The sequence below is a fragment of the Phyllostomus hastatus genome, unplaced genomic scaffold (genome assembly GCF_019186645.2).
Source record: "Phyllostomus hastatus isolate PE091 unplaced genomic scaffold, TTU_PhHast_1.1 phas_contig_98, whole genome shotgun sequence".
NCBI lineage: Eukaryota > Metazoa > Chordata > Mammalia > Chiroptera > Phyllostomidae > Phyllostomus > Phyllostomus hastatus.
In genome coordinates this window covers 7,362,715-7,627,482 of record NW_025333999.1, presented here as the reverse complement: position 1 = coordinate 7,627,482, position 264,768 = coordinate 7,362,715, and the positions used below count along the sequence as shown (strand labels likewise).

Sequence of the window (264,768 nt, the reverse complement as noted above, 5' to 3'; positions counted from 1 at the left end):
GATTGTCCTGCATTATCTGGGCGGGCCCCGCCTAATCAAATGAACCCTTGAAAGAGAACCTTTTCCAGCTGACGTCAGAGTCAGACAGAAGCAAGACAACCAGAGGAGGGTCAGAGAGGTTCCTCTTTGTTGGCTTGGAAGGTGGAGGAAAGGCCGCAGGAGGCCCCTAGTGGCTCCTGAGGCAAGGAGATGCATTTCCCCAGAGACCCAGCCCCCAGCCTCCAGGAGCAAGGCGGCCCTACCAACTCCTTGATTTTATCCCAAGGAGACTCATTTTTAACCTCTAACCTACAGAACTGCACAGTAGTAATGTGTGCTGTTTTAAGCCATTACGTTTGCATAAACCAGATACAGATACAAAAATTGATAGAAAGTTGAATGATTGCATAAAATGGAGAGAATTAGGAAAGATTTTTTTTACTCCCTTTATGTAGATCCACCAGGGGGCGCCCTGACCACGCTGTGGAAACCTCACTCCTCCCCTGCGACGCCTCTGGCTTTGTCATTGTCCCCAAGTTCTCTCCAGGCACAGAAAATCCCTCCTCTACAAAAAGGCTCAAGGGAGGCTTATGAAGTGGTTGTTTTGGTTATTTCTCTAGCCCCTTTCTGTTCAAAATACACAGAGGTCTTTGGCCAAGATTGGGAATAAAGGAGGAGGAAGAGAGGAAACAGACCTTAAATTGGAGCCAGAAGGACATGCAGATGAGGCTCAGGGGCATAAACCAGCCCAAAGTAAGCAGGTGACCGCAGGTGACAATTTAAGTAAAATAGTGACAGTTTAAACAACCAAAGCAACAGTTATGTGAGATCTCAGCGCTGCTGGCAAGCCAGTGAGGGGAATTCGGTCAGCAGCACCCCTGAAATCCTGCCCCAAGCCCCGAGTCTCCCCCTGGCCCGGGCAGACAGCCGGTGCCCTGACTCCTGCGTGTCTGTGGGGAGGGGATTGTGTTAGGGCTATGATCTCTGGGAAAAGCCTGAGACAGGGGTTCTGACAGAATTGGGTACCCACCCCTGTCGACAGCCACACTCAGCAAGCCACCCCCACCTCTGGGTGCTCCCCGGGAAGGGAAAGTAGCATCTGCCTCCAGGGGCTGCATGAGGCTCACTAATACCCACCTGTGACCACACTCAACACCTGGCCTCTGAGTGGCAGGTAGACCGAAGAAGGCGTCCCAACAATGAGATTTCTTTTTTCTCAGAGGCTGCAGGCAGCCCCGGTGATGTTTGCTCAGTTTTGTGTTTCTGTGCACCTGTGATCCTCTCCGTACACATCTCCCAGCACCACCACCTGGGATCTTCCCAGCCAGGAAAGGAACCCTCTCTTTACTGCAGTCACTTGATAGTTAGTACGGAGCTAAACAGCCTCAGGGATCAAAAGCCCAGCCGTGGAACTCCCTCATTTAAGAAACTTAGGGGAGGGAGTTGGGGAGCCAAGCTTGGGGAAAACAGCAGGTTTCCCATTAGAAAATTCCTGGCCTGCCATCTTTCTTAGAAAGCCTGCCCTGGGGAGGCCGATCCCTGACCCACACTGACCTCCCTGAGCAGCAGGTCCCCGGCACGGGCCCTGCGGACGATTTCTCGACTACACACAGTTCCTGGTGCTCAGCGATACGTAGCTAACCTGAACTGCCATTTTCCTGATTGAAACACCAGTCTTCTGGTTTTAGAAATCTAGGTTTTACCCTTCCTGTAGGAATAAAGTCTCCAAAATGCTTTCTATTGGAGAGTTAAACTTAATTCATCCAGGGGATGGCGGGATGGGGTGGGGGGCAATGAGAGAGTTAAATGTCAGTGGTGCTGGCAGTGAGGGGGCTGCCAGGGAGAGGACAGCAGCAGCTGGCAGGACCCTCTGGTGCTCTTGGAGTCATGACCGAGCCCCACAGGCGTCTGGCTGATGCTCCAAACATGTCTGATGAGGAGATGGACACATGAGGGTGAAAATGAATGGATTTAGCTCACTTACTCAAGAGGCAAAGAGGGCCCGTGACTGGTGTGGCTCAGTAGGCTGGGTATTGTCCCATACACCAAAGGGTTGCTAGTGTGATTCCCAGGCAGGGTCAGGGTGCATGCCTGGGTTGCATGTTCGATCCCCAGTCAGGGCGCATTGATGTTTCTCTCCTTCTCTTTCTCCCTTCCTTCCCTCTCTCTAAAATAAAAAATAAAATTAAAAAAAAAGAGGCAAAGAAGAACATGGAGTGATGCGTGGGTCACCGGCCAGCAGTGATCACAGAACGCTGCGGATGGCTCGCTGAAAAACACGCGAGAAAAAACACATGCACAGAGACAGACTAGTTTCTGTGGGGAAGTAGGGACGAAATGGCCAGCCCCCCTAGTGGGGAGCGCACCGATTTATCATCCATACCTGCTTCTATTGGGCTCATTTTGCATAATAATTCAGGTAAAGTACACTACTCATTGGGGGAAGTAAGGAACTATAGAAAACAAGGAACTCTGCCGGTCTATTGAGTCAGGGTCAAAGAGCTGTAAGACTTTGAGGAACAAACTGACTTCCTCCTTGGACCCCTCTCATTCAACTGAGAGCATTCTAAACAAAGAAGGTTTCATAGTAATTTACATGTTCTTTCTTAGGCCTGATCATCCGAGGAATCTGCCCTTTTCAGCACAGAGCTGCACCACCCTGTCATTGTTTCAGGCTTAGGTGGAGCAAGGGAACTAAGGCAACCAAAAGATAAGGAGATTTTTCTCCCAGACGATGAGAACTCAGGCTATGTCAAAGCTGAGGTGTGAGGGTCCATCACCCACTTTCGCTGCAGCCCCCTAAGTCCTTCTTTTGGGGGGCCTCCCAAAGTGATCGTGCCTGTCTTAGGTCATTCCCCCCTTGGGGAATCTTACCCGTCTTTGGCTAACCGACCAAGCTTTTGGGGCTTCAGTTATGAATGAAGCAGCAGAAGCAGCATTCCTGCCAGGGAGATAAGCTTTTGTCTCCTTGCTGGCTTACGGTTCCAAGGGTGTTCCCTTAGCCTTAGCCTAGGCGGGGGTTTCAGCTTCTGATACCAGTCAGGGCGGTTCCCAACAATGGAGTAGCCATGGAAGCAGGCTCAGAAGGAGATAAATGGGTGGGTCTCCGTGTGGGGGATGGGGACGCGGAAATGTGCGGCCAGCACGATGTTTCTGTGCGTGCCTGCCACCCATCAGCTGTGGAGGCTGGTGTCAGCTCATGGAATTCCAAATGCCTGTGACACTTTTATTCCTTGCCCCTTAACACAGTGCAAGAAAGTGGACTCCAGAAAATGAGAAAATCGTTTCCTGGAAAGACTTGTCTCTGACTGGGAGAGGCCAAGGAGGGAATCACTCTAGCAAACCCACCTGGTGGGCTTTCTGACCTTGAGACTGGGAACAGGCGTCCCTGAGGTGTGCTCTGGCATCTCCTGGATCGGCTGCTGCAAAGGTTGAATAGAACAAGTACGATGGCATTTACTCACATTTTCATGGATTTGTGATCTTTTTCTCTTGAGGCATTTCTGGCCTCAGCTCAGTGGGTTGGGCTGCACATTGGGTGGCAGAATCAGTGGCAGCCACCAAGGAGCCGTGTCACACGGCCAAGAGAGTCTGCAGTGGGCAGGTCACAGAGTTCAGAAGGAGCCTCCAAACAGCCAGCAGGCTTCTTGGGCCTCTGGAGGCATCAGGTCAGCTGGGGTTCTTGCTTTCAGGGACTTCACCCCTGACTTTACTCTCTGTGGCCTTGACCAGTTGAGACTTTTCAGGAGTGTCCTGCAACACCTTGTACTCTGCTTTAAAGAAGGGCCTGCTACCCCATCCTTCACCCCCAGAGTGTAGGAATACTTCACCTTCAAGGAGGAAGAGAGAGCACTGAGGTCTCCTCTTTTTTACTTTCTCAGCTGCTAATTGACTCTTTTGGTTTAGAACTTTGTTTTCACTGTTATGAGTTGCTTTAATTCTTATGCATTAATTCTTATGCAACAGCTGAACCCAAGTATGAAAAACGTATCTTTAAATGTCTTCAAATTACCTAGAGAAATGTCAGTAGACCCAAGGCCATCCGGAGGGACAGTTGGGTCTCAGAGACCCTGGGCTCTCCTTCCCAAAGCCACTTCTGTAGCGGGGCGATCTCTGGGCCGAAATCTCAGTGAAACTCAATAAGAAAGAGTGGGCGCGGGTCTGAGGAGACAGGGCCCACCTGGCGCGGGAGGCACTGCCTGGGGCAGAGGCTAATGGAAAGTGTGCGTGTGAGTGTAACTGGGTGCAGCCAAGAGGTGGGCCCTAAATAGGGATTTGTAATGGTCCAGAACTCAAGATGTCCAGGAAATATTAGAAAAATATATATAGGATGTCCTCACCCCCATAAGTCTGAGCTAGGGGAATGGGACACATGGAGCAGGGCCATTCAAGGCTGTTTTGAATAGCAACAGCTTTGCAGATAACCTCTGGCATGGTCATTTAACATATCTATAACCTTTAACTGGTTGCATAGATATGTTAAATAGCTGTGGTTATGCTTTGAGTCAGGGGGATGGAAGTGACTTCCACCCAAGATATAACTGGGAGGCAACTCCCCCTGGTTACAGCACCTGGATTGGCTCCATGCTATGGGGCCACACCTGCCCAGATTTACTATGGCAGCCCAGTAAAGGTGGAAGAATACAAGATTTCTGGCAGGTGTAACTGATTATAGGACGAGTCAGAAATGGGAGTACAGAGGAAGATTGGTGTGGGGATTTAAACCCCCGAGTGCCACAGCCACTCGAGGGGAGAACTACACAGCTTTGGCAGAGTGGGGACCCCCGCAGCTTTGGAGAGAGTGAGGACCACGTGGCTCTGCAGTGTTCCCTTTTGCCACATGGCTTAGGAAGCAGGATAGACTTTGCCTGGAAGAAAAGGAGTGAAGGACTCTCGCTGGTGGGCCATGAGACGATGCCACGTGACTTTGGATTACCTGGAGATCATGGCAGTGACACAGCTGATGGTGCTGGGAGCCCAAATCTCAGGATTCTGCTTCTTTTCCTGAGATACGGTGCCCCAGACTAGGGCAGAGGGAAAAGGAAGGACTGTGTGTATCTGTGGGTATTCTAGAGAACTTTAGAATTTTAATGAAGACATTAAGTCACTACTCTATGTCTGCATAGCTTTTAAATAAATAATTCCTTTCCTTTCCACCAATCTCTGGCATTGAAGACATCTTTCCTCTGGTGGCGGGCATAGCAAACCTTGTTGGGGGGACCCCTGGAGAAAAGGGGGGTTCTTTTGGTAATAGTATATCATGCACACACACCCCTTGGCTCTGTTCTGTAACATGAGGAACAATTAGAAGCATTGAACCTTGCGCTTCATTCTATAGGAGAGTCAGGCGTGAGGGAGCCCTCGCAGATCCAATCAGGGAAAACAAGAAGAGTGTCCCCAGGAAGAGACACCCAAGGAAGAGATCAGGAGGTGAATGTGGGGCTGCTTTTCCACTGGTCCCCTCAAAACATCGGTGACCAAGTTCCCCTCAGTTGCAGTGGAGAACTTCTACGAAGTTCCACCTGACAACACGTAACATGGGAGGGGGATTCCAGAGCAGGGGCTTAAACTTGTTAATCAAGCCCAGAGCAACAAACCAGTAACTCTTGAACAATTATGCATGCTGGGCACTGTTAAGCACAGCATGGAACAGAGATTAAAAAAGGGTGTGAACCTCATTCCTCAGGAGCTCTCAGCTGGTTAGAGAGTAAGACCCACCCACCATAACCCGGCAAAGAGCCGTGTTGTGAAGACCAAGAGCCAGGCCCAAGCAGCACGCTGTGCAAGTACGAGAGACAGACAGACAGAGGCCAGGCGGGGAGATCTGCTAAGGTCTGTTAGAGAAAATAGAGTCTAAGCAGGACTCATGAACCCCTGTTTTGCCGAATTCAGGGTGGGCATTAGGGTAAGATGAGTGAGGTATTTGACTGGGGTGCAAAATACAAAGGAGTGCTAAAAAGCTCAGTGATGGAGACGACTGACATGTTAATTAAATATTTTAAAATGAAAGCATGCAAAAAGCCTGTGATGAACGAAATATCAAAATTTCCATAGAGACAGGCTGTTTGATTCATGACCCTGCATTCTTAGACAATGGGAAGAGTCATTTTCAATCAGCTCTTGGCCCGCAGCCCCCTGACTAGGAGAGATTGAGAGGGTGGACAGTGACCTGTGGGCAGGTTGGGCAACACAGCTTCTTGGAGAGTCACGTGTTCTGCTTGCAGGACTTGTATGAACTTTTGCCTTTGACCCCACATCTTAGAGCATATCTGACAAATGTGTATTAAGGTATGTACTTTTTATTTTGCCTCAACTCTAATATGGCTGGACACGGCACAGCACTGGCCAGGTTGGTAAAGAAGGCGGGGACACGTGCAAGGAAAGGTAGAAGGCATTAGAGTATGTTCAGACCCACAGGGGTTGCCGGGGTCCAGCCTTGGCGGGTCTCCGGGTCCCTGAAGGAGGAACGGCTCAGGGGAAATGGGACACCGGGTGAGGTGCCAGAGGACAGCCAGGCTCTCTAGACCTGACTGACTCACGGAGAAAAATCAGCCTTTATTTTTATAGGAGAGGTTATACAATATTCAATACATAATATGATTATTAAAACAAAAATGGTTACCATAGAAATAACTTCGAAAAGTACAGAAGATTTTACAGCTCAATCATGTTAAACAAAGAAAGAACTGAAAAGGACAGGAAGTCCCACAGATCAACCATATTAAACAAAGGTTATTTTGACCAAGAGGGTCATTAATCAGTTAGCCAACGAAGCTATACAGGCACAAACTTTCAGGTGCCAATTAATAACTAGATATCTATTAAAATTCTAGAAATTGGTTGAAATTAAAAGAATGCAAGGGGTGATTTGTAGATATATAAAAATCAACTATTATCCATTGAGATTGAATTTATCTCAGTTAGGTAACTGGATCTTTGCCTAGGTTTTTTGATTTATACATCTTGGGGGGGGGGCATGTTTTGTATTCGTTTCCATGTATTGAGATTATTATATTTAAATGAAAACTTCTTCCTCTTCTGTTTACCTGGTCCCATCAATAACTGCTCCTGCCCAGGGCATGGGAAAGGCCATGGTTCTAATAAATCTTGAGCTTTTGAATGGTGACTCCCTACAAAACATTCCTAGCAACAGCTTCCTTCAGCACTCTCGCAGTTGGTCTGCCCATAGTTTAATTTTGTCCTTAACTTCCCAGGTGAGGGAAACAGGCAACATTAGGGTTGCTAGGGGTCTCTAGTTAGTGGTCAGCAAGTCATTTCACACAGAATCAGAGGCATCGTGCAGAGTTTTTTGTTATAAAGCACAGATGTCCAAAAATCTCACCACCTGATGCTAATAGGGACAAGCATACGGGAAGAGATAGACAGGAGACCCGGCCACAGCCGCTTCTGCTGTGCAGACGCGTCTCATCCGTCCCGACTATGTCAAGGGTCGGTTGTTGGACGGCCTCCAACAGGGGATTATGAATGACATGCATGAGAGGTTGTAATAAGAGAGAAGGCTGGAAAGTTTAGAGTAGAAAAAAAATGATGGAGGGCTTTCAGTGCTATTTTGAAGCCATTTGGAATTAATGCCATAGACACCTAAGGGACTGTTGAATGTTTCTGGACAAGAATTCTTGAGCAGTCACAGTGGGGCCAGTTACTGCAGAGGCGAGAGGGAGCAGCAGTCAGAGAGGGCGGGTGAGGCAGGAAACAGAATCGTGGGAGAGCAGCCACCACAGTAGAGCCAGGAGGATGGAAGACCCCCCCGGGGCCAGGCGAGGTCCCCAACAGGCTGGGTGTCTCAGGACATGCTTTCCTAGGGGTAGTACCTGCCACACCAACACCCCCTGAGGGCAGGAAATGCATTGTGATCCTTGTTCCCAGTGAGGACACAGCAGCCCCACTCAATTGCTGTGACCTCTGGGTCACCTAGCCTTCTTAAATTTCTAAATGGAGGTGCACTGAGTTCCCAGGAGTCAGTCCCTTCCTTCCCACTATTCTTAGAACTGTCCCAGGACACATTTCAGAGAAAGCGTCAGAACCTCACTTCAGATGCAGGGGAGGGGTGGGAAATTGACCTTCTACAACTTTTTTTTTGTTGCTTTTTTTCCTTTCCCATATAGTGGGAACACTAAGAAAAGAGAAAGCGTTTGCAAAATGTGGACAGATGAGGGAAAATAACTCATTTTGTAAAACGCGTATATCGCTAAGCCTCACCAATCCTGATTCAGGGTCCTGGGACATCGTAGTGCGTCAGGAGGCAGGACGAGCTGACTTTCACCTTTGTGACTATAACTTCTTGCTGTGAAAAAAATCATGTGACAAGATGGCAGGTGGGTGGTTCAAACTACATCAGGAGGATGAAAAACAAACTAAGTTTTGTCAAAAGGAAGGAATACCCACTCATCCAATTACTAAGGGGATCAACAAATAATTTCTATTTGACATTAAAGTCTCAAAAGAGGTTCTCTGGAACAGTATTTTTAGGAAGCATTATTCTAGTTAGAATATGATCTTGAAGATATAAAATTGAACCTCCTGAATTATTTCCAAAAAACATAGTTCCATAAATGCAGACAGATCTTTCTTCAATTGGCCTGAAATGCCACATTGACCTCAAATGAGACCAACTCACATTCTGAATATGGAACCCCATGGTGCCTGTCATGGTGCCTGAGACCCTCGCTCTCCAGGACAGTGAGCTAGCCTGTTGGGAAGGTAGGAAATGAAACAAGAGAAAAAGTCACAGCAAAAGACTTGAACTATTATCTGTCTAAACTCAGACTGCCGTGACAAACACCAGAAACTGGGAGCTTAAACAACAGATTTACCATCTCCCAGTTCTGGAGGCTCGGAGTCCAAGATCAGGGCGTGAGCGCCCTCTCCCTGGCTTGCAGAGGGTCACCATCTCTCCGAGTTCTCATGTGGCCCTTCCTCAGTTCTGCATGCGGTGGTGGTGGTGGGGTGGGGGTGTGGTTTAGAGGGGAGGAGGGACAGGGGCAGGGAGACAGAGGGAGGAGGGATTTGGGGGAGACAGGGAGGCCTCTGACGTCTTAATCTCATACAAGCGCTAATCTCATCAAGCCAGGGCGCCTGTCTTCATGACCTCACCTGATCCTAATTATCTCTCCAAGGCCCTATCTCCAGTTAGGGCCAGTTAGGACATCATCATATGAAGTTTAGAGGGAAGCAAAGCTTCAGGCCATAACATTATTGAAGATCACAGTTGTGGGAGATTGACTGATTGGCGGAAGTGAAAAATATGGAAAAAAAAAAAAGAAGTCCTGAAATGTTAGGCTGGAGACATCACTTTGGGTGAAGGAAGGTGCTGAGGGACCCATAAAGTTCAAGCTCCACTCTCAAGAAGGAGCTGACTTCCAGCTGGGCAAAGGAGCCCAGAAATATATCTTAGGAAATCCAGAAATGGACACCTCAAGCAAAGCCCAAATGACAGTGAGCAGGAGTTGGGCAGCAGGACAAGAAATGGGAGCTAAGGAAGGAGAGGTGTGCTGAGTCTGGGGTGTGAGGAACTGCACAGGCCAGGCTGGGGAGCTGGCTCCACCTCCCTGGCGGTAGGGCAGGAAGCCCGTGGTCCAGGACGCTGGCTTTGGCAGGGTTCTGCAGGGTAGGCAGAACAAACCGGTGAACCGGGGAGGAGGCTGCAGGAGTGCCCAAGCCTGAGAGGACCAGAGTTCATATGATAAACTTCATCATATGAACTCTGAACCAGGGTCTCAGGCCTGACATCACTGTTGCCATGCTGTAGCTGCCAATCCCTGGCTGTGTTCTCTCTCTCAAAACTGAGAAGGTTGCACAACCTGGTGGAGTGTGCAGAAGTCCAAGCGCTCTTTCAAAATCTTTGTTTTGTTCAGGCTAAGGAAACCAGGGACAGCAGAAGGAGAGCCAAGAAGAAGCCCCGAGCCCAGAGAGACCGTGAGCAAACACCTCACATGTCAGAGGCGCCCCGTTCTGATGAGACGCACTGATTGGAGAGGCTGCCATGGGGCTAAAGCACCCACTGAAGAAACCTATTTTCTCTGCTTATTAGGGAGCATGAAGGTGCTCCCAATACTTCCACACTTCTCCCCTGCCCACAGGGGAAGTGAACTAGAGAAAGCATAGGGAATTGGCCTGATTTTGCAAGATTCACTTTTCAACTAAAAAAAAAAAATCCACTTTCCATCCAAACAGGGTATCACTGGATGTTCTCTGAAAATCATTTCACAATTCATACTGCTGAGCCAAATGCTCCTAGAATATATGGCCATTCCTCCCCCAAGATCCCTGATAAAGGGATTTCATTGTCTTTGGCAAGGAAAGCTAGAGACACAACCTTTTAGGTGAAAGAGGTCCTGATTCAACTGTGTCAGCCAAACTCTGCAGACTGTTCTGTAAGCACAAATCAAGAAATAATGCATACCAACAGCAAGCCGTAGCTGCCTCGATTTTCCCCACAAGTCTCTTACTTCAGTGCCCTGGACATGGTAAAGACGGGGTCCTCCCGGACAATGAAGCCAGTGGTTCCCGGAGTGTGTTCCACGGTCGAACCAGCCATGATCTGCAGACCTCCAGGATAAGAAGGTGACTGACAAGCCGCTGGCCTGAAACATCATGTCATGTCCTATCCCAGGTCGGCTGTGTCCAGACCAAGGCAGAGGCTTCTGTTTCTGGCAGCCTCTGCTGAGCGTGCCTGAGCCCGGCAATCACCATTCTCCACTGGGTCAGAGACCAACCTTAAAATTAGAGAGAGGGTTAGCCACTATGCTGTACACCTGAAACTACTACAAAATAATGTCAGCTGGAATTGAAAAACATTAAAAAAACAGAAAGAAGGTCTCCTCTGGTCTTAGGAGAGATGGAAATTTAGTATGTGATACGCAGGTTAAATAGAATTTATTTGCACTCATAATAAGTGAAATATATTCACCTAATGGTAAACAGTAATATCATCTTAGATTTATAGGGCACCTTACAGTACAGAAGTTTCCTCATTTGAACCAATAGCAGCAGGCAGGAAGTGTGTGCCCCCTTTTGTGGATGGAGACAAGGACATTCCGTGAGGATCCGTGTCACGCTCAGTTCACCGAACTAGCGGACAGCAGATCGGAAAGCCCGTCCAGGTCCCCAGACAGCCATCCACAGCCCCTTCTGAACACCCCAAAGGGGGTTCTACAACACAAACCTACTTGCTTTTCTGAATGAACAATCAGTAAAATGAGGGTTACAACATTTATTTAAAATAAACATTTTACCCGATTTTTATCCAGCTGACAATCTATCATCATTTATGATTAGCAAAAACCAAAAACACAATCCTGTTTTTCTGCTCCTTCCAACACAGGTAGGAAAAGAAGGAAGGGAGCGAAGCTCTGAGCTAAATAGTAGCCAAGCTCTTTCATTACTTACTGTTCTACTTTCTATCAACAATTATCCTTCAGCCTGCACCTGTCTACCCCAAACATTCAAAACATACCTGGAGCCGGTTGAGTTATGGGGTGGGGGTGGGGGTGGGGGTGGGGACGAGCAGCCGAGCAGCTGGAGGAGCCGTCAGGGGAGCTGGAGCCGCCAGTTCATCCTGGTCAAGGTGACAACCTCCCCAAAGCCCAGACACTGGGTGGCGGAGCCCATGGGGAGCCTGCATAGATCACAGAAGTGCTGAGCAGGAAGCTGGAGGCAAGGGGTCTGACAATGGATGTGTGAGGACTTGAAAGGACAAAGACACTTAGCTTTGGGGGGTTAACTAGTAAGGAATCTAAGTAAAGCTTGGGTGCAGGTAGTACATTAGTGAAAAAAAGAGTAATGAGGCTTGTTTATCCAGACTTCTCTGCCCTGAGTTCTCTAACTCGGGGTGTCTCTCTCAGTTGCCAGGCACAGGGACGGCACCGTTTATGGGGAGATTTATTTCCTGCAGTCAGAGAGATAAAGCGGGGCCAGAATGCTCTTTTTTCACCAGTTGTTCTTCAAATAAATTTAATTGAAAATGATCGATATGCCACCCTGGCATATCTGGGGACGGCCTGCCCTGAGCCCCCACAGAAGCAAAGCAGGAGTTGCTGCAGGGGCAGCCAGCAGGACGCAGAGTTAGAGAAGCAGAGTTTTCAGGTTGTGCCAAAGGCGGGGCCAATAGATGGATAGAAAAAAAGGTATGGTACATTTACACAATGGAGTACTACTCAGCCGTAAAAAAAAGAAGACAATTTCACCCTTTGTGACAGCATGGATGGACCTAGAGAGCATTATGCTAAGTGAAATAAGCCATTTGGAGAAAGGCAAATACCATACGACCTCACTCATATGTAGAATCTAGTAAACAAACTGAACTAACAAGCAAAATAGAGACATACTCATAGACAGAGAGCAGACTGACAGTTCTTGGTGGGAGATGTTGGGGGATGGGTGGAGGGATTGAGCAAAAAGGAAAAAAGAAAGAAAGAACTCATGGACACAGACAACAGTGTGGTGATTGCCGTTGTGAGGAAGGTGGAAGAGGGTATGAGGGAATAAATGGTGATGGAAAAAATATAGTAAAATAAATAAATAAATAAATAAATAAATAAAATTAAGCTAAAAACTAAATAAAATTGAGTTTTATGTATTTCTTATTCATTTATTTATCTATCAATGTGCCCTTAGACACTTTTAAAGGACCACAGGATTAGAGAATGAGTCTGAGTTTGACCTATGACACCTTGTATGGAGGTGCTGATGAGGAGAAAAACAGAATCAGAACTGAAAATAAGAAGAAAGAATTGTTTTCACAAAATGAGGGAAACTCAAAGAGCACCAAACCCTTCTACTCAAACTGCTTCTCTAGAGAGAACACACGTGCACAGCCCTCCGGCCTGCATCCCAGCGTCTGCTGTCTGTGGGGGGCCCCACGGAGGACCGCATACTTAAAGTCGAGAGGAAAAGGGGCACTAAAAATAATCATCAGGAAGTAAGTGCCCTGGAGACAGTGGGGACAAGAGCACGGCATACCGCCGTCTTATCTTTGAAGGGAAGCTGTGGGGCTAGCTCTCTACTGCGGTCCAAGCCCTGACCCAGCATGTCCCCTCAGGAGCAGGACACTTCTCCCTCAGAGCCATGCTAACGCCCAAGCAAGACAGAGGGGACGGCCGACACCCCCACACACCACATACTTACTCACTTCCCCCTCTGTGCACCTGGCTCCCTGAGGGGGAAGGACCTCTGGAGTCCAGTCAGATGGTAAAACAGCACCTCACGGCCCTCTCACACCTGGCCTCTGACGGTTTGGGGGTCAGGTGCAGCTGGCCCAGCCCGTGAGATGCCCCCTGCTCAACAGTGATTTGAGCAATGCTAGAAGCCCCCCAACTAGTCCCCACACACTTCCATTTGCTGATCTTTGAAATTCCTTAGCAGAGGATAAAGCTGCTGTCCAGGAAACAGAGAGAGGTGGAGGAAGCAACAGAAGATGAACAGTGGACTTGGAGACTTGGCTCTCAGGCCTAGATGCAGCTTTGCTGTTTATCACTTGCCCCTTTGAGAGCCACTGAACTCTCTCAGTGACAGGTTTGCTTGTCTAAAGTGAGGACAGTAACTTACAACCTTCATCCCAGGAGCTGCTGTGATGGGTTCATGACCTGTGTGCCACTGCTGTGTGCTGTGAGGAAGTATCACTAGCGTGAGAGCTGATGGTCAAATGCACTCGCTCCTGGGAGAGGGAACACACTGGGATGAAAAATGATCGAAATCGATCAGTCAGGTGGTTGCAGAACTGGAGGCTGGATGTTGTACTTAGAAATCTACTTGAAACATAATTTAGAAATAAAAAAAGACTGAATGTTTTTAGAGCACATAAAAACATTTGTACATTTCATAGGTACCACTTACAAAAAGTGCAGTACGATCGATCCTTTCCTCCTGCGTTCCATGAAACTTAGATGGTAAACCAAGAAAAAAGACAAGAGCAAATTTCCCTTGGCCCCAGCTTCATGACTCCCTTGCTCATGTTTACGGGGTGCCAGGCAGTTTTCAGGTCTTCGTCACTGCAGTCAGCTGCTCTGGAGGGGAGCAACCCGCATCAGTCAGGAGCCGACCAGGAGACAAAAGCCACACAGTCGTGTGGACAGGGAACATTTAAAATGAGTTATTCACTATAACAAGACATTGAAGTTATGGGGAACTGGCTAATGAGGAGGGAAAAAAGCCCTAAAGACTATAGAATTTGCAGATACAATGAACAGTTGCCAACCTAAGGCTGAGATTCTGACGTCCTGGAGGGCACAGCCATGGATGGCCATGAAGTCGCTGAGGTCACTTGCCGGCAGAACTTGCTGGGCACCTGCCCTCTGGGGCTCGGGGGAGAGCTGTTCCCTGGGAGTCTCAGAACTCGCTGCGAAGCTTCCGAGGAGTCGCTGGGGAAGGCTGCTGGTCGCCAGGCCCTGCAGGAGCTGGATGCTGAAGGGCCGTTCACACAGCAGTCGGGTGTGGACAGAACATGCACATCCGGGGCCTGGACCAAGAAAAGAAAAACCCTTTCCTTCCGACAGCACCCTCTACCAACAAGGTCAGCATTGTGCCCGCCAGCAAAGGAGAGGCATTTACAGGATCCCGCTTCATTTACCCAGAGCGATTGAAGCTTGGATTCTGAACCGAGGCAATACATCGGTGACTGACACAGACCATGACATGTAACAGGAGCCACCAGGCTTCTGGACCCAGTGCCAGGACTCAGCAGACACAGGACCTCAAGCCTGTCCACGTTCTGAGCCTCAAAGTCCATGGCTACAAACCGGGGTCCTGTGTGCTAATCCCTCGAGGCCACAGAGGGTGGGAATTGTGTGTTGTTAATAAGAGTAGCAGCATCAGTGTAGCCTAGTGTTTTAAATGAGGGGCTCAGGGGACAGGCTGCCTGAGTCCCTGCTGTCCACTCACTAGCTGGGTGTCAGTGGGCAACCCACTTCCCGAGGGGCTACATTTCTTCACGTGTGATGATGGCACCAACTTCATCACCTCTTTTTCATGAGGAGTCAGAAAATAACTCACTGAGTGTGCATATTAAGTGCAAAATAAACATTAGTTGTTGTTCTTGATTCATATTGTTAAATTACTTCAAATAAAATAGTTACATCTTTGCATCCCCATACTGTGCCTCCACGCACCTTTATTTATGCAGTGCCTACCACTGCATGTATTATGCCAAGTGTTGTGTTAGGGCCCAGGATCAGGGACCACATGGACAAGTGGGAGGTGTAGTGTTTTCCGAGATGTGGTTCCTTAGAAGGAAATGCTATTCATTTTTCTCAAGACCAAAAAAGCCACCCATATGCATTGAATTATGACCTTTCTACAATCAGCCCAGTGTGGTTTCCCTAATTCTGAGCATTTAAACACTAAACAAGCTTTTATTTCTGAAGAAAGTTTTGGGGCCAGAATTTCTCAAAACATTTTCTGGATGAAAGGGTTGGGGGGTTTGTGTGTGTTTGTTTTCATTAACATAGCAAAGTATGGAGTATGCAAACCACTCAACAACAATTCCTTTGCCAGGAGGAGTTTGGGGACCAGACCTGGACCCTCCTGGCTTCAGTGGCTCCTCTCTGCTTCCACACAGAAGACTCGGGGGGAGCAGGCCAAGTGGAGCTGGGTTAAGGCACAGTCAGAGTCCTCTGTGCCCACACTGGCCTCTTAAATTGTTTGCTGATTACAGTTTGTTTGCCTTCCAATCCTTGTAGTAAAGGAATTCTCAGTCTTGGCACTATTGTCATTTGGGGTCGGCTAGTTCTTTCTGTGGGGGCTGCGCTGTGCACTGCAGGGTGTTTAGCAGCGACTGTTGTCAGTACTCACTGGATGCCAGCAGCACCTCCCCTTCCACTACAACAAGTAAAAATGTCTGCAGAAGTTGTCAAATGTCCTCTGGGGACAAAAATCACCCCTAGCTGAGGACCACTGATAGGCCTTAAGAATCTTCCAGAAGCGCCCTGGCTGGTGTGGCTCAGTGCATTGGGTGCCAGCCTGCGAATCAAAGGCTCGCCAGCTCCCTTCCCAGTCAGAGCACACGCCTGGGTTGCAGGTTTGGTCCCCGGTTGGGCCACATGCAACCGACTGATGTTTCTCTCCTTCTCTTTCTCCCTCCCTTCCCCTCTCTCTAAAAATAAATAAATAAAATCTTAAAAACGACAGACTTTCAGGAAAATAAAATTATTTTGTTAGGAATAATTCCTAGGAGCCATGACAGGAAAATATTGATAATTTTATTTAATAAAAATATGTGCTTCACAAAAGGCACAGTAACGAAAGACAAAAATAATTAGCAGTGAAATTTGTGAGACATGTGGTTAAACAAAGGGCTAATTTTTAAAAATGTAAAGACTTTACAATTAAATAGAATCAAGTCAAATAGAAAGATAACCAGTAAACATGCGTGAGCACTGCGAAACACAAGGACACACAAATCTCAGAATTGTCTCAAAATCAGCCTTATTGTAAAAAGCATAAATGAAAACAACGAGGCTCCATTTTTATCAAAGGTCAAAGATGAAAAAGTCTGTTAATAAACTGAATTTTTATTCATTTGGGGAAATAGTACATTCCTGCACTACTACAACTTCAAAGGAGAATAATTTGGCAATGACTCTCCGAATTCTACATGTGCATATCCAGTCCTACTGTTAACAGGAATGTACCCTGCAGATAACCCGTAAGACGTCCGCAAAGGCCTACGTGCAAGGATGTTCACCCAAGGACGTTTAGTGAGTAGTTAACAGCAAAAAAAGAAAGACTCCCAAATGTCCATCAATATGGGGAATGATAAAGTTAAAGATGGTGTAACTGCATGAAATAGTCCACAGATGTGAAATACCATGTGATTGATTTCTACACACTAAAATGTATTGATTTACAGGATATGCTAATGAGACATCTTTTTATAAAAGGACGTATGGAGCTGTGTTCACGGTATTTGTCTGTGTGTGCGTGTGTGTGTGTGTATAGGCTTTTCTGGAAAATGAGATGCAGAGTTCATTAAGTCGACTTCTGAGAAAGAAACGATAAGGAATCCAGAAAAGTGGGACAACTATAATAGAACAACAGTAAAATATTTAATAAAAAAGTTTTTTAAATAAAATAAAAAGGCATGAGAAGGAAGCTAGTAAGCGAGGAGGATTTACTTTCTATTGCTTACTGTTGGATCCTATTGACTTTTTAAATACATGTTTTGTCTTGTTTTATTACAAAATAATAAACTTTTATTATTAAAAATAAAAACAAGGCCCTGGCCTAGTTGCTCAGTTGGTTAGAGTGTTGTCCCATACACCAGAAGGTTGCAAGTTTGATTCCCAGTTAGGGCACATATCTAGGTTGCAGGTTCGATCCCCAGTCAGGGTGGGTACAAGGCAACCAGTCAATGTTTCTCACATCGATGTTTCTCCCACTCTCCTCCTTCCTCTCTCTCTAAAATCTATAAACGTGTTTTTGGTTGAGTATTTAAACAATAAGTAAAATTTCAAAAAGAATAAGAATAAAGTCTCCATGAGGCTTTTTGTGACTGCTCTTGCCCATACTAGTATCTCCCTTATCGATGTTCATATATATTGGCTTATATCTCTCCTTGTTTTTTAAAGATTTTATTTATTTATTTTTAGAGAGAGGGGAAGGGAAGGAGAAAGAGAGGTAAAGAAACATCAATGTGTGGTTGCCTCTCGCGCACCCCCCACTTGGGACCTGGCCTGCAACCCAAGCGTGTGCCCTGACTGGGAATTGAACCAGCAATGCTTGGTTCACAAGCCCATGCTCAATCCACTGAGCCACAACAGCCAGGGCTATGTCTCTCATTTTTAATTATCAGGTGCCCTCTAGTTATTTCACACATATTCATTCACATACTGTGAATTTCCTGCAGGGGATGCGAATCCTCCCTTTGTCCAACATGCACACTGCAGATGCTCCCTGCCCACTAGTCACTTAGTAGCCATCTCAATTATCATTTTGACTGGTAGCAAAGGGTTGGGTTCAAGTCACCCTTACTTTATTTGACTCTTAATAATGCCCTCAGTGTCCGGGTCAAGCTTTCCAGGGCACAAGATGTCTGGTAAAGATGAAGGTAAACAGGGTAGTCACCTCCTCAAGGCCACAATCACATCAAAATTACAGCTAAACTACAGAACACTCATCATTCAGAACTGCCTGAAATCTAGCTGAGTGGAAGTCCTGCAACTGGGAATTTAAAGAACAAGCCACATCAAGACCGGTAGGAGGGGCAGAGATGGGAACAGGCTGGTCCCACACCCACCTGTGGCAGACAAAAATTGGGAGGGATATCTGGGATGCAGAGGTGCCCTCTGATGAGTCAGGGGCCCCAGCCCCACACCAGACCCCCCAGCCCAGGGTTCCAGGGCCAGGAAGAGAAGTCCCCATAACTTCTGGCTGTAAAAACCAGTAGGGATTGTGGCTGGGTGAGACAGAAGGTAGCTGGAGTCTCAGGCAGTTCCTCTTAAAGGGCCCACATATGGACTTACTCGAACATACTCCCTCTGAGCTCCAGCGCCAGGGCAGAAGCTTGAAAGACACCAGAGAATACAGGGAGGAACTGAACTTTCAGGACAAGGGCTAGTGGGGCAGCTCTCACAGACCACAGTGCTGGCAGAGGCCAATGTTCCTTTTCTGATCCGTCTCTAACAGAGCCAGCAGGCAGGTGCCACACCTGTGTCTCCATCAACCTGTCGCATACTTATTGCACCACCCTGGCGATTCCCTGAGACCCAGCCCCACCCAAACTCAAGCTGTTTCCAGTGGCTTTTCCATATAGATGGCCTGTTTTGGCTCATGCTTCAGAGTTGCCTAAATCTCTCAAACAAGCAGCATCTGGCTTCAGCATACCATATACCTCTAGATATCAGTGGCCTCAGCCAGGCCTATCAGTAGCAATAGCCAGCCTTGGATTGTTGCTTGGCCTCACCTAGGTACCTCCAAGCCCAACACAAGTACCGGTCATCTTCAGATTGCTCTGTAGTTCATGCCAGGTGGCCCTGGGCAGAATAAAACAGTAGCTGACCTTTGTCTGCAATTCCCAGGAAGTCCCAGAGCCAGTGCACCCAGTAGACGGCTTAAAACTACATCAAATCACCACAAAACCACCTCCACAAGCTACATACTCTAGGGGCAAACTCAGCGGGCACCAGAGCCCCACTGTGTAGGGTTGGGCCCCTGCACAGCTGATCCTCCACAGTGGCTGCAGCCAGTCCTTATAGCCCATCAGCCTGAAGGTAAATTCCTCCCATTGACATATCAACAGCAATCAAGGCTCAACTACAAAACAGGGTGTACACAACCCACATGGGTGGGGGGTGGTGCACCTGGATTCCCATTTTAGGTGATCAGTGAGGCTGTGCCACTGGGCCTATATAGGACACCTACTACATCAGGCTATTATACCAAGCCCAGGAGACATAGCAGCTCTACCTGATACATAGAATCAAACACAGGGAAGCTGCCAAATGAGGAGACAAAGAAACATGGCCCAAATGAAAGACAGAATAAAAGTTCTGAAAAAGAATTAAACAAAATGGAGACAAGTAATCTAGAGTTCAAAACAGTGGTTATAAGGATGCTCTGTGAACTGAGTGAAAACTTCAACAGCATAAAAAAGGATCACTCAGAAATGAAGAACGCACTAACTGAAATGAGGAATTCACAGGGAATCAATAGTAGAGTAAATGAATTCAAGAATAAAAACTTGTGATTTGGAATATAAAGAAGCAAAATCACCCTATCGGAACAGCACCAAAAAATACAAGGATAGTGGAAGAAGCCTCTAGGACAACTTCAACCATACTAACGTTCGCATTATGGGAGTGCTGGAAGGAGAGAGCAAGAAATTGAAAACCTCTTTGAAAAGATAATGACAGAAAACTTTCCTATTCTGGTGAAGGAAATAAACACACAAGTCCAGGAGGTGCAGAGAATCCCAAGACTGAAAGATGAAAGGTTAAAGACAAAGAGAATCTTAAAAGCAGCAAGTAAACTGCAAGGGGGCTCCCATAAGACTGTCATCTGATTTCTCAACAGAAACTCTTCAGGACAGAGGGACTGGTAAGAAATACCCAAAGTGATGGAAAGCAAGGACCTACAACCAGATTATTCTACCCAGAAAACCCATCGTTTAGAATCAAAGGGCATATAAAGAGCTTACCAGACAAGAAAGAGCTAAAGGAATCCATCACTACCAAACTGGTATTACATGAAATGTTAAAGGGTCTTCTTTAAGAAGGAGATAAAAGATTAAAAATATGAATAATACAATGACAATAAATACATATCTATAAGCAATGAATCTAAAAAACAAAAACAAACAAGCAGAACAGAAAGAGACTTAGATACAGAGAACACTTGGATGATTGACAGATGGGAGGGTGATTGTAGAAATGGGTTAAAAAGGTGAAGGGATTAAGAAGTACAAATTAGTTCTTACAGGATAGTCATGGGGATGTAATGTACAGCACAGGGAATATAGTCAGTAATATCCTAATAACTATGTATGGTGTCAGATGGGTATGAGATTTATCAGGATGACAATTCAGAAAGTCATATAATGTCCAATCACTAGAGTATACATCTGAAACTAACATAATATTGTATGTCAACTGTAACTGAAAAAGAAAAAAATGATTTAAATAAATTTTTTTAAAAGTTTAAAATATTAAAAACCTATTAATTCAATGAAAAAGGAAATAAGGGCCCCCAAGGCATAAGAGTAGTGATGTTGGTGATTCGGATGTGCCAAAGAGAAGCTATAAGTGCCTCCTTTAAGGGGAAAGCTATGTATACATAGGAAAAAACACAGCACAAAGTACAACATGTAGGGTTAGGTGTTATCGATGACTTCAGGCACCCACTGGGGGTCTCGGACATGTCTTTCATGGATAAGGGGGCTACTGCACTCACTTATTTGGAAAGCACAAGAATTTGGGTAATAGATGTATTTTTAAATAAGTTACTCAAACAATCCTTATAGTAAAGCAAACTTACAAAATATTGCTGACTTCATCCTCAAAATAAGCCTGTAAGGAAGATAAAATATATATTCTTTATCTCCTTTTTACAGATGAGGAAACAGAGGCTTACTGAGTGTAGGCGACTTTGACTTGAGCGTAGAGTAGCATTTCTGAGCTCCATTTCTTTTACTATTAATATATCTTTTTTGTTTCTATAGTCTAACTTACAATAATTATTTACTTTCTGCAATTAGAAACAAAGTATTTTATGACTGCCAGAATATTCACATCCTAATTAAAGCTTCCATTCAAACTGCCGATCGCTGGGTGCACCGTGCCCCTCAGATCACGAGGATGGGACTTGTTGGGGGTGGGCGTAAATCAGAACATAAATGCTCACATACATTCCTCCCAACTCTGCCCATTTTAGAATAAAAACGCCGAATGGGAAGGAGAAGGGGAATTTCGCAAGTCAATAAGCTAATCCTGGCCTGCTCCTAAATTGCTGCAAAAATTACTTTTTTCATCTAGGCTTTTTTCTAAGGCGTTGTGGGGGAGGGAATTCATTGTGTGAATCATGCTGTCACTTGTCTTAAAAAAGTGAAAAATAATTTAAGAAAGGGGAAGTAGTGCCTCAAACCTACACAGCTGCCAGGAAGCGGGACAGAGGTTGCAGGCTCGTCTGGAGTGGGATGCCTAGGCGGGCGGAACTGCTCTCTGATCGGTCCCAGGCACGTTTAGAGGCCTCTCCCCCCAGCCTCAATGTGCCGTCAGATTTTGAATGTTCAGAACATCAGGAAATGAACTGTTTCTGAGGACTGATTTTTATTTTAACACTGGAGGGTCTATGCCTTTAACTTCCAAAACAGGAGCTCATCCCAGCTGTTTGGGCTGGAAATCAGTTTAAAGTGTATCTTCTCAGCCTTCTGCACAGATCGCCTATAGCAGGATCTATCTTCTCCACGGGCCTAAGGTCCCCCTTCAACACGCAGTCCTGGTGGGCCCGCGGCAGCAGGGACTCCAGCCAGGGCCAGGCACACTGGAAGTTACAGAGGTGGCCTTCTGTCCCTAAACTATTTGAATGGTCTTAAGATGATATACCTTTTAAAAAAAAGTTTTTAAGGTCATGTGTGTTTGTTTGTTTGTTTGTTTGTTTGTTTTTCACTATATAAAGTCTTGAATCATTAGCAGCCTTTTCATGTGTCTTTTCTTTTCCACAGCTGGATTGGGAGCTCCAGGGGGCCGGGGCTGTACACTGACCCCTGACCCATAGGCCCTGCGGGACAACGAACAGGTGCTGTTTGAGGCTGCTGAGTGTGCGGCCTTGTTGTGCAGTGAGAGAAAACGAGTATCACACATGGTGTTATGTGGCTCCCTGTAAGAAAAACCAAGCGCCAAGAGGGCAGAGGTTTTCCCCTAGTTATCATCACAAATATAATCCAGATTCCTAAAGCAGGTGCACAGTGGGGCCCAGTAATGATTTATTGAGTGGGCAGAGAAAGAAATAGGCTGTTAGAGTGGAGCCAAAGCGTTTTGTGCCTCGGTCTCAGCCTATGGATAACCAGTGCTGTGGCTGGACTGGCCTGATGCAGACACCAGTCCGCAGTGTCCGCGTCATTATGGATGAAATGAGACATTCACACGGACTACTGAGTCCAATGGAGGGAAAGAGACAGCATGGCTTTTCTCTCAAGGGGAGCAAAAGCCTTGGCCCTTGCCATGACCAGCCTTCATTGGGCTTCTCAGCACATTACAGGATGGTCCTCATTTACTGTGCACAGGTTCGCTTGAGGTGGTTACCCTTTACAGAAAACAAAGGAGCCAATGCTGCTAATCACATCACAGAAGAGAGATATTTGCAAATGAAAAGGCAAAAGTGGTTGAACCTGTTACACTCATCCTTGGACGGTTTAGCATGGATTTTAGGAAGTTACTTTGCAGTAAATGTCCTCAATTCAGGGTGAGGGAGTTTTTTAGCAAAAGTAAGACTCAAAGCAACCCAGGCACATTGCAGGCCTGATTCCCCATGGGAGAACCTATCCGTGGGCGTGAGTCCTGTGCATCTCCGAGTGGGAGCTGGGCCCACACCACGCAGAATGGTCACCTACACTGGCCTTCATAGTTCTCACTATGATTACCAAACGCCCTCAGCAATAACTTTTGGTAAACTTTGAAAAAAAAAAGGTTTAGTACTCACAAGGGCTGGAAATTACATAGCAGACCTGGGGGCACATGGGGAGGTCATAGAGAAAGAGAAAGAGGCTCTGTTTTTATTAGGGTCCAGATCAGGGCCTAGGGTATGGTGGGTCATTTTACTGGTGAATTTAAAGTGCTGGAGGGAAAGAACAGTGGCCCAAATGGTCAGTTGTTGAAATCAACCTCAGTCTCTAAAACAAAGGGTCCTGGAGCAGGGGGTGGGGCAGCGGTGGCCCGGCTCTCGGCAAGTGAGCCCGCGGCTGGCAGCACAGCGGCTGCCGACAGCCCTCTTTACTCGGATGTCTCAGCCACCGAGGCTTACATCAGGGCTCACGCGTACAGGCTCTTCAGAACACTCCAGCGACTGAGCAAGGGGAAAATGCTCGGAAGAGAGAAAGATACAAATGTTTGGGCCAATTTACTTTTACCTCCACTCCTCTAAAACATAAACACACCTTGATTATATCTGCAAATAAGCTGAGTAACAGAGTAAACGCAGAGTCCCGAGGGGGACTGAACTTATACAATATAACCCAATATAGAAATATCTCAAAATAAGATCATCAGTTGAATTAGGGAGTCATTAACTACACACAGCATGTTTGCCAGTAGATAACTTTGTAACTTGCTATGATGTCATTTAGGGGTTTGAAATTTTTTTTAAAAAGTCAACATAACTAAAATCAAGTTATACCTTTAAAATATAAAGCTGTTACATGAATGCATGTATTTTGGGATCTGTTCTATTTTGCTTCATGTTCAGCCAATTTCTACATTGTGGATGACCTACTTTTAAATAATGAATCTGCCAACTAGTTTCAGTAAGGATCCCTGTGGAGTTGAACTTTTTTGGTCCTTATTTAAAACATTTTAAAAGCTAAAAGACATGTTTCAGAAGATAAATAGAACATATTTTTGACTTGTTGACAAACTATTTACCAAAAAGGTTAAATTGTTGCTGTACAAATGTGTGTGATTGTGTGTGCATGCACGCAAGTATGTGTGTGAATATTTATCGTACGTGTGTGTGCACCCTTGTCCCAGGGCACTTCACTTACAATCGATTTCCACTCGCCTGACTTTTCCAAGTAGAATTCTCCTTTGACTCGATGCTGTTACAAACTAATTTAGAGAGGGGACATCCCTGGAGAGCCTCAGGGGCTCCAAGTCATTAGGAGACGATGTGGTTAGAACAGCACAGCATGCAAGGCCCTCTAAGAGATGATACAGATGAAACCCAGCACTGGGGATCCTTAGGAAAGCTTTGGAGAGAATAGGCGTCACTAAGTGGTTACTAGAGAGAAGATTCATTCACTCATTTATTCAACTCCTGTTAAACTCCTTCAGTGTGCTGGGCACTGCTCTGGACCCATGGTGACAAAAGGAAAATTCTGAGATGTCCTCATTAAATTACAGCAGGCTGGAGGGTGAGCGAAAGAGAGAAGAGTAGTTAAGCAGTTAAAACTGAGGGCGACTCACCAAAGACTGCTAATATTCTTGAATGTACTGTATTTTTCAGACTATAAGATGTCCCCCCCCAAATTTGGGAGGAATAATGGTTGTTAATGCTGCTGTTGAGTTCTGTCTACATTTACATTGGTGAAATATTATGTCATTTATGTTATTAAATATGTTACCACATTTTTTGCTTCAAAAATTTTTTTCCTATTTTCCTCTAAAAACTAGGTGCATCTTACAGTCCGAAAAATACAGTATGTGGGAGCTTTGAGTCAATTTTTGTAGTGACCACCAGGTGCTACCGCTTCCTGCGTGGACATGAACCCTCAGGGCTGTTGCTTGCCACCAATCAAAAAGAGTAAGTATTTCTTCCTTACAGACTGTTCACCTATCACAGAAGTGCCCCTGCTTCACCTTTTCCCATCCACGCATCTGTAACCAACGCATAAGAACACAGTGTATGAAAGCACCCCCCGCCCCCGCCAGGATGTGCTTGCTCCAGCACCTGGCCCTGTGGGTGGTTTAGATTTCATGCCCCAGGACCTGGTCCTTTTCTGGCAGCATTTGGCTCAGTAAACCCTTTCTTCTAAGAAAGTTGTCTCCTGTGAAAGTCTTTAGTTCAACAATGAGACACATCAAAGAGCACACCTGGAGAGATCCTATCACATGGGGCTTCCTTCCCCGTGGGAGGGAGAGGTGAGATCCACGATAAATAAATTTGCTAATTCTATGTAAGGAGGTAATTAGGGCCTTAAAGAAAAATTGGGCCGAGTAAGTGTGACAGGGGAAAGATGCTCCTTCAGGAAGTGTTGTCAGGGAAGCCTCTTTAGCAGGATGGTATTTGAGCAGAGACCTGAATACAAGGAGCGGGGTGGTCAAGGAGGTACCCAGAAGGCATCTGGGCAGAGGGAAAAGCAAGTACCAGGGGCTTGCTCTGAATGGCCAATGATCACACTAATATAATTTCATCCCCTTCCCCCAAATCATACCCACTAAGAACACAGCCACGATTGTATCTGTTGTAAGTGACCAGCCAGAGTGATGGCTCACGAGTGGACCCGGATGAGCAGGAGGTAGGTAAAGGTAGAGCGAGGTCATGGGAAGGTCATGAGAAGGTCAATGTAAAGGGCTCTGGGCTTTATTCACAATGAGGGGGGAACCACTAGAGCTTCTTAGAAGAGGGAGTAATATCTTCTGACTGATGTTTTTTAAAGTTTGAATGTTTTTAATGTTTACTCTTGAGCTATGTGAAGAATCACCTGAAGGAGGGAGATAGAAGCAGAGAGGTCGTTGGGAAGGGTATTGCAGTAACCCAGTAAGAGTTGATGGTGGCTTGTACTAGGAATTGAGAAAATTGTTTCCTTTCTGGATATATTCAAAGATAGAGCCCATAAGGTTTGCTGGTTGAATGGATGTAAGGTATGTGAGAAAGGGAAATCAAGCATAATCCCAAGGTTGTGGAGCTGCTATTATCTGAGACTGGAAAGATCGGGTGGGAAGCAGATTGTTGGGAAATTATTCCAGAGTTCAGTTGTGCACATGCTGCTGTGGATGCCTGTTGGGCATCCAACATGCAGGTGCCCAGTGGAGAGTTTAGAGGAGAGTCTAGCCTAGAGATGTAAGGTTGGAAGTCACCAATCTGTAGACGGTTTTTGAGCTTACAGGCTAGAATGCGATTCTCTAGGAAGTGAGTATAAAGAGAAGCCATCTGAGGGCTGAGCTAAGGGCTCTCCAAGTCTTAGAGGTCAGAAAGACGAGAGGGACCCATCGAAAGAAACTAAGACAAGTAGCTAGTGACACCCGTCAAAATAAAGTTAAGACAGCGATCAGTTCTGCTGACTGTAGGTGAATACACTAAGGACTGAACTTGGGATTCTGCATGTAAAGGCGCCCGGCACGCCTGGCCAGAGCGGAGTCCGTGGACGGCGAGGGTGAGAGCCTGGCCGGAGCAGACGTCAGAGGAGATTGGGGAGAGGTGGGGTGGGAGAAGGGTGTGGGGACAGCAAACGCAGACGGCTATTCCCACAGACCTTTGTTTAGGAGTGGCAGGCTGTGGTGGGGAAAGGAATGTTTTTTACTACAGCATGTTTGTATGTTGTTGACAATATGATCCAGTAGCAGGGAAAAAATGACAATGTTAGGAAAGAGAAGGAAAAAGCCCACAAGCAATGTCCTTGGGCAAGGAAGAGGGGACAGACCCAGGCTGCAGATGGAGCAGCTGGTGAGAACAAGGACAAATCAGCCACTGTATCAGGCAAAGCCATGGTTGGGGGTACATGGGCAGACTTGGTGGTCGAGGCCTGGTTGTGGGGCCCAGCCAAGTTTTAGTTTTTCAGTGGCTTGCAACTCTAGCTATGTATCAGAGTCACATGGGGACATTAACAAATATCCACCAGATCTATTTTCCTGGCTCCCTTGGGGCCCTGGGCAGATTCCGTGATTTGGCACACTCTCAGGATAGCTCTGTTTGCTGCAAAAAGTTTCCCACAAATACATTCCAAGAGACCCATGAGCCAAAAGCCATTTCCGGGGCTCTATTTGGCTGAAACACAGAAGGACCATGAGAAGGAATGTATTTCTGAGCTCAGGGCCTTTTGGGTTCTCCAGAGTTTGGGGTGTCCTCGTCCACGGCCTGTTCCTCACTGACTCTCTGCTTATCCTTTATGCCTTTTCACAGTCAGTCCCAGCACACCCCTGTGAGAGGATCACCCCGAGGAAAGAAGACCAGGGAAAGAATGCATCCACATTTACTCTGATAAGCACCTCACAGGGTGACATTTCTTGTTGAATGCAGACAAAAAACAAAGTTTCTGTCTGCTGTGGAGGTAATCTAGGATGTAGACTGAGAGATCAGTCCTTTCTTTCTGTGATTTGCTTTTTTACTTGTAATATTATTTTTATGCCAACTCTGTGAAGTAGATTAGAGAAGTCATAATGACTTTATAGAAGGGGAAGCTAAGGCTCAGAAAGCAACTCATCTCAGGCCACAGAGTTGGGAGGTAAGCTCCCCCTCCTTCCCACCGGAACTTTCCTCTCCCCTGAGTTCTGTGGCCTGCAGCCTCGCTCTGAAACACCACAGCCAGGAAGTCGTCTCGAGCAGTAAATGTCCCCAAGTGTCCTCCTGAGTGCCTGCTTCCCCTTGAAAAGGACCATCTGGAGGAAGGCGGTCTTAGGTTAGAGCTGCAGTCAACAGTACACTCAGCTGCCCCATTGGCTTCCCAGCGCCCACTGGCCCCAAGGGTCTGGAAACACAAGGCTGTGCCTCAGCACACCCACGTGCCCGCCCCATTTGTCGTGGCGCCTGAGTCCCGAACCCTCCTGCTTCTGGGTTTCAGATGGGAAGTGGGGAAATCACTGACCCTTGACTTAAAAGGAAACACTGAACCAGTCGCCCAAGACGCCTGTTGATCAGATGGTCAGGCCTTTTCTGTGCAGAAATGTAGTAACAGAGTGTGGGGGCCAGGGCCCTTGCTGGGGCCAGCTTCTCCATGGCTCCCCTTGGGCTCCCCATGGGTGAGAGGCCCTCTTTTGCTACGAGGTTTAGAAATCAGATGGTTTAGGAATTTTAGAACTGGAAGAGGTCATCTTATACAGTTCATTCCGGAGGCCTAAGTTAGGGGGTCACACAATAAGGAAGATCAGGCTGAGAATTAGAATCAGGTCTCTCCTCTCACTACTCAGGGCTTTCCCTGACAGCAGTATCAAGGGCTGTCTTTATTAACGATACTAAATATTTATCTGGCAAGCAAAGTAAGATTTTCTAAATGACAGATGCAGATAGTCATCCCTTTTCTTTGAAGTTCTCAAAACTGAGCCGAACTTTGAATACATGCAGTGTTTCTTATCTATGGGGAGTCCGTTCCCAGACCCCCCGCCCCATGGATACCTGAAATGACAGACAGTACCAAGCCCTGTACATACTACGCTTTTTCCTATACATGTATATGCAAGATGAAGTGTCATTTACAAATTAGGCACCCTAAGAGATTAACAATGATTAATAATATAGAATAATTGTTGATGTAAGAAGTGTCCAAACTTGGAGAGAATTTTATAAGTTTGTTTGAGCCAAAATTGACAATAGCAGGGAAGTAAGCTCTCCAAACCCCAGAGAATGGCTGTTCGGCAGTTTCTTTTATGCACTGGAAGCTCAGGAGGGAACGTAAAGACGATTATAGGACAGTAGGGGGAAGCAAAGAGGGGATTGGATAACAAGATTATGTGCTCTCAAGGGTGGTTCCCCTTGAGGGGTCCGAAGGTGTGCATTTCAAAGGTGAGATGCACCCCTATAATTTTCCATTTAATATTTTCAGACCATAGTTGACCACAGGTGACTGAAATCAAGAAAGCAAAACTGTAGATAAGGAAGGGACACTTTAATAGATTCTTATACTGACACACAGCATAAAGAGGGTTTTTTAAGGGATAGAATCTCTTTTATTTCCTCCCTCTCATTAAGCTCTTACAATGTGTTAAGCACTCTTTTAAGTACTTTAAAATGTGTTCATCCATTTCATCATGCCAATTTGACCACATTAGAGATATTATTGGGAAACTAATATGTGTCAACTATAACCAAAAAGTACATTTCTAAAAAGAGTCTAAAATTTTTAAAAAGATACTATTGAAAAAATAACATTGGCTGGCATTTATGAACAGTTGCTGAGCTAAGCATTTAATTGAACAGCAACTTCTCATAGCATTAAACTCAATTCACCATCTGCAGTATTTCCTCTGGAGTGTCTCAGTGGCACCTCAAGTTCAACAAGTCCTAAAGCAAACACACACTCACCCCGCCCCCCATTTCAGACCATGGCTCCCTGCCTCTGTGACTAGCACGCACTTTCCACAGCAGGGTTGCCCTAGCCCCAGCTTCCAATCTCTCACTGAGCTCCTAGGCTTCTCTCAGATCTATCCAAGTTCCCCCATCTCTATCCGACTGCCCTAGTCCAAGATATCACTAGTTCTCGCAGGGATTGTTAAAGAAACCTCCTAACTGGCTTACTCATATCTACTCCCACACCCCTTAAATCTATTTTCCAAATTGCTTCCAGGATAATCTCTTTACTAAGACGACTAGGAATGTTCTCTGTTTCTTAAAGGACATTAACTGCTTCCCCTTGCTCTTCAGATAAAGACACACTCTCCAGTGTGGTCAGCAGGGTTCTACATGGCCTGGCCATGGCCCGGCCGTGGCTGCTGTGCCCTTTGTCTCTGCCCACTTCAACTACAATGTTCTCCTTTTAGTCTTAGCCTGCGGTCGCTCCAGCCGAGGGACCTGTGCGCACACAGCCTCCTGTGCGTGGGTTGCTTCTTCTCCTCATAGAGGTAAATCCCTCACCTTTCATATCTTGGCCTTCCCTAACTTGTTAGATTACCTTGAGTTTCTCCCATTCTGTCTTCTCAACACCATGAACCCCTCATTTGTAAGATTTATCATAATTTTATTTTTATTTGTGTAATTCCTAGCTTTCTACCCCACAAGGCAGTAAACTCCTTAACAGCAGGAGTATCTATACTTGCTCAAGAATACAATTTTGTATTCCAAGTGCCAAGAATAGTGCCTAAGGTATGGTGCACAATTATTGTTTAGGTGTTATCAGATAGATGAAGGAAACATTTGCCCAGCGTGGCAGAAATCTTTTGTGCTGTCACTGTCTCAGTAAACTTGATACCGACCACAGGAGGTCCTTGCCTGTGATGGAGTCATCAACTCTAACACTCCTGCAACAGGCAGAATAAAATGTCCTCAGAAGTTGCTCCGTCAAGCCAAGCCCTGCCAGACCATGGCGGTTATTAATAGGCGGCTATAAAACAAGGGTCCAGAAACTCACCTGACTTTTTTTAAGTTTGTTTTTCAGATCTGAAGCCAAGCCACACAGACAAACTCACTATCTGGTTGGGAAAGCCCCTTCCCGAACCCCAGCATAAGTGCTGCACAGTCCCAGAAGGCTTCACTTCCCGGACGTGCACCCAGGCATCTGTATTCCAAAAAAGAAAACAGCCTGCTGACCTACTTCCTGAGCGGTTAACCCCAGCAACTTCCATGTCTTCAGGCCGTAAAAAGCCCTAAGCACCATGTCTATGGGAAGAACCTGGGACCTATCTCAGGGTCCTTATCATCTTCAGGGCCTCACTCAATCTGCCTTTGCTCTAATCAGTGCCCCTGGTCTGAATCCTTTTGTATCAGGAGACAAGATCCCGAGCTCATCAATGACAGTGCTAGGTAGGATCCAGCAGGCAGTGTGTGGGAGAGGGTAGCCATCCACTAAAGGGGGCAGCTATGGGAAATAGAGGCTGATGGCTTTTCGAGAGAAATTGTGCATGTGAATTGTTCTTGTTTCTTATAGATAGAAAAAACGTTGAGAGGGTTTGTCAGAAAGATGGGGGAAAGGAGCAGGGAAAGTTTGGGAAATGCTCCTGGGATGGTGCAGTGGGTCGAACAGTGCCCCACCCTTCACTTCACATTCTCAATTCCCAGAGTCTCAGATTCCCAGAATCTCAGGTTGTGACGTTATTTGGAAATAGGCTCTGTGAAGATATCAGTTAAGGATTAAGATGAGGCCATAGGGGATTGAGAGGGATGCTAAATCCAATGATGGGTGTCCCCCTAAGAAGAAAAGACACGGAGAGACTCAAAGAAAACGTCCATGTGAAGACAGAGGCAGAGGCTGGAGAGATGTCGCCACAAGCCCAGGAGCTCCGAAAATTGTTGGGACACAGACATGGGACAGACTCTCTCCCTCAGAGTCCCCAGAAGCAACCAACTTTGCTGACACCTGGGTTTCAGATTTAGGGCCTTATAAACTGTGAAAGAATACATTTCTGTTGATTTAAGCTACTTGGTCTGTGGTAATTTGTTACGGCAGCACAGGACACTAACACAGAAGACAAAAAATCAGGTCTGAACATTAGATAAGACTTGGTACGTGGAGGTCACCATGTTGGGAACAAGGAAATTAAGAACTAAGTTTAACCTTAATAGACAAGAACCACATTGTAGCTAAAAAGAAATGATAAAAGAGACAAAGTACAGTCAAAGCAAACATCCTGTGTCTAGCAGACGCTCTCCCCTGAGTAGGCTAGATAAGCAGTGCTTTGTAGTTTTTAATGAGAAAATAGAAAACTAGCTAGCTAGAACCAGGAGATTACTAGGTTAATGAACAAACAGCCTGCCTTCCCGCCTTATGAAAGAATGCTTGGTTTGAAATTCCCGCGCACGGTCTTTGTAAGCGAATTACTAACTGCCACGTCTGCTTCTGTATAATGCTTGCTTGCCCGCCCCTATATAAGGATGTAGTTGTAAGCGCTCGGCGCGGCTCTCGTTTGCAGCTCCTTGTGGGCACTGTGTCGCTGGACACTTTGAGAGTTCGCCCCTGCGCAGGTTAAACTTGGCCAATAAAGTGACATCTTTGATACCCTGAAAGTCACCGATATTCGTTCTCGAGTTTGCTGGATGCTACAACCAGAGGTATTTAGACAGGGCTGAGAAGCGACAGGTGAGTGAAAAAGGGAAACTCCGTGTCTCTTCCTGCCCTGACTCACCATCCCCCGCAGGGTCCCTGAACAGATGCCTCCAGAGCACACAGATGCCCTGGGGCACTTCCTGCGGGCTCTGGGCCAGCTGCTGTGTCTGAGGTACACAGTACAGAGAAACTTCCAGTCTTTGGCCATCTCCAGGGGAGCTCGAGAGATGCCTGGGCACAAGGCCAAGAGGGAACGTGGCTCTGCTGAGGGTCAGTAACGGGCAGGATGTGCCCAAGAGGACTGAAGGGGCCTGGGAGGAGGGGGACAGCCAGCGGCAGGCAGGCGGAGCCCCTCCGGGTGGAGGAGTTAGCAGGGGGACTAGAACGGCCAGGGAAGTGGGTGCGGCCCCAGGGGCCAGTCCCAGCAGGGCTGTCAGCGAGCCGCAGGCGGGTCCAGGCAGATGCTGGACTCACGCACGTCTCCCAACAGCACATCAGGAGGCCAGCTTGGTCAGCAGGGAAGCGGGCACAGGCCCCAGCCGTGGGTGTAAAGAGAGCCAGCCGGCTGTCCAAGGAAGCACCTGTGTTTCTAAGAACTGTGCCCATTCTCAGCCAGACCAGGTAGCTGGAGAACTGGGGACCGACTGGAATGCGGTGCCCAGATGGGGGAGAACAGCAGGCAGCAGTCTGGGGCGAGGCAGGCCACTGGGCCCTTCACCCCATAATCACAGACACCTGAAGGCTGCGCCAGCAGCTCAGCCCCTGCGGCCTCCCTCCGCCACACTCGCTGAGTCCCTCGCTCTCGCTCAGGTCTGTGTTCCCTTCTGTATTTAATTTGCACATTGATTACACAGCTGTTTACACAGGGTAGACACCTTTTTACTCTCTCGACCTAGTACTGACAAACTCAGTACGTGCTCTGTAAGCTGTTAATAATAATTTCAATAGGAGTAGACATTATAGAGAAGTCAAACTGATGGTCAGAAATGGCCATTGCCCATAACCCTGGAAAGCAGGACATTAAAGGAGTTATCCTTAAATTGCATCCTGTCTGTGTGAGAACAATGACATTATCACCTCAATACTTTCCTAAGATATAAAATGTAATTCCCACACCACAGCTCCTTCAACAAGCCCAGTTCTACTGTTTAAAAATAAATAACAAAAGATCATACTTCAATAAAAATTACTCTTTTTAAATGTGCTCATTGCTCCCTTGAACACAAATGGGACTTTTATGAGAGCTTTAGTTCAGAAATGGGACAGCCACCGGGGATAATTTGGCAAATGATAAGGTGCTCCTGATTAGAAAAACCCTCTGTCAGGTCGGAGTTGCTCAAGAAACCAGGCGGATGCAGCGAGCCAAGGAGCGGGGAGTAAGAGGGGAAGTGCAGCCAACCAAGGGAGGCTGGGGAGCCGACAAGGGAGGTTAAGACTCTCTTGGTTGTTCTTAGGGCAGGGTTTTTAAGCTCAAAACCCTGCGAAGGGTAACTGGTTGGAGTGTCAGAGTCTGACTGGCTGGAGCCGGTTGGTGGGTGCCGTTTCTGCTGACCATACATCTTGCCAGCCGCGGGTTAAAGCTGTATCATGCTATGCCAGATAGGCCGACCCCAGACCCCATCGTAGCTGAGCTTGTTTGTCCTGGGTAGGGTTGGCAGGCAGTTTCCCACGGTGCAGTATTCCCGCCCAGTGATTTTCCATTCCTCCTAGGCCTGCCTAGGTCTGTCACACTCAACAGATTCATTCATTCATTCATTCATTCATTCGTCTATTTATTCCTCCCAACAAGGAGTATCCTATAAGTGCCTATTGTGTGCTAAGCCCAATTCTAGGCACCATGACGCAGCAGAGAAGCTCTTGCCTTGAGAACAGACAATGAGCACGTGTGCCAGCATCATGTGCACTGCGCGTTCAGGACTCACAGCACAGAGAATTGGAGTGGGTGTTGTTTCATATGAGGTGTTCAGGGGAGGTCTCTATGAAGAGATGAGATATGAATGAGTAGAGGCCTGGCTGAGGGGAGAGAAGGAGTCAGGGACACACTGAAGAAGAGAGGTTCCACTGGAGGGGAGGGCGAATGGGGAGGCCTGGGAATAGTCTTGGCTGACTGGCAGGGCAGCAAGCAGGCTGGACAGGCTGGGTCACGGGAGAAAGCACAGAGCACAAACGTTGGAGAGGGATCTGGATGCCAAATCACATAAGCCTGGACAAGGGCTCAGCACGTCTTCTACAGGAGAGGGCAGCCTGTAGAATTTGTGAACCAAGTAGCAACGGGATTTGGCTTAGGTTTTAAAAGGTTATCTTGGCTGCATTTTGACATGGTTAAGGGTGGTAGGGGAAGAAAAAATTCCCCACCCTGGCTGGTGTGGCTCAGTGGATTGAGTGCCAGCCTGTGAACCAAACGGTCACCGGTTCCATTCCCAGTCAGGGCACATGACTGTGTTGTAGGCCAGATTCCCAGCTGGGGGCACGTGAGAGACAACCACACATTGATGTTTCTCTCTCTTTCTCCCTCTTTTCCCCTCTCTCTAAAAATAAATGAATAAAATATTTTAAAAAAAATTTTCCGTCTACCATTCTAGGTTCTGTGGCTAGTCTAACAATTAAGATAACATAGGACAGAGGAACAGGAGAAAAACAAATTTAATTAAGTGCACTCATGGGAGCCCCATAAAGACAGGAGACTCAACCAGGCAATCAAGGCTAATACAGCATCCTGGGCTAAAGGCGGGGGGAGGGAGGGGGAGCTCAGGAGCTACAAAGGGGAGGACAGTTCACAGGAAGGTGAAGGAGGAAATATTCAGCAGGAAATGTTCCTGACAAAGTTGCCCTGTTACGCATGTAAGTTTCTTAGGTGAAAAAGGCCATCTCTGGTTACAACTCTCTTCTTGGTACAGGCCCCTTTCCAATGTAAATTTCCTTCATAATTTCAGATTTCATCCACAAATGGGGAAGCTTAAATTTCTTTGAGGCAGTTAAAGGGGAGGTAAAGAGTTTTCCCTAAGCCCTGGCTGGCATAGCTCAGTGGCTTGAGTGTGGGCTGGGAACCAAAGTGTCCCAGGTTCGATTCCCAGCCAGGGTACATTCCTGGGTTGCAGGCCGGAACCCCCAGCAACCGCACATTGATGTTTCTCTCTCTCTCTCTATCTCCCTCCCTTCCCTCTCTAAAAATAAATAAATAAAATCTTAAAAAAAAAAAAGCGTTTTCCCTGAGTCCACTGGGTCTTGACTTCTTTTTGCTAGAAATAGGCCTCATGCCAAAGTGACACATTTTGGGGATGTTTGTTCTGAACCCCATCAGGGGCAAGAGTGGAGGCAGAGAGGCCAGTGAGGAGGCTTTGCACTTGTCCAGGGAGAGATGGCAGCATCTGGCTTCAAGTTCGTAGCAGGGAGATGGTGAGACTTGGTCAGATTTCTGATGAATTTAAAAAGATAGTTGTAGTGTGTTGTACAGTGACCCCTCAGAAAAAAAAGGAGGTCCACATCAAATCCCTGGAAACTGTGAGTGTTACCGTATTTATAAAAGTGTCTCTGCAGATGTCATCAGCTTAAGGATTTTGAGATGAAGGGCCAACCTGGCTGATCTGGGTAGACCCTGAATCCAAGGAAACACGTCCTTGTAAGAGACGCGTAGAAACCCGACACGCGATGAAGGAAGGCTCTTATCGGAGCCTCCCCGCTCCCTCTGCCCCCTGGCCGACCCTGGTGTTCCCGTGTGGCCTCTGCAGCGTGGCTGCTCCTTCCCTTGGCATCTCTGGGTATAACAAACTATCTTTCTTGTTTGTTTGTTTGTTTGTGTGTGTGTGTGTGTGTTTAACAAACTGTCTTTTCAGTGACAGTTGTCTCATGATCAGCTGGCCTTGTTAGGCCTAAATATGATGAAACCTGTATTTGAAACAACTGGTGCAGTGAGCAGGGCGGTTTGGCCTCACACTGCAGTGAGATCACGCGTCCTCCCTTCCCCAGGGGTACGTTCCAAGCCCCCTAGTGGATGCCTGAAACTGAGCACAGTACTATGTTTTTTCTTATACATACACACCTTTTCATTTAAAAGAAACACAACTTCTCTTTGGCGTGTCCAGATTACCAGCATCACTATTCCTGCACTTTGGGGCCATTATTAAGTAAAATCAGCATTATTGAACACAAGCACTGCGATACTGTGACACCGCGACAGTGGATCCGATCACCTAGAAGTCTCCTACGTGACTCACGGCGCTGGGAGTGTATCCAGGGAGGATGCTCGGGACAAAGGGGCGATTCACATCCCAGGCGGGGCGGAGCAGGATGGCCTGAGATTTCATCACAATACATGCAATGACATGCAATTTGAAAAATATGGATTCTGGAATTTTCCGTTTAATGTTTTTGGACCACAATTTACCGCAAGTAACTGAAACCATAGAACCTGTGGATGAGGGGGAACTAGTCAATCACTAAACTGTTCATGTATTACTAACTGGTTCCACTAGGTGGCAGGGGCAGGCTGGGAAGGCAGCCCGTCAGCTGGTGTGGGCGGATGCTGCGCTGCCAAAAGCTGTTTGCTTAATTTGTGAGGTGTTCCATGAACTCCCATCCCAAATTCAGAACTCAGCACTGAGTTCTCCCTGAGTTCTGATCTGAGCTGAGCTACTGATTTAGGTCCTGGGATGGCATCCAGGCGCGCCCCTTCTTATATTGACTAGCTAGGCTTACCAAAGGCTCCTGGGAGGGAGAGAGGCATCAGGGGAAGTGTCAGGGGAAGGGCCTGATCAGTTACCAGTCAGGACTGGCAGGTGGAGGGGCAGCTGAGTGGCCATTTCCCTGCGTTTCAGCCTGCCTGGCGAGTAGACAGAGTGCCTTTCTAGGCACTTCCGTTGCAAGTCACATGCGGGGGCAGTGTGAGGGAATCCACTTTGGACTTAAACTTGGTGCTGTTGCTCACCTACCTGTTGTTGCAGTTTGTCCCCTGACCCAGTGGGGAATAAAATGTCACATTCTTAGAGACAGGTGGCACAATGCTTAACAAAAAAGAAAACAAAAGGGAAGCACTTTCTTCTTTATCCTTTAGCTGTGCCTAAGACCCCTGAAGGAATCTCACCGAGGATTCAGGCACCTAAAATGCTAGGATACTACACACGGGCTGCTGCCCACCCCACCACAGTCGTAAGCCATCACTGTGTATGGTAACCGACAACAGATAACAACTGTGGTTGTGTTTTTACTGGGCATGATTTGGCCACTGTCCCTCTCCTTGAGACAGGGTATAGACTCGTAATATGATCATGGGAACCCTCAGAGAGGGAGGCCAACACCCACTGGCAGGGCCACCAAGGACAATGAGGAGTTGTCCTGTAAATAAGTAAAGGGTAAACAACCATTGGGGACAGAAGGGAGACAAAAACAGGTTAGGGGGATACGGATACATTGGTCTAAGGGGCTGGCTGTGCTTCCTTTGGTCAAAGGAAGCAGCACAGAGAGGCTGCTTCCGCTCTCTAAGCACAACCTGGGCCCCTGCTTGGGGAACCTCAGGGTGAGCTCAGCTGCCTGCGACTTACTCAGAGCACGTGGGTCCGACTTCCCCGTGGAAGGGCCCACCAAGCTGGAGGAGGGGGACTCGCGCATTAGGATTTACTCTTTAAACATATGAGAACATATACAACGTATGTACCATCTCTGCCAATTTAGAAAGACCAAGTAATTACCAGAACATTCTTTTAATTTAATTTTATTTTTGTGGTTACATTATTAATAATTTATGCTGACACTAATCTGTCATCTATCACATCTCAACATGTTTTGCCCCAGTTTTATTGAGAAATCATTGACATAGATTACTGTATCAGTGTAAGATATGCAGTGTAATGGTTTGCATTCTTTTAATTTTAAAAGGCAAAGGATGACTTTTCTTCTAGCCTGAATATTTCTTCATTTATTCCCTTGGGAGATGTGATGGCACCACAAAGAAGCCACTGCTGACATGAAGAAACTCCTCTCACAAGGGGCAGCCGAGACATCTGTCAGAACCTGCAGGTTACTTCCTTCACCACTCTCAGGGGGTGAGCGTGTGTGTGTGTGTGTGTGTGTTTGACTCATTCCCTCTCGTCCACGGGGCGATGGGGTAGGGAACTTTGTCTCTTTAAGCGAAGTGTGAATGGGAAAGGGGATGACCTCCACATGCCACCCCCACCACCACCACCAGGAACTAGTGACACAGGCTGTCTATGCCACAAAGGATGGGGACCTGTCACAGCACGGTGCTTGGGGACCAGTTATACCCTGGTCAGACTATCCCTGCCCTTGAGATTGAACTGTGCTCTTTGAAAGTGACTCAGATGACATTTTCCTCATTTTATTGATACCCTAGGTTATCTCTGATTATCCCATCATGACACTTTAAAAGTTTTAAAATTAAATTGATTCTAGGCCATTAAAGTTTGAATGTGGATTGTACCCCACAATTCAGGACTGGTCTATTTCTGTCTTACACTGGTCTCCATGGATCCCACTGTAGAGGAGCTAACTTCTCGCCATTTTGATTTCAAGCTCCTTATGTGTAGAGACGTCTATTTTAATCAGAGTAAATGTTAGGTGCTCATTAAATGCGTAGACAAGGATGTAATGTTGTCTCTTATCAATTCACATATGTTCAGGTTAAAATAATACAGAATATTATCAATGGGTCAAGGGTTTCCCAATTCAGTTAAGCAATCATGTTCAGTTGCAAAAAATGTGGCTTTAGCACAGGGTGTGCTAAAAACTACACAGGATCAGCTACCCATTGTTCTCTTCACATATCTGTGGCTTTAGGCAAGTTATCAGTATGTTAGAGCCCATCTCCCAAAGCCTCTGCTCAGGACAGCCTGTGGGGTAAATGGCAAGAGAGGCAGGGTCTCCCGTTTCTCAACCCACAACTGATGCAAGCTCTGTGTTAGGCAACCACATTGGAAAGCCAGCTCTAGATGAACCAGAAGCAAATCCATAGACCCTGAGATAAGTGTGTCCCACATTTTCTGATTTTTTTTCTTTTCACTCATATGTTTTACTAACACCCTTATCAGTTGGTCTGTGTAGATTCGAGCCACTCAAAGTGTGACCTATGGACCAGTAACCTTGACTTCCAGGAGGTGGTTGGAAATGCAGAATATTAGACGCCCTAACCCCAGACCTACAGAGTCAGAATCTACATTTTAATAAGATCCTAAGGTGAAGTAGATCTACACGAGTTCGAGAAGCCCTGCTCTAGGAGGACTTAAATAACGACTCCAGTTTCATCCTGTGCAGTTTTTGTTGATTGGGATTTTTTTTCCCTGCCACTAAATCTTGGAAAATGTAGAACAGTTCAGGTATAATGCTGAAGAAGGCAACAAAACTTCTAGTCATATGAGTTGTTGGCTCCAACCACACTCAGTCAGTCGTGGCTTCCAGGTGTGCAGTTTGCTGCACAATGACTGAGAGAAATGAAGAGGAAGGGACGTATTTCAACCACTACCAGGGATGTGGGACGAGCAAATGCAAAATCCAGATGACCAGGGATCTCAACACCCAATCAATTAGAAAGCCCTTTGCCACAATAAATGACGTAGAAGATCCTCTCCTTTTCCATTGAGTTAGCAAGCATTTATTGAGGACTTGCTAAGTTCTCAGTCTATAATAGTGAATAAAATGCCTGCTAGTCTTAAAAGACTCCCAGCCTACTTGGAATTCAGATAAGTAGTTATGGCATAAAGTGTGTACCAGCTGTTTCAAAAATGGGAAGAACCTGTCAGTTCTGTTGGGGAAGGCCTCACATGGGGCCTGACTCTGGGCTGCCTGGATGTATCCGTCCCCCCATTGGAGAGATGATGGCAGGGGCTACACTGGGCCCCTCTACGAGGGGTTCAGTCTTGAGTCCAGAGCTCACACCCCATGGTGGCTGCATTCTGTTTGTTAGAAGCAGTCAAGTAATAAGGGAACCGGGAAGGAATGAGCTTGAGATAAATCAATGCCTTTCATCACTACTGGGTGCAATGAGCACAACTCTGGGACTTAGCATTTGATTACTAATGAAGACTTCGGGGCCAGACAAATCTGGTCCCAATCCCATCTGATGTGATCAAAGACTATGAGTATATTAAGATATTATCACTAGGAAAAGTTGAAGGAATGGTACACAAAGACACTCTGTACTAGTATTGAAACTTCCTATAAGCTTTAAACTATTTAAAAATGACCCTGGCCAGTTGACTCATTTGGTTGCAGTGTTGTCCTGTACACCAAAATGTTGCAGGTTCGATCCCAGGTCAGGGGCACATACCTGGGCTGTGGATTTGATCCCTGGTCGGGGCACATACAGGAGGCAACTGATCAATGTTTCTCTCTCACACTTCTCTCCCTCCCTCTCTCTCAAATCAATAATAAAAAATACCCTCGGGTGAAGATTTAAATAAATAAATACTTAAAAATAAAAAAGATATATAATAGAGTCCCTTCTGATATTTGTTTTAGAGCCTAAGGCAACTTTGCTTAACTTCCTCACCTATAAAATGGTTACAGTAGTTACAGTAACTATAACATGTAACAAGATGTACCACTATTGCATGTACTATGTATGCTAGACCACAGTCTCATATACATTTGTTGGAGTTTGGGTTTGGGGGGTTTTTTGGTCACTAAGTATGTATTCCCCTTTCTTCAGGAAATCGCCCATTTGTGTTTTGTTTCAATAGAGTGATCAGTTAATGTTTTCTGTTCTCTCCCAGACAAAGGCATGGGGTTGGAGGAAGCTATAACTCAAAGTAAACCAATTTTAACAGTATCACTTATTCATTTGTGTATGATAGACCATTCCTAAATTTAGTAATCAACGATATTGTGTTATGTCTCACAGTTCTGAGTTGGGCTGCTATAACCAAGCTGGGCGGCTTATAAACAACAGAGATTCGCTTCTCCCAGTCTGGAGGCTGGGAGATCCAAGACCAAGGCACCAGCAGCTTCGGTGTCTGGCGAGAGCCCTCTGGCGGGCCCACGGACAGCCCATCTTCTCACACGGCCAAGGGGCCAAGGGGGCTTTCTGGGGTCTCTTTTATAAGGACACTAACCCCATTCATAAGAGTACCACTTTTATGACCTAATTACCTCCCAAAGGCCCCAATTCCAAATACTGTCACATTGGATATTGACATTGAACCTACGAATTTTGGTGGGACACACTCTATAGCAGAATCTAAAGCTTAGTCTTGAGCAGGACAGTGGATTGCTTCCCCAGAGTGTGTTCTGAGTGCTATCAATATGCTCATATGGTGGGAGCACTCAAGTCCTACAGCTGCCGCACCCGCCGACTTGAGAAACCAGGCGGTGACTATGCGTCCTCAGATGGCAAAGAGATGGCCTCAGTCCCGCCACTCTCCTATTCCCGCAGGTCAGGACTGATTTTAACCAGATCTCAGTGAGGTAATTGTCCTTACGTGCAGAACTGACCCAGAAGCAAGCCATTCAAAAATAATTTAGCACCATGTTCTAGTCCAAGAGAAAATAACTCAAAATAAGAGTGTAACCCCCAAGGGAAATAGATTTCGTGTTGGCAGAACTCTATGCTTCATTGTTCTACAGCAAGAGCAGATTTCTCTAAACTACTGAGTTCAGACAATGTGTTTGTATGAAAAACTCAAGGCATAAGAGAGGAATTGATGGGCTTCTTTTTAAAAACAATTACCAACATGTACTTCTTTTTTTTTAATGTATTGATTTTATACAGCAACTGGAAGGGAGAGATGGGGAGATAGAAATATCAGTTTGTTGTTCCACTTATTTATGCATTCATTGGTTGCTTCTTTTATGTGCCCTGACCGGGGATCGAACTTGCAACCTTGATGTATCAGGACACTGCTCTAACCAACTGAGCAACTCAGCCAGGGCCCCAACATGTATTTATTAAATGCTTAGTAAACATTCTGTTCTACTGTATGATGCCACCTGTTACATCTCCCTGGTAAGACTCTGACTGCGCATTTGTTGGAACTCTATGACTTCATTGTTCAACAGCAATAGCAGATTTCTCTAAGCTACTGAGTACCATAGGAGAGGCCTATGGGGAGAGGAGAGGCCTCTGCAGTATGTCTCATTTCCTTAGTCAGCAAATGTGGTGAATAACTGACCTTACATTTCCTAGTGCTCTTTCCTGGGCAACAACCAATGGGATCAGTTAAAACTTTAATGAAATGTCCTGTAGCAAAATGGAACCAGAGCAAAAGCCAAGTAGATAGACAACCAAGTGCTGATACAGACTTTTCTGGGGGGTGGAATCATTTCCACTAAAGTGCAAAAGGCATCCTGTGAAGGGGGGAGAATTTGTGTCTTTGAATAGTTCTTCCCTGTTATGGGTCTGGTATTTTTTTGAGCCTACCAACTTTCTAGGCTTTATGTTTGGCTCAGGGTACAAAACAGATAAAAATCCCTGCATTTCTGGGGCTTACATTCTGGTGTAGGAAGACAGAACATACGTATAATAGCATATAGATTAAATTATGTATTAGAGAGTGATGTGTTTTGGAGAAAAAATAAAATAGGAGATGGTGTTAGATAGTGCTAGGAAGTAAGCAATTCAAAACAGTGTATTGTCAGGGAAAACTTCATTGCGAAGTTGACATTTGAATCAAATCTGAAGGAAGTGAGGAAGCAAGGCAGCTGATGTCCTGTCTTCCAATCAGAGAAAAGAGCAACCGCTAAGGCCCTGGAGTGTGGTGGGAAGCTGATACTGGAGGAATGGCAGAGGGATCTGAGTGCCTGGAGCAGAGAGAAGGAGGTGAGGGTGGAGGAGGCGAGGCGGGGAAAACAGAGAGGTCTTGAGAGGCTTTGCAGGCTATTAAAAGATCTCAGCATCCTGCTTACACCGTGACAGCAGCATCATTTGTAACCCCTATCCTTGATAAAGCATCCATGCTCCTTCACGTCCTTGATCAGATCTGAGCCAACCTTGGGATGTAGAGAAACACAGTGGGTATTGTTGGATCCACTTTAACCGGGCCCAGTAAATGTTGAACAAATCACCGACTTCTCAGAGAGTCGTTTGAACCGGAATGGACCCTGTGTCTCCTTGTTTCTAGACCTTTCTTCTTTCCACCATGCCTGGATTCCTGTCCCAGGATATCTATGCTATTAAAATAGAGAGCAAATAAAAATGCAGGAACTCTAGCTCATTCTTAGCTTAGATACAGTCCTGCTTTTGCTCCCTGGTCCATTTCACTATCTACAAGTGCAAAAGAGAAAGTTACACACAGCCCAGCCGTCTTGGGCACCATTCACACAGACTACAGTGTGAGCGGTGGCCCCCAGAGTTGAGCCAAGCACAGACTCTACCATTATCTGCCATCTTTTTTAATTTATTTTTTCACTGTTGTTCAGTTACAGTTATCCCCATTTCTTCCCCAATTGCTCTCCCCTGCCCCATCCAAAACCCCTGCTCCCAAAGACAGTCCCCACCCCCTCCATTGTCCTTGTAATCTACCATCATTTCTCATCTTGACTCTGTCTCTTATTTCTAGCCCACAGTTGCCCTCTCAACTCAATGGCAGAATTCCATCTTCCCAATTTTGAGTTTTGGCATCCCATAGATAGAACATGGTTTGCACTGGCACTTTGATAAATAACTGGCCAAAACCCAGCCCAGCCTTGGACTCATCTAGAATCACATGTCTTGTACATGTCAGCCATTCCTGTCCCCTCCTGTCCCTTGCTCCTACACCCCGCAAGAAATGTGGCAGCTCCCCTCCACATTCATCTATTTATCCTTGAGAAAAGTAGCTCATCCCCTGACAGTATTTATCTTTGATTCTTGTGTTTAAGTCAAAGTTCCCCAAGCCCTGGTCTGCAGCCTTTTTCTCTATGGTGTCTTTGCAGAGCCTTTGCCACAGGTCACTCAGCCTGGGCCGCTTTGATGAATGGAATCTTCAGAAATGGACGCTCATGAAACAAACAGATCTGCTAAGCTAATAAACTTTGTTATGGGCTGAGCAAATTTCCTCTTATGTAATTAATCTACTCTCATGGTGGGGGGCTGTGCCGGGAAGGAAACCGGCTGCTTTCTCAAAGGTCTTTGTGTCCCTAGTCACTGCTGCCATTTACAGAGGGGTGACCACAGCCAAGTGTGTTCCCACGCCCCACCTCTTGACTCCTGGGCTTGCTAGTGAATGTGAGAATCCTTGAAGCTACAGAGCTGAGGCGTCCAGCGACAGTGCCTCTGTGTGCTCCGTCACCATGAGAGCTGTTCCCAATGCTGTGTGCTATTTCTCCACTGAAGATGCCTTGTCCTCACTCAATTAAAGCTCTTTTTCCTTCCTCCAACCCTCCAATCCCAGATCCTCTTTGCTCACACTCTTCTCTTAACCTAGAGCCAGTAAGCTTCCTTTAGAGGAAACAGAGGCACCTTTATCTCTTCATAGATGAAATAAAGATCTAAAAATGTAGCCACACACAACACCAACATACCACAGCACAAGAGCAGGGAGAGACCCGTGGTACGGCAGGCAGAGCTCCTTGCTTTGCACTGAGGCTTTCTGTCCCCTGCTTCTCCCCAGGAACTGTGGTCTCCAGTTTTCCCAGTGAGGTAAGCATGGGCAGAATACCTTCATTTTCACTGCTCAAGTGATGGATGGCTTCTCATTTTGAGATGAGCTTCAAATAAAAGACTGAAAATACTCATTTAAAAAAGCAGTTCAAAAAGCAGGCTGAGCTGACTCTCATGACACCGCCACAGGGCAGAATTTCTAAGACTGTAGGCAACAGCTACTTATCCCAGACAGGAGTCTGGGATAAAAGCGTGTGAAATCTCAGTTACTCGGAACAAGCGCCTGCACTGGGGCTCCTCTCCCCCCACTAGAAGTTTGCTAAGAGCTGCAAATGGCTCATGTATTACTAGGATATGGGATAGTACTAAATGCTATCTCAGAGTATTCATAATAACAATACCCTATTAATAATAGTATAACTATTGAGTATTAATGTAGATATATATAATATATTACATGCGTACATATATATTTATATCTACCTGTATGCTGATGGCTAGGAGGAAGAAGGATGGGAGGGGAAGTTTAGTACCACACAGGCAGTATCATGCTGCTTCACAACAAAATGTGTTTTTAGATCCAAAATCAATATGGAAAAAAAAAAAAAGTCCTCCTGAACAGAGGGAATGCTGAACTGGCACAAAACCCAGGTGCAAAGAAAAGGTACACAGTTAAAACGGGGGCAGGGAGCACAAAGAAAAGCTTTCCTAGGTCAACAAGCAAAGCAGAAAGTTGGCATTTTTGCAAAGAAATTAAAGCTAGTTAAGCCTCCGTCTATTTTTTACATAGAGTGAACTTCGAGTAGGTGTCTGTGGAAGACCAAGGACACCACACACGGTGAGAAAGGGCCTGAGCATGGGCCATGGGATTCGCCCTGGAACAGGATGGGAGGGAGCCTCACACAATAGGTGTGCAGGGCGAGTGGAGGGGGCGTCAGCAGGCCTGAGACGAGACGGGAAGGAGGGGCACCAGAATGGATTGCTCGGAGTTTGGTTAAGAACATTTCATGAGAACACTTGAAATTTTATGCCAGAATGACACTGGAAATTTTTTATAACCACATACAGCTGCTTCTCATTATTCACGGTAGTTATGTCCCATAAAGTCACCACCAACACTCCACCAGTGAATACTGAACCATTGCTCCCAGGAGAAATGAAAGGGTAGGGTCATATGAGCCTCTGATCACAATAGTTTCATCAGCTGATCAGTACATAACCTTGTTTTACATGTGTTTCTGTTTAAAGAGTCCTTATTTAATATGTATTTTGATTCACTAACATGGAGCTCACAGCCAGCAGCACTATGACTCATGCCAGAATGAAATTTACCTCACACATGTTTTCTCCACAAGGAACATCACAGCCTTCTTGCACTTGGGATCACTAGACAACGTTTCAGCACGATGATTGTGGGGCACTTTAAACAATGAAATCAACAACAAAAGTGCAAAAACCATGGTGTCAGAGAGACCACAAGGACCTTGAATTACAGTACAGGAACTGAAACAAGAAGGTGAGTCTGACCTCACTGCACCTGGTTGGACCTCAGCAGGCCAAGTGCAGGTCACATGACTCCAACTCACTGCGCTCCTGTCTGAAGAGACTGGGAAGGCGCCATACCTATTGGTTCGTGGCTATAAGTGCATTTAGCAAGTAGGTGATTTCACAAACACGGCATGGAATTACTATGAGGCTGATCATCATTTATTAATTATCAATATCAAATATTATTGTGAGGATACATATATGCATATCACAGTCAGCATACATATAGTAAATGTATCTAGTTCTTATTCCAGAATGTGGTTTTCATTAAGTCCTTCTAGGATTTTAATCCCTTTAATATGCAGATTCCAGAGCTGGGTACTTTTATCCTGACTATTCAAATTAAACCTCAGGTGCCCCAAGAGCAAGACTAGGTGAAGAGAATGCGGTCAGTAAGTCCCACTTGGGCCTGGCTCCACTACCTATTACTGCTCTGCATTTGTCAGCAGGACGTCAAGAAGAAAACTGTGTGGTCCGCAGTCAGACTGGGAACTCACCCAGGTGAGGGGGCGAGGGCTTCGCCCCTCCCCCCTCACTGGCCTGGATCCAGGAGTTGAAATTGCCTGAGCTCATTTTTTAGAATTACTTCAAACTGCTACTTCAAAAATCTTCCGGTGCTGGGACAATGTGAGCTGCTGAGTCGCCTGCTGCCCGGGAAGTGCCCCGAGGGCCCACTGCACTGCCTGGGTTCCCACGATGGAGCTGCTCTGGCGGGACGGCTGCCTCCCACGGGTGCCATTGGCAGCCTCTGTGTCGTGCCTCAGTGCCGTGCTTCCCAGGACCCCGAGAGGCCAGAGCCCATTGGTATTCTGAGAAGTGGGAGAACTCCCTGTGCTCGTTTTTCCGAGGCTGCTGTAACAAACAACCGCAAACTTGGTGGTTAGGACAACAGAACTGTACTCTCCCGTGTTGGGAACCGCCCGGACTGGTATCAGAGGCTGAAACCCCCACCTAGGCTAAGGCTAAGGGAACGCCCTTGGAACTGTAAGCCAGCAAGGAGACAAAAGCTTATCTTCCTGGCAGGAATGCTGCTTCTGCTGCTTTATTCATGACTGAACCCCAAAAAGCTTGGTCGGGTTAGCCAAAGACGGGTAAGATTCCCCACAGGGGGAATGACCTAAGACAGGCACGATCACTTTGGGAGGCCCCCCAAAAGAAGGACTTGGGGGGCCGCAGCAAAAGGGGGTGATGGACCCTCGCTCCTGGGCTCTGACATAGCCTGAGTTCTCAGCGTCTGGGAGAAAACTTCCTTATCTCTCGGTTGCCTTAGTTCCCTTGCTCCACCTAAGCCTGAAACAATGACAGGGTGGTGCAGCTCGGTACTGAGAAGTGCGGATTCCCCAGGGTGATCAGGCCTAAGAAAGAATATGTAAATTACTGTGAAACCTTCTTTGTTTAGAATGCTCTCAGTTGAATGAGAAGGGTCTTAGGAGGAAGTTATTTTGTTCCTCAGTCTTACAGCTCTTTGACCCCAACTCAATAGACCGGCAGAGTTCTTTGTTTTCTATAGTTCCTTACTTCCCCCTAATGAGTACTGTACTTTACCTGAATTATTATGCAAAATGAGCCCAATAAAAGCAGGTATGGACTGTAAATCGGTGCGCTGCCCACTAGGGGGGGTGGCCATTCCGTCCCTACTTCCCCACAGAAACTAGTTTGTCTCTGTGCATGTGTTGTTTTTTCTCGCGTGTTTATCGTCGAGCCATCCACAGCGTTCCGTGGTCACTGCTGGCCGGTGACCCACGCACAACACTCCCGAAATTCTGGAGGCCGGAAGCCTGCAGTCCTGCAGGGCTGCCCTGCTTGTGGGGGCTCTAGTGGAGAATCCTCGCCTCTTCCAGATTTTGGTGGCACGTGTCTTCCTGGGCTTGCTGACCCATCGCTCCTGTCTTGGACAGGAGCCCTCTCCAAGCCTTCCCTGGGTGTCTCTAGGAGGGCACTCACTTATCACTGGATTTAGGGCCCACCCAGATAATCCAGAATGATCTCATTTCAAGATCTTTAATTTAAGTAGATCTGCAATGCCCCTTTTCCAGCAAAGTCATCTTCACAGGAAGATGATATGGACCTAGGAAGTGATATGGACATAGCTTGTTAGTGGGCGGGAGGGGGCACCATTCAGCCCACTGCACTCTTTTTTTTATGGAATGTATGTATTTATTTAAGTTTAATTTTTTTATTGTATCTTTTTTCCATTACCATTTATTCCCCCCATTCTCCTGGGAGCTAAAGTGGTCCCCTGGTCTTAAAGATAAATGGAAAGCAAACTAACAAAAACAACTTCCCTTAGTTTCAGTCCAAAGGCTTTTACTTCCCAGGGTCCAGACAATCCCCAAGCTGGAGGGAAGGAGCAGTCCCTAAGATTGGTATCTTCCCAGTTTCCCCCTCACCTCTCCCTGGAGCTCCCTCACCTCCTCCACCAACACCCTCCAGGCAAGTGCTGTGGCCTTTCCCCACTGCCAGTCACCTGCCTAGACATGATGCTCCCAGAGTGAATGAAGCTGAGGCAAAGCCAGGATCCTCTCCACCCTCAACCCCAACCACAGATGCAGCCCTAAACCAAGATCTTAGGAACTGTTCCTGTCTAAAACGAAAGGTCTCGGGTTTGATTCCCCATCAGGGCGCATACCTGGGTTGCTGGTTTGCTCCTTGGTCAGGGCACACGCGAGAGGCAACTGATGGATGTTTCTCTCTCACATCGATGTTTCTCTCCCTCTCTCTCTAAAGCCAGTAAGCTTGTTCAGCTTTGCTCTCAGTCAACAGTCCTCAAACTGATCTCCAAACTGCATCACCGGCATCACTGGGCACTTGTTAAAAATGCATATTCTCAGGCCCGACCAAGACCTCCTGAATTGGGCACTCTCATGGGGGGGCCCAGTAATCTGTCCTCCCACAAGCTCCCCAGGTGATGTTGATGCAAGCTACAGTTTGGGAACCACTTCCTGAAATATTGAAAACTAAGACGTTTCCCCAGTTTCCTCAGTTACAGAAGGTAAAGGTACTCCTCCAAATACCTCTCTTGAATTCTTCTAGACTAGCTATTGAAAATAATAATCTTGTACAACCAAAATGCAAGCAGGTTTAGAAAACACTTCCAACCTGACTTTTGTTGCACCTCAGAGGTTGGCAAACAGAAAGCAAGCAAATCTCTGTCAGTGCCCAACACTTAGCCTCCACTTTAGTTAGACTCTATTATGTCTCTTCATTGCTCTATGCTTCCCTCATGTTTCACCCAGCCCCCTAAATGACCTTTCTCTGATTCACCGATTCATTATTCAAGGCCCCACTGAGGTCCCACCTTCCCCACCATGTCTTTTCAGCCACACTGCTCTCTCCCTTAACCAAATACCTGGTTGGATTATTGCACTGTCTCATTTAATTACTTCAATTCAGCACTGAATTGCATTGATATTTAGCTCTTCTTTCCTCCCTGGACCCCACAAAAGATTGCAAACCTCTGAAGGTCAGGGTATACAACTTCCAGTAGCTGTATATGCCTGTCTCAGTCATCTGAGACTGTTAAAATAAGACATATAAAGTGGGGCGGGGGTGGGGGGACAGGATGATATCCACAGCAGAAAATTATTTCTCACAGTTCAAGAGGCTGAAGTCTGAGATCATGGTGCCAGATGGTTGGTTCTGATGAAAGTCCTCTTCTGGGTGGCAGATGGCTGACTTCCGGTTATGTCCTCACCTGGTGGACAGAGAGCCAGCCAGCATTCTGGTGTCTCATAAGGGCATTAATCTCATCATGAAGGCTCCACCCCCATGACCTAGTTACCTCCTGCGGGTCCCACCTTCAAATACCATGATATGAGGGGTTAGCTTTCAACATATGGAATTTTTTGTGGGGCGGAGGAACACAACACTCAATCTACATTCAATAACAACACCCCACAGCACCTAGTACAATGTTAAACACACGGTAGGTAAGCAATGGATACTTGTTGAATGAACTGAATTATAAAGAGTTGATCACCATCAATTGTAGTGGTCTCTGGCAATTGCTAACAGAATTGCCTGTGTCTTATCCAGCTGTCATGAAGAAGTCTCCATTCCTTGTCCTGGGGGATAGGGGAAGCAAATATGCACAAATCAATAGTAAAAATCGAACAGGGCCTTTGCAGAGGGGCAACAATGGGCTGCAGAGTCACAGAAGGCAGGCACAACCTGTGTCTTCAGCATCCAGAGAAGTCAGTAAATATTTCTGATGGACTCAGTGATGTCTGTTTTCTACAGGTTTTGCAGTAACTAGAACAGAATATGATGCTCAATAAATGTTTGTGGAATGAATAAATCAACTCTCACGGTAAACTTTAGTGCCCTCCCAGCCTCACAAGCTAGGAACATACCCTGCTATGTGGTAGGCACTCTTGTTTCTAGAGAAGGTGGTTGAATCCATAGCAGAAATTTGCCTTTGCAGACAGACGGTGGGTCAGGAGTTTGTTCCTGTGCAGGGGGTTGGGATCCTGCTGCGGGACTGCATCGTGTTTCCTTCAGGCAGTAAACGCTATGCTCTGCATATCTGTTACTTCTCAGGCACCTGCTCAACAAGCTCTACATCCCTGGGAAGCTGAGTACCGCAGGTCCTCCTGGAGGTCCTGAATTCACTTTAGAAGAAGTCCGTGGGTGGAGCTTCTCCTACTGCATGCTGACATGACTCACAAGCCCTCCAACACCGTGCCTTCCTTTGAGCTCTGGGACTGCTGGGAAGGCTTGGGCTGAATGAAGAACGTCTTCTTTAATGGGGAAGGTGACTTCCCTTGCCCAAGGGTGCAATGATCCATAAGAAGAAAATTATTTAATCCCAGATGGGACAGATTTCTGGTATATTGGGAAAGGACAAAAAAACGTGAGACATGGGCCCCTCAAAGGCCATGAGGATGGACACGAGAATGAGAGCCAGGAAAGACCAGCTCTGAGTGCTGCCATCAGCTACCTGCAAGACTCTAGGAAAACCACAGTGGAGGCTGCAGTTCTTCTGTGTGACAAACGAACTAACTAGCTGACCCCTAAGGTCATCCTAGCTTAAACATTCTGTGTCTGATTTCCCCTTGCTTTTTGCCTATTTTGTATCAGTCACCAGGCATCAAATATGTTTGCCTCAAAGTAGTATGTCTCTCTGGCTAATACTTTTCCTGCTTGCTCAAGGTTCTGGCTACTGTCTCATCATTTTCTGCATCCTTCTGGGATTTCTAGCAAATTCTGATATCAGTCTCTTTACCTCTGGTGTATAAAGCAAGCAACAAAGTTGACTTTGCTTCAGCTATGTTTCAGGATCAGCCCTAATCATCCAGACTATAAAATCAAGGCTCTAAACCACAAACAAAGGAAGTTTCCTAATTAGAACCATCTCATGGCAGGACTCACTGGGGTTCAGAGAGGTCGGAATGTAGCAGCCCAAGTTACTCAGACCTTGAGGCCTCCAAGGTCACCTGGCAGAGGATGGTCGGTATTTTTAGAAACGTGTAGAGTTACTACTGAGAAATGTGAGAGTGATAAAATTACTTTCAGCAGGATTTGTTGGCTGAACTGAATAATCTTGAAGCCTGTTTTGTATTATGATGACAAGGTGAATAAAGGGTATAGGAGTGTGGGTTCTGACGCATTCAGAATTTTTTTTAATAAGCTTCTGGATGGAGCTGATCTCAAACACCGAGCGAGCACACGCTCTCTCTCTCTCAGGAACTGGTGTGGTATCTTCAGTGTTTTGACAGTTGCAGCACCAGGGGGACAGAGTTCTCGGCCTAGGAGCTCTGAGGACTCTTCCTTAATGGGAGTGATGGCAGCAGAGGCGGCCGAGCCAGTGGTGAGGAGGAAGGGAAGTTCTGGCGTAGCCACTGGCCTCAGGGCTGGGGGCGGAAACAGAGACGTGAGGCATGAGCATCTGAAAGGCCATAGTAAGATCAGTTATATGCCCTAAGTCCTTATAGAAAATCTCAGAAAACTTAAAGAAAATTCTTGGTTTGTTGGAGCCGTTTTTGGAGTTTTGTTCTTTGTTTTAGACAATCTTTCAGGAAATCAAAACTTCCCATTATTAATCATAGCAATGACTACCATCACTGAAAACCTAACATAGTCTAGAGCTGTGATGTCTAACACAGGAGCTATATCAGGTTATTTACACTGAAATTAAATACAGTTAAAAACCCAGTTCCTCAGTCACACTAGCCACATTGCAAATAATCAGTACCCACCTATGACTAGTAACTTCCCTATAAGATGGGCAGAATAGGGAATTTTCATTATTGTAGAAAATTCTATTAGACAGTGCTGTAGCCACTCTCACTTTGTCTTATGGGTATTACCCCTAATCCTCACACCTCTGCACAGTTAGTACTGTCACCTCAGTTTGCTGCTATGGAACCAGATTTCAGAAGCATTCAGTGATTGGGCCAAGTTCACATACAGAGTAAGTGGCAGAGGGTAGGACACGATTTTAAGTTAGTCTGGTTCCTAAGCCCCTTGTCCCTCTTTATACCATGTTTCTTGATTACAACTTCTCATCATGAAACCTTCTTTTTCAAAAAGTCTTCCAAAAGGTCACAACTATCAACAACTGAACCTAAAAAAGAAAAACTAAGCAAACAACTAGAACAGGAACAAAATCACAGAAACAGAGATCAAGTGGAGGGTTATCAGTGGGGAATAGGAAGGGAGAATGGGGGGAAGGTACAAGGAATAAGAAGCATAAACAGTAGGCACAAAATAGACAGGGGGAGGTTAAGAATAGTATGGGAAATGGAGAAGCCATAGAACTTATATGCACGACCCATGGACATGAACTGAAGCAGGGAGGGAATGCTGGAGTGTTGGGGGGAGTGGTGCAGGGAGGAGGATGATAAAGGGGAGAAAAAAGTTGGGACAACTGTAGTAGCATAATCAGTAAAATATACTTAAAAGAAAAGAAAGAAAAAGGATATTCACCAAAGAATAGAATTATCATTGAGCTACTGAGAATTTAAGTAGAAAGTCTATCAAACTACCAGGGTGAAGGTTAGGTTCTCAGGAAAACAGCACAGGAGCGTCAGAAGCCTTTGTGTGAACACACCCGCCACAGCGGGGCAAACTGATTTGGAAGTTGTCACCTACACCTGATGGTTCATACTCCGCTGAGGAAGACAGTCTAATGTGCTGCTAAAGTCGACAGGCCTCAACCTGCCATCGGCTAGCACCTTAAACAATGAGAAGCAAGCAGAAATTATGACTCCATCTTATAGAAATTCATGTTTTGTCTAAAGCAGGAAGAGTGGGTATGTAGTTCTAGAATGTACCACAAGCAAGTATTAAAAGAACTGCATAGAAAGATACCAGACATGGGAAACTAAATTAGTTAAGAAAATAGATAACCTCTATGTGAAGGGAGACAAAAGTACGAGTTTTCGCCAAGAGAGTGATGACGGCGGCACTGAGCCTGGAGTGACTGGTCTCTGTGTTTCTCAAGGACGGGCCGGGATTTGCCCTTTGTGTCTCCTGCAGCACACACCCACCACACACTGCAGCTGCTGCTCCTCGGTGCACACACCACACACTGCAGCTGCTGCTCCTCGGTGCACACACCGCACACTGCAGCTGCTGCTCCTCGGTTGCTTCTTGAGTTGAAGCAATTGTAAGAATTCCCTGTTTCTGCAAATCCTGATGAAATAATTAGAATAATGGAATAGATGACACGAGGTGGCATTTTGATCAGTTTCTGGATAAGAGCGACTTGGCTCTCCTCCTGCACGTGTGACACACTTGTCTTTGATACTGTGTCCCGTTTACGTGGCTAACACTCACTGTGGCTGACCCTCACAAACTCGCTGTGGAAGGCAACTTCACCCTCCAGCCCCTCAGAGGTGCAGATCCTTCAAAGGCAGCAGAACTCAGCTCCCAGGGAGTCTGTGTGCCCCACCTCAGATGTCCATATGATGGTCTGAGCACATACTGTGAGTCCTTGAAGCTTGGGTGTCTGCCCTGGAAGGCAGTTTGGACAGAAATGACCCCAGCTGTACTCAGACGTAAGAGAGGACAACATGTTATGATACAGAGAACAGGAGCCAAGCCAGAGGGCAGTGGAAGGAATGGAATAACCAGAGGGAAATGCTCTCATTGTGCCAACTTTTTTCTACTTCTAGGCAAGTGGTCATCTTCAAAGCCACTTCCTGTCAAGGTTACAGTGACAGAAGGCAGATCCTGCCTTACCCCTGCTGGCCGTGGATATTCATACCTTATATGAATAGGACATGAGCAGCCCAGGTGCCAGGCTCTGTGACTCACTGGGAAACAAAACGGCGGCATATGTTGGGTTGTTGTTAGCTTTCCAAGAGTCCGAATCCCAGGGCAGAGAGCTGCTGCTCTGAGTATCAGTAGGAAGGTTTCAGTAGCTCTCTGTTTCGAGGAGGGCTGCCTAACATCTCCAAGGCAGGGAACAAGGCCAGTGCCTGGGGATTGGGCGAAGGTGATTTAATGGTTCCCTCCACCCTGGGCTATGGGGGATGTGGCTCAAGGAGAATCAGCAATGCAGAGCATGTCATAGGGAGGAGAAAGGAAGGAAACCTCTCCTTAGCAACTCTCAGTCTCTGCTACTAGTTTTTCAGTTTCTCCATGGAGCACTTTCATGCCAGGACAGTACATTTCAAAAGCTGTCTGATCATGCTGGGAATGCGCTCCAGGTCATCCATGTAACAACTGTTGAACCTCATTCCACGGTGTCTGGCCATCCTGGGCCTGTGTGAGCACACGGGCAGGTTTGTGCAGTAGCTACACCAGCACTGGGGGTGGGGAGTGGAGAAGGTCCCCCAGGGAGAGGGGTCTGAAATGAAACAGGCACAACTGAGCAATTAGCTAAATGGTTAGGGAAGGGCATTCTATGCCATGGGAGTAGCATATGCAAAGGCCCGTAGGTGAGTGAGAGCATGAACATTCTGGGGGATAAAAGGTTCGCTGTGACTGGGGCATAAGACATAAAAGTGGGAGCAGTGTGGATGCTGACAGAGAGATGGGAAGGCCCCACACTCCCAGCAGCTCACATCAGCTGAGCGCTGGTATGAGCCCAGCACTTAGTTGTATGTGTACAGTTTCACTTACTATTCACAGCCACCCTAGGAAGTAGTTACTATTTTTATTCTCTCCTCCTTTAAAGATAAGGGAACTGTGGCTTAGTGAATTTATGAGGCTGGCCCACGATCATCATTCTGTAGTTAATTAATGAGAGCACCAGAATCTGAGCCCAGGCAGTCTGTCAATGAGTGCTTTGTACCGTAAGAACAGTACAAAGGACATTAATAGACTCATTAGCTAGATTCAGCTAGGTTTGTGAATTGTCAGTATTTTTCCATATGTACAAATCATTAGTCAAATTATTAGCACTACAACTATTATTAGTTTTCTGAACCATTTGGAAATCAGTGGCAGACACTGAACACTTTACCTATAAATTGATCAGTAGATGTTTCCCACATTCTTATAACAACAACAACAACATACTGTTTCTCCTTTTGGGAGGGGAAAGAGGGGGTACAGTGCGTGAAGTTTCCTCTCCTTAAAGGGTGAGACCTAGAAGTTGCTCTTGTATCTTCCGTTTGCATTCATCAGCCAGACCCCACATCTGCGCACCAAGGCAGCTGAGAACAGCAACCTGTAGCTGGGGAGCCCATTGCCCCACCAAAACCCCAGTGGTGACATTAATCAAAGGAAGAAGAAGAGAGTGGATGCCCTGGAGCCACCAGTGGTCTCTGCCGCAGCTGTCCCCTAGGCTGTCGTTTCCTTTAGTGAAGACTCAATACGTGAACGAACAGATTCAGCTCATCAACCTAACTATTTCTTTCGGTTATTGTTCATGGTACTTACTCACTTGTTTTCTTTTCTGGGTAGAGCTCTTCAGAATTCTCTTAATATAGTTTTAAAATATCAAAACTATTCAGTAAAAAATAATTCTAAGGCCTTATTTGCAAGAATGGAGGGTTGCCACTTCAGAATTTTTTTGGATAGTTCTGCTTTCTCAAATATAATTCTAGTGGGGATGAGAAAATTCACACAAAGAGCAGAAACAAAGTGCTTCACACTAGAATCCAGGTTTTTCACTTTTCATTTATTCTGGGGGAGTCTTGGGATGGGGGTGGGTATTTGGTCGGTTTACTTAATGTATAAAAGGCCAAACCCGCTGAGAGGTAGCTATGGCATAATGTCAAAAATGACCCAACACGGTGCTTCAACTTATTTTCTCGTTCTACACATGATGAAACAGTAGATGCCTCACAGTGGGTTAACTGCAAACCAGGACTTGGAACCGGATTTCCAGACTCAGGTGCAGATCGTCTCTGCGTGCTATGCGACCTCGCACTGATTTGGGGCCGGTCTCCTTCCTCACATGTCTGGCTCAGTTACTACCGTCCAGGTAACATCTCTATCTCTTCCATGTAATCTGGGGAAGAAAGTACATGGAAAAAAATTGTCAAAAGTATTTGTTTGTTTGAGTCATGCATGCTTTGGAATCATTTTAAAACTAAGAGAAGAACACAGGCGGGGCACGTCCACTGTCCCTCTTACTTGGGGATTATTGCTTCCATCTGCGCCCGACCCCGCTGTCAGCCACTGCCCGATCCCACAGCCCCTGATGACATCACACCACGCACGGGTCTTTCTGTCAACAGCGCCCAGGAAGACAGATCCTTATCTTTTCACTCTCTGTCCACTTTTATATGAAAAGGGCCCACAGTACTTTATTTATTTTCATTTTCATTCTTTTAGATTCTTATTGTGAAATATTTCAAATATTAAAAACAAGAGCAGAAAATGATACCACACTGGGATACCCACTACTGAATTTAAAGGACTCTTAACATTCTGTCATATTTTTCAGAATAAAACCTATTGTTTTATTTGTATTGTTTATGTTATTACAGCTGTCCTCACTTTTATTTTTTTGCCAAATTTGCTCCAAGATTTTTTAAAGTATACAAAACGTTGATACTCTCGAAGCTTGAGTTCATTCCCTTCCTCCTCTCTCTCTTCTTCCCTCCTGAGAAGTAGTTAATAAAATTTTGAAATTTTCTCCACCGAGGTCTTTCATATGTTTATCTGCCAGTGTTATTCATCAGTACGTTATAATTATTGTTGTTATTGTGCAAGGACTTCTTTATACCTTTTTTGTTTTAAAGCTAGAGAAAGATATTTTCTTTTGTTTTTAATTTAGGCTATATTAGCTTTTTTGCAGCTGTGGCATCAGATGGCCACAAACTCTGAGACTTGTAACGAGAGAAATCGACTCTCCCACAGTTCCGCAGAGAGAAGTCTGAAAGCAAGATGTAAGTGGGGCTGAGCTCCCTCCCCAGGCTCTTCCTACCTTGACTCTTTCAACTTCTGGTGGCCACCAGCATTCCTTGGTTGGGGGCAACATCACTCCAGTCTCTGCCTCTGCTGCCTTCATTGCCTTCTCCTTTATTGTCTGTTGTAAGATCTCCCTTTAGCTCGCTCTTGGGGACTTTGTGATTGTATTTAGAGCTCACCCAGGTAACCCAGAATAATTTTTCCTTCTCAGGATCCTTAGCTTAATCACACCTGTAAAGTCTGTACTACTCACTGGTTCCAAGAATGGAGACATGGACATCTTAGGAGGCATTTTCACCTTCTGCAGGGGTTATACTTAAATTTGTAACATACAGATACTCAACTCTAAATGGTTCTGAAGAAGTACAGAGTTGACCACAGCAAGGCTGATGGAGCCCTTTACTTTTAGAACACTCCCACATCTTATTTTTATTATATGTTTTATTTCTACACATTTTTTTAAATCCCCATTCAAGGATATTTTTTCACTGCTTTTAGAGACTGGGGAAGGGAGAAAGAGAGAGAGACAAAGAGAAAGACATTGATGTAAGAGAGAGAAACATTGATTGATTGCCTTTTTGTACATGCCCTGACCGGGAATCAAACCGGCATCCCTTTGTTCTACGGGACGACACTCCAACCAACTGAGCCAGACCGGCCAGGGCTATTTCTACACATTTCAACAAAGAAGACTTTTTTATATTTAATTCATTATATTGTCATTTGTTGTCGATTTACGTTACCATTGTTTCTTGTATCCTTGGTTCACTTTTTTCTTGCTGAAATATTTTACAGATCTTTTAGGGAGAATCTGTGGCTGATTCATTCTCTTGTTCATCTTACATCTGAAAAGTCTTTTATTTTGTCTTCAGTCTTTAGTGACTCTTTTACTGAGCAGAAAACCCTTTTCACAATTATAGTCACTGAATACTTGAAAATATTACTCCATTGTCACCTATTTAGCTGATGAGAATTATGCTCCATGTCAGATTCTTTGTGGGGGATGTGCCCTTTGTTTCTGGCACATCATTAAATTCCATTTAGATTTTTTTCAGTTCTTTGTTTAGATTTATTTCAATTCACAAATTCTCTTTTCAATAGTCCCTACAGGATTGACATCTTTATTTAATTTTGGGAAATTCTTCTCAATTATGTCTTCCAATACTGCTACTTCACTGTTTTCTCCGTTCAGTGCTAGAACACCTAATAGACCAAGGGTAGACCCTCTCTATCTACCCTCTGTGTTTTACACCTGCTGGTTACTGATTTGCTTATCCTTTGTGAATTTTGTGCTAAACTGAATTTTGTACTTAATTCTGTTTGATTTATTTCAGCTTTCTAATCTGCCAATTTATAAATCTTCTCTTCAACAGTCTATTCAAGGTGCAGTGATAGGCAGAATTCAGGTGCCGTAAGAGCCAGGGCTCTGCTGCCGGCCTGTCTGGGGGCAAGTCCACCGCTAGCACTTATTAGCTGATGGGCTTAGACAAATCACTAGCTTCTCTGGACCTCAGTTTTCTCATCCATAAAAAGGAAATAATAGTACTTGCTTCATAGTGTTTATGATGTTAAGAGAGCCAATATACATAAAGCACTTAAAAAAGTTCTTAGCACACAATTAATATTGTTCAATAAATATTTAAATTTACCTCAAAACTTTTTAAAAGGATTAATTTTCATATCCTTTTTAATTACTGCCTTTAAAATTATTATTTTAATACAAATTACATCTTCATTTATCTCTTGGAACATCATAAACATCTTTTTAAAATTTTTTGTCTTTTTTTATTGAAGGTTCTTTTTGTAAAGATTTTATTTATTTATTTTTAGAGAGGGAAGGGAGGGAGAAAGAGAGAGAAACATCCATGTGTGGTTGCTGGGGGTTGTGGCCTGCAACCCAGGCATGTGCCCTGACTGGGAATAGAACCTGTGATGCTTTGGTTCACAGCCCGCCCTCAATCCACTGAGCTATGCCAGCCAGGGCATAAACACCTTTACTTTTAAGTATTTTTCATATTGCTCCATACCCTGAATTTCATCTGGAGAGGTTTCCTATTCTGATTTTTGGGGTTTATTGGCTACTTGACTAAATGTCATGGGCTTGGGTGTGTAGAATAACAGGCTCATTTTGAGTGTGAAGTTCTTTTGCTGCCTTTCGCCAGGGCTTGTCTCCTCTGTCCAGCAGGTGTGTGGTGGCCTCCATCTGGCCTTCTGGACATTCAAGTATAAAAAAAGGACTTTGAATAGTAATTTGGGTTTTATTTCTCTCCTAAATTGCTATGGGGGGTTTCAAAGGTAGTGTCACAGAACCAATCCCTAGTTTGGAGCTATGAGAGAAATAAAAGCAATATTTTAGATTTTATGAAACCCAAGAAGTCACTGATGGTAGGATGCAGAGATGCTCTGTGTAACAGTTCAGGAAAACTGCCCATGAAACCTTCCCATAATGCTTTTGTTATCACATGATACTTTTATTTTACATTATCAAAAAGAGCTCTTTTAACATAGATGTCAATTTGTATTATACATTACTCTGTACATGCATAAAAGTCCATGGGTAAAGCGTTCCGAGAATGTCTTCACCTTTTTTGATTCAGACACTGGTGTCCATGTTTTTTCACATCACATTGGTCTCTGTGCTGATCAGACCATGGGTGATGGGACATTTTTGAAAATGTCTACAGAGTTTCCTTCACCCTCATTTGGTGTCTGTAATCTGTCAGGAAAACCAGCTCACAAACACCTGCTGGCTGACAGGAATTCTGGGAAGCTTTCCAATTTCAGAAATATTGAAGTGTAAAAGCATTCACATCACAGAACTGATTTTTAAGAAGAGGTAATTACTGATTTGGATTCCTATTCAGAATAAGCTACTTAACAGAACCCAAAACATTTTCACTCACAGCGAAAGGGGAAGCATGCTAGAACTCCCATCACTGCTTCAACAGGGCCCACGATGCTGAAGGGCACAGGATGAAAAGCTGTTACTGACCCTCTGCATCTGGGACCCAAACTAAGGTCCTCGTGCCCAGGGCACTTCTCGCCAATAGAATGAAACTGAGTTAGAGAAAGCGAAGCAGAAACTTTATTCTTTGATCAAGGAATGGAGAAGGATGAGTTCAAGCTCTAATGGCACCTTCTCCCTGACTGGGAAGGAGTCTTCTGTACTTACAGGCTGTGGCAAGGAGTGATTAAATTCTTGCAGACATGCATAGTTATTCTTCTGTTACACTTAGCCATTTTGCACACGATCTTTTTTGTACACATGCACCATCACCATCTTGGTTCAGCACCTTGGTTTTTGTACTCAGCCCTCTTCATTTTCCGGTCTGGAATCCTTTTTCAGCTCCCACAAGCGATCATAGCTTGTGACATAGCTTAGGCATTCAGACCTCAGTCTTTTAAATAATAGCCTGGTGACCAAATCACTCAGTAGCATTTTTACCTTGAACAAACTAAGTTCTCTACAGCTTAGCCCTCTTCCCCATAGGTTCATGAGAGAATTAAACCAATTAGTATGTGCAAAGCACTGTCAACCAATTGTCATCAGAAACAATTCAATGCCAATAGGAATCTCCAGTTTGGGGTGTGATACAGCTCAGCTGGGAGGCTGCTCTGCAATGGTCTGCCTGCTCTGGTGAGATGTCTTCAGAACTTCAGATCTAACTGGGAAACACACTCTTGTATGTAAACTGCACTCTGTGAACCAGGGGGAAACTGGCTTATATGGATAGAAGTCCCCAACCCTGATTCCTGATTGGTCTGTCCTCATGCAAATAAGGACACCAAATCCTCAAAGTTTGCTTGGTCCAAAAGGTACTGTCCTGACTGGTCAGAATAGAGCCACTCTGATTGATCAGAGCTGTGCAGCTATAATTGGATAAGGAAAGCCTTAATCCTCCTGGTCTTAATAGGATTCCGAGAAAACTTAATAAGGACTGGCTCAGATGGTACAAACACAGTGCACACAAGCAATTCAGTATGAAGGGAGTTTAATGCAGGCTTGTCCGTGAAGTGAAGTTTGCATGAGAGGCCCCTGTGCAGAAATGGCTGCGAGGCTCTGCTTTTGAATTTGAGCCCAGTTTAGCCACCAGGAGTCCTTCTTAGTAGGTATCTTATTTTTTTTCACCTGCCGGATTTCACAGCACCCAGAACGGTGTGTGTATTCATGATTTTCCTTCTTCGCAATGCTACATTTTTCTTATTGCCCAACTCAAACTTCTCTTCTTTTCACTAATAGGGAAAATCCCCACCCCAGACCCTGGCTTCTAGCTATGAGCTTGGCTCAGGGCAGCTCCCTCCATCTACCTCACCCCTACTCCTCTAGCTCAAATAGGGCTTGTTTTCAGTCAGCTTTTTCTGGCAGGATCACAGCTCTGGCCGCAGTGTCTGTTACCAGGCCCAGAGCCTGCCCCATCAGCCCTATTTATTGCTCAGCTTCTGGCCCGTAGAAATGTATGTCTGGTTTCTGAGCTCAGTTTTATCTTTTTGGTTTTTTTCTTTATGTGTTTTGTTTGTGTTAAAAGGTAGTCTGAGGTACATTAAACATTTTAAAAATTATCCTTTGCGACAGTATGGAGAACATTATGCTAAGTGAAATAAGCCAGTCAGAGAAAGGCAAATATCATAAGATTTCACTTATATGTGGAGCAGGATGACATCTAAGAGGGGGGAGTGAGGGGGTGGAGGGATGGAACAAAAAGGAAAAAGGACTCATGGACACGGACAACAGTGTGGTGGTGGCTGAGGGAGGAGAGTATTGGAGTACTGAATGATAATGGAAAAAGTACAATAAAAATTTTTAATAAACAAAAAAAGTTTATTTGAGCAAAATTCAACTCAAATTGGCCAGCAACAAACCAGAAGTGGTTAGGAGCAATCCACTGGAAGATGTTAGGGGTAAGACTTTTATAGAGAAAAGGGAATAAATTATTTGATTGGCTGTATCTTAAGCATTTGCATTATTTAGAAAAGACTAGTTGGTTGGCTGTGACTGGTAGTCCCTAGGTATTGATTTCTTAACCTCAGGCAGTCACAGACTTAGGTTTTGCTTTATTTACATTGGCTACTAAGGTATCAGAGCTGCCTCAGTCTAATGGTCTCCTTGTTTAATTTAACACCAGTAAGTATCATATCTTTTGACCTCAGTGGGTGATTAAGGCATAGATTCCTTGTATCATCTTGGCTGAAGTTTCTAGTCCTGTTTATACATATCTGTCAGTAGGGCTTATGTCTTCTTCATCTTGACAGCTAGTCCGGCACCTGGCATGGGCCTGCGGTGCCGCATGGTAGAAATCAACAAAAATGATTAGATGAATGAAACAATCATCTTTATTTCAAAACCTATCTCAGCACCATTTTTTAGGGTTTAGGGTTTTTTGTTTGTTTAATTGGGGACTCTAAGTTTCTGTTCTTATTCTTTCCTATGAGACTTAGGGTCCAGGTCACGAATTTTTATTTGCTTTTTTTTTAAGCAAGTATTTTTTTTAATTTTGAAATACTTTTAAATCTATAGAAAAGTTGCCAGAGCAGTATAAGGAACTCCAGCTTCTCTTTCTCTTAGAGTCCTTGTTTATTGCATTAGCTCAATGCTCCTCCCCACCTCCTTCTCTGTGTACATGTATGGGAGCACACACACACCCCGACATGATGCCCCATCACCCCTGTGTACTAATATGTAACCCCTAGCTTTAAGCTTCACCATTCCCCCTTCCCTGAAGTACTAAAAAGGGCGGGAGTTTACCATCAACCCATGACTTCTCTGAATCCCTTTCAATTGCTCTTCAACTTGGACCTATTCAAAAAATCCACTGATTTCTTTCATTTCCCTTTGCCCTATTCATTCCCTAGGATGAGACTTTCTTGAATCTTACAAATCCCATATTTTTTTTCTCTAGAGGAGGGACATAGTCTTATGCCTTGAGGGTTTCTTTTTTAAGAGTTTATTTATTTATTTTCACAGAGAGGGGAAGGGAGGGAGAAGGAGAGGGAGAGAAACATCAATGTGCAAGAGATCCGTCAAACAATTGCCTCTCACACACCCTTCCAACTAGGGACCTGGCCTGCAACCCAAGCATGTGCACTGACTAAGAATCAAACTGGCAATTTTTTGGTTTGCAGGCTGACCCTCAATCCACTGAGCTACACCAGCCAAGACATCTTGAGTTTTTAAATAATGGTCCTCAAGAGGACTTATCCACAGTTCCTTCGAAAACTAACAATAAAGGGACATAGGATATCTAAAAAAACCTCCAGTAAAACTCAAGTTAAATATTTAATTATTGGTAACGGTCCCACCTTGGATTTGACAGAATTCAGGGAATTTTAAATTTTCCTATCCCCATGACTAAAAGGCGACTCAGGAGATTCCTGGGTTTGGGCTTATATTAGAGAACGTGAATCCCGAGTTTCCTGTCATGGCTCAACATTTACACTCTCTTCCCAAGACTGACCAGACAGAGCCCCTCACATCGACAGGAATCCCATAAAGCTTTCAAAGAAATAAAAGGCAATCTTTATGATCCACCTGCTTTAAGACATCCTAATTATCAATGGCCTTTTTTCTTTTTTGTCTGTGAAAGAAAGAGAAGTGTCTTAGGTATCTTGACTCAACAACATGGAAGCCAACGTAGGCCCATTGGATACTATAGTCAACAATCTGATCTGGTGGCCAAAGGCCTCCCTCCCTGTAGGAGAGCTATTGCAGCCGCTGCCAATTCACTACCCATTTCAACAAGATAAGGGTGGGCCCTCCAGTGACTCTTTATGTGCTTCGTTTATGGAAGTCTTACTTAACTTTCACCATACTCAGCACCTTTCTGCTAGCAGACTAACCTCCTATGAAGTTCTTTCATTGTCTTGATCTAATGTGACTTGTTCTTGTAAAACTCTGACCCCTCTTACTCTCTTCCCTCTGCCGACTAAACTCCTCAGGAGTGCCTGACCTAAACAAAATACTAACTCCTCAAAATGATTTACAGGAAATATCTTTCAAAAATGCTGAATTAGTTTGGTTTATGAAGGTTCCCACCTAAAGATAAAGCAAGCCACTCTCAAGGAGCCTATATGATTGTCTCTCTAAATAAACTGTTGAGGCCAGTCCAATGCCTCAGGCAACCTCTGCTCAACAAACAGAACTCTGCATTAATCTGAGCCTGCAACATGGTGGAAGTAAAACTGCTAACACACTGACAGTAGGTACACCTCTGTTGTCCAAGACTTTGGTATGTTCTGGAAACAGGATTCTTGACTTCTGGACAAAAGAAAAAAAACAGTTCTATGTCTTAGAACTCCTAGAGGCTATTCAATTACCTAAATCTTTGCCAATCATAAAAGACCCTGGGCATTCAGTGGCAAACACAGAGTAAAAATGGTAATCATTTGGCTGATAATGCTGCTAAGTTAGTAGCATTAAAACAGTCAGCCCCTAATGGAAACACCTACATTACCAGTTGAAGCAATTGAAGGTTTAAAAGACAAAATTACGGGAAGCACAGAATTTAGCTGTTTGGCACAATAGAAAGAAATGGTTAGATTTTATAAGAACAACACTGTAAATTGACTCTAAAAGAAACTTACCGTTAGGTCCAAAGGACCAGCGCCTCCTCCCTGATTGCACAGGGCAGCATACCTCACTGCACGTGCGTGGCCCTGCCACCGGACACTGACGGGTGGTGCCACGACGGCATTCCTGGGAGTCATTCCTGAAGACCCTTCCCAGCTATACTAAGTTAAAAATCTTTAACCAACTCAAGACCACCAGCATGAATTTCATTCCAGGACTGAAGCAGGTGGCTTCACCTGACGTAGATGACTCTCCAGGACCCCAGACCAGGGCCAGTCACACGTGTGCCACCCAGCAACCCTTACACTTGGCCACCCCGTCACCACTGCTGTCTTGTTTACTTATTGTTATCATACCTCTTTTTAAACAAACGGTTTTTAAACAAAACCCTTGATATCAATACAAATAAATAAGCCAGCACTAAACAACATAGCTAGGAATAAAAAATAGTGATGCCTATATACAGTGGAATATTACCCAGCTATAAAAAAGAATAAAATATTATCATTTGTGACAGAGTGAATTAACCTAAAGGGTAGTATGCTAAGTGAAATGTAAGTCAGAGAAAGACAAATACTGTGTATTTTCACTTATATGTGGAATCTAAAGAACAAAATAAACTAACAAACAAAATTGAAACAGACTCATAGACACAGAGAATGGACAGATGGTTGCCAGATGCGAGGGGTTGGGGGACTGGGTGAAAAAGGTGAAGGCCTTAAAAAGTAGCAATGGAAGTTCCCGAATAGTCATGGGGATGTAGAGTACCCAAAGGGAACATGGTCAGTGATGTTGTAGCAACTGTGTGTGGGGCCAGGTGGGTGCTGGCAATATCTGGGGGACCATTCTATGTAATATAATCACTATACTATCCACCTGAAACTAATAAAAAATAATACTAAATATAAACTGTAATTGAAAAATAAAAATTTTAAAAATAAAATAACTATTTTAAATAACATACTTACATTTTTTTCCACCTAGTAATAGACATAAGCAATTAACTGTGTGTGGCATGGTGGAAGTCTGCTTGCCGGCACCAATCACAGCTCTTTCAAAGCAACTTGGGAAATCCTTTCATAAGCCCCCCTACTTCTGTCTTTATGAGCTCTGTCCCCTTCTCCCTCTCACAATAAGTTGGGGGTTTTTTACTCAAATATGTAAATATTTGAGTAAAAAATTTACTCAATTTCTCCTGAAATGCAATTCCTAAAAAATTCCAAAATAAAGGTTTTGTTTGTCTTGCAGTTCTTGGTCAGTGAGGGACAATTCATTTATTCATTTATTTATATCAGTTGTTAACCTAAAACTAAAAAGCCAAAGTGAGAGGCAACAAGCTTGTGTTTATTTTTAAATAAAAGCAATGTGGAAAGTACTGATTCAGGCAGAACCCATGTTCCAATTAGGGTATTTTATGAGAAGGAAAAGGGAAAGAATTACACCGATGGAAGGAATTTCTATTGGTGCTAATAACCTAAGTTATTCTTTAGCTATGCATCACTGTTTACTGATTTTTAAGAAAGTCTTTAATGTTCAGTACTTGTGGTCTGCTTTCCTGTTAACTCTACAAAGAGTTGTTCAGAAGACGCTGGTGCTCTGGCCCAATCCAAAGGCAGTTTTTCCCCTACAGACGGTCCAAAGGTTCAAGGAGCAGGCCGTGCAACGCACGTCCTCCAGAATGGCTGCACTGACTCTGTTTTTTAAATGGCTCCACTTATGCCAGATTTCCACAGCATAGTCTCATGATTTCCTAAGCATCACCCCACCCCTCTACTCTGGGTGGGTAACACGAGGCTCAAGGGTAGATGAGGGTGGGGTGGTTGTCAGGCACAGAATAGAGAATGGTTAGACACATTATTTGGTATGTAGTGTAAATTAATCCTTTACGCTTTAGTGAGGCCATTTGTATACAAGGCATACAGTCCTAGTGGGGTGAACAATCTGAATGGTCAAAACAGTTACTTCAACTTGGACTTATCAAAATGTTGCATCTTAGACTACAAATATGTTTTTTAAAATATAATAAGGAGCATTTAAAAGTTTATACAGCAACTATGATTTGGTCAAAGGATGATGGGTAATTTCAATTTTATCCTTTAAACTTTCAACTTTCAAATGATTTACAGTTAATGTATTTTGCATATACAAACCCAAATTATTTTTAAAAATTTAACACAATTATATACATGCTATGTGATCACATCATTATGTATTTTTATTAAATTTGCAAAAGTAAGAGTTTTAGCCCCCAGCTGGTTAGGAGCATTTTCGTTACCACTCTCACTTCTCCGTCACAAGGTGATGTTGGAGAGATGGCAGTATCATCGCTAAGCGGATTTTAGCAATACATTTATTTTTGGTTTAGTGGGCTACATTATGTGGTTCATTCCAGCATAGGCTACTTATTGCTACCTATTGCTATCTCATAAGCTTGGCTTCCAGGAAAACCCCTACCACCTCCCACTGTGCTGATCACCCAGCACTGTGTATAAAAGTGAAAGTTAGCAGTTATATGGAGACACAAACATACCAATGAACTAATATAGGAGGCCAAAGATAAGGGGAAAGTTTAAAATGTTTGGAGCCAGAAGCCAGCCTATGGAAAGGTGCTTCAAATCTTAAAGCTTATGTATAAAAGAACACTGTTAGAAGATTACTCAAATTTGACAAAAGCTCTAAAAGTTCACATTACATTATCAACCAAAATTGTGAAACTGAAACTTTTGTAGTAACCAATAATGAAGAACAAGCTGATATATATACTATAGAAAAGAACACACAATCTTTTCTATTTTTATTTTCTATTTAAAAATCATTGTCATATGAAGAGGCAATGAGTATGCAGTCAAAAAACATTTTAAAATACTCCCCTGGCTGGTGTGCCTCAGTGGATTGATTGCCAGCCTTCAAACCAAGGGGTCACTGGTTTGGTTTCAGGTCAGGGTACGTGCCTGGGTTGTGGCCGGTCCCTGGCTGGGTCATGCAGGAGGCAGCCTATCGACGTATGTCTCGCACACCGACGTTTCTCTCCCTCTCTTTCTCCCTCCTTTATCCTCTCTCTAAAAATAAATAAATAAAATATAAAAATAAATAAGTAAACAAGTAAATAAATATTATAGAACGCATCAGGCAGTTGGTTGATAAAATTGTTATTTCTTTGATTTTTTAAATTTGTATAATATTTTTAATTTGCAATTTATTATGCTTATTCATTCTAAATACTTTTACTTTCATCAATAATTTTATATTTGGAATTTATATTATTTTAAAGGGCTCCCTTTCCCCAATCTTATAAGCTCAGGCCCCCCAAACTGGACCTGTGTGGGAAGACACAGTCTCCCAGACTTGTCTTCTGGGTGCCGCTGAGGCCACTTCCTCACTCAAGGAGAGTTAAGGAGGTGCTGACTCTTTAACTCTGAATAGATCAATGGGGATTAGAACGAGAGTTAATGGTTCTGAGACAGCAAGGCAGAGGAGGCTGACTTCAGTGGAGTGGGAAGAATAAGGTAGAATCAGAGTCTCAGTTTGTGGTGATGCTAGTGCCTGGGTGGACTGTTTGTGGCCACTTTAAACAGAACTGATTTTTAATTTATTAATGTAAAACATTTGTAAATCTCAGTTCTCATTAAGCCTACTTTAGCAGAAGCTTTAAGTTCATTTTCATTCTATTTATAAATACAGTAAATTTTAACAATCATGTTAAGGACACTTTCGATTGCCATTTAATTAATTTCTACTGAACAAAATATTCTAAAGAATCAACCCTATTTACAACTTAATTATATATTTCCAAACACTTAAACTGTATTTATGAGTGTAATATACTTGATTTCTTTTGAAGGACTTGCAATGCCTAACCTAAAAAAGCAAAACTTCTTTTATTTAGCCACTTTACTAAATTTAAATATATTAATTTTTTATTTATACTGAATCCCGAATTCTCTGAAACAGTCCAAATTGTTTAATAAACTTGTTCTCCTATCCCTTTTACCTGAAACTAGATGAGTTAATTATACATTGTAAATTGGAATCACAAACCAAATCTGTCAGATACACAAATATGACAAATTTTCTTAAGCCTGGGTGGACTGTTTGGACTTAAGCCTACCACCAAATATATAAATTATCCCTAAATTTAGCCCCAAGTTTTTACTAAATATTTGATTGATTGTACTATCTCACTATGTACAATTTTGAGCCTTCCCAGGATTAAAAACACTGATCATTCCTGGCAAACTGGGGTCTCCATCCCCAGACCTGTGATGCTTACCGACCACAGACTGCTCCTGGTGTGCAGACAGTCTCCAGAGGTGACTCCCTCAGTGATCCCCGCCTCCTGGATCTGCTCGCTGGTACAGTCTCTCCTCTGGGCTCTGAGACTTGTTTGTAACCAATGGAACGTGAGAGAAATGAAGACTTGCTGCTCCCCTCAATGTCTCCGAATGATCGCTCTGAAGGAAGCCAGCTGCTATGTAAGCTCAACCACCCCGCGTCCACCATGCCACAAGAAAGCCCAGACTAGCCACAAGCAGACACCACGTACAGATAGAGAGATACGCCTGGCCAGCTCCGGCTGTCCCAGCTCACAGTCATTCATGTCAATCCAGCTGAAGCCCAGATACTATGCTTCTCAAACACCCCTGGGGAGCCCATCTGAATTCCTGACCTACAAAAATGTGAAATATAAAACTAATGAGATTTCTTAAACCACTAAGTTTTAGGGTGGATAGATAACTGGAATTCATGCAAGGTGACAGGGCCACCAATGATTCGTTGAGACACTTTTCATGGTTTTCTAACATAACATTCCAAGCACATTTCTATCAATCAGGGTTCCATGATCCTGACTTAGACTAGTCCTTAATTTGATTGGAGTCAGCGCCCAGCCCAAAGATTCCTACGACTTCCTCATGGCTTGTTTGGATCTTGCTTTTTGCTTGTTTGTTTATTTTCTCTCCTTTATTCTGGACTAAAACTGTCAAAGAAATTAAATGACATCTGACTGGATTCACCATCTTTCTTTGTCAGGCTCCAAAGCCTCCACATGAAAGTCAAGCTAATAAATGAAAGGAGTTTGGTGCCTCTGACAGCGCGGAGAAGCCCCTAAGCCCAAGTTCAGGACGGATATTTCCCTGAGGTGGTTGGCGTTTCCCTCACTCCCCACCATCGCTGTTGTGAGACCAGCAGCTGGGGGCTGCCTTGCCCAGAAGGCACTGAGACTATGGTGCTTGGAGACTAAGCTTGTTAAGGTTTGAGGCCTACAGAATAAGTTATTGGCTTCAAAATATGCTGAGAACTACAAAATCAAAATGGGAAACTATTTAATTAAATGTCCACAAATACACATTAACATCATTAAATACAGAAGTTAGTACTTACAAAAATTTCATTACATTTAAACACAATTTCAAGTTAGATTTTTTCAGTTAACAAGAATTCCTGAGAAGGCATGAGTGCCCAAACATCAGTGGATGATAAATTAAATGACTCACAAAAATCCCCAAAGTAAAAATATAAATACACTTTAAATTTTAAATAAAAGATTATGTTTCATGTGGATTAAGTGTATGTACATAGTAATATTTTCATGAAGTATGGTAGGAGTTCTAAGTCTCTACTAGGTCCTAATGTGGTCTTGGGAGCTGGCCGGTTTGCTTTAAAAACAACCCAGGTTCATTATTTTAAAATTTGTTTTTAATTACCATGAACATACAACTTTCTGTTAGTTTCAAGTGTATGACATAATGATTAGACATCTATATACCTTAGTAAGTGATCACCACAATGAGTCTGTACCCACCTGGCACCACACACGGTGATTACAACACCCGCGCCTGCGGTCCCAGGCCGTGCTCCGAGGCCCCCTGACTTCCTCCCCAATGATGGCTTGCACTGCTAGCTGCCCTTCGCCTTTTTATCCACCCCTGACCACCTCTCATCCGGCTACTATCAGTTTGTTCTTACATCTATGAGTTTGTTTCTGTTTTGCTGTTTGTTCCTTTGTTTTTTTAGATCCCACACATAAATGAAATCACACATACAGTATTTGTCTTTGTGTCTCTGACTTACTTCACTCATCATATTATTCTCTAGGTCCAGCCATGTTGCTGCAAATGGCAAGATTTTATTCTTTTTATGTGGCTGAGTAATATTCCATTGTACATACGTACATTTTCTCTATCCATCCATCTCTGGATGGACACTTGGGCTGCTTCCATATTTTAGCTATTGTGAGCAATGCTGCAATGAACATAGGGGTGCATATATCTTCAAATGAGTGTTTTTCATTGCTTCAGATAAATACCCAGACACATGATTGCTGGATTATATGGTGGTTCTATTTTTAATTTTTTGAGGAATCTTCATAGTGTTTTCCATAGTGGCTGCACCAATTTACCCTCAGATCCATTTTCTATATACAGTCATTCCCCTTCCAGCCTGCTCACTTGTCTTCGGCTGTAATACACCTTTTCACTACTTCTCTCGCAGAATTAGCTCCTAAATAATCCTACAGAGAGTTGGCACTACCCTGAGGCAGTTAGTAAATTATTGTCAGGTTTAGAAACAAGTCACGGACAAAGGAAATGACCTACCCCCAAATTCACAGCTAGTAAATAGTAGAGAGGCCAAGACTGAAACCTGTGTCTCCTCACTCCAACATTCCTTCCGTCTTTTCCCTTCAAACTCCTTGTAACATTCATTTTACTCTTATGCTGAACACCATTGTTGGTGGTAGGTAAAGTACACCATGCAATTGTCCCATTCTGCTGGCACATGCCCTACACCTACTGGCCAAGGAATCACTTTAAGAACTGTGCTTCGAAAAACAAATGGAGAATGAAAAAAGCTACACAGGGAAGGGAGGGAAAAAGAGAATTTGAGTGAAGAAGCACAAATGACAACAAACCCCCAAAACCAAAACTACTTCATTATGTCATCTCGGGCCAGCCCTCTGGCTAACAACATCCTCTACTGAGTGTGGGTCAGGGGCATAGGAGCCAGAGCTGTCTTCTGTGATTGATCCTGGGAGTCAGACAGGACAGAAGATTAGAGACAGGCTGATTGCCTTTGGGAGCTTGTGTTTACTCTCAGACCCAGTTCCCAGAAAAGGATCTGCTCTTGGTCACTTGCACAATCCAAGTCAGTAAATGACCTCCCGGAGGGACAGTTGTGTTTCAGCTGTTTTATGTTTGCTGCAAGACACAGAACTAAATGTTGGCTCACTTTTTCTAATCATTAGGCTTTCGTGTGTCCTTCTGTTTATTCACACTCCCCTGCTTTCCTATTGAGGTGTGGCCTTAATTTTTCATTCCTCTGGATTCTTTCTTGTAAAAACATTTGTATTTTAAGGTATGTCAGAACCTTTTCGTTGCTAGACAGAGTATAATTTATAAAGTTGAGAAATATCTCTGTCCCCAGCAACTGAGAAATGCTTATTTTCCCTAAAGCACTTTCATCTCTTAAATCCCACCCTTTGTTATCTAGTCCTGGCCCATCCCACTGACAGAGGGAGCTATCTTGCCTTCACTATGGCCCAAAGAGGCTGCAGAAGCCCCTCACTCGTAGGAAAGTCTTTTCCGGAGCTCTAAGCAAAGGACAAAACACCCAGTCAGTCAATGGGCTTAGAAATTTAGAGAAAATTAAGCCAAGAAGCAGGAGAATAAGAAACAAGCCCGTCACAGAATTTAAAAGCAAACGAAATCCTCTCCTTTTCAACTGGAAAAACTGAACTAATCTCAAAAGTCAAGAAGCTGATTCACTTTGACTTCATGTTCATTCTCTGATGGTTCTGCCAACTCTCCCTTCCCCAGATGCTCTGCTGAGGGTGCTCCCCTAGCCCACCCAGTTCTGGTCCTGGGTGCGTCTCTCAAACACTCCTGCAGGAGAGCCTCTCTAGTCCACTGGAGTAGTATCAACAGCATCTTCCCAAACTCAGCCGTGTGACTCTCTGTCTCCAGTGTGCCTTCCCTCTGGAGGCCATTATGACTGGATCAACTCTCGCTGGTGTGGCTCAGTGGACTGAGCACCAGCCTGTGAACTGAAAGATTGCCGGTTCAATTCCCCACAGGGCACACACCAGGGTTGTGAGCCAGGTCTCTGGTTGGGGGCGTGTGATAGGCAACCAGTTGATGGTTCTCTTGCACATTGGTATTTCTCTCCCTCTCTCCCTCCTTTCCCCTCTCTCTGAATTAAATAAATAAATAAATAAATAATCTTTTTTAAAAAAAGAAGAAGTGCTGAGCCCTACCCATTCTGGTGAGCCATCCTGCCAATTCTTGTTGCCTTTGAGTAACCCCTGAGTCTCCCCATCCTTCACTGACCTGCAGTCACCCCATCTGGCTCTGTTGTGTCAGGCAGAAACCAGAGCTCTCAGGAAAACAATCACTTGAGTACTTGCTGAAGATGATACACAGATAGGATAATGAAGAGACCATTAAGCAACTTTCCTAGAAGAGCATGATCCAGTGACCTAGTTTAGGAGCTCAGCTTCAGAGCCTGGAGCTCTTTAAAGGTCTTACTTTTCACAACTCCAGTCCCTTTGGCCCTATTTCCTCCTTGCAGCAGGCTCAGCAGAGATTAAGCACAGCTGGTTGTCATTATTTCTTCCACCAGCACCCTTTATGTAATTTAAAAAAATACTTCAGACTTTCCTACCTCAGATGAAATAATGCCAAATCCATAACTATTTCCCCCATGTTCAGTGTTCCAACACTAATCATTTTCAATGTGAACGTCTTCATCTGGGGACTTGACTTAAAAATCAATGTCTTTCTTCCGGGACAAATATTCAAATTAGATAATATTATTTTTATTTATTTTAACAAATAATGTATGCACATGCACAAAATGTAAAAGGTACATAAGGGAACACAGTGCAAAGATAATCTTCCTTCTACCTCTGTCTGTCAGCAACCCAGCTCCCTGTCACTGGGTTCTAAGGGTCCTAGCACAAATGGTCAATGCATTTAAAAACTTACATGATTCTGTATATTCCCCACATATAGGTGGTAACAAATGTTCTCTAATTATTTCACTTAACAATTTTTTAAATCCTCACCCAAGGATGGATATATATATATATATATATATATATATATATATATATATATACACATATATATATGTATTTTTTTAAATTATTGATTTCAGAGACAGAGAAAGTGGGGAGAGAGAAAGAGAGAGAAACATCGGAGAGGGAAGATCAATCAGTTGCTTTCGCAGGTGCCCTGATTGGGAATCAACCCACAACCTTTTGGTGTATGGGATGAAGCTCCAACCAGCTGAGACACCTGGCCAGGACCACTTAACCAATTTTTGAGAGATCTTCCCAAGTCAGTACATGTGAGGCTACTTCTCTGAAATGACAGCATACAGCAATATGGTGATACAGAATAATGTATTTAACTCTTCACTATATTCAACAGCTTTTAATGTTTCATTATTACAAACAATGCTGTAATTAATATCCGTGTGCATTTATCACTTTCACACGTGTAAGATTTTACACATAGGATAAAAACCTAGTTTTGCTGGGCCAAAGCATAGATTAATTTTCAATAGTGAAAGATACACTGTTTAGCCCACTACACCCTCCAACATATAGTGTAATAGGGTCATTCTCCTTGGCAGGTCTTCATTAAACTTTATTCTTCTTTTAAAAAGTTATCTCACAGTTTTAGTTTGCATTTCTATTATTATGACTGAGTCTGAAGCTAAATGTTTTCATAAATTTTAAAACCATTTACATTTCTTAACTTGTGACTATATTTCCCCATTTTTCTTTTTTTAATATATTTTATTGATTATGCTAGTACTGTTGTCCCATTTTCCCCTTCACTCCCCTCCACCCTGTACCCCCTCTCCCACCCACATTCCCCCCCTTTAGTTCATGTCCATGTGTCATACTTATAAGTTCTTTAGCTTCTACATTTCCCATACTATTCTTACCCTCCTCCTGTCTATTTTCTACCTACCATCTATGCTACTCATTCTCTGTACCTTTTCCCCTCTCTCCTCCTCCCACTCCCCTGTTGCTAACCATCCATGTGATCTCCATTTCTGTGGTTCTGTTCCTGTTCTAATTGTTTGCTTAGTTTCTTTTTGTTTTCAGTGTGGTTGTTAATAATTGTGAGTTGGCTGTCATTTTACTATACATGTTTTTATCTTTTCCTCAGATAAGTCCCTTTAACATTTCATAAAATAAGGGCTTGGTGATGATGAACTCCTTTAACTTGACCTTATCTGGGAAGCACCTTATCTGCCCTTTGACTCTAACTGAAAGCTTTGCTGGACAGGGTAATCTGGGATGTAGGTCCTTGCCTTTCATGACTTGCAATACTTCTTTCCAGCCCCTTCTTGCCTGCAAGGTCTCTTTGAGAAATCAGCTGACAGTCTGATGGGAACTCCTTTGTAGGTAACTGTCTCCTTTTCTCTTGCTGCTTCTAGGATTCTCTCCTTCATTTTAATCTTGGGTAATGTAATTATGATGTGCCTTGGTGTGTTCCTCCTTGGGTCCAACTTCTTTGGGACTCTGAGCTTCCTGGAATTCCTGGAAGTCTATTTCCTTTGCCAGATTTGGGAAGTTCTCCTTCATTAGTTGTTCAAATAACTGTTCCACTTGTTGCTCTTCCTCTTCCCCTTCTGGTACCCCTATAATTTAGATGTTGGAATGTTTCAAGATGTCCTGGAGGTTCCGAAGCCTCTCCTCATTTTTTTGAATTCTTGTTTCTTCATTCTTTTCTGTTTGGTTGTTTTCTTCCTTCTGGTCCACTCCATTGATTTGAGTCCCAGTTTCCTTCCCATCACTGTTGGTTCCCTGTGCATTTTCTTTATTTCACTTAGCATAGCCTTCATTTTTTCATCTAATTTGTGACCAAATTCAACCAATTCTGAGAGCATCCCGATCACCAGTGCTTTGAACTGTGCATCTGAGAGGTTGGCTATTTCTTCATCACTTAGTTATATTTTTTCTGGAGCTTTGATTTGTTCTTTTGTTTTGGCCTTTTTTTTTTTTTTGGTCTTGACATGCCTGTTACATGTGAGGGGAGGAGCCTTAGGTATTCACCATGCCGAGGCAACCCATACAGCTGTGTTGTGATGCTGTATGTGGGGGCAGGGTCCAAGAGGGAACAGTGGCGCTTGCTCAGCTCTCTGCAGGATTTCAGTCCCTTCCCCAGCTTCCCCCAAACAAACTGGGCCCTTCTGGTGCTGATTTCCATGTGGGTGGACTTGTGTACATTCTAGGACCTTGTGGGTCTCTCCTATGAACTTTCCTGTGAGTCTGGGAGTCTCTCCCGGCACCTTAACCCCCTTCACAGGTGTTTTCAATTGGTGTTTTGAGGCTTTATTTCCCCTGTGCTGGAGCCCTGGTTTGCACGGTCTGTTTTGCTCCCCAGTTTCGCCTGGTTTATCTGCACTCGAATGTAGGATGGCCCGGTTCCGCCAGCCACCTTGCATGCTGCACCTGTCCACAATCCGCCACCTTGCTGGGTTCGCCCACTGCCACCCCGTGCCTAGGGTCAGCCACTGCTTTTTTTGCCGAGACCCTTCTCTGCCCAGCTACCCCACTCTGCCCCTCCTACTGGTCTGGATGAATGTGTCTATTTTAACTCCTTGGTTGTCAGATTTCCATACAGTTCAATTTTCTGTCAGTACTGGTTGTTTTTTTGTTTCTAAATTATTGTTGTCCTTACTTTGGTTGTGCGATGAGGCACAGTGTGTCTACCTATGCCTCCATCTTGGCCAGAAGTCCCCCATTTTTCTAATAATTCACTAGACTCTCCCCTATTGATTAGTGGTGCTAAGGAAATTAGCTCAGTGGGTTTCATCTTGATGTTTTCTTACCATAAAGAAATACTTAAATCAATGTGGTTGCATATCTAACTTTTTTTGTTTGTTCATTTGTTTGTTTGTATTTTTTGGCTTCAAAATTCTCTAGGCGTTACTAGAAATGCATTACCAACTCCAAGAATATTTAATGAAAAACTCTCATATTTTCTCTTAGAATTTTTATGGTTTAATTATTTTATGTTTAAATTTTAAACCATCTGGAATTTATTTTGGTATAAAATGTAAAATAGTGATCAATTTATTTTCCAAAATGGCTACTCAGTTGTTTCATACCATTGATTAAATAATTCAATTCTTTTCCAAGAACTGGAACTTCTGAAATGTTAACTTGTCATATGTATAAACATACATATAAAATACACAGTAAAAATTTTTAAATCATATTTATTTTCAATTATAGTTGTCATATAATATTATATTAGTGTCTTATATACACCCCAATGATTAGACATTATATAGCTTACTAAGTAATCATCCCAAGAAATTCTGCACCCATCTGACACCATATATAATTATTAGAACATTGAAACACTAATTCAAAAGAACCTATGCACCCTAATGTTCATAGCAGAGTTATTTGCTATAGCCAAGTGCTGTAAACAGCCTAAGTGCCCATCAGTGGATAAAAAAAGCTATGGTACATTTACACAGTGTAATACTACACAGCACAAAGAAAGAACTCCTACCCTCCTACAGCATGGATGGAACTGGAGAGAATTATGCTAAGTGTAATAAGGCAGGCAGTGAAAGACAAATACCATATGATCTCACCTATAAGTGGAACCTAATCAACAAAACAAACAAACAAACAAAATATAACCAGAGACACGGAAATAAAGAACAAACTGACAGTGACCAAAGAGGAGGGGGAAGGGGAATAACAGGGAAAAGGGAGAAGGGTCAAGTCAAGGAACATGTATAAAGGACACGTGGACAAAGACAATAGGGGGAGGATTGAAAGTGGAAGGTGAGGGGTGAGTAGGGCATAGAAGAGTAATGGGGGAAAATAGGGACAACTGTAACTGAACAACAATAAAATATAAAATGACTGGTACAAGAAAAATAATAGAATATTATTGACTATATTCACTATACTGTACTTTGCATCTCTGTGACTATTCTGTAACAACCAATTTGTACTTCTTAATCCCTTCACCTTTTCACCCATCCCCCCAACCTCTCACCCCCACCCAATCTGGCAATCATCAAAATGTTCTCTGTATCTTTGAGTCTGTTTCTGTTCTGCTTGCTTATTCATTTTGTTTTTAAGATTTAATTGCTGATAGATATGTATTTATTGCCATTTTATTGTTCATATTTTTTATCTTTTTTTCTTCTTCTTGAAGACCTGTTAACATTTTATGTTATACTGGTTTGGTGGTAATGAACTCCTTTAGCTCTTCCTTGTCTAGGAAGCACTTTATCTGTCCTTCCATTCTAAATGATAGCTTTGCTGGATAGAGTAATCTTCATTGTGGGTCCTTACTTTTCATCACTTTGAACAGTTCTTGCCAAACCCTTCTGGCCTGTGAAGTTTCTATTGAGAAATCAGCTGACAGTCTTATGGGAGCTCCCTTGTAGGTAACTAACTGCTTTTCTCTTGCTGCTTTTCTCTCATTATCTTTAACTTTTCACATTTTGATTTGTGTCTGGATGTGAGCCTCTCTGGGTTCATCATGTTTGGGACTGTCTGCACTTCCTGGACTTGTACAGCTATTTCCTTCACTAAGTCAAGGAAGTTTTCTGTCATTATTTCTTCAAATAGACTCTCAACCTCTTGCTCACTCTCTTCTTCCCAGCACCCCTATGATAAGAGTGTTGGAAAGCTTGAAATTGTCCCAGAGGCTTCTTACACTATCATTTTTTTGGATTATTTTTTATTTTCACAATTCTGATTCAGTATTTTTACTTCCTTATATTCTAAATTGCTGTTTTGATCTCAGCTTCATCTACTCTACTGTTTATTTCCTGTAAACAATTCTTCATTTCTGACTTTTTTAATGGTTTCTATGTCCTTTTCAAGCTGTTGAAGTGCACACTAAGTTCCTTGTCTTGAGGAATATAAATATTGTCTTGAACACTGTATCTGGTTGTTTGTCTCCATTTCATTTAGTTCTTTTGGGGGTACTTCTCCTGTTCTTTCATTTAGGACCTGTTTGTTTTTCTCTGCATTTTGGCTGTTTCCTTATGTTTGTTTCTATGTATTAGGTATGAGCTACTACATCTCCCATACTTGATAGAGTGGCCTTATATAGTAGGTGACCTGTATGGCCCAGTGGCATAAACTCCCTGGTCACCAATATCGGGTGCTCCAGGTGCGCCCCTGTGTGGGCTCTGTGCACTGTCTTGTTGTCTTGAGACTTGAGTGCTGTTGGCATCACTTACAGGGATTAACTCCTAGGTCAATTGACTTTGAGGACCAGCTGCAACTACAGTGGAAGAGCTGCTGTGCAGGAGTAAACCCTACAGAGCAGGACTTCCTTCAGTGTGGCTTTGGTGCTCACCAAGTCTTCTTGTGGACATGGTAGGATTGTAATCTGGCATGGTCTGAAGCTGTCCACCAGCTGCACTGGCTCTGGCACCTCCCAAGAGGTGCAAGGTCAGCCACTGCCTGTGCCCTTCCTGGGCCATCTGGCATGAGCTACAAAGCAATCTGCAGATAGCTGCTACTTGTGCTAGGCTTGGAGGTGCCCAGGAGAGGCCAAGCTGCTAACAAAGGGGTGTTAAGCAAGAGGTATGGGTCATGCTGAGGCCAGATGCTGCTTGTTTGAGAGATTTTGGGAAAGACTGAAGCATGAGGCAGGAGAGGCCATTTATATGGAAAAGACACTGAAAACCACTTGAGTGGGCCCAAAAGTGGGGTGGAGCAGGATCTCAGGGAATCACCAGGGCAAGGCAAACAGTGATTAGCCAGGTTGATGGAGACACAGATAGGGTGCCTATCTGCCAGCTCTGTATGGGGAAGGGGAGCAGTCTCAGAAAAGGAACAATGGCGTCTGCTGGCACTTTTGTCTGGCAGAAAGCTCTGCCCGCCCTGCCCCAGCTCTTGCCCTGGTGCCAGACAATTCACTTCATCCCTGTATGTCCCTGGTTTCTCCCAAGCTGCTGCCCTAGAGCTGGAACTCAGAGAGAGTGAGTCTGAGTAAGTCTAGGTGCAGGCCCTTTAAGAGGAACTGCCTGGGACTCCATCTGCCCTCCATCTCACTCAGCCACAATCCCTGCTAGTTTTTACAGCCAGAAGTTATGGAGACTTCTCTTCCTGGCCCCGGAATCCTGGGCTTGGGAGGGTCTGGTGTGGGGCTGGGGCCCCTCACTCATCAGGGAAAACCTCTGCAGCGACATATCCCTCCCAATTTTAAACAACCACACATAGGTGTGGGACCAGCTCATTCTGCCCCTCTTACCAGTCTTGATGTGGCTTCTTCATTAAATCTTTAGTCATAAGATTTCCATTCAGCTAGATTTCAGGTGGTTCTGAATAAAGGATGGTCTGTAGTTTAGTTGTAATTTTAATGTGGTTGTGGGAGGGGACAAGTAGTGCATTTACCTGTGCCACCATCTTGACTGGAAGTTGCACTAAAACTTTATATATATAATATATATAAAAATTTGAGTTTGAAAATATAGATAGATAGATAGATAGATATTAGCAAATATATATATATTCTATGTTTCCCACTGAGCTGTCTTTTCATGTACCAGACAAGACTGTTTTGATTACTTTTAGCTCTGTATTTTAATATCTGGCACAGTTTTTTCTCAGACATTTTTATCCTTGTTCAGAATCTTCTTGTTTATATTCCATGTGATTTTTAGAAACAAATTTTTTGTTAAAAATCTTATTTGTGTATTTATTGGCTTTACATAAAATCCACTGATTAATTTAGGGGTAAAAATGTATTATTATGATCTTAAATCAACATTCCTAATCAATATCATGGTATGTCATTGCATTTGTTCAGCTGCTTTTCTGTCCAAAATAATAACTTTGAAGTCTATTCTTATTCTTTATTGAACTAATTCCTAGGTATTTGGTCATTTTTTCTTGCTTGTTGTACATAAAGTGGTTTATTTTATTTTAAATTCCAACTTGTTATTAGTATATATAGAGGCTATAGACTTTTGGTTTTATTCATTTCACCTCCAGCCACCATACTGAATTTTGTATTGAATAAAATAAAATTTCAATTGATTATATTAGGGTTTGCGGATACATAATCTTATCTGCATGTAATCATAATTTTGTCTTCCTTTTTAATGTTTATATAACCTTGTTTTTAATCTTTTCTAGTATTTTCTGGAACTACTAGAACAACATAAAATACCAGTGATGATAAAAAAAATCCTTCAGTCCCCTGGCCGTAGCAAAAATCTTTTGAATATTTTCTGACTAATCTCAATACTGATGCTGACTCTGGGACTGAGTCAGATATTTTATGTTATATTTTTTATGTTAAAAAGTATCCATCCTTTCCTAGTTTATTAAAGTATATTTTCAAAGAGTGAACAATGAGATTTATTAACTAACTTTTTAGTATCTATGGAGTCAACCACATAGTTTTTCACTCTGATCTATTATTGTGAATTTATTAAGAATTCCTGATATTGAACCCCCAAAATTAGCCTATGAAACCAACCGATTGCAGTGTTTGGGGGAAGAACATCTCTGAAGATTATTTCCACTAGGAATATTGTATTAGATTTAGATGTTCTATCTCTTGTTGGGTTTTTACAATTAATGTTTTATTGTATTCAGGCTCTCAAATTTATTTATGTTGAGTTCAGCAAGGAGGTTTCTTGTGGTTATTCTTGATAATATAAATTTCCTGAAGATCTATGGTTATTTTCCTGGTATTCTCTCATCTTTTGAATTTATGAGTTTTCCTTTTTATAAGGGTAACTTTTCCGATCATACACTCATTTAGTCTTTTTAAAGACCTAACTTTGGGATTTACTTATTCTATTATTTTTGTTTGTTTTACTGCTTATTTTTGTGTTTATCTCTATAGTTTTCTTGCTTCTGTGTCACTTATATTTATTTATTTCATTACTTTTCTAATTTATTGAATAGATGTTTCATTATTTCTTATTTATAGTGTTTGGAACTATAAGCATTGCTTTAGTTGAATTTCATAAGTACTGACATGTAATTTTTATTATTGTTATTTTCTAGGATTCTGTCGCTTGGATTTCATTGTTTCTTAAACTCAAGACTTCAGTGAGAAAGCTATTGCTGTTCACCTCCCTGTCGTCCACTTTGTTTCTGTCTTTTCTGGTTTTGTTATTCATCACTGGTTTTAGTGTACTGTGAGCATGGCTGGCTATGCCACATCCACCTTTTAAATTTATCAAGATTTTACTAGTGGCTTGGTGTTTATTTTAACTATTTTTATAATGTTCCCTGGGTACTTGAAAAGGAGATGTTTCCCTGTTCCAAGGAGAAAATTACAGAGATAATAAATGGCCTCATCTCACTGTTAGATTGGCCTTCCTGTCTAGGTAGTGTTAAAGACAAACACTACCTAATTTTTGATCAATTGAATATGCATTGGCTAAATAGAGATTTAAAGTCATTGATTAAAGTCTATTTTTTAAATTTCTTGTGGAGTTTGCTGTGTGAATATTGATGCTGTATTGTTTAATATATTAACAACAGTTGAGTTTTTATTTTTACCAGTAAAATGTATCTTAGTTTCACTTCATGCCTTTGGTTGTGAAATAATTTGGTCTGCTATTAAGCTTACGATTCCTACTTTTTTGTTTTGAATTATGTGGTATACCTTTACCAACTCCTTTAATATCACATTATTGAGTTCCTTTGTTTTAAAGATTTTATTTATTTATTTATTTTTATTTATTTATTTATTTAAAGAGGGAAAGGGAGGGAGAAAGAGAAGAAGAGACACATCAACGTGTGGTTGCTTCTTGCACACTCCCCTGCTGAGGACCTGGCCCTCAACCCAAGCATGTACCCTGACTGGGAATCAAACCAGCAACCCTTTGATTCACAGCCACACCAGCCAGGGCTGAGTTCGTTTTAAATACTTCTCAAGCATACTGCATAAGGTTAGATTTTACTTTGTGATCATGCTGAGCTATTTGCTTTTAATAGGTGAATTTGTATCATTTTCCTTTCAGGTATTACAACATGTAAGACAGGCTTCCAGTTAATTTTTAAGAGTTTCTGTAAAAATACTCACTTTTACAATGTAGGAAGTATGTTGGGTCAGTTTTCAAACTTTTACCCAAGAGTAGTGAAGAACAATAGGGATGTATCTGAATACAAGAATCTTGCATTATATCCCTGTTCAGCTTTCTCATATTTATTACCTCACACAGTCTCTGTGGGTCCACAACTTAGGAGCAAATTAGCTGGGTGGTCTGGCTCATGAGACTGTACTGAAGACATCAGCGGAGCTGCAGTCATCTACACACTTGACTCGGGGTTTGACAATTTGCTTCCAAAACGGTTCCCTCACATGGATGGCAGTTGGCAATGGCCACTGGCAGGAGGCCTGTGTTCCTTGCCATGTGGACTTCATAGAGCAACTAAAGTGTCCTCATTCCAAGACACTGACTTCCCCCAGGGCAAGGGATCCAAGAGAGAGCCCAATGGAGGCCTCCATGCATTTTACGGCCTCCCCTTGGAAGTCACACACCATCATTTCAGCAATACCCTCAGGTCGGCCTGTTTCATGTGGGAGCGGACTACGCAAGGGCATGGATTACAGAAATGGAATCATCTCGGAAGCTGCCCACACAGTGTTCCCGCTGGCCCCTCATGATTAACATCTGTCCCACATGAAAAAATGCACTTAACTCTTCTCAAGGTGCCACGCATGTCTTATGTCTTTATAGCAACTACTCGAAATCCAGGAAGGATCTTGCCATCAAAATCAAGTGTCAGTATACCGTATTTTGTCGTGTATAATGTTTTCCCATGTATACTGTGCACCCACATTTTTGGCCCAAACTTTCTTTCAGGAAAAATATCTTTCATTTTAATTTTTTAATTCCATTTTTTATTTATTTATATTTAGAAACAAAACCTATTATCGTATTCCAGGGTATTATTTTGCATGTGGGTATCATTATGGTTTTCTAGAGTTACACTTTTAACACATAAGCATAAATAAAAGAATTAAAAACATTTCTATAGATACGAAATTAGTACTATCCACGTATAATGCACATCCTTATTTTTCCCTCAAAAATTTGGGCAAAAATGTGCGCATTACACAGCAGTTGTGCTTGCTCGAGCACAGGCCCTGAAGTACAGTGCCTGTTCCCTGAAGACCTGTGCACTAGAGACACACCCAACAGTCAGTGTGGGCCAGACACTTGGGAGCTACCCCAGACAGACCCATTTGGAAAGAGGGTAGAAGTGATCATCCCCGTTCCCATTCCCATTCTGAAATCCAGCTGGGATTTTCTTAATGGGAAAGTTTCTTGACTCTGTCCTGCAGCTTTCCTGGAACAACTCTCTGGCTCTGGGCTCTGCCTTCTAGGCTATGGTGGCCATCCTCCGAGTCATCCCGCCTCTCCCACCAAGGGTGGCTTCTGCTTGCAGCTGAACAGTATCTCTGTCTGCTTCCTGCCAGTGAGACTGTTGGTCCAGAGCTACGTTTCATTTCATTTTGTTCCTTTCAGTCCAAGTCAGTGTAATTTCTTCCCGTGTAACTTTCTTTTTGGGGCTTCACTCCATTAGACAGAAGATACACACACAGCATTCTCTTTACGATAGCCCTTCTTCATTTTGATTTTCAGCTAAGACTGTTGAGAGCACCCTGAAGCCACAATAAAGAGGAAGAAGAAATATGAGTGATATGATCGGAATGGTATTAATGGAACTTAATTAGATGGGGATGAAGCAGGGGATAAGGAAACACCCAGAGTGACAATCAAGTTTCTGGCTGACTGAATGGCTGGGCTCTGCTGTCATTCACTGAAGTGTCAAACACAGCAGGAACTGCAGAGGAGCATTCCCAGAGAAGATAATGTGTTTGTTTGTTTGTTTGTTTGTTTGTTTGTCGCATTTAGTTTTATATGCCTGTGGGACATCCAGTGTACAGTTGTGTGGACTTACGCACACACACACAATCCCTGCAGTCCAGGCAAGGTCACTGGACCATAGATAAGGATTTCTGGTGAAGTTAGCACATCTGTGTTAGGCAAAGACATGAGAATTGACAAGATTACCCAGGGACTGCACCTTGGCTGATGTGGCTCAATGGATTGAGTGGGGGCCTGTGAACCAAAGGGTCACCGGTTTGATTCCCAGTCAGGGCACATGCCTGGATTACGGGCCAGTCCTTGGTAGGGGGCACTCAAGAGGCAACCACATATGAATGTTTCTCTCCCTCCCTTCCCCTTTTTCGAAAAACAAATAAAAAAATTTTTTAATTACCTGGGAACTGCATAAATGTAAGAAAAGTAAAGGACCAAGAACAGATTCCTGGAATCACTAGCACAAAGTAGGTACCTAATAATTTTTGTTTTCAATAAATAAATTTTAACTTATATGATTTGCTTGACCAGTTTAGAATATAAACAGTCACATTTTTTTCCCAACTAATTCTCGAATTTTTATGTGCCCTGATTAGCAGGCAGTCTAATATCTATCCCAGAAGACTCCCCTTACCATCTGAATTTGGGTATAAATCTTAATCAGTTTCCTCCCAGAAGTCTTTTGGGCCCCATTAGTACCAGTGTCTAACCAGTTGCCCAAGCCAAAAACAAATATCTGGGAATCGCTCTTAATTCCTCTTTGTCCTTTATTCCCCACTAATATCCAGTCCATTGGCAAGTCCTGTTAATTCTACCTCTAAAATACATCTTAAAAGTTTTCCCCATCGCCACCACCACCAAGACATCACCAGCCCTTGCCTGGGCAACTGCAACAGCCTATATATTTCCTACTTTTACTCCTGTCCATATAAAATTCATTTTCCATGTAACAGCCCAAATTATCTTTTTGTTCATTGACTTTAAATAGAAAGAGGAAGGGAGAGAGGCAGGCAGACATCAATTTGTTGTTCTACTTATGCATTCATTGGTTGCTTCTTGTTTGTGCCCTGACCATGGATAGAAATTGCAAGCTTGACACATCAGGACAATGCTCTAACCAACAGAGCTGCCCCTCCAGGGCCCAAAATTTTCTTTTTAAAAAAGATAAATCAGATCACGTTATTCTTTTGTTTAAATATCTCCATTGCTTCCCATTGTGTTTTGAGTAAAATCTAATGTTCTTACCATGTGCCACCAAGCCTTTGTGATCACTCCTCTGTTTTTATTTCCTAACCTCCTGCCTCCTAAGACCACTGACCTGTGCCCTAACCCACTCCACTTCCCAGTTCCAGGCCTCTGGAAAACATCACACTTATTCCTGCATTTTTGCACCGGCTGCCTCCACGCCCCACCTAGAAGGCTCTTCTTCTTGCTCTGTGCATGGCTTGCTCTCTCTTGTTATTACATCTTAGTTTAAATGCTACCTCTTCACAGAGGCCTTCCTTGACTACCTAAACAAAAATAGCGCCATGTACCATTTTATCATAGCACTCAGCACCCCTTGCTATTACCTCTCTATGGCTGAAGATGAAATACACCAGGTGATGTAGGAGATGATTTTATTCAGACTATTACAATAGAAAAAAGTTCACTAATGGGGGATGCCTCAAAGGAAAAGAAGGGGAGTCAGAGTTTCATAGGGGTAGGTAAATCAGGAGACCACAGCAAGTCTTGAGGGAGTCATGAAGAAGAATGGAGAGAATATGCAAGAAAGAACAGGGTGGGCCTTTGTGCCTGGCCATAGATAAAGTCCAATCTTTCTTTCCCTCTCTCTCGTAAAAAAAATTATAGATATTTGAAATAAAACTTTTAATAGTTTCAGTAGGATTAGATTAGATACTCAAGATGCCATTTTTCTAGTTTAAAAATCAATTTTTTAACTGCTATAGTAGGTGCCTTCTTATCATCTACTTAGAATTATGTCTAACATAGTATATGTCTTTGGATTAATATGTCATCCTGAAAATGTTCATTGATCTACAAACTCTGAATTTTGAAGGAAGTAGTGGAGACTTAAGTCAAAAAGACAAGCCATCAAAGGGCTCAAATATGGTGAGAAGTTGGATTTCTAAAATGGCATGTATAACTATACAAAATCCCAGAGAATCAGAACTGCTGGGGACTTCAGCCACGCCAAACCCCTGATTTTACAAATGAGGAAACTGAGGCCCAGAGGAGAGGAGGTGACTAGTCCAAGGGCGCACAGGGTGCAGAGGGGTCTAGGCCTGAGTCCCCTGATTTCCAGTCCAATGGGTTTTTTTCCAGTATATTGTCTCTCCATCTATTTAAACATAGAAAAAAGTTTAAAATATTTTATAAGTTGTTTATTTCATCTCAAAAAAAGAAATCAAATTATAGTCATGTCAAGCAAAAAAAAAGTTGAGTGAATTCCATCTGACTCATATATTTTTAAATGCATCCAGATGTAGGCAAGATAGCTGAAATAAAGTTCCTCTAAACTCTGACATTTCATTACTAATTTATGCTCATTGCAAATGTCTCCCTGGATGAGTTATTCTGGGAGCCCATGACCCTGACCAAGGTTTTGCCTTGCTGACACCTCTATTTTAAATAGTCAGGAGTCCTGCTTCCCCCACATCCTTAAGGACCCAAACTAGTGACTAAGTAAGAATACTTTAAATTAGTATATCAGTCTATTTTTGGAAAAGAGATCTGAAGAAGTTATAAGTATGGTACTTCAAAGTAGTTTAAACAACTTCCCTGCAAAGTTAAAGCACTAAAAAATCTTTATATATTTAAATCAGACACTTCAACCCATGCCACGCCTGCCTGTTGGGTAGCAAAATCTCAAAACTTGAGGATTTCAAATTAATGAGTTTTTATAGTCTTTTTCAATCTGTGGTCTGCATCTTTAGGAGGTGAAGTCTAATATGCCAAGTCCTATACGTGCTGCTATTGGCATTTAATAAATATCAAAGAGAATAAGATCGTTTCTCACTAAAAGATTAATTTGGATTATAACCTGTTATAGGATGGCTCTCTCCCCAAAATGAACTTCTAAAAGTCCAAGATCCTGTAAGAGGGCTCATTGTTAAAACTCTTATGAAAACAAGAAATTCAAATGTTAGTTTATACAGTTGTTTACTTTAAAACCCTGTATCATAAAAAAACATGGTTCAAACAATTATTATCTCTGGAGCATTTCTTATCTACAAAGCACTGCCTTAGGCTAGGCAGAGAGAGAATCCTAGGCATGTATGACTGAAACTTTAAGTTCCAAACTTTAAGAAGCTTAAGATCCCCTAGAAGAGATAAAGCAGATGAAGAAATGCCCTTAACGCATAATTGTGGTGTACCAAAGGCCAGGCAAAACCAAAAAGATATACACCTTTTTTTTTTCTGGCTTGAAGTCAGTATAATTTCATTTCATTTTCTGAGAAGAAATAAACAACTTACATTTTTTAAACTTTTTTCTATGTTTAAATAACAGGAATGCAGAAGCAAATAAAACCAAATTCCTATCTTAAAGGAGATTGCATTCTATTGGCAGAGACACAAGTTACATACCAACGAGCCATCTCTTCACATCCGCATTCATACATTGTGTGTGTGGTGCGAGTGCAGAGTGAGAAGAGAACATGACACTATTTTAGATAGGGAGTTCCCACAGGGCCTCCTCTGAAACTGTGATATTTGAGACTCAACAGAGGTAAGGAAATGAGCCAAGAGGAATCTGTCTGGGGGAGACGACCATTCCAGGCAGGTGGGAAACAAGTTCCAGGAACATTTCAGTGCGGCCAGAACTCAGTGTCCTGCTGGTGGGCTGGTCACGAGAACGTAGGTTAAGAGATGTGGCTGGAAAGGTTACTGGGGTCAGATCTTCACTCCCCAGTGCCAAGGACTTTGAAGGTCCTTGAAAGGACCTTGGTTTGTGTTCTAAGTGAGAAGGGGGCCACTGAAGAGCTTTGACTAAATCAGGGGCTCCATCTGGCTCCTCTGAAGGAGAAGGATCGGGCTGGTTGCTGGAGAGATAAGGAAGCTCAGCCCGAGGGTGCGTTAGTGTCCTAGGGCTGGGCAACCAATTTCTAGGCAAAAATACTAAGAAGCTTAAAACAAGTAAATGCATCCTCTCACAGACCTGGAGGACAGAAGTCTGAAATCGAGATGACTATAAGGTTGGTTCTTTCTGGAGACTCTGAGAGAGACCGAATTCCAGCCTCACTTGCAGCTTCTAGTGGGAGGCAGCAGTCCGTGGTGTGCCTTGGACCGCAGACAGGCCACTCCATCGGCCTTCCTCCGCACACGGCCTTTCTCCCAGTGTCTGTTCATCTCTACTTTTCTGTCTCTTGTCAGGGTGCTCGTGGGATTTAGGGCCCAAGAAAAACTCATGTCAAGGTCCTTAACTGAATTAAGTTGGCAAAGACCCTTACTCCAAATAAGGTCACAGGCTGAGGCACCAGGTGGACGTGTATTTGAGGGAGCCATTTTCAATCCAGCACAGGGGTGTTTGAGTAATTCCTCAAGGGCATTGGAGTGGCATGTGGCATGGGGAGAAGGCAAAGAGGCGGTGTGCTTTTTTTTTTACTTTGAGTCCTCCGGCCCCAGGACAATGCCTGACATATGTAAGGTGCTCTATAAATGTTTGTGGAAATGATCTGTGTTATGGCCTCCACTCATCAGAAGGCCACAGCAGGGTGGGTCAGGAAACCCTATGCTCACTGAGGTATGGCCACCTAACCCTCCCCCTCCCCCTGGAAGCCCTCAGTGAGACCTCCTAGCTCTTCTCTAACCTCCTATAACCCTGATTATTCTCACATGAGTTCTTGTGGCATATAGTTCTCTGCAGGAGTCCTTTATCCCAAGCCTCCCACCAAGTTACCAACTCCCTGCAAAGAGCCAGTTGCGTTTCCTATCTTTGTGTTCAGCACAACAAAAAGAGCATCTTGTGGCTATAATCCCTCCACACTTAAACTGAGTCACTATTCACTGATTGTGTGCATCATCCAGAACAGCCTAGGAAACTAGAGACCTTTGACTTTCCTAACTGCCCCTGTAGTTAGCTATTGGGGGGGGTGGATTGGGGAGGAAGGTGCTTGTCCACCACTCATAAATAGCTGTGTCTAATAATATGATTCTCATCGCAACCTGTGCTCAAGGTCCTGTTCCCCTTATTGTGGCTGCTCCGAATTGGGGAAGAAGCGCATTCCGACAGGAGCCTGTTTTCGATTCACATCACTGTTCCTGGGGTCCCTCTTAGGACAAAGGTTCTCAGACTTGGCTGCACATTGGACTCACCTGGGGGAATTTCAACAAATACAGATGCCGGGGTCCCATCCTTAAAGATTTCAATCTAGTTTATACGGGGTGTGGCTGGGCACTTGTAGTTGTCAAAAAATCCCCAGATGATCCTAGTATGCAATGAAATGTAAGAAGCATCATCTTTGTAGAGGCTTCAGCTGATAATCAGTTTTTGATTTGGGTGAGGTCTCTCGTCTCTCCACTTTTTTCTGTGTGGAGAACAACAAAAAAAGCACTAATGAGATAATTCTACAGGGAAGTTCCCAATGCTGAACCCACATATTTCTTCAGAGCCAGCAATAGACACAGGCAAATCACAGTCTGGGAATGCGCCCTAAAGTAACCTTCCCGCCCATTCTCCCCAACTCGGAACTTTATTGCTTTAACACTGTTCTTCATGACTAGTCTACGATAAGCAATGTGATAAGCGATGTGATACGTTTTCACATCGGCAGGAGAGACAGCCAATGTAAGCGTTAAAACAAACCTGTCCTTTCCCTTCACAAACCTTAGAGAGTGCTTTTTAATTAATGCTTGTTTTTTAGGTCAGGGAACAGCTGGCTCCTCTGCCCATGGTCATTTCTCTTTTTCCTCAAACACGTGTTGGGGTGGTTTCCAGTGGGGCACTAGGAACTGGGGAGCTTTTGCAAACCTCAGACTTTTGGGAGAGGGAAGGGAGGGTCTGCCCTGGGCCCACGTGGGGAACAGGGAGACCCAGCAGCAGAGTGTGGAGGCCAACGTTGGCATTTCAAGGTTTCCAGATCCCCAGGGATGGCAAAGCAACCCTACCAGCTGCTGCTTTCTGTTCTTAGTCCTCCTTGGGTACAATTACACACCAATTAACTAAACAAGATACACGTGAAAAATTTTTAAATCGTTCTGGATAATTTTAATTATTCAAGAAATCGTTCAGCACCCATTCCCACTCTCCCTCCTTCTGTCTTTCTCCCTTGCCCCCTTCCCTCTTTCTCTTTATCTGCCCCCCCTTTCTCTCTCCCTCAATTCCTCTCCTCTCTTTTCTCTCTCTGTCTCTCCCCACCTCCCCTCTCCCCTTCCATGCTCTCCACTTCCCTCCCCTACTTTCCTGTCCTCACTTTCCATGACTCCTAGCAGCTCTGCTAGGCACAGGAAGGCCTCACTGACCTCAGAGTGGGGACACTGTGCCTCTGAAAGTTTTTTAAAAGAATCCCTGAAACGAGACACAAATCACATTGAGCAGCTTAAAACTGCCTTTGCTCCCTTAAAGCAAATCGGTGATTAATGCACTCCCTGAGCAATCTTACAGAGACAGTGCTGGGCATGTGCCCCTCCCATCCTCCAGCTGCTCCTGGAGCCAGAGTGTCGCCCCTTCCTGTGGAACCAAAGAACTGGGACATGACCAGAACTCGAGCACCAGAACCCTTCAGAAGTGAAGGGTCTCTAGTCCAGGAAGATCTGGTGCTGAAACTCCTTACCATAAATGGCCAAGTTCCTAGGCGCCCCAATTAAAACTCGCCCTGCCAGTACATCCCCCAATCCCTAAAATCACTCTGAGGGTAAGCCCTGTGGGAGTTCAGGCCAGGTGGGCACTCTCCACCCTCCCCAAAGAAAGAAGAGGCAATTTGCCTGACAAAGTCCTTGCCCCACCCCCATCCCAAGGGTAGCCTGGACAAAAAATAATTCTTTCTTCTGCTAATAGCTCCCTTGCCCCACCCTTCTTCTTATAAAAAGTCTCCCACTTTGTGTAACCCCTCAGAGTGCCCTTCTAGTTGCTAGATGGGATGCAGTCTAATTCATAAACATCTTTTAAAAAATATTTTACTTCTTTATTTTTAGAGAGAGGGGGAGAGAAGGAGAAAGAGAGGGAGAGACACGTTGATCAGTTGTCTCTCTCTTGAGCTCCAGCCTGGGGAGAACCTGCAACCCAGGCATGTGCCCTGAGCAGGAATCAAACCAGCGACCTTTCCCTCCATAGGAGGACACCCAACAAACTAAGCCACCCTGGCAGGGCATGAATATCTTAATAAAAACAATTAGATCTTTACATTTACTCAGTTGAATTTTGTTCTTTAACAAGCTAAAGAATATGCAGAAAGAAATCTTATTTAAATGACCCTGATCTAAAGCAGAGCCTCCAGAAAATACAGCTTCCTTGGACCTTCCCCCGCCCCGCCCCCCACCTACCACCACCTCCAAAGGCATTTCCTACAGAGTTCAGCTGCTCTGGAGACAGCTTAGCAATGTCCGTTAGCATCAAAAACATCAATAGAACTGTTCCACAGTTTCCTCGTGAAGCCCTAAGCCACCCCTCCCCATTTGTAAAGTTTGGTCTATAAATCTTTCATCTCTGGTTATATTGAGTGACTTACCCATCACTGAGTACTCCTGCTAGTAGCTGTATGCGTACATAAACCTCTTCTTTTCTTTTGTTAATCTCCCAATCCTCAGTTAATTTGCAGGCTCCCACAACCGTACTCAAAGGTGTTTTCCTTCTAACACCTTCTTCATATCATTGGATCTGGCCCAGTTCTTCCTTCTCACTGTATCTACTGCTGAAGAGTATCCAAGGGTGGTCTAACTCGGCCTCCCTCCCCTGTCAGTCGAGGGTGGTCCCCTTTAGGGACTCAGCCTCACCTCAGCTCTCCCAGGTGCTGCCTGTCTTCTCAGCTTTGTCTTCCAGTCAGTTCCTGGCCCAGGCTGTCCTCCCTAAGCTTCTGCTCAGAGTCACTGTAACTTAGAGACCCCAAATTAGACAGAGAGTCTCATAACTCTTAGTTATCTTCCCTGTCCCACTTGAGGCCTGCAGAATTGTGACTCCCTCCCCACAAGAGTATAACTACAGGAGATATAGAAGTTCTAGTGCTGGCCTTTTCTGTGATCAAGAGACCACGGCACTGTCTACTGGGGATGCCACCCCCAAATATGCCACTTTGGCATAAGGATTAGTTTGAGCAGAAAGCAGTAGATGCAGGAGGAGTACTCTACTTTTACCAACCTAAAAGTAGAGTATTGTAACAGCAGGACCAGCCCAAAATGGTCCTTTCCAGCTTCTAACAAGATACTGAGCTGCCTTTCAGAGTTGACAGACCAAAACTGCAAGTCATGCAGCCGAAACAAGCACAGAGGAAAGAACTTTGACCTCCAGCTGCAGGAGGAACCAGTTTTGCCCCACTCACGGAACTAAAAGACCAGGACATGATGAGAACTCTTTCAGGAGAGACAGGTCACCTGTGCAGGGAGCTCCGATGCTGAAGCCCCTTACCATATTTTACCATGAAGAGCCAAGTTCCAAAGCTCTCCAATTGAAACCTGCATGCCAGCACTTCCTCCTACCAGTTTATTCTCCTGAATTCCTAACCCTCAACCTTTGCTTTAAAACCCCTTGATTAAAAGCAATCAGAGAATTCATGTTTTAAGCGATAGCTTCCCATTCTCCTTGCTTGGAACCCTGAAAAATAAATGGCTTTAATTTCTCCATTGCAAATCTTGATGTTCAGTACCTGGCTCTGCTGCACCGCAGGTGAGAAGACCCTCATTCTGTATAACAATATAAACTTCTCTTTGAGGAAGAAGCCCCACTTCCCCACACCAAGAAAAGAAGAGCAACTTATCATCAAAGATGGAAAATTGATACTAAGATGAGTTTGCATAAACAGATCCTGCTAAAATAGCCCTTATCCTCCATTAGTTTCGTTACATATTTTCTAGCTACAATGCTTGAGGAAAATCATTCCTTAAGCACAAACACTCTTTTCTTTGTTAAAAGGGTATATAAACCCCCAGTGCAGTTACTTCTTTGGGTTTTACTTCTTTTCTGTGAACTCCCATGCACATCGATATTGATAAAAAATTGTGTGCTACTTGTCCTGTTAATCATCTTTTGTTACTTTAATTCACAGGCCCCCTGCAACTAACTCTAAGAGTACAGATAGAGGACGTTTTCCTCCCCATCTCTGCTCTCTGTTAGACAGCTGATGTTGCTACCAGGGCAGCCTCCTCAACCATCTCCCAGAATCCCTCACAGGGAGGAGGGCACACGTTTCCTTGTTTTTAACATCTGTCTCAACCAATCTAGGTATCAGTCAGAAGTTCTTGTGCCCCAACTGCCTTGCCAGTTCAAAGCCCAGGCCAGCAGGATTGGGTCACTTTCAATTATCTATCCTTTCTCTTTAAGGGGATTTTAATTCTCCTTTCTAACCTGAAGTGATTAACCCTGCCTGCTTTTTCACCTTGTGGACTTCAGTATAAGCAGTGAAGGGAAGCAGAGTTTGCCACCCAAAAATATGCCTTTTGGGATATTGATTACTTTAAGCTCATTATTTTAAAGAAACAAAAGACTCAGGAAAAACTTTGACCTTCCTCCTAACTGCCTAAAAGGAATCAGTTAGCGGACTTGCTCCAGGAAAGGAGGTATCGTGGCAGATAGCTACCGCGTAATTTATAACAGTGGTGGAGACGGGCCTACCAAGGCCTGTTTGTGCAAAGTCCTCTCTGTGTCTCATTGTTAAAGGTGACCCAGCAAACAGGTGTCTACCAAACATTTGCTTTTCTATATGCATGAGAACAGCCTTCCTGCCCTTCAAAGTCCCAAACCACAGCACCCTCCTCCTTAGCTCCAGACAGCATCTAAACCTCAACTGCCCAATGTGTCTTTGGGTCTCTTACTCATGGCTCCCCGAATGCACATCGGTCGTGAATTTTGGACATTTTCTCCTGTTAATCTTTCTCATGTTAATTTGATTATTAGCCCAGCCAGAAGGACTAAGAAAGGTGGGAGGAAATTTATTTTTAACACCCCACCCTACCAGCAGAACTCACCAATCCTCCCTGAGAGCAATTAGCCTTACAACTTAAATAGCAGAAAAGCAGCTCTTTTCCAGTTTTAGATCTTTCCCAGTTTTACTTATATTCATTTATGTGCATATTTAGTTCTATACACCTTTATCACACGTGTAGGTTAGAGTACCCACCAGTCAATAACACTGACATTTTCAAACCACGAGGATCTTTCACGTTGTCTTTTTATAACCACATCCACCTACCTCCCTCTCTCCACACCTCTACCCTCCGTGCAACCACCGATCTGTTCTTCCTCTCTGATTTGACCATTGTAAAGTCATTTTATAAATGAAATCATTATATAAATGGAATTATACAGTAACTTTTTATAATTGGATTTTTTTCACTCAGCATAATTCATGGTGGATTCATCCAGGTTGCTGTGTGTGTTAATAGGTCTTTCCTTTTCATTGCTGAATAGTAGTCCATGGTATGAAAACACTACATTTTGTTTAACCACTTAACCTCTTGAAGGACATCTGGGCTGTCTTGTTGGGAACCGCCCTGACTGGTATCAGAGGCTGAAACCCCCGCCTAGCTAAGGCTAAGGGAACACCCTTGGAACTGTAAGCCAGCAAGGAGACAAAAGCTTATCTTCCTGGCAGGAATGCTGCTTCTGCTGCTTTATTCATGACTGAACCCCCCAAAAAGCTTGGTCGGTTAGCCAAAGACGGGTAAGATTCCCCACGGGGGAACGACCTAAGCCAGGCACGATCACTTTGGGAGGCCCCCCAAAAGAAGGACTTGGGGGGGGGGCTGCAGCAAAAGGGGGTGATGGACCCTCGCTCCTCGGCTCTGACATAGCCTGAGTTCTCATCGTCTGGAAGAAAATCTCCTTATCTCTTGGTTACCTAGTTCCCTTGCTCCACCTAAGCCTGAAACAATGACAGGGTGTTGCAGCTCGGTACTGAGAAGTGCGGATTTCCCGGGGTGATCAGGCCTAAGAAAGAACATGTAAATTACTGTGAAACCTTCTTTGTTTAGAATGCTCTCAGTTGAATGAGAAGGGTCTTAGGAGGAAGTTAGTTTTGTTCCTCAGTCTTACAGCTCTTTGACCCCAACTCAATAGACCGGCAGAGTTCTTTGTTTTCTATAGTTCCTTACTTCCCCGAATGAGTACTGTACTTTACCTGAATTATTATGCAAAATGAGCCTAATAAAAGCAGGTATGGACGGTAAATCAGCGCACTCCCCACTAGGGGGGGTGGCCATTCTGTCCCTACTTCCCCACAGAAACTAGTTTGTCTCTGTGCATGTTTTTTCTCGTGTGTTTATCGTCGAGCCATCCACAGTGTTCTGTGGTCACTGCTGGCCGGTGACCCACGCGCAACACTGTCTATGGCTATGACAAATAACGATGCTGTAAACACTCACATACAGGCTTTTGTGTGAACCTAAGTCTTTAGCTCTCCGGGATCACATCCCCGGCGTGTCGTCACTGGATTGTGTTACAGTGGCATGTTTAGGCAGGTAAGAAGCCACCAAGCTGCTCCACAGGTTGGCCGCACCATTTCACAGTCCCAGCGGTGACGTAGTTTCTCTGCAGCCTGGCCAGCATTTGTTTGGTGCCGTCCCAGAGGCTTGAAAACAAAAAACTGGAGGAAAAGGGACTCTGTGCATTCAGTTCCTTCTAGGCATTTTGTTCTCTCAGAGAAGAAAGCTAGTCTCACGTAAACCACAAAACTTAATTTCACGTGAAAACGAGCAAAAGAAAAACCTCTAAGTTAACTTTCATACAAAATTACTATAAGAATAAAAGAGAATGAGAAACCGATTACCATCCCTACTAACAGCAAAAGCATTCCAGTAAGTGCCAATAAAACAGATAAAAATGAATCTATTTCTTAAATTAATTAAAAGTTACCAAAAAGATGATAAAAGACATAAGAAAACAACATAAATAGATTTGGAAAATGCAGAAATAATGTGACCAGAATTCAAAGAAAGAAATAGAAAAACAAGAGAAATTGTTTAAGCCCTGACTGGTGTGGCTCCGTGGGTTGGGAGTCAGCCTGCAAACTGGAAGGTCACTGGTTTGATTACTGGTCGGGGCATGTGCCTGAGTTGGGGGGGCCAAGTCCCCGGTTGGGAGCATGAGAGAGGTGACTCATCATTGTTTCTCTCCCTCTCTTTCTCCCTCCCTTCTCCTCTCTCTATAAATAAATAAATAAATAAATAAATAAATAAATAAATAAATTCTTTAAGAAGCAAAATCATTTAAGATAAACTAAAAGGAACACAAGTTCTGTTCACTGAAAAAGGTTCATGGTTTTCTATTACTGTGGTGGCCCCCGATAAGCAGCACCGGCCTGCCTTGTGCAGCTCCCTCCACACTGACCCTGGGCCAGGCACCACAACTGGTCTGTGAAACGTGAGCAAATGGCACGCCCTCAGAGGCTTTATCAGTACTTGCACGATGACGTGTGCACTCTTGGAATGCCAGCTCTCCAGACCCAGCTGCTGTTCCATGAGCAACCCTACTTGGCCGTATGGGGAAGCCATGCTGGGAGAAGGCTAAGACCTTGGCAGACAGCCCCAGCTGAGCTACAGATGACAGAACCAACCTGCCATCCATGGGGTGATGGGTCAGCCCTGGTGAAGATGTTCCAGCTGACACCACGTGGAATAGGCATTCAAGGTCCACACAAGCCTGGCCTGAATTATAGAACTGTAAGAAAGTAAGAGATTATTGTTGCTTTATGCCCTTAGATTTTGGGGTACTTTGTAGGGCAGCAATCAATGTAACAATTCTAGAAATCTTGACAACTCAGTAATGTTGAGCATTCTGAGCACCCATATTGTTGTCTTGAAATACTATTTCCCGCTAAAAGAGACCAGGGTTTCTTGGACAAGTTTCTTGGACAAATTCCAGGTCTGAGCATGAAATGTGCTAGATGCACATGGGACATCTTTCTATACCAGAGAGCAATGGACTGGAGACTCACTCCAGGCCAGCGCGGACTCTGAGAACATAGGTAAATCTACAGTATGAGCCAGACCTTTTCATTCTTACGTTGTATCTTCCACAGAACACAGAAGGAAACAGGAAAATGTGACCCACAAAAAGAACAACCAATCCATCAGAAATGAACCAAAAATGACAGAGATCGTAGGATTATAAAGACATTAAAATCATTATTATAAATTTATTTCGTAAGTTCAAGAAGCTAGAGGAAATATTTAACATGTTAAGTGGAGACATAGAATATCTAAAAAAAACTCAAAATGAACTCATAGAAATAAAAACTCTAAGATTAAAAATACACTGAGTAACATACACAGCTGTCAGTCTGTTCTCTGTCTCTGTGAGTCTGTTTCTACTTTGTTAGTTTATTTTGTTCATTAGATTCTGCATATAAGTGAAATCATATAGCACTTGTCTTTCTCTGACTGGCTTATATCACTTAGCATAATACTCTCCAGGTCCATTCATGCTGTCATAAAGGGTAAGATTTCCTTCTTTTTACAACTAAGTAGCATTCCATTGTGTAAATGTACCACAGCTTTTTATCCAATCATCTACTGATGGGCACTTGGGCTGCTTCCCAATCTTGGCTATTATAAATAATGTTGCAATGAACATAGGGGTGCATGTATTCTTTTGAATTAGTGTTTCTGGGGTTTTTGGACATAGTCCCAGAAGTGGAATCAATGGGTCATAAGGCAGTTCCATTTTCAATTTTTCAAGATAACTCCATACTGCTTTCCACAGTGACTGCACCAGCCTGCATTCCCATCAATAGTGCATGAGGATTTCCTTTTATCCACATGCTCACCACTACTTCTTGTTTGTTGATTTGTTGATGATAGTCATTCTAACAAGTATGAGATGATGCCTCATTACAGCTTAATTTGAATCTTTCTGATTAGTGACATTGAGCATCTTTTTATATGTCTATTGGCCATCTGTGTGTCCTCTTTGGAGAAGTGTCTAGTCAGGTCCTTTGCCCATTTTTAAGTGGATTTTTTTAGTGTTGAGTTTTATAAGCTCTTTATAAATTTTGGATATTAACCATTTGTCAGGTGTATTATTGGTGTCTCCCATTCAGTGAGTTGTCTTTTCATTTTGATGATGGTTTCCTTTTTTGTGCAAAACTGTTTAGTTTTTTTTAATCCACACCTGAGGATATGCTTACTGATTGTAGAGAGAGAAGGAGGGGAGAGAGAGAGAGAGAGAGAGAGAGAGAGAGAGAGAGAGAGAGAGAGAGAGAGAGAGAGAGAGAGAGAGAGAGAAACATTGATGTGAGAGAGAAACATCAATCAGTTTCCTTCTGTATACACCCCGACCAGGGGATCAAACCTGCAACCTAGGTATGTGCCCTGACCAGGGATCAAAACTGCAATCTTCTGGTGTCTGGGACTATACTCCAACCAACTGAGCCATCCAGCCGGGGCAAAATCTTTTTAGTTTGATGTAGTCCCATTTGTCTTTTTTTTTCTTTTGTTTCCCTTGTCTGACAAGATAAATGCCAAAAAAAATATTGCTATAAGAAATGTCCAAGAGTTTTGCCAAGAGTTATGTTTTCTTCTATCGCTTTTTTGGTTTTGAGTCTAACAATTAAGTCTTTAATCCATTTTGAGTTTATTCTGTATGGTGTAAGAAGGCAATATATTTGGGGGGAGTGGTTTTGTTTGTTTGTTTGTTTGTTTGTTTTGGGGGGTTCCCCAACACCATTTTCCCACCACCATTTATTGAATAAACTATCTTTACTCTGTTTTATGTGCTTGCATTCTTTGTCAAATATTAATTGACCATATGGGCATGGGTTTATTTCTGGGCTCTCTATTCTGTTTCATTGATATATACAAATCTCTTTTATGCCAATATCATGCTGTTTTAATTATTATGACCTTTTAGTATAGTTTGTTATCATGTAGTTTGATTCCTCCAACTTTGTTCTTTCTCAAAATTGCTGTAGCTATTTAAGGTCTTTTGTGGTTCCATATAAGTTTTAGGAATATTTGTTCTACTCCTGTGAAAGACACCATTGGTATCTTGATAGGAATTGCATTGAATCTGTATATTTCTTTGGGTAGTATGAACATTTTAATGATTTTAATTCTTCCTACCCATGAACATAGTGTATGCTTCCACTTTTTTGTATCTTCTGTAATTTCTTTCTTCAGTGTCTTATAATTTTCTGAGCACAGGTCTTTTACATCCTTGGTTAAAATTATTCCTGGGTATTTAATTTGTTTGATGTAATTGTAAATGGTTTTCTTCATTTCCCTTTCTGACAGTTCATTTTTTGGTGTATAAAAATGCAATTAATTTTGGATGCCTTTCATTTTTTATTCTTGTCTGATTGCTATGGCTAGGACTTCCAGTACTATGTTAAATAAGAGCAATGAAAGAGGACATGCCTGCCTTGTCCTTGACTTAAAAGAAATGCTTTTTGTTTTTGTCCACTAAGAATGATATTAACTCTGTCATACATGGTCTTTATTGCATCGAAGTGTGTTCCTTCTATTCCCACTTGCTGAGAGGTTTTATTATAAACAAGTGCTGGACTTTATCAAAAATATTTTTCATCTATTGATATGAACAGGTGATTTTTATTGTTTATTTTGCTTATGTAGAGTATCACAGTTATTGATTTGTGAATATTCTACCAACTTTGCACCCCAAGAATAAATCCCACTTTGTTCATGTTCATCAAGGACATTGGCCTAGAATTATTTTCTTTGTAGTGTCTTTATCTGGTTTTGGGGTTGGGATATCAATTACACTGGTTGCAATCTGTCTATTGAGACTCTCTAATTCTTCCTGATTCAGTTTTGGAAGACTATATGTTTCTCAAAATTTGTTCATTTCACCCAGATTGTCCAACTTTTTGGCATATACTTGTTTGTAATATTTTCTAACAATCCCTTGTGTGTTTGGTTCTCTTTTTTTTCTTGATAAGTCTGTTTAAAGGTTTGTCAATCTTGTTTATTTTTTTCAGAGAAATAGCTCCTGGTTTCATTGATCTTTTATATTGTTTTTAGACTCTATTTCATTAATTTGACTCTGATCTTAATTATTTCCTCTCTTCTACTCACTTTGAGCTTTGTTAGTTTTTCTTCTTCTACTTACTTTAAGTGTAAAGTTAGATTACTTATTTGAGATTTTTCTCGTTTCTGCTGGAAGGCCTGTAACAATATGAATTTCCCTATTAGGACTGCTTTCACTGTGTCCCATAAATTTTGGTTTGTTTTGTTCTCATTTTTATTTGATTTGGGTTTTTTTCCAAGGTAACTTTTTATTTCTTCTATGATCACTATGTTAACCCACTCATTGTTTAGTAACGTGTTATTTAGCCCCATGTCTTAGTGTATTTTTCAGTTTTTTTCTTGTTATTGATTTCTAGTTTCATCCCATTGTGATCAGAGAAAGTGCTTCATATGATTTTAATCTTCTTAAATTAATTGAGATTTGTTTTTGTGTCCTAACATGTGGCCTATGCTAGAAAATGTACCATGTGCACTTGAAAAGAGTGTATATTCTGCTGCTTTGGAGTATAATGCTCTGAAGATATCAATTAAATCTGTCAGATATAGTGTGTCCTTTAAGGCTGCTGTTTCCTTGTTGATTTTCTTCCTGCAGTGGGGCATGAAAATTTCCTACTATGACTGTTAACCTCTCTATGTCCATCAACATTTGCTTTATATATTTAGGTGTTCCTATGTTAGGTGCACAAATTTTTTAGAAGGGTTTTATCCTCTTGTTGCATTGCTCCTTTTATCATCAAGTAGTGTCCATTTTGTCTCTTACTATAACCTTTGTTTTAAAGTCTATTGTTTCAGATATAAGGATTGCTACTCCAGCTTTTATTTTCTTTCCATTTGCATGAAATATCTTTTTCCATCCCTTTACTTTTAGTGTGTGTGTATCTTTTGTTCTGAGGTGAGTCTCTTGTAGACAGCATGTATATGGGTCTTGTTTTCTTTTCCACTCAGCTATCCTATGTCTTTCTTAAAATTATTTTTTAATCCTCATCCAAGGACATTTTTCCATTGTTTTTAGAGAGAGAAGATGGGGAGGAGGAAGGGAAAGATAGAAACATCAATGTGAGAAAGAAACATTGATTGGTTGCTTCCTGTAGGCACCCAGACCAGGTATCATACACAACCAGACTGGAGATTGAACTCACAACCTAGGTATGCACCCAATCAGGAATCATCCCTTTTGGTTATGGCATGATGTTCCACCCAAGTGAGCTACACAGGCCAGGGCTACTTGTTCTTACTTTCTCCTTTTTCAAAGTTGTTTTGGTTATTTTTTGTCCTTTGCATTTTCAAATGAATTTTAAATAAGCTTATCAATTTCTAAATTTAAAAAACCTTGCTGGGATTTTGATTGTGTTTTCCTTGACTCTATAGATCATTATGAATATAATTGATATCTATATAATATTTAATATTCTGATCTATGGACATTATATGTATTTAGGACTTATTCATTTTCTGCCATTATTGTTTTGTAGTTTTCACTGTAGAATCTTATTCATTTTTTGTCACATTTATCTTACTTCACTTTTTAATCATACTTTTTTTTTAATTGAAATTATTTTATTGTTGTTCAGTTACAGTTGTCTGTATTTCCCCTGACCCAAACCCGCCTCCCTCCCTTGCTTCCAACCTCCCCCTTGGTTTTGTCCATGTGTCCTTTAAAGTAGTTCCTGAAAACACTTCTTCCCACTGCCCCCTCCTCCTCACCTCCCTCTGGCTATTATTAGATTGTTCTTAATTTCAATGACTCTGGTTATATTTTGTTTGATTTTTTCATTTGTTGATTATGTTCCAGTTAAAAGTGAGATCATATGGTATTTGTCCCTCACTGCCTGGCTTATTTCACTTAGCATGAAGCTCTCCAGTTCCATCCATGCTGTCGCAAAGGGTATAAGCTCCTTCTTTCTCTCTGCTGCATAGAATTCCATTGTGTAAATGTACCATAGTTTTTTGATCCACTCATTTGCTGATGGGCACTTAGGTTGCATCCAGCACTTGGCTATTGTAAATTGTGCTGCTATGAATATTGGGGTCCATAGGTTCTTTTGGATTGGTGTTTCAGGGCTCTTGGGGTATAATCCCAGCAGTGGCATTGCTGGGTCAAAAGGCAGTTCCATTTTTAATTTTCTGAGGAAATTCCATACTGTTTTCCACCGTGGCTGCACCAGTCTGCATTCCCACCATCAGTGCACTAGGGTTCCCTTTTCTCCACATCCTCTCCAAAACTTGTTTGTTGATTTGTTTATGATGGCCATTCTAACCAGTGTGAGGTGGTATCTCACTGTGATTTTAATTTGCATCTCTCTGATAGCTAGTGATGCTGAGCATCTTTTTATGAGTAGTATTTCATTTTTTATGCTATTACTCATGATCTTGTTTTTAAATTTCAGATTGATATCAATTTTCTAATTCTAATTTTCTTAGTTCTCATCAAGAATATTTGAAATACTTTTTCTGCATATACTAAAATATTTTCTTTATCAAATGGTTAAAATAATGAATTACATTGATTGATTTTCTAATGTTAAACCAATCTTGCATTCCTAGGTTAAACCCCACTGGGCCATGATACATTATAAAGTTTATATATTGTTCAAACTGCTAGAGAATTCAAGCTGCTAAAATTTTGTTAATTTTTACATTTATATTTGTGAGAGATATTAGCATGTAATTGTTTTGTAATGTGTTTGATTCTTTTTTAAAGATTTTACTTATTTATTTTATTTGTTTTTTTTTTAGAAAGAGGAGGAAGGAGAAAGAAAAAGAGGAAGAGAGATATTGATGTGAGAAAAAATATTGATTGTTGTTTCTCATACACACCCCAACTAGGGACCAAACCAGCAACCCAGGCATGTGCCCTGACCAGGAATTGAACCAGTGACCTTTCACTTCGAGGGACAATGCCCAACCACCTAGGCCACAGTCATGGCGTGTGTTTGGTTCTTATCAGAGTAATGCTGACTTCATAAAGTGAGGTAAGAAATATCCCCTCCACTTCAGTTTTTACAAAAAACTTGTATAAAATTGCTACTATTTGTTTCTTAAAGTTTCCAGAGATGGGTCATTTTCTTCATCCTGGTAGAAAGAGAGATGGCCTTACAAATGGAAATTTTCTTTATAAATGTAAATATCTATTACAAAAGGTAACTTTTACTTGGTTTTCAGGGATTCTCCTTTGTCTGCAGTTTTTAAAATATAATTAGCTCAAGATAATCTTTATGCCAAAGCAGCACACTTGGGGGTGGCAAATTCTGCTTTCCTTCATAGCCACTTGGAGATAATAAATACTATATTGATTATGCAGGTAGTTCCTTAAAATATAAATAGTTATTAGTAGGAAATTTATAGAATTAAATGCCATATTAAAGGAGAAGTTACAAATCAATGACCTTACTTTGTCTTAAGAAAGTAGAAAAAAATGTCAAATTAACCCAAAATAAGTGTGTGCATCTATCTATATCTATATCCATTTTAAAATTTGTATACTTGAAACATGTAAAGTTTATTTTTTGCCAACTACAACTGGATGGCATTATGAAGGAGATAGCTGCCAAATACAGTAGTGATTAACCCATTTACTACTAACAAAAATCCTCTGACACCTTTTGCTTTTCATTGCCATGTTTTCACTGAGAAATAAAATGGAGTCACTATAGTCAAGCTTCTAAATCACTAACATCAAGTAGGCTGATGGTAGTGGAAACAATCATTTCCACTAACTGAAGTATGTGGAAACAATTCTATTCTTGTTTAACTGGCATGGGAACCTAAACTTTTGAACATTCTAGTCCTGCATCAATGCCTGGATATACATGAGACCTTCAGATAACCCTCTCATTACCCTCTGAAGGATTCACATATCCAAACCACATGACATCCACCTGGCATCCATTATCCAGCCTACCGGATGTGACGAGACCACCTGGCATCCATCATTCAGACTCTGACATCTGACTGATAATCATCCTGGACCAATCCTAGGGCTAAGAATGTAGGACTGATTATTCTCAAGAATGCACCTTTTGACACCAAAAGAACGGCATAAACCAGGAAATTCATGTCTGCCCATTGTCTTTTTTTAACTTTTTTTTACATTTTATTTTTTAATTACAGTTTAAATTAAATTTTATTTTGTATTAGTTTCAGGGGTAGAGTATAGTTAGGTCAATCATACACTATATACTTCCCAATATATAGCCCAATGGGCTATATTTCCAGCCCATTGTCATTTTTTAAAAATGTACCTTCTGAGTGTATCAATCCATTTGATACAGTCAGAAGTAGATGTGATCAAGGGAAGAGATTTTAACTGTCCTGTTTATCAGCCATCATATTTGTGTAACAATTTTGATAATAATGTACTTGGATAATTGGTCTCAGGTGGCTATCACTTTTTAATGTTCCTTCCCACTTTCCAAACAATACTTTGAGAAAGAGAACTTGAAAAAAATATTTGCTATCAATTAAAAAACTTTTATAGAAATGTCAGGAAGGAGTAATGCACTTTTTACTGTAAGAACTCTTTTTTCTCCTTTGGAGCACTTCTGGGGTTTTGCCTCACTGTGTTTATGGGTTGCAAACCGGAAGACCCTTGAATAAACCTTTATCACTTATTTCTAGCTAAAGCCTCAGAACATTTTCGAGTTTGTTTGACATTACTTAAGAAAATGTACATACTTTTTTCCTTACCCTGAAAAAAAAATAGCTCAGTCCAGTTTTATTCTGTGAGCCAAATAAACCTGAAGCAACTTCATTTACATTTGCTCATTGAGAAACTGCTATTTTGCAAACACCTGTAACTTATGAGGGGGATTCCCAAGGAGCATCAGACTTCTCTGTCCCTTAGCATTAGTGCCTAAGCAAACAAGATACTTGAGCAAATGTTACAGGCAATGGAAAGCAGTTGTGCTCAGGGCCAAATGAGTGGTGGAAGAGTAACATCTGAGTTCCGGAAAAGCACAAATGTGGCCTCGGCCTGCCTGAGAGGAGCAACGTGCCTTAAGTAAGGGCTTACATGCTGGTTGGACTTTGTTCGGCTGGAGAACCTGAGAAAGCAAAACATTCACACTGAGGGGAGGATTGAAATCTGGATTAAACTAGCTGGCCAAACAGAGAATTTCATGTTTGGGAATAATGTTCAGGCTATGCAAGTTACTGCTTACATTCTCTCTCTGTCTCTCTCTGTCTTTCTCTGTCTGTCTGTCCCTCTCTCTCTCTCTGTCTCTCAACAGCATTGTTAACACGCACAGGAAGGGAGAGAGAAGAGACAGAGAGAAGGAAACGCCATTTCAAGATATGTAGTCTGTTCATTAGCCATATTCCCCATGAACACATACTCTTTTGTGCAGAAGAAGTAAAAGGAAGTCATGGCATTTATTGGTTCATCTACAAGCTCCTTTCAGTACATTCCGAAGACCTAATAACATGAGCACAAAAACTTAGGTCAATGTTACTTCAGTTCAATGCTGCCTCAACTGCAGAAAGGAGCAGACACCACATTTACTACTGCATGGCCCCCCTTTGCACACTACTTGGCAGATTTCAACTTTAAGAGGAAAAAGAATATGAGCGTTTTCAGCCTCTTTCACTTCGCTTTCACACTGGTGGCAGCTAGCAGGGCCTCCGCCAGGCCCTGCCGCTGTTTCCTGAAAGTGAAGACAGTTAGCAGGGGCTCCCTGCCGTCGATTCAGAAGAAAATCAAGCTCAGAATTAAGCATGCAGGAGCCATCTTGCCCACAAAGAAAAATCAGATTTAGCATGAGCAAATATATTTTGAGTAATTCTTTATTGTCAGTGATTTTGAGACTAATAAAGTACTCTGGACTGAATTATGTAGATTTCTGAAAAGAAAGAATAAAGTCCAAAGTTGGTTTGGACTCAGCTCTCTCCACTCACCACCTCTACCTTCTTCCATTCTCCATGAGTTTTCAAGACTGAAGATTTTGGGGAAATTCCTCACCGTTGAGCATTTGCCAAACTGTCTAGCGGCTTCCATGGACTTTTGGATCAAGTCTAACTGATCCAAGTTCCATGTGGCTTTGCCCGCCTTGCGCACCACCCTCGTCATGTGCCTCCTGGGCTCCAGTAATAATGGCTTTGTCTGTGCTCTTCATTCCCCCCACTCCCAGTTGTCTCAGACCTTTAAACGTGCTGTGTCCACTGCTAGATGTTCTCTTGTCCTTTTTGATTCTACTTTTTGCCTAAATAACTTTTGTTCTTTTTCAAGTCTCAGTTTAAATCAACTTTCCTCTGGGAAGCCTTTACTAATTCCCAAACAAGGCCGGCACCCTTGTTAAGCATGGCGAGAGCGCCCTGGCCTAGGCATTCTTGGCATGGTCCCCATCACAGCGTCCCTGGCACCTGGCACAGAGCTTGGCTCATAGTCCACATTCAAATATCTTTCAACTAATCACTGAATAAATAACTGAATGAATAAAACTCAGTATACATTTCAGACAGAAACACAAATGGCAATTTCTTTTTATAATTTATTTTTTAATCATAGTTGATGGGTAATATCAGATTAGCTTCAGGTGTACAACATAGTGGTTAGGGATTTACACAAATTGTAAAGTGATCATTCGGTTAGTCTAGTACCCATCTGACCCCATATAGTAACTACAATATTATTGACTACATTCCCTATTATTAACTAAAGGTTGAGAGGGTGCAATAAAACAATTCTTTCCTAGCCACACTTTGCATTCCTTATCACTTAATAGTGCCTTTCAGTTTGAAAAAGAAGTTTTAGCTGTCAGTGGTCAGAAATAGTATGTGGGACACTTAAATCTACCTAAGTCTGGACTTTGGGATTCTAGACCGTCCCGAGGTGAGATACTTTGTGAATTGGCTGGCCTCATATTTCACAGGCAGCTGTTGTAAACCATAACCACTATTCGTGATTGGTCTGCAGTCCAACTTCCCACATACGTCAGATGGGGAGACTAGTGCCACCCTGCCTTTGGGACAAGTGCAACGGCCTCGAACCACTCCTCGTTGGACCCACGCCTCCTGTCACCCCATAGCTTCTGGAGCTGCCACAGCCAACGGCAGCCAACCTGACAAATCTGTGAAGTAAAAGGAGAAGGAAGAAGCTGTGATGAGGTTATTCCAGGGCTTAGAGATCCTTCATTGTTAGGGAACAGGTGGCAGCACCAGATTCAAATAAGTACAAGAGTCGAAGGAAGTCAGCTTTAGGAATGGAAATACCCCTCAGTTTCGCCTCACGCTTTTGCACTTCATGACACGTTTCTCTCTGTCATGAAGCCTTTCTTCAGGGGTCGTTGTAACCAGGGTTCTCATGGAAAATCTATGTAAGGAGAAGCCCACTGTTGTTATCTGCTGGAAGAATCTCCTTTTCTAACAATGATGCTTTTCTTGGGAAAACTGCTATGGTCACACATCCCTCTTCCATTTTTCAGCTCTGAAGAGCCAACATTTGCCACCAGCCTCGGCCTCTCCATTCCCCCTTGTGAGAGCCAGGGGCAGTCCTTCCTCCCACTTTAAATAGCAGCAGCAGTCTGTGCGGGGTGGGCCCCTCCTCATCAGCACCACGCCCTTTGGTTCTGTCCTGGTCTCTGGGGAGAGGATATGCATTTGACTTGCCCTGCAAAATGTGGATGTAAAACTGCCCTGCAATTTTGTCCCATAAAATAAAACAGTATGTGTGTTGTTTTAAATTAAACACGCCATTGAGTTATTTTAAATGAACTGTCCACATGTGATTTCATTTTGGACTGGGTTTCCAATACCCTAACAAATAATTTGTGTTATGATGAGGATGATGCAGTGCTTAGTGTGTGCTACTATGGAAGACTATACCTTGAGCTTGGTAAAAACAAGCAATCATTCCATTTATCACTCAGGATGCCAATTAACCTTCTGTTATGGAAGACAATCATTTGCTTTACCCAGAATGTTGTGCTTGATGAAAGCACAGTGAGATAATGAAAGTAAAATTGGGTGTTTTTGTTTAGTTTTCTTTTATATGTTTTATTTACTTCAGGAATAGGTAGTCTAGTAAAATAGTTTAAAAATTAAACAGCATTGAGATGATATAGAAGAAGAATGCTCTAATTCTGCAGAATCAGTTCTTTAACCCTTCCTGCCACGAGGAACCACATTTGCTAGTTTATTCTGCATCCTTCCAAAGTATCTTTATGTTCATAATTTTGTCCAGCTAGCATCCTATGGATTTCACAAGAGAGGCAAAAACTCAGCCTATGCTTTATAAACTAACCTCTTTAACCAAAGCCATAGGCTTAAGTTAAAATAATGAATGATTATCCCTCACAAAAGAAGTACATTAAGTGTTGTGTGATACAATTTATTTCTTTCCTTCTCTTGTTTTTAATGGACCTGTTACTCAGTTTTTAGCTACAAAATCTGGGGAACTGCTTCACATGGCGTGGAATTGTAGCTCAGCCTCCACATGGAAAACCAGTGGGAGGAGAGTAGCACGCAGGACCACGCCCATGGAGAGGTTTTCCCGTGGGGAATCAGGCCTGCATTGTACCTAGACTATGAGACTTGCTTTTGCTAGAACTCCCTCACCCTGAATTGAGGCAGTAAGGGCTTACTGCAGCTTCCTAAAGTCTGTGCTAAACCTCCCAAGGATGGAGTGTGATCGGTTCAACCACTTTTCCCCTTGGTCTGCAACATCCTTCTCTTTGAAGCAATTAGCATCATCCTTTCCTTTGTTATCTATAAAAGGCAGTCCCCTGCAGTGAACCTGTGCATAGTACATGAGGACTACCCTCCATGTAAGGTACCCAGAGAAGCAATAAACGCCTGTCCAGGCAGGGACTGGGCTCTCTGGCCCTCTCTCTCTCAGAGAGTGGCCATGCCATCCCTTTTTCTCCACAGGATTTCTGTCATCCGTGTGTATATGTTCACTAGCAGCCACAACATACACATATCTTCTTCCTGTCCTGCTGGCCAAGATCCGCCACAACAAAATAGACTCTCACATTCATACATAAAGAGAAACATACTACCTCTTTTGTTGGCATTTATTTTGTTACTTGAAGGTAAAATGAAAGCCAGTCAAAGGGAGTGACAGTGTTATATGTTCTAAAGACATGTAATAAAGGTGAAATAACTGACCAGTAAGAACCAGATTTGTTTGAATAAACATGAGTAACCTTGTGTAGTCTTGGCTTTAAATGAAATTTGATGCAGATGTTTCCAGGTGTATTTGTGGGTGTGACCAGAACAAAAATTACAATAATCTCCTTTTAAAGATTATTTGTTGGGAGCTAAGTACGTGTATGTATGTTACAGCGTCTCTCCAGAAACTTAGGTAAAATCTGTGAGTATTGTCAAAATAAAATCTGCATGTAGTCTCCATACCTCTGTCATCCAGTTCCCTAATCTCCAAGGTTCTATCAGTTCTTCCCATGTTTTCTCTGAAGTCAATCTCTTCCCCTCCTCTAATGCACAGTCCTAAAAACATGCTCAAATTTCTCCTTCTTAAAATAGAGCAAAAGTCTCTTGCCCTACCCCTTGGATTATCCATTTCTCTCCCTCTTTGAGTTCCCAGCAAACTCTCTTAAGGCCATTGGACCCTTTTGTGAAAATCCCATCCATTCTTTGGCCTTCACAATCTGGTTTTTGTCTTTGTCACCCTAGGATTTATACACTCACCAGTCACCAGGAGATTTCCCATGGCCGGATCCAGGCGCTTTCTTTGACACTGGTTAACTGGCTTCCCTTTTTTGTAGAACATTCTGTGTACCCGACATCAATTAATTTCTAGTTATCTTTGAGGCTCTTCCAGTGCATTCTTCTTCACCTCCTCTCCCAAATTTAGTTACCCACAAAGGTTCCACTTTTGCTCTGTTTCTCTCTGCTTCTCCTTGGTTATCTTATTGAATTAGCTATCATCTCTATGGGCTCAGCTCCACCATCCATGTCTCTGAACACAGCCTGTCTCCCAAGATCCCGACATCCTCTCCACACAGATGTGCCTCCACGGCCTCATGGTCAACATGTTGAAACTAAGCCCACCATCTTTCGTGATACCGAATTTCCTCCAGTATTTTCTAGTGTTTTTTAAAATAGATTTGAGAGAGAGAGAGAGAGACATCACTTTGTTCCCCTTGTTTATGCATTCATTGGTTGCTTCTTGTATGTGCCCTAACCAGCGACTGAACCCACAACCTTGGCGTATTGGGGCAACACTTGAACCAATGGAGCCAGCTCACCAGGGCCTGTTTTCTGGTTTTATAAATGCATAATTGTCCCATCACCCAGGCTTGAAATTTGCTTATAGACAATTCCTTCTCCCTTGTTCCTTCATTCCCATTACTAACCTTGTTGAATCACTCATTTTTTTCTTACCTGAATTACTATCATTTTCTCTTCCTGAAACACTCGTCTCTTCTTCCTGAATTACTGTAGGATTGACTGTTCTCTCAGTCTCAACCCTGTCCTCATTCCAAACTCTTTCTGTGAGTCCTTCCAGAGAAATCTTCCTAAACATAGTTTTTGATTCAGAATTTTTTTAGTTTTCCCAGTGGTCACCCAATAAAGTCCAAAGTTCTTATTAGTGGCTTTACTTTAATTCATTTGTTTATTCATTAATTGAGCAAGCATTTTCCAAGCCTCTATTATTTAGCAGACTCTGCATTGGATGCAGGCAAGGTTAGTCCCTGCCTTCATGGCTAATTGGCGAGGCACTCAAAGAAACGTTTACAAGGCAGTGAGTCATGCTGTATGAAAGAAGTAGGGGTGCTCTATGAATCTCTGAGGGACCCCAACTCAGGGTAAAGGAGACTACCCGAAAGGAATGACAGCTATAGGGTAGGTGAATACTACGTAGAATTTAGGTACCCAAGGAAGGAGAAAAATAGTTTAGAGGTGGAGGCAACAGCATAGCTTTTGCGGGCTTGCTGGGATCTGGCTTTATCCCACCCTTTCAGCTGACTCCATCCCTGAGCCCTTTCATCAGCCCACACACGGCCCAGCCAGCCAGAGAACGTCAGGTGTTCTCCTGCCCCTGGGTGTTTGCTCTGGCCACGCGGAATGCCTTCTGTTTCTCTGCCTGTTTATATCCTGCCCACCCTTTAAGACTCAGCTCAACTGCCTTCAGCTATGAAAGCTTTCACATTTCCTAGACTGGAAGAAATCTTTTCATTCTCTGTGTTTTTAGAATATTTTCTTTTTAATTTCTTATAACACGTATGCTTCCTATTATATTAATATTCCCTCACTTTCTTATTCTTTTCTTTAGTGTCTACGAGTTCCTCAAGAACAGGGACATCGTCTTCCATCTTGATCACTTCGAGATTTTGGAGAAGTTCAGGGCATTTCAGGCACTGGATCCCCAAAGGTTTCCCGGACCAGAGAGAAGCAGACATCTTCAAAGAGCAGGCAGCACAACCTGAAATCTGACACAGGGTCGTGTTGAGAAACAAGGAAGGGATGTTACTTTCATACACCCCTCACTTCACCCACACAACTACCTTCATGGGAAGTACTCTCATCCCCATGTTATAGATGAATCCAAGGAGATTAAAAAACTTGACTGTTTTCATACAAGCCTCAAGTGGGAGATCCAGCATTTCAGCTCAGTAAGAGCTTTGATGATTCCACCCTCCGTGACTTTTCCCTATGCCCTCAGCACCTGGAGGGCCAAGTAAGGGCTGGGGAAGTGTGCCACAGAGATACAGGACACACTGAGGCCTGAGGAGCAATCTAGAGCCTCTGTCACTTTCCTCAATACCAGCAACCGTGCCAAAAGGCGGGAGGAGAGCCTAGGGCTGAGGCCAGTGTTCCTCGATGGGACTAGGCTCAGAGGGAAAAGCCCAGGCACAAAATTTAAGGAGCCACTCATTCTCAGGGTCAGACAAGTGCACTAGACCCCAGCATAGTACAGACCTAGATGCCCACTAGGAGCTAAATAAATGCTTTTTAAGTTCAAGTGATTTGGCCCCTGGACAATGGTCCATATTGTCTGTTTGGCTTATGTAGATAGGACATTTTCACATATGGAAGACACTTGCATTTGCCCAGCCCGAAGAGCAATGCTTCCTTAAATTTTACATCCTAGGTGGCTCTGTGGACACAGCCTACTTGCAGCAGACTGAACATTTGTGTCCTCTTCAAGTTAATATGTTGAAGCCATAACCCCTGATGTGATGGTAATAAGAGGTGAAGCCTCTGGATTAGGTCGTGAGGGTGGAGTCCCCATGAATGGGATTAGTGCACTTACAGAAGAGACCCAAGGAGTGCTTGCCCCTCCCACTCTGTGAGGACACAGCAAAAAGAGGCGACCAGGAAGCAAGCCATCACCAGACACCAAACCTGCTGGCGCCTTGATCTTGGACTTCCTAGCCTCCAGAACTCTGGAAACAATTTTCCATTGCATAAGCCACCCTGTCTGTGGTATTTTTGTTACAGTAGCCAGAACAAGCTAAGCCCCTGGTCCTGGCCCCACATCTCTGTCTCAGACAACAAACAGGGACAGTTTGCTGCTATCCATTTCTTCTCAGGAGACTAGATTAGGTAATAAATTGGAAAATCTACTGACTACCTTGCAGGACATTTCCAGTCAAGCCAGACCAGTCAGACTGTACATTAGGAAGAGTAAAAGTCTATATCTACAAAGTCATTCATCTCCAAACTTGTATAATTTTCTCTCCTACATTCTCAGGGAAAATATGTTTAAAATTTCTATCTGTATCCCTGACTGGGTGGCTTTGTTAGTTGGGGCATTGACTCATGCACCAGAAGGTCACAGGTTCTATCTGTGATTAGGGCACATACCTAGGTTGCCGGTTCAATCCCTGGTCAGGGTGCATACAGGAAGCAACCAATCAATGTTTCTCTTTCCCTCTCTCTTCCTCTCTCTCTAAAATCATTTTTAAAATATACTCAGGTGATGAAATAAGAAGAAGGAGCAAATAATGAGCCTTGGCAGAGGTAATAACTAAGAGATTGGCAACCTGGGCGACTGGGTAGTAGGAAGCTCAGGAGAGAACAGCCAAGGCTCTTATTTTAACTAGTGAGCAAGGATACAGATTTCATCCTCCTGTGCCATTTTCTGTCTTGTAAGTAATTATAAATATGTTAATAATATTTATCACTGTAGAGTGTTTTATAGCATATTTTTCTCCAAGCAGAGATCATTTATATATTGAACATCTACAATGTACAAAACTGTTTGTAATGCTCTATGAATGAAGAGAAGTCAGACATGGTCTTTACCCTCAGAAAGTTTAAAATATAGCCAAGAAGATAAATATTTTTAAAGTATAATAAATAAAATTATTATTAAATTAACATAATTACTATATTATTATATATTAATGTCTATTAAGTAATACATAATATAACAAATACAATAATCAATATACACTTGAATTAAAACTTCAGTAGAGGGATCAACAAAGAAAAAAGTATTCCTTAAAATGGTGCGGTAGTGTGGGCAGAGTAGAATACCATGGGCAACACTCTCAAGTTCAATGTGCTCATCCTCTCTATTCACCCCTGACGAGATAGCTTTACACAATGGAACACTGCTGGGCCATAAAAAAGGAAGAAACTTACCCTCCTACAGCATGGATGGAACTGGAGGCTGTTATGCTAAGTGAAATAAACCAGTCAGAGAAAGACAAATACCATGTGATCTCACTGATCTGTGGAATCCAATGAGCAAACTGAACCAACAAGCTAAATAAAGATAGATTCATAGATGGAGAGCATATGACAGCTCTGGGATAGAGGGGTGGACAAAAAGCGAAAAAAAGAGAAAGAACTCATGAACATGGACAACAGTGTGGTGATTGCAGGAGTTAGGGGTGGGTGGAGGTGGAAGAGAGTATAGGGGATAAATAGTAATGGAAAAAATACAATAAACTATCATTTATTTAATGCCTCTCCAGCATGTGTGGTTCCCTTTGGCAAGGATTGCAGAGGCAGCGTGCCCTGTTATGCTGAGCCAGGCCCTCTGTGGACCCCTGTGGGGAGGAGAGCAGAGGAGGATGAGTGGAGGGCTTTTCTGAAGCCTGGAGAGCCAAATCTCGTAGGGCAGGTAGGATTCCCTTAGTCAGACTGAGAGCTCTGTGAAGGAGCCCTGGATAGATGGCTTCATCTGTAATCTGCTCAGTTGGTTGCCACATCCCTATCTATTAAGTCCAGAATAATGTTACTCAAAAACTACTTTTCTGGCCCTGCCATAGGCCAAGTTGTTTTCTAGCATTCTATTATTATTCCAGGTGGCTTATTACTATTAATCTATTAATAATGATGATAATAATAAACTACTACTTCTTCAGCAAATGAGCTAGGCTCTTTGCTGGGCAATTTAACTGCATTACCACAAAACCTTGGGACAATCGTAGGAGGCAATCAATATTATAGCTTTTAAAATGCCTTAGTGTTTCCAGATAACTAGCAGCCACACAGCACTGTACTCTCTATATTTTTGGACTTAGCTTGTTGACATCCTGCCCACCTGCTCATGTTCACGGCAGCCACAACGGCATCAAAGCTGGGCTGATGCCGTCTATTCTCAACATATGTCCTGTCTACGGAGGCTGGAGAGAGACAGCATGGAACACTGTCAGTGTTCGCCAGGGGCCAGCTCACTTCAACTCCACAAGCATTTACAGAGTTTCTACCAGGGTCCAGATGTGTGCTCGGTCCAATGCTCCAGGGAGCACGGAAATGTGAGCCCTGAGAGGGCTCTCAGGCAGCAAGGTAGGGACATAAAACTTAGCACAATGTAAGTCAGATAGTGACAAATGCTAACAGAGACATAATGTAAATGCCTTCAGAGACATCATTAGAGATACTGCATTTATGGAGAATTGGGTTGCCGTTTGTTTCATGCCTTTGAAAATACATACATTTTGAAACTAAGGTCAATTCCCAGTTAACACTTGAGATTTATAAAACTATAATTTATTGATTTTTTTCTAATATTATTTCATAGCCTAAATAATTTTTAGCAGAATACTTGTATTTTATCTTCTTCAAATTTATATTTCAGTTATAGTCAACATACAATATTATATTAGTTTCAGGTGTACAACATAGTAATTAGACATTTATATACTTTATTAAGTAATTGTCCCAATAAGTCTAGTACCCATCTGGCACTACACACAGCTATTACAATATTACTGACTATATTTCCTATGCTGTACTTCATATCCTGTGACTATTTCTGTAACTGGCAAACTGTACTTCTTAATCCCTTTCACCTTTTCTGCCCTCTCTCCTGACACTGAATCTGCTGGTCCCCCCTCCATGTGGTGAGCAGTTTGTTCTCCATGAGTTTGCTTCTGTTTTGTTCATTCCTTTATTTTGTGTTTTAGATTCCACATATAAGTGAAATCATATGATATTTGTCTTGTTCTATCTGACTTATTTCACTCAGCAGAATACCCTCTTGATCCATCCATGTTGTCACAAATGGCAACATTTTGTTTTTTATCACCAAGTAGTATTCCATTGTATGTATATGTATCACATCTTCTTTATTCATTTGTCTCTCAAGACCAAAGGAAGAAACAAATTCTGTTTCCTGTTTCCTGCTAAAATGTTTTCCCGTAAAGCATTTACCTGACATACCTGGTGGGTTGTACGTCTGGAAAGTCAGTGTTCCTTAGAGGACTTGGTCATCATACATCGACCTAAGGAAAGGTTCCCATGCTGCTTTTGTCTGTCTGCCTTCATGGCCGTCCTCATTCCTGGCCTGGGACCTGCCTCTGTCCCAACAGTGTGCACTGGCATCCCAGAATGTCTCCCTCCCAGCCAGGACTCCTCTACCCTCACATCGACCCAGAGCTGAGGAAGCTCAGCCAGGTGAGCTGCACTTACTCGAGAAGTTCCCAAAGTCCTCTATTGATCTATGTCTAGAAGCCAAGTCACCTAGAAAGCCAAGGACCTTTGTTTTTGCCTCTGGTGCTCTTTGCTATCCTCTGTAGCAAGGCCGGCCAGCCTCTTCATTCTCCTTTAGCCAACTCCGTGGAATGAGCGTAACTCTTTTCTAAGGACCGATAGGCCAGGCGGCCAATAGGAGCACCGTCAGTTGCTCATACCAGGCAGCCTTTCCTAAGGCTATAGTCATCACCTCTCTCAAAACTCGAGTTCTCTTAAAGCGAGGGCCTCACCTCACGTTAACCTGCATGCTGACATAGTTTATGAAGTCCTCTATTTTCAGAACAGACCCTACAATTAGGGATACGTACCAGTAACCGAGACGGGTGTGTCCACGTGCTGGGGGTCTTGTCTATTGTGGGTTGACACCCTGCTCACTGTTGTCCAACCCATCTCTGCTCTCAATGCAGACACTACCCCTGAGTGTATCCTAACCTGATCCTAGGACCCAACACTGAACTTTGTCATTTAAATAGGATCAACATTATATCTTTGTCTGGAACATTTGCATCACCATCATGTAGATAACAAGCTCTCTGAGGTAAGGCACTGTTGGGAACTGAATGTTTGTATCTTCCCAAAATTCATACTTTGAAGCTTCATCTCCAATGTGGCAGCATTTGTAGGTGAGGACTTGGGAGGTGAGAGGTCATGAGGGTGAGTAGGAGACATCCCAGAGAGAGCTCTCGCCTCTTCGCCAGGCGAGGACACCTGGTTCATTGCTGCTATGAACCAGGAAGCAGACTCTCCCGGACACTGAGTCTGCTGGTACCTTGACCTTGAACTTCCCAACCTTCAAATATGTTGTTTAAGCTACCTAGTCTATGATAATTGGTTATAGCATCCCAAATTTACTAAGTACCATGGCTTAACTGCTATGGAATGTCCTCCGGGATTTGAACACACACAGCAGGCCATCAGACAATACCACGGGGATGGAGGGTCTTTGTGTGGCCAAAGGGGTCATCTCAACCATGTGCAGCAATAGGGCTGCTGGTAAGGAGGCTCTATTGACTCTGCTTTCCCATGCAGCCCAGCTCAGCACAGCCCTTGGGCCTGTCACGTGGGCTCAGCCAATCCTTCAGCCAGGATTGGCACGAAGCCTCTGAGCCAATCCTGATCAGGACAGGAAGAATATTAGTGACCCATCCAACAAGCTTGGGAAGCTTGGAATTAGAATCAGTGGAGCTGCCATGGAGACAATGTCTAGTAGACCTTAGACGCACCAAGTTGCTCCCTTCCCCTTTTCCCTGTCATGTTGGTCAAGCTCCCAGGACAGGCCATCTACCTAGGTGTCCCTGCTGAGCTCACTTGTCTACCACTCTGACATCTGGATAGGTTTGGACAGTTTCTCCCCTGAAAAGACATGGGATGGGTTTCCTGCATATAAAGGTGAGTCCCCAAAATACAATGCCACTGCCCGTGCCACCAGCACTCCAGGCCCACATGCTTCCCTCTGCAAGACTGGCCTGTGTTTGCTGCCCACTGTCAGAGCCTGGCCTGAGCTTGTCCTTGTCCTTGAGGCACCAAAATATCAACCCTGTAAAGCAGGTCTGGAAGAAATACCACTGACTTCACTTACATGTGCAGTATAGAAAAAAATTACAAACAAAACAAAAACAAACTCATAAATGCAGGCAACAGACTGGTGGTCGGCAGAGGGGAAGGGGTGGGGGAGGGAGCGATGGGTAAAGGGGGTCAGCTGCATGGCGAAGGACAGAAGCCAGACTTCGGTGGTGTGCACGCTGAAGTCCACACAGATGCTGAATTATAATGCTGCACGGCTGAAACCTATACAATGTTATAAAACAACCTAAAGAAAAAAAGTAAGAAGGGCTGAACACAATGGCAGGATGTCAGGCATTGACTGACTATTTGGCCCCTTCAGCGAGGACTGGAAACGGAAGTGCTTCTTTTCACTTGTCTTTATGAGGCTCTAAACAGAAACATCATTTTTTACCAGGCAATATCTTGTGAGACAGAATTTATGAGAAAATCTTTCACTCCCTCTCTCCTTAGAACCCAGCCCCACTCCAGGGACACACACACACACACACAATGTGTCATATGGAGTGTGGTACTTTTTATACTCATGCTGAATTCCACCCACAGCCTCCACAGCCCCTCCAAGCACCTTCAGGAACTGGAGCAGGAACACCCCCATGGCGGGTTGCAGTCATTTAATACAGCACTTCCCAAATGACCTTGACAAGGGACATTTTTTAAAAACACAATTCATATTAAGACCACAAAGTACAGTTTGGGGAAAGCTAGTGATCAGACAATTACTGGTAACTAGTAATTATCTACACGAACCAAAACACAGCAGCCTGAGTCTCAGGACCCGCAGGTGGCAGGTAAGTTTATGGAGGTTTCTCTCCAGTGGTCTGCCCTGGTCGCTTGGCCACAGGCCTCTGTGAGCCTTGCAGCCACCCTTCTGCTCACTGCAGGAAACTTCAAGGCTGTGAGAAGATATTTCCATTTTTGCAGTCACAGTTGCTTTATCACCCGCTCTCCGAGAGTAGGCTCAGTGTCAGGCACCAGGCCAAGAAAGGGCTGGGTGCCCTGAGGAGCTGACCTATCTCATGGCACATTTTTGGAAGGATTTTACAGTCGCTTCTTCTTTAGGGAGCACAGAGACTATTGCCAATCACCTTTGGTGTAATGTGTTCAATCAATATCAGCACTTGATCTGGAAGTTAAATTTTTTGCGGACACAGACCATGCATTCACGATATATTCTCAACATAATTATAAGAAAGTACAGTGCACAGAATTATAAACATACTTCTCATTGATTCATTTTCATTCAGACTGCTGTTCTGTCCTTATTCCTTTTCTAGTAGGTTCTTTCCGTGTTTATATGAACACATGAAGCCTTAAGCAAAAACAAACAACCCTAAACATTGTCCTGTTCATCGTGCTCCCTGATGAATGTCCCCCTCCATCATTCCTATTAAAAAAAATGGTAAAGGCTAACCAGTTTCTACAAATGAGGGCTCTCTAGGGATGTTTCTGATCGTCAGGCGTCCAGACCCCTCCTCAAAGGAGACCTGATGCCTGCCTGACATCGGAGAACAACCCACTCCCTGAGAATAGTCCGCGCCCTCACTCATCCTGCACACAGAACCAAAACCACCTGCCTGTCTACAATGCAGGAGTATCCCACCTTTTGGCACCTCTGGGAAAAAGAAGAGTTATCTCAGGCCTCACATTAAATACATTGTGACATATAATCACAAAAAAATCTCATAATGTTTTAAGTAAATTTATGATGTTGTGCTGGGCCGCATTCATAACCATCCTGAGCCATACGCGGCCCGCAGGCACAGGATGGACAGCCTGGGTACATGAACTTCCTCTGTCTTCATGAGCACAGCCCTATTCTTCTAGGGGTCTCCTGCCCAGGCAATCTGACCACTCGTTACAGACACTTTCCGAAAGACTCATTAATTCCCCAATGGAAAACATCAACAATCAGTACACACCTCGAATTCCCCATCCCGCTGTTCCGGCTAGACCATAGTTGCAGGAGGAAACACAGTTCTCCTCGATCTTCTCAAGGCCCCAGGCTGGGCCCAGAACTTAAACTGGCCAGGTTCAGTTAGCAGGAGAAGAAGAGCGTGCACATTGATTAACTACATTTGACGAGACGTGGGAAACTGTGAAAGGCAGGAAAGACACAGAGAAATACCTGAATGCTTCTCTGAGAAGTTTGACCGAGAGTGGAGAGTGGTGGGAAATGTATAATAGGTTGGGGAGTATGAGGCAAGTATAATCAACTGGAGGAAACTGAGCCAGGCCTGTTGGTTAGGATTCTTCTTAGGGTCCGTTTGTCTTTCTTCACAGATAAGGATGCTCCTTTCCACCAGGGGGAGGGAGGGCACTTCTCACAGGAGGGTTTTGTGGCCTGTGTTAGGGGATAAAGGTGGGAAGAAGGTCCCAGTGCCCTTCTGCCATTTTCTCCAACTCCCCTGGCTTAAAATATTCAGCACATCCAGGGCCCCCTGTAGTCCTTACTCAAGCTTCTGCATTTCAAGTCCCATCTTAAGTCAAACTTCCACTTCATAAATTCTGACTCAACCTGCTCTGCTCGGAGCAAGCTTTGCCAGCGCGTGTTTCTCCCAACTGAAAGAAGTAATTAAACTCAGCCTTCTTTTACCACAGATTCTATTGATGGTACTTTGGGAGCCATTTTTTTGGCATCCAAAAGGGGGTGCTTAAATCTGGCTTGACCTTGCTAGACCTGCCCCCTGAGATTATCTCCCCACCTTTTTAAAAAAATGAACTGCCTGCCACCTAGGTTTCCCTTTTTGAAATTTCCTTTCTTTCTGGAACATGGAAAACCTGTTTTATTACTTTGTCATAGAAGAGAGTGACAACACAGGTATGTTAGTAGGTTAGTGTAACTAGCAATTATTCAGCACGCCCTAAGTGCTAGGGACTATGCATTTGGCTATAAAGTTTTTCTCTGCCACCCATACTGCACTGTGCACTTCCGAAGCCCCTGGGCCTCAGCATTGCAGATGGAAGACATCTTCTTTTCATGGCGGGGGTGGGAGTGCAGTAAAGGGCACAGATGGGAGTAAGGTTTCTAACCTGACTGGCTTTAAAATGCAATGGTCTCGGGTCACACGGATGGGCCCAATGTAATCATAAAGGTTCTTAAAAGAAGAGGGACACAGAAGAGTTAGAATCAGAGAGATGCATTGTAAGAAAGGGTCAGCCAGCCCTGACTGGCTCTGAAGATGGACAGTGGCAAGGAGCCACACGGTCCATAAATCCCAGCCCTTGGGTTTGTCCCTGACGTCTACGTTCGGAACCACTGATGGCTTAGCCTGCATTTCCCCACTTGCATGGAATCAGCCCACATCCCCATTCTCAGAGGTCTGCTGGCTCAGCCTTTTCCCCAGTTTCCAGTTCTTTGGTCACTGCTGGTGCCCATGTCCCATTTCCTCTGTAAGTGCTGGTTTCTGTTCATGGGCACGTGAGGCAAAGACTATGCCCAACAGGAATCTTAGACACTCAAAGGCTTAGGTGCTATTTGGCTCCCGGAAACCCAAAGGCCTAGGCCTAGGCTAAAGGAAATGGGATCTTTTATAACCAAGGAGTGGAATGTGTCACCTCCCAGCACACCCGCTTATTTTATGTGTAAGAACTATAGTCCCAGAAGCTGCAGATAGCTAGAAAGCTGGCAAAATTTTACTAAAAATAACCTAAAATTACAATGGCTATTTTGAGCAGCATTCCAATTAGACAAGCTCATTCATTTAAGAAGCACACTCAAAGCAAGGACTCCGAAATTGAACAAACAGAATGGAACAGCTTTTTAATTGGCATGAAGATGCTTACAAAAGGCTTCAAGGTTCCAAAATAGCTTTCCTAAAAGACTCATTACAGAAGATTAGTGAAAAATTGCAGACACCAGAGGTACCAAGAACAAAAGACCGTGACTGACATGACCCCTATTGCTCCCCCAACCCCATCCCCTCCCAACTGCCTTTTCACTCCAACAAACAACTGGACAGTTACCTTTCAAAGTAAACCTACCCAAGGTTACAGACAAACCTCTTCAGGTGAACAGTTTCTTAAATCCAGGAAGGTTCCTCAAAAGTTTTTGTAAATGGGTTACCCCTGAGCCCAGTGAGAAAAGGGAATAAAACGTCACACTGTCCCTCCCTTTCCAAATCCAAATTGGTTATTGAGTCTTTCTCTTTGAGGGAGATCTGTGCCTTTTTGCTTGTCTCTTTCGAAATCCAGATCTTGCCTTGGCCCTCTGCCTGCCTCGGACCCGCAGGCTGTCCAGGCTCCCTTTCAGCTATCTTTAGGAGTCACTCAGGATCCTGGGAAGGCAATAAACTTTGCGCTTTCTTGGGTTTATGGGGTTGTTTCATACTGCCAGGAATATTTACTGTTTGCCCCAGCTGAAACCTGGGAAGATATTTAATTTAATAACCCTGTGATCAGAAATTGGGCTAAATTGGAAGCTGATATTCAAAGCCCAGTAATATTTTTGATGCCTTTCCTGTAAGTTAAATGTACCCAGACTGAAGAAAACAGTCAGATGTAAGTGGGTGGGTGTTTCAGTCCTTTAATATAATTTAGGCAGAAACCCAATGTTTTGAGGTGTTGAAAACACCTGTCTGTTTTCTATAAATCTAGTCTTTACAAGACCAGAAGTCTGGCTGCTGGTCCAGTGTGTTTTCTGTTACACCAGTGATTCGCACATTCTTTGGCTTATCATATTCTTTGAGAATCTGATGAGTGCTGTAGGCTGTCTTCCAGAAAAGTATGCTATGTGCTTCCTAAGTGTTAAGTATAATTTAAGTCCTGGCTGGGGTGGCTCGGTTGGTTGGAGCAGCATCCCGTGACCGAAGGGTTGTGGGTTCAATTCCTGGTCGGGGCACACACCTAGGCCGTGGGTTGATCTCCTGTCCGGGTGTGTACAGGAGACAACCAGTTGATGCTTCTCTCTCGCAATCAATGTTTCTCTCTCTCCCTTCCTCTCTCCCCTCTTCTCTAAAAGCAGTGAGAAAATGTCCTCAAATGAGGATTAAAAATTTAAATATAATTTAATACACATTCCAAACTTCATCCACAAACAAAGGCCTCCTGGAAAGAGGTTTGCACACTCTAGGTCAGGACCAGTATCATGCTGTTACATGTGTAACAACATCTTCTTCCTATTCTTCTGCTATAAATGTTGATGGATAATTTTATTTTTTCTAACAAGATGAAATTGAAAGCTGCTGTGTGTTATAATTTTACTTGTTTCTCTAATATCACTAGTAATTCCTTGCTAATCGGATAACCGTTTTAAAATGTTGAAAGAATATTTCTCAACTTTTTTGTGCTATTCACAATGTGAAGACAACAGTCACACTTTTTTAAAGATTTTATTTGTTTATTTGTTTGTTTGTTTGCTTTAGATAGAGTGGAAGGGAGGTAGAAAGAGAGGGAATGAAGCATTGTTGTACGAAACACCCCAACCAGGGACCCGGCCTGCAACCCAGGCATATGCCCTGACTTGGAATTGAACCAGTGACCTTTCGCTTTGGGGGAAGACGCCCAGCCCACTGAGCCACACAGCTCAGGGCCACCACATCTTACTTTTAAGTTTAACCTGCATTATGAACATTTTCCATCACTTTCTTAAGTCTAGACAATCAACAAAATCTGATAATGATCAAACTATAATCTGATTTGCAATGTTTGCTGATTTATGCAGCGCAAACACTCCTACCAAGGCGCAGACTTCCGAGCACCAAGAGGCTGTTACTGAGTGAGAAGCTGGGACGGTCTGCGGGAGCACGCATCAGTAGTATTTAGCTACCACAGACACAACTCGCTTCAAGGACACAGATAATCATAGGACAAAGTTGTTAGAACTTGAGAAGTTTTGTATATTTATTGGCATTTTTAAAAATACAATTTATTTAATAAGTTAATATAATTTAATGTTTAATGATGGCTGCCTTTAACAACTTGGTTACAAGTTCCTGACAATTTGGCAGTGGGTTCTCCGGTGCCAGGTGTGAGCCAGCTCCGGCTCGCCGCCAGCGAGGAGCCACTGCGCCCGGCCGTTTTGCCTCCTATCCACTCGGCTTGTTGGGACCTTCTCAGCTGGCTTAGGCCTGGAACCCTCTCCTGAAATTCTCAAGCCTACTTTCCTCTTTGTCTTCACCAAAATCACCCAATTAAAGGAGGGGCCAGATTGCAGGGTCACTTCTCTCCACCTGTGATGTCAGGGTGACTGAATTCTGTTTTTCCGTCACTCCTCCCTCTTTCTGCTGGCCCCACTAGGCATTTTGTGCTTGAGTTTCCCTGAGTTTCTGACAGGCATGCTGTACCTTATCCACAGGGCTGGGCTGGCAGTGCTGCTTAGAGGCCTAAATTTTATATAACGAGGGAGGGTATTTTAAGAAAAAAGAATACAAAATACAAGTTCAAATAAGGTACAGGGCTTGGGAATTTCTGTCCCTGGAGTTAGCTGGTTTCATGATAAATCCTCCATTTATAAAATCCGGGCTCTTGGTTGGCCATGGGGAGTCCATCTAAGCAGATAAATTCTTCTTTGGGTTCATGTCAAATGCATCTTCCTGGAGCTCACAGTTATTTCTCGAAATAGAGGATAGTTGGAGGTAGAGGCGTGCATGTGTACATGTGAATGTATGTGTGCATTCATATGGGTGTGATGGGGAACACCCAGAGGGGCACTAGGATGCTGCTTGGTGGAGCCAGGACCAGGCTAACTTCACATTTACCTGGACTCCTGTTAATTTGCTGTGTGACCCAGAGCAAATTATTTTACATTGGGAAGCCTCAGTTTTCTCATTTGTAAAATGTCTCACACTGAATCCCTGTTTTAAAGTATCCATCGGTGTGATTTATTTTGAAGGTATATGTGAGGGGGGAGTAAATAGCACAATATAATGTGTATAGAATGAATGTAGGGTCTGTTCACGATTATCACAATGACAGCTGGTACAGCGGTAAGCAAACCACCTGTTCTATTTCAGTTGTTGTGGGAGAGACTGGCCTGCCAGGGAAAAAGAGGAACAGCTGAATAAGAGATTGAGCCTTTCTTTCTTTCTTTTTTTAAGTATATTTTACTGATTATGCTACTACAGTTGTCCCAATTTTTTTAATCCCCTTTATCACCCTCCTCCCTGTACCCAACCACCTTCCAGCATCCCCCACCCCTTAGTTCATGTCCATGGGTCGTACATGTTAGTTCTTTGGCTTCTCCATTTCCTACACTATTCTTAAGCTCCCCCTGTATATTTTGTATCTACCAATTATGCTTCTTATTCCCTGTAACTTTTCCCTCATTCTCCCCCTTCCCCTACCACTGATAACCCTCCATGTGATCTCCATTTCTGTGATTCTGTTGCTGTTCTAGTTGTTTGCTTAGTTTTTGTTTGTTAGGTTCAGTTGTTGATAGTTGTGAGTTTTGTGTCATTTTACTGTTCATAATATTTTATCTTCTTCTATTTCTCAGATAAGTCCCTTTAACTTTTCATATAATAAGGGCTTAGTGATGATGAACTCCTTCAACTTGACCTTATCTGGGAAGCACTTTATCTGACCTTCCATTCTAAATGATAGTTTTGCTGGATAGAGCAATCTTGGATGGAGGTCCTTGCCTTTCATGACTTCAAATACTTTTCTCCAGCCCCTTCTTGCCTGTACGGTTTCTTTTGAAAAATCAGTTGACAGTCTTATGGGAACTCCTTTGTAGGCAACTCTCTCCTTTTCTCTTGCTGCTTTTAAGATTCTCTCCTTATCTTTAATTTTGGATAATGGAATTATGATGTGCCTTGGTGTGTTCCTCCTTGGGTCCAACTTATTTGGGACTCCCTGGGCTTCCTAGACTTCCTGGAAGTCTATTTCCTTTACCAGATTGGGGAAGTTCTCCATTATTTGTTCAAATAAGTTTTCAATTTCTTACTCTTACTCTTCTCCTGGCACCCCTAATTCGGATGTTGGAATGTTTCAAGTTGTCCCAGAGGTTCCTCAGCCTCTCTTCATTTTTTTTAATTTTTGTTACTTCATTCTGTTCCAGTTGGATGTTTATTTTTTCCTTTTCTTTCAAGTCATTGATTTGAGTCCCAGTTTCCTCCCTTCACTGTTGGTTCTCTGTATATTTTCCTTTACTTGACTTTGTATAGCCTTCATTTCATCCTTGATTTTGCAGCCATACTCAACCATTTCTGTGAGCATCCTGATTACTAGTGTTTTGAACTCTGCATCAGATAGGTTGTCTCACTTGGTTCTTTTCCTGGGGTTTTGATCTGTTCTTTCATTTGGACCATATTTCTTTGTCTGGGTGCACCTATTACATTGTAAGGGGAAGAACCTTAGGTATTCCTCAGAGTGGGGCAACCCTCTTTGCTGTATTGTGGCGCTGTAAGTGGGGGAGGGGTCCAAAAGGAAACGATGCCACTTCCTTGGCTCTTGCCCCACTTTCCGTCACTTCCCTTGCTTCCCACAAGCAGATTGTGCCCTTTCAGGAGCTGATTTACAGGCAGGTGGGTTTCTGTACATTCTAGGACCCCATGGGTCTCTCCAACAGACTCTCCCATGAGGCTGGGAGTTTCTTTCACCACCACAACCCCACAAATTTTTACAGCCAGAGGTTTTGAGTCTTTAGTTTCCCTGCACTGAGACTCTGGGTTCCGCAGCCTGTCTCTCTCCCCAGTTGTTCTTCCTGGCTTATCCACAAGAACGTGGGACGGCCCGCTCCACCAGCCACTGCCTGGTCCACCCGGTCCTCCAGCCGCCACTTTGCCTCATGTCCTCTCCACCCCAGCTGCCCATCTCCACCCTCCTACCAGTCTGGATGAATGTTTCTTCTTTAACTCCTTGGCTGTCGGATGTCCATGCAGTTTCAATTTCTGGCAGTTCTGGTTGTTTTTTTGTTTTAAAATTGGTTGCTATCCTTCTTTTGATTGTGTGAGGAAGAGAAGTATTTCTACCTATGTCTCTATCTTGGCCAGAACTCAAGATTGAGCCTTTCTTAAGTAACCTATAGTTAAACTCAGGAGAACTCCTCCAATTAATTTCTTATGACAGCTCTCCAGCTGAGTCCCTAGCAACAGTAGTATTGTGATGTTAGCTTACTTTTCTCCAGGAAAGGGGGTGTGTCCTTCTCAGGAGAAGAAACATCTGGGGTCATCCCTAGATTATAGTCTACCTCCTCCCTGCCCAGCCTCTCTCTCCAACCCCAAATCTACATTTTAGAAAATTCTTTTCGATGTACTAAGTAAGGATGTCACAGATTTCCCAACCTCACCCTCACTGGCTGCTACTTCTCATCCCACCTCCTGATCTTACTTTCTATCAGAGTTCTCTAAGGCCTTCAGTCGCTGGCACAATCCCAGCTGGCCCTCACTTGCACACTGGAGCCCCACCCGCACCTTCAGTAATGACCCTGGGCCTCACAGCAGGCGGGCTTCAACAGTGTGGGGGCACGAGGGTGAGACCAATCCGGACTCCACCACTTACCCAACATACCACCTCGACTGGTCATTAATTTAATCGGTTACTTAATTCATGTTTATTGTGAAGATTAAATCAGTTAATGTGCATGAAGGACTTAATACAGTCCTGCCAGGCAGTAGAGAATCAGTAGATGGGAGATATTATTATAATATGTTTATATTATCATATGTCATATATTCTGTGCACACTCCAAAGGCAAGGTTTGCAAGCAATGCAAGTACTTTTAGTCCAACTACCCAGCTGACAAAATTTACTGAAATGTTAAGATTTTTGCTAAAGCCAATTGCTTTGCATTGTATAAAAATTCCTTTCCTATTTCCCTTCAACAATAATTTTTTAAATTCATATATACACATTACTATGGCATTTTAGAATTGAATGTATCCTTGGTTATCACTAAGCAGTAAATGAGATATTGACAAAGACTCTGTCCTTGACCAAACTTTAGTGATTCACCTCTGAGCCCTCTCGACTAGGCCTGGACCTTGGCCCCATTCTTGCTGGGCTTGCATAGTCCAGTTGTAGCAAGCATCCTGCTAAATCATCTTAGACAAAATTCCTCCTCACATCAGTATCTGATTCGACTTGATAGCTAATTAAATTCTATACGTCCCACTCTTGATATCTGATTACCCTGGCCTGCCCTGGGCAAGAATCTTGTTACTCAGATTAGCAAGAAAACCCCCTACAGTTAATGTCTGTCTCCTTTTAGTAATTGTTGATTCACTGACCTCCCCCCAGCTCTGCTCCTCAGCTGTAAATCCCCAGCTATCTTCACTGTACATGGAGGTGAACCTGACCTCTCGTCTGCTGTGAAGTCTTGACACCTATCAGGATAGTCTCAGATAAAGTCTTCCTTGCCATTTAACAAGTGTGTGCATAATTTTTTCTTTTATAATATATCCTACCTCACTGAAGAAAGTGAAGGTGGAATTGATTATTCTGAAGATAGACAAGATTATTTTAAAATGTAAAATTCAAGCAAGGATTGGCTTCCCAAAATAGTCACTCGGATTCAGTTGAATTCATGCAGACATCTGCTTTGCAAAGGAATTATTCTGTTTTAAAATTAAGCATCCTGCCCTGGCTGATGTGGCTCAGTGGCCTGAGTGCTGGCCTACAGACTGACAGGTCGCTATTTCAGGTCCCAGTCAGGGCACATGCCTTGGTTGCAGACGTGGTCCCCAGCTGGGGGCATGTGAGAGGCAACAAATGGATATTTCTCTCTCATATTGATGTCTCTCTCCTTCTGTTTCTCCCTCCTACCCTCTCTCTCTAAAAACAAATAAATAAAATCTTTTTTTTAATTAAATATCTTGCCTTGCTTGATGTGGCTCTGTTGGTTGGAGTGGTGTCCTGCCTGGTCACAGCGCAGGGGTGCGTGAGGGAGACAATCAGTCAGTGTTTCTCTCTCACATCAATTTCCCTCCCTCTCTCTCTCTCTCCCCCCCTCATTCCCCCCACCCTCCCTTTCTCTCTCTCAAATCAATACACATATTTAAAAGATACATTGTTTAAATATATATAAATTTGTCTGGTTTATCATTCTGGGGAGCAGTATCATCTATGATCCTCTCTGCACATGTATTAAATTGGGTTTTCTCCTGCTGATCTGGTCTTTATGTCAATATTATTACCGTCCAGCCATAAGAACTCAGGCAGGATAGAGGGGAAAACTCGCTCCCTCCCCAACACCATTCTGTGTCAGGCATGTCTGTGTAAGAAGACTGGCTAAGAGAGCAGTGTTCAAGTCGTAGATTTTGTTTCTACTGTGTTGGATATACTACAATTTGTATAACTACTTATCAGTTCATGTGTCACCTTCTTTGTTTCCAGTTTTTAGCAAATGTAGATCAAGGTAAGCAAAATAATCCTCTGCTCCAGAGATAGTTGGGTCTTAACCCCCAGAAGTTGTGAATATGTTCATGGCAAAGGATTTTTGCAGATGCGGTTAAATTAAGAATTTTTGTGTATAAAAAGAGGTTATTTTTATTATCTGGATTGACCCAATACAATCAAAATTGTCCTTCTAAGGCAAAGAGGCAAGCAAGGGAGTTAGAGATGTAGCCACTGAAGTAGAGGAGACAGACAGAGACAGAGAGGGGTGGAGGGAGAGGGAGAGACAGGTTTGAAGATGCTTCACTGCAGCTTTGAAGATGGAGTGGATGAGCAAAGTTGTCCTCTTAAGTGAGGGTAGGCAAGGAAATGATTCCCACTTAGCGCCTCCAGAATGAACAAAGCCCTTTAGATACTCAGATTTTAGCCTAGTGGGAGTGATCTTGGACTCCTGATCTCAGAGCTGTAATATAACCATATAAGTTTGAGTTCTTTTAAGCCACTAAATTTGTGGTAATTTCCTACAGTGGTGATAGAAAGCTAATTCAGCTGTTATAAACATTCACGACAGGTCTTTGTGTCGATATATATTTTTATTTCTCTTGGTCAAGTTCCAAGGAGTGAAGAGCCAGGCCCCAAGATATGTGTAAGTTTGACTTTATAAGAAACTGCCAAACTGTTCTCAAAAGTGACTGAACCATCTTGCATTACCACCGACAATGTATGAAAGTTCTAGTTCTATATTTTTGTCAGCACTTAATAAAAGTCAGTCTTTCTCTAATTTGTTACAACTAATGATGATCATCTTTTCATGTGCTTATTTCCCAACCACATTTTTTCTTCCGTGAAATGTCCAAATATTGTGCTCATTGTTAAGCACTATTATTGAGATATTCACACATCATACAATTCACCTCATTTAAAATGTTCATCTTAATGGTTTTTAGTATATTCACAGATACTTGTAATCATTACCACGATCAATATTAGAACATTTTTATCACTTCAAATAGAAATCTCATGCCTGCTTTTACTTCTTGTTTCCCATCCCTACCACCACCCCTGACCTTAATCTACTTTCTGTTGCTATAGATCACCTATCCTTGGCATTCATGCCAATGTGGTCTTTTGTGACTGGCTTCTTTCACTTAACATGTTTTCAGGGTTTATCCATGTTGAAGCATGCATTGGTACTTTGTTACTTTCTGTAGCTCAATAATGTTCCACTGCATGGATGTACCATATTTTGTGTATGCATAAATTGGGTAAACAAATGGGTATTTTTGTGTTATTATGAATAAAGCTGCTATAGATATCTATGCAGTTTATGTGGACACATGTTTGCATTTTTCCAATTTACATGCACAGAGCAGAGTTGCTGGGCCATGGGGTAACCCTGTTTAGTTGTTGGGACAACTGTCAGACTGTTTTCCAAGGCAGCTGAGCCCTTTTCCTTTCCCACCAGCAATGTCTGAGGGTTCTTTTTTTTTTCCTTTTTTTTAATAAACAGTGAAAGAAGAAGTAAAGAAAGTAATCCTATTTACAATTGCATGGAAAAGAAATAAATGCCTGTGAATTGGAATAAACAAAGAAGTGAAAGACCTGTGCTCTCAAAATTATAGGACATTGAAGAGAGAAAGTGAAATGAACACACACAAAAATGGAAGGATAAATCATTTCTATATAATAGGAAGATTAAATTGTTATAATTACAATACCTCCCAAAGCTATTAGTTCAATTCAAACCTGATCAAACTACTTCTCAGTAGAAAAAAAAAACCTTAAATTTTTCTCCATTCCTATATGGAACCACAAATACCTTAAATAGTCCAATGTAATTCGAGAAGAAAAACCAATGTTGAAGATATCACACTCGTGTTCTCAAACTATACCATAAAATATAATAATCAAACCAGAAAAGTATCAACACAAAACAGATGCCTAAATCAATGGAAGAATGTAGAGAGCCCAGAATTAAACCCTCTTACATGCACAACTAAACTATGAGAGAGAAGTTAAAAATAGACACTGAAGAGGTGACAGACTTTTCAAAACCTGGTCTTGGAAAAACAAAATTTATACATGCAATAAAATTTGTCTATATTCTTACATCATATACAAAACTAAATTTAAACTGGTACGATCTCTGCCTACTTCTTCCATATTTTCAACTGACACCAGCCCTGCTTCCCCCTTACCACTTCTCCCTTCCTTCCCACTGAAGTCAGCACCTCATCGATCTCTGCCTCACAGATAATTCTGGACCACCCATCTCTCTTTACCTTCCATCCCTACCCACATTCCCTGCTTTCCAACTGATGGAAGCATGGTTAAGTCTCCTTGGGTTTTTTTTTTATTTTATTGATTATGCTATTACAGTTGTCCCATTCCCCACCCCCCTTATTCCCCTCCACCATGCACATCCCCTCCCACCCACATTCCCCACCTTTAGTTCATGTCCATGGGTCATACATATAAGTTCTTTGGCTTCTATATTTCCTATACTATTCTTAACCTCCTCCTGTCTATTTTCTACCTACCATTTATGCTACTTATTCCCTGTAGCATAACCTTTTCCCCCTCTCCTCTTACCACTCCCCTGCTGATAACCCTCTATGTGATGTCCTTTCTCTGATTCTGTTCCTGTTCTACTTGTTTGCTTAGTTTTAGTTTTTGTTTTTTAGGTTTGGTTGCTAATAGTTGTGAGTTTGGTGTTATTTTATGTTTCATAGATTTTGGTCTTCTATTTCTTAGATAAATCCCTTTAACATTTCATATAATAAGGGCTTAGTGATGATGAACTCCTTCAACTTGACCTTATCTGGGAAGCACTTTATCTGACCTTCCATTCTAAATGATAGTTTTGCTGGATAGAGTAATCTTGGATGGAGGTCCTTGCCTTTCATGACTTCAAATACTTCTCTTCAGCCCCTTTTGCCTGTAAGGTTTCTTTTGAAAAATCAGTTGACAGTCTTATGGGAACTCCTTTATAGATAACTCTCCTCTTCTTGCTGCTTTTAAGATTCTCTCCTTATCTTTAATTTTGGATAATGGAATTATGATGTGCCTTGGTGTGTTCCTCCTTGGGTCCAACTTATTTGGGACTCCCTGGGCTTCCTAGACTTCCTGGAAGTCTATTTCCTTGATTAAGAAAGTTCTCCTTCATTATTTTTTTCAAATAAGTTTTCAATTTCTTGCTCTTCCTCTTCTCCTTCTGGCACCCCTATGATTCAGATGTTGGAATGTTCCAAGTTGTCCTGGAGGTCCCTCAGCCTCTCCTCATTTTTTAAATTCTTGTTTCTTCATTCTTCTCTGGTTGAATGTTTCTGTCTTCCTTCTGGTCCACACCATTGATTTGAGTTCCAGTTCCCTTCTTGTCACTGTTCATTCCCTGTATATTTTCCTTTATTTCACCTTTCATAGCCTTCATTTTTTCCTCTATTTTGCCGTCATACTCAACCAATTCTGTGAACTTCCTGATTACCAGTGTTTTAAACTGTGCACCTGATAAGTTGGCTATCTCTTCATCACTTACTTGTATTTATTCCGGAGCTTTAATCTGTTCTTTCATTTGGGCCATATATTTTTGTCTCAGTGTGCCTGTTTTGTAGTAAGAGAGGAGACTGAGGAGTCTTATATCACTGCATCCTTGCAGACACTTGTTACTTATTACTCTAGCCATCCAGTGTGTGTGAAATGCTCTCTCATTGTGGTTTTGATTTGCATTTCCCTAACGACTAAGCTCATTAAGCATTTTTTTCATGTGTTTATTGATCATTTATATATCTTTTTGGAGAACTGTGTGTTCAGATATGTTGCCCATATCTTTCATTGGCTCATCTTTTTATTATTGAGTTAAGTGTGCTTTATACTCTAGATGTAATTCTCATATCACAAATGATTTGCAAATATTTTTCTCATTCTGTGTGTGGTATTTATACTTTCTTGATGATATCTTTGAAGCACAAAAGTTTTTAATTCTGATAAAGTTCAATTTATTTATTTATTCTTTTATTATTATACTTTGGGTTCATACCTAATAATCCATTGCCAAATCCTAGATCATGAAGATTTATCCTTATGTTGTCTTCTTAGAGTTTCATAGTTTTAGCTCTTACATTTAGGTCTTTGATTCATTTTGAGTTCATTTTTGTATATGATGTGAGGTAGGTATCCAACTTCATTCTTTTGCATGTGCCTCTCCAGTTGTTCCAGCTCCATTTGTTGAAAAGACTATTCTTGGCATGCCTTTTGAAATCAGTTGACTTTAGATGTATGGGTTTATTTGTGAACTCTTAATTCTATTCCATTTGTCTATACTTCTATCTTGTGCCAACACCACACTGTTTTCATTACCATTCTTTTGTTGTATGTTTTGAAATGTGAGGCCTCCTATTTTGTTCTTTTTCAAAATTATTTGTGTATTCTTTGGCCTTTGCAATTTCAGATGAATTTTAGAATCAGTGTGTCAGTTTCTGCAAAGAAGATAACTGGACATCTGATAGAGATTGCACTGAATCTGAAGATCAATCTTAACAACGTTAAATTTTCTGATCCATAAACTTGAGATGTTTTACTCAGATTTTCTTTAATTTCAACAACAGTTTGTAGTTTTCAGAGTATATGTTTCACGTTTCTTTTGTTGAATTTATTCCTAAGTATTTTGTTTTTATGCTATTGTAAGTGGTATTGTTTTCTTAATTTTATTTTTATATTTTTCATTACAAGTGTATAAAATACAATTGATTTTTTTAAATTGATACTGCGTTCTGTAACTTTACTGAACTTGTTTACTTATTATAATAGTTTTTAGTGGATTCTTTAGTATTTTCTACATGGAAGACCATGTCACCTATAAATTGAGGTAGTTTTGCTTCTTCCTTGCCAATCTGAATGCCTTTTATTGAGTGCTTTTGTCATGAAATAATGTTGGATGTTGTCAAATACTGTTTCTGTATCTATTGAGATGATGATGTGATATTTATTTTCTATACTATTGATAATGTAATGATATATTACATTAATCAATTTTTGGAATATAGAACCAGCCCTGCATTGCTGGGTTAAATTCCACTTTGCCATTATGTGTGTGTCTATCCGTTTTTTCCAGCTCCATTCTGTTTCTATATTGCAAGATTTGATTTGCTAGCAAAAGTTGAGGATTTTTGTGTTCATACTCATTAAAGATATCGATCTATAGTTTTCTTTCCTTCTGATGTTTGTCTGATTTTAGTATCAGGGTAATATTGGCCTCATAAAATGAATTGGGAAGTGTTCCCTTCTCTTTTACTTTTTGGAAGAGTTTGGGACAATTAGTATTAATTGTTCTAAAATCCTTGGTAATTCAGCCAAGAAGAAGTAGTTGTTTCTTCTTTTCCAGTGTCCTAAGATGGGAGTTCAGGTTACTGATTTGATTTGAAATTCTTGTTCTTCTTCTTTTGTTTTGTTTCAGTGTCTCAAAAATGGAATATTTACAATACTTTGGCATCCAGACTTAAGCTGTTTACGGCTGCTTCCTCAAGACAGGAGCTAACTGGCCCTGCACAAAATCTAAGAAAGTCTTGATAAGCAAATTTCTGTTTAGTAAGTAGGCCATTTGTTCAAGTGAATAGACTCTTTATCCGTAGGAATTTTCTAAAATAATTGGTGGAATTATTTTTTGTTTTATAGTTTAATTTTCCTGTGGAACAAAGAACTATGTCATGTTGACATAGGTGGTCTACACACTAGCTAAGTCATGTGGACACAGATGGTTTCAGTTCTCACCTCCCTGAACCAATCCTTCTGAGACATTTCCTGCCTGAGTCACTGGTAACACCCACCACCTCCTACTCCCCCGGGGGGGAAGCACTGGGTGCTATTTTTACTTCCCCATTCCCAAATGCAATCTCTCACCCTCAACTCCCATACTTGGCAATTGCTTCCCAAATGCTCTTTCAGCATCTTTTCTGTCTCCATTCTTTCTTTCACATAAAGTTTTATTTCTGAAATAAATAAGCCATTTCTCCCCAAAATGACTTCCAATAGTTCCACAATGTTTATATGGAGGTAAGGAGATGAGGGCAGGGAAGTAGGTTTACAGTTGTGAGTATGAAAAACACAGTTTATTGTACTATTATTTATTAACTATTATATTATTTTCCATATAAACAACTGTAAACCTACTTTTGTCCCACCCTGTACATTAAACTATCATGTGCACACCCTATCAAATAATTTTTATTTGTCAACTGTACCTCAATTAACTTCTTGGAAGAAAGTTTTCCAGTGCTAAAAATAAAACCTGAACTTGATAGCACTGACTTCATGATCCTCCCTGAGCTGGTCCAACCTCTTAATTCACTTCACACTACATATATTGTATTCAATTTATTTAAACTAAAAATTTTAAAAACGCAGTTTACCTGTTTCTCTTCATTGTTTAATATAGGCATTCACAGCTAAAACTTTTAATCTAAAAACTGCTTTAGCTGCATCTCATAAATTTTGGTATGTTGTTTCTTTCTTTTCATTCACCTCTAAGTATTTTCTAAAATCCCTTTTGATGTCTTCTTTGATCCTTTGGTTATTTATGAATATGGTGTTTAATTTCCACATATTTGTGAGTTTCCCAATTTTTTCTGCTATTGACTTCTAATTTCATTCCACTGTAATTGGAGAACATGCTTTGCATCATTTATAGCCTTGTGATTTTATCGAGGTGTTTTTTGACCTATCATACTGTCTATCCTGGACAATATTCCATGTGCACTTAAGAAGAATATATATTCTGTTATTGTTGAGTGCAATGTACTATAGATATCTGTTAGGCCCACTTTTCTTTTTGTCTTGTCTCATTTTGTGTTTATTAATGAAAGCAGGGTATTGACATCTCCAACTATTGTTGTTTAGTTGTCTAGTTTTCATGTCTGACAGTTTCTGCTTCATGTATGTTGGTGATCTGTAATTAGTTGTATATATGTTTATAACTGTATTATCTTCCTGATTGACTGGCACTTTTATTATTAGAAAAGGTACCTCTCTGTCTTTAGTAACACTTTTCATTTTAAAGTCTTTCTTGTCTGATAGTAGAATAGCCACCTCACCTTTTTTATGGTTGCTGTTTGCATGATATATACTTTTCCCATTATTTTACTTTCAATTAATTCTATCTTTAATTGTCTACTTAAAAACTTTATTTTCATTTAATTTTTAAAATATTTTACATGTTGGGTTGTTTGTTTTCTGAACATTGAGTCATGAGAATTTTTAATACAAATCCTTAATCAGACATTTGTTTTGCAAATATTTTTCCTAGTCTGGCTTGTCTTTTCACTTTCTTTTTATTTTTTCTATAACTGAGCATTATTTCTATTTTAAGTTCCCACTTGGCTGCAGTAACAATTGTCTTATTGATGGGGGTCCACCTCCTTCCTCAGGGCTGTGTCTGGACTCGGGAATTTCTGAAGGGCTGCAATGAAGGGAATCGGGAGACGCCAGGTCTTTGCGTCACAGGTCCCACAATGATTCTAAGATGCTCCTTGTCCACTCCAGTGTTGGTTTTCAGTCTGGCCCCTCCAATCATGGTGACTGCCTGGCTTGAAGGTGGAGGCATCTGTGGCTCCCTTGCCCTGTGATGTGGCAGAAATCTCTGTCAGGTGGCCTTGCTGCCTGCCATAAAACACTTTCGCTGATGAAGAGCTTGAGGTTTCAGGTTAGCTGACTGGTGCAGAAAACCTCAAGGAGAAAGAATACAGCAAGGACTTAGCACATAGTAAATGTTTGAAAAACATTTGGCATTTGTCACCGATATTCTCTCAATTATTTTCTTATGTGAGCAGGTTAATGCAGTCATTTTTTTCAGAGAACAAATACTTGAGTGCCTACTATGAGCAAAAGCACTGAGAATTAATGTCCCTGCCCTTACATTATATTAAAAGGTGTTTAGGAAACAAACAATAAACAGGTTAAAAAAAGAAAACCTACACAGTTTCAGACAGGACAACAGCCATATTTAGGGTAACAACTTGTCTTTTTTTATTATTATATTTTATTGACTATGCTATTACAGTTGTCCTGATTTTTCCCCTTTGCTCCCCTGCACCCAGCACCCCCCACTCCCTCAGACAATCCCCACATCATCGTTCACGTTCCTGGGTCATGTGTATAAGTTCTTTAGCTGCCCCATTTCCTAGTCTGTACTTTACAGTCCCATTGCTTCCTATAATTGCCTATTTGTACTTCTTAATCCCCTCATCTCTTCATTCATTCTCCCCCTCCCTTCTTCCATCTGGCAACCATCTGGTAGCTAACTTCTTTTCTGTTCCTGCTTTTAAGAGTCTCTCTTTATCTTTAACCTTTGCCCTTTTAATTATGTGTCTTGGAGAGGGCCTCTTTGCATCCATCGTAACCGAGATTCTCTGTGCTTCCTGGACTTGCATGCCTATTTCCTTCACCAAATTGGGAAAGTTTTCTTTCACTATTTTTTCAGATAGAGTTCCAAATTCTTGCTCTTTCTCGTCTCCTTCTGGCATCCCTATGATGTGAATGTTGGACTTCTTGAACTTGTCCCAGAGGCTTTTATATTACCCTCATTTTTTTGTTTCTTTTTTCTTCTTACTGTTCTGCACGGTTGTTTTTTGCTTCTTTATGCTCCATGTCATTGATCTGATGCTCAGCTTCATCCACTCTACTACTGGTTCCCTGTAAATTGTTCTTTATTTAAATTAGTGTATCCTTCAGTTCTGACTGGGTCTTTTTTGTGTTGCTGAGGTCCTCACTGAGTTCCTTGAACATCCTTATAACCAGTGTTTTGAATTCTGCTTCTGATAGATTGCTTATCTCTATTTCATTTAGCTTTTTTTCTGGAGTTTTGATCTGTCCTTTCATTTGGGCCATGTTTCTTTGTCTCCTTGTTTTAGCAGCTTCCCTATGTCTGTTTCTATGTATTAGGTAGAGCTTCTTTTACTCTGTGTCTTGGTAGTGTGGCTTAATGTAGTAGGTGTCCTATAGGATCCAGTGACACAGCTCCCCTATCACCCAAGCTGGGTACTCAAGGTACGCCCTTTGAGTGGGCTGAGTATACTCTACTCTTGTAGTTGAGCCTTGGTTGCTGTTGGCAGATCAATGGGAGGGATTCATTCAGGCCAGTCAGCTGCAAGGATTGGCTGTGACCACTGACCACCAACCTCCACCCTCCATGGAGGATCAGCTGTGCAGGGGCAGGGTGCTGGTGCTCCAATGTGGTCTGTAGCTATCCACTGGGTGCGCTTGCCCTGGGGTTTCCCAGGTGCTGCAAGCCAAGATCAGCCCTCACCTGTGTTTTGCCTGAGCTGTAAAGCAATCTGAGTTGGCTACTACTTGTTCTGAGCTTGGAGGTTCCTAGGTGAAGCCAAGCTATGAATCTAATCTGGCTACCTCTAGGGCTCACTGAAGCCAGCTATTGCTTGTTTGATAGGATTTAGAGCCAAGACCAGCCATCCTTATAGAAAAGTAGTTTGGGTGGGCCCAATTAAGTACTTTGAAAATTACAGCCAAGCAACTGCATTGTAATTGTTTATGTTTGGGTGTTATCTCCTGCATATGCTTCCATCAAAAAAGAAAAAAAATGGAAAAACCAAAGAAGTTATTTCCACATAAGGCACAGGACAAAATTAACCACATTTACATATTGAAGATGAAAATGAGTGTGTTTTTTTGGCTTTGTTTGTTTTGCTATTGTATGTCTATAGATTAAAGGGGCTCAAGCACATTATCCATGACAGAAAATCACGCTGTTGTACAGGATAAAATTGTTAATTCTGACTTTTATTCTTATACAATTTGAAGAATAGAGTTGAAATGATTGCTATTAGTTTGATTGTTGGTAAGAACTAGACCACCACACAATGCAATGCAGTAATGAGCTGAGCAAGTACATTTGAAAATGAAGTCACAGACATAATTTTTCTCTCTATACTTTGTCTGTTTGAAGAAAATTATAAAGTCAGAAAGCAGTCATGGATGAAAGAACAAATAAAATAGGTGGCCTGGAGAGTTAAGATGAGGACTAACCCTGGCCAGGTGGCTCAGTTGATAGGAGCATCACCCGGTACGCCATGAGTTTGCAGGTCCAATCCCCGGTAAGAGCACTTTCAGGAGGCAATCCATGTCTGTCTGTCTGTCTGTCTCTCTCGCTCTCTCTCTCTCTCTTCCTCCTCCTCCTCCCCCCTTCCCCTCTCTTTCAAATAATAAACATATCTTCAAGTGAGGATTTTTTAAAAAGATGAGAAACAAAAACATCTGTTTAGAGTTAAAAACAGACAGTGGTTTATTTTGCAGCAAGAAGAGGGAACGGTGGTGGATGGGAACTACCGGAGCAGGAGTTTCTCGTCCAGCCTGTCACAGGTCCTCCACTGCTGACGTCTACCTTTTTCACTCGGGCCCTTTTACAGGGGTCTTTTGAAGGACATCTTCAGCTAATGTAAGGAAGACCTTTCGATGTTTATATCTGCTTTTTCACTGGTCTCAAAAGATCTAATACTATGCTCCCTTGCAATCTGTTCTCTTTTTCCTTCAGGTACAACTTTTTGACCATCCATATCACATTTCTTTCCTAATACGTTCTTTTCACATCTTCACCGGCACACTCATCTATGTTTCTAAACCAGCTGCTGATGTTTTCAAACGTTCACTATTGGTGAAGTCATATACTAGCATGATACCCGTTGTTCCTCAGTAGTAGGAGGTTGTGATGGTATGAAATTGCTCCTGGACTGCCATATCCCATATCTATAGATTGAACTTCTTTCCTTGTAATTTGACTGCTTTACTCTTAAAGTCTATTCCTATGGTGGAAATAAAGGTGGTATTGAAGGCATCATCCCAATCACATAAAAGGAGACCAGTCTTCCCCACTCCAGAGTCCTGGATCAGGAGCAGCTGGGGACCCCAAGGGTAGGTAGGTCCCTCTCACTATGGACAACTCTTCACTCAGGCATTCTCAGGCCACAGGACCTGGGAAGCGTGGGGAAAAGGAGGGCTCGAGAGGGTGTGGGCAGCCTAGTAATGGCCTCATCCAGGAAGCACCAACTGTGGTGGCATCCCGTGGCCCCAGAGCAGCAACCAGGCTCCACAGCCTCTCCCGGCCCTCAGGGCCCCCCTACCACCTCAGAGCTATTCCCAGTCCTACCTGGTGAGCAAGCAAGCTTTGCCATGGAGGAAGCAATCCAGGCAAGAGTGAGGACAGTCTCTCCTGAGCAGAAACTCCACATTGGGATGCAGTGATGGCAGAGAAGGAAGACTCCAAGCCAGGGAGCTCAGATTCATAGCCACAGGAAACTGAGCCCTACCTCCTCAGAGACACTTTTCTACTTGCTCTCTCACACTGGCATGCCTATTTCTTTTCCTCATTTTGGGATTTGTTTGTTGTTCTTTTTCTAGTTCCTTTAAGTATAAAGTTAGATTTTTTTAATATTGTTCTTGTTTCTTGAGATAGGCCTATAATGCTATGAATTTCCCTCTAAAGATTGCCTTTGCATGTCCAGTAGATTAACTCTATATCTGGTAAATTACTTGCTACATTTCATTTAGCTCTTTTTCTGGGGAGTTTTCTGTTCTTTCATTTGAGGCATGTTTCTTTGTCACCCCATTTCGGCCACCTCTTTGTGATAATTTCTATATATTAGGTAGATCTGCTATGACTCCCAATCTTGGCAAGATGGCCTTATGTAGTAGGTGTCCTGTGAGATTCAGTGGCACTGTCTCCTTGAACACCTGAGCTGGGTACTCCAGGAGTGTCCCTTGTGTGGGTTATGTGGGCCCTCCTATTGTAACTGAGTCTTGATTTCTGTTGGCCCACTGGTGCATGGGATTGACCCTCAGGTTAGCTGACTGTGAGGATCAACCCTGACCACAGTGTACAAGCTGCTGTGCAGGTGCTAACCACATGAAGCAGAATTCGCCTCCACAGAGTCTGGTGCCTACTGAGATCTCTCTTTGGATATGCCACTCGTGAAGCTAATTGGATCCTGCTCTGCTGTTGTCTGAAGCTGTTTGGAGGCCCCTTGGGAGGGACTCTGGTATGGACAAATATCAGACACTGCTTGTGACTGGCCCTTGGCAACCTGTTGGGAGCTATAAAGCAATCCAAAGTTTGTGGGTGCTTCTGCTTGGCCTGGGTACTGGTGGGATGGATTAAGCTGCACAATAAGACTGACTTTTTCCAGCACTTGGCCTGGGCAGCAGATCAGCAAAAGTCCCAAGGAACACTGAGATTTACCTCATCTGCCTCTGCCTCTGCCTCTGCCTTCTGGCTGCCTGTTAGGCTCAGTCACTGAAAGAGCCATTAGAGGTGCTCCAGTTGCATGAGGTACATTCTCAGTGAGTCACTAGGTGGGGGCAAGTGGTATTCACCAGATCTACACATACTCAAACTTGGTGCCAGAGCTGGGTTTTGAGGCTACTCAGCAAATACCAAGTCTAGCCACCACCTGCTTGGTGCTTGCATATCTAGGTGGTGGGGTAGGGTCTCAAGGAGTCATAAGGGTGAGGCCAGCAGAGTTTATGAGACCAAGATTTGGCTGTTTGAAGAGAGGGCTCTTCACCACTCAAGCATGCAAGGGAAAAATGTTCCCCATCCTAGTGCCACACAACCGTCTGTCCCAGATTCTGCCAGGAGCCCAATAGCAGCAGAGTGGGGCCACTGGTAGTTAGGAGAGGAGATGGTGCTGGTCAGACCTTGGGGGAGGTAGGGAGAGTGACCTCCACCCCAGAGCTACACTGCTCAGTAACTGACACCCTTGAGTCTGCCCCAGACCTCCACACCCCGGCCCTGGCAGCTGACTCCTCAGCAGGGACCCCATGGGGTGGGACCATCTTGTCCTTTTCTTGACATTGTCTTGACATTGGAAGAGCAGAAGTTTTAAATTTTGATTAAATCTTAGTTATCAATATTTTTTATGGTTTGTGCTTTGGTATCTTATCTAAAGAGAGCTATCTCTAACCCAGTGTCACAAAGATTTTCTTCTGTGCTTTCTTCTAGAGGTTTTACAGTTTTAGGTTTTACATTTAGGCCCATTCTAGATAATCTTTATATATGGTGCAAGCTATGAATAGAGGTGGGTTTTATTTTTGTTGTTTGGTTTTTATTACATCAGGATATCTAATTCTATCACCATTTGTTGAAAAGACTATTCTCTCTCCATTAAATTACATGGAAACTTTGTAGATCTTATTTTGTAGATTCCATTGGATTATTGACATAGATAATCATGTGTGTTGTCTGCCAATAAACACAGTTTTACCTCTTTCTTTCCAATCTGGATGACACTTATTTCTTTTTCTTGTCTCTTGCACTGAATGGGACCTCCAATATAATGTTGGATAGGAGTGATGAGAAAACCATCCTTGCTTTGTTCCTGATCCTAAGGGAAAATAATTCAATATTTTACCACTAAATATGATATTAGCTATAAGTTTGTAGATGCCTGTGATGGTTAATTTATGTGTCAGCCCGAGTGTCTTAAGGCTGTACAGATGGCTGGTAAAACTTTTTCTCTGGCTATTTCTGTGAGAGTGTCCCAGAAGAGGTTAACAGTTGAATGGGTAGACTGAGTAAAGGTCACCCTTGCCAAGGGTGATAGGCATCATCCAACCTGTTGAGTGTCTGAATAGGACAAAAAGGCAGGCCTGCCTGCTTGACCCAAGACATCCATCCTCTGCCCCCCAGACATTGACAGCCCTGGCCACCAGGTGTTTTGATTCAGACCAGGACTTGCACCATTGACCTCCCAATTTCCAGGTCTTTGGACTTGGACTAGATTACTCCACCTGTTTTCCGGGCTATTCAACTGCAGACAGCAGGCTGTTAGATTTCTCAGCGCTCTTAACTGTGTGAGCCAATTCCTAAAAATTGTATAGTCTCTCACTGGTTCTCTTTCTCTTGGGAAGCCCTGACTAGTACGATACCTTTCATCAGATTGAGGATGTACTCTTCTCTTCCTAGTTTTCTGAGAGTTTTTATCTTGAATCAATATCAAATTTTGACAAATGCTTTATCATCTTCAGTTTTTTATGGTTACAAAATAATCCTAATTGATGAACATATATGTTGCTCATAAATTTACTATTACAAACAAAGTTATGATGAGTGGCACCACACTGGCGCCTTTTTTATTTGTGTCTTCAAGATGAATTTCCAAGAGCAGGAATATTGGAAAAGAATGTGTATTTATAAATTTCTATAATATGTATTAGCAATTGCCTTCCATGGGGATCATAATAATGTACATTCCCACTACCAATGTGAGAATTTCTTGTTTCCTTTCAGGGTTGATATCAAAGTGTATTTTCATACTTCAAGGTTTTCCTAGTCTAAACTGGTAAAAAGTTGCTTTAAATTTTATCTCTTATTATCTAGTCTTAGTGACAAGGACTATCTTTCCATCTGTTTAAGAGCCTTTTATGTTTACTTTCCTATTCCCATCTTTTGCTCCTTTCTTTGTGTATGTGTGTGTGATTTTTTCATTCATTTTTAGGAACTTTTTAATACATCTTTTTTTGGTCAATTTGTTATTTTTTGACTTTGCTTTTGGTGTGTGTGTAAAAGCTATCTGCCAGCTTATCTTTAAAAAGTCACATTCTGCCCTGGCTGGCGTAGCTCAGTGGATTGAGCACAGGCTGTGAACCAAAGTGTCACAGGTTCGATTCCCAGTCAGGGTACATGCCTGGCTTGCAGGCCATGACCCCCAGCAACCGCACAGTGATATTTCTCTCTCTATCTATCTCCTTCTCTTCCCTCTCTAAAAATAAATAAATAAAATCTTTAAAAAAAAGTCACATTCTTTCCATTATTTTTTCTGTGAACATTTGGGAATGTGGCCTAAGAGAAACACTGTAATTTTACCAATCTCTTTGCCAAATCATTTTGTGAAAAGTGGTGAACCTTACAATGATAGTGTGCTGACTCCTGCTAATTTCTTTCACAGAAAGTAGTCAGTATAGCTTAAGTGTTTCTTCTTTCTCTCCTTACATCATACTTTTAGGATTAAAGAGCAGTAAAGGTCAAGGAACACCGGGCCACTCTTCGGTGCACATGGAGTTAAAATATACCCTTTGATTCACAGTCATCTTAAAATCATTAGCGGCCCAGTTTCTGATAAAAAGCTCCACATCTCTGAAAGTATACTCGCCATTGGCATCACAGCCCTGCCGCACATGGTAGTAGAGAACCCCTAGGGCCTTACTTTACAGCCCAGACTCTCCAGGTTGCAGACTTCCAAGAGCCTAATTTCCTAGCTCTTACTTGGATAACAAAGTGCTGAGTCAGCAGGCACGAACTCAACCAGCTCTTTATTTAACTTGTACTGCCATTGCCTTCAGTACAGGACACCATCTCACATGATGTTGCCATATACAATAATAAAAGAAAGTTTTTATGATTAATATTTATGATATAATGTTATGACAAATATCTTCCTTCCTCCTTTCTAACTTCTGTTTTCTATTGCTTTTTTTAAAACCCCCAACTCAACTCACCCTCGCTTTCCTTAGCTTTTTTGGGTCAGTATCTTGGTTCCTTTTTGTTTGCTTCTTCTTTAGAACATATAGGAAAATTTCTTCCTAGAGATAGTTTTGTTCATGTTTGTTCCATCCCTGAGAAGTTTGGTGTAATGAATCACAGAGTGTATTTTTAGAACATCCTAAACATCCTGTTCCCTTTGCCTGCTCAAACTTGCCAGTGACACCATGACCCTAGCACCTTACAAAATGCCTGCATTTAGTAGGGCCTAATAAAGTTGGTCAATTTGGATTGACCCTGCACTTTTCCTCCTCTGTCCCTCCAGCTGTTGATAGTATTGTTTGTCACAACCCACCACCAAAGCATGAAGTGCCCAAGATGTCAAGGTTTCCTGATTGAGGCCCCCAGAAGCCAGTACAGCCTATAAAAACTACCAGAGACCCCAATGCATTAAGATGTTGCTGGGAAAATGTTGGGCCAAACTTCCCACCAGACCCCACACCACAGATCCCAATCCAGCCACCCACAGAGCAGTGCCTTCTCCCGGACTCTCAGGCACACTTCCATAGGGGTTGGCCTTCAGGACAGTAGGAGAAGCTGACACGTGGCAGAACTCAAAGTTGTCTGCCTTCTCTCTCCTGGCCCCATGTCTATGATTTGCTCTGTGTATTCCAGTTCTCTTTTGCCTTAGGAAAATTTTTCTTGCTAATAGGAGGAAAACTGCTCTGATGTGTCAAACAGGTTTAAAACTTAAGAGGGAAAACAACAATGACTTTGGGTTTGAATGTCAAATCTTCCACTTACTAGCTCTAATCTCTAAGTTACTTGATTTCTCCACATCTCAATTTATTCATCAGTAAAAGGATGATTAAAATACCTTTTTTGAGGGGCTGTTTTGAGAATAAAACAAATATATACAAAGTGCCTAGTACAGTGATGGTGCATAGTTGCTACAAAGAGAATAGTAGCTACTATTTTTATTAAAGAAACATCTGAGGAAACATATGCTCACATTTGTCACACTCGTGCTGACAGGTCCTGCCATGATAGAAGACAAGATTGAGAGAGAGCATCCAGAAGAGTGAATGTAGTCATTAAAGGTACAGAGAAGATAGGGTGATTATTATTGACAGGAGGGGCCACATGAACGAAAAAATCTTCTTTGGGGAGAGAATAAGAGACCATGCTGTCCGGGGTGGAGCTTCCATGTCAGATGAATGCAGAGTAACTTGGTTCAGTCGAAGAAGTATAGGGAGTGCAACAGTTTATTGTCTCTTCACTGAGCTACTCTTCTTGACTTATGGTTTGGACCATTAGATCACCATTAAGGGGTTTAAAGAACTCGAAATTTTTATTTGGCTCAGCCCGACTCAGGAGACAATGTTGGAATTGCATCTCCCGGCAGCCATTCTGGTGGTGTGAGCCTGGACTTTGCACACAGCCTTTCCTATCAACAATGGGGCAATGTTAACCTCTTCATAGGAACATCACAGGAATCAGAAAAGAAGATGCATGTAAGGGCGTGGAGCCATAGCCTCGGGACCTCAGGTGCAGACCAGGTGCCAACCCTCAGTGTCTCACCCATGACACGATTTCCACTGCTACACTATTCTCTCCTTGGAGTGCAAGCCTGTGAAGAAAATTTCACCATCCTTGGCTAATAAGGCCAGATTTTGCAAATCTTATTATTGGTCTTATCCCCTGTAGGAATTCCTGCAGTTGTGTCATAAGAATGAGTTTCATTCAGATTGTGAAATCTTTGTCTTTCACCTTTGGCTAAAGTAGAATGGTCTCAGCTCAGCAATTAATGGATTTCTAAACCTGAAAAAGACTAGAGATATTAGAACTCTGTCAATGGAAGAAGTCCAAGAAGTGACTTAGGTCTGGGTACTTCCCTTAATCTCACTTCTTAGGCAAGGTTCCAGCTTAGGTCCGAAAGCCTGCGATAAGAAAGTAAAGAACTTGAGCGGTGATGAAATAGGGTGGTCCCCACACTGTGACTCCAGTGCAGGCTTTCTGAATTGTCTTTTTAGAGCCCAAATTGGCTGAAAAATCAATCATTATGAGTAACTGATTTGTGAGAATGGGAGTTGCCAATGTTATTCAATGGAGAAACAACAGTCTTTTCAACAAATAATGCTGGAACAATTTGACTTTGTAAAATAAGCAGTTACTACCACCACGCCTTAACAACAACAACAAACACATCTGTCCGTAGCTTGCACCATATAAAATAATTGACTAAAAGTGGGCTAAATGTACCACAGCAAACAACAATGCACACACACATGCACAAACACACATGTATGTATGTGTGCTCCTGTATACAAATGATAATTTACAGTTTGTTGTTAGTCAGAGAGATTGAGCTTTGAGTAGATGAAGGGATGTTACGTTGTATTCTAGAAAGTGTACCTGGCTGTCATATTATTAACAGAATAATGGGTAGCTGGGGCAAGCAAAGAGACCAGGGGAATACTATTACAATAATCCAGGTAAGAGCTGAGGGCAGTAGCATTAAAAAGAGTAAAAAGTGGTCAGATTCAGGATATGTTTTGAAGCATAGCTGTAGGATTTCTTGACCGATTGACTTTGCCTTGTGAAAAAAAGAAAGAATTCAACGACAGATTGTAAGTTTTCCTTCCTAAGCAACTGGAAGAAAGAAGTTGCCACATACTGGTTAAAGTAGGTTTTGTGATCAATAGCCATGTTTTTAACACGTGAGACTGCTGCCAGAGTCAGCAGCCTCGCCCAGGCTTGGTGTCAGGAAACGCTGTGACTTGTTCAGTGGCATGGAGGCCAGGGCTACGGAAAGTCACATGCAAGCATGTACATGGACGCGGGGAAAACCCACCCAGCCATGCACCCATTTTTTGGTTCATCTCTTCTCCTTTTTTTTTTTTTACATCTCAAGTCTTCAGGTTCCTGGCCAGCTAAGAGCCTGAGGCCCACTCGGCTTTCCTCTAGATTGTCCCCTGTCTCTGGGACAACCAGGGTCTCAGTGAGATAGAATATTTACCACATGGAGCACAGCCCCTGGAACTTGACAAGATGTTCAATAAACATGGTTAGCCCCCATGAGGCAAACGCTGACTGGCTATTTGGTCCCTTCCCCTTGACTTGCTTGGAGAGATCTCAACAAGGACTGGGCATGTCTCTTCAGAAAGCTCCCAGCCCCCAGATTGAAGGGTGCAATAGCAGGAGGGAGACCACATACTGACTTGCAGTCACACTGCTAGATAAAGACTGGTATGACCAGGGAAGATAACTAACTCAAACAGAGAATTTCCAAGCCCAGGAATCTCCAAGATTTTGTGTGTGAAATCAGTTTTCTGAAAGAATTTAGTGGTAAGTTAGTGGGTTAGTTATTCTTAGCCCCAAATCTCACTGGACATGACTTTAAAATAAACCTATTATGTGGAGGAACCGTATTACTTTGTAAAAACAACAATGAAACACAACAGAAATAGAAATCGAAGAGCTGATTATTCATTACCTTTTGCCTTACCACAGAAAGGCCAGAGGAAGGAAAAGAGGATTCTTTCAAAATATAACCTTCCCAGGTTCTTTCAAAACATGGTTTTCTAAATGTTCAATTTATAAATAACTATTGGAGTGTCACCTATCAGGTAAGTAAACTATGTGTATTTGTTATCTATTGCTACATTACGAAATAGCCCCAGATTTAGCAGCTTTAAACAATCAACACTATTTCACAGTTTTTATGGGCCAAGGATTTGGGAGTGTCTTGCTCAGTCTTGCGGGGCAGCATTCAGGCTCTTGGTAGGGCTGCGCCCTTGGATGCCCGCCTGGGTTGTGTGGCATTGCTTCTGAGCTTGCCCTGTGGTTGCTGATGGGAGGTGTTAGCTCCTCCCTGTGTGGGCCTCTCCATGGAATCAGCCACAAAACAGCTTCCCCTGGAGCAAGTGATCCGAGAGAAGCAGATGGCACAAGAGAACAACCAAAATGGAAGTCACGGTCCCATTACAGCCTACTTTTGGAAGTGACATGCCATCACTTCTGCTGTATGGTACAGTGTGGGGAGAAGCTGCCCAAGCATGCCAATACCAGGAAAGGAGGACCTTTGGAACTGACTTGCTGGCTGGTTACTGCACTATTCCAGTTGTTCTGCACACAGCTGGTCTTCAGCCCCATAGTTCCCTGTCTAGAACCCTGGGATGATGTATGAAGACCTGAAGTGTAATGAACTTAGTTGGTATCCCTGGTATGGAGTACCCTCAGTGGGGAAGCTCCCCACTGCACACACACTGCATCACGGGTCATGCAGACATGTGAGGCTTTTAGTGCAAATTCATTTATTCTATTAGAAGTCCCAAGCATGCACCTTCTCATGGGAAGTGTATGGTGTTGTGCTTGTATGTGAAGCAAACTCAAAATGAAGCAAATAATTCATAAAGTATTCAGGAGACAGAATGATGGAAACGTGGATACTCAGAGCATAACCAGTAAGAACAAGTTCTAGGCCCGTGTGTGCCGCTGACTAGAACTACGACCTCAGGCAAGTCCCTCAACCTCTCTGGGCTCATTATGTCAGCTAAAGATTGAGTGTCTTGTATTAGGTGACTTCTAATAATACTGCTACTTCCAAAGATGGTTATTTAGTGGTATTCTAACTATGGAGAATTCCCAATGAGATGCATTTCAGAGTGCAATTTTCTAGACATTAGCATTTCTACAGTAAGAGAAACATATCACAAATGGACCTGTAATCTTACTGAATCAGGACATTTTAAAATAAGATATTCTTAATAGGGCAAGTTTATTGACAGCGTTCACTTAGGACAAACTCTGCCATATGCTGGCCCTAGGGAAATTCGAGGCCAGTGTGAGAAGGCGGTGGTGAGCCCTGCAGAGCTCCTCCCATAGGGGCCAGAGAGGTGGGTCCACAGAATACAGTTTCCCAGGTCACATATGGGGATAGCATGTGGTCATGTCTATCCCCACAGGTCTAGGGGTATACATGTTTAAGACCTTTTTTGAAGCAAAATTTACATGCCATAAAATTCACCTATTTGAAGTGTACAGTCCCATGATTCTTTAGCAAATTACACAATTGTCCTTTTCCAACCACAATCTAATTTCCATCATTTCAAAAAAATCCCTTATATCCATGTATAGTCAATTGTTCTTTCCAGTCCCCTCCCCAGGCAACCACTAAATCTACTGTCTCTATATACTGCCTTTTCTAGAGCTTTCATGCCAGTGGAATCACACAATATGTGGTCTCTTGCATGTGGTCCTTTCGTACAGCCAACGTGGTTCAGGGTGCATCCACGCTGCAGCCTGTTCCGGAAGTTCGTTCTTCTAATTTCAGAACAATACTCATTTGTGTGGACATCTCGTCTACCTCTTCACCAGTGTATGAGCACTGGGGTTGCTTCCACTCTGGGGCTGTTATGAATCATGCTACTGTGACATTTCTGTCAAATCTCAGTGGACACATGTTTGCATTTCTCTTAGGTATATACCCAACCAATGGCATTGCTGGGTCACAAGGGTTAAACTCTATAGTTAATTTTTCAGAAAACTGCCAAACTATTCTCTAGAGTGGCTACACCATTTCACACTGCCACCAGCAATGTGTGTAAGCTCATGTTTCTCCACATCCTCACCAAATCCTCCATTGTCTGCCTTTTTTATTACAGCAGCAAGCATTGCTTAGCAGTGGGGAAAGTGTGAAATGGGGAGTCTCTTCCTCTCAGGGATACCCCAGCTCCAGAAAACCTTATGCCTAACTAGCAATACAATTTCTGGTCAGGGGCCACTGAAACGCTGTTTTCTGGACAAAACTCTTCCCGATTGTCCTGAGAAGCGACCCCTCCTTAGCCTCGTGGGTGCTCTCCTGTGTTCGTTTCCACCACACCACAGCCCAGCCAAAGCTCTGAACTGTGCACCTCCCGTTCCAATAGTTTGTTTTATTGTAAATGCCAATCTCTTTGCAGCTAACATTTAGGCCTCAGAAAAAGACAATGTATTCCAGAAAATGGTCAAAGATGTTTTTCTGTTAATCTAACATTTTGTGGAAAATTATCCTGCAGGCAAGAAAAGTTACTATGTATTTTATTGAGGAAAATTCTGTATCATTTTCATCCGTAGTTAAGTTTAAAGGTTCTCCAAGACATGGAGAGACCTAGAGGGTAATATGCTTAGTGAAGTAAGCCAGGCAGAGAAAGACAAATACCATATGATTTCACTTATGTGTGGAACTAAAAAACAAGTAAATCAACAAACAAAACAGAAACAAACTCATGGATACCGAGAATATTGTGATGGTTGCCGGATGGGAGGGGTGTCGGAGGAATGGAGGGAAAGGGTGAGGGCATTAAGAAATACGAATTGGCAGTTATAAAAATAGTCTCGGGGATGTAAAGTACAGCACAGGCGATACAGTCACTAACACTGTACTAGCCCGTATAGTGGCAGGTGGGCACTAAAAATACCAGGGTGACCACTTTGAAAGTTACATAATGTCTAATCACTATGCTGTACACCTGACACTAATATAATATTGCATGTCAACTGGAATTGAAAAATTAAAAATTATTAAAAAAAAACTCCTAGCTTGTGGGCCATGTAAAAATGGATTATAGTAGATTATTTGGTCCATGGGCTGTCATGTGTTGACAAATAAGTGAATAAAGGATCCCTAAGGTCCTGTACAAAGGTAAATATAAAAAATACACATAGTGTGTACTGTTATTTTTAGAAGCTGTGTTTTTTTACTAAGTATAGCAGTTACTCGGTAAAAATGTGCTGAATGAATCTGCCCTAAGAGTAAATTTCTATTTTAGGGGACTAAAATAATACAAAATGATGACTTAATGCTGTAATAAAATTTTGTCAACTTTATTAAAACTTCACATAGTTAAGTAAGTTTGTTTTTTCTGAAAGCCCATTTCATTGCATTACGTCACCAGAGTATGGTGACCCAGCGAGACCAGCACTGATAAAGACACGTACAAAGTTAGCACCACACATCTAGAAATGCAGATTGCCATGGCAACTTTCCCGATATGTACAACCCCCGTTTACACATACACACATGTATTTACAGCTAATAAATAACATGTAAAGCCAAAGCACTGTTAATATATAATTTGTAGTGAAGTCTAGAGAAGCCAGAGTTTCCAGGGCCATACACTGATTTGATTCACGTTCTTGAGTTTATGTACCCTTGCTCAAAACCCAAATCTGGAAAATTAATGAATTAACAATAAAGGGGGAAGGCCAACCACAAATCACACATTTTATTTTCAGAGAGAATTCGTGCCAGACTGGCTGATATCGATCCCAGCATTCACCCTGCTCCGCACAGGTGCAGCCGTGCCCCTCGGATGAAGGGCCTACAAACCCCTGCACCTCTCCATCGCCCGCCTCCCAAGCGGTGCTGAGTGGTTAGCGCACGGGTGGGGCTTTCTCTGCGGATGTGTGTGCAGGTGCCCGCAACATGTTCACAGTCTGGGTTCCCCACAACAGCCTCTGAGATAGTTGACTTCTTTATAATTTTATATTAATTATATAGAAAAGCAACTGAACACAGGAGATCTAGATTATAAATAATCACTCACTCACTCCTGACTCATTAAAAACAACTCCAATGACACTGCGTGTGGCTGTGGCAACTGAGGATTCTTTCCATCTCCCTCAAGGGTTGTAAGCACTTTTTATAAATTTGTCCCAGTGGTTTTTCCATCTCTCTACTTACTAAAAACGGCCCTTGTCTAAAACTTGTAGGCCTTCGAGGGATGCAAAATTTGACTTCGAACACGTTTTCTCATCGGAACCAGGGAAGAGACACTCAAAGTGTGACTGGGGTGTGGCCGCGGCAGGCCTGAGACTGAGTGGGAACCGCCAGATAGTACATGACTTCAGACCGGTGAACACACTTTTGAAAATCTGGTACTAAAATCATGGGATCACTTTCTTTCTCCATAGTTAAAATTATGTGTCAGCTGAGCATGACAGGCTCCTTTTAACACCTACCGAGGGAGCGTTGTTAAAATATAACTGAGACAAAGCAAGAAAAGGAAGAGATTAAGCAATAAACTGTAAAGCCTGTTAAGATTTAATTGTTCTAAATTTTATATCTCCTTTAATTTGTAACTTAGTTATGATGCAACCAGCCACACAGAGTTGTTTAAAGGTTCAGTTCAACTCCATTCTCCCTTCCTCGCTCCAGACCACAGGTTTCTGGTTCGCTCCTGAACCGCTTCCAGTGACAAGAGGGAAACCGTTCCAACAGGACAGGTGTTTAGACCAGTCAGGAAATGGGTCGAACTCAGGCCAGAAAAGAGTATTTTCTATGCTCAGACTTGGAGTGAACTTTGAGAAAGTATCAATCCAGAGAATGCAGAATTCCGATTAAAATATGAGGTTTCAATCAATTGTAGTCTATGGCTAAACTCATCACATAAAGAAGCTTTATTATTGTACCACGGCCCAAACAATTCTTGTTTCTTTCTCAAGGGACAGAATGCAGAGTTCTTCATACCTGCTGTTTTTTAATGTTGTAGGATGTGCTATCTGGCCACTGTACTCCTCAAGTTGAATTAGCCACTTTGTAGTATTTGAGACTGTCTCTTAAAATAACTAACAAGGATAGCTGGGATTAATACTCAGGAAAATTCACTTTTAACCACCCAAAGCTCTGGGCATCTTTTGTAAAAGTTACTTCCTTCTTCACAGAACTCATGCGCTGTTCTTCCATCTGTAGGTTTGCCCAGTTTCTGAGAAAAAAAAAAGAGAGCAAGAGAGAAGAAAGGGTGATTTATTATCTGCTTAGAGTTTTACAACCCTCTCCCCTCCCCCACCACTTCGGGAGGAAAAGGATTTCAACTGCAAGTTCAGAACGAAGTTATGAGAATAAACCCAGGGGAAACTCGGGTAATGGGCCAGAGAAAGTGGTGGGTTCCTAGAAAGGGCAGGCACACCAGCATCTACTTAGCCATGTCCCAGTAAAGCGTATCATTTTCAGAAGACTAAACCAAATGATTTCGAAATTTAGGAAGATATATTACTTCTAAAACTTGCCAAATGAAATGCCTGTTGTTTTTTTTTTCTTGTGACATGAGACTTCTCAAGAGTTATGTCAGAAGATAAGAGAAACAAAAGCTTTTGTTTGATTAATCACAAGGAAACTGCAGAAGCTTATTAATCTGATTCATAACTACCTCTTAGGTAAAGTTCAGATGCATTTTTTTAAAAACTTGCCTAAGTATCTGTTGTCTCAGCAATCCTATAATCAGACAAAGAATGTGTCATTAGACTTTCTCAGGTAAATTCTGGTAACCTATAAGTAATATGACCAGAAATACCTTATAAACAAATGAAATTATTTCCTAATCTAGGATTCTTTTCTTTTCTTTTTTCTTTTTTTACATTCATGTATAGATTTAAAGTTGTGAATGGAGAATGTATGTGTATGTGTGCATTTGTGTATGTTTTTATGTGACATGGATTCAGGCATAGGAGTCCCTTTCTAAGAGTTGAAGCAAATGTGAAATTGCCTCAAATTTGTGATGAGGAAAAACAAAGCAAAGAACCTCTCAGTAAAACAGTCTCCACTAGAATAAGAATTCAGTTACTCTGCCTGGCTCAATGCCAGTAACTATTCTCCATTCAAGTTTATCCTGAGTGTCCTGCATGAACGTTCTCAATCCAGATGGCCCCACCTTGCACTCCAAGTGCATATACCATGATTCCGTTTTTGTAAAATAATATAAATATTATCTGTGCATAGAGAAAACCTGGAAATACACACAGGTGTCTCTCAGAGATACTGCAGGATGAGTCCCAGACCCCTGCAAAAAAGCAAGTGTCACATTAAAGTGAGTCACACGCATGTTTCGGTTTCTCAGAGCACAGAAAATTCACGGTATACTGTAGTCAATTAAGTGTGCAATAGCTTTATGTCTAAAAAATGATGCACATACCTTAATTAAAAATACTTTATTGCTAAAAACTGCTAAACATCATCTGAACCTGTTGGGAAAGTAGAACCAATAGACTTGCTGGATGCGGGGTGGCCACGAACCTTCAATGTGTTACAAACGCAGTGTCCAGGGAGCGCAGTAAAGTGAGGTCTGCCTGCGCATTAAAATGCTAACTAACCCAGGGTTGTCCCTGGGCCACAGAGTCATGTGATTTTATTTCCTTTTTGCCTCTCTTTTCTAATCTATCCATAACCCATAATTATCCATGGATAACTTACATTATAAAATACTAATTAAAAATAAAAGAGATCTTTCCTATAGGGTCTTTAATGTGCTTTTTCTGACTAGGCAACTCTTACTCTGTACTTTTGTCCACAAATGTAACTGGGAAAAGGCAAACCAAAAGTGATTGCTTTTTCTGTTTGCAGATAACGTTGTGACTAGCCTTCCCCACTGCTTCTTGCGTCCCTGGCTGGTGAGACAAGATGTAAGCCTTCTCCTGGCAGGGGAGTGAGTGGAGGGATGAACCGGCCTAGGGCAGCGAGTCAGGAAGGGATGGGGAAAATCACATGCTCCGTCTCCACTTAGTACTGACGCTCTGGAAAAATTCATCTGACAGCTGCCACACGGATTAGCCTGAAAGGTCAGGTGGGAAAGAGCCAGGGAGCCGTTTTGAGATGGAAAAGAGAACGAGAACTGTCCCCTACACTACCTCCACTAACTCCCCACCTCTGGAGTTTTGAGATGGATGCTGGTGGCTGCCCCTTGGGCCCTCTGCCCCAGGGTCAGCCAGCACTTAGAACATCATAAAGACTATGTGGCTGCAGCTGCTGCTTCGCTCTCCTGGATGCGCCCCACGAGGAGCTGCACCCACAGCCACGAGACTGCTAACGTGTGCCACATGCTCTGCACACACAATCGTCGAGGTAGCAGGAATGCTGTGCAGGGGAAAGCACAAGCGGAGGTTTTGTGGTTGTTCAAGAAGTGAAATAAACTCTAAAAAGTGTGCCAGGGATGGAGGTTAGAGCGGGCAGAAAGAGCAGAAAGAGACAGAATAAAAGAACAAGTACTGCCCAAAGCAAAAGGACCAGTCTGATGTCTATACGGAAGGGCTAGGAAGACTCCAGGAGGCTCTGATCACAGGAATCAACATGGGCTTGCAGTTCTGGGTGCACGGCCCCGCACACAGCAGCACCCTTGGCACACCAGCCCACAGACCCTGGGGGCTTTGGCCCCTGACGCTCACCAGCCAGAGTTTTTATTCAGGGACTTCTCGTGGCACTTCACAAATACCACAGATGACTTCCCTTTCTGCAGATGAGACACTTTCTCACGGGAGCAGAAGACCACCCTGGGAGGAAAAACATGGGTGTGAGCGTGCCATGTGTAGCCATGAAAAAGGCGGTTCAAAGACTGGTGGTTGGGTCAGGGCTGTTTAAATCCCACGTGATCCGTCTAATTAATTGTTTTTGATATTTTCAACAATTAACTGTTGACATGCAGGCCATTCTGGCCAGTCACACCTCTGAGTCAGAGGGTTATTTGAGGGCCTGGCCCACCATTCAGCAATAAAGCCAGTTAATCAATCTAAACTGCATACAAAGAGCCTGGAGTGGCCTTAAAACCACAAGGTTCTCACCACGAGCTGATGCCAGACCAATCTCCCCAACCCTGAGTGCGTGCCTTAGGGGCTTCCCGAACCAGCCGCCCGCTGGCTCTGCCAGAGAAACGAGGGCTCTGCTCTTCCAGCCACAACCTCTCCTTCTCTTTTTATTTGTTATCAAAGAAAATGACAAAAGAGAAATAATAACTTATCCATATTAATTTAAAACACCATATTTGCATGAACAATATTACAGTAACACTGTAGTTGCAAAACCCCTGTCCATTTAGTATAAAAGCTCTCAGTCCTATGGGGTTCTCTACGCAATTCGTTTTATAGATATGTGTGGGGTGGGCCTGGGGAGACAGGGTGAGATGCTCTTGGCATCTCATCCTTCCTGAAGAGGTTGGTGCTAGTCTTCGAACATTAAAGTAACATCTCCAAGGTTCTTTCCATAACTGCTTTGTGCTTGCAAGAAGCCATACAAAACAAGAAGCTGAGATTCCCAACTTTTCCTCTCAGCTGTCACTCATAACTGGGACCAATAGAGGCTCATGCCATCTTTCCATGAAATTCAGGTATACTACTACTTCCCTAGTATGACAGTTAAAGAACACTTCAGCAATAAATATATAGGTGTAATTATCTAGCTGATACACTTTCCTTAAATTTTTAGATTACAATTGACATTCAACTTTATATTAGTTTTAGATGTACAGCATAATGGTTAAACTTTACGTAATTTATTAAGTAATTCCCCCAATAAGTCTAGTGCCCACCGGGTACCACACAGTTATCGACTATATTCCCAAAGCTATACTGTACTTTACATCCCCATGACTATTTTGCAACTGCTAATTTGTACTTCTTAATCCCTCCCCCTTTTCACTCAGCCCCCCAAGCCCCATCCCATCTGTCAACCATCAGTTTGTCCTCTGTATCTATGAGTCTGATTGTTTTGTTTGTTTGCTTGCTTATTTTGTTTTTTCAGATTCCACATACAAGTGAAATCATACAGTATTCATCTTTCTGTCTGACTCATTTCACTTACTAGCTGATACAGTTTTAACGACAAAGCTTATTAAAATTTCACCTGACCCTGGCTGGTATAGCTCAGTGGATTGAGTGTGGGCTGCGAGCCAAAAGGTCACCAGTTCGATTCCTAGTCAGGGCACATGCCTGGGTTGCAGGCCAGGTCCCCAGTGGGGGCCACATGAGAAGCAACCACACACTGATGTTTCTCTCCCTCTCTTTCTCCTTCCCTTCCCCTCTCTTCAAAAATAAATAAATAAATAAATAAATAAATAAATAAATAAAATATTTTTAAAAAAATTTCACCTGAGTGTGGCAGGCTTCAGAAATACTATCTCTAGGTAATGCTATCAGAGAGAAGTCTAAAGGGAATGAAGAAAAATAAATGCAATTACTTCTTTTGAGTCTCTCCTGCTTTTACTCTGATCTTCTCCACAGTGAAGCCAGCGCTGCCCCACCAGTCGGACCAGCTGAAGTAGGAGTCACTGTTCCACTTGAGCTTCAGCATGAGTAGCTCCCCAATGTCCACCTCCGTGTAAATGAGGAAGGAGTATGTCTTGTTTGTGGAAACTTCAGGCCTGAGCACAGAAATCAGCAAATTTGGTTAGTTCTGGGAATCAAGGGGTTTTTCCCCCTTTTCTTCCTCCCAAGATATAAAGAGTTTTATTGTTTGGGAGGTATTTTAAAAATGCAAAAAATGCCCAACAAAATATTCAATATGAATGTCAATGGCATTTAGTGTATTTCAAAACATAGCTCTGCCCCTTTAATCAGTTCTAACTTTTATCCTAACAATATGAACAATTTAATACAATTTTAAGAGAAAAAATCCATTAGCTCATCATCCAGAGACATGATTTTCATGGATTCTCTTTCGATTTGCATTGACATGTGAACATGTGTGTCTTTTGTAACAATCACAGTGCACGTACAATTCTGCTCTTTCTTTGTTCACTTCATATTTTACTTCCACTCTTGCCCTGTTTCACTTAGTTTTATAGAGTCCTCATTTTTAGAGGCTAGATTGGTGGTGCCAATTTGTTAAATCCCAGCTCACTCAACCGCAGCCTCAGTGTGGATGGATGTTTACTTCGTTTCTGGCCCATGCCATCACATGCACCACTATAACGGACATTTCTGCTGTACAGCTTTCTAAAATTCTTTTGGATATTTCTTTTGCTCCGTGGCTTACTCCTCTCCTGTTCCTCAGACCAATGGTTAGGGCAGGTGGCGGTGTGCAATGAGCCCACAGGCGGGAGGTCTGGCCGTGTGCTACTCACAGGGTGAAAGGGATGTTCTCGCTCTCGGCCACCGTGCCATACAGAGAGATCTCAAAAGCCTGGTTGGTCTGCAGGTCACTCTCGGTCCCGGAAAAGTGAATCTTTACTTGGTAATGGAAGACTGTAGGGAGAAAGTTGAAGCAGGTGCTGATCAGTCTTAATGGAAACACCACAGCCCCCCAAGAAGCAGGCAACTCAGAACCACAGACTGGATTTCACTAAGGGTCAGGCAAGAAGTGTGCACACAGGATAGTCAGGGTGGCTTAAAAAGATTTCTTCATGTCTATACAGTGTCCACTACTAGGCACTTCAAACCTTGAGTTCTACTCCCTTTCAAAAAAGTGATGTAATGGTGGATAGGGAAGTCCAGGTGTGTCTGAATTGCCTAGCAGGCCCAGAAAGCAGTCATCTTTGATGGGGTACTGGGGAGGTGACATCAAGAGGCCACGTTTCCCACGATGCTTTCTCCATGAACTCCACCTCTTTCTTGGCCAGCTGGCCCCTTGGCATCTCTACCAAGCATATTTGGCATTTGTTACTGTGTCAGTGTCTGTGACTATGTTTCTTCATGTTTCATGGGTCTGTCCGGCCTCCCTACACTGTGCTTACGCTCCCTCGGGTCAGGGGATCATACTCATCCTCTGTCCTCCCATCGTCTAGCATAGAGTCTCCCAATAAAACTTGTCTCATTGTATCACCAGCAAGGCTGGACAGACCACCAGATCCTAAAGCGTCCTGTGTGGGAGACAGCCTCTGGAGGCTGGTACCTGAACTTGAACCTCTCCTCCCTGCTCTGTCCAGCCGTATCAAAAACCCTGAGGAGATGGGATGGAGGAGAAGAAGAGGGTATAGGAAAGGCAGCAGGCTTAAAGCACAACTACTACAGGGTGAAGAGAAACAGATCTGAGGTGAAACAGAGCCTTGCAGGAGCGGCCGGGCCTGCCGGAGCACCTCAGACACGTGGCGGAGCTCTGGGTGGTGCCGCAGGAACACCTGGGTCTCCTCTGCACCTCACACACACGCCTTCATCCTGAAGAGCCAGGGAGCGCGAGGGATCTCTCATGACTTACAAGGCCTCCCTGAATGAGAGGTGCTCCAAACCTCTGGGCCACCGAATGCACCTCTAGAGATTGTCACAAAGCACCTTACGAACGGATGCCTCCGTCAGATACCTGCTCTGTGGGGAACTGTTCTTTAATGCCTTTCCTTCCCTGGCACTGCCACTGACTCCACGTCAGCCAGCCCTCCCGCCGCTAGTCCTTCTTGCCGGGTACCTGGTTGTCTCCTCTCCTGTGTCCCCTCAGTTCCTGTAGGTCTTGCTCTAAGCAAGCTGCCATGTTCGAAATTCAAGAGAGAACAAATTCATAATGATATGGATATACCTCAGGAGGCTTGGTATATTCTCCCTCCCAGAGACAGTTCTATTTTAAAATAGAGGGGGTTCTTGCCTTCACTTAAAGCAAACTTTAGGAGCTGTCAAACTTTCTCTGTAAAGAGCCAGATAGTAAATATTTGAGGCTTTGCAGGCCATACAGTCTCTGTCCCAGGAAAGCAGCCTTAGTCAATACAGAAACAAACACAAGCGACTTTATTCTGATAAAACTCTATTTACAATAGCAAGTGGTGGGCCAGATGCAGCCCATGGGCCGTAGTTTGCTGACCCTGAACGGATGGTTCCAAATGAACTCGGAGCCTGGTGCCCACGGCAGGCACACACTAACGGTCACGTTACAGAGGAGGGCGGCCAGCAGCGCTGCCGCACAGGGCGGTGCCGGGTGTGCCCTGGGCCTTGCTGGCAATGGGAGGTCGGACTTGAGTGAAGTGGATCAGCACAACTTCCTCTCTACCCACAAACACACAAGTGAGGGCTCAGTGTGTAGTAACACCATGTTATCACCTCTGTTGCAATGAACAGCATCAGTGCGTGTGATGCAATGAGCATGACAAAACAAGAAAAAGGAAAACAGGATCAGATTGGTTTTCCTGTTCATAGCAGTCTCGAGCTTACCTTTGTAGGGCATCTGAGAACGAGTCTTCAGGTACATTTTGCTGCTTCTTTTGGCTCTGACCTTGTTGACCTCATAGCCCACATTGTTGCAACGGTTCTTTCTGCAGCTCAGGCAGAGCCCTTTCTCAAAGGCTTCCTTTGAATTGCACCGGTAGGCCTTACTGGGATTTTCTTCATTCAACAGAGAGTCAATGAAGAGGTGAATGGAGCGCTCATGGGAGCACTTCACGAGCTGATCCACATCTGGGGAGGATGGAAGCAAAGAGAACTTCAACTCTGTAGAAGTCCTCGATGAGCGCCTCACCTAGCATGTCCAAAAGAGCTCAGGTGTGGTGTTAACAATCAAATGACCTCAGGATCTAGTCCTAAGACTTTTTGATGATATGTTCTATGTACGGAGGTATCCTCGGTGGCAGCTTCTCACCCACCTCCAATAACGTCAAAGTTGCAAATGTACAGGGAACCTATGGCTTTACCGCTGTTATACTTGTGTGTATAGGAAGCTATAATATGAGCTATCCAAGGCAGACGTTGACTTCACCCAGTTTTATTATATGCTCTATATCTAAATCATATAATGATTCCAGATGCTTCTAGAAACATAATTCTAGAAACCATATCATAAGAGCATAATTATTAAATAAATATCATTTGATCATAGATGCTACATAAAATTGTAGGGTTCTGTTACTACTCATGATTTTTACATTAAATGAATCATAGAAATAATCATCGATGTTATAAGGATATATCTATTACTATAAACTTTTATAATAATTGAAAATAGTAACATGACGCTGTAAGTTTTATGATGTGCACAAAAGCCCTGAGCATATTATCCACAGGTGCTTCCCACTGTCCACAAAGCATGCGAAGTTCCCTTATAACAAATAATACATTAAACACAAGCTACCACAATTATTAAAGCAACTATTAAGCAAATATTATATTTTCTTCTTAAAATTTGAGAACATTTGTTGTTAGAGAATGGTGATTTATTTATCTGAAATAACTCTTAAGTTATCTTGTTAACTTTTAAAGTTATAAGTCCAAAATAACTCTACTTGTTTTGCAACTGCATTCAAAGTGTGACAGCAGGCGGCCGGAGAGCATTTATGCTGCCAGAAGGCGGTGGGGCCTCCTCGTCTAAACCGCACCCGTCTTGTCTGTGCACCGTGAGTACAGGACTCAGTGAGGTTTGGGCCGAGGTGCATGAGAGAGGAAAAGCCTGACTGACCACAGGAAGGGGACCACGCTGAACCTGGCACTTCATCTGAGTGGTAACTTGGCTGAATGTGCATATTAAAACAACATATCTGTGGAGAATGGTTTGACACTGGGCCAAAAAGACTTAAGAACACAACTTGCATTTCATTAACTTCTAAATTATATTTACCTCCAAGGCCTCGCTCTGCAATCACACGGATAGCTTCCCCAATGTTACAGCCTGGTTGAAAAGTGCCTCCATTAGGATAAATGTCAACATGCCCCACCGGTTTCTGGATTCCAATACTCCGGCCAGGTGACCCTCTGGTGAAAGTGTGTAGGACATCTACAAAATCCGCGTCATCGGGAGAAAGGCGACTTGGAGCTTCTGCGTACTCAAAGTTGGGTCCAGCTGGATCTAGGCCTTTGTGGGGGGAAAAAAGCCTCAGAGATTTTTAAATTCCTATTGTTCTCAGTCCCCATCGGTATCACCTTAGCATTCCACGGCTCACCACTTGAGCAGAATTGGCAGCCACACAGATGCTTATTAGTTCTTGTTGAATAGTGATTAGACCTTTGAATTACTGGGAGTTAGAAAAGTAGGTTTAGGTCCTTCTAAAATGGAATTTGAGACTCTTACACTAACCATGAATTAGAAATTTTCACAGGATGACTTGATTCCTTTCGTAAGTTATTTCTGAAGTTGATAAAGGGCCCTTCCTCTCTGGCAGGTTCTTCCTTCCTCTCTGAATGCGCCAAACCATCTACTACCCCTGGCCCACGTGAGTGTACTCCTATCTCCACATGGTGGTGGTTCTTTTTCATTCTCCCAGTCCTGACGGGAGGGGTGGCACGTGGGCAGCGCACTAGCAAAGCCCGGCGGGGAGGGAGGAGGGACACCAGTGGGCTCTCTGTGCTTGTCTCTGCTCTCTTGCTCTTCAGCCAGGAGACCCGCCCAGGAGAGCGAGGGCCGATATTCCATCTCACTGCAGAAAAGAGCCCTCCCGTGACATAATCAAGTGGCTGGGCAAACCCAGAAACACACACACACATATGGGCATTTGACAAACATTCTCACCCTCTTTCAGGATGGCAGGCATCTCAACTCTTTTGTTATAAGAGAAATGAAATGGCGCTGCCTTCTTACCGGTGATTCTGTTGACCTTCTTATTGGTCAGACTTCCTGCAACACCCGCAGCATGGGCTCCAAGGCTGTACCCCAAGAGGTGGACATTGTCCAGAGGATAGTTAAATTCCTCCTTCGGAAGAGAGAAAGAAGAAAAAGGCTCTTACAGTTCTTTGCAAGAGATCAAAGCTAAAAGAAGTAAAATGAATGAATATAAATATTGTTTTCAATATACTGGCAATACTGAAAACTAATTCTACTTACTTAAATTGTGTGTTACAGATAACAAAGACATACACTCTAATGTTGAGATCTTTCTTTTCCCTTAACAATGTCTTTGATTTAGAAAGTATTTCAATATATCTGAAATCTTAATTTCCATACATCTGAAAACATCTGTATGCACATATATGCTGTGTAGATTTAAATATAGATATATGTGCATGTATAGAAACACACACACATACAAATTTAACCTTAGCCCATTATTTCTTACTCTAAATGCCTTGCATCACTTTATTCTTGAAGGTTAGCCAAGCAAGGACTAAAAATCAGGCAGTGTTTGTTACAAGGGAAGAGAATGCAGACACGCATGGTCCAGCCTCCTCATTCAGCAGATGGGGTGAGAAGCCAGGGGTGATCTGATTTGCCCAAGTTCATGTTAGCAAAAGAGTCAATGGTCAACCTTTTAAGGGTCAGTCCAATAAGCATAGCTTATTGTTTACCTCCAAGCATCTGACTTCAGTCATTTGGCCCTATCGCAGAATTAGCTTCCTTTCAGCCCCAAGAAACCTTCCAAAGGTAGGTTTCAGAGGACGGTGTCAGGAGTTGCACAGGTAAAACTGGCAGGTAAGTTAGAACTCCTGACCCTGGGCCACCTCACATCCTATGGACTGTCCCCGCCATGTTCTTCCTGATCAACCCCATCCCTCCCGTGGCGCTCAACAAAAATGTGGGTCTTTAACCCACTCTAAGGAATACGTTCTAGTAATATCTTCGTCAAGGAGATGAGTCTCCTAACGGGTCAGAGCAGGGTAAAATTGCACGTGCCAGCCAACTGATAGGGAAGGAATGGCCCGAACAAGACATCTTCCGGATGTCCAGAAATAACAAGCTTTTCTCTGTTCTGCCCACTTAGTTCTTGGTCTCAGCAAATCTATTCACTATGAAAATATCTAAGGACAGAGAAGGGCAGGCCACTGTATAGTTTTATCATTCTTATCATAATGCTGCTTTTGGATAAAAAATAATGCCAGTGTCCATCCTACAGATTTGAATTGCCCCAGAAAATACCTATATCTAAGTGGAAAGGAACGAAGACCAGCCACTGGTCCAGCTCTAGCCAGCAGATCTGTGTTGGGTACATGAGGCCTCTCCCCCCAGTCTCACCTCCATCCAGTTGATAAACGTGGCCACATCCTTTCCCACCAGCTTGGTGTAGCCCGCCGACACTGGGTAGTGCTGCTGAGCCCGCGACAGCCAGTCCACCACGATGACGTTGGAGTCAGGTTCCCTCTTGTACAGGGCAGCCACAAGTTTGGGCACCCAACTTTCATACATTCCTGTCACCTGAAGAGGACAATGCAAGCTTTCTTAGAATACCTAACTGCAACTTGTCCAGATATGTCAGCCACTATACCTACATTAAGCGGGAAAAAACAAACTCACGAGGAAACCATAGGCTCAGACAGAAGAACCAAACCACGCGAGAGACTGTTCAGAGACTGTGCCCACCCCTCCCGAGACAAACTTGAGGATGCCCGCAGAAGGGTGTGCTGAGCTCAGGGATGGCAGATGGCAGTTTACCACGCTTTCAATTTTAACAGCATGTTTTATGAATCAGGAAAATGTCAATAATTCATGGTATTAAAAAAGATCAATCTGAACAAGTTAAAACTTTTCAGCAGAGTTACAGACTATCTTTATTTTTAAAATCCATTTCAATACTATCAATTATGCTAATAAATGTTTCCCAACAGAATTATTTTGGCAGCTATAAATGCACTTTTTTCTTATAAAAGGGTTACATATAATGTTGATGTGCTAATAAAAAATAGTTTCAAACATGCTAAGAGTTTTAAACATGCTAATCTCTCCCAAAAGAAGGTACATTTGTTTAGCAATCTCTTCATACATAAGAAAATGATCAACTTCAGCTCAGACTCTTTCATAAATCTCTCAAATTCTTCATTATCAGTGTGGAAATTAGTGACATCTGATGCTCATATTTCCCTAGTTATTATATTGGTCCTATTTGGAGCTAAGCAGACTGCCAACACTAATTCTTTGTTTCTTGTTTTTAAAAAAAGGCCCCAAAATTCAAAGTCAAAAGAACTATGGGGTCCTCAAATTAACTCTGTTTATGTAGACATTGGACTCCTGTGAAAGGATGTGTGCTTTGAAACAGTGGAAACGCATTTTAAAAACTGCAGATTATAAACTGTACACCACCCTGCCATAAACTTGCACGCAGCAACCACCTGATTTAAGTTCCCAAACCTACCCACCAGTAATACAGCCTGAGAGCAGATCATACTGTGGCCTGAGTACAGGTCAGTCACCACGTACTCAGCAAAGAAGATTCTGAAATCCAGGTGCATGGCAGTTTTTCAGGGGAGCCCTGTAAAACCTTTCACTTTCTAAGAGGAATTGTAGTAGAAAAAATAGGAAACATCATTCGGAACTTTGATTTATGTGGTTGATTCTTTCAGACTTACGCTTCCATTTTCTTTTGTCTATTTTCTAGACCAAATTATGTAAACGTGATGGCTCACTTCACTCCTGACACTAACAAACTGCGCGATCTTTCACCACGTTGCTGTGCTCCGTGATGTGAAAAAGCAGGCTTGAGGCCCAGAGGATCCTGGTTCCAACCCCAGCTCTTCCACTCACTACTTCTCTGAACAGTGCGGGTGCTGCTTTCACCTTACTAACACCTTCCAAGGGGACAGACCTGGGGAACCTCAAAGTCACCCTCCACCTCAGGAATCTCTGCTTGGGTCCATCTGGTTTCCAATTTACTTGCAGTGATAAAATCCCAACTCTGTGGCTATTTTAAGTGGGAAGAAAAAAACAAGAGAAAGTACAGAAGTGATGTTAGCCCGTCAGGAACTTCCTTAAATCATCTTTGAACGTGTCCCAGCGAGTCTGCTTCAAGTCTGGGCGCAGGCTGGGTCTTTGAGAGAACCTGTAGAAAACCCACCTCACATGAAACCCTGAGACACTGGTCCTGCCTCCCCTCTCCTCCATTCGAAACTGGGGGCCACCCTGAGCAGCTGCTTCTCAAGAGAGAAGGATGTCATTCCTTCAGAAAATAATGTGAACCCCTCCTCCTTTCAGCCAGGGATGAGGACCTCCTACATCACAATGCAAACCCTGTGCTTAAAGCAGGTGGCAAAGCTCCAGCACAGCCGTGTCCAATCGCCTTCCTAGAAGTGCCCTACGCCCCCCCCACCCCCCACCCCCGCATGCTCAGCATTCCTTCTAGGTTCTTACGACAAAGCTGCAGAACCTCCTCACTTCCCTGAGTCCTCAGCCCCTGAGTCGCTGAGCAGTTTCCCTCAGACAAGGCAGGAAACTCTGGTTTGCTGTTAGGCCCTATAATAAGTTTTTCTGTCCTATCGGTATTTCCGAATGAGGCAACCTGCCAGAGAGCAAGTAACCCAACTCACTCCTGCTGTGACTGATCTTTGCATTAACTGCCTGTCAACTAACCTAATCTTTCCTTTTTGAATTCAACATACCATGACTAACCAAAAGGGGTGCGAAACCCAAGTAAGTCCCCACCTTCTTCAACTTTGGAAAGGTATTATTTTCTAAACTTTTCTTCTGATCTTCCTTAAATCAGTGCCAGTTTTTTTATTTGTTATTATCAGATACACAGCTGAACTGAAGCCCCCCTGGCCACCTGCACCAGGGGGTCCAGCCAAACCCGCCAGGGAGGTCACTGAGGAGAGCTCAGCCCAGCGTGGCTGGTGGTGCAGACCAGCCAGCTCTGTGCAGTGACACCCAGCCCCAGCAAGCGGCCGAGCCCCTGAGCCCAGGCTCTCAGAAGGCCAGGACTCAAGGTGAAGAACGGGCTGAGCCGACGGGAGGACAGGTGAGGGAAATCGACACCATGCCCTGATGAGGGGTTAGTTGTGTCATCTCAGTATGAGAAGAAACAGAAAATGTGTTTTTAAAAAATTCATAAAGTACTTTGGCTGGCATAGTTCAGTGGATTGAGCGTAGGCTGCGAACCAAAGTGTCTCGGGTTCAATTCCCAGTCAGGGTACATGCCTGGGTTGCAGGCCATGACCCCCAGCAACCGCACATTGATGTTTCTCTCTCTCTCTCTCCCTCCCTTCCCTCTCTAAAAATAAATAAATAAAATCTTTTTAAAAATTCATAAAGTATAAAACTCTCTCAGGGACAAGCTGTGTGAGATATTCAATTTATTCCTGTCATATAAATGTTTATTAAGTTTAAAGTTCTTTGAAAAGTGTTAAAAGCCAAGTTCTATAGGCAATCAAAATATCTCTAAACCACCATCAATTACTTTTTCCTATTTAAGTCTTTTCTTCTGAAATATAAAAAGATTTATATTAGGAATCTGAGTCTGTATACTTATCAAGAGATAAGTAATTTACTATATTAACTCTAGTAAGTAGATATATTTTGTTAGAATAAACTTCCATGTAAATTCTATTAGAAGTTGCCTTCATCTCCATGAAAGTTTTAGCAACTGTCCTTCGCTGTCAGTAACGGTTGGGACTAGGAGTACGACAATCGTTAGCTAACTCATCGCATTAGAATTTAGTGCCTATTACCACATTTGCAAGCTCTGACACAATGAAAATATCTCCTTAACCATCATTTTATTGAAATCCTTTTTTATAAACAATGAAGTCTGCTCACTAGGGATTTAAATTATTAAAAGCCACCTGAAGCACATCAGTAAGAACTGCAGCACGTAGACTGACTACCCAGCATATTTAGAAAGACCTGGTTTATTCATACTCTTTACAAGTAAATGTCACTGCAGTTTAACCATCTTGCATGACAGTTTGCTGGCTACCCCCTTTTCACCTCTGGAAAAGCTCCTTAAAGTTTATAATTGGACAATGTCAGAAGTGGCAGGATGTCTAGTCCCACCTCTTTGTTTTACAGATCAGTAAACTGAGGCCCAGAGATGAGAAGGACCTTGATCCACATCCCAGAGCTGGAGAACCGCAAAACCAGGCCTGGAACAAACACCTCCTCACTCCACTCCAGCCCCCCTCTCACTCTCACCAGTTGTCTTCCTCAGGAAAGAACCTCTGGTGGTGTGCTAGGTAAACCAAGATCCTGCCAAGTTCCCAGCGATTCCCAAAAGTGACAACTACCTTCTGCTCTGCAGCTGAGCAGAGCCCCGTTCTCACCTCACGGCAATGGCTGGTTGGAGGGCACCCATGGGGTCCCAAGGTAAAGTGAAGGTCAACGTGGCCTGGGGGAGGTACTCATGACTCTATGACTTTCTATTCCACAGCCTTGGCCCGAGCCCAAATTGCCTTCATTCAACTTTAAAGCAAAGCCATCCGGAAACAAGCAGAAGTGTGGGATGTGGAGACCCATCACTGGGTTCCCAACAACTAACACAAGCTGAGTGAGATGTGGGTCCACCCAATCCATTCCTTCCTGAAGAGCCTTTCTTACCGTCCAGCCATGGATGACCACGAAGGTTTTGCTGCTGTGGTTGAAGTGGCAGTTAGCCACAGACTCTGGTACCCCAGGACGGAGGTGGCAAGTGTCCTCAGCCGTGTCTTCAGGGGTCCTTAGAGAAAATTTACTCTCAATGTCTTTAAAATCTTTTCCTCCTGTAATTTCTAAAAAGGAAAAATTGGATAGAAAGTTAATTGGAAGACTGTTGCCTTTTCACCAGCAAAATGTTTTTTTAAATATTAGAAATGAGAAAAGTTAGTGACACAAGGAAGCTTTTGTATGGAACGGCTCCCACGCCCACAGCGGGACACATCGGTTGGGAATATTTTCAACAATCATGTAGTGGGTTGTTCAGAAATACTTGTGCTGTGTATGAACCATGGTTAACTCTTTCTCCAAGTATGTCTTTCCCCACTTTTGTCTTTAGTCTTCCACAAAGTCAAAGCTTAAAAACCTACCGCAAAGCTGGTTTGGGGAAGAATCTACTTTGGTTCTTCATAAATAATCCCCAAACAAATAAGCACAGAAAGGAAACCTTTATTGTCCCTCTGGACAATAAATCTAAATGTCTATAAATCTTCACAGGATATTTATAAACAGTACCTATCACATCACAGTGAACACCTGATGTAAACTGTACTATAGATAAAATCAGACTAGTTTACAAAGCAAACACTGTCAAAGGGAAATTATATTATGGGAAAATATTTAATTTCTTTGCAAGTCAAAAGTAATCTGTTTATTCTCTATAAGAAGTCAATAACTTGTAGATTTCAGATTTCACTATTTAAAACTTTCAAAAGATAAGTAACTGGAGTTACATAGAAGTGCAAATTAGAAGTTGCAACTTCTAATTTCTGAAGCTAAACTTCCTCTTTTCACAATTCAAAAGCTGAAAATCTGTGATTTTAGATAGCACTGCAGAAGTGAGGCCAAAAATATAAAAATAAGAATGCTATCATACATGGGATAACAAGCACCTGACCAAACTTATCATAGGTTTATCTGAGGACTGGCCAACATTTTCCTTTTTAATTATTTTTCAAAATTCCTGAAACACTCCTGTGGTTACCTCTTGCTAAGTGAGTCATTATATGTAGCAAGTTGATCACACACACAATCTCCAGAACCTAGACATTCTAAGATAATTTATTCAAATCAGAGATTGATATTTAAAGCTCTTTTTTTATTTCCTATAGTAAGATTGCACATGAAACTCACTCATCCATCAGAAATGCACTCTGCTTCTCATCTTATTTGAAGACGCAGGACTTCCTTTTCCTTCCTAACCAGAAAGCACTCTGGAGGCTTATTATTTATCTGACAGTGGAAAAAACATATTGTATGTTTTTAATCTGATTCTGCTGCCAATATGCAAGAGGTTCTTTTATTGTTGGAAAGTGTTTTAGATAACTTGAAGCTAAATTAATTTCCTTCCCCCACATCTCTCCCCATCAAATAGCTCATGCCTCCTCTCTACCGGTCTTATTTTAACATGTTTGATTAGCAGTCTTTTTAGAGCAGGATAATCTGAAACCTGGCAGATGGATCTCACCCACCACCTATTTGCCAAACTGATATTTAAGACTTGACTTGCACAACTCCAGAGAACACCACTCACTTTTAGTCTATTTCTCCCTAGAATTGTGCAACATGATGGCCCTGGTGTTGCTAGTAATTTTGAAATGGTTAAGAGTAGTCTTTGTAATTATGAAGGCTGGTTTTGTGCATTTACACACACACAGTGTACTGAACCCACAGACCCTGTATCAGATTGTCTGAATAGCTCATGGAGAGCTCCAATTTCCCACAGCCAAGATCTAATGCTGGGTACGTAGCTTGCAAAGGAAAATAATAGGAAATTCATACATTCTCAAGCAAACTTTTATCTGGAGACCTTTATTTCACTTTCCAAGGAAATTATTTTTCATTGTAAGTTACAGAAAGCATAATGGAATATTTGACCAGAATACACTACCACTCTGTATGCTGTGTGATGTTTTCAATTCTAAGTCAGTTCTATGATTGAAATCGTAAACAGCAGTCTTACCTTTTCCTGATGTTCTCATAGGAATTTTCCCACTACAGGCATTTGTAACCCCTCAAGGATGCCTCAGCATCCTGAAGACATGTGCTTTGTGAACCTCTATCAGCCCTTAACTGACCTGGGCCACATAGAGACAGGGAAGAGGGTAGGTCCTGCCAGCAAGTGGTCAGTCTGTGTAGCTGTCCAGCACACACAGGGCTGCACCTGGCTGGTGGGTGAGCTGGCTTAACTTCATTGTTACTAAGGAAATTGCTGTCTCCATACATGGAAATGGCATTAGTGACTCTACACATATTCTTTCAAGGGGATAAGAACCTTTTATCAAGTCCCTTTAGAAATTTGAGCCATCTGAGAATAATAAAAAAGGGGAGCTACCTAAGGTGTACTTCTTTATAAGAACCTCCATCCTGAATTCAGTTTATCACATCAGCAATGCCAACCTGGCCCCATCAGGCCTGTCCTTATTAAGCACCAAGGGGATATACTGGAGAGCCAGGCAAATTACAAGTTAATGCATTTTGTGACTGTGTAATCTTTATTCCTAAATTCCTAAATAGATAGCTAAAACTCTAAGCGTGCACATAAAGACAGAGAATTTATTTTAGTGTGGATAATAACTCACAGAGACAAAATTAGGCAGAGAAGTCAAAGCACTTTAAGGATAAATTTAGAGAGGGTATATTATCGTTTCCTGAAAAGGAAAAGCATGGAGCATCCCAGAAAAGACATTCTAAAGGCAGCTCACAGTTATTAGATGAATTTGACTGACATTTATAAGAGTTCAGGAGGTATACTAGCTCAATTATAATGCAATTCTTCTTGAAGTTTCTACTTTCTCTTTCTCTCTCATACACAAACACACACACACACACACACACACACACACTCCTAAAGGACCTCATCGGTAATTCGTCTACTCTCTGAGAACTCTCTTTGGTCACAGTTATTGACTCAAGCAGCTTCTGCGGAATGCCAAGGAACAAGATGAATTGGTGGAAACAAAAAACAAGTTCAGTGAGGAAGGAAAAAATCAGTATTGTTATCTGACTGAATTGATTGTTCCTTTCAGATATTCCAATGCAGACAATACAGACTTATTTAACTAGCAGATTAGCTTTTCTCATTCAGATATATATATATAGATATATATATCTATATATATATATAAAATATTGGTAAAAATAGAGGTAGTGAACTGTATAGCCCAATTTTTCCTCCAGGAGTAAAGCAAGTAAGGAGGACTGAGCTAAAAATACACCGTCTGAAAGAAAGTGAAAATTTTCCTTTGAAACTCTTCCCCAGTGCCTGACTCCCACCTTTCAATACAGCTATTAATCAGTCAATCCCTTGCCAAGCTCTGCAAGAGGGATCTGCTCTTTTGCTGTCATCACCCAGCATGCTTAATTCAGACGTTAGCCTGGAATTCACTGTGACCAGTCAAAAAGAACTTCAGCTGCTGGGCACTGACCCATATGCTGGTCTCCTGGTTCTTCAGGTTTCCGGGGGAGGCCACACAGAGGTTTGCCCTGGCTTCCAAGAACAAGGAACCTGAGGGCAGTGCCTCCTGCCCTCATGCTCTTCTTAGAATGAACTGGAGAATGACTGAGTTGAGTCGCTGGGAGGTGCTGCTTACCATTCCCTCACCCCTGTGTCTTCCTGCTCTGAAACTCTTGCATTCCCAGATGAATTCCTCTGGGGGAGAGAAGGGGTGGAAAGTCCCTGTGGTAGGAGAGGCACAACATAAGGGGGGCATGAGAGTGAGAGGCTAGGATGGCAGGCATTAATTTCAAGACCACTTAAAAATGCCTCCTCAATGCATTTACAGCCAGGAAAAGCATGTGGTGGTTAAAATCCAATTTAATTTATGAATCACTTGTGCCCACGTAAAGCAGAGTAAGAATTAGAGGGGCCTGAGAGAAATTTGAGTCTTGTCCAAAGTCCCCTTTAGAGTTGGGGGAGAGCAGCTGTGAGAGGTGACACTGATTAGCCCAGGAAGTTGCGGCCCTGAACCCCTCCGGCAGCCTAGCAAGAACTTACACTCCGCATGACACACCTCTGTGTGGGTTTTGTGGGAAAAGGAACACTATACTAGGGTGCACTTGTCAAAAGCAGGAATGTGGCCTCTGTCCCGACCGTCTTCTCGGATGGTGTTAAACGCTTTGGGGGGTTGGGGGGGACGTGACACCACACAAGATGTTGAAGACTTCCTTACTGAACCTCTAGTGTTCTCCAACTCATCCGACAGAAAAGATACTTGTCCTTTTTGGCCACTTCAGCTTTGGTGGGATCTACTTTTTTTAACCTAGCAAAAATGTTCTCCCACAGAATTCAGCTCTGAAATAAACTCTCAGCTGCAATAAAAGTCGTGGACAAAACCGACTGCAACCTGAACCACGCTGGCGCGTGCCGCCTGAAAGGGCTTCCAAGCACCTACTGCACCGGAGAGGAGAAGAGGAAACGCTGCCTGGGCTTAGTGCTTGCTTCAGTTGCCGGTTTTTGTTTTTTGTTGGGTTCCCCCCCCCCGTATTTTATTTATCATTACACACACACACACACACACACACACACACACACACACACAGCAGTAAGTTCTGTGTTGGCTTCAATAAGGCCAAGTAGTTAATCCTTTTAGTTGCTGTTGTGTTAGCTGAACCAAGGTTCAAGTTAATCAGGCTGCGTCTGTTGCGGGCAGGTCTGGGACTGAGCGCTTGTTCCCCTCTAACCCGCACCCCCCCCGCCCCCGCTCACCCCCGCCGCAATAAAGAAATTCGCCTCGGGCCTCCAACGCTCTAACCCAGGAGAGCGGGCGGCCGCGGAGCAGTAAGGAGAGCCAATGCAAACCTGGCAACCCCCAAGCCCACGTTTCAGGAGGGCCGCTAGATCTGCCGGGCGCTCAGAAAAGCCGCGCGTGCAAGAGTGGCAGCTGGAGAGCTTCTCCGTGTCCGCCAGGACGCCTGCAAGATGCGGCGTCTCCAGGCCTCGGCTCCACGGGTCCCCGGTACCCCCCCCCGCGCCCCGCCTCGACGCAGAGTGAGAGTGCTCTGTGCTCCTAGGATGCAGGCAACCCTTCCCCCGTCCCTGGACCGGCTTCTCCAGAAGGGACCACTTTCTGCCAGCGCTCCCACAGGCGGGGGCTGAGTCGCAGCCACAGCCTAGCCAGGGTCACCTTGGCTCGCGTGCCTTTCATTCCAGGGCCGCCCCCCACCCCACCCCGAGCCGGGATGGGACTGCCGCTCACTGCCATCTGGACCCTTCCTCCCGCCTCTGTCGTCCTGCCCCTCGCACTGCCCCTGTCCCTTCCCGGCTGAGCCCGGGCGCCCGGGAACACGGGCTCAGCTGGCGCGGAGGGGGACAGCGCGGGAACCGGGAGCGCGGGAACTGCTAGCGGCCCCCGCGAGATCGGAGGGAGAACTCCCTCCCTGCCTCTCCAGGATCCCGCCCGGGTGACGTCTCCGAGCAGCGCTCGGGCTAGGCGAGTCCTCGGCGCGCATCCGAATCCCCTGCCGACTCCCTCCTTCTCATTCTCCAGATGCGTGGAAGCAGCGGCTGAGCCAAGTCTGCAGGTGAAGGGGCGTCTGCGCGCAAAACTTACGGTTGGAGGCGGCCACCCCTCCACGGAAGGCGGTCAGACTCTGAAGACACACGCCCAGAGCCACCAGGAGCAGCACTTTGCTCTGCATCTCGAGGCTTGTCGCTCGGTCGGAGCTACAGGGCACAGTCCGGAGCGCGGACAGACTGATGCACCGCGGAGCCGGAGGCGGGAACAGGCAGAGCCTCGGTCCTGCGGGGCAAAGCAGAGAGCGGGGCAGCTAGAAGTGGCAGGTTTCCTCGGAGGAAGAGGAATCGAGTCTGACACTGTTTCCACTTCAAGGCTGCTTATGTGACTGGAAATATGCAAATAAACCTCATCACCTATTGGCTATAAAATCATAAGTTGGGAGGAGGGCCCTCAATTCACTTCCAAATGTTTGAGCAAATCACAATGAAGATCAACCCTGCCAGCGAGAAGAGGGTGAAAGGGCAGAGGGGAAATGTGCTTTCTCTGTGAGCTTCCGACTCGCTTTTCCGAAGGGTCTGGCCCTCCGGGGCCCCCTGTACAAGCACCAAATGCGGATTTATATGGATTTATGGTAAATACTCCGCAATCGCCAGTTTTCCAAGGAGGGAAAGTTAAGCTGTTAAACTTCATTTTGTCCAAACTTAAACCCACCTTTCTTTTGGTGGATCCTTTTGTAACTTACAGGGTTTCTTTTCCCCAGAATTCTTATAGAGAGTGTCAGTTTCAACATCCATGAACACACACTGTTCAGTAGCTTGTGTTGGGCAATCTGGTATTTGACATTGGCAAAATGGGTTAGCTGACCTGGGGGAGAAAAGCCCTCTTGTTCCACCTAGTTTCTAATTTTTGCCTAATGCAAATTATACCCAAACTCATCAAAGAATGCAAGTATAACAGTTTATTCTCAGAGTCCTGATACTGAGGTCAAATAATCTAAAACTGTATTGTTATGTGAAGTGGGGGAAGCCGGTCACAAAAGACACATTGTAAAATACCCACAAATGGGCAACTCTTACAGACCAGACAGAAAGTAGATTAGTGGTCGCCTGGAACTGGGGGACAGGGGAGAGGCACTATGGAGTTTTGACACTAAAAAAAAATTGACTTGTACACTTTATATTGGTGAACTTTATAGTGTGTGAATTATATCTTAATGGAGCTATTAACAAAGATCCATTGAGGTATGCAGTTAAAATAATAAGAATAATGAAATCTTATATTTTTGCCAAAATGCCCAGAATCCTATCATAATATATTTTTAAGTGTAAAGGATTTGCATTAGCCAGAAAGGACAATTAACTCTTTACTCTCCACTTTATATCTGAGAAACAGGCTCAAAAATCAAAACCTCTAATTCACTGTCTTATATTGGATTATTTCTCTGAATAGTTTTAATGCTTCCTTCTACTCATCCCTCCCTCCTCTCTCTCTCTCACACACACACACACTCCACATGCATATGTTAGACGGATGAAAGGCCATACTATTTAAACTAGGCTCACATTTAAAGTTTATCTCAAAGATGAAAGATACCTGATAATATCCACATCAATCCAAGTACACTATTCTGAAGACTAGAGTTCTAGTTTTTTAGTTGATGCATTAAATGGCACAACACAGCATATTGTCTTGTATTGAGATTATTAAACAAGATGTTGTGTATATTCATTGTATCCTACAAAGGGTGTGGAGGAATGTTGAAACTTGCTAGGAATGAAACTCATCCGAAGAGAACAGATCATGCGGGCGGGGTGGGGGGGCAGGGGTGAGCAACTATGATGTGGCAGTCCTCCAAGAGTTATATGGTACATTCTAATTTTAAAAACGTTACAAGATGAGTACAATTGTATTGCATGTACTCGGGTATAAAGGACATAAACGAAGTGAAAAATGCCTACCATCTTTTATAGAATATTCATGTGGCCTATTTTCACACATAAATTTATTTTTAAAAAATCATTTGCTAAGACAATAAACCAATCTGCTCTTCTTTGCCTTTCAGAGAACTGCAAGAAGATTGCCAAAAAGAATTCTGATGCTTATAATGACTGTTTAAAATGATTTTCCAAGTTAACAGATAACAAAATCAAAGAGTTTGAGTAATTCTTCTCCTTTCTTTTTAAAATATGAAACCGGTGTTGGAGTAGCCTGTAGTGTTATACTCCGTGTCCATTAGAGTTGCAGAGATTTCCAGGAAGAATTAAGCCACAGTAGCTCAGCCTGCTAGAAAAGTAGACAGATTGGCTCCCATCCCGGAGACCGGCGGTGGGCAGGTGGGTGTGGTGGCAAGCACTCTCCTGATTGGCTGCTGTCGGAGCCACAAGGTGCCTGCGACCCAGTGCTGAGGTTCACATGACTCCAAGCCCCGACTGCATGTGCGTTAGCGGCGCGTCTCCGCAAGACTCCAGCAAGGTTATTTGATCGCCAAGAGTATGAGGTTTGACGTTTTCCGTAACTGACTTTTCCATCATAAGACTTAAAGAGTTTCAGGTTAAACGAAGCTAAGTTTTTTTTATAAACGTTTAACAAATCAGTACTCATGGCAGGCCCCTTGCTCCTGGTATAAGTTAAACTGTCATAAGTAAAAAATTAAATGGCCATACCTAAAGAACCAGCCAGAAGCTCCAGAATTCCACATGCAGGGAAATTCTATCCATCATCTCTTTTTCCATCACTTATCGTCTGCTGTCTACCATCCACCTGTTATTTAGATAGAGGGCCCGCTATTCGCACACACTGGGCACTTTTCATGCCTTTCATGTAATCATTACAAAAACATCTTGAACCTAACAATATTCTCATTGTACAGATGAAGAAGGATAAAATGTGAGGAATAGCCCTGGCTGGTGTAGCTCAATGGATTGAGCGCAGGCTACAAACCAAAGTGTTGACAGTTTCATTCCCAGTCAGGGCACGCGCCTAGGTTTGTGGGTCAGGTCCCCAGTGGGGGCACCTGAGAGGCAACCATATATTGGTGTTTCTCTCCCTCTCTCTCTCCTTCTCTTCCCCCTCTCTAAAAATGAGTAAATAAAATATTTTTTAAATGCAATGAATATTAAATAACAGTAACCACAAATCATAAAGTGTTTTTTGTTTGGTGATTCCAAGAAAGAAGGAAAATGTATTTGATGTGTTAAGTTTTAACATTGTCATTGCCAACCGGAAAAGTCTGGAAGCAGATTTTCTTTTGTACAGGTGTGGTTCAGTGCACCATTTTGTGACCGTTTGTGACCGTTTTGTAATAGTGCATTTTATTTCATGAACATTTTTGCTACATTATGATGATATGCCTGAGCCCTAAAAGAGCATCCGTACTGAAGTGGATCTGGTACCTATCACAAAAAATTATATTTAATGTAGGAAATAGTATGGTTAATATAAATGAAATTTACAAATACAAAATCATAAATATAAAAATGTTTAAATCTATTGAATTTTACATTTAAAAAAAAAACACATGATGTTACCCTGGCCAATGCGGCTTATTTGGTTGGCACATCAACCCATACACCAAAAGGTTGAAGGTTCAGTTCCTGGTCAGAGCATATACCTAGGTTTCAACAAATCCCTGATCATGGTGCATATGGGAGGCAGCCAATCGATGTTTCTCTCTCACATCAGTGTCTCCATCTCTCTCTCTCTGTCTCTCTCTCTCTCTTTCTCTCTCTCTCCCTTTCTCTCTCTCTAAAATCAATAGACATATTGAAAAATTTTTAAAAACAAGATGCTGCCCTGGCAGGCATAGCTCAGTGGATTGAGCGTGGGCTGCGAACCAAAGTGTCGCAGGTTCGATTCCCAGTCAGGGTACCTGCCTGAGTTGCAGGCCATGACCCCCAACAACCGCACATTGATGTTTCGCTCTCTCTCTCTCTATCTCCCTCCCTTCCCTCTCTAAAATTAAATAAATAAAAATTTTTTTAAAAAAACTCAGCCCTGGCTGGTGTAGCTCAGTGGATTGAGTGTGGGCTGTGAACCAAAGTGTCACAGGTTCGATTCCCAATCAGGGCACATGCCTGGGTTGCAGGCCACGGCCCCCAGCAACCACACTGAAGTTTCTCTCTCTCTCTCTCTTTCTCCCTCCCTTCCCTCTCTAAAAAAAATAAATAAATGAAATCTTTTAAAAAACTTATACAAATAAATAAATAAATAAAAACAAGATGCTTACTAAAAGTTGCCATTACAGTCTTTCCCACAGCTCCCCACATGTACCCAGCATTAAACTGTAGAAAGGAGGAGCACTGCCCACATCTGCACGATGGGGACGAGACAGTGAGGGGAGGGTGAGACCCTAGCTCTGAGATGTGGCACTTGAGGCTGGAACTGCTCCTACTGGTCAGTTAAGTGGAGATGCTGTTCTCATGGACCTCTTCTTGGATTCCTCACCCAACAGAGCTGTGTTAAAGAAATTCCAAGTAGCAGTTCAAGAAAGAATTAATCCAGCCCTGGCTGGTGTGACTCAGTGGATTGAGCACTGGCCTACGAACCAAAGGGTTGCTGGTTTGATTCCAAGTCAGTGCAAATGCCTGAGCTGCGGGCCAGGTCAGGTCCCCAGTAGGGGGTGCGGGAGAGGCAACCATACGTGTTGTTTCTCTCCTTCCCTTCCCCTGTCTTAAATAAATAAATAAATAGAAAGAAAGAAAAAAGAAAGAAAAAATTAACCTGGACAGAATATACCATAGTTCCCCCTTTATAACATTGGGCGTCATATTCTGGAAAACTTAAAATGCAAATAAATAGTATACTTAGCCAATTTGCTACTGTCTCCTTCCTTCACCAAGTGTGAGTAAAGGGATCAGGAGAAGGAAATGTGGGATATGAAGAGAATTATTTCAAATGATAAAAGTGGTGTTAAATAATCCAGACATATTTTAAAAATTTAAGTTTTAAAATTAGGGATTAGGGATATTAGGTTTAGGGATATTCATCCCCTCTCCTCTCCCCTCCCCAAAGAAAGAAAAGAAACAAAAACAAGGAAAAAATAAATATTTTAATATCAGCATTAAAATATTGACTAAAGTTACGAGAAATAAGAGATTAAAAAGAGCAACTTTTAAAAAATGTCAATGCGTTGCAATGGCCTGTCTGGACAAGGCGTTACGGTGAGGGAGACACACCAGAACAGGACAGGGAGGCAGATGGTGCCACAAAGGAGCCGGAGGCAGGGGAAAGCTGCAAGCCTTTCCTAAAAGACAGAGCAGACAATCTACAAACAATGTCCCACAAGTAACCCACTGGGTTTATAATCTATGTTTATTTATAAGTAATTCCCTTCTCCTTTTAAAAAAGTCCCAAACTTAAAAACTTAAGACCGTGTAGAATATCCAAGGAGACCTAGTTGGTGACTTGAATATACAAGACCACAAATATATGAGAGGGGGCCCTAAAAAATGGAATTATCTTCTGGAGGACAGGCCCCTTGTAGTACCTGCCTGGTGAATGTTCTAGGAAAGCATCTGTATCAGTGTAGCAGCTGGCGTTGTTGTGAGAGGCTGCATTCTGCTTTAGTGAATTTTTTTTGAAGACTCAACACATTTGCCCCTGTCATGGTGGGTGATTTACGAGCACACTTGCACTGAATGTTCAGCAGTTTTGGACCAAAAACCAGCATCACTCTGTACCCCACCCTCCCTGTTCACCCGATTTCACTCCAATTGACTTTTTTGTTGTTGTTTCCCTGAATGAAAAAAGTCATCAAAGGGAAACGTTTTGCCTGTGTAGAAGAGGCAAAACAAAAAACAGCAGAAGCACTAAAAGACATCAAAATCGACAAGTTCAAAAACTGTTTTGAGCAGTGGAAAAAACGTCTCGCTAGGTGTATTGCCTCAAATGGAGAGTACTTTGGAAGTGACTGAAGTTTAAACACGTAAGAATAAATACACAATTTTTAAATAAATAAACTCTGTTTTGTGGGGGATGCCCCCTCCTATATTGCTGAGAGCTTCACATTTTGCAACAACCTCGGAGAAATCATCAAAACCCTAAACTGACAATAAGCTGAGCAGGCAGACACGTTTGATGTGCCCCCTGCTGACTTCCTAGTGACACTGTAACGTCTCAGAAAAAGCCCTTCTAGGAGGCTTGAAACAACTGACTTGAGTAATCATTGGCTCTTGTATTGTACTGGAGTTTTTCTTGTTTCTTTTGTTAAATTATATGTAACCGTGAGGTGTTCTCCTCCCCTTTGCAGTACTTCCCACAGCATCCCTCGGTGCGGGAGGGCTGGGGTTCTTAGATAGTTGCTGGGTGAATGAATAACACTGAGTAGAAGATGATCCAGTGCTAAGTGGGGAAGAAACCAGGGTGTTTTTTATTTTAAATTTTCACTGTGTTTAGTACTTAAGAGACTTGAACGTGCACATGCACACATACACAGCCCCCTTATTGCCGGAACCCAGTCTACATAGACCAAGTCCATCCGGTTAAGGAACCGGAGAACAGCCTTGTTTAACGAGGGATTTTTGTTAAAAATGTAATATATTCTTGGCCAAAATAAAACCACAAGACAAAGTTTCAAGCAGTACAAAAGTGTGTGCAACCAGACGAAAGTCCTTCTCTGCCCGCAGACTTCCTTGTGTATTTTCTTGAAATCTGTGCATTTACATAAATGCACATCCATCCACACATTTGCAACTTATTTCTTACAGTGGTGTCAGCATCCCATAAACACTGTTCTGCCATTCATTTTTTTACCTAATAATGTGCCTTAGAGATGAGCTCACGCTAAGGACCCCCTTTTTTTCTTTCTTTTTTGAGCCATGTCAGATTCTCTTCTATGGTTGTGCCATCGTTTTTTAAGCCACACATCTATTAACAGGTGTTTAGTTATTTTAGTAATGTGAACCATGTTATAATGAACCAAGATGAATTCTTTGAGATTATGGGGTCAGAAATATTTATCATGTTAATAAGTAAACCTACTAGGTCCTCTAATGAACATGCATACATTTACATTTCTATCTGCAAGGTAGAAAAGTTGAATGATTGTGGACATTCTGACCATTATTGTGTATTACTGAACTACTGAATCTCTACCAACCTAGGAAGTGAAACGTGGTCTCTTGTTTTAATTCTCATTGTAAATAACACTAATAATAATAATAATGGCTAACTCTCATCTAGTACTCGCTGTGTGCCAGGCATTATTCCAAGAATTTTACATATATGACTAACATAATGTTAAACAGCTTTATTAAGATATAACTTACATACACACATCACACAAAATGTCCATTTAAGGTGTACAAATAAATTGTTTTCAGTATGTTCACAGGATTCTGTAAACTTGATCAATTTTCTTTTTTCTTTTCCCTTTTAATCTTCACCTGAGGATATGTCTGTTGATGTTTAGAGAGAGGAAGGGAGAGACAGACAGACATCGATCGGTTGCCTCCCATTTGCACCCTGACAGGTAATCAAACCCACAGCCTAGGCATGTGCCCCGACCAGAAAACAAACCCGAAACCTTTTGGTGCACAGGACAGCACTCCAACCAACTGAGCTACCTGGCCAGGGCAAACGTGATCAGTTTTAAAACATTTTATTTACACCCAAAGGTGGTCCTTAGCTATCATCCCACTCACCTCCTTCCCCCTATCCTAGCTCCGGGCTACTTTCTGTCTCTACAGATTTGCCTACTCTAGACGTTTCATACACATGGAATCATAGAGTATGTGTCATTTCCTGACTGGCTTCTTCCACACAGCGTAATGTTTTCAAGGTTCATCCACGTGGAAGTGTGAGTTGGCACATTCCTTCTCATTGCCGAATAATATTCCTTTCTAAGGATATAACACATTTTTTATCCATTTATCAGTTGATGTATACGTGGTTTGTTCCCACTTTGGGGCTACTATGAATAATGCTGCCAGGAATATTTGTGTACAAGTTTTTGTGGACAATATATTTTTAATTCTCTTAGGTATACATGGAGGAATAGAACTGCTGAGCCACGTGGTAACTTTAAGTCTTCAAGGAACTGCCAGGCTGTTAACACCTTATAGTTTCCCATATTTCCCTCTGAAAGTTTGTCACTACCTCCTGGTGTTGGAAGTTAGTGTTCATTTCTTGATTATTACACTCACAAAGTTGAGGGTGAAATCCATTCACAGCCTCTGCTCCTGAGCACCAAACACAGAGCTGGGCACCAAGGTAGATTCTCAAATATGTATGTGAACAAACAATAGAATAGAGGGAGGAGGAGGGGGAGCAAGGGAGGGGGAGGGAGGGGGAAGGAGGAGGAGGGAAGAGGAAAAGAAAAGTTTGAAAGGTGAAAATCAGTATATACTGCAAGGTATTCACATTATCTCAAAACTTATTCTCTATTTTCCTCATCAAAATAGTTAAATAAATGAGCCAGAATTAAAAGGATAAGTTGAAACCTTTGAAGTCTTAAAGAAGTTCACATACGAATGAACATGACACTGATGCTGCTCTTCACCAGGAAAGCAAAGCCAGAGGCCAGAACCAAAGCAGAAGAGTCCAGATCTCAGATGCATTGTCCTAAACATCTGTGATTCCAAGGTGGTGCTTTGACTTTTATTATGACTTTGATATGTGATACAACTGATACCATTTTATAGGTGATTTTTTCCTCTTGAAATGTTAGTGTCAAACTAATTACCATTTTATGTATTTTATCGTCACTGCTAAAGTTATAATACTATTTTATCAAAAACTTATTTATAGCCCTGGCTATGGTAGTTCAGTGGATTGAGTGCAGGCTGAGAACCAAAAGGTCGCCAGTTCAATTCCCAGTCAGGGCACATGCCTGGGTTGCAGGCCAGGTCCCCAGTGGGGACCACATGAGAGGCAACCACACACTGTTTCTCTCCCTCTCTTTCTCCTTCCCTTCCCTCTGTCTAAAAGTAAATAAATAAAATCTTTTTTAAAAGTATTTATAGGTTGTTCAGTACCAATTCCAATACCTTCCATTCAAGACATATAAGCAGTCTAATAGCACAATATGTCATATATTAGCAGATTTCACCGTTGTAAACACTAAGCATCATACTCAGAATTGAGAATAGACCTGGACCTGGCCTGATTCTCAAAGAACCCTCAGGAAAATCAGTACACAAATTGATCTTCAGAATTATTTCTCAAACCTCTACTCTCCGACTTCCTACATCAACACCATATTTCCTCTCACTGCACGGGGATTTGATTGACCCTTGTCCAAAATTCTACCCAGCCACCTTAACTCTACTGCATGCACCCTACCCTGGATGGACTCTTTGGACCATTTTAAGCTACAGAAGTTCAACCCAGTTGACTTATTACCTAATAGCAACGTAAGAGGAGCACAAGTCTGCCAGGACCTTGAGTCTACATTATTAAAGGCTTTCCCTAGAGGCCTTGAACCTAATTTGACTGCTTGACGGGCCAGGAGTAAAAGGGCTCAGTCCTGCCTGAATGAGAAAGGCATTTCCATCTCAGACTTCTGCTGCACCAGCTTCACTGAGGAGTTCCAAGGAAAGCAACCCTTCTTAGAACCTGATAGAGAAAGATTAAGAATAGGTGGCAAGGCCCACAAGGAAACAGGGAGAGACCACAAAAGTTGAAGCTCTGGGCCTATTCCTGGTTGCCAGGACCTCAGCCCCAGGGGTCACACTGGCCCCAGCAGTCTCAGACACCTTGAGATGGGAAGCTCTATTCATTCAAGCACTGTAAATCCTGTTCTGTATAATGTGTGAGGTCAGCTTGTATCAGCTACAACAGCTTGCTACAGCTGATTGTTAAATCTTTAGAAGAGTTTTGCAAGCAGGTTAATGGCATTTGTAGCTTGAAATAAGCCACTGAGGTAGCATTTACACCACAGAAATTGGCAAACAATACAAACTAAGATTTTTTTCCCTAAGATCCTTGGCTGTCAAATATTTACCAGTAAACCACTTATTCCTACCCTGTAAAAAATCTACATATAAATCAGTGATTCTCAGCCAGCAGTGAGTTTGGCCTTCAGGCAATGTCTGGAGACATTCTGGGTTGTTGTGTGTGTGTGTGTGGAGGGGGCAGGGTCGTGTTATTGCCATCTACTGGGTAGAAGCCAGAGATCCTGCTAAACATCTTACTACAACTCCACATGAAAAAGAAAGAATTCTCCAGCCCCAAATGTCAATAGTGCTGAGGCTGAGAAACCTTTGTGTGTACCTTGAGAAAGTACAGCTTCCTGACAGGTCACACTCATTAAGACCAAAATAAATTCTCCATGATGAAACTGACTATCCCTGTAATTAGTCTCTCTTTCCACATCAAAGGGCTCCTGTGGCCACGGGACAACCATTGCTAGTGCTCACTTACTAAAAAGCAGCTCTGCAGGCCCTGGCCAGATAGCTCATTTGGTTCAAGCAACGTCCCAACACACCAAGGCTGCAGGTTCAATCGTCAGTCAGGGCACATACAAGAATCAACCAATAAATGCACAAATAAGCGCAACAAAAAAACCAGTGTTTCTCTCTTTCCCTTTCTCTGTCTAACACCAATAAATAAGTTTTTAAAAAAATTAACTTTGCAGGAGCTTCACGCATGAACTCTTGCTGCCTCTTCTGCGGCAGTCACATCTGCACAGGTGTTGCCCTGCCCGCCTCCCAGTGACTTACATTTCCTTGTCTCTTTCAGCCTATTGTGGTGGCATTCTGCTATCTGCAACCAGCCCCCACCCACCTCTCCAACTATATTTTTAAAAAACAAATAGCTTCATCAAGATATAATTCACATATCACGCAATTCACTCATTTGAAGTGTAAATTTAATGGCTTTTAGCATATTCACAGAGTTCCACAACCATTACCACAATCAATTTTAGGACATTTTCATCATCTCAAAAACAAACCCCAAACCTAAGCAGTCAATCTCAATTTTTCCCAAGCCCCCTAGCCCTGGGCAAGCATTCATCTACTTTCTGTGTCTAGGGATTTACCTATTCTCAATATTTCATATAAGTGGAATCATACGGTAACTTTTGTAATCATGCTGAATAAAATTCCATTTCATGGATGTACCAAATTTTACTTATCCATTTATCAGTTGGTGGACATTTGGGTTGCTTTCACTTTTGGGCTGTTTTGAATAGCACTGCTATGAACATTCATGAGTACAGGTTTTTGTGTGGGCACGTTTCCAGCTAGGAGTAGAACAGCTGAGTTAAATGGTTGCTCTTTGTTTAATCAGGAACTGCCAGACTACTTTCCAAAGTAGCTGCACCACCCTGGCCAGTGTGGCTCAGTTGGTTGGAGGGTCATCCCATAACCAAAAGGTTGCGTGTTCAATTCCCAGTCAGGGCACATGCCTAGCTTTTGGATTCGATCCCTCGGCCCAGGTGCATATAATCCCCAGTCTGGCACACAGAGGAGGCAACCAGTTGATGCTTCGCTCATTGAAATATCGATGTTTCTCTCTCTCTCCTTGCCTCTCTCTAAAGGCAATGAAAATAATGTCCTTGGGTAAGGACAGATTAATTACTTTAAAAATAAAAATACCACTTTTACATTACTACCAGTGGTGTATTCAGGTTCCAATTTCTCCACAACCCCACCAACACTTTCTATTATCTGGTTGTTTTTTATTATAGACATCCTAGTTGGTGGTATTTCATTATGGTTTTCATTTACAGTTACCTAATAGCTAATGATATTAAGCATTTTTGTGTGTATGTTTGCTATCTGTATATCTTCTTTGAAAAAATATATATTCAGATCTATTGCCCATTTTTTACTTGGGTTGTCTTTTATTATTGAGTCGTAAGACTTTTTCATGTATTCTAAATACAAATCCCTTATCAGATATATGATTTTTCATTTTTTCTTTTCTAAAAATATAGTTTATTGATTATGCTATTACAGTTGTCCCAATTTTTTACTTTTACACCTCTCTGCCTGGTATACCCCTTCTCTCCAGCAATCCTTTCCCCTTAGTTCATGTCCATGGGTCATGCATATAAGGTCTTTGGCTTCTCCATTTCCTATACTATTCTTTTTTAATATATTTTATTGATTATGCTATTACAGTTGTCCCATTTTCTCCCCTTCACTCACCTCCACCCTGCACACACCTTCCCACCCACATTCCCCCGCTTTAGATCACATTCATGGGTCATACATGTAAGTTCTTTGGCTTCTACATTTCCCATACTATTCTTGCCTTTCCCCTTTCTATTTTCTACCTACCATCTATGCTACTTATTCTCTGTACCTTTTCCCCTCTCTCCTCCTCCCACTCCCCTGTTGATAACCCTCCATGCAATCTCCATTTCTGTGGTTCTGTTCCTGTTCTAGTTGTTTGCTCAGTTTACTTTTATTTTTGTTTTAAGTGAGGTTGTTAATAACTGTGAATTTGCTGTCATTTTACTGTTCATATTTTTTATCTTCTTTTTCTTAGATAAATCTTTTAAACATTTCATTTAATAAGGGCTTGGTGATGATGAACTCCTTTAACTTGACCTTATCTGAGAGCACTCTATCTGACCTTCCATTCTAAATGAAAGCTTTACTGGATAGAGCAATCTTGGATGTAGGTCCTTGCCTTTCATGACTTGGAATACTTCTTTCCATCCCCTTCTTGCCTGCAAGGTCTCTTTTGAGAAATCAGCTGACAGTCTGATGGGAACTCCTTTGTAGGTAACTGTCTCCTTTTCTCTTGGTGCTTCTAGGATTCTCTCATTTTTAATCTTGGGTAATATAAGTATGATGTGCCTTGGTGTGTTCCTCCTTGGGTTCAACTTCTTTCAGACTCTCTGGGCTTCCTGGATTTCCTGGAAGTCTATTTCCTTTGCCAGACTGGGGAAGTTCTCCATTATTTGTTCAAATAAGTTTTCTACTTGTTAGTCTTCCTCTTCCCCTTCTGGTACCCCTATAATTCAGATGTTGGAATGTTTAAAAATGTCCTGGAGGTTCCTAAGCCTCTCCTCATTTTTTTGAATTCTTGTTTCTTCATTCTTTTCCGGTTGGATGTTTCTTTCTTCCTTCTGGTCCACACCATTGATTTGAGTCCCAGCTTCCTTCCCATCACTGTTGGTTCCCTGTACATTTTCCTTTATTTCACTTAGCATAGCCTTCATTTTTTCATCTAATTTGTAACCAAATTCAACTAATTCTGTGAGCATCCTGATTACAGTGTTTTGAACTGTGCATCCGATAGGTTGGCTATCTCTTCATCACTTAGTTGTATTTGTTCTGGAGCATTGATCTGTTCTTTCATTTGGGCCATTTTTTTTGTCTTGATGTGCCTGTTACATGGTAAGAGGTGGGGCCTTAGGTGTTCACCAGGGTGGGGCAACCCATGTAGCTGTGATTTGATGCTGTATGCGGAGAAAGGGTCTGAGAGGGAACAATGGCATTTGCTCCGCTAACAGATTTCAGCCACTTTCCCGGCTACCCACAAGCAAATTGGGCCCTTCTGGTGCTGATTCTGAGTGGGTGGGCTTGTGTATATTCTAGGACCCTGTGGGTCTCTCCAACAAACTCACCTGTGAGGCTGGGAGTTTCTCCCACCGTCACCTCAACCCCCACAGGTGTTTTCAATAAGTGGTTTCAGGCTTTATTTCCCCATGCTGAGCCCTGGGTTGCACAGTCTGTTTTGCTCCCCATTTGTTCCTCCCAGTTTGTCTGCATGCAAATATGGGACCCCTGCTCCACCAGCCACCGCCTTGCCGGGCCCACCAGCTGCAGCCTTGCCTGCCCTGGTCCTCCAGCCACCATCTTGCCAGGAGTCCTCTCCACCCGGCTGCCTGTCTCCACCCCTCCTACTGGTCTGGATGGATGTTTCTTTAACTCCTTGGTGTCAGACTTCCATACAGTTCGATTTTCTGTCAGTTCTGATTGATTTTTGTTTTTAAATTGTTGTTGTCCTTCTTTTGGTTGTACAAGAAGGCATAGTGTGTCTATCTATGCCTCCGTCTTGGCCAGAAGTTCTAATTTTCAATTTTTTCCAATTCTGTGGGTTGTCTTTGCATGTTATTGATTGTGTCCTTTGAAGCACTAAAGTTTTTAAATTTTGATGGAGTCCAATTTATGTACTTTTTATAGTGTGTGCTTTTGGTATCATGTCAAAGAGTATGACATTGCCTACTCCATGGCCATGAAGATTTACCCTTGTTTTCTTCTAGGCTTAGCTCTTACATTTAGACCTGTACTCCACTTTGAGTGCATTTTTATGTATGCTGTGATATAGGGGTCCATGTTTATGCTTTTGACAGTGGATATCCTATGTTCCCGCACCTTTTGTTGAAAAGACTTTTCTCAACCTTATCCAAAATCAATTGACCATGAATGTGAAGATTTATTTTTGAACTCTTGATTCTATTCTATTGGTTATACCTCTACCTTTTTGCCTGTACTACACTATCTTGATTACTATGGTTTTGTAGCAAGTTTGAAATGAGGAAATGTGAGTTCTTTTAATGTTCCTTTGGTTATTCTGGGTCCCTGTGTTACCAAGGAGACCCGAGTTTGGGAGGTCCCACTCCTCAGTTCTTGCCTTGCTCACAAGAAAAAAATCCAGGTGAGAGACAAACACACATAGTGTAAATGAGGTAGCAGGTTTATTTATGAAACTCACACAAGCACAAAGCTACAAGCAGGCACCAGGCTAGTCTGAATGCCTCACATACAGAGGAAATAGTTGTTAGAAAGTTTGTTCTATACACCTAAGCCCAAAGTTGCAAGTGGGCACCCAGCTAATGAGTGTGCCAACTATTGGGATCCAGGGGTTATATACTTTAGTCAGTTTCTAGGTGCCCACTAGGTGTCAGTTTCTTCCTCCTCCCTTCCCAAGAGCTTGGGATTAATACACAGTCTCAAAGGCTTTTTTCCCCAGATAGTGGAGATGATACATACAGAACTTCAAGGGCTCCCCTTCTCCTGCGCTAACGTAGTTCTGCTTGTCACATTCGGAATGAACACTTGGCAATCTTATCAGACCGAGCTCAGGACTGCCGAATCAATGGGTGAGATGTGTCTCCCTTTTGTTCCTAGCCTCCTGCTATAAGTTCTTTATTTGACTGCACTGGGTGGGGACCCTGCTTTATTTCCCCTCCAGCTGTTCTGCCCAAGCTGCTACTTAACATTCCCCCCTCAAGTAATAGGAACCCAAATCTTTGGGGACTTCTGGACATTGGCTGCTTCCTGCTGGAAGGGTGTGTTATTGAGGTTTAGGTTCCTACACTTGCTGTCAGTCAAGGGAGGTGTCCATGAGTGATGTCCTTCTAGGAGCCCACGATTAGGGGTCAAAGGTTGATGCTGGTTCTTTCAAAGTGGGGATGGACTGGAATCCCTGAAGAGTCATCATCTTGACATGGAATCACTGTATCCTAGAGGCAACAAATTTGACAATATTAGTGGAATGGAAGATCTGAGACATTATTTGATAAGGGTTAAATTTAACAGGAATGGAAACATCCCATTTCTGGGGCAGGTGGCTGAGTATATTGACAGGCTGATGGAGTGTCAGAAATCTGAGAAAGACAGTTATATTAAAGGCCTAGTTATTGTGTTACTGATCTGTAACAGGTTTTTGTTTTTTGAGAGGAGTTTGGGGTCCCCACCAGCTCTCAGGAGTAGGTGGTATTGTCCTGCTGCTCTGGAAGTCCTGAAGGAGTTGGCTCCCTCCAGGATTTGACTGGAGAGTGATGTGTCCAGCTGGAGATGCCAGGGACTGGATGGCTGTTGGGGAAGACCTGAGAACAGGGAGGGGTCCTTTCCCTGAGGCTTGGAGTTGAGAAGTAGGGGGACTGCTGTCCCTCTAGGTTTTTAAATAGACCGTGTGCCCTGGTTTAACTTGTTTGTGTTGGTAGCCTTAAGCTTGTTTCTGTACTCCTGTAATGCTTTTTGTTTCTGTCTTAGATTAATGGTGTAAGACAATTTAAGGTCTGTGTTACCCCATGGGGGAGCAGGTATGTAGGTCATTTACATACTTGATCACCAGGCCACACCTCTCAAGTGATAGGCCCCTTAAGTCCTCTGCTAATGTGTGTCTAAATAAACGAGGGCTGTCCCTAAATCCCCTATAATCCTGGGAGGACAGCCCAGGATTATAAGGAGAGGGTCTGGAGAAGGAAATAAGGAAAGAGTAGGTGGCCATGGTGTCTAATGAAAATTTCATTGTCCTACCTGCCGTGTCCATGCATACCCCAGGCTCCAGTTTGGTAATGGTGACCTCTAGAGGTGGGGCCAACTGGGGCAGGCAGCTTTAGTACTGAGTTACCATCTGCCAGGCAGCCTCGGCCTTGGGTCTGGGGGGGCCCTTTGTCCCAAGGGAGAGAGTGCTGCCTGTCTCCATGTACTTCTGGCATGGTGCCTGAGGAGGCTTGTCGCTGTTTGGACATTCCTTGGCCCAGTTCCCTGCCTTTCGACATATGAGATACTCAGTGTCCTTGTAGTGGACCTGGAAGGGCTAGTGGGATGGGCCTGTCCCACAAGAGTAGCTGAATCTGGTTGTGTCTAACCTCCTTCCTTTTTTCCTTCTCCCGAGCCCTGGCCGCTCTCTCCTGACCCCAGGTGTGGAAGGCTGTATTGGCTGAGGCTGTCATTTCATTTAAGGAGACTCGAGGTTCCTGGATAAACTTCTGGAGTTTTCTCCTAATATCAGAGACAGATTGGGTTAGAAACTTATTTTTTATAATGACCTGGCTTTCATATGATTCTTAATCTAGTCCTTATAAAAATGTGGTGGTATTCTCATCTGGGCTTTGGCTGACAGTGTAGCCCCCAGAATAGTTTATTGCCTTTTGTTGACCTGCCTTGAGGCCCATTTTAATGCAAATTAGAAAGTGATTTCTTTTCCATTTTGGGGAGGAGTTAGTGTAGTCCTGATCAGGGTCTACCTGTGGAACCGCTGACTCTCCTAAAGGGTATTTTCTACCGGATAGGTGTAAGTTGTTAGCAAGCTTTCTGGCTTCCTGTCTTACCTTTTCCTGCTCAAGTTCCGATAAGGTCCACCCCAAGATAACCAGAGGGTCCTGCCTGGTTAACTCATAGGCCAGGGTAAGGTGTTGGAAGATATCTGTGTACTTACTTGACTTGTCAGATTAGCTTCCCATGTCTGCCTTAATCTGTCTAAATTCTAGGGGAGAGAGGAGGAGAGAGAGAGAGAGAGAGAGAGAGAGAGAGAGAGAGAGAGAGAGAGGTTTACTTAGAGCTGTGGGCCATGCTCTCCTGCAGCCTCAATCAATGGTAAAAGCTTAGTCGATAGAAAGGTCCTAGGGGCAGAAGGCATGAGGGCTGTGAATTGAGTTGGACCCCGGATATGGCAGTAAGTGACAAAGATGTTGAGGACATCACTTCTAAAGGGGTTTTCCCTAAAGGCAGGGGTGTGGAATGACCACTAGATGGCAGTGTGGTAGGAGTCAGCTTACCTTTGTATCAGGTCCCCTGTGCCCCTCAAACAGAAGAGTATCTGTACATAGGGGATGTCTGACCACCTACCTAGGTATTTGCAAAAGAGACCAAGCTGAAATTTGGTATTGTGATTTAAGCTTCTGTATAGTGGCTAGGATTCCCATAAGGTAACTGATATTGAGGTCAAGCAGTATTGCCAAAGAATGTTAGCCTTTTCTTATTTAGAGTTTGGGGATCAAACTGTGACCAATTGAAAAGGATATAGCCTGGTGGGGTCCCATCTGGGATGGACTCCTGATTTCCCATCTGGAAGGAAGAAGCACCAAGAGATTGGAGAGCCCAGCATCCTGGGGTGTAATCTGAGGGTTCGGCTTCCCAAGACCCGAGACCCTGTGTATTCAGAATGGACAGATGTAGAGACAAAGAGTGTACCTTGCACATGTCCCTAGTTCCTTCCAGAGGGATATCAGCGTTTGTCCCTACCTTCCTTCAACTAATGAGAAGGAGCCTACCAATCAGCAGGATTTCCATAGTTCAGTAGTCAGTTTTGGGAGCTGGGAAGGCTCAACCTAGGGGAGAGGGAGGGGGTAAAGGCTGGAATGTAAGGAAATGCTAGTGGTCTAGGGGGTGTCGCCAGTCCAAGGGCATCCCTCCTTGTCTGCAGGAATAGCACTGTCCCTCTGATGTCAGTTGTAGCCTGAGGGCTGGGTGACCTGGGGGTGGCACAATGCTTCGAGCTGCAGCTAACAAGTGGGTCTTTTGTTCCCAGCCAGTGGTGGCTTTCCACTTTTCCTCTGCCCTGTCTTGGTTGTTTAAAAAAAATACTGAAAGCTATTCTTACTAGTTGCTCAGTCAGGGGCTGGGGCCCCGAGGCCAGCCTTTGTAACTGTCTCCTGAGGTCAGGGGCTGCCAGGGGACAAAATGCATCCCCAGGAGTGCCCAGCCCTGGGCAGACTCAGGGGTGACGTCTGTGTGACGTCTGTGTGCTTGTGTAAAGCCGCAGTCAACTGTCCCTGGAAAAGGATAGGATTTTCATTTTTTCCCTCTTGACCTTTGTCTTTCCCAGTTTGATAGATCCAGTTAGGGTCCTGATCTGGGTTTGGATTTCCCCCCGGTTGATAGGCGCTGTTGAGTATGACGGCCAGCTAGTTCATCAGCCTAAGCCTTGGCAGCCCCTGTTACACACTGCTTTTCATTTACAGGGCAGCCGTGGGAGAGAACAATCTGTAAATCACTCCAAGTTAGGCTGTTTCAATGATTACGACTCATAGCAGATTTTGCTTTTTGTAATAACATTTTGAATCAATTAATGTGTTCCCCATTGTCTAATTGTACCTGGGGTTTCTGTTGGGAAATAACAATTGGCTTTGGAAAATCAAAGGGAGCTCTTGGCTTTTTCATTCGTCATTAAAATTATCTTTACCATTTGTCTGCATGCCTTTCCTTTTCTTACTCCTCATTTTCCTCTTTTCCATTTCCCCTTCTGAGTTTCCTACTCCAATGTCCTTTCTTCCTGTATGTCTCTGTCCTTTACCCTTTCTTACCTGTTGTTTGCTTCCTCAATTCCTTCTCCTGTTGCTTCTTCCCTCTTCGCAGTCCATCTCAACTTGCACAGGCCTCTGCGATGCCCGCAGCCCTGCTGCAGCTTCCTCGTCCCTTTTAACTCATCTAGAGATCACTAACCCAGTTTCAGTTCTACGATTTATCTTCGATTACCAAAACCATACATTTCCTCCCAACTTGATTAGAATTTTCCATTTTTAGTGACAACCAAGAGTAATTAATTAGCATTCTTTATATTAACAAATTTATGAACATATTTTATAACTTTTAGAAACAGTTTTTCAACCCTGCTGGCAGATACACACAGTGCACAGAAGCAAGGCGTTTCATTATCTGGTGACCTTGACAGCTGCGAGGAGGCTGGAGAAGGCAGGGGTGGGGGGCTAGATATCAGGCTTGGGTGACCTTCAGCCACTTCGGTTTTAAAAGGACCGGTTTTTCTCTTTTAAGTTGGATGGGCTGTTTTTCTCTTCTACATTGGGGAGCAGAGTTATTGCTTCTGGGGACTACAAAACAAAAGAAAGACTTAGGGTGGAGGAAGTAACAGGAGAGAGCCCAGGTGGGCTGCTTGGCTCCCTGGAAAAGCTATAGGACTGGGGTGACCCGAGGTGGGGCTGCTGTTAGCTCACCTGGCAGTCAGAGGAAAAGGGGGCCCTGGAGACAGGATCAGGGTGTTAGTCCAGGTCAAGCTGCCACTGCCCACTGCCCCCCTGGCTGCGAGTCTCCTTAGGATCCTTAAAATTTAGGAGGAAATAAAGAGCTCATGCCTGAGAAGGGTCACAGCTATTTCTCAAGAGAGGGAGAGAGTGATACTCACCTGGCAAATGCAACCCTGCCCCTCAGGGGAGAGATGTATGTGGATAAAGTTGCCAGAAGCCTTCTGGGGCAGAGAGGTGTAGCAAACTTACAACAGACCTATGATTTAAACTTATCCCTCCTCTGGCCATGCTTTAGAGACAGAAAAGACTAGCGACTTAGGTCAAAGTGTGCTGCTCATGAGCGGGGCTCCCAAGGCTGCCCCACCTTTGGTTATCCCCAGTGCTCTTATGTGCCCCGGGTTCTGCCCTGGTTGTCTAAGACAATTCATGGGGGCTTAGGGTGCTGGGGGACCAACCCTTATTTTGCACGTCCCAGCATTAGCCAAAGTGTATTACAGTGATGGGAGGTCCCTGCAAGGCCCTTGCACATCTTAGCGATTAACCCCAGACACCTCCTTGAGGCCCCGACTCACGTAGGGACACCCTAGAACTTGGACCAGGGGGACAATATGATTCTTCAGTCTTTGGAGCCCAGGCAAACCTGAGCACTCGTTTTAGATTGTATCCTTGTTTCTGCTTCCAAACACAGACCTGGCATGTTTGAATAACCCCTTCTCCCACTACTGCACCTCCCTGTTAAGCCCAAAGGTGAACCAGGCAATAAATATTGCCAATTCACACTTACTGCATTTCTGACAGCTGGAGACAAGGGTAAAATCTGAATCACAGCACCAAAAGATGTTACTGGGGACACCCAGGTTAGGGGGTCCCCCTCCTCAGTTCTTGACTTGCTTGCAAGAAAAAAAAATTGGGCAAGAGACAAACACATATACTGGAAATGAGATAACAAGTTTGTTTATGAAACACCTGAGCACAAAGCTGCAAGCGGGCACCTAGCTAATCTGAGTGCACTGATGAGGGGTTCAGGAGTTACAAACTTCGCTGAGTTTCTAGGTGCTCCCTGCTCCTCCTCTCTCCAGACCTTGGGATTAAAACACAGTCTCCAAGGCTTGTTTCCCCAGCTAGTGGAGACGATCCATACAGAATTTCAAGGCCTCCCCTCCTGCGCTATCGTAGTTCTGCTTGTCACACTCGGAACACCTGGCAATCTTATCAGGCCGCGCTCAGGACTGCTGAATCAATGGGTGAGACATGTCTCCCTTTTGTTTCTAGTCTCCTGTTTTAAGTTATTTGTTAGACTGCAGTGGGCAGGACCCCTGCTTTATTTCCCCTCTGGCCACTCATTCCTAGCTGCTCCCTAACACCTTTAATTTAAGTAGCTTGTGTTATGGTCTAGCACATGGTCTGTCCTGTAGAATTTTCCGTGCGCACTTGAGAAGAATCGATATTCTGCTATTCATTAGTAAAATGTTCAGTGGATGTCTGTATCATATATTTTTAATTTTCTGTATACTGTGATGTTTTTAACATCTTGAAAAATATTTCTGGTTTTCATTTTTAAGTGCACTTACCTTTTCCTCTTTATGTAAAATCTTTTCTTCTTTAAAATAAAATCTTGTATTAATCCCATCCAATCAATTTTTATCTACGAGACTGTACTTTTCTGATCTACATAAAATTGTTTAGGCTGAAAGGACCCACAGCAAGGTAGCTGACCAGACCATGCGGTGAGGTGGGGGCTGGCTGAGAGAACCCGGGGCAAGGCAGTGGACTGTGCGGGCAGGGCTGGCTGACAGGACCAGCAGCGAGGTGGCAGACCTTGTGGGCAGGGCTGGCTGACCGGGAAACTGAGACTCAGAGCTGACTGTGGACTATGGCAGGGGTTGCCACAGTGGGAGAAACTCCCAATCTCACACAAGAGTTTGTTGGAAAGTGGGCCTAGAGCCCAACAAGCCAGCTGCATTGTTCCCTCTCTGCACCCCCTCCACAGGCAGTGCCACAGTGCAGCAAGGAGGGTTGCCCTGCCCAGGTGAACACCTAAGGCCCTGCCCCCTTACAGCTTATCAGCTACCCTGAGACAAAGAAATAGGACCCAAGTGAAAGAACAGGGCAAAACTCCAGAAGGAGAGCTAAGTGATGAGGAGATAGCCAACCTATCTGATGCAGAGTTCAAAGCCCTGGTAATCAAAATGCTCACAGAACTGATTGAGGTCAAAAAATGAAAGAACAGATGAAGGCTTCCCAAAGTGAAATACAGCAAAATATTCAGGGAACCAACAGTGATGGGAAGGAAACCAGGACTCAAATCAACAATTTGGAACAAAAGGAAGAAATAAACATCCAACTGGAACAGAATGAAGAAACAAAAATTTTTAAAACATTAAGAGAGGCTTAGGAATCTCTGGGACAACTTGAAATGTTCCAATATCCTAATTATAGGAGTTCCAGAAGGAGAAGAACAACAGCAAGAAATTGAAAACTTATTTGAACAAATAATGAAGGAAAACTTCCCCAATCTGGCTAACAAAATAGACTTCCAGGAAGCCCAGAGAGTCCCAAAGAAGTTGGACCCAAGGATGAACACACCAAAGCACATCATCATTAAGTTACCCAAGATTAAAGATAAAGAGAGAATCCTAGAGGCAGCAAGAGAAAAGGAGGCAGTTACCTACAAAGGAGTTCCCATAAGACTATCAGCTGATTTCTCAAAAGAAACCTTACAGGCAAGAAGGGGCTGGAAAGAAATATCTGAAGTCATGAAAGGCAAGGACCTACATCCAAGATTATTCTGTCCAGCAAAGCTTTCATTTAGAATGGAAGGTCAGATAAAGTGCTTCTCAGATAAGGTCAAGTTAAAGGAGTTCATCATAACCAAGCCCTGATTATATGAAATGTTAAAGGGACTTATCTAAGAAATTGAAGAAGTTCAAAAACTATGAACAGTAAAATGACAACAAACAACTAATCAACAACTAAACCTAAAACAAAAGCAAACTAAGCAAACAACTAGAACAGGAAGAGAATCAGAGAAATGGAGATCACATGGAGGTTTTTCAGTGGGGAAGGGGAAAGGAGGAATAGTGGGGGAAAGGTACAGGGAATAAGAAGCATAATGGGTAGGCATAAAATAGACAGCAGAAGTTAAGAATGGTATAGGAAACAGAGAAATCAAAGAACTTACATGTACAACCCATGGACATGAACTAAGGGTAGAAGGGAAGCTGGAGGGCTGGGGAGTGCAGGGCGGAGAGGGGATAAAGGGGGAAAAATTGGGAAAAATTTGTTAGTTATTACAGTTATCCTACGTCCCTGATACTCCTTACTCTTTCCACACACATCATCTTTCTCTGTAGATTTTTAAACATGTTTTTCATAGTTATTTTTAAATCTTTGTTAATTTCAGCACACGGCTGCTCTGTGGGTCTGTTCTGCCCACGAGCATCTCTCCCACGCTGTTTGAAATCTTGGCCCGTGCACATGCTGTGCAGAATTCAGCAAAGAACCTAAAAGGGGTTTATGTGGAGATTTTATTGACCACTTTTTATGTTACCCTGTAACAAAATATATATTTTGAAGTTAATGTATTCTTATTTTCTGGTGAGAGTAAGATTCCAAGAGTTAAACATTTATTTTGAATTGAGATATAATTATAATCACACAATTAAAAAATGACAAAAATGACTTTTGAAAAGCATTTGCTTACAATTGGATTAGGTGCTCTTACTTTCTTTTTTAAGAAAACAAAGAACTTGAAAGATATTTGTCCCAGAGTAGAGTCTTATATTTTCTTAACACAGATATCAATATTTTGAATTGTCCCATTGTTGAGTGTCCCCAAGGATTTTATGGCAAAGTGCAAAGTAATCAATAAATGGTAGCTCCTATTAACACTGTCTGTGGGTCCCAGGTAGCCCTCAAGGCACTGACTGAGCCCCGGTATGACAATTCTTTTTTTATTTTCAGCACATTAAACATCAATTCAGTTTCTGTTGCACTACAGATCTGCTGAGATCATCCTTACCTTATTCATGAAACTTCCTTCACACTTTCAGCCTTCAGCAGAAATGTTCAACATGAAAAACTATTTCATATGAAATCAGAATTAGCTACATACTGTTTCATTTCTGTGTGTTAATCATGTGGCACAAATCAGATTATACCCTTTCTGAGGACAACAGTTCTGGGATGATGCTCCAACCAGCTGAGCTACCTGGCCAGGGCAGAGGACAACAATTCTGATTTGTAATTCTGTACACTGCACATGTCCTCATGGATGAACAATTAATTAATTTTTAATAACATATAACATGTGCCATGTTGCTCTTTCAGATTGCATTTCTAGCTTCTGATCAGCATAAGCTGGATTTCTTGTTTATAATTATTTGCTCATTGTCACTTGATTATTATTTGCACTAAATTTCCAAGAAACTCAGACACAGGGATTACACAATGCCTCAATTTCAATCACAAAACTGGGGAAAGAACATTGAGCTCCTACATGGAAATAACACCACTTAACACAACTAAGATTACAATCAACTGCTCTACAATCCTGCCCATTAGTATACCTGAGTGTCGTGACTATGCTTGTAAATAAAGAGGAGAATGAGGTATGCCATAAGAGATACGGAAAGTATCTAATTATTTTGAAATGTTTATATTATTTTTTAAAAGCTAGAGGCGTTAATGAAAAACTATAGATGCCTATGGGAAATGGCCAGCCAGCACTCTACACCTACTCTTCCATATTAATTTAATTTTAAATATTTGGATCACTGTCAATTCTGCAAACCCTACTGAGGAAATGCAGGGTCCCTCATTAATCACTTATCCATTCATTTTTTATTCACTACACATTTATTTAAACCATCTGAGTCATGGAAAGATGAACGTAATTCATGGCCCCTGTTCTGAGACTCTTCTTTCTTTCTGAATAGTAATGTCGACTGGAAAATCACCTTCCTTATGCTGGTGTCTCTTTTCTCCACACCTCCCCTTAAACAAACAAATAATTGAACCAATATGCTGAACTCCCAGTTAGTATATGGTATTCTTTTTTTAAAGATTTTATTTATTTATTTGTTTGTTTGTTTTTAGAGTGAGGAGAAGGCAGGGAGAAAAAGAAGAGAAATGCCGACTGGTTGCTTCTCTCATGCACCCCAACTGAGGACCAGGCTTGCAACCCAGGCATGTGCCCTGACCAAGAATAGAACTGGTGACCTTTTGCTTTGCAGTACGATGCCCAACCAAATGAGCCACACCAGTCAGAGCTCTATGTGGTATTCTTAAAGTCACCTAGAAGTTTAGGAATGTGGTCTTGAGAAGCTTTCCTCCATCTTTTTTATTTTTTAATCCAAGATTTTTAAAAAGATTTTATTTATTTATTTTTAGAGAGAGGGGAAAGGAGGGAGAAAGAGAGGGAGAGAAACACTGATGTGTGGTTGCCTCTTGTGCACCCCCTACTGGGGACTTGGCCTGTACCCTGACTTGTGCCCTGACTGGGAATCGAACCAGCAACCCTTTGGTTCACAAGTTGGCACTCAGTCCACTGAGCCACACCAGCCAGGGCTCCATCTTTTTTTATTGTCATTTTCGGGGGATTCCTTACAGACTTTTATTTCCTAAAGCAACTTACCCACAACACTTCAATAACACATACATACCATTTTTCAGTTTATATACTCTGGCCCTTTAGAGGACTACAAACCATTCTAATATCTGAGATTTTTTCCATCCCCTACAAGCCCATTTTTACCCCCCTAGGAAGTGATGTAACTCCCCTTGAGAATGCATTGTCTTGAGTCTAAACCGAATACCACAGAGTCTGTTGGGTGTCTGATGGTTCTCACATGTTGTTCCCTGACTGAAAATGTAACCACACAGAACCTTGTTTCTTTAATCTGAACTTTCCTCCCTTTTTCCTTTTGATTCAAAGACCCTTGTCCAACCCAGAAGCACCCTGACTCACTCATCTCTCTCTTACTTGTACATTCATTCTCCTAGTCATTAAACCCTGGAAACAATTAAGTTCTGATCAGCATCACATAATCTTAGGAACAAAGCATCAGGTTTATCAATCCCAGAAACAGAGGGTTAGTCAAGCTCAAAATCACATCCAGGCCTCAGTTGTGTTTCTGCTCCAGACCCAGAAAATCAGAAGAACCCCACCAACCACACCCTTGCAAAACCAGACAGAACGATCCATGGCCAACATCAGGACCAGATGCACTGACCAACTACCTTCTACTCTAGCACCGAGCAATCAATAGAGACCATGACCCTGACCACAGCCCTAACTCCCTTAGCCACTGTGCTTAAGGACTTTTCCCCAAATAACCCTTTCCCTAGAAGCCACTGGGGAGCCAGGTCTTAGAGTCACCTGTGGTCTTAGCTCACCTGTGGCTCCAGGTTTGGCACCATTTCCTTAAATAAACCTTTACTTTCTTTGCTGCAAATTCCTGTTTACATTTGATTGGATGCATAAAGGTGAATGAACCCCTTTAGTTCAGAGACAGAAATAAGAGGTCCTTGAGAGTCTTCAGAAACTGCTAAGTGCTAGAGATGTGTCTTTGTGCAGGAGAGGCACTGTCCTTATCCTCATGGAGTTGTACAGGTTTTAAATTGCAAGAAAATCATTTTAAACTATAATTATGGCTTCTTCTTCTGGGTAAGATGCACTAAGTAGCAGGAGGTCTTCTTTCCTACTGTAACACTAGGAAAAATAAGTTAAATGCCTGTTTTCAAAGGCATTAGACAGCTATGATAGCAGTGAGGATTAGATGAAACCAGATTCCAGAAAGGACAAGGCCCATCTTTGGGCACTGATTATGGTTAGACAGCTTCTTTGATAGGGGCTGAAAACTGTCCTGCACCACCTGGGAAACCCCAGGGCCAGCACACCCAGTGGATAGCTACAGACCAAGTCGGAGCATCATCACCCTGCTCCTGCACAGCTGATCCTCCACAGAGGGCGGAGGTTGGTGGTGAGTGGTCACAGCCAATCCTTGCAGCTGGCTGGTCTGGGTAATTCCCTCCCATTGACCTGCCAATAGCAACCAAGTCTCAACTACCAGAGAAGGGTGTATTCAGCGTACATGAAGGGTGCACCTTGAATAACCAGCTTGGGTGATAGAGGAGGCTGTGCCACTGGACCCTACAGGACACCCAGTACATTAAGCCATGCTACCAAGACACAGAGTCAAAGCAGCTCTACCTAATACATAGAAACAAACAGGCTGCCTAAACAAGGAGACAAAGAAACATGGAGACAACGAAACATTGCCCAAATGAGAGAACAAAACGAAACTCCAGAAAAAAGAGTTAAATGAAATGGAAATAAGCAATCTACCAGATGCAGAATTCAAAACATTGGTTGTAAGGATGCTCAAGGAACTTAGTGAGGACCTCAACAGCATAAAAAAGACCCAGTCAGAAATGAAGGATTCACTAACTGAAATAAATAACAATTTATAGGGAAGCAACAGTAGAGTGGATGAAGCCAAGAGTCAAATCAATGATTTGGAACGTAAGGAAGCAAAAACCAAAAAATCAGAACAAGAAAGAAAAAAGAATCCAAAAATTGAGGGTAGTATAAGCAGCCTCTGAGACAACCTCAAGAGGTCCAACATTGCATCACAGGGGTGCCAGATGGAGAAGAGAAAGACCAAGAACTTGGAATTCTATCTGAAAAAATAGTGAAAGAAAACTTCCCTAATTTGGTGAAGGAAATATACATGCAAGTCCAGGAAGCACAGAGAGTCCCAAACAAGATGGATGCAAAGAGGCCTATTCTAAGACACATCATAATTAAAATGCCAAAGGTTAAAGATAAAGAAAGACTCTTAAAAGCAGCAAGAAAAAAGAAGTTAGTTACCTACAAGTGAGTTCTCATAGACTGCAGCTGATTTCTCAAAAGAAACTTTGCAGGCTAGAAAAGCTTGACAAGACATATTCAAAGTCGTGAAAAGCAGGGACCTACAGCCAAGGCTCTAGCTCTACCCAGAAAAACTATCATTTAGAATCAAAGGACATATAAAGAGTTTCCCAGAAGAGAAAAAAATAAAGGAGTTCATCATCACCAAACCACTATTATATAAAATTTAAAGAGATTTATTTTTTAAAAAAGATGATCAAAACTATAAACAATAAAATGGCAATAAATACATATCCATCTACAATTGAACCTACAAAACAAATGAAGCAACCAAGAACAGAATCATGAAGACAGAGAGTGTTTTGATGGTTGCCAGATGGGAGGGGGGTGTGGGAGGAATGGGTGAAGAGGTGAGGGGATTAAGAAGTACAAATAAGTACTTACAGCATAGCCATGGGGATGTAAAGTACAGTATAGGAAATGGAGTAGCCAAAGAACTTACATGCATGACCCACGGACATGAACAGTGGTGTGGGGATTGCCTGAGGGAGTGGGGGGTTCTGGGTGGAGGGAGGCAATGGGGGAGAAATCAGGACAACTGTAACAGCATAATTAATAAAATCTAATTTTTTTAAAAGTGCAGGCCCAAAGATGATCCAGATGTTGGTGTCAGCAGATAAGGACTTAAAATACCTATCACAACTATGTCAAAAAGAACAGTAGGAAAGACATACAAAATTGATGAAAAGATGGAGAATTTTAACAGGACTGCAAACTATAAAAAACAATCAAGTGTACATTTTAGAACTTAAAATGTATAAATTTAAGAACTCATTGGATAAATTTAATAGCAGCTTCAATGTAACAGATGACAGAATTAGTGAATTTGAACACAACACAATGGAAAATATCAAAGCTGAAGCACACAGAGGAAAAAATAAAAACAGCAGATGAGATTATAAAATATGTGTTTGTACAGCCTAGTAAACTAACTATGGCTTTTGTTTCTAAAATAATAATGGCAAATATTATTATTATTTCTAGCTCTATTGAGGTAAAACTAACTCATTAAAATTGTATGTATTTAAGGTATACAATGTGATAGTTTATATACATATACATTGTGAAAGGATGATGACAATCAGGTTGGTTAATATATCCATCATATTACATAGTTACTATTTTGCATGTAAATGCTGAAAATACTTTTGACCAATTCTCTTAGAAAAGCTCAGGTATAAAATCCAGTATTGTTAACTATATTCACCACGCGGTACATTAGATCTCCAGAACTTGTTCATCCTGTGTAATTGAACCTTTGTGCCCTTTAACCAAAAGCTTCCCATTTCCCCTACCCTGTAGCCCCTGGCAACCACCATTCTCCTCTCTGCTTTTGAGAGTTCAACACTTTTAGATTTCAGATATAATTGAAATTATGCAGTGTTTTTTCTTTCCATGTCCATCTTACTTCACTTAGCATAATGTCCTACAGGCTCATCATGCTGTTGCAAATGGCAGGATCTCCTGCTTTTTCAAGACTGGATAGTATTCCATCATATATATAACATTTTCTTTGGCCATTCAACCCTCAGTGGACACTTGGGTTGTTTCTACATCTTGGCTCTTGTGAATAATGATGCCAACATTAGAGTGTGGACATCCCTTTGAAATCAAACCCACTGGAATTATTCAAAGTAGCCAGTCCTGAGCCTGCTTACCCTGCCTCACCTTGCCTTTCCACAGAAATGTCTGTGGAGGCTCTTGTCCTTGTTTTCCCCTTACTCCAGCCACCCCTGGACCCACCCTGGGGTTTCCCTGTGTGCCCCCTGCATGGCATGGAAGGTACCCTCCTCTTAGGAACTATGAATAGCAAACTGTCTCCTCAATGGTCATCGTCCCTTTATCCATTGGTCTCAACATATCCAAATAACAAAACCTACATTTTCAAGCACTACAGATTCAAGATGTTTGAGAACTTTAAGTCAGGTTAATATTTTAAAAATCACAGGCACAACATAGTCAAATTGCTAAAACTAAAAACAAAGGAAAATCTCAAACACGGCCAGGGGAAAATCAGACACATTTTCCACAAAAAGCAACAATAAGACTAAAGGTCGAATTTCCAAGAGAAATTATGGAAGAGAGAAGAAAACAGGAAGACGTCATTTAAGTACTGAGAAAGAAAGGAAAGCCTGGCTGGTGTGGCTCAGTGGATCAAGTGCCGGCCTGAGAGCCAAAGGGTCACCAGTTCCATTCCCAGTCAGGGCACATGCCTGGGTTGCGGGCCAGGTCCCCAGTAGGAGGCGTGCGAGAGGCAACCACATACTGATGTTTTCCTCCCTTCCCCTCTCCCTAAAAATAAATAAACAAAATCTTTTTAAAAATAAAAAAAAGGAAGGGAGGAAGGGAGAGAGGGAGGAAGTGCCAAGCTGTAAAGGGCTAGGAGTGGGAACCACTATAGTCATTTATCAAGCTACTTGTCTGATTCAACAGAGATGTGAGTAAATAACAAAAAGAAAGCAAGCAGGAAAGAAAGATGGCATGAATAAAGGAACAAATGGAAAGACAAAGGTAAGTGCTGCTTCACCCTCACAGAGAGGGGTAGGCTTACATTCTAACTGTGGAAGTAGTGGTTGAAGGTACTGGGCCCAGTGCATGTGCCAGCCCAGATCCCTTTGTCTTCACCGATGTCTTCCCCAGCTGTGTCCCCAGCCTCACTCACTTGCCCTCTTTTTCTGGCCAAAGTGCTCCTTAAAAGGGCTCACGCTGTTGTAATAACAAAGCTAGCAACAAGGAGAATTCGCCATACTTGTGCTCTGGTTGTACTGGACCCATAGGGTAGAGGGAATTCCCAGTAGATCCTTAGAGGAATCAGGTAACAACCCAGAAGAAGTGTGGAAGATCTCATGTGCTGTCGGGAAGACTTTGACCAATGGGAGAGGAAACCAGGAAGGACCCAGCAGAAATTGTTCACTTTTCCTCCCCGTACGAACTGGCTATTCCAGGTGTGGTGGTTTTATATCGTTCTCAGGAGACATCCTGCAAGGCCGATCAACGGGTTTGGCCTTTTCAATAATGCATCCCTTGTATTTGCTCTTCCTCCTCCCCTGGCTCATCTCCTCTTTCCCCCTCATTCCCTTTTCCTTGGCACTGCCTGCCACCTCCCAGGAAAGGAAGAGCACCTAAGCCTTCATCTCAAGCATTACATTGTGCACAACCTAAGCTACATCATCAGGGAACTTAACTATAAATCTGCATGCATAGCCACAGGGGTTAGTAGTGTTACATTCATTCATCAAAAAAACGAGCCAAGAAAATTTCACTTTCTAGGTTTCCTACTTCCTAAACTTGAACTATTAGCAGATGTAGTGCACAATTTTTAAGACTTCATCACCTTTCTAGCCTGTTTTTTTTAATAATGCAGATGACTTAAAAGGCACTGTTTGGGACAGATCATTAAATCTATTTACTGCCTCATGAGGGAGGAAGTCCTCTGCATTTTTATATGAAATGGAAAAAGTACATAATCCCTAAATAGCTCTGTTTAGAACAGGGTTTGTTTGTTTTTTCCATTGAATTTCCTGAATGCTAAAAAGGGCAACTTTTCTGCTGGATGATAGCCAAAATCAGTAGCCTCCCTCCAGTTTAGGCACAGATTCAACTGAAGTTAAGCATCTTTTCAAGAAGTGTGACTGTCATTCTACAGAAGCAGGGGGGAGAGGAGTAATGAGGGGCGGAAACAGATACTAAAGTAAGTGGCGATCTACCCCGAATCTTTCATGCTGTGTGAAGGGATCAGGTAGTAGGACCAGTCAAAGTGTTATATGTGAGCCCAAGATGGCACAGTCACATATTTTTTTCTGTTTCAGTCAAGCTTTTCACATATAAATTTTAGTAGTAGTTCAGCATGAAATTTCTTTCCGAAGGGATCTATTTTCTCCTATGTCAGTGAAACAAGTTGAAATAAGAAGTGAGGATACCTGATAACTAAGAACAAGTAGTTAGGTCTGTACTTCCTTGAATGTCTCATCAGACTGGATAATAATGATTATTATTATTATTATTATTATTATTATGTGTTGTTGCTTATTTTTTTACAGACCAACCTCTGCATTAGTTATTTATTTACTCAATCATTCATTTACCTATTTATTAATTTATCTATTTATCATTTACCTATTTATTCAATATTTTTGACCAACCAGGTTCCCTACTTCTGGTGAAAATGTTACCAGACAGGGGACCTTGTCTGGAACGGGTCTGCCAAGGGCCAGCTATAGTGAGTGTGTTTTTGACCTTGTGTAGAAAAGATTTCACAGCACCAGTCCAGGTGACTATGAGGACCCATTTATTAAAGCTGCGGACAAAGAAACAAGGAAGGGCCAGCATGGGAGAAGCAACAGGAGAGCCTGGGCTGGGCTGCCTCAGCTCACTGGCAAGTCAGAGAAAAGGGGGCCTTGGGGACAAGCTCAGGGGATGAGCCTGGGACAAGCTGCCTGCTGCCCATTGCCTGAGTTTTTTTCTGTTTTGGTTTGTGGTTTGTTTGTTTTGTTGTTGTTGTTGTTGTTGTTGTTGTTGTTGTTGTTTTGCCTGTGAGGAAAGCAGTGGGGAAAGAAGGGAGGAAAGAGAATGGCACCAGCTGCTCCCCAGAGGGAGAGCTCAGGAGCTTTGTCCTTTGTCTTGAGGCTTTTATCTCTTTCTTGCAGGCAGAAACCGTAGGGAAGGCCTCAGGGGAGGGTTTCAGTCGAGCATTCATCTGTTCTCCAGGTGTGTTCTTTCAGGGTCGTGGTCTCCACTGTGGGTCAGTAACAGGGCAGGGGGTTGGTAGTTACTGAAACTGGTTCTGGCTTCACCCACCTGATTTGCTGCTTTTCTGGGCCCGCAGCTGAAACACAACTGAGGCCTAGGGAGGTGGCCTTCTATATCTTGGCCAATTTGTGCAGCTGTCTGTTTCCCTATTCTACTTGCCAAGAAATTTTCCTAGCTCCTTACTGTTCTGTCTAAAAAGCACTCACAACCCCAATATCAGCCCATGGTTGGAGAGCAGGGTTGAACCTCTCTTCTGGAGCTAGAAGTGGACATGGTACCCAAGTCTAGCCAATTAGAATGTTTCATCCCAAGACTAGACTTTCAGGGATCATTTCTATAGTTTGTTAGAATATTCCATCCCATTGGCCAGAGTGTTACTGTAACTGGAAAAGACACTAGCGTTTGGGCTGCCTATCACTACCAAACCCAATAAGCAATGATAGTGAATCTTCATGAACTCTTTATTCAGATGGCCGGCGATCTGAGAAGATGGTCAATTCCCACCCTAACAGACCACCTTGCCTTCTCTTTCCCGGCCAGACTTTTTATAACAGGGAATAAACAAGGTACGGTGAGGGCTTTGAGATTCAGGGAGGATTAGGTAATAGAAGCTGCAATATTCCTGTCCTGGGCAGTTAGCTACTCCCAGGGCAGGTGGCCATCTGTCTCCCTGGAACACAAAGGCCTGGATGCCTCCAGTTGCCCCCAGGCAGTCATCTTCAGCAGTGCCCCAGGAGGTGGGCTGTTTTCCCAGGAGCCAGGATGGGCCTTGTCTGTAGTTTCTGAAACAAAAGCTTTAACATACACATTACTTGCTAAACTTATAACTTTTTACCTTAAGCTAAAATTTTCCAAGTCTCAAGTCCCCCATCATTATCTGCAGGGCTGGACATATGACCCAAGCCAATGATTATCGACTTTGACTGAGAAAGAAAAAGCCCCCCTGAACAAGCCCACCACAGAGGAAGCCACACCAGCGGACCGCAAGCATGCAAGCCCTGCTCTCCTTCTTTAGCCCCCGAGTCTGGTTTCAGCTATTTCCATTTTGTGAGTGAACAGACTCCATTTCATTGTTGTGCAAGACATTTTCCACCACATTTCCATCACGTGCATTCCGAAGAGTTCTGAGGAACATCTAAACTGGTTTTGGAGGTGGAACATTGCAAATAGTAGAATCTGAAACGTAGACTCTGCTGAGCTGATGTCTTTGTCCCTGAGATGGAAAGTTGGCAACTCTTACCATGGAGATAGAAAAGCAATTGTTTAAATTGTTGCCTGTGTATCTTTGTACTCCAAATCTATTTCTGCCAAATCTGAAATCTTAGGGAACTTGGCAGGAAAAAAAATGTCAGGGTGTCTTTGCTCCTCACTGCAACCCCTTGGGAAAAGTCTGCAGTAAAGACCAACCACAGTCGAAGCTGGGATATGTACAAAGAGAAAGAGAACGAGAGAAAATATGAATGTACATCTTGGCTAAAAGATGTGATTTTGCATGGGGCCAGCAATCTAAAATAGATATTTCTTATTGCTAGGTTGGAAAAGCCAAAATATCTGTCTGAATTTGTTGGCGGCAAAGATGGAGTCTGTGTTAAAGGTGACAGATAAGAATGGGACCAAGAAGGAGCTGGAAACTCAATAGCATCTCTCCTTATTGAGGTAACAAGTATCTTATTGTGAAGAGAAATATGTTGGAGTACCTTCTGGGGCAAAGAGCAAATTAAAAGTGGTTCCACCCCTGGCTGGCTTAGCTCAGTGGATTGAGTGCAGCCTACAAACCAAAGTGTCGCAGGTTCTATTCCCAGTCAGGGCACATGCCTAGGCTGCAGGCCATGACCCCCAGCAACCACACATTGATGTTTCTCTCTCTCTCTCTCTCTCTCTCTTTCTCCCTCCCTTCCCTCTCTAAAAATAAATAAATAAAATCTTTTTTAAAAAAGTGGTTCCAGAGTTTTGAATGGATGGTGGAAGTAAACAAAATAGAGTGGGCAAGGGACTGTGGGCCATGGAGAGAAAAGTCCCGAGGACACCATCTGTATGCAAAAACTGGATTTCCCCAAAGGTGTTTAGTGAGTAGGAGCAAGGTGGGTATGAGGTGGCGGGACCCACAGTGGCCTTGAGCAGGGTGCGGAGGTGGTCCCTGAGCGGGGAAGCCTGCAGGAGAGATTCAAAGCCCAAGCAGGGTGAGGAGGGGATCCACACAGCGGTGCGGCCTGGAGTGGGTGTCAGGGCTTCTGCACAGGAGCAGCGGTGGCAGTGGGACCATTTGTTATGCACAGGGGATTGATCATATCAGTAAATACATGTTAATAGAAGCCACTGTGAAAGAAGGGAATTACAAGTTTGGAAAGAGAAAACTGAAATGAATCCTTTGGTGCTAGGTGGGCACTGGTGATATCTGTGTGAACTCATGGTTTTCAATACCTATTGACAGATATGAAAAATAAATGTAAATAAAATCACATGGATGTGTATATACATTCACACACATTTATTTCCCAGGGTGTTTTTCCTGAGAGGACCCCGGAGCAATGATATCACAATAGCAATTGTGTGCTCAGCGCTCTGACGTTAGCTTCTAAAAGGAATGAGAGCTCCTTGCAGAGAAGGGTGATTGATTTAGGGCTGCAGCAGAGGAAGTACAGGGTTCTCCTGGAATGACTTCTTGTGCCCACGGGTAAGAAAGTGTGTAAGAATGAGAGACCAGAAGAGAGCATGAAAGCCAGCTCCAAGAGGCTCCCATTGGCCGAGCCTGGGACAATCTGAGTGTCAAAATAAATTACTAAATATCAGATTACTAACCAGTGAATAAAATAAGGTGCATGAGTCCAAACTGATATAAATAAATTAACAAATTATGTTTGATGGGAAAAGAATATTTACAAAAGTTATAGAATAACTTCTTACAAAAACACTCATTACTTATCAAAGAAGAAGAGCAAGTTTCTAGGGGAGAAGCTGGCAGACACACATTAAGTGATTGAGTAAGTGTTGGGGGGATCTTAAATCACCTGGTAGAAATCATCTGGTAGAAAGCAATGAGAACCAGAGTCATTTCTCTGGTATATCTGTCATAGATTTTCTATAAGTTTGATATTTTTCAAATTTTTTAAAAATTGCGGATGTCATCAAGAAGCTGGAATAAGAAGCTCCAGATAAATAGAGACACAAGAATCAATTCACTGTTTCAGAAATCCAGGAACTAGTTGAGAGACTCAGTGTGTGACTAAGAAAACACCCACATTGAAATGGGCAGGAAAGACTAGATTCACTCTTACTGCAAACCCCGCCCCACCACGGCACATCACAGTCAGGAGGGGAGCTCCAACCCCCAGCATCTCCCTGAGCGACGAAGAGCTTGGACCGCACATTTGTTGCCCCAGGCTTTATGGCTGCCCTCCGAGGGGCTGGCTTCGGGCCCACCTGTACACATCTGGGAGCTGACTTGGCCCAGCATTCACTAGGCCCCCAGGACTACTGAAATCAAAGAAGTGGTTTTCTTTTTCTTTATTTTCAATTACAGTTGACAGTCAATATATTAGTTTCAGGTGTACAGCATAGTGGTTAGACATTTATATAATTTACGATGTGATCCACTGTTAAGTGTAGTACCCACCTGTCCCATACGTAGTTATTGCAACATTATTGACTATATTCTCTGTGCTGTACTTTACATCCCCGTGACGGTTTTGTGACTACCCATTTTTACTTCTTAATCCCTTCCCTTTTTTCACCCAGCACCCCTACCTCCCTCCCATCTGACAACCATTTGTTTGTTCTCTGTATCTGTGGATTTGTTTCTGTTTTGTTTGTTGTTTTATTTTGTTTTTTAGATTCCACATATAAGTGAAATTATATAGTATTTTTCCTTCTCTCTCTGACTTATTTCATTTAGCCTAATAACCTCTAGGTCTATCCATGCAAATGGTAAGATTTCATTATTTTTTATGACCAAGTAATATTCCATTATACATGTGCACCACATCTTTATCGACTCATCTGTTGATGGGAACTTACATTGCTTCCACATATTGGCTATTGTAAATAATAATGCAGTGAACACAGAGATGCACATATCCTTTCAAATTAGTGTTTTGGATTTCTTTGAATAAATACCCAGAAGTGGGATTGCAGGGTCATGGTAGTTCTATTTTTAATTTTTTGAGGACCCTACATACTGTTTTTCATAGTGGCTGCACCAGTCTGCATTCCCACCAACAGTGCACGAGCATTCCCTCTTCTCAACATCCTCACCAGCACTTGTGGTTTGTTGATTTATTGATGACAGCCATTCTGACAGGTGTGAGATAATATCTCGTTGTGGTGTTAATTTGCATTTCTGATTATTAGTGATGTTGAGCATCTCTTTGTATGTCTATTGGCCATCTGCATGTCCTCAAAGAGGTGGTTTTAAATGGGAGCACGAGCACTTCTCTCCATTTCCCAAGTTCAGGGTAGAGCAAGCAGGCAATAGAATCCAGCTCTCAGTTTCTCCCTGGGTGAGGTTGGACTGCACTGTCCCAAATTTCCCACCTGTTGCCCAAGAATTGGGCTTCTAACCAGCCTGCATCTAGTTAGGGCAGGCAATAAATAGGTCTCCAAAAACTGGAATGGGAGCATGGGCACTTCCTGCAATTTTTTCCCAGCCTACAACTTCTCCCTGAAAAGAGTTGGTCCATGTATCTAGTGTCCCAACTTTTATAGCTACCACCTGAGGGACTGTCTCCTAATTCACCCAGCTCTGAAAACTGTTGGAGACTGGCATTTGCTAGTTCCCTGGGCCCATAGAGGACTCTTCTGAAAAAAAATAAAAAGGGTATAGCACATCCAAATTTATTCTATGAGAACAACATTACCCTGATACAAAAGTAGACACAGTTACCACAAGAAAATTATAAGCCAGTATCTCTAATGAACACAAATGCAAAACTCCTCAACATTCACAAACACAGATCAACAACACATCAAGCTCTGGCTGGTATGGCTCAGTGGATTGAGCACCAGACTGTGAAGCAAAGTGTTGCCAGTTTAATGCCCAGTCAGGGTGCATGCCTGGATTGAGGCCCAGTCCCCCATAAGGGGCACCAAAGAGAACAAACACCACACACTGCTGATTCTGTTCTCTCCCTCTCTTTCTCCCTCCCTTCCCCTGTCTCTAAAAATAAATTTTAAAAAAATATTTTTTAAAAACACATCAAAAAACACCATAACCAAGTGGAATTTATACCTGAGATGTAAGTTTGAGAAACATATACAAATCAATCAATGTAATAAACCACTTTAACAGAATGAAAGTTTAATACCACATAGTCATCTCAATAGATGTAGAAATACCTCTTGACAAAGTGCAACTTCCATACATGATAAAAATTCTCAACAAAATAGGTATAGGAGTAACTTACCTCAATATAATAAAGACCATTTATGAAAAATCCACAGCTGACATCTTAATCAATGGGGGAAGACTTCATGCTTCTCTCATGAGACCTGGTAGAAAGCAAGGATGCGCACTCTTACCCTTTCTACTCAACATACTCCTGGAAGTACTGGCAAGAGCAATGAAATAACAAAAAAATAATAAAAGGCATTCAAATTGGAAAGGAAGAAGTAAAATTATCTCTATTTTCAAATAATATAATTCTGAGGTTCCAGCCAAGGGGGGGGGCATAGGTAGAAATCCTTTGCTTCCTTGCATAACCAAAAGGAAGAGAACAACCAATATAAAATCAATAAAAAATCAGGAGCTCCAGAAAATCAAACTGTGTGGAACTCCGCAAGGAATTAAAGAAAAAATCAACCAGAACAACCAAACCAGTGAGCCAAGACAAAGAATTATGGCCCAAATAAAAGAACAGAGCAAAACTTCAGAAAGAGACCTAAGTGATGAGGAGACAGCCAACCTATCTGATGGGGAGTTTAAAGCCCTGGTAATCAAAATGCTCACAGAACTGATTGAGCTCAGTTGAAAAATGAAAAAACAAAAAAACAAATGAAAGATACCCAAAATGAAATAAAGCAAAATATTCAGGGAACCAACAGTGACAGGAAAAAAAAAAGACAGGACTCAAAGCAATGAGTTGGAGCAAAAGGGAAAAATAAACATCTAACCAGAACAGAATGTAGAAACAAGAATTCAAAAATGTGAAGAGAGACTTACAAACCCCTGGGACAACATGAAACATTCCAATATCCGAATTATAGAAGTGCCAGAAGGAAAAAAAAACAACAGCAAGAAATGGAAAACTTATGTGAAAGAAGGAGAACTTCCCCAATGTGGCAAAGGAAATAGACTTCCAGGACGTCCAGGAAGCCCATACACTCCCAAAGAAGTTAGACCCAAACAGGAACACACTAAGTCACATTATCATTACGCTACCCAAGATTAAAAATAAGGAGAGAATCTTAAAAGCAGCAAGAGAAAAGGAGAGAGTTACCTACAAAGGAGTTCCCATCAGACTGTCAGCTGATTTCTCAAAAGAAATCTTACAGGCAAGAAGGGGCTGGAAAGAAACATCTGAAGTCACAAAAGGCAAGGACCTACATTCAAGATTACTCTATCCAGCAAAGCTTTCATTTATCATGGAAGAGCAGATGAAGTGCTTTCCAGACAAGGCCAAGTTAAAGGAGTTCATCATCACCAAGCCCTTATTATATTAAATGTTAAAGGGACTCATCTAAGAAAAAGAAGATAAAAAAATATGAATAAAATGACAACAAAGTCACAACTGTCAACAAATGAACCTAAAAGAAAAGAAAAACCAATGGAAACAAAAACTAAGCAAACAAGTAGAAAAGGAACAGAATCAGACAAATGGACATCACATGGAGGGATTTCAGTGGGGAGGGGGAGAGGAGGAATGGGGGAAAAGGTACAGAGAAGAAGCAGCATAATTAGTAGGCATAAAATAGATGGAGAGAGATAAAAATGGTATAGGAAACAGAGGACTCAAAGAACTTATATGGGGCTTACAGCTAAGATGGAGGTGTAGGTAGACACACTGTGACTCCTCGCACAACCAAAAGAAGGACAACAATAATTTAAAAACAAAAAACAACCAGAACTGATAGAAAACCAAACTGTATGAAAGTCTGACAACCAAGGAATTAAAGAAGACACATCCATCCAGACTGGTAGGAGGGGCAGAGAGGGCTCACAGCAAGGTAGCGGCTAGCAGACCCAGTGAGGCTGCGGACTGTGCACTGGCCAGTCCCACATTCATGCGCAGATGAACAGGGAGAAACAACTGGGGAGCAGGACGAGCTGTGCAACCCCGGGCCCCAGCACAGGGAAACAAAGCCTCAAACCACTGATTGAAAACACCTGTGGGGGTTGACGCGGCAGTGGGAGAAACTCCCAGCCTCACATGGGGCTGTTCAATGGGGAGACCCACAGGGTTCTAGAACGTGCACAAACCCACCCACATGGGAATCAGCACCAGAAGGGCCCAATTTGCTTCTGGGTAGCCGGGAAAGTGGCTGAAATCCGTCAGAGAACAGAGCAAGCGCCATTGTTCCTCTCGGACCTCTCCCCATATACAGTGTCACAATGTAGCCACATGGGTTGCTACACCCTGGTGAACACCTAAAGCTCTGCCCCTCACTATGTAACAGATACATCAAGACAAAAAAAAAATGGCCCAAATGAAAGAACAGATCAAAGCTCCAGAACAAATACAACTAAGCAATAAAGAGATAGCCAGCCTATCAGATGAACAGTTCAAAACACTGGTAATCAGGATGCTCACAGAATTGGTTGAATTTGGTTACAAATTAGATTAAAAAATGAAGGCTTTGCTAAGTGAAATAAAGGAAAATGTGCAGGGGACCAACAGTAACAGGAAGGAAACTGGGACTCAAATCAACAGTGTGAACCAGAAGGAAGAAAGAAACATCCAACCAGAAAAGAATGAAGAAACAAGAATTCAAAAAAATGAGGAGAGGCTTAGGAACCTCCAGGACATCTTTAAACATTCCATCATCTGAATTATAGGGGTACCAGAAGGGGAAGAGGAAGAGCAACAAGTGGAACAGTTATTTGAACAAATAATAAAGGAGAACTTCCCCAGTCTGGCAAAGAAAATAGACTTCCAGGACCCCCAGGAAGCCCAGAGAGTACCAAAGAAGTTGAATCCAAGGAGGAACACACCAAGGCACATCATAATTACATTAGCCAAGATAAAAATGAAGGAGAGAATCCTAGAAGCAGCAAGAGAAAAGGAGACAGTTATCTACAAAGGAGTTCCCATCAGACTGTCAGCTGATTTCTCAAAAGAGACCTTGCAGGCAAGAAGGGGCTGAAAAGAAGTATTCCAAGTCATGAAAGGCAAGGACCTACATCCAAGATTACTGTATCCAGCAAAGCTTTCATTTAGAATGGAAGGGTAGATAAAGTGCTTCTCGGATAAGGTCAAGTTAAAGGAGTTCATCATCACCAAGCCCTTATTTTATGAAATGTTAAAGGGACTTATCTAAGAAAAAGAAGATAAAAAATATGAACAGTAAAATGACAGCAAACTCAGTTATTAACAATCACACCTAAAACAAAAATAAAAGCAAACTAAGCAAACAACTAGAACAGGAACAGAACCACAGAAATGGAGGTCACATGGAGGGTTATCAACAGGGGAGTGGGAGGGGGAGAGAGGGGGAAAGGTACAGAGAATAAGTAGCGTAAGTGGCAGGTAGAAAATAGACAGGGGGAGGATAAGAACAGTATGGGAAATGTAGAAGCCAAAGAACTTATATGTATGACCCATGGACATGAACTAAAGGGAGGAAATGTGGGTGAGAGTCTGTGTGCAGGGCGGAGGGGACTGAAGAGGGGGAAATGGGACAACTGTAATAGCATAATCAATAAAATATATTTAAAAAAGAACTTATATGTACAACCCATGGACATGAACTAAGAGGGGGAAGCTGGAAAGCTGGAGGTGTGGGGGGGTAAGGCAGAGGGGGGGAAAAGGGGGGGAATTGAGAAAACTGTAATAGCATAATCAATAAAAAATACTTTAATATAAAAAAATAAAATAAAAAATAATGTAATCCTGTATGTAGAAAACCCTAAAGAATTCATTTTCTAAAACTGTTAAAGCTAATAAATAATTCAGTAAATTTACAGAATACAAAATCAACACACAAAAATTAGTTGCATGTGAAAAGGAAATCAAGAAAACTACCCCATTTACAAAAACATCAAAAACAGTAAAATTCTTAAGAACAAGTTTAACCATGGAGATAAAAAGTCTATACACTGATAATAATAAAACCTTGATAAAAGAAATAGAAGACACAAATAAATGAAAAGATATCTGGTGTTTATGGATTGAAAGAATGAATATTGTTCAAAAGTCCATACTATCCAAAGCAATATACGGATATAGTGCAATCCTTATCAAAATTCCAACAGCATTTTTCACAGCTATAAAAAAATCCTATAATTCATATGAAAGAATGAAAGAATCCAAATACCCAAAAGAATCCTCAGAAAGAACAATATTGGAAGCGACACACTTCTTGATTTCAAATTATATTACAAAACTATAGTAATCAAACAGTACGTACGGTATTGGCATAAAAACAGTCACACAGACCAATGGAAGACATTAGAAAGGCCAGAAATAAATTAATTTTTTAACTGAAAACTTGAAATAGAGCTGATTTTGAAAAAGATCTCTAAATGCATAACTGCTTCCAAATGCAAATAGAGTTAAATACTAGGAAGGGAATTTTATTGTCCACAACTTTTTTTATTGCTCAGAATATAGGGTAATCCTATGTCTCTGGTGCTGACAGTAATGGGAAGTGAACACTGGTGGGTAGACTCCCAGAAGAGATTCATTTCCAATTTCCGCCCTAAGTATGTCCAAGAACACTGGATAAGAAAGACACATCAAAGGGCACCTGCGTCACAAAGGGGGACCAAGGGAGGTGACAGCTAGAGGGCCCAGGCTTCCTTTTTGAGGTAACAAATATGTTCTAAAATTGACTGCGGTCATGGTCACATATATGCATGAACATACTCATTGAAATGTACGTTTTAATCGTGTCACTTGTATGATATGTGAGTTCTACCTCAGTAAAGCTGTTAAAGAGCAAGAAGGAGAACTGCCCACGAGCAGGGGGAGGTCAGCCTGCTGACCAAGGAACTCCTGCCAGCAGGGCAGGGGTCTTGCTGCTCCTGTCAAGCAGGACACAATGATGCCATGCAGGGGAGAATATTCTGGGGTGTGGGTGTGCTGGGGAGGAGGCAGGGTGAGTGGGGAAGATTAAATTTACTCTGCACTTCCAGGTTGCCGGTCATTGAGAACCTGTCTGGACACAACAAAGGACAATGCCTAACGTCCTGAGAAGCCAGGCTCAGACCGGGTCTCAGCCCCTAGGTAGGACCCTGAGTTCTCCCTTGGGTACATTTTCTGTTGCATTGTTTTGGGAGAAGGTATATTCAAGACCCATTTAATATTATCTTTAAATGCTTCACTTGCAAAATAAAAATAAAAACTAATTTCTCACTATTAACAACTTTTCTCATTTTAGTTTGTTTGGAAGATTGCTGAGCCTACTTGTCCTCTGGATGAGTCCATATTAACATTTACCCAATTCAGAGGTTGAGGGACCAAATGAATCTCTTAAAGGCATTTCCTGGGGTGACTCCAGTGCTATCATCTGCATCTCCCGCCTTGGAAGCCCAGAAGGTCCCATTAGAGCAGTGCCCCACTAGAAGAACAGAGGGTTTAGAAGAGCAGCTTTTTTCTCCCACTTGGGTCTTTGATCTCTCTGTAAGGTGTCAAAATATCTAGATGAAAAATTTTACATGCAGTCACTGAAAAATCTTACCTGCATATTTTGATACATATAAATGTATCAAATATTCTACACAGTTTGATATATATGAATACTCAGTGTTATGTAAGTGAAATGTACATTTTCAGCTTATTGTCATTCTTGCTATCCCACCACTGACCACATTACAAGCCATCAGTAAATATTTGTTGATAATGGCATTTCTGTGCAATATTTGAATGGGAATTAAAGGAAAAAGTTGCAATTTGCCCATATGCAGATGTACTCTGAAATTACTTGTGGTTCATGAGAATTAAAAGTCATTAGATATCATGCATAAAGATTTCATTTATTATTATTATTATTTATTTTGTTAAGGAAAATGAGATACAGTGAACATTACTATTTCATGCTACTGAGAAGGTAGGGTTCAAGTCCTTGTTTTTCTAGTTATAATGTGGGAGTGGGTAATTCACATACCCAGTCTGAGCCTTTCACTTTCTTCATCTCTAAAAATGAGGTAATAATATCTGCTCTGCCTCCCCCACAGGGGTGTTTTGAAATGAAATGGTGTTTGAAAGGAAGAGCTATACACCTGTTGGGGGTTGGGGATTGCTTGTGGCTCCTTGATGTTGCTTCCTTCTAAGGTCTGACATAGTAGTATTTTGAAATGTGATATTGCTCCCCAGAAATACTTTCAAAACTAATAATGAAAAATAATAACAAGAAACCAGTTGCACTTCATGTTAAAATTAATGTTGTTTCCGAAACCGTACTGATGTCTCAGTGGAAAGTGAATTCCACTTATAATTCTTCTGGTTCAGTTTGTTCCGTGCAGCATAAGAGCTTGTCCTCATGCCCAGAATTTACCATGCAAAAGTCACAGTTCTAAGAAGTGCACCAGGCAATGGCTTTGGAATCCAGAGCCCAGGGCCCCTTCTCTGTGTGGGAATTTATCAGTGACAGTGTGAGAGACAAAGCATCGTGTGTGGTCAGCATTGTCCACCCCAGGGTCCTTAAATGGAGTGAGTTTTGGGCTCGCAAATTTCCTGGAGCCTAAAGTTTCATAGGAGAGCTGTCTCTCCTGCTCTGACACTTCGGAGTCCTCTGAGAGGAGTCAGTCAGGAGACGAGACTGACTGATGCTTTAGCTTCCTGGTTGCGTTTTCTTTAAGATGCTCTGAAGGCATCTGCTTGGATGGCACCTAAGAACATGAGGACTTCAGGAAGAAATGGCAACCATTTGGTGACCACTGATGTTTGGCTCCTCGTTTGTTTGGCAGCTCAGCTTGTGGTGGCCAGTGGTCTGGATCTGGGCGAGAGGCCGCATTGCCCAGAGCAAACTCCGTACCGGGATGGTGTAGGCAGAAGGCTGGCTGCATGTATCCCACCACGGCTCCTCCTCCCTCCTTGCAAACTAACTCGTAAACACAAGTAATCCAAACCCAGAATTCCTAGAATGAACTCAACCAGGAGAGCACAGCTGGGAGGTTTTTCCTAGATAGCAGGACTGCACTCTATTTCCAAATCAAATGTTTTATTTGTTTATCTCATAGATTGTTGCTGGGTGCTTATATATCTTCTAAAACTAAATATCTCTTAAATCATCTTAAACAAGAGAGAGAACATGTTTGAAGAAGAAATTAATTTTTTCTATTTTAATTTTTTTTCATTTTAAATATGGTGTCACTTTTTTAAAAAGTGAAGAACTGTAGTAGATGGAAACAATGTAATCTCAAATTTTCTTGGGTTTTTGGTTTGTTTTTTATCCTCACCCAAGGACATTTTTTCATTGCTTCTTGAGAGACAGGAAAGGAAAGGGGGGGGAGGGAGGAAGGGAGGGAAGGAGAGATGGAGGGAGGAAGGGGGAGAGAAAGAGAGAAAGAAATATCAATCAGCCAACTTCTCCTAAGCACCCCAGCCAGGAATTGAACCCTCGACCCTTCTGTCTACGGGAGGACTCTCCAAACAACTGAGCTGCACCAGCCAGAGATACGGTTTTGTTTTTATAAAGCAGACTTTGCATTGAATGTAGATTTATAGATTTGTTTAGAGATGCAGTGACATTTTTGTTTGCTGTCTCATGTTTTGGTTTTGATTTTCCGTTCTTTGAATTTTTCAAAGAGCACTCAGATTTGGTGCCTATTTTCACTGCATCTCTGAAACCATTCTGTATTTTGAAATATTTTACCGTGAAAATATTTACCTGTAGAGATTTAATCAAATGGGATTCATTTTCCAATGCTACAAATTTGGGTTGATTTCTTTTAACAGTGGAAATTTTTTTGTCTAAAAATCTGTTAACAACCTGCCATGTTTTGACTTAACATAGTGGACTGGATAAATGATCATGTGAGGTCTCTATAATTTGGTGCATTTCACTGGGCATCAGCCCATGTATTGGGAAGATGTACTATAGAACAGAGGTGTCAAAATCATTTTCACCAGGAGCCATATCAGCTTTGCAGTTGCCTTCAAAGGGCCGAAGTAATTTAGGAAAGCATAAATCACTGGTGGCAAACACAAGGCCCAGGGCTGAATCTGGCCCTCCACCTTGTTTTATCCGGCCCGGCACCTTGTTTCTACCTGGCAGCAGCTCCAAGTTCCTTGCCCCTAGTTAAGGAGTAGTTACATTTATACAGTCCTAAAATTGCATTTGGTCCTTTGAAGGCAGCCTCAAGGCTGACATGGCCCCCGGTGAAATGAGTTTGACACCCCTGGTCTAAATGTAACTACTCCTTAACTAGGGGCAAGGAACTCAGAGCTTCCACCGGGTAGAAACAAGGTGGAAGGCCAGACTCGGCCCATGGGACTCGTGTTTGCCGCCTGTGCTATAGAAAGAAGAGTACCTGCTCTTGAACGAACACTGTATTTGACTTCCCAGGTATCAAGATACATTATTTTTGTGGTATCACTTTGGTTTGGCAGTTGGAAGTTAAAAGAATTCTTCAGTAGTATAGAAGCTCATGATTTTTTAGTTGGTCTTCATTATACCAAGAGTATAAAGAAGTTATTCAGATGAGTTGTCTACATAACACCAAATAACTGGATATTTGAAAACCTACCAATGGTTTGGTCATCTTTTTCCAGTTTTTAGTCTAGACAGGTAGTGCTGTGTGTGAACCCAAGAACCCCACCGTGTGAAGGTGACTTGTTGATTGCATAATGTGACATGTCATCATGCACCTCTCCTCTCCTGTGAGTGCAATCCTGGATATTATGTTTTCTTAATACATTTTGCCACTGTTTACATCATGATTACATAATTGCCACTGAGACAATAGAGGGGTAGGTAGGTAGGTAGGTAGATAGATAGATGGATAGATATCTGGAGGAAGTTTCAAAATAACCATAAGACAGTCAAGTAAACGAATCCATTCTGACCAAGCTACAGAGTCTGTTTCACAAGGAGACCTCCTTATGCCACATCCCAGAGATCCGATTACCCAGCCGGGTGCCCGTTCTCCTGCCCTGCGTGACTGAAAACACATGTAAGGAGACGCCTGCCTTTCTGAAGTTTCAAAGCCTTCTGCCCATCTGTTCACATCCCCACTGCCTAACTAACTGCAAACCTCCTTCTTTTTGGTACTTACTGAATTCTTCAGTTCAATTATTGTATACTTCAGCTCCAAAATTACTGTTTTGTTCTTTTTAAGTTTTCTGTCTCATTGTTAAACTTCTTGTATTTTTCTTATATTGCTTTCCTATCATTAATTGTTCATTGGTGTTCTCTCGTAATTCTCTGATCACTTAGAAAATAATTACTTTGAATTATTTGTCAGTTAATTTTTTTATCTCCCTGTCTGGGGGCCAGTCACTGGAGGTTCCAGTACTCCATTGGTGGAGTCACATTTCTGATTCTTTCTACCTCCTGTAGCCTGTGTAGGTGGCTGCACATTTGAGACAGCAATCATCTCTTCCAGACTTTATCGAATGACTTCAGTGAGAAAGATTTCCACCTACAAGTGGAGGCACACTGGCATGGAATGTGTCCTTGGGTCTAGTGGTACAGGGTGCCAAGTGACAGGTGTGTGGTGTCATGAGGCTGGGGGAGAGGGTATGATGTCTCCTCGACTCAGGCCACCAGGACCACAGCATTGACATCTCTATGGTCCCTCGTAAGTGCTACTGAGCATCCATAGTGGTAGCAAGAGCCAGCAGGCTCCTTAGCTGTGCCTCCAGGTTCAGTGGGTAGGGACCAGAGCTGGTGGTGTGCACACAACTGGCTGTGAGGGCCCATTTTGTGTCCTGTGCAGATGCACCTATGTCATTGTTGAGGCCAAGACAGACAACGGCTGGAGCACTGGCAGTGTGGAGGCCCTGGCTGTGGGCACACACTGCATCGGCTACCGGGTCTTGGCCTAGGTGTGTGACAGTGTGGCAGCGTGAGGGTGCTGGACTGGTGGCATGCAGGTGCTCAGCTGTAGCGGCCAGTTGCAGGTGATCACAGTGGTGCAGGACAGGGACAGAAGACAGAGCCTCATCTGGGCCCACAAGCGGCTCTGGGGTTGGGGAGGGGGAGCAAGGTTGCCAGCTATGCTCTTCTGGGACTACATCACCTTTCCTGGGAGTGCACCCACAGTGAAGGGCACTGGTGATGGGAGTCAGGCTGGCAATGTGCACTCACATAACTGGAGGGGCTAGACCCAAGCACACACACAGCTGTGGAGTCCGCTGTGGGGTTCTGGACTGGCATTTTGCAATCTCAAGGCCTCTGAGGCCTGGGATGACTGCTGATGCAATTCCAGGGCTCCATAGGTGGAAGGAGGGTACAGGGAGGGCCTCAGGTGGTCGGAGACAGTGAATGCCCAGAGGGAAAGTGAGCAAAACCTATAGGAAGTTCACGGCCACTGTGCTGGCCATTTGTTTCTTCCCTACTGTTGAAAGCAGGTGGGTTTGTCCGTAAAGCAGGTTACTACAACCTCAATCACTTCCCTGTGTGGCTGCTGTTGGTAGCCACTGCTTTTCTTCCCCGTTCCATCTCTAAATGTCTCAGCTTTGCCGAGCTGTGTCTGGAGAAACTGAAGTGGGACCTTCATACAGAGCCCCAGCAGGTTAGGGAAGCCAGTTGCTCACCCAACTCTTCCTTTCCTGGCGAGGGAAACTTTTTCTAGCTGGGGAGTTCCCTCTTGGCAATAAGCAATGCCAGTTTGGGGGACGAGATGATGCAGGGAAAATCGAGCTGCATTCCTCCTCCTCCTCCTGTGTGGTTTTTCTCAGGTGTTTTATCCACTGTGTAACCTAAGTTCCTTAAATGGACTCCAGGGCTCTCCAGAGCTGTTTTGGTTAATAGATAGCTGTCCAATTGTTGATCTTTGTGAGGAGATGGAGGCTGGGTCACCTCTGCGCCATCTCGATTTCATCACATTGGCCTCAGTAAGTGCTGATTGAATGCACAGGTGCAGTTCTTACCACAACCCAAGGTAGTAGTGTTCTCATTGCCAATATTTCACATAAATGCAAACTTCCTCTAAGTGCTCAGGATCTGCTATGTCTCATGCTTGGAAGTACATATTTCTGCTGATAATAGACCTAGTTTTACCATTTCCATCTAGCTGTCTACAAGTGACACCACTTTTCATTTAGAGATTGTGCATCACTTCCTCCTGATCCAGGAATGGAAGCAGAAAGCACGGCATGCAGAAGGCCTCACAATGCACACAAGGGCACGTGACCTCTGGGATTTGCTCAATGATTTATGTGGGCCATTTCCATCAGCACCTGGTGTGGGAGGTAGGGACAGGAGTCTAAACAAGATCAAGCTTCTCTGTTTACCTCAGAGTTTTGCTGAGTCTCAAATAAGACAATGTATGTGAACACTCTTTTTAAACTGTAGAAATAACATATTACTAATAATGCTAAATAGGTAAACTTATCCTTACAACTCTATGCTGTCGCTACTCAGTGTGAATTAAGTATGTGTTATCAAATCTTGCCACATACTGGGCCAGGCAAGTCTCTGATGTCCTTGTTCTTATAGAGTTTAATTTGTACATTTCCATGTTTTAGGGTTATTTTACTCCCATAGACAGTTACCTATTTACTTTTCTGTTTAAGGACTTCCTGCTTTTACATCATTGCTTCATGTGACTGTTAATTTTGTTTTACATTTTGGAGGAGGAGTTCATGTTAGGCCAGTTTTTCTTTTTTATTTAACCTTTTCTAACACTATTGAGAAACTATCAGAAATTGTTCTTTGATATTTCTCACTTTTCATAGTGACACAAGTTCTATGGGGCAAGATCTTTCTATTTTAAAATAAGTCTTTATCTTACTCAATTCACACGGGTTGCTGTTTGTCCTGATTGGCCAGACATTGGGCAGCTGTAAAAGACATTTTCACAATGGCTTGGCATTTCACAATTCATGCAGATACTGAAAACTCTGAATTCTCCAGACACTCCCAATTTCAGATCAGACTTTTATTTAAAATTTTTACTACATTAGCTATTGATATGACACGAGGTTCATTCTAAAACCTATGCAAACATTTGTGCACCTCGCACTCTGTGGACAAGAAACACAAGTCCGACACGTACTGACGTGTGTGCGGTCCTGTCGTGCACTCAGGGAGGCAGAGAGCCCTGGGGCTCCTGCCTGGCTTTCCCTACATCGTGCTGCCTACCTGGCAGTAACCTTTTCTGCAGACAGCTGCCAACCTGAGTTCCCACAGGACCCCATCCTTGAGTAAGTATCTAATCATGCTGTCTCTTAGGGGGGTTGATACTGTGGGAATTTCAGCATCCTGCATCCATGGCCATGGATGGCCTATTGTCATGTTCGTTCGAGAAAGTTTCAGAGACTAGTGCTGTGTGCACAGATCTGACCAGGACATCTGAAATACATGTGAAGAAAATAGGAATTATTCTATTTGCTTTCCAAAAAAGTTACAACTTCAGTGTTCTGAACCTCTTGTCCATTTTGTTATCATTACTTATTAAAGAACACCCATTGCTTTAGATTATTTTGATGTAACAATTTTCAGTTGCAATACAACAAATGATCTGAGAAGTATCTTTGGACATAATTATAAAAATATTCTTCCTTTAGAAAATTATTTACTCATAGTGACTTTGTTCCTTAATTTCTTGAAGTTTTACCCTCAATTTGCCCTCGGTGGGAACCTCCATGTTCGGAAGGGAAAGGCGGGCCCAGGAGGCAGCTGAGTGGGTGCGAGGCGAAGCAGAGCTCTCCCCTCGTGCCCTTCGTAGCGTTCCACCTTCAGGAATCATCCAGTCAGTGTTTTCATGCCTTTGGAAAAATCACTGAGCATTTCTTTTTAATGTTTTTTTTTAAGATCTCTCATTTTTTATTTTTTTAGAGAAAGGGGGAGGGAGAAAGAGAGGGAGAGAAACATCGATGGTTGCCTCTTACATGCCTTCAACTGGGGACCCAGCCCGCAACCCAGGCATGTGCCCTGACTGGGAATTGAACTGGCAACCTTTTGGTTCACAGGCTGGCACTCAATCCACTGGGCACTTTTCATTTGGGAACTTTGCTAAATTCAGTTAAAGGTAATTTTAGAAATACTTTGTCCTCTGATATAAGCCACCCTTGTACTAGTGGGCACCTGATCCATCTCTAAACAGTAGTTACTATCTGTAATGTTTCCTAATGCTGAGTCCCAATCTATTTTCCTAGTGTTATTTATTGAGGAGAAGACTCTTTGTGCCTGAATCAAATACTGTGAAAGATACTAGAATTATAGAGATAATTATAATTACAGAGATAAAGACAATGTTTCCTCTTTCAAGTTAAGTGGAGTGTGTAGCAAGTTTGGAAACTGCAAATAAAGAAGTGAATTCCAGAGATGAATACAGGGACCAGTACAGGACACTGTGATAGAAATTACGGTGCACAGACGTCCCTATAAGACACTATACACATGAACTTTGGGCCTGGGTCAAGCAACACACTTGTGAATGTGGCACTTTATCCAAATTACAGGCCTCAGGCAATAAGCAGAAAATCTCAGAATCCAAACTTATAAATATCTCAGCTCACAGAAGAGCACTAAACTAGCTGTGTGATCAAAGGCAAGATTTTCTAAGCCCTATTTCTTGACATGTGATTTACAGTTCACAATGTATCCTTTTTAGTTTTCAGTTCTATGAGTTTTGACAAGTGCACTCAGCCGTGTAACCATCGCCACAGTACAGAACAACTCCGTCACCCCAAAGCCGTCCCAGGGCCCTTCAGTAATCAACACCTCCCCCAGTGCCAGTGCCGGGAGTCCGCTTCTCTGTCCTCAGTCCCTGTAAACACAGGATTCCCAGTCTCTGCAAGCTCTGGTTTTCTCATTCACTGATGGAAATACTAATAGTATCGTCTATTTCCTGGGTGGTTGAAAGAATTAAATAATATTATATGTATATACATATATACAAATGCATGTAAATAAGATTATATATGTATGATGCTTAGCACAATGCCTAGTACATTAGGAGAACAAGATGTTAGTGACTTATTATCATCATCATCATCATTATCATTATTATTAAATGTTGAGCATTGAGTTGAAAGCCAAGGTAGTAAGTAAAACTGAGAGTTTGTAAAACTCAATCTTCCGTGTAACACAGAAGAATATTCTAACATATCTGGACAACTGGTCATCAGGCCTCCATTAGAATGCTGTCATCAGTGGGAAACTCAGGGTTCCTCAAGGCACTTTATTACCTGGGTGGACAGTAATAATTGCTAAAATGTTATTTTTGCCTCTCCATGACCTCTACTCATACATCACAATGACCCAGAACACAAGTCCAATTTCTCTTTCACGTAATGGGTCTTTAAAGAGCGCGCTCTCGCCTCTCTTTGCTTCTATTCCTGAATCTTTTTCCCACTAAAGAAGATCAAAACCGATAAAGCTAGAGATGATTGATGAGGCTGCAAGGAGGCAGAGTAGGACTCAATATAAAAAGGAATGTTGTAAGAGAGCTGCTAAAGATAAAAGAGGTGAAAATAGAAGTAACTATTCTGACATCCCCCAGGATGTTTAAACCCTGGCTGGAGAATCACTTATCAGAGATGCTGTAGAGTGTTATGAGGTAGTTGGACCAGGGAATTGCTAAGCTTCTTCTTGCCTGAAAAGTACGATTCTCCAAAAGTTCCTTCCTTTTGCCATGCCTCTGATACATTTCATCTGCAACTTCTGGGAGCCATAGAAATCATTCTGCCCCCATACAGATGGTTTCTGCCACGTGTTTAAAATCCTCTTACCTTTCTTCACTTGTTTATGCAAACTCATCTCAAGTTTTTGTTAATCACATTTGGATAAGAGAAAATAATGTATATCAGAACCTCTTTTAAAACTTTGATTATGCAAAATAGAAGATGCTGTAAAGCTCTATCTAGTCAGACTCCTTGAATAGCACCACAAAATTTGAACAATTTTTAATGGAAAATCATTTGAATTCCATTTATGCTATGGTTATGGTTTTTACAGTTAAAGCATACTTTGTGCTTAACCATCTTTTTATTTTTTCAGTTTACTGGATATCCCACATTTTCTGCATGGCTTGGCTCTATTGTTAAGACTATTAATTGGAGTATTGGGTTGCAATACAATTATGCTTCCAGGGGAGAAGACGAGTGTAAGGGTGGGTCTGTGCCCCATGTGTGTGCATGTGCGTGCATGTGTGCGTGTGAATGTGTGTGTGCGTGTGTGGGGTTTCTGCGTTTCACTGGGTCCTCCATCCCCAGTAGTTGTCACAGTGCACTTATCTATAGAAATATTTATCTGTTTTCTAATTTGGTGTGGCTTGGAAATCAGAGATATAAGCTTATTAGACTGAGACATAAAATGCATCAACTCTCATACATGGTTCTTATCTAAAGTTTATTTTTGCAGCTCCAAGTACTTAAAAATTAACTTCTAGTTCTGTCTTGTAAAGAGGAGAGATGAGGCTGTGAGCCTCATCTACATTCACATCTAAATAATGTAAAACCCAGAGTTCATTGCTCTATTTATTATTAACCACATTCATTCTCTGACCTTCACAATGGCAGCTGCGTCTCCAGCTCACGTGCTATCTTGGGAGGGGGCAACAGGTCACTGGAGAGCAGCGTTCTTTCAGTATTAAAAGGGGAGCCAGGCCAGCGTATGATCGATCATAAGTCAGCTATCTCGGCTATTTTTACTAGTTTTTGATAATCATCTCATTAAGTGAATACTATTTCAAGGGAAACCATGAGGAACACTAGATTCAAAGAATTAAAGAGGAAGCAGAGGAGAGGATCCCTCCCAGCACTCAGAACAATGGAGCTGAGAGACAGGAGCCCAGAAAAACAGAAGGACATTTGTACGAGGAGAAAAGCTCCAAGAGTCAGCAAGAACTGGGACCATATTTCTTTAAGCTCATTTGGCACTGGTTTTCCAGGAGGTATATTTGGCTCTTTGTTGCTGGTAAAAGACATGCTCCTGGACCTTGTGCAGTGGCACCACCCCAGGTGCGGCACCAGGAGGAAGTTCGGAGGTCACTACTGTCAATGGGAAAAACTGTAACCACAAAAAAATGGGCTTCCTCGAATCCACTGGACACCCTCCATCGTGCACAGGCCCAGGCAGGACTTGCCCCTCAGACCTCCAGGAACCGTGCTCCTAGGCCCTGAACTCAATGCCCAAATGCATTTTCAGATAAGCACTTGTGAAGTTCAATGTGCATATGAGCCACGCAGCCATCGGGCACCCTTTCTGACTCAGCGGGCCTGGGGAGGGGGCCTGCGACTCTGCACCAGCTCCTTGCCCAGGGTCCACTCTTTGAGTAGAAGCGTTTAAGAACATTTCAACTCTAATCAAATCAGCTAGAAATCTGGAAATGAAAGGGAATAGTTACAAAGTAAACTAAATTCTGAACTCTTCATGTTAGTGCCAACGAGGCATAAAGAACATCCAAAAACTAGAGGCCTAGATAAAAACTTGAATCTTAACACTTATTTCTCTCATTTCTGGAGGCTGGGAAGTCCAAAATCCAGGTGGTAGCAGATGCAGTGTCCAGTGAGGGCCCACTTCCTGGCCCCTCGTGAGTGACAGCCCTTGATTTCCAGTCGGTGACTTCTGAGGTCACCGTGACGCCCCTCTGGCGATGAGTCTGGAAAGCACTGAAAGGGGGTGCTGGGAGTGAAGAGGAAGTTAGGGCATGAAATGCTTACCTTGTGGCCACCCGCAAGGTAAGGCCTGTCATGGAGTCTCAAGGAAAGAAAGCATTTCAGGAGACTCACACCTGGGAGGAGGAGGTTCGGTGGTAAGATCTATTTGGGTGAAGAAGAAGACTGCCCCCAGGTTCCCAGTGTCTCATCTCCATCCCTCCGGCTCTGAAAGAAGCCCAACCTTGTCTTCACCAGGCTTAGAAACAGGGCCAGTGTCCAGACATCCTGCGCCATTGGTTCAGTCCGTGTCTCTGTCCCCACGCGCCTAGCTTAGTCTGTTCCTGGCTGGCGCTGTGCTCAGGCCCACGTAGTCTGCCCCTGGGCCCAGGCTGCTGCCAGGGCCAAGTGGCTGCAGCAGTCAGAACTCGTGGACAAACAGGGCAAGCACGTGTTGGGGGGTAGGGTAGGGGGAGAGCGCACTTATCTGATAGGCTGGTTGTTTTATCTTGGGCTTGGGAAGAACCAGGCGCCTCTTCAAACTAACCAATCAACTTCTCAAGCTTTCTTGGGCTTCTGATGGATCCACCACTTAACCAATCTATTTCCTAGATGTTCCGGGGTTCTGTGTCCCTTATCCAATCCAATTCTTCCCCCAGGCTAGACTGGCAAGCCTTTATGGTCACCATTTCGGCCTCCATGATGTATGCCTCGTGGAAGCACCGCCCCCGGCGTCCTTTTGACTTTTGTAGGTCCTTATCTCCCCCTGTTCCCCACCCCACAAAATCCAGTCCTGGAGGGTGGCTGCTCCGTACAGTGGGGGAAGGGAGAGTGTTAATCCCCTTGGCAGGACAACGGCTGTTATCTTATTCTCTGGAGTGTGTGAAGCTGTAGCTTTCTTGTTAAGCAGGCTTATCTCTGGTAGATTAGGCTTAATAATGTCTGGTTCCCTTTTCTTCCTTCTTTTATTAATATCTAGCTACCTACTCTAACAGTGTCGGGTGTACAGCACAGTGGTTAGACAAACACAGCTCTCTTGAAGTGAAAGGCTGGCTAAATAGAATGAAGCTGAACTCGCACAGGATTTTCTGGAAAATAGTGGTGGAAAAAGAGGTAGGCCAAGGTCATGTGAGAGGAGTGCTTAACATAGCAAAATAAAACAATAAATAAAAACCCCGGAGTGTCAGATCTGAGGCTCGGGGAATATAGAGGGCTCTGCGCCGCAAGGTCGGGAGGAGAACTCCGCGCCCAGGACCTCCGGCACTGCCTCTCGCCGCCCCGCTCCCAGAGCTTCACCCCTGCCAGTGAAGCCAACTTAAACCCTGGAACTCAAGATTCCTAAACTGCTTATCGAATTCCTCTCTACCCTGTGGGCCTCCTTCTGTGCTCCACTCGAGACTACAAGGTTACTTCCAACCTCTAAGTTTATTTGACACTTAAACATGTAGTGCCTTGTACAAGCAGCTATATTTTGGCATTACAGTGTATCAGCAAAAGAAAACCACAGTGTAACGCAGGAGGTCGGGTCCAGAGATCTACACTGTTTATTCAGATAAGCCGAACAATCCACAAGGGGCACTGGGTGGAATAGACATTGCCTTTAGTATTCACATTGCAAGGAGCTCCAATGGCAGTGGGCCAGCAAGCAGGACCACACCCCCTGTGTCCAAGACTTGTTTTAAGGGGTCCCAGACAAAGGAGGCACGAGTCCTACGCCTGACTCTAACCTGCATTACCTGATCAGCCCTCAGTCATGGGAGGGGGTGGGGCCACGTCTGTTGACCCCACACACACCCAGCTTGTGTTGCTTACAAAGAATCGAACAACGGGTGGGACTCCAAGATGGTGTCAGTCCTACCACTGAAGGAGGAGAAACTCAGGGGTGTCAAAGTAGGGGAGCTGCCAAGCTGGACACTGATGCAGGATGTCACCCTAAAGGCATCGCTGGAGTGTTTCAAAGGGTCACTACCGGTGTTACAGCGAGAGCGTGTCAACAACGTGAAGAGAGGGGGCCGAGCGTCGCTGGGGTTCTTAGGTGCTGGCAGCTCTCGGGCTTTTCAATTGCTGCAGTCCTCACAGAGAACTGAAACGTGGGTATCGTGGGTATCGTTCAAGTACCACTGAAGAGGCCCCATGTGGGCTTCACCTTCCTGACCATGACCTTTGACCCACACCTCTGAATCCTTTCACATTGTAATTAACACCTAATAAAAGATAGCTGGTTAAAAAAAGTAAATACCAGGGTAACTGGGAAAAGTTGATATTGAGCTCATTGCTGTATGTTCACTTTGTCAACTCTGCAAAATTCATTCTGGAAACTTCTTAGCCTCTCCTAACTTAAGGCCTACTTTTTTTTCCTCTGTGGCTTCTGCACTAGGAGTAAAATCGGAAGGAAATGGACAGGGCAACAAGCTCACCAAGCTTCCTGCTGACAAAGTGCTGCCCCAGGCTGGCAGTCATCCCAATTTACACCTATTATCAGAGAAATAACTTTCTTCTCCTAGTACTGAGCATATCACATCTTGAGCAACAGAATATTTACCTAGCTACTGAGTCATTAATAAGGAATTATTTTTGCACCCTAACATGAGCTTGGTAAGAAGCTTTTCTAAGCACTTAATGTTATTAACATTAAATTTCAGTTTTAAAAAAGTTAGACTTGGTTTTTGAGATGCTCCCACTACTTAAAATAATCTATTCACCAGACTAGGCAAGCATTACATTTGAGCTCCATTCTAACTTTCTGGATTTGTAACACGTGAAAACACGGAAGCGACACTTCGCTCTGAAACGGGCTGCACAAAGACAGCTTGAACTAGAGTTCTACTAAAATGACTTAAAACATTCTGTTTACATAGAACTTTCTGCAACACATCTAAAGCACCATATTTTATAGACTTGAAGGACACCTTTTCTTTCTAACGTTTTAACAACTCTGAAATTAGAAAGTTTATCATCTTGTTGTCCACCAAGAAGCATCCAGGGCATGCTCGTTTTGCCTGCATGGGCACAAACATCAAAAATGCTCACCTCACATAGCCTGGTTTCTACCCACCGCCCTGCCTATGTCTACTGCCCACGAGCGCACGCCAGACACAGAGGCCTGCCTACTTCCAGCCTGGGCTGTGTGTCAGAGCGTTCAAGCCACCTGTTCAGTACACCTGGGATGCACCTGCCTTCGATCTCATGACGATCATTCTCACTCAGGCCTCAGTCTAAAATGGCCACTTCAACACCTCAGTTCACTTAGCTGTCCGGTCATTCGATATCCACCCTCACTCACCACCATCTGAAATGTTCCTGACTTGTTAGCTCACTCTATACGGTTGATTCACTGGTTGCTGCCCCTCTGCAGAACACAGGCCGCTGCTGAGTCCCTCCAGCCGCCGGCTCCTCTGCCGCGTCCCCGCCACGCGGAGCGACACCTCACACGCAGCAGGTGCTCAGTAAACACACTGAAAAAATCACGTCAACTTTATGTTAACCCACATAATATACGATAGTGGTATGACCAAGGCAAGTTTTTTTAAATAGATTTGCTATGTTGATCAAAACAAAAAGCAGAAAGGAGGACGTTAATTGCGCAGATCTGGCTGGTGTGACAAAGCGGCGCTGTCTTAGAGGTTAATGGTAGAAACCCCGACTGCTCCCCTCTCCCCAGTTCCAGTTTTTAAGGCTTTTACTCCCTATTCTCACGGGAAGCAAATTCATACTATCTCCTTTTTTCATGTCTCAAGACATTTTCAGAAGCAAGAGAAGCACCTGCACATAGTGGTGCACATGCTTTCCTAAATAAACAAACGTATGTTAAGGGAGTGACTTAGTAATCCCACCCAATGACTGGATAATTCTTGGAAGCAGGTAAGTTTTATGTGTGGATCTGAGTAATAACAGGATCACTGTCTAGGAAAGTACAAAGTTCTGTTTCTTTCTTTATTATTTTTTAAAGTTTTATTTATTTATTTTAGACAGAGGGAAAGGGAGGGAGAAAGAGAAAGAAAGAAACATCAATGTGTGGTTGCCTGTCTCACACCCCCCACTGGAGACCTGGCCCACAACCCAGGCATGTGCCCTGACTGGGAACCGAACTGGCAGCGCTTTGGTTCACAGGCCTGCGCCACTGAGCCACTGAGCCACACCAGCCAGGGCAAAGTTCTATTTCTTATCACCATGTCATGGGGCCACATACCCACAATTTCCCCTACTGGTACAAAGGATACCCTTATGTTATCATATAATGACCCTTGAATCACTGGGTAAATGTTTTACCAAGTCATCTTTCCAGAAGCTCTTTACTGTGTGCCAATTTAAGGGAATTGTAATAGACAAGATATGAAGATCTCTCCTGGTCCAGGGGCTGTGGCTTCAGGCATGTATAGTATAATGCCTTTTTTTTTTTTTTAAACCTCACTGGAGGACATGTTCACTGATTGAAGTGGGAGAGAGAGAAACATTGATGTGAAAGGAAAACATTGATGCCTCCAGTATACACCCAACCAGGGATCAAACCCTCAACCCAGGTATGTGCCCTGACTGGGAATTGAACCCACAAACTTTTTGGTGTGCAAGACGATGCTCCAACAAACCGAGCCACCTGGCTAGGACTTACCATGCCCTTTTCACAAATAAAGAAACTGAGTCCAGAGAAACTGAGGGTAAAAAGCCTGGTTTGAGGTCATTCATTTTTAGTAGGTGCTCTCCCTCCTGGGAGCACCCCCTCGCCTTTCCCTTTCCCCTCTCCTTCCCTCTCAGGCTGCATCTCCTAAACCCTAAGGGTCTGCACAAGACCTGCAACCAGGGGAGCAATGGGCGGTGGCAGCAGCTCGCCCCGGGGTTAACCCCCAAAACCTGTCTCCAAGGCCCCCTTTCCCTGACTTTCCGGTGAGCTGACAGCAGCCCCCGCTCAGCTCTCCCCCGCTACTGCTTCTGTCCTAACCTCTTCCTTGTTTCACTGCCCCCAGCTTTAATAAACACCTCTCAAAATAAAAAATACATACATATCACTGACTTTTGAGAGTGGAGATGACAGTGAGGTCGCCTGCCCCGTGCACCTCAGTCCCCTGTAGTTCTGCTCCTGGCTCGTTCAGCCTCAACCAGGGTGCCGTTGTTTGCAGCCTCGTTTTAAAACTGAGGCAAGAATACCTCTGCCATTGACCGAGTTATTCAATATCAGAAAAAAAGTTTTGGTTTTCTTTGGTTTCCATACTCACCAAATACTTAGTGTACACACTGTGGCTTCCTTTATTTGCACAGCCTTTAACTGTTCGGAGGACTCCACACGTTCTCTCTCTTTACGGGGAGGTTGGGATGTTGTTACTGAATCCATTATGGAAGAAATTTGAAAGACCCTGATCCTAACCTTAATCCTAGCCCTAACCTTTACCCACAGAGTCAGCCCAAGGCACATCGTTACCCACGGAGAGTGACAACGGACTAGAATTTAAAACCTGGAAAGAGTCCCAGCAGAAATGCACAATGTGGGAAGGGCTGGTGGAGGAAAGAGCAGGCGAGGCAGAGAGAGCGATGTGAGGAGGTGCGAGGAGGCACCGAGAGAAAGCCGCCACGCAGGTGTGGATGGGCGGGTTGACAGGTGAGAGGAGGTGAACGTCAAGGCTGGAGAGAAAGTGAGAGGGGAGGGCAGGTCAGTGCCATACAGGACAGGGCACTGGTAACACAAGTACACGTGAGAGCCTTCGGGGAGCAGGAAGCACTGCTCAACGAACTACTCTTTTCTGTTGCTTCGGTGTCTGCTTTCTAGTGTTGTGTAGAGCTAGTGGAGATGCAGTTAGGTGAGATCAACTCAGTCTCTCATCTTACTCCTTGTAATCAGTATCTATTTAGATTATGAATTATTTTCCTGACCAATACCATTTATACTTTCAAAATGTAATATTCTTAATGGAATCTCAGGTTAAGTAGGCAAATAAATAAGATGGCTCTGTGGAAGTTTGCTAGTTTTCTTTGAAGGCAAATGTTTAGGAAAAAGAGAAGGGCCTAGTGAATTCATCTTTGCTTTACAGAAGTAAAACATGAGGATGAATTTACTGTATTCATTAATATGATAACTTCAGTTTAGTGTAGTCACTATAAAAATGTTTGAGGTTGCCTAAAATCTATAGAAACAATTTCCTCAGTAAAGATCAATCAGTTTAGACTTCCCATTTCTTGTGAGGAAAATGCAGTACAATCTACTGTAATCAAGAGAGGGAGGAAATAGCAAAGGATTTAGGGAGAGAAGTTCCATGCTGACAGGAGGAAAATAGCGCCCCCTGCTGCTAAGCATTTAACATGTTCATTTTCTTTAGAACAGAATTACGAAATTTCTTTTTAATAAAAAATTTTAATTTAAAAATAAAATAGAAAAAGCCCCATGAAACACATGTTTTAAAATCAAGTGTAATTAAACAAAACAACAAAAAACACAGTCCACAACCTCACTCTCTTCCCTTCCTCGTGCTTCACAGAGGTAAGCACTTTCAACATTTTTGCTGTGTTTTTCTTGTATCAATCTTTATAGATCATTTTGGTAACAGTCTTAAACTTCTGCCTCTTGATGTATCCATTTAGATACTATATGTTCATTTCTCTGCAACTTTTTATTACATAAGGTCAGAGTTTCCATTATTATATTATATTACAGTATTACATTACAATATCACATTACTCTTTCCTTCTAAGTCTCCTAATGCAACACCACTTTATCACCTTCCTTGTTCTCTGGTTTTCCTGGATTACCTCGTTGTTTTCGTTGGTATAGTTTTTTTGTTAATTTCATCTTCATTTTTTTCTCGGCTATGTCAATGCTCATTAGCAGTCTATTTCTAAAGGCTTGCACGTATTAGACATTCTACCAGCTCCATTCTTCCCAGCATCTGCCCCTCGAGGGATGTCCCTCAGCCCACTCAGATCGCTCTGTCGTTCTTAGGCCAACGCAGTGTCTGCCACCTTGGGAAACTGTTGACAACCTTCCTGTAGCTCCTCCCTGAACCACACGTTTTCCTCCTCTTCGCGGCATATCATCTGACTGTTTCTTAAGAAAGGGCGCATGAGATGTGAATATTCTGAGTTCTAATAAAAATGAATATGTACTTACTCCACTATCACAATTGATTGATATGTTGCTGGACATACAATTCTTAGTGGAAAAAATCACCCCAGGATTTTAAGGGTTTACAATCAGGGGTGTCCAACCCACTGCCTACAGGCTGCATGGGGCCCAGGGTGGCTGTGGATGCAGCGCAACACAAAATCATAGATTTACTTAAAACCTTTCTTTTGCTCATCCCTTTTTGTTAGTGTTTGTGTATTGAATGTGTGGCCCAAGACAACTCTTCTTCCAGTGTGGCCCAGAGACACCAAAAGGTTGGACACACCTCTCTTCCTTGACACCCCCCACAGCATTATTGAGGGGTAACTGACAAATAAAATTGTATATAGTTACAGTGTACAGAGGAGTGGCATCAGCACGATGGTGCAGTAAGACACCCCTTGTACGCATCCCCTCCCTCAACAACAAGAATTTAGCATTGATCCCTGGGCTCAAGTGCCTTTGGGGAGCCATGGGGTCCAGCATCATACACAAGGAGCCTGAAGGGTCTCACCCACCGCGCATCAGCTCGTAAACACACAGAACTTAGTCCCACCTGGGCCCTGCGGCGGCTCATGAATAAGCTCCAGCACCTCTTGGCCACATTCCAGGGGGCCTTGGAACACACTGTCTGAAACAGTCCCCCACAAATGAGAGAAGATCTGTGGAAGTCCAGGTTTCCAGAGTCTGGGTTCCAACACACTGTTGGAAGCAAAAAATACGAGTCTGGGGGCACTGGAGAGGGTAAGAGGAACAACTTGACTTTCCTCCCCCGAGGCGGCATGGCGCAGGGCAAAGAGAGACAATCAGGCCCAGGGCTTCTCTTAGGGGAAAGTGAAGGTGTGTGAGCAAGCGGCTGGGTTCTCCAGCTGTGTGGGGCACTGCCGAAGGAGCTCATTTCTCTCTCACCCCATCCAGAGTGAGATCTGTAAATACCTTCTTGTCTCGCGTTGGAAATGCAGCTTTTATGTGGGTACAAGATCGCTGTAAGAAAGGCAGACCTATAGAGACTGTCATATATGATTTGGGAAAAAGTGGTCATTACGTGACCAAGCAAAAGCAAGATGAAGGATCTGAAGCTGGAGAATTTAAGGCCAGCAAAGGATGGTTTGATGATTTTAGGAACAGGTTTGGTTTAAAAAGTCAGAATGACAGGAGAAGCAGTGGACAGGGCCCCTAGCCACCTAGAACTCCATGAGTTCAATACCACAGGTGCCAATATGGTCTACCTGCCCCCAAACTCAACATCTCTAATTGCATCTCTAGGTCAGGGGGTTGCTCCTGATCTACACAAGCTACTCTATGGCGAGGACCGTCAACACTATGGAAGAGTACCCCGACAGAGAGGACATCGTGGGAGTCTGGAAAGATTACACCATTGAAGACACCATCACTGTTATATCAGGCCCAAAACAACAAATACCTGCCGGTGAAAACCATGTCCAGGTGGTGTGCCTGCCTTCACAGGCTCTACAACAGAGCCAATCGGGGAACTCATGAAATTGTTGTGGACATGGCGACAGAGAGAAAGAGAGAGAGAAAGCGAGAGGAAGGAAGGAAGGGAGGGAGGAAAAGGAGAAGGGTTTCAAGGTTCAGATCTTGGAGAAATTGAGGAGCTAGTAGCCACCACACCAGAGGAATTAATGGAAGGTGACTGATAGAGATGAGTGCTGCCAAGCCAGTGCCACGTGATGAGGAAGAAGACGTGGAAGCAGTGCCAAAAAACTGACAGTAGACAATCAAGCAGAAGCATTCTGATTTTTCAAGACCACTTTTGACTTCTTTTACAACAGGGACCCTTCTGACAGAGGTGCGGAAACCAGAGCAAATAGTGGGAGAAGATGTGGTTCTACTGTACAGAAACGTTTTCAGAGAAATGAAAAGGCAAAGCAGACAGACAGGAATTACGATGTGTTTCCCTAGAGTTACACCAAGTGTGCCTGCCTCTTCCACCTCCCTCTTCACTGTCTCCATCCCTGCCCTGCTCTAAGATGCAGCGCCAACTCCTCCTCCTCCTCCTCCTCCTCCTCCTCCTCCTCCTCCTCCTCCTCCTCCTCCTCCTCCTCCTCCTCCTCCTCCTCCTCCTCCTCCTCCTCCTCTACGTGAAGACAAGGATGAAAACCTTCACAATGATCGACATCCACATAACAAACAATAAATAATCAATGTGCTGTGCGTTAATATATTTACCTGTTGTGCACGTGCGTGAGCAAGAACTGTGTGAGGCGTTTTTGTGTTGTTGTCATCATCCTCATCGTCGCCTAAGTATTCAGTGTGTAGAGCATCGTGTACAAGACTTGTGTGGAAGTGGAGAACCTGTCCTTACGTAGACGTAAGGTGAATGATATTTAATATGAAATTAACAATGTATTGGTTTTTGTACTGTTTTCTAACTTTGCTTTCAAAGAATTACCATTCAGTATTCTTTCTCATAATTGGAGAAACAGGGTATCAGTGGGTTTTTAATGTAACAATGTTTCTAACACTGTATTATGAATAAAACTGTAATATTGCATGCCCTAGAAACTTTATAGCCCTGGCTGGTGTGGCTCAGTGGATCAAGCATCAGCCTGCAAACCAAAAGGTCACTGGTTCGATTCCCAGTCAGGGCACATGCCTGGGTTTGGGGCCAAGTCTCCAGCTGGGGTTGTGTGAGAGGCAACCAATTAATATATCTCTCACACATTGATGTTTCTCTCCCTCTTTTCTCCCTCTCTTCCTCTATCTCTAGGAGTAAATAAATAAAATCTTTTTCAATACTTTATAATAATTCCTTCATTAGTGTATAAGCTAGGCTATTGTGATGCAATCATATCAATTACACTAGAATTAGCATAAAGCAATCATATTGTCGCTTCTTGGCTATCAATGAATTGTTATCCCTGTAATAAATATGAATTTTTCACAGTATCTTTTCATGTTTGATGCCTCGGGCTAGCAGTGCACACACCGGCTATGGTGCTTTGTGCCACAGAAGGCAGCGCTGCTGCAGGGACTCCCACTGACACCTGCATCATCTCGTCAGCACGCATGTGAGCTTACGGCATCAGTGAACCCACTGCAGGGCCCTGGGAAGGACAGGGCTTCCTCGTGATTTTCTTAATAACCTTTCCTTTTCTCTAGCTTGCTTTATTGTAAGGATATAGTATATAGTACACAGAACATACAAAATATGTGTTAATTGACTATGTTATTGATAAGGCTTCCGATCAACAGTAGGCTATTAGTAGTTAAGTTTGGGGAGGGTCAAGTGTCCTATGTGGATTCTTGATTGTGTGGGGTAGATGCCTAACCCCTACTTGCTCAGGGCTCAGCTGTAAGATTGGGGGATGGTGAATTGAAATGCCAGAGGAATTCGTAGGCCTCGGCTGTGAGCTGCAAGGCACATCACAACCCCAGCCCCCCTGTGTAGACAGAGCACAGATCCCCTGCCGGGCTCTGCTGGGCCCTTGGCAGGGAGGGCAGTGGGGCTCAGTCACTGGACCAAAAGCACAGGAGACTAGGGCGGGCAGAAAGGCAGCTTTCAGTCCCTCTGGGAACCACGGGGCGAGTAGTAACTTGATGGAGGATGAAAGCAGCGGGTAAATGCAACACGGAACCAGATGGGCACCCTGCACAGGCAGGACGGTGGGCATGGGCCCTGGAAGGCCTCAGCCACTGCTGGTGGCTGGGGACAACGAGGTCAGGTGGCCACACACGAGCCAGGCATGTAGGCCTAGAAGAGGCCTTGATCCCTTCACACCTGGGTCGGCCTTTGGTGATTTGTGGTTTGTTTTGTTTTCAGTTTCCATATGTTCCGGCACACAACTGGTACCCATTGTGGAACAGGGGTGTCTAAAGGGGGTGGTTTACCCTTTGTTCCGCAGGGTAGGGCAGGGCAGGGCCCCCACCCGCAGGCCGAACTCCACCCTCGGTCTGTGCTGTAGAACCTGCAAACTAAGGACGGGTTTTGTGTTTTGAAATGGTCGGAGAAAATTCAAAACAAGCACACCATGTTGTGACACCTGAGAATGATACGTCATTCAAATTTGTGCCCATAAATAAACTTTTACTGGAACACAGCCATGCTCCTTTTTTTTAACCTTTTCTCTGTGGCTGCTGTTGGCAAACATGGCAGAGTTGAGCAGGTGCAACACAAATCAACATCTAGGCAAAGTCTAAGGTATTTACCATCTGGTCCTTTATAAAAGCCTGCCAACCCCTGCTCTGGAAAAGTAGTAATTTTTAACACTGTGTGCTGAGACATACTCAAAAAGCAGTTAAATTTTTAGTGAATTTTTGCCACTTGAAATAAACCTCCTTTGGGTAAAGGCAAAACTGTTGCTATTACTGTGGGCAACCTTGGTTATAAACACAAAGACACCAAATCCACAATTGTTACTTTACTAGGGAGTGGAATCCAACCACTACCTTTTAATCTAAAACATAATCACAGGTCAGTATAACTGAAATATAGCACTCATCCAAATTAGCATCAATTACAAAAACTGCCAAATATTTCCCCTGCTTTGAAACAGGCTGTTTTAAATTTTAAAATGATTGACTTTGCACTTTGGGTTGGAGGCAATCCCTTTGAGTACAGTACTGTTTGCCAACATTAATTGATCATGAAAGAAAATTTTTTTGAGAGTTTTATTTATTTTTGGAGAGAGAGGAAGGGAAGGAGACAGAGAGAGAAACATCAATCAGTTGTCTCTCACAGACCTAGCCTGCAACCCAGGCATGTACCCTGACCGGGAATCGAACCTGCAACCTTTTGGTTCACAGGCTGGCTCTCAACCTACTGAGCCACACCAGCTAAGGCAAAAAAAATTTTTAGATATTTTATTGATAAAACACTATCAAGGAATTTACACCATTAATACCTGAGTTACGTTTACTCTTTAGCACCAGAAACATGCTGCAAACTCTCTCCCTTATCTGTGTGCATGCGTGTAAATGTACATGTGTGTACATGCACATAAGGACATGCACACAAATGTTTCAGCCAATGTCCTGTGCTTTACAGACCCCTTGAATACCATGTCTCTACCCATTAAATTTAAATGGGCCCCAGGGTCAGAATGAATGTTTTGGCCAACAAACGAAGAGTAATTGATCAGAGGGGCCAGAACTCATGGTGCAGCTCCTACCCTCTCCCTAACCAGCCTTCTTGCAGATTAAATTTACAGATTAGACATCCTCACCATGTTCATCTTTCTCCCAGCACCTTCTTTTTCAGGACAAAGAGTCCTTGTCTAGCACAAAGAGTGGACCTTTGGATAATAGACTGACAAACAGATTCCTCAGGGACCCAGTTCAATTCAGCTCAGTTCTGACACTCAACTCAATTACGACGCTCTCCTGGAAGATAGCCTCAGCCCCCCCCGGGTGAAGGGCTCAGCCCCACAAGATGCCGCCATTTCAGATGCCAATCATAAGACCTGTGCTTCTGACTGGCTGTAAATCAGAGGTTCCCACAACCCCTCCTTGTGTGGGAGTAATTTGCTAGAGTAGCTCACAGAACTCAGGAAATCAGCTTACTAGGTCACCGGTTTACTACAAAGAATACTAGAATGACAACCTCCTGAAATACATAGGACGAGGTCACAAAGGAGCTTCTGTCCCTGTGGAGTTCAGCACCTGGCACTGTGCACATAGGTGCATTCTGGCTCCCCAACACGGAAGCCCTGAACCTTCTGGGTTTCTTGGAGCCTTTGTGACACAGGCGTAATTGATTAACTCATTGACCACTGGTGATTGATTCAAACTCCATCTCCTCTCTTCCCTCCCAGAAGTCACTAATGGTTCTGACCCCTGCTCGTGACCAGTTTCCCTGGCAACCAGCCCTCACCTTAGGTGCTTTCCAGAGGCCATCTTACTAACGCAAACCCAGTTGTGGTGGGAAGGGGCTCGCTATGACTAACAAGAAACTCATTTCACCTTTATGGGTCTGAAGTGATCCCCGGAACTGAGGACTCAAAAAGCTAATATAACAAAAGATGCTTTCATTGATCTTTTTGCTCAGAAAGTGCCAAGTGTTTTGGGTGCTATGATGCTGAAGCCACAGATAAAGACCAAATATATATGAGAAATATATTTTGGTCACCAGAATGACCTAGCAGTCTAGAGTTATAACAGTCCTGAGAATTTGCACCAACTTAACTTCAAGAACATATAAAAGCTCTGCTCCTTCACAGCTTTAATCCCATCCACATAGTTATCGATGTCACAATTACATCTGCATGCATTGTGTGTCCAAAAACATAGACTAGCAATTGCTACATAACACATTAGTCTCTTAAGTAAAAAACAAAAAGTAGATCTACAAACCTAAGGTGCAATAGTACTAGCTTTTCTATTGTCCACGCATCTACTTTTAGCAGAGATCTTTATTTCTTCATAAAACTCCGAGCGACTGCCCAGTGTCCTTCATTCCAACCCGAAGGACTCCCTTCATGCAGGCAGGTCTTGTGGGAAAGAACTCTCTCCGCTTTGGTTTAACTGGGAATGTCTTCAAGTCTCTCTCGTTTTCAGATTAGCTGTGCCAGATACAAGAACGATTCTTATTTGACATCTTTTTTCCTTCAACCCACTGGCCTCTGGTCTCCAAGGTTTCTGATGAGAAATCTTCTCATCAGTTACGTTGTAACATCATTTTGAGACCAATCAGAGTTTAAGAAAAATGATTAAGCATCGACACTGTAAGGTCTTCAAAAGACAAAATTACAGATTTTCAAACTATAAATGCAAGGGCTGCTGAAGCATCCTACAGATTTTAATTTCTAATAAAGTAGACATCGATCTTTAATATCCCCTATAAACAAAAAGCTGTTTGGAGGTTTCTTTTTTTTTAATATCAGCTTTTATTTCTTTTTAAGATTTTATTTATTATTTTCAGAGAGAAGGGGAAGGGAGAAAGAGAGGGAGAGAAACATCGATGTGCAAGAGAAACATCAGTTGGTTGCCTCTTGCATGCATCCAAACAGGGACCTGGCCCACAACCCAGGCATATGCCCTGACTAGGAATTGAATCCATGGCCTTTTGGTTCACAGGCCAGTGCTCACTCCACTGAGCCACACCAGCCAGGGCTGGAGGTCTTGTTTTGTTTTATCCAGAAGGTCATCAAGGGGTCTTGTTACTAAAAAGTGAGAAAAACCACTGTGGTTTGTCCCCAGCTGTGACTGGTCCATCTCTTGCTCTGACCTTATAAGGCACCTCTGTGGTGTAGTTACAAAAATCTCCTATACAAAGTCCTGGCTGGGCTGAGTGAGGATTTTGCCTTTCTAGCCCGAAAAGCTAATCTGTGGTAACCCATGAAACTTGGACCTGTTAGCTTCTTTTCTTCTGATTTTACATTTTATTTATTTTTTCTTTTGTCTTAATTCTTTTTTCTCATTTTTCTTTTTATTAAATATTTTCTTTTTTAAGATTTTATTTCTTTTTACTGATAAGGGAAGAGAAGGAGAAAGGGAGAGACAGAAACATTGATGTGCAAGACAAACATCCATTAGTTGTCTCTCGTACCCCACCAACTGGGGACCTGGCCTGCAACCCAGGCATGTTCCCTGGCCAGAAATCAAACCTGGGACCTTTCAGCTTGTAGAACAATGCCCAGCTCACAGAGCCACACCAGTCAGGGCTCTGTATTACTTTCTTGTTCCTTATTTTTCTTTGTTTCTTTTCCCATTTTCCTTTTTTCTCTTTCTTCTCAGTTTTCTCATTTTCTTTTTCTCAATTTTTCTTTTCTTTGTTCTTTTTTCATTTTTCTTATTTCTTTTGTATTTTCTCATTGTTTATTTTAAAACAGTTTAAATTAGTATTTAATTAGCATTGTTAATTAGCATCATTAGTATATTTAATATAGTTAGTATTGCTATCATTAGTATAGTTAGCAGTTGTTTAGTATTGTTTATCAGCACAGTTAGTAATCATAGTAACATTGTTTATTAGTATCAGTTAGTTATCATAGTGAATATCGCTTGCTAGCATAGTTAGCATTGATAGTACTGTCAGTGCAGTTAGTAGGTTAACATGACCTTACAGCCATCTCTACTGACGAGGAGCCCCATATTGGCCACTATGAGCTCCTGAATGACATTGGTCAGGAAAACTTTGCCAAGGAGAGGTTGGCCTAGCACATTCTGACCAGGACAGAGGTAGCTGTCAGTCATTAGCCAGCAGGGCTCTCCCAGACTTTTCCAAGAAGTCCACTGCATGAAGGCCTTGAATCACCCAAATATTGTAGTTATTTGAGGTACTTGCCACCGAGAAAGCACTATTTCCCATTATGGCACATAAGCAGAGGGGACAAGTGTCATTCCCTACAGGACTGTGGCCACATGACCGAGAAGGAGACCCCAGGCATTTCCCAGCGGCTGCTCTCCACTGAGCAGTTCTGCCACCCAAGGGGCATCACCCACCGGGACCTGGAGCCAGAGAATGTGGTTTCGACGCTGAGCTGAATGCAAAACTTACAGACTGTGTCCTCAGCAACAAGTCAGCCAGCCACAAGCTGAGCACATTCTGTGGCAGCCTCCCTCATGCTGCCCCAGAGCTCTTTCTGGACCAAATCTACTGTGGCCCCGTGGCAGAAGTGTGGACCCTGGGAGTGGTTCTATATAATAAGATAGAGAGCACTTCAGGGAGCTACAGCAGAGGATGCTGAGCATACCATGTCCTCTATTTCATGTCTTTGGAGTGTGAAAACCTCTTTAAAAACTTAATTACCCTTGACCCCAGTGACAGTGGAACTCTGGAGCAAGTAAGGAAAGACCTATGGCTAAACTCGGGCCAGGAGGGGGAACTCAGGCCCTGTAGTTAGCTGCCCTGTCACAACCTGGACCACCAGGTGACCAAGGTCATGATGAATCTGGGGTTTGAATGGAACCAGATCCAGGACTCAGTAACACACAAAAATTGGGACAACGTAACAGCTATGTACGTGATTCTGAGCACCAAAACACCCAAGGTGGAGGCTACGCCACCAAAGTTAGGCACATCCTTTCCCTGGACGTCAACAGCCACAGTCCTTCCTCACCCACAAGGTCGGCCATGAGGCCAGAAGACCAAAGAGCTTGCCAGTTCCCCAGCCAGCTTGCAGTCGAAGACCACCACTCTTCTACCCAGCCCAGAAGAGAGAACTGCCACCCCCAGACCAGCCCCCCACGTGAGGCCTTTGGAGTTCCCTCTCCAACCACAGCACCAACAGCAGTAGCAGCAATGGGGATATCCCAGAGGGAACACACAAAGTAAACACCCTCCATGCTGAGCAGAGTGATGGTGTGATCCCAGACTCTTCAGCCACAACCATGGCTGGCAGGAGGTGGCTTGGAGGCTCTTCAACTTTCTTAAGCCACCTCTGCTGTAGGCAGTCTCCCAAGAAGCAGCATGGGAAATGGACCCAAATAAAATAAATGTAATATTTTAAATTGTGGACAGCCAAGGCAGGGGGCAAGTCAAGCTACACTCCCTTCATTTGAAATGTCAAACTCAAAGATGCTGAGTTCCAGAGAGGTAGGCAGCTTGACATGAGAGATCAGCCAGAAGCTGGACGCAAGTGACTGAGGGTGTGAACACTGCAGAAAGTACAGGCTGTGTGTGAAGGAGCCCCAGTGAGAGAACTTGGGCCCGCGGACAATGGGGGTGCTCAAACTGCCCCAGCATTCTCTGCACAGGATTCAAAACAGGATGGTACCAGCATCTCTGTTGGTATCAGAAGCATCTTACCCAAAATTCCTGGAGAGCTTGGGGGACAGCTGGGAGCCCCCTAGGGGACAAGAAGAGAGGCCAGCTTCACTGCAGGTCCACTCTTCGGCTCCCATCGGGGTGTAACTTCAGGGACTGGACTGTTTTTCCTGGGGCCCTTCCCTCACTGTTCTTCTTTTCTTCACGTTTATGGGAGAGGGAGTGGTTCTTATTAAAGAACTGAGTTCCTCCAAATTATATAATAAACTGGATTCTCCAGAAGGATGTATCAGATACTCTGTTTGCATCCTCCCTGCACAGAATGGGGGTTGTGCGTCCTGCAGTTCGAGAGGCATGTAGTGATGTAGTACTTGGACTTAATCAGAACAACTAATGGAAAAATTACTGGATAGAATTATCACGGAAACTCCCAACAGCAGCCACTGTGATTCCAAAAGGAAAAGCTGTGAGCTGTCCTGAAAGACAAAAAGGCAGAAATTGTGTTACCTTCCTACACTCACAGCATTTTCAGAAGGACAGAGCAGAGGGTTTGGTCCCGTGCCCTATGTTCATTACGACCAAGAGGCCTGCAATAGAACAGCACAGTCCTGGGAACCAGCCTTGGAGGGGGGATATCAGAGAAGCGACAAGGTGCAGGCCTCAAAGTGAATTAGGGGTCACTTACCTGCGTGGCTCAGTTTCCTGGCTATAAGGCAGAAGTTGGGCCTTCCTCTTTTCCCTTCTGGAAGGGGCCCCGATCCATGGATTTGACCAAGAAATGGACATGAGCCCTGACTGGTGTGGCTCAGTGGGTTGGGCATCTTCTGACTCCCTCTCAGGGCACACACCTGGATCTCAGGCCAGGTCTCCAGTTGGGGGCATGAGACAGGCAACTGATCCATGTTTCACTGGCACATCTGTTTCTCTCCCTCTATTTCTCCCTACCTTCCCTTCTTTCTAAAAATAAATAAATAAATCACCTTTTTTTAGTATATTTTCTTGATTATGCTATTACAGCTGTCCCAATTTTTTTCTCCCCTTTATCTCCCCTCCACCTGGCACCCCCTCTCCACCCGGCACCCCCTCTCCACCCACCAGCATTCTTCCCACCTTAGTTCATGTCCATGGGTCATACATATAAGTTCTTTGGCTTCTCTATTTCCTATACTATTCTTAACTTACTCCTGTCTATTTTATGCCTACCAATTATGCTTCTAATTCCCTTTACATTCCCCCTCATTCTCACCCTCCCTCTCCCCATTGATAACCCTCCCTGTGATCTCCATTTCTGATTTGGTTCCTGTTCTAGTTGTTTGCTTAGTTTTTGCTTTTTAGGTTCAGTAGTTGATAGTTATGAATTTGTTGTCCTTTTATATTTCATAGATTATGATCTTCTATTTCTCAGATAAGTCCTTTGAACATTTCATATAATATGGGCTTAGTGATGATAAATCCCTTTAACTTGACCTTATCTGGGAAGCACTTCATCTGCCCTGCAATTCTAAATGATAGCTTTGCTGGATACAGTAATTTTGGATGTAGGTCCTTGCCTTTCATGACTTGGAATACTTCTTTCCAGCCCTTTCTTGCCTGTAAGCTTTCTTTGGAGAAATCAGCTGATAGTCTTATGGGAACTCCTTTGTAGGTAACTCCCTCCTTTCCTCTTTAAGATTCTCTCCTTATCTTTAATCTTGGGTAATTTAATTATGATGTGACTTGGTGTCTTCCTCCTTGGGGTCCAATTTCTTTAGGACTCTCTGGGCTTCCTGGGCTTCCTGGAAGTCTATTTCCTTTGCCAGATTGGGAAAATTTTCCTTCATTACTTATTCAAAGAAGTTTTCAATTTCTTGCTCTTCCTCTTCTCCTTCTGGAAACCCTATGATTCAGATGTTGGAGTACTTAAAATTGTCCCAGAGGCTCTGCAGCCTCTCCTCATTTTTTTGAATTCTTGTTTCCTCATTCTGTTCCAGTTGGATGTTTATTTCTCCCTTTTGTTCCAAATTGTTGATTTGAGCCCCGGTTTCCTTCCCTTCACTGTTGATCCCCTGTATATTTTGCTTTATTTCACTTTGGGTAGCCTTCATTTGTTTCTTCATTTTGCAACCAGGTTCAATCAATTCTATGAGCATCCTGATCACCAGTGTTTTGAACTCTGCATCAGATAGATTGTCTATGTCCTTGTCCCTTAGCTCTTTTTCTGGAGTTTTGATCTGTTCTTTCATTTGAGCCATATTTCTTTGTCACAATGTACATGTTAAGTTGTTAGGGGGTGGGGCCTTAGGTATTCGCCCAGGAGGGGCAACCCTCTTCAATTCCTTGTGGAGCTGCCTGGGGGGGAGGGGCCTGAGAGGGAACAATGCCACTTGCTCATTCTGCTCTAGCCCCACTTTCCAACAAACTCACCTATGAGAATGAGATTTTCTTCCACCTTCACAACCCCCACAGACAGCGGGGGTTGTGTGACGAAGCAAAGCGCTTCTATCTATGCCTCCATCTTGGCTGGAACCCCATAACAAATCTTTAAAAAATGAAATGGACAAGAGGCATGGGGGTGGGGGAAGCTGGAGCGTTAGGTGCATACAAGACAGAGATGGGGGAGAGACTTGGGAAGAGGACTTGAACCCACACCCTTTTTGTCCAGGACCACTCCATTGATACACTTTGCACTGCATCTCCAAACTTAGATGTCCCCCAGCTCCAAGTCTGAACCCAGCCCAGTCAGATGACATAACCCTCCGCTCAAGAGGCTTCCTCCATCTGTGAGCTCTGGCCTTAGCTGGCTAGGCCAGTGGCTGCCTCTGGTTAGTCTCAGTTCATTTCCATAGCAAGGGCTTTAGGTTTGGTTCTAAAGAGCAGGGGATCCTGAGAAGGCAGGGACATGATCAACTGTCATTGGATAATACATCTCCGGCTGCTTGTGTACAGTGAGCTCGGGTGGTGGAGATCTTCAGAGTCAGCAACTGAGTCCCAAAGTGATTTTCCTGCAAATTGAATGAAAAGCAGAGTTCCCAGCCTCCTCTGCAGCTGGGTGGGTATGTGACCAGGATCTCCCCCAAGGGTGAGAAAGGAAGAGATTCGTGCAACTATTAGGATAGTTCCTGGGAGAGAGAAGTAGGGTTTCTTTTTTTTTTTTTCATCCTCGCCTGAGAGAGAACATGTTTATTGGTTTTAGACAGAAAGGAAGGGAGAGAAAGAGGAAAAGAAATATCCATGTGAGAGAGAAACATTGATTGGTTGCCTCTCGCACTCAACCCAAGTCTGCAACCCAGACATGTGCCCTGACCAAAAATCAAACCCATGGCCCTTTGATCTACAGGATAATGCCCAACCACCAGAGCCACACAAGCCAGGACAGTAGGCCTTTTTTTTTAGAAAAAGAGAGAGACATGGATTTGTTGTTTCACTTATTTATGCATTCATTGGCTGATTCTTGTATGTGCCCTAACCAGGGATCAAACCTGCAACCTTGGCATATAGGGACAATGCTGCAACCAACTGAGCTAGCCAGCCAGGGCAGCAGGCCCTCCTTTCTGCTTCTCCCTCTGTTCTGCTGCTAGGAACATAAGCTCTGAGGCTGTAGCTCTGGCCTGGCCCCTGTGGACAAAGGCAACTTGCCTGGGATGACAGGGCATCAGGGAGAGGAACTTTCTGGAGCAGCCCTGCCAGACCAGGCCTGGACTGATTGCCTCCAGACCAAGCAGGAGAGAGATGCAAACTTCTGTCTGCCACTCTCAATGGGGCCCTTTGTTACAGCAGCCGAGCCTTACCATAACCAGGACAGCAGTTTTGAGGGGACTTTTCTGTGTGGTACCCTTGGGGCAGGCTGCTCCAAGACCTACCACTATCTAACATTTTCAGCCCTCCCTTCCATGGGGTAACAGCCAAACTCAGCTGTAGCCCAGTCTCCTCTCCTGATGCCTCTCTGGAAATCTAGTGCATGGACATTGAAGCTACCAACTAAGTGCATCCAGCACTAACACTGTGCTTCCAGGTGTGCCTCTTGCTTTTTCCACCCACACTTGTGCATGCCCCCAACCCTACTCTCTCCCAAAGACGCAGCCTGATTTAAACTATACTGTGCTGTTTCCCTGATAGTATCTGTAGATTCTAATTAAATAACTCAAGAAGCAGGCTGTCTCACATCTAGTATAACTTGATTATTGCTAAAAAGATGACTTTGGAACTGGCAAGTTCCCGACTTTTCAGCTGACAAGTTTAAAATTATAATTTTGAAAACCAAATTCCACTCATAATATGAAGGCAGACTGGGACTTGATCAAGCCTTGGCTTGAGCTGTCAGTTTGGATATCACATACTTAGGACCCCCCAGGTATCTCATCTTGTGCATATAATTTCCTATATGTACTTCATTCCTATGGAGCCTGATATTCCATGGGAGAATGGTACTCCAATATATATTAAAATATTGAAGTTGTTGAGGATATTGTAAAAAGATATATAGTTCATTTGTTCTTCACTTGTTTGTTTTAAGCATTTGTAAAGGGACATGTAGGGTTGATTTAAAGTAGAATGCATTGCTACAAAACTTGAGGTTCAGTCAGGCAAACAGACCAGAAATTACAGCCATTGAAAAGATGGCTTGTTATGGTTTCCAGAGGAGGCACACCCCACACAATGCAGGAAAGCATCAGTGTGGATCAAGAAGCAGAGGAAGGGGAGAAAACTGTGAGGGTTGTTTCTGAAAGGAATGAGATGGACAGGCAAAAAGTTGTCTCCTTTTTTCTGGCTTGAGCACTAACTATGCATATGGGATGGCTGGAGTAGAGGCAGCCATCATGCAACCATGAGGGAGTGACACCAACATTCTATTAATGGTGAAGCAGAGAGGTGGTTGGCATCTGAGACACTGATGACATTGTTGGGACACCCGACCACCTCTGGACCTCCCATCTCTCATATCTTTAAACATTAAACTGTAGATGCCTTTATAGATTAAGCCACTCTTAGCAGGGTTTTCTATTACTTCAGCCACATATCTGATACAGCCTTCAAGTCTCTGTTGAAAATTCTCTGTCCTACCCCAGTTGGCGTGGCTCAGTGGATTGAGGGCCAGCCTGCAAAGCAAAGGCTCACTGGTTTGATTCCCAGTCAGGGCACATCACTGGGTTGCAGGACAGGTCCCTGGTGGGGCAGGGGGAATGGGGGATGCGAGAGGCAACCACACATTGATGTTTCTCTCCATCTCTTTAAAAAAGGAAAACAAATTCTCTGTCCTTAACCAGTTCTCCAGAAGACTTGGGTCTCTGCCCGATCCCCACACCCTTCACCCATGAAAGCAGCTCACAAGCTCTGGAGCTCTAGCTGGATGGCTGGTGGATGGCTGGCTTGTCTGTCTTTGGTCTATAAACACCCCTGGGGCAGGCCTCTACCTTCTCTGCTATCTGCACTCTGAGCCTGGACACAGTGGGCCTTCAGGATACCTCACGGACCTCATCGCACCCCCTGCATCATGGCCAGAAGCCTCCAGCCATCAAAACGCCTGTAGGATCATTCTGCCCCAAGCACTGCTTCTGGATTCTGGGGGCTTCTATGGTTACTTCATTGTGGAGAGGTCCCAGCTGTCAGATCTCAGTTCACAGGTGCCTTCAGGGGTTAAGCTGGTGATTTTCATCAGCCAGGTCTCTCCTGTGGCAGCCACAGGAGGCCACAGTGGCAAGGAGTTCAAGTTGAGTGTCAAGGAACATGTAGAAAGGGCAGTGATTGATACATACCATTCCAACTGAGTGAAGTTTCTACATGTTCTGGAAAAGACCCCTGATGTGCAAGTGAAAAGTAGGTCCCTCAAAGCCCACAAAAGGGAGATGTCCCCAGGTATAGGGAGGGACAAGGTTCTTGGACTCCCCTGTAGGAGCTCCAGATGCTGGCCTGTGAATTGGGGCGGGGGCGGGGGGGGGCGCTTCTCATGTGATCACATGAGCATGACTTTGTAACTGTCAAGCAAAGCGAGAGAAAGGAGTGCTGAGTGTAACGGCACCGGTGAAAGAAGGTCTCCCTATCCCTTTTGGTGTAAAATGCTGTAGAGAATCTCCTAGCGATCACATGGCAGTTATCAAGTCTCAGGCTCACACAGTGAACCAGGCATGGGGCTGGGTGTCTGACCCTGTCACATGGACAAGCCACATTATGCAGCTCCTCAGAGCGTGAGCAGCAGAATCTGGGTGTTTGGTCTGGCTCCACACTTCCCCACTGTGGCCCACTTACCTCCCTTCTCTGAGCCTCAGTCATGCTATCTAACGTGGGGACAGCAATTGCTACCTTAACAGGGTTAATCCCATGAAGATTAATTTGGGTAACGTGAGTGGCCTAGCCCAGCAATTTTCAACCGGTGTGCTGCAAGAATTTTTAAAACATGCCATACCTGATTATTTAGTCAGGGGCACTGACCACCTTTCCCTTAGATTGTTAAATAAAAAATGACAAAAGCCAATACAACAATAGCCATCCAGTGTGAATGAGTCAAAATTATACCTATTTTTGTCAGATCAGCAAAAAATATATATTTTTTTGGTGTGCCACAGAAGGTTAGTAATTAGTTGCTGTGTGCCATGAGATGAAAAAGGTTGAAAATCTCTGGCCTAGCCTATTGCTTGAATCCATTTGGATCTCCACATTAGAGTCTGACAGTGTTACCTGGAAGTTCTTCTGTAGAGCTAGCCTAAATCATACTGCTGTAGTTCCAGGGTGCTCCATTCAGCCAGCTGGAAGGAACAGTCACAATTTTTTGATAGTCAGTAACAGGAGCCCCAGAATGGCTTAAACATGCAATCATAGCAGGAGAAAATAATTTATGAATCTAATGGCAGATGGCCTCAGACCAAACTGTGCCTAAGCGCTCCATGAGATCAACAGGAAGCATATCTCCAGGCATCTTGGCTTTGCTGACTTCTCTTGCTGCCTGTGTCATTGTCAGCTGGGATCTCTGTTTATGAAATCAAGATGGCCACACACTGCCACATGTTGGCAGGATGTACCCTCGGTGTCCCAACCAACATAGAGCTTCTGTTGCCCTAAGGTTCCAATACTAAGTGCTGACACTTGGGGTCTGATTGGTCACTTGCCTAGCCCTGAACCAATCCCTATGGCCAGGGAGGATGAAGTATGCTGATTGGCCAGATCAAGGTCATGTGACCGCTCTCTCCAAGGAAACCTACTGGATACTCTCCTGGTTCTGGGTGGTGAAGGCTGAGTAGCGAGGTGAGAGTGCAGCTGCTGCATTCCTCTGGGCTTAATTTCCTGGGATGTACCTGCTCCTATCTTCTTCCCACTGCCCATTGTCTTGTTTACAAAAGAATCTGTGGCTGCACCTCTTCCTTTCCCAAGCCTTGTTTCTCCCAGACCAAAAAGAGTGAGACCTCCTATTTGAAGACATGATATGGTGTCTGCTCCCAGCTTCAAGACCTTCTTCTTGTGTCACATTATAATCATTTATTCAGTCCACAAATGTCCACTGAGCAATGACTATTCTTCTGAGAGTGGCCATCACCAGGAGTCTTCGGAAAAAAAGTTTCATTGGAGCAAGCATCAGGAAGTAGCTTCGAGTCCCACTCTGCCATTCACTGTGTGGTCCCGAAGGAATTACTTCCTCTCTCTGGGCTTCTGCTTTCACATCTACAAAATGAGACACTGGAGAAAATGAGATCCTGGAACCCCCTCAGTTCCGGCATCCTGTGATTGGGTCTTAGAACCCGTGTCTCCAGCTGGGAGTCATCCCAGAGCAGAGGAGGATCTGGGGTTTTCTGTGTGTGTGTGAGGACCCTGGCTCTAGGTTCCTGTGAGGTTGCCTGATATTACTGCTGCAACAGAACATCTCTTTCCAGATGTTTATGAATCCCAAGCCCTTCCACCATTGAAAGTCAAGTTTGGGACTCTAAAGGGGAAGTGGAAGGGAGAAGGGGGTGATTTAGAGGTTCCATGGAGCCCATCCCTCTCTTCCTCTCCCTTCCCTCCTCTTCTCTTGACCACTCCCTTTTCTCTGTTGCAGCTGAAATCTGAAATCAGTCCAGGGTCCCTGAGGATAGAGACCCCTCTTGTGTTGGTAGAGGAGGGAAGGATTCCTCTCTAAGGTATGCTGAGTGTGTGGGGACAGGGGACAGAGAACTTCCTTTTTCTTCTGGTTGAGTCTAGCTTTTCCTCCAGTCTATTTGAACATTTGATGATATGATTTAATTGCCCTGGTCATTCTGTCATCGTTTGTCAGTTCATTCAACTGCTCCTTCTCACATTAATCCATTTGCTCCCCCCTTTACTTAGTTCATGGTTTTTTGTTTGTTTTTTTTTATCAAGAGGGGATGTTTACTGGGGGAACAGGAAAAAAAATAACAAAAACAGACACTAGAGCAGCTGAACTTCTCAAAAGACTAGAGCCAGCATCTGGTAAGACCCGAGAAACCAAGTCTGCTATGTTTCTTCCCCCAGCCCGGGGCCACAGAGTCACTCATCTCTGCTTCTCTTCGTGCATCACTTGGTCCTCCTGTCTTTAAAACCCACTGGTTTCTCTTTATTTACACTGCCATGAGAGTGATTACATGAAACCATGGAGGTAGAAACCTTGAGTACATGCATTCTGTATCTTTAACAAATTTAGGTGAAGTGGGCCTTGGGAGAAAATGTGATGATTTATAAAGATTTTGAAGTTATTGCTAACATTCTGTAAATTGACTTTGAAGTAGTGGAACAGATCTCTCACTTTGATAGACTTCTGCTGAGATTTTCTGCTCATGACCTTCATCAAGCCTTCCAGTGTCCCACCAATCCAAAAGAACCTATGAAACTCAATGTTCATAGCAGCACAATTTACAATAGCCAAGTGCTGGAAGCAACCTAAGTGACCATCAGTAAATGAATGGATCAAAAAACTGTGGTACCTTTACACAATGGAATACTGTGCAGCAGAAAGAAGGAAGAGGTTCCTGCCCTTCACGACAGCATGGATGGAACTGGAGAGCATTATGCTAAGTGAATCCAGGCAGTGAAAGACAAATACCATATGATCTCACCTATAAGTGGAACCTAACCAACAAAACAAGCAAGCAAGCAAAGTATAACCAGAGACACTGAAATAAAGAACAAACTGACAGTAACCAGAGGAGAGAGGGGAAGGGAACAACAGGGAAAGAAGGGAAAGGGTCATCAAGGAACATGTAAAAAGGCCCCATGGACAAAGCCCAAGGAGGGTAGGATTGAGGGGGAGATGGGGGTGGGAGGGACAGGGGAAAGTGGTGGCAGGAAAATGGAGACAACTCTACTTGAACAACAATAAAAAAATAAATTAAAAAATTAAACAAAAAGTCTTCCAGTGTTTCAATGACATTTCCAAGGTCTTAAGAACAGACCACTTGCTACCCAAAGACTCATATCACAAAGAAGCAACATGATTGACAAGTACATATCTCTAATACAGTATATCCAAGATCAAAAGATATTTTACAAAGATGTTTATAGATGGACAGAGAGAGAGGGGAAGAGACAGAAGTGGACACAGATGGGTGTTGGACACAATTTTACCTGTCTGCATGTGTCACAAGGAACATCCTCCTGTCAGTGGATCACCTTGTATTTGGTAATTGTAATGGATTCATTATATTCCAAATGAAATCAAAGAAAAGCAAGTAAGTATTCCCTAGAGAAATTCTCTAAGGTTATAAAACATGTTCTGAAAAAGGTTAGCTACAAAAGGAACCTTGCAGAAGCCGTGTCCTTGCCATGAGCAGCCACGCACTGCCCTCTGGTGGCCAAATGGGAATGGCACGAGTGCTGCAGGACTCAACGGTTGTCTGCAATAGAAGCTGACACCAAACTGAGACTTGTTCCCAGGCTTCTTGCAGTTGAACCAAAATTACTTCCCTAAGATCTACTATTTGGGGGATGAATTCCAGTGAAGTCACTATCTTGGCATTTCTCACCATGAGAAAATCAGACCAGTTCCCAAGCGCAGTGTCTCAGGGAGTATTTACTGAGCACCTGAATCAGGCCCTGGGTTCCAGGGTAGAAAACAGGAAAACTGGGAATAACTTGTCTACATCATGGCTCTGTATGTCTGGTATTTAAAAAATTAAATAAAACTAAAACTAAAAGGATATTTCTATCCTTTAAATAAAACAAAACAAAGGATATTTCTGATACCTTCTGGTTATATGAATAAAACATTTTGAAAAGTTAGAAAATTATAACAATATATCTGCACAGTTTCATCTTCTAATGAATTTACATAGAGTATTTTTTAATGGGATCACCCTATATTCCTGGTTACTTTTCACTTAATGGAAGCAATATCCCCTCCCTTTAAATTTTTAGAAAATATGATTTTCATTGCTGGATAATATTCCTTCTAATATCATGTACATAAATGATCCGTTTCTATCACTGCTGCTTCGTTCTTCCTCCAGCAGCCCTATCTTGTCCATCTCCGAAAGCGGAGTTCACTTGCAGCCATCTCCAGGCAGCTTCCATGTCTAGAACTACTCACTGAATTTCCAGAGCACTTCCCCTTTATTGCTTTCTCCTGGAATGGCAGGCACTTTGTACCACATCCTACCTCCTTCTTTAGATGTGGAGCGTCTCCAGGCCAAAATGCTTTTCAATCAAATCTCAGTCCAGACCTTCATATAGCACTTGGCATATAGTAAACACTCAAGAGAGTTTTGGAAAACCCTGTAAGTTTGAATGAGTTACTCATTGCTGCAGAGAAGTTTAGCTGTCCATCAAAATCCATTCTCCCGTCTTAGGGCTGGACTGCATCTCCCAGTCCCCCTGTGACCCTACGTCCATGTCTTTAACAGTGGAAGAGGAAACAGAACTGACATGCACATTGCTTGCCTGGACCATGAGACTCTGCCCCCACATGCACTTCTCCCCACTCTCCCCATTTCCGCCAATGGATGCAGGTGAGGACGAGGTCCTGGGGACAGACAAGGCACATGATGAAGAGTTCTGGGTTCCTGAAGGAGTGCAGTCTCTCCGGACTGCATGCCCACCCAGCACCACTGTTACTTGGAATCATTTACAGTAATATGCTGTTGAAATGGTAAGAATTATTTGGTAATTCAGCATAACCTAATATACCCCCAAAATTTAATTACAGAAATCACTTAAATAGGCATCAATCTAGTACACATAAAATAATAAAATTTGTCTTTGCTAGTTTTACCCTTCATTGTAACCCTGCCATTCTAACCTAATCATTTTACCTCAGAAACTTGATCACTCAAAATATTTTTATTCTGTACGTGAAAACACTGAAATCAGAATTGTAACATTATTTTCAAATGTTTGTGGGAAAGTATTTTTCCAAGAAAACTTCAATAAGACACTTTAACTCCTTGATCCTACTTGGAAATACACCACAGTATACTAATTATAGTTATTCCATGTTTATTTTTACTTTATTAAGTGTTTTAATTGGGATCAATTCTGTCTTAAATATACATGACAGGATTTCATGTCTATATCATAATTTACTAACAGTTGATACTGCCTTTATAAGATTTTTTATTTTTATTTGAATTTTTTTAGAGAGAGAGAAACATCAATTTGTTGTTCCACTTATTTATGTATCCACATGTTGATTCTTGTATGTGTCCTGACCAAGAATCGAACCTGCAACTTTAGCATATCAAGACAACACTCTAACAAATTGAGCTACTTGGCCAGGGCCAAGATTTCCTTAGTGATCATTATTGTACCTAGTCTACTCACCTAAATCAAATAATATATATCAAAATCTTCCAAAGTTTTCTTCTTCCACTAGTTTTGGAATGTCAGTGGTACATTATGTCATGTCTAATTTTAGTTGGTGTGAGTTATTTTTACTGATAATATTCACCATGAGGGTCCAAGTGTCCTTAAGTTCAAAATGCTGGTGTCCAATCAGTCTAATTCTTTGATTGACAGAGATTCAGTTTTGACCCAGCTTTTGGAACATGCTGCCTGCCTAAAAGGCTCTACCACCCTCCTCTTATGCCCACCTCCTTAGGGAACAGAGGAGGATTTCTCAGAGCTACTGACAAAGTGCAGGCAGATGAAAGCTACAAAGTGGTTCCACTCATTCTGTTTAGGAATTAAAAGCCACTGTCCTGCTTAAATATCCTGGTCTGGAACCAAACTTCTGATATCTCTGGGAATGAGGAAACACATCAAAGAAACAAAGTATGTGATAGGTAGATGAATGCCCAGTTCACCTGAAAATCCATCCATCCCTCATCTTTATTTGGTGTTTAATGTAGAGAAAGAGTCCTGGTCATCACCATGTAGCTTGTATTCTCCTTTTTCCCCTAAGAACATAAGACCCGGTTTTATTGCTCACCAAACTAAAGGCTCTGACTCCTAACCTCTCTTGCAGCTAAGAGTAATCAAATGAACTTCTAGCTAATTACATGTGAGCAGAAGGATTGGACAGTACTCTGGGGAGGCTGCTTAGATGGAGCAGACAGCCGTGTGGGCCCTTTAGACCTACATCTTTCTCCTTCCTGCCCCGGAAATGCTCCAGCAGCCACCTTGTGCCAACACACCAAGGCACAGCCTTGAGAATGGACATCAGCCAGGAAGTGCTGGGGCAGAGAGACAGGTGATGGCCCACTGTTAAGGTGGGCAATCGAAGGTCAGCATGGACTGCCCACCCAACAAATCCCACCCGACAAATGAAGAAATCTCCCTCTTGTCTGTGCCTGTATTATCCTGAGTTTTCTGTTCTGTTTAGGGAAATCCAATCTTAAGGGAAATACTAGCTTTGCCTCCAATCTCTGTGTGAATGTAGCATCCAGCAAATGCGAGAATATCGGAGACTTTCAGGGTATCAAAGATGTTACTTTATTGGCCAAGTTTAACCTGCGCAGGAGCGAACTCTCAAAGTGTCCAGCGACACAGTGCCCACAAGGAGCTGCAAACGAGAGCCGCGCCGAGCGCTTACAACTACATCCTTATATAGGGGTGGGCAAGCAAGCGTTATACAGAAGCAGACATGGCAGTTAGCAATTCACTTACAAAGACCGTGCGCGGGAATTTCAAACCAAACATTCTTGCATAAGGCGGGAAGGCAGGATGTTTGTTCGTTAACCTAGTAATCTCCTGGCTCTAGCTAGCTAGGTTCCTATTTTCTCATTAAAAACTACAAAGCATTGCTTATCTCGCCTTCCCAGGGGAGAGCATCTGCTCGACACAGGATGTTTGTTTAGCTGCACTATGTCTCCCTTATCATTTCCTTTTAGCTACAATGTGGTTCTTGTTTACTAAGGTGAAATTTAGTTCTTAATTTCCTTATTCCCAACATGAACTTGGATAAATCAATTCCCACCTCTGGGAAACATCTTCATATCCACTGTAGCAGATGCAGGGGTGATGTTGCCCATATAATAATGAGGAACATGTGCTTTCACCAGGTCCATATCTATGTCATCTTCTAGTAGTTGCAGAGCCTCAGTTTCTCTTTGGGGAACTATCCCTCCTCCCTCCGTCCACAGTGTTAAATGAAGCTGAAATGTTTTCCTGGCTTCTGGCTGCAGGGCAGAGGGCCCGCAGAGCCACTGGAGTGCCTCTTCCCTGTGAGGGAGGCCAGAGGGTGGTCCTGGCACCCACTACCACACCCCACCCACGGAGCTGGGTGCCTAGGCTGAATTCAGGTTGGGCACAGGCAAGAGCCAATGGAAGCCCTTAGTGCCCAACATCTAGGACCTGTACTGATACCCTCTGACCCCATGTCAAATAAAAGTTTATCTAGTACATACTCCTGCTTCTGGGCTTTTATTTACTCCACATTCATTCACTCATTTATTCACTCAGCAACTATTCCTTGATCTTTTCAGTGTCCATTTACTCTCATCAGGTAGACTGCAGTCTGGGAAGTCCTCCTTGGGGTGGGTTCGCAGGGATTCTGTAAAGAATGGAAGTTCCCTGTCTTTGACAGCTGAATGGAGTGGCAGTTATGTTTGTGACCACTCATCTTCTTGCTGCTCCAGAGTCAGCTTCAGAGCCAGCTTCAGAGCCAGCCATAAAACCGGCTCCAGCCCTGGCCGGTGTGGGTCAGTTGGGTGGAACGTCATCCAGTAAACCAAAAGGCAACAGGTTCGATTCCTGGTCAGGGCACATGCCTAGGGTTCAGTCCCAGTCTGGGTGCATACAGGAGGCAATCGATCAACCTTTCTCTCTCACATTGATGCTTCTCTCCCTTCTTCTCACCCTCTCTTCCCCTTTCCCAAAAAATCAATAAGCATGTCCTCTGGTGAGGATTGAAAAGAAAAAACATAGAGTTTGCCAGTCCTAACACCAGCTCCACACCAGCTTCACAGATAGCAGGAGGTCTAGCCCTAGCCCTAGCACCAGCTCCCGCATCAGCTCTGGAGTTAGAGCCATTCTGCACCAGCACCAATGGTACAGTTAACTCCAGCACCAGCCCCTGTAAGAGTTCCAGAGCTGGGTCCAGGTCTGACTCCAGTCCTACTTCTAGAGTTAGAGCCAATGCCATTTCTAGAGCTAGAGCCAGCTCCAGCATCAACTCCAGAATTACAACCAGTAATAACACCAACTCTAGCAAAAGCTCCTAGCTACCTCTAGCTCCAGCAGCAGCTCTACAGCAACTCCAGAGACAAGGGAATTTTATCATCAATTCACATGACAACTCTAGCATCAGCAGAAACACCAGCTCTAGCCCTGGCTGGTGTTGCTCAGTGGGCTGAGCGCCAGCCTATGAACCAAAGGGTCACTGCTCAGATTCCGAGGTCAGGTAACACAACTGGGTTGTAAGCTAGGTGCTCAGTTGGGAACATGTGAGGCAACCTATTAGTGTTTCTCTCCCTATTTTTTTTCCTCTCTTCTCTTCTCCCTAAAAAATAAATGAATAAAATCTTTAAAAAACACACACAGCTCTAGAGTTAATATTAGCTCCCACACCAATTTCAGAGTCACAGGTAATGACAGACCCAGTCTAGACCCTAATCCAGTACCAACTCTGGCAGCTCCAGGGTTGAACCCATCCCTAGTGCTAATGCCAACACCAGAACAAGCCCCTAGCACCACCTCCTGAGCTACAGTGAGCTCCAGCACCAGCTCTGACTATAGCTCCTGTACCAGAATGAGAGCCAAGATAAAACTAGAGCCCCTTCCAGAACCTGCTCTGACACTATCTCCCAAGATACACTGAGACTCAGCTCTGGCACATACTCCAAGCTAAAGTAGTGTCATGGGTAGAACTAGATCAAACTACACCAGCAGCTCTTGCATCGACACCAGCTGGTAACTCCTATACCAGTGCAGCAACCATTCCAATGCCATGTCCAGAGTCTGAGCCACCCCTGAGGAACAGCTGGCTCCATCACCATCTCTTCCATCATCTCCAGAGATCACTGCAGCTCCATAACCACCTTCTGTCCCACCTCTGTTGCCAGCTCTAAAGCTAGAACTGGCTCCAAATTAATTCCACATCAAAGACAGCACCAGTTTTAGAGGAACGGCCAGAGCCAGCAACTGATTCACCTTTTAAAATATTTTAAATTATACAACTTAGGGCATTGACTACATTCACTATGCTGTGCACTATCATCACAATATAGTCCCACAATATTTCATTACTTCATATGGAATCTTATACTGATTAAGTAGTTACTCCCCAATCCCCACTCCTCTTAGTTCCTGCAACACTAATTTGTTCTATCTTTATTCTAAGACAGAGAGACAAATACTATGTGATCTCACTTATATGTGGAATCTAAAACATGGAACTCATAAAAAGTAGAATGGTGGTTACCAGAGTAAGGGGTAAGGAGATAGATGTTGGTTAAAAGTATATGAACTTCCATTTATAAGAGGAATAAACACTGGGGATTTAAAATACAGCATGGTCAGTGCAGTCAACAAGACTGTATTGTATATGTGAAGTTGCTATGAGAGTAGAACTTTAATGTTCTCGTGATAATGACAAAAACAAAGTGGTAACTCGGTGAGGTGAAAGATGTGTGCACTAACCTTATTGTGGTAAACGTTTCACTATATATATATATATATATATATATATATATATATATATATATCTCAAATCATTACATTGTACATCTTAAACATACACAGTAGATATGTCACAATTATATCAACAAAGCTGGGCATAAGTAAATAAATGTCACTAGTTACCATTAAAAAAATGGCCCGGAACAGTGTGGTTCAGTCACATAGAGCATCATCCCATAACCAAACGGTTGTGGGTTCGATTCCCAGTCAGGGCACATGCCTAGGTTTTGGGTTCAACCTGCAGTCTAAGCACACACAAATCACAGTATGGGTGCCTACAAATCCCCTGTCAGGGCACATATGGGATGCAACCAATTGTTTCTCTCTCACATGAATGTTTCTCTCCCTTCCTCTCTCTCTAAAAATAATTTTTAAAAAACCCATGAACACAGATGTTTATAGCATCCTTATTCATAACTGTCAAAACTTAGAAGTAAATTCAGTAGGTGAACAAATAAACTGTGGTTCATCCCAGGTAATAGAATATTATTCAGTGCTAAAAATAAATGCACTATCTAGCCATGAAAAGACATGGAGGAGTCTTAAATGCATATTACTAAATGAAAGAAGCCAACCTGAAAAGGCTATATATACTATATGATTCCAACTATATGATTCTCTGAAAGAGGCAACTACTGGAGATAATAAAAAGATTGATTGTTACCAGGGGCTGGAGAAGAGGGATGAACAGGCAGAACAGAGGATCTTTAGGGCAATTTACTCTGTACAATACTATAATGATGGATACATTTCATTATATATTTGTCTAAACCCATAGAATGTACGACATCAAGAGTCAACCCTAAAATGGGGCTAACTAGGCCTTTCCCCCCCAAGCTAACTGGGCCTTTCTGGTGCTAATTCCTGTGTGGGTGGGCTTGTGTACATTCTAGGACCCCGTGGGTCTCTCCAAGGCACTCTCCTGTAAGGCTGGGAGTCTCTCCCCGTGCCTCAACCCCCACAGGTGTTTTCAGTGTCACGAGGTTCTATTTCCCAGCGCTGGGACCCTGGGTTGCTCAGTCTGTCTCACTGCCCAATTTCATCTGGTTTATCTGCACACAGTGCCCCACTTCACAGTCGCCGCTTCACTGGGTCTGCCAGCCACCTGTGTGCCCAGGGTCCACCCGCTGCAGTCTTGGGCTCAAGCTACCTTACGTGCCCAGGATGCCTTACGCACCTGGGATGCATTACGCATCCAGTGCCACCGCTTTTGTGTCAGGACCCCTTTCTGCCCGGCTGCCCAACTCCACAACTCCTACCAGTCTGGATGAATGTGTCTATTTTAACTCCTTGGTTGTCCGACTTCCATACAGTTCAATTTTCTGTCAGATCTGGCTGTTATCTTGTTTCTAAATTGTTGCTGACCTTATTTTCGTTCTGTGTGGAGGCACAGTGTGTCTATCTACGCCTCCAACTTGGCCGGAAGCCTTTGTGTGGGTTCTTTAAGAGGAGCTGCTTGGGACTCCAGAAGTTTCTTCCACCAGCTGAGTCCCTGCTGGGTTTTGCAGCCAGAAATTATGCGGACTTATCTTCCTGGCACTGGAACCCTGTGCTGGGGGGCCTGTTGTAGGGCTGGGACTCCTTTCTCCCCAGATAACCTTCCCAAATTTTTATCCACCACACGTGGGTATGGGACCAGCCCTTTCTGTAGCTGTGCCCCTCCCACAAGTCTGGAGGGATATGGTTTCTTTAATTCCAGTTGTCAGGCTTCCATTCAACTCAATTTCTGATGGTTCTGACTGAGCCTTGTTCTACAATTTAGTTGCAATTTTGATGTGGTTGTGCAAGGTGAGCCGTGTTTACCTATGCTGCTGCCACCCTGACCAGGCCTCTTGATACGTTTCATATACATCATACAGCAATGCTAACAATCATCACGCTATTAGACTCCTGGTACGTATTTACCTTGTAGCTGCAAGTTTGTACCTTTTGTCTGCCTTTCTCCAATTCCCCAACCCCCATCATTCTCAAGGATTTCTTTTTTAAGTTGGCCTACTGAAAATCATATTTTCAAAGTCTGAGAAAAAATGGAACTAATTCCATTTCTCTAATTTGGAACTCCCTTGAAGATTAGAATGGAGAAAACAATTGCAGAATGCAGAAATTTACATTGTTTCTCCAAAGTGTGTGTGTTTTAAGAGAAATGCTGATTTGTTTTTCTACCCATTCATGCATTCACTTGGTTGACTCCTGCACGAACCCTGACAGGGGATGGAACCCACAGCCCTGGTGTATCCAGATCATGCTCTAACCTATTAAGCTACCCAGCCAGGGCCCAAAATTTTTTTGAAGAGGCAATATGGAGCCTAGACAAAGAAGAACTGACTGCCACTAAGGTGTTTGGTATTTGACAAAAACTCATACCACAAATAATAACAGTAAATCATTTTTTAAATAAGACTGCTTCAGAAATCAAAATGTCATCAGAAAAGGAAGTCGGTCAAATTAAATAGCACATTCTCAGTGTCCTATGCATGTGGAATCCAGCTTTGATTTCACAACTTCAAATTACCTCTGTGCTTTAAAACCATCCTCCCTGAGAGGGAAGGTTTCGTTTATACTGTGTAATGAGACAGAAATAAATGTTGTTAGTTTACTAAACACACGATATTATCTAAGCCCTATCGCATTTAAGTTCTTTTAAAAGTTTTACATTTATGTATCTTAAGAATATGCCACCATATAGCCTAGAAGTTTAAATATCCAACAAAAAGTTGAAAGAGTAGTTCAAATAGCCCTCACTGGCTTGTGTGGCCCAGTGGGTTGAGTCTTCCAACAAACTGAAAGGCTGCGGGTTCCATTCCCAGTCAGGGCACGTGCCTGGGTTTGGGGCTAGGTCCCTAGTTGGGGATGTGCAAGAGGTGGCCAACTGATGTTTTGATATTACTCTCCCTCTCTTCCCCCTCCCTTCCCCTCTCTCTAAAATAAATAAATTTTTTAAAGTAGTTCAAATAAATTGGTTATCAGAGAACACAAAGAAACATAAAAAGTTATACTTTCTTCGCCCATGCATTGTTTAATTAATCCTACTAAAATTACTACTAATTGTCACTGTTAAGTAGTTCTATTGTGGTTTTGTTCAAATAGCATTTATGTAACAGGAAATAGCACAAAATAACACAGCATTTCAAATAAACACAAATGTTTCATATTTTTACGTTAAAGTCGTAACTTTATGTGTATGTAATTACCCATTACATGATGGCTCTTGTCTAGCGTGGCTGTGTCAG

General features: G+C 43.1%; 1 protein-coding gene and 1 pseudogene across 1 annotated transcript; both read right to left on the bottom strand.

The window, feature by feature from the left end:
* Window positions 1-46,708: 46,708 nt before the first annotated feature.
* Window positions 46,709-149,341, bottom strand: LOC123828583 (annotated as a pseudogene).
* A 2,688-nt stretch (window positions 149,342-152,029) lies between these two features.
* Window positions 152,030-174,967, bottom strand: LPL (lipoprotein lipase). The gene is made up of 10 exons (XM_045853250.1): window positions 174,713-174,967; window positions 169,068-169,237; window positions 164,784-164,963; window positions 163,416-163,527; window positions 162,459-162,692; window positions 161,063-161,305; window positions 159,055-159,175; window positions 158,170-158,352; window positions 156,386-156,490; window positions 152,030-153,933 (listed from the first exon to the last, which is right to left on the bottom strand). Coding segments are annotated over exons 1-10 (1,437 nt in total). The 5' UTR covers window positions 174,801-174,967; the 3' UTR covers window positions 152,030-153,932.
* Between the last annotated feature and the right edge of the window lie 89,801 nt (window positions 174,968-264,768).

Excerpts from the sequence above, each read along its gene's own strand:
- LPL (XM_045853250.1), bottom strand. The coding sequence starts at position 174,800 with ATGCAGAGCAAAGTGCTGCTCCTGGTGGCTCTGGGCGTGTGTCTTCAG. Across the intron at positions 169,238-174,712 it reads AGGGGTGGCCGCCTCCAACC|AAATTACAGGAGGAAAAGAT; the intron begins GTAAGTTTTGCG and ends TTTCCTTTTTAG. Across the intron at positions 164,964-169,067 it reads TGGTCATCCATGGCTGGACG|GTGACAGGAATGTATGAAAG; the intron begins GTAAGAAAGGCT and ends TGTCCTCTTCAG.